Consider the following 284,403-nt stretch of genomic DNA (forward strand, 5'->3'; position numbering starts at 1 on the left):
CAAAGACTAGATTATTAGAGTTATTGATTATTTTGTCCTTTGGACCTAACCTATTCCACTGATCAACTAGTCTATTTCTTAGCCAATACTAAATGGTTTTGGTAACCGCTATAAAGGCCTCATTTCTAAAAAATATAGAGAATTAACTCAAATTCATAAGAATTCAAGCCATTCTCCCATTGATTAATGGTCAAAGGATATGAACAGAGAATTTTCAGATGAAGAAACTGAAACAATATGTAGTCACATGAAAAGGTGCTCCAAATCACTATTGATCAGAGAAATGCAAATTAAGGCAACTCTGAGATACCACTACACACCTGTCAGATTGGCTAAGATGACAGGAAACGATAATGAACAATGTTGGAGGGATGTGAGAAAAGTGGGACATTGATACATTGGATTCAACCATTCTGGAGAGCAATTTGGAACTATGCTTAAAAAGTCATCAAACTGTGCATACCCTTTGACCTAGAGATCTTGAAGGCCAGAAAGGGACTCACATGTGTAAAAATGTTTGCTGGAGCCTTTTTTGTAGTGGCAAGAAACTGGAAACTGAATGGATGCCCATCAATTGGAGAATGGCTGAATAAATTATGGTATATGAATATTATGTAATATTATGTTCTCTAAGAAATGACCAACAGGATGATTTCAGAGAGTCCTGGACAGACTTACATGAATTGATGCTGAGTGAAATGAGCAGAATTAGGAGAACATTATACACAGCAACAATACCACATGATGATCAATTCTGATACATGTGGCTCTCTTCAACAAGATGATTCAAATCATTTCCAATTGTTTATTGATGAAGAAAGCTACATACACCCAGAGAGAGGTCTGTGGGAACTGAGTATGGACCACAACATAGTATTTTCATGCTTTCTGTTGATATTTGCTTACATTTTCTTTTCCTTCTATAGTTTTTTTTTCTTTTTTCCTAGACCTGATTTTCTTGTGCAACAACATAACTTTATAAATATATATACATGTTAGATTTAACATATATTTTAACATATTTAACATATATTGGACTACCTGCCATCTAGGGAAGGGGGTGGGAGTAAGGAGGGAAAGTATTTGGAGGAGAAAGTTTTGTAAGGATCAGTGTTGAAAAATACCCATATGTTTTGTAAATAAAAAGCTTTAATTAAAAAAAAAAAAAAAAAAAAAAAGGAAATCCCATATACAAGAAAAAGAAAGTTTTTAACAGGAGGTGTCCAACAAGAAAATAAGAGAAGGATCAGGGAATGATGCCCACAGGCAGGGAGGATATGTACACTAGGAAATTTGAGGGATGTGGCACTTCTCTGGTTCTCAGCTCTCCTTCACTTATGCCTAAATCTGTGCATATGTCCTTGGGGTATCCTCTGCTTCCTGATCCTTCTCCCTCAACTCTGGCTTTTTAGGTGGGAGAAGGAGCAGGAGGGACAGCAACACCATTGGGTTTTGCCCTCCTCTTATGTCCTGATAATAAGAGGCATTAGTTAAAGCAAGGGAGGAGGGACAGGATACATTTGAATTGGGAATAGAAGCATACCCTGTGATTGAAGAACCTGACCCTAATGGGCCTCCAACGTCAAATTAGAAGATACACTCCTTTTAAGGAGTTATCAAAGATCTGAAAAAGGCTTGCACCCTGTAAAGGTCTATTATTGTATTAGGATATTAGTAGTGAATTTGGCTTATGAAAGCCTAAACCCTAATGATTAGGAATCCATAGCAAAAACAGCACAAGCAGATTAAAGCCTTATTCTTTACCCAGTGCTTGTGGCTAGAATATTGTTAAAGTCCATTAAACAAGTAATACAATTATCTGGGAAAGGACTTAACAAGATATATACCTTTTATACCAATGTACAATTTTTTTTCTTTTTTTAAATTAATTTTTATAATTATAACATTTTTTTTGACAGTACATATGCATGGTAATTTTTTTTTTTTTTTTTACAACATTATCCCTTGTACTCCCTTCTGTTCTGAATTTTTCCCCTCCTTCCCTCCACCCCCTCCCCTAGATGGCAGGCATTCCCATACATATTAAATATCTTATAGTATATCCTAGGTACAATATATATGTGCAGAACTGAATTTTGTTGTTGTTATTGTTGCAAAGGAAGAATTGTATTCGGAAGGTAAAAGTAATCTGGGAAGAAAAAATAATAATAATAATAATGCTCACAGTTTACACTCATTTCCCAGTGTTCCTTTTCTGGATGTAGCTGATTCTGTCCATTGATCAACTGGAATTGGATTAGCTCTTCTCTATGTTGAAGATATCCACTTCCATGAGAATACATCCTCATACAGTATCATTGTTGAAGTGTATAATGATCTCTTAGTTCTGCTCGTTTCACTCAGCATCAGTTGATGTAAGTCTCTCCAAGCCTCTCTGTATTCATCCTGTGGTCATTTCTTACAGAACAATAATATTCCATAACATTCATATACCATAATTTACCCAACCATTCTCCAATTGATGGGCATCCATTCATTTTCCAGTTTCTAGCCACTATGAAAAGGGCTGCCACAAGCATTTTGACACATACAGGTCCCTTTCCCTTCTTTAGTATTTCCTTGGGATATAAGCCCAGTAGTAGTATGGCTGGGTCAAAGGGTATGCACATTTTGATAACTTTTTGAGCATAATTCCAGATTGCTCTCCAGAATGGTTGGATTCTTTCACAACTCCACCAACAATGCATCAGTGTCCCAGTTTTCCCACATCCCCTCCAACATTCACCGTTATTTGTTCCTGTCATCTTAGCCAATCTGACAGGTATGTAATGATATCTCAGAGTTGTCTTAATTTGCATTTCTCTGATCAATAGTGATTTGGAACACTCTTTCATATGAGTGGAAATAGTTTTAATTTCATCATCTGAAAATTGTCTGTTCATATCCTTTGACCACCAATGTACAAATTAATGTTTGCTTTGAAACCATCATCCCAGAGAGGCAAATTTTATTGACCAAAAGTTCCAAATTTTACACACGGGTCCCTCTTAAGGATAGTTTGTCTATTACTTAATTGGTCATGGGTTTTTGAAGAAAACGTTTCTAAGATCCCTCTTAAAGATCCAACCATCTTTACAGATGCATCCAAACATAACATTTTTGCTGTATATACTTCTGACTTAGCTTTAAAAAGAGTAGTCAGAACTTCTTTTCAGTCTGCTCAGCAGAATGACTTGTATGCAATTATGCTATTTCTCCCAGAAGATGTAAATATAATATCTGATTTTTTAAAATTTTTTATTATATATATATATATTTTTTTATAATATTATCCCTTGTATTCATTTTTCCAAATTACCCCCCCTCCCTCTATTCCCTCCCCCCGATGACAGGCAATCCCATACATTTTACATGTGTTACAATATAGTCTAGGTACAATACATGTGTGTGAATATCATTTTCTTGTTGCACAATAAACATTAGAATCCGAAGGTACATGCAACCTGGGCAGACAGATATTAGTGCTAACAATTTACATTCACTTCCCAGTGTTTCTTCTCTGGGTGTAGCTACCTCTGTCCATCATTGATCAACTGGAAGTGAGTTGGATCTTCTTTATGTTGAAGATTTCCACTTCCATCAGAATACATCCTCATACAGTATTGTTGTTGAAGTGTACAGTGATCTTCTGGTTCTGCTCATTTCACTCAGCATCAGTTGATTTAAGTCTCTCCAGGCCTCTCTGTATTCCTCCTGCTGGTCATTTCTTATAGAGCAATAATATTCCATAACCTTCATATACCACAATTTACCCAACCATTCTCCAACTGATGGACATCCATTCATCTTCCAGTTTCTAGCTACAACAAAAAGAGCTGCCACAAACATTTTGGCACATATCTGATTTTTAACATAAAGGAGGATTTCTAACAAGTTTTAAGGAACTTCAGGAGAAAGTGAGAAACCACTGAGTTAAGTATTACCTTTTGAAAGTCCCCTCTCATGATGGTTTTCCAGGACCTATTTCTTATGGAAACTTGAAGGCAGATCAGATCGCCTTCTCACCATGTACATCAAGACTCCCCTATTTTAGGCTGCCCAAGAATCTCATTCTAAATATCATCCAGCTGCACAAGCTTTATGTCTTGGGATAATAAAAGAGGAAGCTAGGAGTATAGTAAAAGCCTGTATAACTTGCCTTCCTTTCCATGCTCCTACCTTCCCTCTAGGGAAGAATCCTCATGGTTTAAGGCCTAATGAAATTTGGCAGATGGATGTGACCCACTGTAAATCTTTCGGCCATCTGTTGTTTATCCAAGTTGTTTATCATGGCCATCTTCTCAGAATTTACTTTTGCAGTACTAGTGGCAAAAGAGATGGCCCAGGTAGTCACTGAATTCCTTACATAGGCCTTTGCAGTTATGTGTGTGCCACAAGCAATAAAAACAGATAATGGACCTGCATATACTTCTAACATTTTGCACACTTTTGTGCACAGTATCAGATTTCACACACCACTGGCATGCCCTTCAATCTTCACGGATAGGCAATAGTAGAGAGGAGGAACAATATCAAGATGCTGCTCCAAAAACAAGAGGGGGAACCATAGGTAACCCTAGAGAACTTCTAAACTTAATTCTTCATACTATTAATCTTTTTGTTTTTGGTAAATATTCATTGACTCCAGCAGACAGGTTTCATAACCTGCTGGAAGGGCAGTATCCAGCATGAGCAGTTCTACTATCTTTAGATAATTGCCAGGTGATGTGAAGAAATACAGAAAGAGGGTAATGGAAGGGAACTGACAGACTAACTGCTTGGGCCAGAGGGTTTGCTTGTGTGAAGAAGGAATGGTGCTGATGCACCATATCTGCCATTGGAGAGAGACAGAAAAAGAGAAAAAAAGAAAAAGAGAAGACCCTAGGAAAAAAGATGACCCAGGAAACATTGGGTGGTTCCATATCTAACTATGTCAGCCACTGAAAGAATATGGCTGTTAGCCCTATGCATAGGGCAATTAACTAATGACTATAAAAATAATTGCTAATGAGACTGATGCAGAATTTCAAAACCTGCAGGAATCATTGGATTCCCTGGCACGTGAAGTGATGGATAATAGGTTGGCTTTGGACTATCTTTTGGCTGCTGAAGGAAATATATGTGTGGTGTTATTTTCTATACTTTTCTTCTATACTTTTCTTCATCATGTCTTTTATAATATCTTGTTTATTCACCTTGCTTGTTATATTAATACTTGCCTGCTGAATCTTATTTTATGGATTTATCCACTGATGTATACCTGCTTCAGTTAAAATAAAAGAAAACGGGAGATGTAATGACTGCAGATAGTAGGGAATGCCAGGCAAGATATGACCATTTGTCTTTTTTTTTTATAACTTTTATTTACAAGATATATGCATGAGTAATTTTTCATCACTGACAATTGCAAAACCTTTTGTTCCAAATTTTCCCCTCCTCCCCACTTCTCCCCTAGATGTCAGGTAGGCCAATACATGTTAAATATGTTAAAGTATATGTTAAATACAATATAATATACACATCCATACAGTTATTTTGCTGCACAAGAATTGGACTTTGAAATAATGCACAATTAACCTGTGAAGGAAATAAAAAATGCAGGCGAACAAAAATAGAGGGATTGGGAATGCTATGTAGTGGTTCATACTCATTTCCCAGAGTTCTTTTGCTGGGTGTAGCTGGTTCTATTCTTTATTGAACAAATGGAGCTGATTTGGTTCATCTCACTGTTGAAGAGAGCCATGTCTATCAGAATTGATCATCATATAGTATTGTTGTTTAAGTATATAATGATCTCCTGGTCCTGTTCATTTCACTCAGCATCAATTCATATAAGTCTCTTCAGGGCTTTTTGAAATCATTCTGCTGAAGACCATTTAGTCTTAAAGGAACTTTGCTGACATTTCTGGTTTGGTTCCCCATCTCCCCTAGGGGTGTCTCAGCCTTCCTGAGAAGTATGGGGAGGGCTAACAACCTGTATTGTAATTAAATCAAAGTTGTACTAAAGTGGCAAAGAGACATCTGCACACAATAGCAAGTTATTTACGTGGTCTCACATGTGCACTGTGCTATAGTTATGTAAGTGTATTAGGGTATATAAGATTGAGAAAATTTTGAATAAACAGACTTCTGTTTGACCAACTTGTAAGTTCTGCCCCTTCATTTCCCACCTATGATCAGGATTCGGGTTAGTACCAAAATCCTGTGAGCAGGTCCAGACAGAATATTTCCATTTTGATGAAATCTTCTGTTGTGTCAGGACTAGCTCTCTGGAGGATCTCAGTACCAGCCCAAGATCTTGGCCTTGGTCCTTAGAAGTGAAGAGGCAGGACTCACGTGGATGGTCAAACATGGAGTCCATTTATTCCAAATTCTTTCAGCCTTATATATCCTTACATAACTACAGCATACTATGCATTCACTACCTATACACTGTGCATGTGCAACCACATAAACAACTTGCTATTGTATGTAGATGATTTGTCACTTGATGTCACAACACAGGTTGTCACTGCCTCCTGACTTCTCAGGAAGGCTGAGAGCCCTTAGGAGAAAAGGGGAATCAAACAAGACATTGTCATCAAGTTCCCTCTGGGCTAAAGGGTCTTATATCTCACCCAGAGTTCCTCCACTATCTATGGCCTTCTACAATCTTCAATGTTAGGTGTGGTTAGCAGAGGTATTGATAAAAATTAGTCCTCAAGGCAGGCAGGGAGAAGCCACAGGCAGAGATCAGTTTAGCTTACCATGGTTTCAAGCTCTGGGGAGGTCTTCCAGTCTGAAATCAAAGTGTGTCAAACTCGTGAGACCCACCCTCTGTAGAGGTTTCAAGCAGTGTCATTATAGGCCATCCCATGTCTGCTGCCTTCCTATGGATCAATTTGCCATAGCAAACTGCCTCATGGTGTCTTTCCCCTTCCTTTTCCCTCATGCATATGGTATCTCTCCTAACTCCACTATGCTTCTCAACCTCACTTCCCCTCCTTACAGCTAAGAAACTCTTTTAGAGTGCTAAACCACATCATTTTTACTTGAATTCTAACATCTGCCCTCCTATTCAATTTGTTTTCATTTATTCCATAACTTCTCTGGGTACATGTTCTTTATTTCACTTAATGTCACTAGATTTAGAATTCTGTACACAGAGACACAAGTCTCTCTCAGAAGTAGTGTCTTGGGGCAGCTGGGTGGTGCAGTGGATAGAGCACCAGTCCTAAAGTCAGGAGGATCTGAGTTCAAATCTGGCTTCAGACACTTAACACTTCCTAGTTGTGTGACCCTAGCCAAGTCACTTAACCCCAATTGTCTCAGCAAAAAATCTCACTTAAGAGGTCAGAGTAGTAATTCCTAGCTTAAAATAAACATGTGACAAATTCACAATGGCCATTTTCTTTGCCAAAAGGTAGGTTTATTTAGAAGAGATCATAGACAAAATGAAGAGGCAAAATAGGTGGCAGGAATGGCAAATATGAAATAGAACTAGGAGAGCAATAGGGTTATCATTATCAAGGTAAGTAGTTTGGAAGAATTTATTAAAGGAATATGCCATGAGGTAGGAGTATGTTACTGACTGGCAGATTTAATCCATAGAAGAGTTTAGCAGACTAACCCGTTAGCTATAAAAAGAAAAAAATGACATTAAAGGAAAGATAGTGAGAGAGAGATAAAGACAGACAGAGAACCTCATAGTGGGACTTAGCAAAGATCTTCATCATGGTTATATCTTTTATAAGGCAAACACAACCTTGGGGGTTTCTCAGGGGAAGTACCAGGAAGAATTTGGTAGCTCAGAGGGAGGGATCAGGAGTCAGATGGAATGCACCTGGCAGAAGAGGTCTCAGAATTGTCTAAAGATATGCTAATGTCTTAAAGGTTGTTTAAAGATTACCACTGGTTTGAAGGACAGACAATGGAGACTGATAAAGAGTTTCTTTCTTACAAATCACTATATAAACAGGATAGACTGGGACTTAGTTATGTCTGATAATAGCTTTTCCTGACAAAGGAAGAGAATAAATAAGCTTAAAGTCCATTATCACCATGAAGGTATAGTTTTCTCTAAGAAGTCCTTAATACCCTAAGATTAAACCCATGGAAAGTTCTATTGTTACAGAACATCCCCACTCCTATCCCGCCCCCAAGAATGTTCTTCAGTGAGCTTCCTTCTCATCATTGGGTTAGGATTTCCTTTTTTCAGTCTCTTCACCTCTTCTTACTCTGAGATTATAGGACTTAATTTTTCCTTCATTGCTTTTTATCTTTATCTTTAGTCCACACCATTGCAAACCATGGGATTTAGTGACCTATTTTTATTTCATATTTGTCTTTTTCTGTATAGTGATTCAGTGACAGAAATAACCCTGACAACATCCATACAGGAACAGGTATGTAAGTGATGTTGGCCAGTGATATCAATTGAAAAGCTTTCCCGACAAGCTGTGTGGAGTGGAGTGCAGTATTTTACTTGCTTTCAATGCAGTATGTTTCCTTTATAGGTGTCTATTAGGAAATCAGGGGTACACAGAGGTTCTCATTATGACCAGATACTTCCTCCTCAGCAGGAAACCACTTAAGAGTAATCACTGAGAAAGGTAACAAATCAACCACATACAAATGCCTTTTTTTCTTAAAAAAAAAAAAAAAAGCTTGAGTCAGCTTATGAGGGATCTGAAGCTTTGGAGTGCTCAATTATACTTAAAAAAACAATGAATTTGCCCCCATGGCACACTGTCTCACTACCTTGGTTTTCAGTCTTACAGTTTTACATAACTGAAAAGGAACCTGAGAAATATAAATATGTAGTCACAAAAAATTGGGGATAGGGAGGAGCATTCACTGAGATCTGAACCAGCATCAAACAGAGGAGACTCAGCTACTACAAGGGGACACACTCAGAATTCTAAGTAGAATTGGTGAATTTTTGCCAATTCTTGCCTAAAGGGTTTTTTTTTTTTTTTTTTAAAGCGCTAAAGGCCATTTTTGAAAACAAGATAGCACTTCATTGAACAAAGTTAACATCCAACTGAGCTTGGAGTTAGGAGGTGTCTTTAGCAGTTCATGGAAAAATCAGCTCAGGGAGTCAAATGGATCAACCCATTCAGCAGAATGTTATCTCTGGTAAGAAGTCAACCCAGTGCCTGTGCAATCTGCCCAGTTCAACTTGCAGTAGAGATGCCATCACTGTAAAAGACAAAGTCCAGCTGATGGGAAACCAGGCCAACTTATCCACCATTGACACAACTCACCACAATTAATTTCATCAATACTCCCTGGGGAAAGGGTACATGCAGGTGTTGCAAGTCATGAGTAATGAGTTGCCATGGCCATTAATCTTTCCTACATATAGATTATTATTGTACTATACAAGTTTCTGCCAACATGAACCCTGTCTTTACATCTGTGGAAGAGTCTTAACCAAGTTTTTTTTTTTTTTTTTTTTTTTAATGCTTTGTAACTAACTTAAGCCATTTGAATAAATATCCTTTTTAAATACTAATAGAATCTACTGGATGTTTGGGTGATAGAAAAAGTTATTCACAGGATTATTCCTGGAACCTGATGTAACTGTTGCCCCTTTGGAAACTCAACCAACCAGAGTTCAAACTGGGGCTATGAACTCAAAGGGGATACTATACAAACTTCAGCTAATTTCCTTTCTCTTCCCAATATGACCCTGCAGAATTATTTAAAAGACTTAGATAGATGTCTTTAACTTAAACATACAGTATGCAAATGAAAGAGTTTGATATGGGAAAAAAGCATTATAGTAGTATTAGCAGAACTGGGTTTGAGACTCAGCATTTATTTGGTCTATTAAAAGTTTCAGCCTCATTGGTAAAGTGGGGATAAAATTACCAAAGAATGTTACAGATGGAAAAAACTTTAAAGATCATCACATTCAATCCTTATTTCAGTTGGTCAAGCAATATGCATTTACTGAGTGCCTACCAGTGCTCCTAGTTAAATACTAGAAAAACAAAGAAAAGCAAAAATAGTCCCCAACTTTAAGGAGCTAACATTTTAATGAGAAAAAAACATGAACACAACTAAGTACTGTTGTAGTAGTGAGTAGGTGAAAGTTAACATAATAGAGAATATATATTTTGAAGGAATCCAGAAAAGTTAGGAGGCAGAAATAAGGAGGTAGGGGGGAAGGTGAGGAGAAGGAAAATTGCAAAGATGCATAGATGCAAATGTCATCCATTCTTAAAAAGAAAAAAATCTTCACTAGATACCACCACTTCCTTGAACTATTTTCTTCTCCCTTTTCCAAACAAATTCATAGAAAAGCTACCTATTCTTGTGGCTCCTGCTCCTCACCTTTTCTGATTTCTGACTTCACTGACATTATTTCTCCAAAACTTCCAATTATTTCTTAATTCCCAAAGTGACAGTTTTTCTCCCTTCCATCTCATTAGGCTTGGCTTTGACAGGGAATGAATGGGATGGAGTGAATGAGGTTCTTGGCTGTTTCAACATCTTTGGTCAATTACTTCTTTATAATATCATTCCTGTGGAATCAACAGGATTCTTCTGATAAGGCAAATTCACCAAACATGTTTTTGGTGGAATCAATGAGCAAGGTCATATGGGGGATCTTGTATACCTCTTAAGGTTGATGCCATTTAATGCCTCACATATTTCTGGGCCACAGCATCAGTATCATGATAGCACCCTTTAGTGCAATTATGATAGTCTTTACTGTCGAACTCTGCAATTGGGGAAAGTTCAAGTAAATGTGAACAACTCCAGCATATTTTTCTGAGAAAATTTTTATAGGCTAATTTAGGTCAAAGAATACCTAGTTTATTTTAGAAAAAAAAAATATATATTAATATAGTATGTAACAGTATCAATGCCAAGTAAATTCATGCAGACAACTGGAACCAATATGACTTTAATGTGACATAATAAGATGGTAGAGGGAAATTTTTAAAAGAATGACTAAGTTTAATTATTTTTAGAATACTAATTCTTATAATATGTATTTCTGCTATCCCATCAGGAATTATCTTTGACTTAAAGGCATTTTTTCTTCTTTACATTATCCCAAGTGAATAACCACGAATAATTGAAAAACCCAAGATACATGTATAGTTACTTTATAGGTATTTTTTCTGGCATAGTATAAAATATGTGTCATAAATAGTTAAATACTTTTCCTCCTAGATGTGCACAAAGATTAATGTCTCATGAGTTATTATCAATAATATAAAAAGGAATACTACTTTTCTTGTCAAGACACTTTCATGATACCATCATACATAGATAAACATGATTTTTTCTTATATTGCAATCATTATCATTATATTGCTATATGTACCCCACATTATTAGTTTGATGTATGAAGCTCCCTTTTAAGGCAATCTGTATGAAATTATATTACAAAATCGTTTTTGTTGTAAAAAATTTCAATTAAACAGGAAAAAACCCAACAAACTGATATGTGACCCATAACTCCTAAGAAAGCACTAAACCTAGAGGAAAAAACCCTTTCTTTATACAACTGTAAAAAAACCATTCTTTACTAAAAGTTAGATAGATACATTACACCATTCTAGCAGATTAATAAATATGAATTAAATATTCTATTTTACAAAAAAACATATAGAATGGTTGATGTAAAAGTAAAAAGACTAGGTGACAATTCTTACAAAATCATATTTGTTATGAAAGAATAAGTCCACGTTCAGATGAAACACTTGTCACTGCTAACACCACTCTAGAGAAAATTATGTGAGTTATTTTAAAATAATATGGCACCCTGGTTGCAAATATTATTATTTTTAAAAAATTGAGCTTCCAGGAACTAAGGGAAAGACTATTTGTCTCATAGCTTTATTAAGCAAACTTTATATAACCACCACATAGTGGCAAGAGAACTATAATAACTCTTTCCAGCTATAGAAAAGTACTGAATTCTACCCTAACATACAAATCATTGAGATGTTACCTACAAGAAAAAAAGAAAGAAATATTTCAATTTGTATTTCATTTTCTTGAAGGCATTTTTCATAGAGACCATTTTCATTTTCTTGGCATTTCTGTGGGTGTTACTCAGTAACTATTTTCATGGCCAGCCAAAATGTAGAGATTGCTGTGTGCTGTAAGATTTTCTGTTGGCCTACTTTCCAAAACGACAACCCTGCAATTAAACCAAACCAAAACAAAAGAACTGTTTAGAACACTGCACACATTGCACACTGTACCAGAATTTCATTTCATAGTTCACATTCTCATAAGATTACACAAAGAACATAGAAGTGGAATTATGTTTGGCTTTAAATTCAATTCCTGAAAAATTTTAAAATTCTTCATAAAGGAATTTGACAATATCTCACCTTAAAGAACCAGAAATCTTTGTTATATGGAATGGCTCTGGGAGGGACAAAGGAGGTAGGTATGAAGGGACAATTTTAGCCACTGCAAAACCAAAATATGTTAATAACATTTTTCTTTAAAAAAAAAAATCAGAAATAAGAGTTTGTTCATTCTTCAATAGAAAACTATTATTTTATATTTGTTTTTGAAATTTTAGTTCTAGGTTCTCTCCCTTATCCCAACCCACAGTTAAGAAACCACATGTAAAGCTATGCAAAACATTTACATAAAAGTCATGATGTGGAAGAAAACATAGATTTCTCATCCTAATGAAAAGAAAAACAAAATTTTAAAAAGAGTAAGAAAAACACAAGTCTATATTCAGACACAACTCAGTTCCTTCTCTGGATAGGATTTTTCATCATAAATCCTTCGGAGTAGTCATGAATCATTGTGCTGCTAAGAATAGCAAAGTCATTTACATCTGGTTATCCCAGAACACTACTATTGTAGACAGTATATTTCACTTTACTTGAGTTCATAGAGGATTTTCCAGGTGTTTTTCCCCCACTGAGAGCATCCTGCTCATCACTTCCCTAGAACAACAATATTCCATCACAAACACATACCACACTTTATTGAGTCATTCCCCAATTGATGGGCATCCCCTCAATTTCCTTTTTTTTTTGCCCTGAGAAAAGAGCTGCTATAATTTTTGTACCTAAAAGTCATTTTCCTTTTTTTTTTTTTTTTTTTTTTTTTTAAATCTTTTTTGGAATTCATGCCTAGTACTGATATTGTTAGGTCAAAGAATATGCATGAATTTATAGCTCTTTGGGCACACATTCTTTAACAGAAACAAATACCTAGCTAGGAAAATCAGTGAAAGAAGCTCAATTCATGCCAACTTAGACTAGTTCTGAAGGTAGTGGGAAAACAGTAGCGCCCTCACCTTTCTCTCTAGGGTATATGTAAGCAAGATCAACTATGGACCATAACAGAATAGTTTTTTTGAGGAAGAGGTTTAAGAAATATGGAAGATTAAATCTGACCATCACTGAAATTATAATATGAAACAAAACACAATTCACATTTACATAGATAGTACATTCTGAGTTGGAAAGGGCTTTAAAAGTCATGTAGTTTATAAAACTAAATCTTAAAGAAAAGTCCAACAGCATATTTAGCACATGTATAACTATTAAGCATAACTAGTAAGGACTCGAGCAAAACTTCCATTCTGTTAACAAAAGTCCTTTAATTCCAACTTCTTCCTTTCTTCCTTTTACCCTTTAATACTCATGGAAACTTTACCTCTGCCTAACCACTCTCTCCAGGAGAGGCTGGTTTTCCTCTTCTGTCACAGCTTAAGAGGGGACCAAGATGACTAAGCAAACTGCTGGCTCCTTCAAGGATCCTTTTGGACTATATATCCTTCTGGTGCCACTACTTTCCTCTGTTCTCATTAAATTCCCTCCATTCTTTGAGCAAGCTAGTCCTAATCCTCTTCATTATTCATTACTAGTTTCTGAGTCAGTATTTTCCTTACTCAAACGCCTGGCTTTCTTCAGTACTTGGCTCAGTATTTCTTTCCATTTTTATACCCTAGTCTCATACTGGAAAAATTTCAATATTCCTATTGATATGTCCGCTGCATGTCTCAGATTTGAGGCATCAACCTGCTTAATTTCCATGATCTTTATTGTTTCAGGGAAGTCACATCTTTGATCTCATCATCACAGTAACTATCTTACTTCAATGCTCTCAAATTGTAAAATTCCATTCTCTGCTCATAATCTGCTGCCCTCCCAATTTCTCCCTTTGTCATTCTCCCTATATTTGTTAATAATTATCATTACCTTATGTTGTCCTATTCTAATCACCTATGCTCTGGCCTCACACAGTACTTTCTACAGGTTTTGTTTTCCCTTATATTGACTTTTGCTGTTCTTTCAGGCATCCCAGTTTACATTTTCCTCTGTGTTGTTTTACAAATAAGCTTGTATGCTAAAATGGGGTTGTTACTGATTATCAGGTTTCTTTGGTTGGCAAGGAGATTACATTTGCAAGGGTTTTTTAGGCTTTTTTAGTCTTCTCATTATGGCCTTCCAAAGAACTACATTTGAGGAGTAGGAAGTGACCTCAGAGACCATTTAGTTCTATTCATACACAAAAAGAATTCCCACAGTAACATATCTGACAAATCTGATATCTGCTTCAAATCTAAGAAGGGAGAATAATCATCTCTCAAGGGAAGCAATAGGTATTTTTGAGAGCTATGCTCCTCTTTGCAGTTTCTATCCATCGCTCTGATTTTTGACTTCCATAGCCAAATAGAACAAGTCTAATCATTCCTCTAGTAAATAGCCCTTGAAATATTTGAAGACAGTTAAAGGCCTCACAAGGATTATGTGACATGGTCTCAGGGACCTGGTTGCCTTCCACTGGACATGCTCCAGGTAAGCAGAACTGAATATAACATTCCAGATAGAGCTGATAAGAGCAGAGTAAATCAAATTATTGTTTGTCTAATCCTGGAAGCTATATCCCACTCAATATAGCTCAAGATTATAATAGCTTTTTTTGACTAGGACATTATATTACTTACTCATATGGGGTTTGCAGTCCATTAACCTCATCCTCAACATCTTTTCAGAACAAGTGCTGCCTACCCATGTTATACTTTAACCTTTCGTTGGTGAAGCTGAATTTTTAATATCCCAATGCAAAACTTTACATGTATCTTTACTGAATTTCATTTTATTAAACTTAGCCCAATGTAGCATGTAAAAAACTTTTTTGGATTTGAACCATCTAACTATAACAAATGTCCAATCCAAATCTCTCCATCTTCTCCATAAAAATAGTAAAGATAACTTTGCAAATTTCTCTAAGAAATATTGATAACAGTTAATGTTTTTATTCTTATCCAATTCTTACTTTTAGGAATCAACCTCTTATTTAAAAAAGATGACTTGGCATTGTTGTAATTGCATGAAATAATTTCTTTTCTTCTAGCTTAATGCTAATTTTTAGCTTTACAGTCAAGTTTGCTGACCTACTGCACAAAGGAAGCTAATTCTTACATGATTCACATATGAAATATTTTCCATATTGTAAGGATGCAGTCCCCGCAAAACAAGAGAAGGGAATCGTAAGAGCCCTTTAAATGGGCGGCGCCACAGTGCATCGGGAGATTGAGGCTCGGAAGTAATTTCTATGGATATTAGGACTGCCTTGTAGGTGGGATCTTGGCCATGTTGAGATAGCTTCCTAATGGGTGACTCTCCCGCTAATTGGCTGTGTGTGTGACCTCACAGGCCCTTTATAAGCCCACTGCAGGCAGCAGTCGCTCTCTTTAACCTGGTGCTCTTCACCCTGGCTCCCTAGCCTGGGTGGCCAAGCCAAGATGGGTAGCAAAAAGAGGTAAGGATTTTGGTAGTGAACACGTGGGCCTTCTGACCACGTGTTCACTAGGGAACCAACAAGTCAGGGCATCCGTCAGGGCATTATGTGAGTAGGTCTAATAAAGGCTTTTAAGTTTACATGTGGCTGTTCTTGAGCGCACTACTGGTTATTAAGCTATAGATTCAAGAGATTGTGGCCAGAGACCTTTGAAGGCCTCAGAGGAGGCGAGTCGGGTAGAGTTGACACTGCAAAGGACAGTGGTCAAAGGTACTCTGTTGGGCCTAGGACAGACTAGTAATTGTAACTGCCAGGAGGGCACGTTACACCATATGATATAGTAAATTTCATTTTTTGTGATGTAGTCTGGTACCTTTAATATTTTGGAAGAAAATATTCATAAAATACAGGAATGAGCTTCTGAGTAATTAACAAGGTTTGAATATCTTATTTCTTTATCCCACACTATATTTTGTTATCCTTCCCTGTATCACCTTCACAATGAAATTGGATATCAAAATTTATGCTGAATAGATATGCAGATCTTGTAATGGTCTTTATTTAATTTCTTTGTCATTTTTTGCAATGGTTACTGGTTAAAAAGGTCACATTTATTTTTATCATAGTCCTGCTTATACTCATCATCAGTATTTTAAGAACAACTACCTTATGTAAAGATTTTTCTTATTGTTTAGGGAAACAGTGAGTCCATATATTCTCTACCATTTATAATCTGTGTGATTGTGTGCAAGTTATTTTAACTTTATGGGGCTCAGTTCCCTCATATGTTAAAATAGAAATGATGACAAGATAATCTTTTAATGTCCTGATTGCCTTTACATCTTTCTCATGAACTCCTTTATTTGCCTAAAAGAGAAAAACCTGTGAGCCATCCATTTAGCTGTACCTTTTACATCTTCTCATTTCATGTTAATATTTATGTGGTTTATTTTTTTCTAGGATCTATTAATTTACTGGTTTTTCAGAAAATATTTCATAGTTAAGGTACTAATAATTAAACTTTTATATATAAACTGTCTAAAAATGGTATGCCCCTTTTTTTCATGACTGTCACTTCAAGAATACAAAGGAGTGCATAAGATTGAAGTATTATTTTTGATTTTTTTTGTATCTTTGCCCCCAAATTTATCATCTAGTGGTAAACCTGCTTATTTTGATCTCTATATTTAATCTGTTATTAGGACTATCAACATAAAAATTTAAATTGAAAATCACTCACTGAGCAATGCTAAGATAGATAATGGGTATAAATTTGCTCTAATAAAATACAGCATATGACTTTTATAGGAGAAGCGGTGTAAAAGCATTTCAGGACTATCTATAACTAGAAGAACTATACTGGTTTTGTATCATGTATCAAAAAATGAAATTTTATATTGGGGGCAGCTAGGTGGCACAGTGGATAGAAAATCGTCCCTGAGGTCAGGATGACCTGAGTTCAAATTTGGCCTCAGACACTTAACACTTTCCTAGCTGTGTGACCCTGGGCAAGTCACTTAATCCCAATTGCCTCAGAAAAAAAAAAAGAAAAAGAGAGAGTATATAGATGACATCCCAAGATAGTAAATGATCAAGAGGTAGTTCTGTAGTATGTTAAATAAATTTCTTATAACATTTATGGAAATACCTAGGTTAAAATTCACATGAGATAGCATAAAGGAAGAAGGGATAGCAACTGGCTGTCAATTGCATCAGAATATGAAATTTCAATTAAAGGAAAAACCTGTATTTTTTTTTTTTTTTGAATTACATGAAGAGTCAGATGAAATTAAATCAAAGGCCTGTACAAAGGTTGTTTTTTTTTAATTGATTGTATTTGGTCAATAAATACTATTATATCCTACATGGAATAGGTTACTTTTATGGTAGGCAAGCAAGAAACATGTAGTCCAGTCTGAGAGAAGGGAAAGACAACTTTGAGGAATGGTACATTTTTGCATGTTATCTTTAATTTTCTCCACAAAGAGAACTAAGTGTCCTTAAAGAAGACTGAGAAAAGAAAGAATATGGTATTCCTTTTCATGGATGTGTAAATGCTGAGAAAACAATCTGAAATATTTTAGAGCAATTAAAGGGTCTGGTATTCTTCAAAGATATGTGCCTTAGTTTTAACTTTGAACCAACATGATTAACATTCTTTAGAAATAGCTATACTAGTTACACCAGTAAGAGATCTCTAAACTGACTGATTAAATCAAGAAAATTAGAAATTTCCTGAAAAAGCTGAGTATATCATGGATTCTGCTTTTAGCATTTGCAATCCTTTAATTAAAACAAACAAACAAACAACTAGTTATTACCTGTCAGAGCCTAGCAAACGGAAAACTCTAGTTTCATCTGAGATCTCCTGGGTAACCTAAAAAACATTAATAGTGACAGATTAGATAGCATGTCAAATAACAAATATAAAATTTCTTCTCATGTAGCATAAAATACAGTAAATACATTTTCACAACAATAAGCATTTATTTAAGGCAACTATCCTTTCAAATCCATCAGCATTTACTAAAAGCCCAGCTACGGGCTGTGAGAAATAGAAGACATACATAAGACATGGTCTCTGCTCTCAAGAAGTTTATAGTCTTATTGGAGAGAGAAGAGAAACAAAACAATTAGCAATGAATACAGGAACATATATCAAGTTTTGTAGAGCATATTATAAGCAGTTCAGAAAAGTAGAAACCATTAATTCTACATATGTATTGTACTTTCTTACACTTTTTTGAGAATATGTCCCATTAACAACCCTCTTATAGTTTCATTCATTTCTGCGCTGTCTATAACCATACTCAAATACCCTCTATTCTAAACAAAAAAAAAATTAAATCACCCTGCTTTCACTGTTAAAACTTCAAAAGATTTGTCTATATCATCTCCAATTCTTGATTATTTCACTTTGTGGTTTTAAAATGTGGTTTTTTTTCTTAATTTCCTTTTTTTTTTTTGAGAGGAGAGACAATTGGGGTTAAGTAATTTACCCAAGGTTACACTGTATGTCAAATTCGAATTCAGGTCCTCTACTCCATCACTCTCCTATCAAGCTGTCCTGTTTTAGGTTTGTTTTTTCCTCTTTGGCAAGGCTGTTGGGGCAAAGAATATTATTCCCCAATCAACTTTTATCCCTTTTTAACCCTACTTAGTTGCACTGATTTTTGGGGAGGTGTGCAAGTCTTTCAAATTCATGTAATTTAAATTATCTATTTCATTTTGTGTTAAAAATTCCCACTACTCTAAGCTGCCTTTCAAATTTATTTTCTAAAGACTATTTAAGTACTGTCTTGGTGACAACATCTTTGGTCATAGCACCTTAGCAAATATATCAAAATATAAAATAGCTTCTGTCTTCTGAAAAGACTGTAGCAAAATGGCAGTAAAGATGGAAGAATACAGTAAGAATCATTTATATCATCTATAAACTTTTGTGTGGCTATTTGTACTCTAAAATGTGAATCCCTTGTTCAATAATCTAGACAAACTGGACATACTACTATAGGAACTAAATCATAACACTTGTGTTTGCTATAAAGGAAACTAGAATAAAGAAGGAAGTTTCATGTGAATGGAACTATAGTTCACAGATCCTTTATGCAGAGGAAAAGTAATTGGTGAATTGGCAAAACATAAATCACATAATTTCATGAAATATCTAGCAATTTTATATTACAATGCTCAATTATATGGCTTGATGTACTAACATAAAAATCCAATAATGAACAGATAGGGAAATTCTATGAAGAACTCATTAAGAGCCTCTAAAATCTTGAACTAAAATATTAAAAAAAAACCCTCAAACAAAAACTGAACTCATAATTCAGCATTTCTATACAAACAAATACACACACAAATTGTCCAGGAAACTGTGACTATTTCATACTGTTTGCTTTTCTTTTTCTTAAGCAAAATAAATTCTAAATATTACTTTTTTGTTTTGTTTTGTTTTTAGTTCTTTTCAAGTCAGTCAACAAGCTTTTATTAAATAATTACTACATCCTAAGCATCATCCTCAGTGTTGAGAATACAAAGAGAGGTACAAGCAGTTCCTGCTTTCATGGAGTTCACATTCTTATTGGGGAGTTATATACAAACAACTATATATACATAAGATATAATGGGGTAAATTGGTGATCATTTCAGAAGAAAGGCTCTAATATTAAGGAAAACCAGGAAAGACTTCCAGCAGAAGCTGAAACTTTTAAAAAGCCAGGGAAGCTAGAAAGCAAAGATAAAGAAGAAAAGCATTCTAGAGATGGGGGATCAATCAGTAAAAATGCACGATTGTAAACAGAAATGTCTTATAAGAACAGTAAGGAGGCCAGTGTCATGGAATACTGAGTGTGATTTATTTCTATATTTAATCATTTGTCTTTTGTCTGTTTTAGGTAAGAGGTTCATCCACTATCCATTCATCCCACACCTTCTCCTCATGTTTGTGCGTTCTCTAACATACCCCAATTGTGAGAAACATGAAATTCCATATCCTGCTTTGTCCTTTTTACTCTACTATATTCCTTTTCCCATTTTAACTTCCTCAGAAAAGAATTAATCTACTACAATTCTTTTGATTTCTTTATTTAATCCTTTTTGAATTACTTTTTGAAGACATTAAAGGATACTTGTTTCTTCTCATTCTTGAATGTTACTGCTACATCATTATTCTGTTCTAATTACTTAAAATCCATTTATCTGTCTTTTGACAGTTTTATCTTTCTAGTTCAAGGTTCTTAGTTAGCTCTGTTCTTTTCTTTTGTGTGTGTGTGTATAATTTTTTTCCAGTAAAACAATTTTTAACATTTGTTTGTAAAACTTTTGAGTTCCAGATTCTTTACCTTCCTCCCTCTTCATCCCACCCCCTCATTTAGAGGATACATCTTAAGTTGTGCAAAACATTTCCATACAAGTCATGCTGTGAAAAGAAAAGATTTCTACTCCCTCACTCTCCCCAAAAAAACAAAAGAAAAATAAATTAAAAAAAAAAGTATGCTTCAATTTGTATTCAGACAGTCAGTTCCTTCTCTGAGTATGGCTAGTATTTTTCATCTTAAGTCCTTCAGAGTAGTTTTGGATCATTGTACTGCTGAGAATAGCAAAGACATTCATAGATGACTATCCTATAACATTGCTATTTACTTTGTGTATAGTACATTCCATTTTGTATTAACTCATGGAGGACCTTTTAGATTTTTCTGATAGTGTCCTGCTCATCGTTTCTTATAGAATAATGGTTTTCCATCATAATCACATACCACAATTTATTGAGCCCAATTGATGGGAATTCTTCCAATTTTCAACTCTTTGCCCCGAGAAAAGTCAGCTCTGATCTTTTCATCCAGAATGCTTTAAGTCCTCTATTCCATTAAAGATCTGGTTTTTGGGGATGGGAAAGTGTGGGGAATATAGGATTACACTCAAATGGTGCAGACCATGTTATTTAGTAGTAAACCTCTCTTTCTTTTATAATACTGTATTTCAAGATTTCTTCTGACTTATAGTAGAGCTGCCAGATCTTGCTTAGTCCTGACCACAGTTGGTTAGTGCTCAAATTCCTTTGAGAGAAACTTGCAATATTTTTCTATGACACATAAATTTTGGATTTTGGCTAGGTATTCCTGAGACTTTTCCTTTTGGAAATTTTGGAAATTATTTCAGGAGGTGAAAGATGGATATTTTTCTATCTTCATAATATTCTTTTGTTTTAGTAGATTTCAACAATTTTATTCATGATTTCTTGAAATAAAAGTACACAGGTTTTTGAAAAAAACATGGTGTTTTTGAGTCGTTATCTTTTTGTTTCACTATTTCTTACTTCTTCTTGGAGTAACTAAAGTCTGTTTCATCTACTAATAATTTTCAGAAAGTCTTATTCCTTGGGTAAGGTTTACCATGTTCTCTTCCAAGTGATTTATTCTTCTTCACATTATTTTCTAGTGCTTTATTTATTATTTCCTGCTTCTTTTCTTTTAGGCATTAGTAGTACAGACATTGTAGAAAGGCCACCAGTTTCTTCTTGAAATTGTTTCAGAGTTAGTCTGCTTTTGAGAGATCTCTAGGTTTGTAATAATTTTTTATAGTGGTTGGCATTTTCTTTGATTCATTTATCTCTGTTATTAAAAATTCCTGAATTGGGCTTTGTGCAAATGCCATTCTCCATCCCTTCTAGACTTCTATTGAGGCTTTACTTGGTCTGGGATGGGGTCATCTCTGTTTCTCTGTTGACTTCTATTTTTTGGGTTCGGGTCCTCCTGCATATTTGAAGTTTAAACCACGGGGCTTTCAGGATCTTTTCTGGCATGTTGGAGCCTCTGGAGCTAGGGCATCCTGATCTGAATGCTGTGACCCTATTCTGACTGCTGCTGCTAGTTCTCCAGAACCTTCATGATCCTCACTTGATGGAGGCTGCCTTGTGATGCTGCTGGTATTCCCTTTTCTATTGGCTTTGGGCTTCTGACCGATAATTGGAGTAGAAGGAATAATTTATCAATGGATTTCTTAATTTATTGATCTCTTATGAATTTTAAGTTTTGTTAGAGTATGAGGAAGGTCTGAAGCATGTGGAAACTTTTTTTTAAAGTATCTATTAAATTCTATGTGTTACTTTCAAAATTATCTTTCTTGTCTAGGCTCCTTTTTGTTTTCTGTAGTCAGTCAACAAACTATTAAATGTTTACTATATCATATGCACTGTGCTCAGTACTAGGGATACAAAGAAAGGCAAAATTGCTTGATTATACTTATATGTTATAAGAAAGGGTTTTTTTCCCCCCACAAATTTGGAAATAGAGAGTGGGAAGAATTAGGAAAGGATAAGGGTTAACAGTGATGCCTTCCATCCCCCCAAAAGAGGAAAAGGAAGCAGAGTGCCAGAGCAGCTTTTTAAATAATACATAGAGCAGAAGAAGAAACTTCTGGAGAGGCAGTCAAGAACAGCTTGACATATGGGATTTATGATGTATTTTTTAAAAAGTGAACAAGTAGAATGTAGTGAAGAGCTGCATTTTCATAAGCAACCTTCTTCCATTAGATCTCATCAATGTGCTTCTCTTGATGATTATCAGTTGATATTAATTGCCAGTCAGACAATTAACTTTTAACTGGTACAAAATATCACCTGAATTCAGGGGCACAAATCCATAGAGAGTCTGGGGGAAAGTGGGCTCAAGTTTGGAAGGCATGAAGTATCAAAAAGGGTAACTTCTGGTTCTTGGAATGGTAGTCTTTTGGCTCCCTTGATAATGCCCTTCATGAAATTCCCCTGAAGTAGAGTGTTGCTTTTTCTTAAATCTCCTGAAGCTGCCTTCTCTCACTGTGTCTACTGCTGTTCCAGGGACACTACTAGCATGGTGATGACAAGATAGATTTTCTGACCCTTCAAAATTCACTTTTTATGATAACTGTATAAATATGTATACATATATTGGATTTAACATATATTGAACTACTTGTCATATAGGGGATGGTGTGGGGGGGAGGGAAGGGGAATTGGAACACAAAATTTTGCAAAGGTTAATGTCCAAGCATATGTTTTGAAAAAAAAAAGTTTTAATTAAAAAAAATCCACATAAAAACTAAAATTCATCTGCTAGTTAAGGAGGGGAACTGAAGGGCTGGAGTTTATATAGTCTTATACTTCACACCAAATAAATCCTTTTCAGAGGCTTGGCCGAAACCACCCTGTCTTCTGGGTTGGTCAGAAACCTGAAATCTGGAATCCAAACTAGCTTGATATTCTATACAGGTTCCAGAGGAAATGACTGGGTCATTGTAAACAATTCCAACAAACTTCCTATGTAGTGTCATTTCACTTTTTCCAATTCATTCTTTCCAAAGTGAGTATGGATTTTTCAAACTTAAGTTTAATAGCATCAATAGATTTGTTCATTGAATAAAGGTATTTTCATCTGATAAAGACATCACCTTATTTTACTTTATATACATAACTTTATACTTTACATTTTATATTTATATATCATTTTACTTATATTACTTTATAATTGGAGGTAGGATGATTTTGTGATTCAGGTAACTCCCCCACCTCTAAATTTAAATGTATCAGCACAAAGTAGAAACTGAATGTACTAGATAAACTCAGATAGACCTAAGCACAAATGTCCCTAAGGTCTTTTGAATCATAAAAAATTTAAAACACTGAAAAATCAATGAAAACAACTGATAGAAACTTACTTCATCGGACTTGAAGCTTTTACCCTGCATTCCATGTTTCCAGAAAGCTAACACACTGTCTTGAAGGCATACTAAGAAAAAAAAAAATTAAACTAAAACCAATATCCAATGGTTTACTATAAATTTTGTTTGAAACTTTTAATAGGAAGAATGGGGAACTTGCTTTAGTGTCTGATCTCAGAGACTATCTCTCAGAGTTTATATTATTATATATATCAGAGTTTACATCATTAATTCCCAACATTTTTGTAGCTAAGCCAATCAATTTTGTGTTTCAGAAATTTGCTGGAAATTGTTTACATGAATTTTCAAAATTATATACCCTAAATATTAATTTACACTAGAGGAAAGTTGTGATGATTTTAAAGATCAACATTATTCACATGTTTTATAATCCACAATTAATTCTTTAAATGGATAAAACACAGACAAAACATATCTAATACTTAGTTTTCAATAATAGATAACAAATTAATTAATTTGGAATTTAGTAATTAGGGTGTCCAGACAAAAAAAATTATTATAAAAGGAGAAAGCAAGGTGCTATTATATAAAGTTCTTATAAAAACCCTGTTATTTATAGAAATTAGATACCTTATAATTTAGTTGGGATGGGGAAGTTGATTTTTTTTTTTTTTAAGAATGATCTAGCAGCATGATTTTGCCCAACATTTAAAATAAATTACAAATGATGGATTCATAAACTGCTTTAAAAAAACAAACAAACAATGCTTTTATGAGTAGGCAGTTGTGAATGAAAAGTAGAGCAGATTTAATGAGTAAAGAGCCAGTATCAAGGTCAGGAAAACTTGAGTTAAAAGATTTATTTCTAATTCATACTTGCTAATGTGACCCCAAGCAAATCATTTAACCTTTTAGTACCCGGGGCAATTCTCTACTACAGTAAATAACAAAACAAGTGTGAAACTGAACTTTTTTCTGTGGGAGTTCCCTTTAATGAAACCATAGGTTTAGTTTAAATAATAATAATGGTAATAATAGTAATATATGAACTGTTAGTCAGATTTGATTGCTGTTTAGTCATTTTAATTGTCAGACCCCATTTGTGGTATTCTTGGCAGATATTAGGATGATTTGTCATTTCCTTCTCCAGTTCATTTTACAGAAGAGGAAAAGGAGGCAATTAAAGTGACTTGTCCAGGGTCAAACAGCCAATAAGTGTCAGGTCATATTTAAATTCAAGTCTTATATATTCTAGGCCCAGCCCTCTACTCATTGCACCACCTAGCAGCTTATATTATAAACTATGAGGCATCCCTAACATTAATATAAAATTTCATAACAAGCTGTGATAATTTGTTAAAGAAATAGACATATTTGAAAAGACACAAGTATGTTGGCCAGTCTTCATAATAACAAACAAGAAGTAATGGTCTAGATATTTGTATCTTTTCAGAGAAATTAACAAGCATGGACCACAGAATAAAGAAATTATAAAAAATTAATTACTTATATAGTTTTTATCTTAGCATCAAAACATTTGGTAGTTTGGGATTTTCTAGTTCAGTAAGTTTAACTCCTTTCCTTCAAATAGTTGTTTTCTCTATTCAAAAGCTGTATTGATGGATTAATACATTTTATGTCAAGGTTAAATTCCCAGACTTGAATGAAAAGATAAATAAGTATACAGGTTTGGAACTAAAATAGAACTGAAGAAGTCATCTATTCCAAAACTTCAATTACAGATAAGGAAACTGAATCCCAAAAATGCTCAGATAGTAATATAATAGAACCAAGACTTGAACCCAGATCCTGTGTTAAAAATCATTGCTCTTTCCACAGGATCATAGTATTCTTCACCTTCAAGTGACACACTTTATTTTCAAATACAATTTCCACCTCATGACAAAGCTTAAGCTTTTGTGATTGTCATATTGATGAGGGAACCCCAAAACTCAAAAATCCTTAAAGGAGAAAACCTCCTTGGACTCTGTCTCAGGGAGGGGACTCCACCTTCAGCACAAACAATTTCATCTTTGTTATCTAGCTCAGTCCCGAAACCCATGGAATTCAATTCAGATTCTAACCCTGGCTGAAACCCAGTCCGGAGCCAACCTGGGACTCCACCTACAAGCCCCCTTCAGCTTGTAGCCAAAGCCCCCTACTATAAAAGAGCCAAGCTGGAGCCCTTTCTTTGCAGAGGTCCCAAACATGGCAATCTTATACCAGGCATGTCAAAGGATTTCTGCAGTGCCTTTTATCTCTATCTTCAACTTTACTAACTAGACTTTACTTCCAAACCCCATAATAAACCTCTTTTATCAATCTAGGTTTTCGGGTCTGTAAATTCCTTTACAGGGGACTCTTGCACTGCTACTAGACCTCATTTAACTCTGTATCTTTGCGTGAATCCAAAGGGGTTGCAGGGAGCTCTATTTGACTCCCTGTATCCCAAATCTGCCACTAGACCTCAATTAAACCTAATTTCATTTAGGTACCCCCAATTCCAAACCTCATCATCATGGTTCCCTGATCAGGAACCCCGAAAACTAGAACCCCGAAAACTGGACACAATCTGGCGAAATCCAGAACTCTGGACAAGGTAAAAAGACTTTTTTTTCTTTCCCTATTCTGCAGTGGACATCCAAGCCACTCAGTCAAGCTTGGATCATTGTCAGAGCTTTATGCAATTCTTTACGAATTGCTGCAGATTGACAAAAGGCCTCCTTTTGTCTCACTCTCTGCCTCTAGAGATACAAGAGGGGCTGCAAGAATTTGGAAAACTAAAAGCTTTTACCTGTCCACAATGTAGACACACCTCTGCCTCTAAAATCTTTCCTTAAACCTCTTTTATCAATCTAGGTTTTTTGGGGACTCTTACACCACTACTAGACCTCATTTAACTCTGTATCCTTGCACCGAATCCAAAGGGGTTGCAGGGGAGCTCTATTTGACTCCTTGTGCCCCAAACCTGCCACTAGACCTCAATCAAACCTATTTCATTTAGGTAACCCAATTCTAAACCTCATCAATAGCAATATAGTGTGATAAACCAAAATTATCATATCCCAAAGGGAAACTACCAAATGTTTTGGACTTCCAATTTATGGTAATGTTTATTTTCCAAATTATTAAAAAGAAATTCTGGTTCACAAAATCTTTTTCACAAATATTCCAGCCAGTGGGCTTTCTTTTAAACACATGCCATTTAATGGGCTTCACTTCACCTATCTATCTATGATTGATGAGATGAATAATATTTCTTGTGGAAAATAATGGTAAACATGAAAGAACATTTTTGCTAATATATAGACACACTAGAATCATATAAGGATAAACTAAATATATTTGTCAGTCTTAAAATTTTTGTTCTGTCTTCAAGGCAAGTAAAAATATTACAGGTATAAGATGAGATTAAAATCACTGACCATCACAACATACTGAGCAGCGTTTTACAGATAAGAAAGTCTTAATATATCTAATATCCTGTCACAACACATAAATAGCTCCATGGTATGTACCAAACTGGATTTGATATAACTCACTTGATGGAATAAAGGAGACAATGAAAAGAAACAAATGATTGTAATTTCAAATTTTAAAATACTTATAAATTTTTTTTAACAAATTAGCTATGACCTAGTAAGCTAAATATAGTTTGAACAAAACCTATTTTCCTACCAAAAATATTGAAGAAAAACTTATTGACTTACCTACAGATTCAATGCAAAAATCAAAACTTAGCTCAGAGGCCAGTTTCTTGCTTGACTTCAATTTTCCTTGAAGATTTACAATTTTCACAAATCCTCAAAGAAAAAAATTCAGAAAAATCAAGCATGAAATAAATATTATAAAAATAAACGTAAACTGATATACATGCAGGTAGAGAGAAAAGTTTTGAGAAAAATAATTATAACTGAGTCAAAAGTACCTTTTTCCCTCTTAATGTATAGTCAGTAAAGAATCAGTTTGTTTTGTTTTTTTAATTATGATTTAATATATATTTCTGCAAAAAAGAGTTTTTATTAAAATGCCCCCTTTGGAAAGATGGTTCTTTAACTATAAGTTCTTTATTTATAAAGCACATAAAAATATTACAGTATCTGTAGTGAAATAATTAATATATCGCTTAAATTATTTCAGAAAGAAAAATATTTTTTTTTCCCCCTCCCTATTAAATTGTTATTTAACTCTTAACTGATACAAAAGTAGTCTCTCAACTTAATAGTTCATTTGTACAAAGTATTAAAAAATACATTTTATTACATTTTGGTTTTCTTGGAGAAAATAAAATTGACCATGAAATTTAATACAAATTAAGATGAAGAATACATATTAATTTCTTAATTTTCTCTAAGGTTTAAATTTATCAGCTCCATTTTCACTTTGACCATAGCATCTCTCACTCTTTTTTTAAAACCAAACTCTCATTCATAACCATACTTTTTGGCTAAATATCCAAGCTTTTGCCTTATGGAATCCTGGTTGTAGTATATATTCCCTGATTGTATTGTCTCAAGCTTGTTTCCTGGGCCTGGGATCTCCCAAATACCATTTTTTTTCTCTTAAGAAACAAACAAAAAAATTCAATAGCTAAGAAATTTATGATTGTATTTTATTGATTCTAATTAATAAGAGATTACCAGTATTACACAGTGCTTTTGAAAAATTATCTCATTTGATCTTACAACAATCTTGAAATGTAGGTCTTTTTATTAGCACTATTTTAAAGTTGAGGAAATTGAGACAAACAAGTTAATTGCCTTGTCCAATCACTGTTTGGATCATAGATTCAATTTAGAAGGAACTTCACAAGATCATCTAGTCCAGCCCTTTCATTTTATCGATGAGGAAACTGTGGCTCAGAGAAATTAAGTATCTTGCCCAAAATCAGCTAAGATTTGAATTAAGGTCCTATTCATTTTGAGGAATTCCAAATTCATCCCTTTTTACCTTTTAACCACTACATGAAGCCTTCCCTAAGTTACCCATGTTTTTAAGGACTCTATTATCACATGGCACATTGTTTTGCAACTTGTGAATGTATTTCAGTTATTATTTTGCATTATAATTGATCTATGTTTGTTTTTCATTTTCCTACTGTATAGGAAGCTCTAGGAAGGAATGTTAACTACATTTAATATCTGTACTCTGGTATAGTGTTAAATATAAAACAGGTATTTTACAATTATTTTTATAAACACATCTTACCACCTAGAATAGAATGAAATTATAACTACAATTATTCTAAGCACATTTAAATTTCCTTGATAATTCATAGAATAATTCATGATTTTATAAGATTTTACAAATATCAATTATCACCATACAACAGCATGGGGGAAAATGGTAATTTGATTATTCTGGTTATTTGCACTGACATTAGGATGCTATTATTTGAGGTGAGAAATTTTCCCCTAGCACAGTGCTTAGCATATAGTAGCTATTTTAATATTTATTTTTATATCAATTGAAATATGGGAGTTTGCTGCATCCTTCAGAGGTGACTCTATAAAACTCAGTCTTTCTTATTTCTTTGTCATTGGCATTAAGATAAGCAAGAAAGGATCTTGGGTAAGTAATTTAGGCAACAGGGTACTAAAAGCTTCTCATCTGTAGGACTATGAGCTAAGTGATCCCAAATGTTGCTTCTAATTCTTTAATTCCATTAAGTAATATTCTATGGACTACTTCCACAGAATTACAAAGTAACACACTGAAGTTTGCCAAAAAATATTAACAATATATTCTCTCAAATGTTTTTACTCCTATACAGATGACTAAAATTTCCAATTCATTTAAACTTACTATATAGCTAGTGAAGCAAACTCAAATATGGAATACTTTCTAGGAATCAGGGCTAGTAAATCACACTATTTCTTATAAATTTTAAGTTACACAGAACAAACTAAATATTTTAGGCACAAAAGAAAAAAAATTTTAACAGCTGAGTAGGCATCTCATGGAGAACAAAGAATATTCTGAATTAACTACCAATCAATCAATCAATTTTTACTGGAACAAAAAATTACTGTCAACATGAACTGAAATAGGATAACCATGAAACTTTTTGAAATATATAAATTCAAATTTTGCAATTATAGAAATCGTTACAAAACAAACAAGAACCGTACTTACTGTCTAAACACACTAAAACGGTATCTCTTTCCAACTGTGTCACATGAATGGAATCTAACTGCTGGTTGCCTTGATGAAAGAAAAAAAAAAGGCTGTAATTATATACAATCTTTTTTTTTTTTTCCCCCTGAGGCTGTTAAGTGACTTGCCCAGGGTCACACAGCTAGGAAGTGTTAAGTGTCTGAGACCAGATTTGAACTCGGGTCCTCCTGAATTCAAGGCTGGTACTCTATACACTGCGCCACCTAGCTGCTCCTTATGTGCAATCTTAAGAAAATGCAAAGAACAGACAACTAGAACTTGGAAAAAATACTGCTCTGACTTTGGTTATCTGACTTTCAAGGTAACTGTGGACACAAATCTGACACAGTAGTTATTATCATCATCTTTTTAAAGTCAAAGATTATTTTTGAGTAAGAAAAGCAGATATAAGAGCTATAACATATCCATGAGGATTAAAGTTAGGTCAGTAGAGATATATAGTAAAGAAGAAAAGATGATAAAAGTAGGCTTGTATTCCAGACTTTAAAACATATTACAAAAGCAGTTATTGAAATCATTTGGTTATAGGTAAGAAAGGAAATAGAATATCAGAAGAAATTGTAACTACAGTCATCCATGCAAATATATACCTCCCCAAAATGCTTAATATATTTACAGAAACTAAACACTAGGGAAAGCATTTATTAGCTAATGAATATACTTAGAAAAATTGATCAACTATGGGCTAGAAACATATAGAATTCATACATTCCACTGTTATCTCGCTAAGTTCAATTAGATGACAACTAAGTTTAAAAAATTGCACAAAAATGGAAATGGATTTATATTAATTGTAGGAAGAGATAAGTCATCTATTAAAAACAAAAGGAATCAAAGAGAAGATAGATGTATTTGAGTATATTAAATAAACGGTACAAATTGGTAAAGATGAAAAAGATGGGAACAGTTAATGTTGGAGTGACTGTAAAAAGATAGGCACATTAATGCACTGTTAGTGGTGGAGTTCTAAATTAGTTCAACCATTCTGAAAAGCAATTTGTAATTGTGCTAATAAAATGTAAAATTTCCATAAATGTGGCTTAGAAATTATGTTAGGCATATAACCTAGGAAAATCTTTAATAAAAATGTCTCCTCCTCCCCCCAAAAAAACATTTACTATAGAATTTTTTTTGTACTAGATAAGAACTGGAAATAAAGTAAATGTCCACTGATTTAGAATGGCAAAACAATAAAAAAAATATAATGGAATATTACTGTTTTAAAAAACAAACTGCAATACAAAAAAACATGAAAAGACTTATATGAATTCATGCAAAATGAATTAAGCAGAGCAAGGAAAACAAACACAATAACTACAACAAAGTAAACAGAAAGAACATCCACCAGAGAGCAAAACCAATTATAAAAACTCAATTTGGTCCCAAAGCAGACATATGAGAACATACCCTTTCTCCTTTGCAGAAGTGGGAAGGGGGGAAGACAGGGGACATGAATATTGGATTTAAGTTTAAAAAAATTTTTTTTTAAATTATTTTTTATACAGAATTGTGATTTTTTTTTTTTTTTTTTGTGAAGAGGGGGAAAAGGAAAAAAGAAGTTTAGGTGATATAAAATGATATAAAGTGATTAATAGTAATCACTTGAAAAAATACCTAATTTATTAATTGGAGATATAAATCAAAACAGCTTGGAAGTACCATTTCACAGATACCACAATGGCAAAAATAATGCAGAGTTAATGAAATAATGGTGGTGAGGTAACAGAATATTAAGGGAAATATTCTGGAAAGCAATCTGGCAATATCAAGTTAAAATAATCACACTTTTTGATCCAATAACTTAATTGCTGAAAACATACTACATGTATGTGTTCTAAAGTTTTAATAGTAGCATTTTTTCTTAATTGCCAGAAAATGAAAAAAACAAAAAGTGAAAGCAACAGAATGGTTAAATAATGGTGCAATAATGTAATTGAATACTAACTACATTTAAGATCAACAAATAGGATCAGCAAGTATAGAAAAAGGGCATGGGGGTGACAGAAGCAGCTGTTTCTGGAGCTCTCAGATCACATACAATGTAAGGGGGCTGAGGACCTGGTCAGCTTATAGGAGGCCTTTTGCTGGCACTGGTGCAGAACTCTGTTGTATTACCCATACTTGGATCTGGGTGGCACTCTTGAGTGGCAGTCCCAGGCTGAAGAAGAGCATTAGCACACTAGAGTTTGTGATTTATAAGGGAGTAGAGGACTCTTGTCATAGTTTCAGGGTGAAAAGAGTGTGATCACTTACAACTAGAACACAGGTCAGTAAAATAGTAAACACATTTCTCCTTACATCATAATATCTTGAAAGAATTGAAAACTTAAGACTTCTAGAACTAGCTCTGAAAAAACCTGAAGCCAGGAAAGAGTCCAACTTTAAAGCTAAAAGTCAAGAAGCAGGCTAGATAAAACACAAAATATCCTGATCATACAAAATTACTATAGCAATAGAGAATATCAAAAAGCAACCTCAGAAGAAGATAACAAAATCAAAACTGCAATACTCAGTCTCAAAGAAAAATGTGAATTGGATTCAGGTTTCAGGCTCAGAAAAGAGCTGAAGATGGGTTGTAAAAAATCAAAAAAGAGAGGTAGGGAAAAAAATTGAGAAAAGAAATGTGATGCAAGAAAATCATGAAAAAGAAGACTAATCACCTATCTATAGTCACATGAAAAATTCACTACTAAAAAAAAATACTGATTAAAAATTAAAACAACTCTGAGCTACCACCCTATACCTACTAAAGAACTATGAGTAGAATTGTAAGCTGAATAGAGCACCAGCCCTGAAGTCAGGAGGACATGAGTTTAAATCTGGCCTCAGACACTTAATACTTCCTAGCTGTGTGACCATGGGCAAGTCATTTAATCCCAATTGCCTCAGCAAAACAAAACAAACAAACAAAAAAAAGAATTGTGAAGTGACTGAACCATTCTGTAGAGCAGTTTGGAACTATGCACCAAAGACAACAAAACCATGCATATACTCTGACTCAAGCAATACCACTAGTAGGTCTGTATCCCAAAAAGATAAAAAAACAAAGAAGAAAAGGAATATATATTAAAAAATATTTATAACAGCTCTTATAGTAGTGGTAAAGTGGAGAGAATGTTCATCAATTGGGGAATGGAGACTTACATGAACCTATACAAAATGAAGTGAGCAGAATAGGCGAATATTATACCTAATAATAATATTGTATGATAATCAACTTTGAACAACTTAGGTATTCTCAGCAATACAATTCCTAAGAACTTATGATGTAAAATGGCTATCCAATTTCTAGAAGAAAGAACCGATAAAATTGAACGCAGCTGGAAGCATACTTTTGTTTATTTTCTTCCTTTTCATTTAGGCTTTTTCATTTAGGTTTTTGTTCACAATATAGCTAATAAGGAAATACATTTTGCAAAATTACAAATGTATAACTTATATCAAACTGCTTTCTTTCTCAAAGAAGGAGAGATTTGGAACTTAAAGGGGTTTTTGGTTTGTTTTTTAATAGCTTTATTTTCAAAATATATGCAAAGATAGTGTTCAACATTTACTCTTGCAAAACTTTTGTGTTCCAAATTTTTTCTCCCTCCCTCACCTTTATCTCCTCCTCTAGGCAGCAATTATTCTACACACATTTCCACAATTATTGTGAAAAATCAGATCAAAAAAAAAAAAAAAAAAAAAAAGAGAAAGAAAGAAAACAAAACAAAAAAAAGCAAACAACCACAAAAAGGGTAAAAATATTTGTGATCCACATTCAGACCCCATAGTCCTTTGTCTGGATGCAGATGGCTCTCTCCATCACAAATCTACTGGAATTGGCCTAACTCACCTCATTGCTGAAAAGAGCCAAGACCATTAGAACTCTGAATTCTATGTGCACAATGTTCTCTGGGTTCTACTGACTTCACTTAACATCAATGGAACTCAAAGTTTTAAGAACAAATGTAAAAAATTATTTTTACACATATTGGAGGGGGGAATAAAATATTAAATAATTTAAAATAATTACAGATAAACTTTTACAAAATAATTCAAAGAAAATAAAACAGAACCAGAACAAAATAATACTTATTATAACCATAGGAAGAGGGATTTGACCTCTGAATGGAAACTCCTCTTATTCATATAGTAGATCATCTTATCTACAACTTGTAGCCTTCAAGTTGTCTGTAATGATTTAATCCTACAAGAAGATGTTATGGGCCAGAACTTGAAACAAGGTACTAAATGGAATTGAGGAGACAATGGTTAAATCTAGTTTAACATTGATTTAATCCTACAACAAATAAAGGTTTCCTGATATAATGATTGGTTTGTACTCAGTGTGGGGCATATAAGGAGAAGCTCTCAGGGCCAGAAGGACAAGCACACTAGAAGCTCTCGGAGGCTGAGACAGATTCATTCCATCGTCCACCTTTGTGGACTTTAACTCCTGGCTACTCATGTAGTGAATACTGAACTAAAACAAAGGCTGCCTCCAGAGACCCCAAGAAAACCCCAGCAAGAGAATATTACTTTTTAAAGAGAATATTACAGTGAAGCAAATTTAATGAATTTTAGTAATGGTATTTATCAATCAAATAATAAAGAAGCATTTATATATGACAGGCATTGAACTAAGCAATGATACAAATACAAGGAAAGAAACCCCTATTTTAAAAGAATCTGAATTCTAAGCAAAGAGTATATTCATATAAGTATATACACAACCCATAAGAATAAATATAAGGTAGGTTAAATATAAGGTAAAAGAAGGGGCATTAGCAGTTGAGGGTGGAGGGGGGAAAAAAAAAAAAAAAAAAAACTTCATCCAAAAAGTTAAATCAAGCCATAAGCATTTATTAAGGTCTTTTATGTGCTAGGTATTATGTTAAGTTCTAGAGATATAAACAAAGGTTAATAAAGTCTGAGAGACAACAATATGTGCAAATATGACATATAAAGGATAAATTGAAGGAAAAAACTCAAAGGGAAGGTGCTAATAAAATTTAAGTAGTGATATTAATTCACTATTTTAGAGTTGAGAATGACTGTAGCCTTGAGGGAAGAAAGGGATTCTGAGGCAGAGTGAGTAGGCAAGAAAGAGAACAAATGAAAATGTATACAGCTAAGGTGGCGTGCCAAGTATAAGGAATAGAAACAAAGTTTGTCTGGATTCCAGAGAAACTGATGTCCATTTAGAATAGAAAGGTAGTATGGAAAAGTAAGAGGAATTGATATTTGGTCCTGAAGGCACTAGGGAGCCACTGGAACTGACCTAATCAAATTTTCACTTAAGAAAAATCACTTTTGACAGTTATATATAAAAGGCAGACTAGAATGGGGAGAAACTTGAGGCTTCCACTTAGGAAGTCATTCTAACAGTCTAGGAAAGCAGTGATTAGTATTTGAATTAAAGTTTTGTGAGAAGAGAAGAGATTATAGAAATAGAAGGAGCAAGGTTTGAGAAGCAATTTGAAATATAGGATGAGGGAAGAGGAAGCGCTGAGAATGACACTGAGGATATAAATTGAGGAAATGAAAAAGATGGTACCTTTAACAAAGAGAGGAAGAATGGATTTAGGAGAGGGAGGAGAAAAGATAGTAAGTTATCTTTTTGACATAGAAAGTTTAAGATCTTATGTCCAAAACTAGTGTGTGGGATGGGTGCTAGATTCCCTTTTCCAAATTAATCAGATATCTTCAGGTACAAAGAGAAAGCATTTAACCTCTGAAGGGAGAGACCCAGACTCCCACCTTGTGTTAGGAATACAATGTGAGAACTCAGGTTGTCTGGACAGTTCTCTGGCTCAGAATTCACACCTTTGGTTCGGGCCTTTAAAGGGAGTTTACACCTTTGGAATTTTGAGGGAGCAAGTTCATTGGTTGAAGTGTTTCCCACAAGTCCCGTTGAGTTCTCACTACAATCTCTGCGAGGATAAAAGAGGGCAGCATTGGGTCTGGAGAGTAGTTGAGCCTGGGACAGAGTTGGGACGGCAGGCTGGAAGGAGAGAGTCTAGTCTGGGATTGAGTTTAGACGGCACAGAGGAAAAGATTTTACAGAAAAGAGATCTCCTCCCAGAGAAGGATTATAACTTAGTGCTGCTGGAACCTGGCCAGCTTCCAGCTTGTACAAGATTTAAAAAGCATAAGACTCCAGCCTTTTCATTGGATAAACTAAAACAAGGTGACCAATAGTCATAAATGTTGTCTGCTTCCTGTGGGTCATGTCACTTCCTGTAACTTCACTAACTTCCTTCATCCTAGGGTTCAAGGCTAGAAATAGGCATCATGTGACTTCCTGAAACCTGAAGCCCAAGGTCTCATCTTCCCACTCTGGGTATATGGATCATGTGGCAGTCTCAATACTAAGAAATCCTTCATCCCATCAGTTTCATTCACTGGTAATATAGGACTGAAGTTCTAATGCCAATTTAAATTATGAAAATACCAAGAAAGAAAGTATGTAGAAAAGGGAGTTCGAGAAAGAGCCAGAGAATACCCATAGCTAGTGACCCATATGATGAACCATATGAATGCTTGCACAGGAGAAAGGAAGAAGAAAAAGTATATTGTCATGAAATTCCAGAGAAGGGCCAGGAAAAGAAGATGGTCAATGGTCAATAGTGTTAAACGCAGCACAGATTTCAAGATTAAAAACTTCGAAAAGACCATCAGGATTGGAAATCAAGAGATTTTTACAATAAGTCACAATCATGAAGAGATGAAGTCTGGTGAGTGAACACAGCTGGCTTTAAAGTCAAGAAGATATGTACTTGTCTTAACTCTGAAACATTCTGACATTGCAAGTTCCCCACTATCATCCTCTGGGATACCTCAAGTTGCAAAAAAGGTACCTAACTAGAGGGTCAAAGAGGGAGTTTCCTTTGTATAGATGAAATTACAAGGTCTAGTTATAATTCTAATAATAAACTATTAAAAAAGATGAAATTAGAGATTAAAGGTAGGCTAGCTTATATCCAATAAAAAAGTTTCAGAGAAGGTGCTGCTCTTATATGGTCCCCCATACAACTCTTGTTCCTTCATTACAGGCTTAATTTCTATCTTGGATCTGTTATATTATTTCATATTCATGTTAAAGAAGAAACTTTTCAAGTAATTTAAAATTTTAAGTAATTTTCAACTAAATATCATTTCTGATATTTCTGGTAACAGCACAGTGAAAAAGATGAGCGTAAACAAAGAAAACAAAGATCTGATTATCTACTAGATTTGCCCTCCTCCCTCTCCCAACCTTTCAAGAGTATCCCAAAGGACCTTAGCTTAATCTACTATATATCTGTTGTCTTCTTGAAATGGTTTAAAAGACAAAGATGCCAAAGCCTAAGGGTATCTTCTTTATGACAGAATATAGTCATTAGATTAAACAGTTAAAGTATAAAGGGAAATGTCTAATTACTCAGAAAGAACAGCACAAAAAAGAGTGATCTTTGTCCAGAACAGTTAATCAGAATGGAAAACTACCTCGGGGTCAGGGTAGGGTGGGGTGGAAAAAAATTTAACTTCTTGAAAAAAACTTAAGTAATATTTTATAATGTTTGAAGAAGCTGGCAAAATTTCCTTAGTAAATTATTTTATATTGTAATATAATATAAAGGAAATGATGTTATTTTTTCAATATTTGCTTAAATGATAAACTTATACACAGTAACTATTGCTTTTTTTTTTTGAGGTTGAATTTTTATTTTTTATTTTTTTATTCATTTTTCCAAATTATCCCCTCCCTCCCTCCACTCCCTCCCCCCGATGACAGGCAATCCCATACATTTTACATGTGAGTAACTATTGCTTTTTAAGAATATATGCAACTTTTAAATTTTCTTTTTTTCATACTTAGGGATGAGCAGAGTAGGTTTTTGCAGAAAGCATTACTTTTAATAGAACTTATACCATGATGTAAATATTTTATATTACAATACAAGAGACCAAATTCCTGATTAAAGTATCAAATTATATTTACATGATTTTTTTCTTTATTGTGGCGGCAGGCAAGGAAAAAAACCTAAAACCAGTTATGTTTATTTGTTAAATCTGCTTCTGTTACATATACAAAATAAACAAATAACAACTTACATTCTAAAAGGAGAAAAGCACTCTACTCACCTGCACCAATTTCTGTAAACCATGAAGATGCTGAATTCAAATTGATTGTCTCAAATTGAACAACCTGACCTGATTCAATCCCCTTGCTAAGAGCTACGCACACCATGGGATATTCTTGCTCTGGTATCACTAACATTTCAAATACATTCAAAGGGCTTGGCAAAGGAAAATCAAAGTGCTGCAGAAAAATAAATGAAAGAGCTTTAGTGAAGATATTTTCCTTTTTATTATTCAGACAGCTATTGAATATGTATTCACTTCCTTATATGTGCAATTCCAGAAAGCATTACTTTTTTTTTTTTTTTTAAATATGTGAAAAGCAATGGGATATTTAGTTTTAAACACACACAGAGCAGAACCGTTAAATGTTATTCCTCTTCCCCTTAGCACCTTTCATTTTTGGTTCCTACATTGTTCCCTGAGCTATTCCTATTATTGGACTAAGGGAATGATGTTATTTTTTTCAATATTTGCTTAAATGATAAATGTATACACGGTAACTATTGCTTTTCAAGAACATATGCAACTTTTAAATTTTCTTTTTTTTCCATACTTAGGGATGAGCAGAGTAGGTTTTTGCAGAAAGCATTAATTTTAACAGAATTTATACCATGATGTAAGTTTCTAAAAATGTGTTATATGATTTGATTCCATCTTTAATAATGTGAATTTTCTCTAAAGTAGATTAGGTTAACATAAAATTAAATTTGCTTATATTAAATAAAGAATGTTAATGAGGAAGTTTAGGAAAAGACACAGCACTTTTAATGCTGATAAAATTTTGATACCAATAGCAACTCTTTATTAAATTATCAGAAAGAGAAAAGAAATTATAAATATAAAGAAAATACCTTTATCAACATGAATTTCTGCATTGGCTCATACCACTGAAGCAAAACAATTCCAGACTGCAAAGCTCCACAGAGGTACTTGTGTCCTGTGTAAGGGTTTCTCACTTGAAAGAAATATAAGACTATGAACATCACCTAATTATAATAAGAAATGACAAATCTAAAAATACTAATTTCCAAGTTTTTCTCATATTATTCTCCTCCATACATTTCTAGTCAAAATGAATTACTGTTTTTTTCTTCAAATGCGCTGTACTCTCACTTCTGTGTTTTTGTTCATGCAGTTCCTTCTCTCTGCCAAGAATTACATCAAATATCAGGTCCTCCAAGAAATCTTGGTTAATTAAGAGCTTACCAATCATTCTGGAAAGAATCTAAAACTGTTTTCACAAAAACTGCACATAGTCTTTGACCCAGTGATAGATCAATACATATACAACAAAAGAGATCAGAGAAAGAGAGAGGTAAAAGATTCATATACAAAAGTGTTTAAACTGGCACTTTTTGTGCAGCAAAGAAATGGAACAAATTAGGATATATAAATGTAATGGAAGATTACTGTAACTATACTAAATGTTGAAAATGATGGATTGAGAGAAAACTATGAAGATTTGTCTGAATAGGCGCAAAGTTAAAGTAAAGAGGATTCAGATTAACAATTTGTATAATGATTACAGCATTATAGAGGAAAATAACTGTGATAGACCTAAGAACTGACTTCAAATGATTGGTTTCCCACCCTGTGGCAAAGAGGTAATAGATTAGATGTACTAAACGAGAAGTTATTTTAAGATATAGCTAATGTATAGATTTTGTTTTATTTTTGTTGTGAAAGAGTTTTTTGACAAGGGAAGAAGGAAAAAAGAAAAATTATTCTTTGAGATCCCATTACATGCCAACCACTGTGCTAAACATTTGACAAATATCTCAAGTTAATCTTCACAACAGTTCTGTGAAGTAGATGCCATTATTACCCTCATTTTCCAGATGAAGAAACTGAAGAAACTGAGGTAAAAAGAGGTTAAGAATACAAAGCTAGTAAGTGTCAGGCCAAATTTGAACTCAGCTCCAACACAAGAAGAAAGGAAATTTGAGGGGAGGAAGAAGGCAGGGATAGTTATGCTAAGAAAATGATGAAATCTGGCTTTATAACAATTCAATTAAAAAGTATTTAGTAAATGTATTTTAAGGCACAAGTTTATTATTTGATATGATTAGGTTTGCTGAGGTTTAGAAAAAAAGTTAATTCTATTCATAGAATATCCTTATTCATAAGATAGAGAAGAGGAATCAGAATGCAAACAACAGACATGGATTATATTTTTTTTAATTAAAGCTTTTTATTTTCAAAACATATGATGGGTAATTTTTCAAATTTTGACCCTTGCAAAACCTTGTTTAGCAAAAATTTCCCCACCTTCTCCCCACCCCTCCCCTAGATGGCAAGTAATTCAATATATGCTAAACATGTTAAAAATGATTATTATATTATCTTTTAAACTTAAACTCTTGTGTATTTAATATATTTAGGTAATCTGAAAAGTAAAATTATCTTTAAAAAGATCTTTCCAAACTATAGAAAAATATTGCTGGAAACAAATATTAAAGATTGATTTTTTTTTTTTTGGGAGTCTGGGGTTAAGTTACTTGCCCAGGGTCACACAGCTAGGAAGTGTTAAGTGTCTGAGACCAGATTTGAACTCAGGTCCTCCTGAATTCAAGGCTGGTGCTCTATCCACTGTGCCACCTAACTGCCCCTTAAAGACTGATTTTAAAAAAGTTTCTATTAAGCTAATCAATGAGCTGTTACTTCCTTGGTATGGGATTTCTAACTAATATTACAAACTAAATATAACTCAGCCTTTAAAGAGCTGTTTGAGGCTACTAAACAAAATAAGGACAATCAAGTTTACTCTTAGTGTAATATTATACACCTATGTCCCTTTTTTCAAAATTCAAATACTTTAAATACTTTTAAAAGGATCACTTTGCTTTTTATTAAACCTGACCATCATAACTCTCTTGGGCAGTCAGTATAGGTTAAAAGGAGAAAATGCCTTTCAGATTATACTTCCTCTTTTTTTACTTTAATCCTCAACAATAAAAAAGGTTCAGTAGTGTTGTGTTACAAAAATCATTATTATCTGTGCATTAATAACCTTAAGCTATAAAGTATTAGGGGGCATGGGTGCTTTTATATATCATGTAGCTCAATAAACAGAAAACAAGCACAGAACAGAAACATAAGCAATCAAGCATTTGTTAAATTCCTAATATGTCCAAAGCATTATGATGAAAGTGTAGATGCAAAAACAAAGTGAAACAATCCCTCAAGTGGCTTATATAACATTTTAACATAAACTGATGTAGTCCCATAAAGAGTGCAAGCCTTTTTCAGGTCTTTGAGGATAGTACAGTGGCCCTTAGGTAGGATAAAATTCAGGCCTTATTCGATATACTACAGGAGCAACTTGACCAAAGACACTTACAACCTTTTCTAAGTCCTTGGAATTCCCCTGAATTTGTTGTAAAAAAGAAATCTAGAAAATGTTGACTGATTTAAGAACGGTAAATGAACAGATGGAAACTATGGGAACTCTTCAGCCTGGACTTCCATCTCCTACTCAATTGCCTACAGAATGGCCTCTTTGGGTTATAGACATTAAGGACTGTTTCTATTCTATCTCTCTAGATAAGGAGTTTATGAAAAGATTTGCCTTTTCAGTGTTTACTTAGATGAGCCTTATAAAAGATATGAATGGACAGTTTTGCCAAAGGGAATGAAAAATAGCTCTGCTATGTGTAAAATGTATGTTGCTGCTGTTCTAACTCCAGTAAGAAAAGCATTTCCAAAAGTAATGTTATTACATTACATGGATGATTACTGGGATGTGCACCTGGGGAACAAATGTTAGAAGCATGTCTACAAAAGACCATAGAAACACTAAGGAACTACAAATTACTCGCAGCTCCAAAAAAATTCAAAGACATGCTCCTTTTTAATATTTAGGATATGAAGTATCCTAAGGTGTTTACAGTACAAAAACTTTCCTTAAGAACAGAGAAGTTAAACACCTTAAATGACTTTCAGAAATTGATAGGATATATCCAATGGATGTGTTAGGCTTGACTACCTATCAATTATAACCATTATATGACATTTTAAGGGGAGACAGTACTTTAAACTTAACCACACCAGTTTACAAAAAAGCTCAAGAGGCTTTGAGAGAAGTTGAACTGGCTTTATCCAATGTGGTTGCAAGAGTTACTCAAAAACCCTTGGAAATATCAGTTTTTGCTACACAAGAGGCATCCACAGCAGTCCTTCATCAAGGAGACGGTGTGATAGAGTGGGTGAACCTCCAAGCACAACCAGAACTCCTTACTAAGTGCTTGTGGCTAGAATTTGATTAAAGGCCATTAAGCGAGCAATACAATTATCTGGGATAAGACCTGACAAGATATACATGTTTTATACTAATGCACAAATTAATGTATGCTGTGAAACCATCCCAGAGTGGCAAATGTTATTGGCCACAGCTCCAAATTTTACACATGGGTTTCCGTTAAAGATAACCAGACTATTAGATAATTGGTGATGGATTCTTGAAGAAAAAGTTTCTCAATTCCTCTTAAAGGACCAACTGTCTTTACAGATGCATCAAAACATAATATTTGTGCTGTATACTCTCATGACTTAACTATAGAGTAGTCAGAACTCTTTTTCAGTTCACTCAGAAGAATGAATTGTATGCAATCATTCTAGCTTTTACTTATTATCCAGGAGATATAAATATAATATCTGATTCAGCCTATTCAGTAGGTGTAGTACAAAGAATTGCCACAGCCCAAATAAAAATTTGTAGCCTCTAATATATATCAGCTCTTTAAGGAACTTCAAGAGCAAGTGAGAAAGCACACAGGTAAGATTTATATCTTGCATATCCACTCTCATAGTGGACTTCCAGGTCCTATTTTTGATGGAAATTCAAAGGCAGATAGCTTCTAACTATGTTGGCCGATACTCCTTTATTTCAAGAAGCTCAAAAATCTCATTTTAAATATCATCAGGCTGCTCAAGCTTTATGTTTACAATTTGGAATATCAAGAGAGGAAGCTAGGAGCATAGTAAAAGCCTGTACAGCTTGCCTTCCTTTCCATGCCCCTACACTCTCTCCAGGGAAGAACCCTTGTGGTTTGAGACCCAATGAAATTTGGCAAATGGATGTGACCCATTATAAATCTTTTGGTTGTCTACCTTTTATCCATGTTGTGGTAGACACCTTTTCAGCTGCAAAAGAGACAGCCCAAGTGGTCACTGAATTCCTTTTACAAGCATTTGCAATTATGGGTATGCCACAGCAGTAAAATAGATAATGGACTTGCATATACTTCTAAACATTTTGCACACTTTTGTGCACAGTATAAGATTTTACACACCACTGGCATACCCTTTAATCCTCAAGGACAGACAATGGTAGAGAGGAGAAACAGACATCAAGATGCTCCTCCAAAAACAAAATAAGGGGGAGCCACATGTAACCCTAGAGAACTTCTAAATGTAGCTCTTTTATACTATTAAATTCTTTATTTTTGACAAAGATGCACTGGCTCTGGCAGACAGGTTTTATAATGCACTGGAAAGGCAGTGTCCAGTGCGAGCAGCTCCACTATCTTTAGATAATTTCTAGATGATGTGGAGAGACTCAGAGAGTGGTGAATAGAAGGGAGAGAGGGTTTGCTTGTATCTCTACAGATGGAGAAGAAATCAGATGGGTGCCAACAAGCCGTGTTCTCCTTGTCCATTGGAGAGAGACGGGACAGACCCTTGAAACGAAGAAGACCCAAGAAACATCGGGTAGTTTCATTGCTGACTGTGCCTGCCACTGAAAGAGCATGGCAGTTATGGCGTTTGACTCATGGACATCAAAAATTGTTGGTCTTCAAAACTCTCAGGAATCACTGGAATCCCTTAGACATGAAAAGATTGTTGTAGGACTTCAAAATCCTTAAGAAACATTGGACTCTCTGAAATATGATAAGACTGTTGTAGGACTTGAAAACCCTCAGGAATCATTGGATTTTCTGAGAAATGATAAAACTATTGTAGGACTTGAAAACCCTCCAGAATCACTGGATTTTTCTGAGAAATGATAAGACTGTTGCAGGACTTCAGAATCTGCAGGAATCATTGGATTCCCTAGTACATAAAAAGACTGTTGCAGGACTTCAAAAACTTGTGGGGATCATTGGATTCTGTGACACGTGAAGCAATGGACAATAGATTGGTTTTGGACTATCCCTTGGCGGCTGAAAAAGGCATATGTGTGACTGTTGTTTTAGGACTTCTGGAAATCTTTTACAACACCATGTTGATTTAGATTGTTATATCACTATTTGTATGTACAATTTATGTTTGCTACACTACATTGAGCCTGCACTGGCTGTGGGGAGAGTCATCACTAATAGTCAGAGCAGGCATGATCATCTCCTTTTTAGTGCTTTCACCTGCCTTCCTGAGAAGTCAGAGAGGGCGTGATCACCTCCTTTTTGGGGTTCTCACCTCCCTGAGAAGTCAGGGATGGCGTTACCACCTGTGTTCTAAAACAAAAGAAAGCGGGAGATGTAAAGGGCTGAAACTCTGAGTTGATGCACTGGGGTCAGACAACCGAGCACTTAAGGCTAATTACCAATTGGACAGTACTCTATTAGTATATGCTTGGAAAATGGCCTTTCCCACTATTCTGTGCTGGTTAGATCTTTTGGTGAAAAAAAAAACTGTGGAAAGGATTAGGGGGTGGAGTAAGACAAGCCAGAGTCACTTTGGTGGTAGAGGAGGAGAAGGGAGGTCGTGGAAATCCTGCGTCTATCCAATTCACTTCTACCCCTAAAGTCCAAGAATAAAGACCAAGGACTTTTGCTTATCCTGACTCCAGCTGATTCTAAGGTATCCAGGGTGCTAACTCAGTCTTCACAAGAACTTTCTTTAAAATGTACAGAAAAGGAGGAAATTAGAAGGAAACAAACAAGTAGTACAGTTTTCAAAGTAACAGAGAGAATTTATTATGTAATCTCAAAAAAACTATTCAGTGGTGAAGTAGTTTCATAGAGAATCCTCTTTTAGGTTCTGCTATGTATAAAGAAACATTCCTTTTTGGTGTTTAAATTGAGACTAATTTTTTTTTTTTTAAGATTATGGATAATTTGAGGGGGAAAGTTTTCAGGTAAACGTAAGAAAGAAAGTCAGAGTATAGCAGGTTTAGAAGGAGGTACAAGATTAGGAAATGAGGAGATAATAATTAAACAACTTTTTCAAGGAGTTTGGCTGAAAAAGGGATGAGATAAATGATGATTATCAGTATCAAAGATAAGAGATCGAATGAATTTGTTAAAAAGATGAGTGATACTTGAATGTAGATAGTAGAGAAAGAACCAATAGATAAGAAAAGAAGGAAGATTGAAGAATGGTAGAAGAGAATGATAGTAGAAACTATATTCTGGAAAAGATGGGATGAGGTTTCAATGATTAATGTAGAGGGACTGGCCTTGGCAAGAAGGACCACTTCATCACAGAGTAGAGTAAAAAAAGAACTAGCAGTAGATAATATAAAGGGATTAAGTGAGAAGGAGAGAAGAGAAAACTTACAGATGAATAGCTTTGATTTTCTTGCTAAAATATGGGGCAAAATATGAAGTCCCCAGATAAAAGAGATATTATGGAAAACTTTGAGAAGGGAAAGTTCAGGAAAAAAAACTATTATGGTTTGTGAAGAAGAGAATCCAATATGGAGTAAAATTGAGTAAAACAATTTGCTTTGCTTCTATAAAGGCCTGGTTCAGATTTGCTACCATAAATATGTAGTGGATCAAGTTAGCGTGGTTCTAGTTCAAGAGCATATGGGCAGGAAATGGAGAAGATAGTGGTAATATTCCAAGGTTGAGGTCAGTATGAAGTATGAGTATATAAAAATGAATGGCAAGATTAAGGGAGAGAATTAGCACTTATTAAGCACCCATTATGTGCCTGGTACGGTGCTAGGTGATTTATAAATATAAGTAGGGATAATATAGAATCAAACTAGTTCATTAGAGGGTTGAGATGTAGAGGGAAAAACAATGTAGACAGAATGATGGCTTAGGAAAGTACTAAGGAATAGAGAGACAAAAAGTCCAAAGAAAATGAAAAGCAAGTTTTGGAGGAATAAAGTACAGAAAGAAATGGGAGTTATATACTATGTTCAACTAAAGGAACTTCATTATGTGTGAATGATAGCAAGATCAAAGTGGAGGTCATAACTTTAGTGAATCAAGGAAATCAAGGGCATTTTAGTCAACAACTTATATGCTAAAGTGGGGTGGAGGGAGTCTTTGAGCCAGGCAATCAAATTCATTTAAGAAGGGAATAAGAATATCTTGGAGACCAGTAAATAACAGAAGTTAAGATCTGGGCAGAGTGTTAAGATTTAAAGTTAGGGTATCTCAAGGGAGAATGAATGAGGACAGTAGTACAAGGGAGTCTGGAACTGGCAATGGGGAGAAAGGAACAATCAGACTTTCCTTTAAGAACAACTGATTCAGATGGTATGACAGAAAGTATAATATCAAGCTAAACCAAACCAAACCAAACCAAACCAAACCAAACCAAACCAAACCAAACCAAACCAAACCAAACCAAACCAAACCAAGATAAATATAGTCCTTAGAGAAAGACAATGAAATGCCTTTAGAATTATACACATAAAATAGCAATATATGATCCTCAAACTTTTTAATACTATGATCTCCCAGAGATGTCAACAAAAAAGAAAACACAAAACCCTAATAACTATATAATATTATTTGGAACACTCTTAAAATAATATTTAAATGCAAGTCTTTATCCTCCAATTAAAAAAACATATTATTTTTACTTACCTATGCAACATTTGTGACAACCTTTTGTATCAGGAATCTTTGTTGTTAAGGCAAACTTCCTGAAATTATAAAAACATCTTAAAATACTCTGCTGTACTCTTTGGTAAGATATACTCTACTTCTCAAAATACAAATTAGATTTTCTTTTAATTGTTATTGGAGAAAATACTTTTTCTATCGATTTGGATTTTAAAATGTTATTATTTCTATCTTTTATCTTTATATTAGAAACTTCTGGAACTACCTTCTACCCTCACAGGTAGATTCAGCTTGAATCGTCCTTTCTAAGAAATAGACCCAATCTGACAATGTATCCAATATTAAGGATTAATATTAAGGATTAGTAAGTAATCTTTTGTCTCTCTGTAAAATAATATTCCAATCCATTCATCCACCTTAGAGTTTGCTTTTTTTCCAACCATTCCCCCAAAGCTTATGATAATGATTGTTATTCGATGGTTTCAGCCTCTTCAAGACCTCAATTAGGGTTTTCTTGGTAAAGATACAGGAGTGGTCTGCCATTTCCTTCTCCAGCTCATTTTTCAGATGATGAACTTAGGCAAACAGGATTACATGACTTGCCCAGGGTCATATAGCAAATGTCCAAGGTCAGATCTGAACTCAGGAAAATGTGTCTTTCTGATTTTGGGCCCAGGACTCTATCTAGAGCTCTACTTAGCTGCCCCTAATACTTGTGTTTTGCTATTACAGAGAGTAATAAAATGACTTTTTATACAATAGTCTTTGTTTTTATCTTTGATTATTCTAAAATATATAACCAGTAAGTATAATTGCTTGATCAAAATCACTTAAGTACTTTATTCTAAGTTGATAACCAAAATGGCTGAATCAATTCACAGATCCAACAGAATATGAATGTGTGTGCCTTTCTATAACCCCTCCAACATTGACTGTTCCATCATGTTTTGGCCAATCTTTGTCAATTTTCCACATGTGAAATAAAATTATATTTGCTTTCATTTAAATTTCATTATTAGTGATTTGGAGTATGTTTTCAAATGAACTTTTAAATATGCAATTGTTTTGAAAATGCCATATCTATGACCACTAAATGAATTAATTAATCACTTTAAGTTAACTAGTGCAGATATTGTAGAGGACAGCAGAGAATGGGGAACTCTGGGAAAGGTATATTTTCAGCAAAGATACTTACAGCAGGGTGTTTACTCAGTGTGATTGATGAGATAATGGTTCTCTAGTTCACATATACTTAGTGTGATATAATGATGTAATCACTCTAGTTTGATATAATGATATAATCACTCTAGTTGGCATATACTTAGTGTGATGTAATGATGTAGACTGAGGTATTTAAGGGCTGAGAGGACTGGAGAAGAGAGCTCAAGTTTGATCTCAGATTCAAACTCAGACAGGGACACAGAGTGGATACAGATGATGACTCGGACACAGAAAACGGAGACAGAAACAGAGATCCTCCTGGTGGCTCTTCTGCCATTCTCCACCTATAACCAAGGCTCCACCAGAAATCCTCCAGAGAGCTAATCCAGACATTACATTTTGGTGCTCGATATGGGACACTAAACATAGGGCCCTAGACGTGAGGCTCTGGACTCAGCAGTTCAACCGACTTGATCATAAGTGCAGTGGATAAGTCCCTGTGACCCAAAAATAGGGTGAGTACAAAAATAGACATGTGGGAAACTATGGTAAGGGTTAAACTAATCACTTTCATTTTTCATGGGGTAAATATTAAGAGAAGAGCCTCCCCTACTCCGAAGGGAGTATGTAGCATACATAGTTAGGTTAATAAAGAAGCAAGGTTTCTTGGTAACTTGGAAGCAGATCACTACACTCTTAAATATATTAGAGTGCATGTCTCCTTGGCTCTCTAAGGAAGAAAAATTAGATCCACATATATGGAAAATAGTGGGAGAGCAACTAAGTGAAAATTATGAAGCTATGGATCCTGATTCAATTCCTGAGGAAACATTCCTTATGTACAATATAACATATTTGGCTTTAAAGAAACCCACAAGTTCTAAAAAAAGAAAAAAAACTTTTAATGTAGACAGCCAGACAAGGAAGTGTGAGGAGAAAGAGTAGAAGGGGGATGGTATTAACAGAGCAGCTGAAATGCACAGAGAGTTGGACAAGAAAGGAGTTAAGTACCTTAAAGACAGTGCTGATGAGTGTAGAGTGTGAGGCTTCTCACTCTCACAGCTCAGTTTCACTTCTGCCTAAACCCAACCAGGCGCCCTTAAGGCATTCCCCATCTCCTGACCTTCCTCCCTCAATTTCACCTTAAGGAAGAGGAGGGAGGGGCAGTGACACCATCAGCACCACCCATGAAGCTGTTTTTTTCACCCCCTATGACACAATCACAAAAGGCATTAACACTAAAGAGAAAGGAAAGGATACATCTGATTTGAAAATAGAAACATACCCTGTGATTGAAGAGTTGACTTTTGGGTCAAGCAGGAGAAGATATATTCCTTTTAATCTGGAAATTATCAAAGATCTGAAAAAGGCTTACACTCTTTATAGGTCTACATTGTCTTAAGTTAAGATGGTATTAGAGAATTTGGCCCCTGGTGACTGGAAATCTATAGCAAAGACATGTTTAGAACTTGGGACAAAACTTCTTGTGGCTTTCTGAGTACAGTGAACTCTATAGAACACAAGCCCAATGAAAAAGGCAACCTAGGAGTTAATATACCAGTCACTTTTGATCAACTAGCAGGTATAGGTTCTTATGAAGACACTTTAGTGCAGATTAATTACCCTATGGCAGCATATGAGCAAATTGTTTCTGCTGCTATCAAAAGCTATCAAAGACTGAGGTATTTAAGGGCTGAGAGGACTGGAGAAGAGAGCTCAAGTCAAGAAGACTTAGACTCAGACTCAGACACAAACACAGAGGAGACAGAAAAGAGGACTCAGACACAGAGGAGACACAGAAGACAGAGACAGAAACAGAGATCCTCCTGGTGGCTCTCCTGCCTTCATCACTCCTCCACCTATATATAGGTTTGACCAGAGATCCTCCAGTCACAGTAAACATTTCCTTTCTTAAGAATGTTTATTATTATTATGTATATATAAATCTTTATTGTGTGGTGGCAGGTTAATTGTCAGATATATTATGCATTTTGCAATTATTTTAAATGGAATTCCTCTTATCATTTTTTCCTGGTTTACAAACAAGTTCACTTGAAAACATGACTATTTCTCAAAATAACAAAATCAATATTTTTGTACCTTGGCAAAATTCGGTCTGGGAACCGGTGAGTTTGAATATGGGCAGCTAATCCTGGTTTTTTGGCTTGTTCAAACAAGGCTATTAGATTATGGGAATAGAGTTGAAATGTTTTTCCTACAAAAGAGAAACATATTATTTTTGTTATACATATTCATAACAGATTAATGCAATTTTCAAATAAATGTGTAAATACTTACCTTCTAGAAATGAAGAATCCAAAAATGTTCAAAAAGCCAAAGCCAAAAAAAACCAGAAATTTTTAAAAAGTTAAAACAATTCTGAATAAATTTCAAAAGTAGCCAAAATTCTGTTTTACAATAAGAAATAAAGTACTTCTTGGTAGTACATACTAAAATGGATTTTGCTTTTTAATTATGACTTTAAAGAAAATTAATTATTCACAGTAGCACATACAACAGATATAATTATTTATAAGAACTGGGGATATGGGGAGATAGGGCAAGATGTATAATACAGACTAATAAAAGCACTTTGTAATACAATTACAATAAGGCAAAATATTCTTCTCACCATGACATGGTATTCTCCTAGAACTATAAGATGCTACCTATCAAGAATGACAACAATAACTTCCTATACTATAATTAACTTCAAAATATCAAGGAGAACTCAGAAATAATGGAACTCAAATCATAATCACAGATAGCATTGTTGTCCAGAATTGCCTAGATATAATAAAATTCTGTAAAATTAAGTGTAACTTCTAAAAGAGGTGCTATCATATAAAATTATTTAATCTCCAAGAAAACTGGAATGATAGACTTTTAAAATCTAGAGAATGAGTAGAAATCATGTGAGAATAGGAGGAAATGCATTATCATTCTTTCTGTCCTGTTTGCAATTAGAGTTAAATCTCCAAATCATATAGAATGAATAGCTCTCAAAATATAGAGGCCAAAAAAGGAAAGTTAAATCATGTGGGAAGAGACTGACATACACATCTTCTTCATTATCCTGCCAGGTAGTGGAGTTGCACTCTACATGTTCATACGTAAATCACTTGCAAGTTGACTTCTATCCCTAAATAAATATAAAAACTTTTAAAATGTGATTGTTTTCTTAGGACTATTAAAAAGTGGCATTTGTTGACATGTGAGGTAGTAAAGGTTGAGTAAGGTTAGATAGCTACTTCTCAGGCATGCTTATAAAAGGGATTTTACTAAATGACTTCTTATGTAATTACAACTCTCAAGATTTTATGAAATCTAATGGTTTCTTCTTAGTCTTTACCTTTCTTGATCTGTCTCTGCAACATTTAACATTCTCCTTAGTTGGCTCTTCCAAAAACAGATTCTCATTGTCTCTCTGACTACTCCATTATTGGTTCCTATTCTTTACAACTCCTTAAATATTTTCCAAAATTTTGTCTTCTGTGCTCTTTTTGCTATTTCTCCCTTCTCAGAAATTTCATCTGCTCCAACCTCTACATTAACAGCTCCCAAATCTATATATAAACCCCTGATCTCTAGTCGAGCTCCATATTTACATTCGTAACTGCTTCTTGTGCATTTCAACTAATATATCCTTGCACCTCAACCACAAAATGTCTAAAATAAATCTTCATTTTCCTTTCAAATGGACTCTATCAAAAGCACCATCATTCAGTAAGTCACCCATGTTCAAAATCTCAAAATTATCTCTTTTTCTTGTGTGTTCATCAATCTCATGTGTGTGCATGTGCATGCACACATGCAAGTATGTGTTCTATTTATTACTTAGGAGCCCATGAGCTAGCAAGTTTCTTAAGTTATCTAGTTAAATCCTCTTATTTTATAGATGAGGAAACAGCAATATCTCTAGAATCCATTCCTTCCTTTCTAATTCTACTATTACCTTAAAATGTGTTCTAATACCTTACAACCCTCTAATGGTCTCTCCACCTTTAGTTTCTCTCTGTCTAAGCCATCATATCATTAATAGATTAATTTTCAACTAATCTGTGTATAGATTTGACCCAGTCACATCAAAATTTATATCTTTAGACTGCTTTTCAAGACCCAGAAATCAGGCATTTTGCAAACCTTTTTGGACTCATTTTTATTCTCTTTTCCACATGAAATATACTACAAACAGACTAGCCAACTTCTTGTTCCTTGTATATATCAGTACTTTCCTACTTCTGTCTCACTCATCCTTTAGGATTCGGCTCAAATCTTATCTCATTCAAGGAGCCCTCCCTGATCCCCTAATAGCATATTATCTTTCTTTTTTCTATATTCTTTTTACATAAATGTACATGTAGGTATATTTGTGTATGTGCAGTCTCCCTGCCCCAATCCCCACTAGATTGTAAACTTCTTAAGAGCAGAAATCATATCTTCACTATGTTTTTTATCTTTTTATGATGTCCTACAGTTTCTCATTTACTAGGCAATTAAATGGCTGTTAAATTAATGAATAAATACTCATTAAGCACCTACTATGTTCAAGAAACAGTACTAGGTAACCAGGATACAAAGACAAAAAAAAACAAATGAAACAGCAACATTTTTATTAAATAAAAATTATAGTTATTGGGGGCAGCTAGGTGGCGCAGTGGATAGAACACCAGCCCTGAATTCAGGAGGACCCGGAGTTCAAATCTGGTCTCAGACACTTAGACTTCCTAGCTGTGTGCCCCTGGGCACGTCACTTAACCCCAGCCTCAGGGGAAAAAAAAAAAAAAAAAAAAAAAAAAAAAAAAAAAATATATATATATATATATATATATATATATATATATATATATATATATATATATACACACACACAGAGAGAGAGAGAGAGAGAGAGAGAGAGAGAGAGAGAGAGAGAGAGAGAGAGAGAGATACTAGAAGTAGAGAATTAAGATGTGATGCAAGGTAGGTCTCTTTAATTAGAGGAGAAAGGGACATTGAGGAAAAAAAAAACAGCTAGAAAAAATGATGAATATCCTTGGGTATAAGTCCTGACTCCAAAGAAATTCTACAAATCTAACCTTGTCTGATCTACTAATATTTGTAAGAAGTTTTAGCTCCCTTTGTCTAACTTAATTAAAAACTGTAAAGACTATAAGAGTTTTTAGTCATCCAGTTTTATACATCCAGTGGACTGGACAACATACTGAGTAGTTAGCATAAATAATTTCATCTTCCAGACAAAGATAGAACATTCAGTACTTGGCAGTACCATGAAAATGCTATGATCCAATATTCTTGCAAGGAAATGAATAGTATGGATTGAGAAGGGCAGTTTTATGTGTTAATTTTATGTATCAATTCAGATGGAAAAAATTCAGCATTGAAAAATTTACACAGTAACTTCAGTTGAAGATTATTTCTTCTCTGTATGGAAAGAATTTTATAGATAAATGAAGAATACAAGATATTTGCAGGAAGAAAGGCTACATCTCAGAAAAACATCTGAATTCAAGTATGTTCCTGTACTTGAGAAATTATTTATACAAAATTCAAATACTAATTCAAATTTGTTCTGTAATACAGGTCCCTGAAAAATCCCTACCAAATAATACTTATTGATTCAATTTAAGTTATTGAATATAAAACTGAAAAATTTGCTATAATTCAGATTTTTCACTAATGTAAAGTGATGTTCCCACTGGTTAAACAGAAATTAATGAGATTGAATTATTTTGATAGTTATATTCAGTAGTAAAAATAGATGAAAAAGTACACATATTACTGGAAGGCTAGAGGCAATATAAACCCAAGGGGCCTTTAAATAATAATCATATTAGATTTGTTCACTATAGGAAACCTAGAGATGATAGTGAGGAAAACAGAAAAGCTAATGCTGATTTCTGGATGATATATAAGAAATTCACTAAAATTATTCAAAACAAAAAAGGATGAAAGTGCTAAAATAATTTTCAGCCTGAATAGTGAATGTGCATGCTACAAAGCTATTTTACTAAAATAATCAAAACAGCATTTAATTTTCAGTAGTTTAGATAAAATTAGTTGAATATGTACCATGCTTCCTTTTTGACATCAGCATACATACCTGATAATGACATTAATGTATTATTAATAACATACAGCCAGGTACATTTCCGTGGAAATAACTATAGAAAAAAATCATTATTTTAATATAATATATGAAAATACACAGGCACTTAATTCTTCCACTTTCATTATACAGATCTTAAAATATGGCTAAGATTAATCAAGGCTAAACCAAAGGGCAGCATAGCAAATAAGCTCATGATAGATGTGAACAGACTCTAAGATGTAAGAAATAAAAATATATGAAGAATAATTGTAGTAAAGAATATCAATAAAGAAATGTATGAAAAAAGAAGATGGGTTGCTAATATGATTAGAGAGAAGTAAATGAGAGACAGTTCATCTCCCTGTCATCCTGGCCATGTAAAGAAGTTTCTCAGTATTTTGGGTGGACTATCTTGTGATCAACTGGAAGGGTTCAAAATGAGAAAGATGATCATTTCATCGAATTCATATCTAGATCACATTAAGAAAATGACAAATGTTCAGTTCTAGAACCATATTTGAGTAAGTACATGGGTAATCTGAAACTGATAAAAAAAATTACAGGGTCAGATCAAAAAAGAAATCTCCAGGGAAATGCAGTCAAGAGGTGAGAGAATTGGCAATCCTATCATAAAAAGATTATTGTAGGAACTGGGGATGTCTAGCATGAAGAGAAAAAAGCTTTCTTTCAAGTACGTGAAAGAATCTAGCTTACTTGGCTTTTGCCTCTGAATTCATTACTAGAAGCAAAAGAAGAAAGTTTAAGACAGGCAGAATTAAGTGTGATAAGAAGAGGAAAGATAAATCAAAGGCAGTAAATTTTCAATCACTAGAAATTTTCAAGTTGGAATTTTCAAATTTTTACTTGTTGGGAGTATCTTGGAGAAGATTCTTTTTAAAAGGTTAAGACTAGATGATAACAAATGCCCATTCTAACAGATTCTATTAGATTACGGACTTTAGAGCACTATATAATTGTCATTATTACTAATACTTGACAATAACAACACATTAGTATTAAGTGAGAGAGCTAGTTTTGGTGTCAGGAGATCCAGGATTCAAGACCTGCCCTCAGCTACATACTGGCTATGAGATCTTAGACAAGATATTTAACTTCTCAGGGAACCAGGCAACACTTAAAATCACTAATTTGAATTGTTAGAGAAAATTTCTTAACTGGTACCTTTTTACACCAATGAAATCTGGATTCAAACATAAAAAGTCTATATTTTATTATGAATAATAAAATGAGATGATATTTCTAAAGAAATATATTAAGCATAGGGCTTGAATAAAATACAATCTAGTTTTTTCTACTTAACAAAATGGAATTCTAACTTGAAAGTTCTTACTTGCCTGTTCCATTGTTGCCTCATGTAGTTCATTTAGATTCAATGTGTAAATACCATCTTCAGTTCCAAAAATAATGTACTGATCTAAATGGAAGAGATGAAAATTTTACAAATGAATTACATCTAATTGGACTAGTGAAATTTCTCCTTATAGAAAATGGAGCACTATTTTAATTAGTTATTTTGGCCCAATTATAGATTATATAGCAAAAGATCACCTTAAAAAAATGTCAGTTTAAAAATTTTTATCACTCTACTTTTCTTGAATCTATTATACCAAGTGTTCTATTTTTCTAAATGTTTCTACAACAAATTGCTTTACCTAAAAAGAGAAGCATTTATAAAAAGAAACTTTTATTTGTTCTGCCAGTAAGTTACAGAAGTGATTAGATTGAGATTGAGAAAGTTCTTAAAATATGAGAAAGTGCCTCTTAGACAAAATCTAATCTTGTGAATGAGACTTTTATGTTTCCTCTCTTTCATTAATTAACCTGGAAAACAGTCAAAAAAATTCATATTTGTGATATTTTTCTTTTTTTTTTTTTTATCACATTCATTTTCAAATATGTACCTCCCTTTTTCCTACTCAGGGAACTCTGGGCAACAAAGGATTTTTTTAAAAAGTTCAGTAAAACTAACTAAAATCAACTGAGTCTAACAGTTTAGTCACATTCATAGTTCCATCCTTCTATAAAGAAATGATAAAAATTTTACATTTGCTCATTATTTTTCTTAGGGTTCTACTTGGTCATTAGGTAATACATATATATGTCATATGTATAAACATTGAACAGTTTCATTTTTCATTGGCAATGTCAGCATTGTGTGGTTCCCTGGTTCTGCCTACTTCACTCCACAGTAGTTTGCCTAAGTCTTCTCATGCTTCTCTCAATTCTTCATAATTCTTTGCTTCTTATGGAACAGTAACTGTTCATTACACTCATGTACAAAACTTCTTCAGACATTCTAAATGCAATGGACATCCACTCTGTCAACTTAGTTGCTTCCAATATTTCACTAAGTGCTGCTATGAATAATATCTAAATACATATATATGATCTTTCTCTAACATGTCATATTTTTAAGATGATCAGGAAAACTGAGTAAACTTAAACCACTGGATTCTTACCTGCATTAACCTTAATTCTATTGTACTTGTCATTGTGTTATGAATATCCTTAAATTTTACCTTTTGTATCAGGATGTATCCAGGATGTTGCACAATTTATCTTCAAAGGGCAACCATCAAAAACCTTTGAAAAACATGCTCCCATCTTTAAAAACATAAATTAGAATGATTATTTACTTCATCTCACTTTTTTCAAAAGAAAATTAATTACTATAATTTGGGATCTTCCCCCATATTCCCTCATGTACTACCTTTGAGCATTAAGATGGCACTTAACTATGACTATGACGTATTTTTCTTATGACGTATTGCTTACTCAAACTTTTATGGATTCCTAAGTTAGCTTCAATGTTCATTCAATATAAGCTATTTAATTGTATGTTATATTTATGCAGTGACTATATTTACCATGGAATCTCCTCTAAGATTGATATGAGAGCACAGGATTAACATATTTGTTTGATTTCAAATCTTTAGAAAAAACTAAAAGTATTCCTTGACAGACAATTTGTAGAAGTTCTGTTCACACAAATAGGTGGACTGTATCTTTGTGGATTAAAGAGTAAGACCTGTGGCCAAAACTGCTATTGACAATGTTAAAAACATCAATGTATCTCATTCCTACTAGTGGCACAATATTAACTGTGTTTGTGATCAAATATGTAAGAATTTCCTCCTTACCACGCACTGGTGGCAAAGCACAATGCTTTTTAGGTTGCTAGTCTAAATGATGAATTTATGCCAAAATAAAGTGAACTACGATTAGTATTACTTTAATTAAAGTCCTTTAATTTTAATTGAATATCTTTAAAGAGGAATCTGTAAACTTAATTTCCATAATGTGTCTGACAAAACTTCTGGAAAATAATACTTGACATTGGAATTACCTAGAGTTATTTTTTGGAAGATATGATTTGACTTATGGATTATAATGATTAACAGCATTTATATAGTATTTTCAGGCTTGCAAAGCTCTTTATGAATATCATTTCATTTGATCAACAACTCAAGATAGGAGCTATCATCTCCATTTTACAAATGAGAAAACTGAGGTAAATAGAACTTAAAGTTGAGTTGCCCAAAATCACCCAGTAAATATCTGAGGTATGACTTGAACTCGTTTTTCTAATTCCAACTACTGAACTCCATTCACTATGACACTTACCTACTAAACCCATATAACACAGCATTACAAATAATAGTATGTAATCCTACTTTATATTTATAAATAATTTTCTTCCAATCAGATTACTCAATAATACATAAAAATTTCATATTAACATATTTCTTACCAAAACTTTTGGGGTTGGTGGAAGGCCATTGATGGCTGGTTTCTGTGGGGAAAAAATGTTTTCAATAATTGAATATTGTGTAAGGCATAGAAAAATATTATATATTTATATATTAGTTATTCATCAGAAATGCCTAATTAATAACATTAAATATTCCATTTATATTGTAACTATCTTACTTATTCCAAATCATCAACAGTATGGAATACCTACAGGGAAGTCTTGCTTGTCCTTTTTTCGTGGTAATTGTGGTTCTTGTCTTAATCCTCCTCCATTTTCACTAATCAGTTTCAAAACACCATCACCATTTCCTAAAAAAAGAATCACTAGTATAAAGGAAAATGACTATATAAACTTTGTATACACATTATCACATTTTTAGCAGGCTTAATGTTTTCTGTTTTGAACAGAAAATGGTTCCAAAGAAACTAATCGTAAATGAAGAAAAAGGTATTTTTTTCAACTTTTCAAATTTAGCTGTGAAAAATTCAGGTTATCAGATCCTGTAGGTCATACCAAGAGAGGAAGTCTCGATCCCAGGAATACAACTTGTAATACTTTGTCTTCTGTGAGCTTGTGGAGCTCTGTTCTCTGAACTGGGACAGCATTTTATGGTTGATGATTTTTCTTCATCTGGAAAATTGTTCTCAGAATAATAATTTATCTTTGGCTAAAACAAGAGAAAATAAAATTTGACTTAAATATACTTAGATCAAAAAGGTTTTGTTCTATGTCCTTTTCTTCCTCTATTTTCTCACTTGGTGATTTCATTACAACTCCTGGGGCTTTAAATATCATCTCTAAAGAGAAGACTCCCAGATCTACACATGGCCATCCTAAAGTTCTCTTTTAAGTTTCAATCATACATCAATAAATGTCTCTTGGACGTTTCAAACTAGATATCTTAGAAATATTTTAAATTTACTATGAACAAAATTTAACTCATTATCTTTCCCCCTAAACCCTTTTCTCTTTTAAAATCCTCTATTTCTGTCAAAGACTTTTCTGTCAGGCCTTACATAAACTTGGTATTATCCTTAATTGCTAATTCTCCCTGCCCATTTATGGATAATCAATGGAGAAATCTTGTCATTTTTCTATTTATGGAATCTTTCACATATTATCCCTTCTCTCCACTCAGATAATGACCACCATGTTTCAAGTTCTCATAACTTCTTGTTTAGATTATTATAGTATCCTCATTTTCCTGCCCTCTTATGATTCCTGTTCATCTTAGACAATGCTGCCTAAGTAATTTTCTTTACAAAGAGTTTTTTCCTTTCAAATATTATTTTTTCTAATTACATGTAACAACAATTTTTTATTCTTTTAAAACACATTTTGAGTCCCAAATGTTCTGCCTCCCTTTTACTCTTCTTTGAAACAGCAAGCAATTTGATATGTTATACATGTGTTATCATGCAAACATTTCTATATCACTAATGTTGTAAAAGCAAATACACAAAAAAATCCATAAAAAATAAAGGGAAAAAGAATATGTTTTCATTTGTATTCAGATTCCATCAGTTCTTTCTCTGGAGGTAGACAGCATTTTTTTTTTTTTTTTAAACCATGAATCCTTTGGAATTTACATATATATTTGACAATTTGACTCCCACCTACTTAACCTACTTCAGTGGCTTCTAGTTGTAAAATATAAAATTCTGTTTAGCCTTTACACAACCCTAAACAACATGGCCTCAATTTTTCTTTCTTGCTTTTATTAAGCATTACTCCCTCTTTCAAAGTTTCACTTCCTATTTCTGTGCCTTTGTCCTGCCCAGATCATAAGCTATTCTTACCTTTGCCCAAAAGAGCTAAGTACTATCTTCTGCATAAGCCTTTCCTAATCCTCCCAATTGCTAGTACTCTCATTTTAAAACTATGTTTTATTTTACTACTATATACTTTCTATTTATGCTGCATATATTTTATGTCTTCACATTAGAATGTAATATTTGAAGGAGATTAATTATATTTGTATCTCTAATGCCTAGAAGTGCCTGGCACACAGTAGATGCTTAATAAATGCTTGTTTATTATTTAATAAAAGTAAAAACATCAATCATTTGTCATGGAAGCACTTTACAGGTAAAAGTCATAAGTTTTTCTTTCTAACAGCAGGGTTCGCTAAACAATCAATTAATCAACAAATATTTCCTGAATCCCTACTATGTATCAGGCATTGTACTAGGTACTAAAGGTACAAAGTCAAAAGCAAAAATGGTCCCTGACTTCAAGGGGCTTACAACCTAACCAGGAAAGACAACATGAGAAGGGATACATTACAGGGAAGAAAACATCCAATACAAAGATGTGGTGCTGAAAAATGGAGTGTTGTGTATGAAGAATAGCAAAAAGATAAGTTTGATTAGATTTTAGCAGCTCTCAAAGAGGAATATGATTGGAAACGTCGTTTGAGGCCAAGTTGTGAAGTTTTATATTTCATCCTAGAGAGAGTGGAAACATAGATGCCGAATCATTAGGGGAATGACATGGCTAGAATTGCATGTTAGAGAAATCAATGTGACTGTTGTATAAAAAGATGAAATGGAGATAGGAGAAACTTTTGGGAAGGAAGACCAATTAAAAGGAGAGTAAAATAAATAAGAACTGAGGACCTAAATTAGTGGTTTCTGTGTAAGTGTAGAGAAGTAGTTCTATGTGAGAGATATAGAGAAAGGACGAGAGATATGCAAGATAAGTAAAAGTGAATAGAGAAGGATAATAATTAGAATGTGAACTTGGGTGCCTCCACGGTGCCCTTCACAATAAAAGGAAATTTCAGAAGTTGGGAGGGTTTGGGGAGATCAATATACAAAATAATGAAGTCTATGCCTGTAAGAAATCCAGTTCTAAATGGGCATTTAATAAGATGTGACTTGAGTCTATCAGAAAAACTAAGACTAGATGTTTATTTCTGCAAGTTATCTTAACAAAAATGATAATGGACACTGATGAAGTTATCAAAAGTGAGGGAATGGTTTTAATTTCCTTATCTGCAAAATGAGGGAATTGAATTAAAAGATTTCTGAGATGTCTTCTCATTCTCAATCTGTGAACCAAAGAGTTTATAATAAGATATGTGAAGGAATGATTCATAAGACTTGGTAACATTAGATAAGAGAAGTGAAATAAAGAGAAGAGCCAAAGTTATAAAAATTGTTGAATTAAGAGCCAACCTAAATGGTGGTAATTTTGAGAGAAATTGTGAAGTTTGGAGAGAGAAATTTGGGAAGGAAGAAATTAAGGCCAATTTTGGAAATTGTACATTTGGGGAAACACACAGAAAACCAGATGAATGTCTAGAGACAGGTCTAGATTTTACACTACAAATCATAATAAGTTCAAAACAAAGATCTTGACATCTTAATCTCTTTCTCAATACAAATTAAAGCTAGATTTTCCTTAAAAGGTCCTGGAAAGACTAAGTCTCCCTATCTCACCAAGGCTAGAAGTATCACATAGTCGTTCATAGTCTAAGCTCAACTGATGAGAAAGCATGAAGGACTTGACATGCTCCATTTCTGAGGGTCAACTTAGTGATCCACTTCTCCTGGAAGGATGCTCAACATATTAGTGACTGATAATTAGGTCACCCAATAGGGTTTAGCTCCACTATAGCTCAGAACTCCCAACATGAAGCAATCCACCAGAAGAGGCACTATCTACCCTTTCTTAGTAACAAGGACAATAGTCCTCCAACACCATATCTGATACATATTCTGCATTATATTATATTATAACTTAATATGCAGAAAATGACTTATAAACTATACTGAGATTTTTCTCATTTACATGGAATTCATAAAAATATTATTAGATAGCTTGCTTTTTTTTTTAAATTAGAAAGTTTCCAACTGAAGTTCAGTTTTTTATATTTTGACAAATTCAATTATTCACAAAATAATGGAAATTTTGCAACTTACTTTAGGAGGTAGAGGTGGTGGTACTCCATGCTTGAAAGTTGACCTAACACAGGAATAGGATCTTTTAGAAAACAAATTAAAAGGAACATAAAATATTTTCTATTTAAATCCAGAAACTGTTAGATCTAAGAACAAATTCTGAGTATAAAGAAATCTAATTCTCTTTGAAAGGTATATAGGACAAAAAGCACAGCTTATATACACATACAAAAAATATATACATATATATATATATATATATATATATATATATACACAAAAAAAAAATCTTTTGGGAAAATATTGGAATGTCATCATAGTTTAAAAATATATTCTAATTTTAATATTAAAACATGTCTACAAAGAAGTGAGACATTCTAAAGACTGAAAAGAAAATTGTCTCCTTATTGTAGTAGTCTAAATATGTCATTTATAATATAGTTTATGATTTACAAAGCAATTTTCTTAACAATTTGAAGTGTAGAATATTATTCCTATGTTACAAGTGAGGAAACTGAAAAACAAACAGTTAAATGATCTACCAGTGGTCATACAACTAAATATCAAGTTGAGAACCCTTGTCTGATGCTTTGTTTTACCTTTAAAAAAAATAAATCAGTTAACTATTTCACTTCTAATAATAATAACAATGACGTTGATTGTGTGAGTGTGTCTGAGCGCATGCAAAAACTTTGAAAGTCTTTCCTACTTTTCCAATCTTCTTACACCTTATACCTTAATCCCTTCTCCATATGATCTAGAGACAATGGCCTTGCTATTTCTTGAGCAAGACAATCCAACTCCTGACACTGCATTTTCACTGGCTGTTCACTACCCCTAGAATTCTCTCTCTCCTTATCTCACATTCTACCAAAAATGCATTTCCTGGTCACATTGAATGCTAGTTTATCTTACAGTTGTTTGCATGTTGTCTTTCACATTAGAATGTGAGCTGCATGAGAGTAAGAAATGTTCTGGCCTTTCTCTTTATTCCCAGAACTTTACTCTGTGCCTAGGTTTATTGACTTACTGTATTAATAATGCTACCATAATTAGTTGAAATGTCAATGACATTAACTTACTGTTAGTAAATTCAAAATGCTAACCTACCTATGATACTATGCAAAAGCTATTTTTCAAAACCAGAAAGAAATATTAAAATATCCAGGTATGTAACTATGAAAGGGGAACTAGGTGGCATATAATGGAAAGAGCACTAAGTAAGGAGTCAGAAAGACTTATCTTCCTAAACTCAAATTCAATCTCAGACACTTACTAGCTACATGACTCTGGGCTTAACCTAATTTGCCTCAGTTTCCTCATCTGTAAAACTATCTAGAGAAGGAAATAGCTAATCACTCCAGTATCTTTAGCAAGAAAATCTTAAATGGAGTCATGAAGAGTTGGACACAACTGAAAGATGGCTGAACAATTGGAACATTAACATAAAACTATTAAAAAATATAAACTTATACTAGCATTCAATCTGCAATGTTATTACAATACAATTGTATATTAACTGATTTCTCATTTGAAAGTACACAGATAAATAACACAAGAAGGTTTGTAAAAGTTCCTTTTTTCATGCATTCACTTATGAAAGAAAAAAATTATCTATAATTATTAAGTCATTACCTGCTGGTATTTGCACTATCTACAAAAGGATTCCACTGTAATGAAAAGTCTATGTCACCTGACACAACCTAAAAATATAAGAAAATAAAATTTAATGTTATATACTGAAAAAAAGATGAATTACTGTTTGATTCAGGAAAAACAATATTTCCATTCATTCATTTAATCTATCCATCAATATGCATTTATCAAATACCAATTATGTGATAGGTACTTCATCAGTTACAGGAAATAGAAAATTTTAAAATGAAATAATCTCTAATTCACAGAATTGATATCCTGATGAAGAAACAATAACCAAAAAACCCTACGCTCAAAATAACTATAAAGAGAATAAATATAAGGTAGTTGAATACAATATAGTTAGCAAAAAGAATGAACTGAAGAGAGATTTTAATGGAAAATGGTATTTGAGCTGTTATCTTGGGAAAAAAAAAAGAGATTTTTAAGTGGTAGAGGTAAAGAAGAAATAAATTCAAAGTATAAGGGAGAAAAAGGCCAGTGAAAATGTATAGAGATGGGACTTGTGTAGAGAGAGGTAGTTTAGCTAAAATGCAGAGTAGTAGGAGGAAAGAAGTTTATGAAAAACAGGGGTGGAAAAAGCGGGGGAGGAGGTAAAGTTGCAAGTGCAGAAACAATGAGATCAAGAAAAAAAGAATAGCAATCTAATAAGACAAAAATTATGAAATTGATATAATCTAACTAAATAAAAACCAATAATGTGAAAAATACATCAACTTTTTTTTTATATAAACACAAAGCGATAAACTATAACCAGAAAGGATTTCCATTTTAAAAATAGATGGGAACAAGAAATGACAAGGATAGAAAAATAGAGATTCTCTTAAGTCGAGAACCATAAATAAGATGTTTCACAAAAACACATATATACCTACATCTATTTATAGTTATGTCTATATCTCTATCTCGAAGACAGAGTAGTTAAACCTTTTTATTTTAAATTGAAAAAATTTCAACTTTAAAAAAATAAAGGCAAAAGTGAAAAAGTTGTCAGCTAATTAAAAAATACATTAGAAACCTAGAAGGCATAAAAATAACATAATTTATTATAATCTTACAGGCACTAGGAAAGGAAAAATAAGTCCTAAGAAGATGGGAAATCAACTATCCCAAAGAGATATCAGTTATATAAATCTAACAAGTAAATATTTTCAATTATTAAAAAGGACAAATCACTTTTTAAAAATATGCTATCAAAATTCATACCTGAAGGAAACTCGTACATATCCAAATTAAGATTTTGAGTCTTATAATTTTTTCATGTGTGAAATCAAATGATTGACTTGAAATGAAGATAGCTATTTTGTTTAAAAATGAAAACAAAAAAAATTACTTACCATTTCATCACGTGCTTCTGTTTCTTTTCTTAAAGGAGGTTCAAATTGTAGCTTGTCAACTGCAAAATACATGTTAATTATATTTTCAGATGTTAAACACTCATGGGAAAAATAAAATTGATAAAACCTAATGTCTGGTAAATAGGTATATGTACACACACATACTTTACACATATTTTACTAAAAATTCAGATCAATACAATGCTTTTTTTAAGCTAATTTTTTCTGTTATTCTACATTGGACATGAATATGAATATTTCGATAAACAAAGAATAGAAAAAACAAAGTGAATTTAATTATCTCCGACTTTAAAAAAATAATTTAAATTAAATTTTAGCACATTAATGCCTAAGCTATCTTATTTGTCAATGTTGACCTGTAAATCTCCTCTTTTCTTCTGTGAATTTTCTTTAAATCTTTTTTCACTTGTTTTTTTTAAGTGAAATCAGAGATAGCTAAGTACTGGGGATACAAAAGAAAGGTAATTTGAAATGGTCCTTGACTTTATGGAGTTTAATTGCGGAGAAGGGATAATATGCAAATAGCCTAAGACAACAATATGTGTATACATATATGTATATTATACACACATACTTCATAAGCATATTATGTATGTGTACAAATACATATGTAAATAACATCTGAAACTAAACAATGCTATGTACACTCATTAAATGGATTTTAATAATCTATGCTCATCAATTAAACGACCATTTACCTTATGTCATAAGTGTTAATAAACTAAATCTCTATAAGTATGCTTATTTACTTTTACTTGATAGTAAAAAAAAATATTATTTGTTTAAAAGGGGAATGACAATTCAATTTTGAATCTTTTTCAAGGCATATGAATGTAATGAATTGAGATACATCAAAATCAGTAAGTCTCATTTTAAAATAAGTAATCAGTAAGTCTATTTTTAAAAAATCAAAAGATTATTTTTGAAAATAGAGAATATAGAAAATAATAGAAAATAGAGAAACCACAAAACTGAGCCTTTCAGAAACTTTTCTATAATCTTTTTCTAAAAATCATGTAAAGACATTTATTAATCCACAATCTATAATTTGTGACTTTTGACAATACATTAATAATTTGCAACTAATTTTTTTTTAAAATAACACCTAATTTCCCAGAATGATTCTTTGTTTTAACAAAATAATAAAAACCGGTCAAATGAAGATTGCAAAAACAAACCAAGTTTTCGTATTATTTTTTCAGAAAATAATTTTTAAATCTATAAATTATATATTCAGCCCTGAACATTTTTGAAGAAATACAAGAAGTTTTAACCCCACACCATAAATGACAAATTAAAATATATCATAAATACATACAATTTATCTCTGATGCTGTTCGTTCAGCTCTGACATTCCTATTTGCAGACCGAATAGTGTGACGGACAACTGCATGGGGCTGTAAATGCAACATCACAAAATAATTGAATTTCAACAAATAATTTGTAATATAATTTCTCCAAAACTTATTTAAAACTATGAAAATCAAGCATAAAATAAATATAAATCCAAATTAAAAACTATAATGGATTTTAGGCTACAGGATAATTTTGATAATTGTGCATTTAGTCAAAGGCTCCTCAAAATACAGACAATTTATAATTCTATCTTTAACATTTCATATCATTTGCTTTTGAAAAAGTCTTGCTCATTATTAATCCAAATTCTACAAGTATGATTTAAGAAAATATGTAAATTCTTTTTTGGGGGACTAGGTAGAGGGAGGGATTAAATATGTAGATTTACTGGGGATTTTATTAAGTTAACTGGAGGAATTAATCAACAGGACAAAACGGTGCATCCCCATATCTATTCTCTCAGCCAGGCCAGGCATTAACATATATAAATCTTGACTATTTCTAGTCAGTAAGCAAACATGTTGAAATTTTGTTTTAAACACTGGTGATTTTTTTTTTTTCTATTAAGATTCAATGATCACTTAAAATAAATCAATAACTATTAAACAATTTCAAAAGAAAGACATACAGTATAAAATGTATTACTTTATAAATTATCAAGAGATAACTATATAATTTTCAAAAATTAAATTCTATAATATGTGAAGATGGGAAATGAATGGAAAATTAAAGAAAAAGAGTAATAAAGGCAGAGAAAGACTGAGAAGTATTAAAAAAAGAGAGAGAAATGAGATAGTGACATATAGACTGTGAGTTTTTGGAATACTGTTACTGAAAATTTTAAGCCATGTTGTGTTTTCACAACCACAAACATGTATGCGGGCACACACACACACACACACACACACAATGTCCCCCTGAAGGAGGACCAGGTATGCTTTATACTGATCTAGACTTTAAAAACTGAACTGGTTTTACAATAATAATTTCTGGAGATGTTAAGCACATCGGTAAACTTGATTGAATAAAACTGCTTAAGAAAATAATGGAATTACAATAGAAACAAATTATCTTAAAGACTCTAAAATATAATACAAAATCTTTTGTATTTCAAAAATTTTGCAAATTGGAGAGATAAAAAAGTATCATTCATGATTTTCCATCAGGAATTTTTTTTTAGATATGTTCTAAGTGTATTTACCATGGGCAAACACTTTTTCTTGCTGGTCAAATGCAATACTTATAAGCTTAAAAAATTTTTTTTAATTGATAATTTCTTAAATATATACAGCAAAGGAAATATGTTATCAAATTCTTGACTAAACATGACTAAGAGCAGAAATCTGCGCTTTGGTTAGAATAACATAGCATTTATGAATTATATCATTTATGAGAGAAAGGCTACCTAGTGCAGTGATGAGCATAGAGACTACATGTTTCATGTCTTATTCCTAATTCTAATTTCTTAATGGCTTTACTGGGGATCCAGACTATAAAAAATTAATCTAGGGATAAAGAGAATAATAAAGGAAACACATTAAAAAAACACGATCATTAGGAAATACAGTTAGGGAAGTTACAGATTTTATAGCCTAATCAGTTTTGTGGGCCAGATTTTTTAAACTATATGAAATATATTATTAGTTATATCTATATATGTATTTATTCTCCAATATGAGAGTAAAAATACTTCCTCACCTCAAAATCATCATCATCTCCTTCAATATAATGTGCATGGTTGTCGGGATTATTTACTTTGTCCAACAATTCAACTGCTAGTGCCCTTGAGAGACCGGGTTGTCCTACAAAACTATGCTTGATAAAAAAACAAAAATATTGAAATTAAAATTTTATATATCAACTACAAAATTCATTATTTTGTTTTTTTCATTTAGGAAATCATATAAAAAAGCAAATAAATGAGCAGTTAAGTTGCAAATCAACTTTAAATGGCACTGAATTCCATGTCATTTGTATACAATTTACTTATAGCAAGCAATGAAGAATAACTGAGGGTCACTTTCTTTTACTAAATTGATTGTCCCAAATATGAAATGAAAATAAAAAATTTTCTTCAATTAGTACTATACGAGTAATATAGGCAATAGAACAATGACTACAAGATCTAAATGGTTCAATGCAGCCCATTTATTATTCACTATTAAAAAAATAATAAATCAACCCAAAGTACAAATCAGTAAAGAGAATCTTCATTCATTTACAAAAGCTAAAATATTTGAACCATGAAAAAAATTTTTTAAATGTTTTTCTTTCATAATTCTGGCACTGATTTTCAAAACAGGCATGATTGTTTACATTTATGGATTTGTACTAAAATAATAAAATTACAAACCACAACTCCCCAAATATTCTTATATGAAAAAAATTTTGATTACTCTAAGAGTAACCATTATATATATAAAAACAGCCCTGAATATTTCGATCCAAATAAGAACAAGTAAATTCTAATAACAGCTCAAAATCCTGTTTGAAATTACAAGTAAAAATTATTTAATTAAACACTTACAGTTAGAAGTCTTTCGGCTGTTGGCCTCTTTTTTGGATTTTTGGTTAATGCTATTTTGACAAAATTATGGAATGTTGATGACCTTTAAATTTTAAGAAAGATATAGACATGTTTCATTAGTACTGGTTTTATATTACTGACATTATTCCTTAAATGTAATTTATAAAGTCTGAAAAGTATCAATATATATTTGGGACCATTTAGCACCATATAAAGCTGTAAAATTTAAACAAAAGTTGAACTTATTCAGTTGAAAATATTTAAGCCATTATCATCAAATAAGAATTAGATGATAATTGCATAGCAATGCAATTACTAAGAATGAAACACTTTGATAAGTGTGTATGTGGGGGGAAGTTGGATAACTAAGAATACAAATTCAGAAAACAGAATTTCCTCTTCATATTTCCTAGTGTTTAGGTATATCCAACTTTCTTAGGGAAAAGAAGCAAAGAGACCAAGCTGAGACCAAAAGTGGTGTTAGTAATGGAAGGAGCTTTCTTATCACTTTCAGGTTTCTTGGGCTAGGAGAGTGGTAGCAGAATGCTCTAATGGAACTAGTACTGCCTTTGACATGAACTAAGGTTCATTCTGGTGCTGCTCCTTATTACCTGTGTGATCTTGGGAAAATCACAACTTTTCTGAATATATTTCCTCTTCTCTAAAAAGAAAAGATTAGATTATATGATCTCTAAGGTTACTGCCAGCTCTAAATTCTCTCTCTTTTTGTTTGTTTTTTGCTGAGACAATGGGGTTAAGTGACTTGCCCAGGATCACACAGCTAAGAAGTGTTAAGTGTCTGAGATGATATTTGAACTCAGGTCCTCCTGACTTCAAAGCTGGTACTCTATTCACTGTGACACCTGGCTACCCCTAACTCTAAATTCTATAACTCGAAAGGGTCTATATGATAAAGGTAGCATTTTTGCTACTATATAATACCTGTTAGGAGTTAGGAGAATTAAGGAGCAATTGGTCACTTAAGAGACAGGCAGTGACTTTCTCCTATAAACCACCATAATTCATAAGAAAATGGTACCAAGGTATTTGGCTTTTGAGTGTCAATTAACTTAAGTACCTTGAAACGGAGGCACTAAAGGATGATAAAGATACCTAGTAGTGGCTACAGTAGGTTCTTACTTGGAGAGGGAATGGGGAACTCAACTGTTCCCCTGTACTGTACAAATTATTCATAGATAAAACCACTTTTTAAAGTGAAAACAAAATTCCAATCAAAGTCAACAAAAATGACACTAATATAACAAAATGAGTTACAATTGACTGTGAATGCAAGATAGTGATTATTTAAGTGTTTAATGGAATGGACACAAATGAGGTCAAAATTTAATTGGCAGATGTTTGCTTAATATCTATGCTCTGCTCCTTTTTGTCAGTGTAGGCTGCTAATGCTTCAATTTGAAAATGAAGGTATATAAATTTGAAGTTAAATTATCATTACGTGAAATTTAAAAACCACTATAATATTGGTTTCATTTCTTAGTGGCACTACCACTATCATTATTCAGGTTATGCATTTAAAAGTTCTCCCTATTTTAAAACCAACTTACATATCAAATTTATTCAGATCAATTACTAAATACCACAATGGAATACCTTTCAGTAATGGAAGAGCAGTATTCTATTGAAGAGAATTGTAATTAGGCTGTTTCTCCCAAACTATCTTGTGTTTAATTGCTCTGCACTAAATTGTATTTTTATACTCTCTACTCAATAAATTCTAGTGATTCCCTATTACCTCCAGGATCAAATATAAGTTCTTTGTCAAATAAGGTCTTTCATAACATCTTCCTCTCTATATACACAGGTTTCCAATATTCTTATATTCCCATGTGCTAGATGATACAGTGATACTGATCTCTTTGCTGTTTCTTTAACAAAATACTCATTTCTCAGCTTTGGGCCTTTTCCACTAGTTGTATCCCCTGCTTTTAATGTTCTTCCTTCTCATTTCTACCTCCTACTTTCCTTCAAGTCCCAGCTAAAGTTATTTCTTTTAGAGAAAGCCTTTCCTAATCTCTGTTAATGTAGTGTCTTCCCTCTGTTCATTATTTTGAATTTATACATAGGTGATTGAATATAATTTTTCATATTAGACTGAATTTCTTAAGAACAGGGTCTTTTCTTTGTATCTCCAGTGTTCAGTACAGTGTGGTATGCTGTAGGCAGTCAAATGCTTGTTAATTAATTTACAATATGGAAAATTCAGGATTCTTTGGTTTTGTAAACCAAGCCCCTACCTCTCTCCCCCAATAAATCACAAATTATATTATTATTATTATATTATCACAAATTATTCTATAAGATAATGAGATAGGCTTTTCCCATTATTTAACAAATTTATGTCACCAGTAAATTCTTTAAAAATATCAATTAAAGTATGTGGAATGTAAAAGTCAGATAGATCTAAATTCAAATCCTGTCTCAGAATGTTACTAGTTTTGTAACTCTGGACAAGTCACTGAACTTCTATCTGTCTCAGTTTGCTCATCCATAAATTAGGATATTAATAGCACAGGACTGTTTTGAGGATAAAATGAGACAAATATGACAACAATGAGACAAATTTAACAACAAATGAGACAAAATGAATCACCAGACATTCATAATCAAAGTTCTCTAATATGTTAAACCAATTTAAATTGGACAGACTTGGGGTACATGTAGATAATCATTAAAAACTTTTAAAAACTTAATTATTAATCTTTTTTATTTTTATAATATTTTTAAAGTATATTTTTGTAATGGTTATTTAAACTGTTCTGAAAGGGACCTAGAAAGGGGGGTCCTTTTTACCCCTAATGTATGGCAACTGCTCATGCAGCAGCTAGAATAGAAATTAAGTGAGGTGAATTTAAATTTCAGTGATGGCTATGTCTTCTATGTTGTTTCTTCTTCTTGATTGGAGATAATCAAATGGAGGCAGTCTTCTGAGTCAGAAAGATTGAGATATTTTAGATTCTCAATTGGTGCTGCCTGAATTCCAGAATGGGCCTCTTCTTTATCTAACTGAAGACCCGTCCTGGCTTGCTGTCTTTTAGCAAAGAACTTGGAGGTAACTAGAGAGTATAGTGATAAGATAAAATGTTTAGTAATTAGTAATCCCACGAATTGCATTATGTTTTGGTGTTTTAAGTATCAACTTCCCATGAGACTACTATTAATATGCCTTTGAGAGTCTTGCCATATAGCAAGCATTTCTTTTATATAATAGAAATAAATAGCTTGCCTATTTCTGATCTACATTGTAAATTAAGTTCCCTTCTACTTGTCATTTTGAAAAAACTCTAAATATGAACTAAATGTAAGTTTAAGCAAATACATTTCCCCAGAGCTATGGAGTGAGTATCCAAAGAAATGAGTGACAAAGACAGAAAGAGACAGCCTGATCATCATTTTAGGACGGCAAAGCTCCACAAGGACTGTCACCTGGTACATGGAGGCAAAGAAGAGAAGGGCTCTATAGTAGAGAAGAAGAAATCACTAAGTTCCTCAGAGCCCTTGGGCCAGTCAGAGTTGTGAATGTTTAATTACTTAAAAATAATAAACATAAAGCAAGTTCATTTTTATTACAAAAATTAGCTCTTGAATGCATACATTTAGTGAATATTTGTTTTATTGTAAATTAATGAATGTAAAGTCCTTAAATTCACATTTTGATCCAGAAAGATAAAGTGATTAAACATTCAGGGCTATAAAATAATTCAATTAACACCATTACCACCACCCCTGCCTTCCCACCTGCCATCTCCCTCCAAAAAGAATGTTTCCCAATTAAAAAAAAAAAGCCTTACAAATAAAACAGAAGTCCAGTCTTGTTTATCAGTTGACCATGCTAGAGAAACAGTTGTTACTTTACTCTAAAAGGCAAAACATTTCCTATACATGGATGAATAGATGCCCATTTGCCTTGGGTAGATAGTGACTTATTTTTTAACATCACATTCAGATAGCCATCAGAATCTAAAAATCTTATGACATTTTGGATTTGGGTAAATAAAGAGTTCCTCTATCTACTCTAACTTAGCATTACAGTTTATACTAATTTTATATTAAAAAACAAGTCTACTCAAAACAGTTTTGGATTTATATATCAGGAAGGAATATTATTTTACTTTTTAAAAACTAACAACAAAAAAAAAAAGATTTAAGAAACTGTAATTATATTTAAATGTAATGGGTGAAAGCTTTAAATGATTATATTTATCTACAACCATTCTTGAATTTCAATTTTTAAGCGGTTTCCCTTTTTTAAAAAATGAAATCATGCTATATTTACCAAAATGCATTATGTTGAGAAATAGAACTGGTATTATGGCACTTTTAACTTCCACATAAAGACCCAACTTAACAGATGTTCCAATGCAACAAGCAGAGAACACTATACATCTGTGTCACAAACTTGCCTGGAATATACAGAATTGTATTTGTTCTGAAATCTGATGTACTAGTATTGCCTACACTGTCAGATAGAGTGGATATGAAATGTTACACTCTCCTTGTTGACTTTGATTTTAACTTTGTTTTCACTGTAAAAAATAAATGCATTTAGTGTACGTTAAATAATAAACAATAATGTGTCCACTGCTTCATAATTCCATTCCCTGTCCTCCCCCACCTCCAAGTTCCCTTCCTTTTCTATGCTTTAATTTCTCATTTATAAAACCAAGACATTAGGAAGCATATCTAAGATTCTTTTTATCCCCCAAAAAGTCTATGAATCTGTGCATTCTGACTTACCATTTTGTCTTTTCTTTTAGCTTTGGAGGTTGAAAATTGCTTTTTGACATTAAAAATAAAGCCCTGAAATGAAAAATATAATTAAATAGGTTCATCAATGCATCCTCTTTTTTATTAAAATATTCAGTGTATAATACTAATACCATAGTGAATTTACTGAAGATAGATTAACTTATGAGCTATACAAATAATATATATATATATATATATATCAACCTTATACAAATGAGATTAAAAAAAAAAAAGAATGGAAGAGTTTCTAGAAATTACAAAGCTCCTTTAATGATTCAGGCTATTCCTAGGAACAAAGGGTCATTTAAAACATATTCCCAGTTTCACTATAAATCTATAGGACATGGAAGACAAGACTCATCAAAGAATAGGACAATAGGTATTAAACAAAGGGTGACAGAAGTGAGCTGGCTGCTGGAACCAATAATCAACAAAGACGACAAGAAAAGAACTAGAATAAAACCTGCCACCACAAAAATATATAACAAGAAAAGAAGATAGGTTAGTTCTAAGGAAAGGGCCAAAAGTGTCATGGGGATGGGTTAGACCTTCTAGGCTTAGGAGACCTCTCAATAGAAGAGGGAACATAGATCCATCTGGATACTAAACTTATCAATGAAAATATAAATCGTCGTGTTTGGACCAGTTAGGTTACTTTATTGTCTAGAGTAACTCCTGCTTATTGCTAGGAGGGTATTTAGCTGGAGCTTCTACTGCTTTAAAGCTCAGTCACTGGCGCTGCAAGTTTTTAGAGCTTTCAAAGTGGTATGACGTAGAGAGGCCTTCCCAGTCCTGCTGGCCTAAGTTCTACAAGTTTCTAATGCAGGTTTGGGTATACTGGCTTGTGGATGGTTGAGTATGAGTAGACTATTGCTGCACTTGCTCACTGTTAGCACACTGTGGGTTCACAGCAACCAGACTGTTGGCTCCCCTTTAATTTTGGTCTCCTGTCTTAGGTGTCTGTGATGAGCTAAAGGTTAGAATGGAGTCACTACTCTAAAAACACCAGTTTTTAGACTTCAAAGCAGGATCGATAAGTCATTAAATTGGGTCCTACACATGGTCACACCCACTTTTCTACACCTTGGGTCTATGGGCCAGAACTGAGTGATAGATATCTGCCAGATACCACCTGTTCTTGTTCATGGTGTTAATTCAGATCCTCTGGGATCTTGTTTTGTTGCTGTCCTAGTGTTCACATAGTTCTCTTCCTGTCCCTGAGTGCTAGAACATTCTCCCCTCTGCTATCTCTATCACCACACTGTGCTCCTGAATAGCAGTGTCCTAAAACCTATATTTCAAATTGCTCTGCAGTGGGGAAAAAAATGACTCATCATGACTTTTTTCCTAGTTTGTTGTGGAGAAAGTGTGTTGGAAGAGCAAGGCAAAATTAGACAAACAGTGATACTATACAATCAGCAAATTAGGAGAACAAGGAATAGTCTACCTCTCACATCTGTAAAGAACTAAAGAACATTATAAATGCAAAATGGATAATTTTGATTACATTAAGTTAATTTTTTTTTTTCCCAAACAAAACCAATGCAGTTAAGATTAGAAGGGAAACAAAGCTGGGAAAATGTTTCAGCCATAGTTTCAGATAAAGATCTCATTTCTATATAGAGAACTGCCTCAAATTTATAAGAATACAAGCCATTCCCCAATTGATAAATGATCAAAGGATTTGTAATTTTTAGACAAAAAAAGTAAAGCCATTTCTAGTCATATGGAAAAATACTCTAAATTACTATTGATCTCAGAGAACTGCAAATTAAGATAACTCCTAGGTACCACTACATATCTCTTAGATTGGCTAAGATTATGATAAATGTTAGAGGGGATATGGGAAAACTGGGACATTAATGCATTTTGGAAGAGTTGGAACTGATCCAACCCTTCTGGAGAGCAATTTGGAACTATGCCCAATTTGATTAGAACCTCTGAATGAATTGCTTTTTTCTTACTATTAGTAATCCTACAGCATTTTTTCATATGGTTGTTTCCAATTTGTCTTTTTAAAAAAATTAACTTTGTATCTTTTTAGCATGCACTTATTAATCAATGATTTCCATTCTTATATTTGTATCAATTCCTTATATATCTTGAAATTTAAGCTTTTAGCTGAAAAATCTGCCAAAACCTTTTTCCTAACTGAGTTTTCCTCCAAATCTTAATGTAACCCATTTTGTTTGTACATAAGCCTTTCAATTTTATTGAATTAAAACTGTTTACTTCCTATGATATTCTCTCATTCTTTGGTTAGAAATTCTACTCATGACAATGAGTTATGTTTTATGATTACTTTAAAAGGAATTTCTTTCCTATTTTTTCATGCTAGATTTTGTATAATGCATAGCAAAAGGCTTTTCATTTTTTTGTGGGCTTATTTTATATCCTGATGCTTTACTGAAGTTACTAAGTATTTTAATTCATTTTTTAGGTTAACTTTAAGAGTTTTCTAAAGTAAGCCAGCATGTCATCTGCATTTTTGTTTCCTCCTTGCCTTTGCTTATTATTCCTTTAATATTTAATATTAAAGGAAACAAATAATAGTTATGACATGGACACATTTTGATTTACAATAAAGACAATTATAATTTTTCCATTAGAAACAATGATATATCTTGGTCGTAAACAGTTCGTCAAATTAAGGAAGAATACATTTATTCCTAATTTTCTAAAATATATTTTTTAAATACACAGGGTATTGTGTTTTATCAAGTATTCTTTTTTTGCAACTAATGATGTAATTATGTGACTTGTACTTTTAAAATTATTAATAATTATTATATTTATGTGTTATAGGAAGCTAGATGGTAAAATGGATAGAACATAAGATTAGGAGTCAGAAAGAACTGAGTTAAAATTCTCCCTCAGACACCCCTGAGCTGAAAGTCAGTCTTTCTATGACTCAGTTTTCTCTTCTGTAAACAGGGATAAAAATAGCATCTACATTATAGAGTTATTATGAAGGTCAAATTCGAAAATATATGTGGATGATTTTACAAACCTTCAAATACTGTATAAATGCAATAAACAAGTAAATCATAATTATATTGGACTAACCTTGATTCAGCACATAAATTCAATCTGTTCATGGTGCATAATATTCTTCACATGTTGTTATCCTCACTTTGCTAATATTTTGTTTGCTACATTATATTAATGCTTATTATATTATTATATTAATACATTATTTTCTTTATCATTCCCTAATTGAGTTAACTATCTAATAACAGGCTAAAATATTCTGAGAATATAAGATGCTATTGCATAACTTTATTATTATTATTATTATTATTATTATTATTTAAAGCATTATGTCAGATGGATGGCCACAGAATACCACTGACACGCTGCAGATTTTAAGAAAAAAAAAGGAAGGTCTCAGCACCCAGTAGTAGATACTTTGTAGAGTAATCTTTATGGAAGATATTGATGAGAGCAATATAAGATGATGGACAAAGTAGGCTTTGATATCTGTCTTTCAGGAAATAAAACCACAGATCCAATTAATATTTAAAGAATTTGATGCGATCTCTTCTTTTCCTTTTTTCAAAGTAATTTATGTAATATTAGAATTGCTTTTTTGAAAATTTGATAGAATTCTCTTTTAAATCTTAATCTGGTTTTGAATTTCTCTCTTTCCAAATTGCTTTATGACATTCTATTTTTTTTTTCTGGTTTATTTCAGCTTTCTATTTCTTATATTGTTAAAATGGGTACTTTATTTACATCTGTGTAAATCTTTTTCATTCAATTATCAGTTTTACTCCAATGTAACTAGGGCAGCTAGAGAACACACTGTATGGAGCACTGGAGTGGGAAAGCAAAAAGACTGAAGTTCATCAGACAACTTGCAAATTACCTCAGACTCAGTATCTTTATCTATTAAATAAAAATAAGAGCATCTTCTTTGCAGGGAAATATTATAGTACTTTTTAAATGATAGCTTTCATCATCATTATTTTCCAATAATTTAATTTTATCATTTGTTATGAATTCTGTTTCTGTAATTTTTCTTTATTTTTTTATTTATTAGTTTTTTTTCTTTATTAGATTAGCAAAGTTTAATTTTATTTAAACTTATTTTGAAAAATTAACTCCTAGATTTTTTAACCAGTTCATCCTTTTCCTTCTTTTTTTAAATTTTCAGAATGTTTTTGGTTTTGATTGAGGTTTTTCAATTTATTGCATCCATTTCAATTTTTTTCTAATAGCATTTCCAATTTACTAACACGTTATTTCTCTCTCTGGCTGACAAAAGCATTTAATAAATTTCCCCTAAAGATCAGTTTTGGCTGCATACTGAAAATTTTTCACATGCTCTCTGTGTTGATTTTTAGTCAGATTATTATAATACATACAGCAATACTACTGGTAAGTCTTCATCAGAGAAGACGCTGTGCTCTATAAGCAAAGCAGAATTGAATTAGTCCAAAAGAAATAAACAAAATTAGATGTACATAATAGAGATGCACAAAATTAAAGAAGCTACTCCAAATGTTCATATGGACTATTTGTGACCAACCTATAGCAGAGCATTCTGAATTTGTATTGCTGTGATCAGTCACAGTTGGACGGACATATTGTAACCTGACTTTAACAAAATGATGTCATTTTGGTCCTCTTCATGAACGGAGGACAACAATCAACCAATGATATATTTTATTATATGTGACATAACAATATAATTTATAATGTAACATATATAACACTGCCTATCATATAACACATATTGTATTAGTTTCTTTTTTAATTTAAAAATTTTGTTATTTTGAATTTGACAAACATCAAGAAACATGAGCATATACATATACAAAAGAGATTGAAAATTGATGAACTGTTATAACAAAAAGTGATGCTATAAATATTTTTATATATCTGAATCATGCCTTTTTTATTTGATTTCTCTGAAGTATGGCTGCTATTACTAAATCAAAGTGAAGAAGGGATCCCGAAACTCTTTAAAACTCCTTGAAGGACAAATTCTCCTTGAATCCTGCCATGGTGGGGACCCCACCAGAGTACAAATAGTTTCATTCTGTTGTCTGGCTGGGGCTGGTTGAGTTTAGAGCTGAAGATACAAACCCTATTCAATGGAAGATTTTCTATTCATTTCAGGTGGGGCTAGCCAGTTCAAGCTGAAATCCAGTTTGTAGATAAAAAGAGCCAACTTGGAACTCCACCCACTAGCCCAGCCCCCATGGAACAGGCTTGGCTTGTAGCTAAAGACCTCTCTTGTAAAAAAGAGTCAACTTGGGGCTCAATCCTTGCAGAAGCCTCTGCCCACTGGAATAATACCCTCTCCTTATCCTCACCTATTTCCCTAACGAGACTTTATGCCTCTCTGTCGGGATTTCTAACCTACCTTCCCAATCCCTCTTTTTTCAGTCTAGCTTTTTTGGGTTTCTAAACTCCTTTACAGAGAATCTCTGTGCCATCAGAAGGGGTTCCCCAAAACTCCCTACCCTTGCACCGAATCAGAAGGGTTAGTATAAGGGAGCCAAACCTCTCCATTTGGTTCCCTGAATCCCGAACCTGCCACTAGACCTCATCATTTAACTCCCTGAACACCAGGAACCCTAATCTCATTTTAATTCCCTAAATCTAGACATCATTTGGTTCCCTGACAGAAGGGAACCCCAAAACCTAAATCTCATCAAGAGAACATTTTTAAAAAAAATTTTTTATCAAATAAGAATACCTGAGCAAAGAAAAAAATGCATCTACTTGTGACATAAAATACATATATTCCTATCAGTTTAGTGCCTTTTGTTTTAATTGCTTTCAGCAATTAAATTTAGTGTGCTTATTTTCCCACAATTCCTCCAACAGTCATTTTCCCATTTAAAAACAATCTTTGTCAATCTAATAAGTTGAAACTTCAGTTATTTAATTTGCATTTCTTTTATTACTAATATGAAGCATTTTTCCCCCAAGTTTGTTGATAGTTTGGATTTTTAACTTTATTTATTTATTTATTTATTTTTCTGAGGCTGGGGTTAAGTGACTTGCCCAGAGTCACACAGCTAGGAAGTGTTAAGTGTCTGAGACCAGATTTGAACTTCAGTCCTCCTGAATTTAAGGCTGGTGCTCTATCCACTGCACCACCTAGCTGCCCCGGATTCTTAACTTTAAGAACTGCCAGTTCATACCCTTTTACTATTTATCTTTTAGAGAATGGCTTGGGTTTTTACATAAATTAATCAGCTATTCCTTTAGTCAGAGTGCTGGTTAGCTACAGATCCATTTGCAGTAATTCACTCTCACTTCTTTATCTTCCTCAACTCTCCATACTTCTGGTTTAAGATACTTCCAATCATCCAGGTTCACTGAATGACATCTTTGACTACTTAGTCTTACTCAATCAGCTACCAAATACTGCTTTTTCTATCTCCCCAAAATCTCTCTTATCTGCCTTCTCTCCACAGTCATCACTTCTTTCCTAGTTTACTGTCATAAAATCCCAAATAATCTCACTTCACAAAATCTCTCCCCTCTCTAATTTACCTTCCCCATACCTACCAAAGTGATTTTTTTTCTATAGTTCTGGTAATGTCACTCTCCAACTCCAATGCCTCTAGGTTGAAATGTAAACACTTTAGCAATTTAAAATCCTAAACAATCAGACACAATCTACCTTTGTAGCCTCCCCTTCCCACATGCTACAATTCAGTCCAAGTAGATTTATGTTGTTCCTTATATAAAATATTCCATCTCTACTGTCAATGTCTTTGCAATAACTGTCCACCAGAGTTGGATTGTATTTCCTCCTCATCTGTCTCTTAGAATTCCTAGTTTAGTTTTCTTTTTTTTAATCATTCAAAATTTTCCAAATCACTATTGATCAGAGAAATGCAAATTAAGACAACTCTGAGATGCCACTACACACCTGTCAGATTGGCTAAGATGACAGGAACAAATAATGATGAATGTTGGAAGGGCTGTGGGAAAACTGGGACACTGAGGCATTATTGGTGGAGTTGTGAAAGAATCCAACCATTCTGGGGAGCAATCTGGAATTATGCCCAAAAAGTTATCAAAATGTGCATACCCTTTGACCCAGCAGTGCTACTACTGGGCTTATATCCCAAGGAAATACTAAAGAAGGGAAAGGGACCTGTATGTGCCAAAATGTTTGTGGCAGCCCTTTTTGGCTAGAAACTGGAAAATGAATGGATGCCCATCAATTGGAGAATGGTTGGGTAAATTATGGTATATGAATGTTATGGAATATTATTGTTCTGTAAGAAATGACCAATAGGATGAATACAGAGAGGCTTGGAGAGACTTACATCAACTGATGCTGAGTGAAACGAGCAGAACTAGGGGATCATTATACACTTCAACAATGATACTGTATGAGGATGTATTTTGATGGAAGTGGATATCTTCAACATAGAGAAGAGCTAACCCAATTCCAATTGATTAATGATGGACAGAATCAGCTACATTCAGAAAAGGAACACTGGGAAATGAGTGTAAACTGTGAGCATTTTTTTTTGTTTGGTTGGGTTTTTTTGTTTTTTTTCCCCAGATTATTTTTACCTTCCAAATACAATTCTTCCTTTGCAACAACAACAACAACAAAATTCGGTTCTGCACATATATATTGTACCTAGGATATACTATAAGATATTTAATATGTATGGGAATGCCTGCCATCTAGGGGAGGGGGTGAAGGGAAGGAGGGGAAAAATTCAGAACCGAAGGGAATACAAGAGATAATGTTGTTAAAAAAAAAAAAAAATTACCTATGCATATGTACTGTCAAAAAAAAGTTATAATTATAAAATTAATTTTAAAATAGTAAAAAAGAGATAAAAAATCATTCAAAATTTATTTCTTTTTATTTAAAATGCATTTAAATTTTAAAAGTTGTCTTAAATTATTTAAAATAAAATAAAAACTTAGTATGATAATGTTTGGTAGATTTTTTTCTTTTTTTTTTATAAAGCTTATTTTCACAACACATATATCTTTTTTTATAATTATTTTTTAAAAAATTTTATAATTATAAAATTTTTTGACAGTATATATGCATTATAAAAAAAATTACAACATTATCCCTTGTATTCATTTTTCCAAATTTTCCCCTCCCTCCCTCTACTCCCTCCCCTAGATGACAGGCAAACCCATACATTTTACAACACATGTGTAGTTTTCAACATTTAACCTTGTGTTCTAAAATTTTTTTCTCCCTCCCTTCCTCCTACCCTCTCCCCTAAATGGCAAGTAATCTAATACATGTTAAATATGTACAATTCTTCTACACATATTTCCATAATTATCATGCTGAACAAGAATAAATCAGATCAAAAAGGAAGAAAAACTAAGAAAGAAAACAAAATGCAAACAACAACAAAAAGTGAAAATACTATGTGATGATCCACATTCAATCCCATAGTCCTCTCTCTGGGTGCAAATGACTCCATCACAAGACCATTGGAACTGGCCTGAATCACCTCACTGTTTAAAAGAGCCATGTTCATCAGAACTGATCATCACATAATCTTGTTGATGCTGTGTACAATGTTCTCTTGGTTCTACTCATTTCACTCAGCATCAGTTCATGTAAAATCTCTCCAGGCCTATCTGAAATCATCTTGCTGATTGTTTCTTTTAGAATAATAATATTCCATTACATTCATCTACCATAATTTATATAGCCATTTGCCAACTAATGGATATCCACTCAGTTTCCAGTTTCTTGCCATTACAAAAAGGGCTGCAACAAACATTTTTGCACATCTATGTTTTTTTGTTTCCTTTATGATCTCTTTAGGCTACAGGCTCAGTACGGTTTGATAGTCCTTCAGGCATAGTTCCATATTGCTCTCCAGAATGATTGGATCAGTTCACAGCTCGACCAACAATATATTAGTGTCCCAGTTTTTCCACACCCCCTCCAACATTCATCATCTTTTTCTGTCATCTTAGCCAATCTGAAGGATGTATAGTAGAATTCCTAATTTTCTTCAAGACCTAGCTCAAACATAAAAAAAATCAGGGCTTCTTAATTTTCTTTACATCTTCTTTCAACAGACTGATGAAACCTACAAATGGCTCTTCAGAATAAAATTTTAAAATGTTTAAAATAAAATACATAAGATTGTGAAGGAAACCAATTATATTAAACAATAGTTATAAAAATATTTTTTAAAACCAAATTCACATTGGTGGTGTGGATAAAGCACCAGTCCTAAAGTCAGAAGGACTCCTGAGTTCAAGTGTCTTGCCTGAGACACTAACATTTTCTAGCTCTGTGACTCTGGGCAAGTCACTTAAATCCCAATTACCTCAGCAAAAAAAAAAAAAAAAAATCAAGTTCATAGACCCATAGGTTTCTAGGTTATGAAACTTTTCATAAAGCCTTTCTTGATATTCTTTTTAAAATTACATTTATTTTGTAGATAATCATCAATTATATACATTCATATTTTGTTGACTAACAGAATAAGTCATTTAATTTCTTTAAATGAATGCAGGGACTAACATTTTTGTCTTTTTATCCTCAGTACTTAACAGAGCTCCTAGCATATAGTAGGTGCTTAATATGATTAATTATAGTAAAAAAGAATAAAGAAATTTATAGAGAATATCTTTCTTCCTCTCTCCCCCTCAAAATCCCTATTTTCTTCCTCCCAAATACAAAACTTATTTTGGCCCAATAGCTTCAATCTTTTCCCTAATCTCTCTTTTTTTTCAGATTAATAGAATGATATTTGATTTTTAACCTTCATATTTTCCCTCATAATTCCTTAGGAAAGATTAATAAGAAAATTATCAATAAGGAAGGCAAAGGGAAAATGTTAAAGATCTGGAAAATCAACATGCCAAGATAATCAGTTCTGGAATATATGAAAACCATTTTCGTGACTAATTCTTTTCTATTTTCAACGAAGTGAAGAAATGAAGGAAAAATGGGTTCAATTTCCAGAAGAAAATTAAAAATTTAATGAAACTTTCTTGAAATGTTCCCATTATTAGCATTTCCAAAGAATCAAAAAATGTAATTAACCCAAAGAACATGTTAAACTTTTAATACCTCATTGGATGAAGATCAAACATAGGTGGCTGAAGTTCTCCAAGTTCAATTGCTGTTATTCCTACTGCCCAAATATCACAAAGTTGATTGTATCCACCATTCTTTTCCACAGCTGCAACTTCTGGAGCCATCCTGCAATATGTTTGTATTATATACAGAAGTTCATTTACAATTCAATATAATGTCATCAATGAAAAGAAAATTTCTATTTTTAAAACCAGATAACTGAAATCTGTTTTTTCTAGTTATATACAATACAATTCTTAAGAAGTTATAAAAGAAAATTACTTCTACTATAAAAGAAAATTGTACTTCTACAGTACAAAGCAGCTCTAAAATATAAAGATTCTCCCCTGTCTCCCCATATAGTCTTTTTTTTTTTCCTTTTTGCTGAGGCAATTGAGGTTAAATGACTTTCCCAGGATCACACATAGCTAGAAAGTGTTAAGTGTGTGAGACCAGACACTTGAACTCAGATTCTTCTGACTTCAGGGCTGGTGTTCTATCCACTGCGCCACCTTGCTGCCCCACATATAGTCTTTTAAAACAATGTTTCCCAAATTGGGAGAAGAGGACCTGAAGCTAGAATTTGTACAGAGGCCTAAAATACTCTTGACAGTTATAGCAATAAACTATTCCTTCTCTTTTCTGGATATTTCCCCCTAAATTACTTAAAGATACTAAAATATCTACAAAGCTTTAAAAGTTCTTGATTATAGTATCACTGTTCTGTAAGGTGAATGTGAAGTCTGACAGCACTGGGGACTCTTTACTCTCTTATGGTATAACTTCTACATCTCTTACTCTACATGTCTCTCCAGTATATGAATATTATTGGGAGCTGACAGTTTTTAAACATACCAACAAATAAGCACTATCGATTTCCAGGAAATGCTAAACTTCACTGATTATTCTGACCCTATGTCTCATATACTGATAGTTCCCACATTTCTACATAGCTATTTTGGTACAAATATTAACAATCTTATCAACACCAAATATTTACTGAAAAACTAGCACTTCAAAGCTTTGTGGTAGATAGATATAAGACCTATATCTTCCCTCCTGAAGCTTAGCTTATAGCATAGTTGCTGAAAGTTTCAAGACACAAAATATATACAGATAAATATCAACAAAAGAGTATAATGCCAAATAAAATAAGAAAAAAATAAAATAAGTCTAGGGGATATTATTAGAGTAAGAGCTCACTATGACCTGAGGTGATTAATGAAAATCCAATGATAAGGTATTAAAATTTTAATGGATATATGAAAAAAAAAAAAAAAGCATTCCAAACAGTGAGGGAACAGTGATGGCATGTATACAAAACTGAGAAAACAAACCCAAATATTAGGAGACAAAAAATATATGTTTTTTGATTGAAGGATAATTCACACATAGAAAAATAACATGAGACAAGTTTAGGGAAGCACTATGGCTATACTGTGCATAGGCATAAATGCCAGAATAAGAAATTGAGAATTATTTTGTTTGCAAATGGAGGAAGGTTTAGAAGCCTTTGAAAAGTGGAATGATGTGTCAAAAAGAATATTCTTGGCAATATAGAGGGGCTATTAGGATACCATTTTTTTAGTCCAAACATGAGATGAGAGCTTTCAGTGGTGTTTATAAAAAGAGAAATCAGGAATCATTACTAATTCTCAGTAATAACTGAGAAACAATTTCCAATTGCATATATTAAATCATAGTTATGATGAAACTAGAGAGGATTTAAGTATTTTGAGAGCATCATTTTTCCCCTTCTAGATCAGAGGTTCTTAGCCTTTTTAATATAACATGGATTTCTTTCTTAGTCTGGCAAAGACTATGAACTAATATTTAAATATAGTTTAAAATTATGGATTAAGAATTAGACCAATAAACTTTTATTTAGCAATAATTACATACAACAATCTTAAGGCAGATCCTAATTTTTAATAAATGGTGAAATGCTAAATCCAATTAAGGTAATGTCTTACCAATAAGGGGTACCAATGAAAGATTTCCTCTTTGCAATAGTAGCTGTTATTTTTGCAGCCACACCAAAGTCAGCTTAAAAAAATAAATAAATCATTACATTCTGAAATGATTTCAGGTTTTTGTGCATCTTAATAGAAAAAATTTTTTTATCTACAATACATATATAAAATCATTTAATAGAATCATGCAAATAAGTCAGAGATAGAAAATAAAACTAAAGTAGCTCTCTAAAACATCATGTATAAGTTTAACATTCTATTCATAAAACTTGAAAAACAAGAATATTCCCTGACCTTTTTTTCTTTTGATTTTGGACTTATCAGAATTTAATTTTTTTTTTTTTTTAAATTTTGCAGGACACTGAGTCTCTATCCCTCTCTCCACCAGGCTGGAAGAACAATGACCACTTATGGGGTCCAATCTCACTGTTGACTCATACCAAAGTTTTAACCTGATAAAACTTTACTAGTTTATAATTTGCATTGGTTTTCCTCTCTTCAGGAAGCTTGCTGGTCTTCTGTTTCTAAGGGCTCTCCAGAGATTAGAATGAGTGCAAACACCCAGTCAGTTTTAACCTGACTGAAGCTTAAAATTCATCAACTCAAGCAATCCATTAGACTCAGATTCCCTAGTAGGAGAGATTGGTATATTCCAGCATTTTCAGATACTCACATTGTACTAATAATTTCTAAAATTTAGTAATAAAATAGAGTCTTGAAATGACTTACCTAATTTAATATCACCATGGTCTGTCAATAAAATATTTGCACCCTAAAACAAAATACAAACATTACTGAATTAGGATTATGCATTTCTATGTCTTTCTACAGCAAAGCATAACAATTTAGATATTATTTTAATTTACCTTGATATCTCGATGCATTTTCCCTTTAGTATGTAAATAAGCAAGACCCTAAAAATGACAAAAACAAAATAAATGTGTGTGTGTGTGTGTGCGCGCGCGCGTGCATGCACATATGCATAAACATAACTGGGGGAAAAACCCAACAATCCAAAAATGTTCCATCAAATCATCAGCTTAATAAGAAAGTGAGATATCAGGAGTCTGAGTAAAAAGGAGGGGGGGAGAGGAGGAATGAAGGAGGAGAATGAGAGAAAGTTTCTTAACAATTAATACTGAGGGTTATGGTTAAGACCTATAATTTTTTTTTTAAATCACCTGATCTAAAAACATTTGTGACTGTGACTTACAAGAGAACGAAATTAATAGAGTATTACATATTATATAAATATTTCCTTTTATTGATCATTACTTATTACTTCTCAAAGATTTACAGTATGTCTCCTGGATGAAATTCACAAATTTTACTACATTATCATTCTTCAAATTCAGAAAGGCCTAATTGATCTTGTTGGTTTTTTCAGTAATTCTCTGTCCCCACTTCCCACCACACATACTCAATAAATAAGAAAATTTCGCAGTCCTCTTAGAGTTAGAAGGGTGGTTAAATATATTAACATAATTAATAGATAATAATAAAATTAAAATGTCTATAAAGTGAATGGACTGGAATTTTCCCTTTCATGTCAGTTCTATGATTTCTATCTTTCACATTACCTCATATGATTAGTGGAAAAGTTAATCTTTCAGAGTATAAAGGTCTCCCATACCTGAGATAGTAAATATAAAGGCAAGCAAAAGGTATCAATTATCTGTTGCTTGAGGGAAAGGGGGCAATCTTACGAGATTATATATATATATATATAAGAAATACACTCTATGATTATTAAGATGCAATAGATTACCCATTCTTTGGCAGTAGTAAATAAGCTTTTCCCTAAAGGAACTTAAGGACTTAAATAAATATTAAATATATTAAATATAAATAAAATAAAAATTAAATAAATAATGGGTGGGGAGGATGTGGATGAGAGAAGAAAGAACTTAAAGGAATTTCAGGACTATTCAAATTAAGTTTTAACTCATGTTTTTTGTTGTTTTTTGTTTTTATTATTTTCTCCTGTAGTACTCAACTTCAGTTCACTCAGTTAAGAGTTAGTCTCCAAGAAAAAAAGGTAAAAAAACAAAACAAAACACCTACGCATTTTAAATCCAATTTGTGGAACTTCATGTAAAATTTAAAACACTGCAGAACCGGAAATTTTGTTTAGTTCAAGTTCTGGGTCAAATTCAACTGACCCAATGGGCTAATTAGTCTAGAAAGAGAGATTAAGTGACTATCTAATTTTAAATCCAATCCCTTTGACTCCTAATTGAATGCTATTTCTATATGAGACTGCCTCCTTAAAAAGCAAAGTTTATTCCTTTATATACTCTACAAAAAACTTTTGAGAACCATATGGAAAAATAAAAATTAAAGCTGTCTAAAGACAAAAGCGTTGAATAGCAACTGAGAATATTTATATTCTGTATCCTAAATTAAGGTACAGTGAACATTCTTCATCCTCAATATTTAGGGTAGGAGAACAAAATTTAACTTTTGGCAATTGGATCAGAACATATTAATGTCCCAGTTCCTAGAACAGTTAAAGGAGGAGGGCAAGTGCTTTGGGGCTAAAAGAGCAGCAAGGAGTCAAGATGTGGCTTTGCAAGTGGGAAAGCAATTGGATTTTGCCTTCTACTACCACTATGCCAAGACTATTTCTAGAATGAACTTCAGGTCTTGTACAACTCAGATCACATGGATATGTTATCTTTTTAGAAATGAAAATGAGCAACATTTGGGGAAAGCGAGGTCAGCATGAAACTGTCTAACCCATATAATTACACAGCAAAAAAATACAATTAACATTAAATTAGGATGAAAGGATAGCAAAAGAAAAAGTAATGCTAACAGACAAAGGGCAAAGTGAGAAAGAAATAAATCAAATTTTCCTAACATTTCCTATATAGAGAGTGTGGCTCTTTCAGGTCAGAGACCTTTTTGTTTTTGTGTCCTCAGTGCATAATATATAGGCACATAATACTTAATAAATGTTTTATTGAACAAATAAATGAATTTTTTTTGATGGAAGAATCTGGCTTGCTGTGCTAAATTAAGGCAGAAGCTCTAAATTAGAATTAGAGAATTTTATAATTAGAAGAATCATACCGTATAGTTCCCAATCTTTCTAAGTTTGAGAAGTATTTGATTGAGAACATAATGACAAAAAGCTACCAGGAATTCAGTTATACCCTTAAATGACTTTTTATCAATTACAAAAACAGTAATATATATATATATATATATATATATATATTGAGAGATGTTATTTTTCAGTCTGAAGCAAGTATGCTTATTTATTGAGTCAAAGGAATATTTGGAGCCCCCTTAGAAAAAGTGTACAATGCCCTGCATCTAAGTCTGGAAAGGGATCTGGAGCCTATAGGTCAGGAATCACATTAACTTAGATCTTCATTTTACAGATATTTGACAAAGAATCAGTGACATTTTTATGGTCATGCACCTCGTTAATGGAGATATCGGGAATAAAAAAATCTAGATCTCTTGCCACCCAATTCAAAGCTTTTTCTTCTACTTAAAGCCATAACCAACTTTGGGAATAGCAGCAAAGCAATTTGCTCACTGTTCTCAATTCTATGTGTCTGATGTTTTGCTGTTATAAAGAGAATGACCAGGACTAGACCTATGATTTTATTGATATAGGGAACTCCCAGGCAAGGAAACTCCTACTACTTTTACAACTCAGCATGAAAATTTTTAGGATTAAGAGAATGGTGGTATCCAAATCTTTTATTGATTTTGTTGAGCATTTCCCAATCACCAGTTTGGCTGAACTTGAGTGCTGTGGGTTCTCCCCAAGGCTAGGAGCTAGTCATACCCAATGCTCATCTATAACACAGTTAAGGATTTGCCATGGATCACACAGACAGTATGTGTCAGAGATAGAACTTGACCTGAGGCTTTGAAGATAGCTTTCTTTCTACAATGGCACATTAAATGAACACATGAATATGTATGTATTGCTGTACTATAGGTTTCTCCATGCAAGAAATAAATTTTAACCTATCTGCAATGACTTCTTGCTCAGACGACAGCCAAAATATCTTCAAATGGCATAAATTGAATGTTTTTTATTTCTAAAGAAGCTACTTGAAAATGAGTAAGAGATTAGACTAGTTGGCCTCTCAAGTTCCATCTAACTCTTAGATCTATGATCCTATCTACTGACAACACAGAAACAACAATGGCCTCAATTATAAATTAATATACTAATCAATAACTGTAATTGATTTGTTAAAAAGACCTTTTAAATTTAAAGACATAAAATTATTATATGCTAGTCTCAACAGGCTTTCTGGTAGGCTGGTATATATGAAAACTGCTGCTAATAATAAAGTTCCTGAGGTGTTTTTTTTTTTTTTTTCTTTTTTTCCTGGCTTATCAGTTTTTCTAGGGCCAAACAAAATATTTGACTGACTTTGAAAATAATATGTACATTAATTCACGAAAATCTTAAAAGCCACCAAGTTCATCATATTTTTCTCTCAGATATCAAATAAGTCCAGCTTTCCTCAATGCTTTGGAAGAGGGACACAAATATCTATTGGTAACTTACACCAACAGAAACAAAGCACTTTCCTCAAAGAAGTTGAAGTATTGGGTAGTGGAAATAACATACAAGCAGAGCTGCAGCAAAGATTGGACATATTTCCAGGAAGCCACCTCAATCCCTATACAGTAGAACTTTATTCCTCCCCATCCCATTACCTCTGTTTAGGAACTGAGTTGATGTGAACTTGTCTATTCAATAGCTTAACAAAAGAAATAACCAGGCTTTCAGAAGAAGATAATAATCGTGAGGAAAACAATTTAGCTCATCCATTCCCTTGTCTTTGGGGAGAATAATTATATGGTTTCATATGTCAAATTATCTTTTGAGCTATATATATATATATATACAAGTACCTGTAATGTTTCTCTGCAAACATAAGCTATCTGTAATTCTGACAATGGTCCAGTAACTAGAAAAATAAAGAGATCACATTTTTACACATCTAGCATAACATATAAAACAATTAAGAGCGTTGCAATTTTCTAACAAAAACTATTCTAAATGAAATAGGATATTCAAAGTAATTTAAAATTATGTATAGATGTGCAAGTAAAGCAAGCAAAAGATCATAAACAATATCCACAATTACTACAATGATGTAAAAATGACACAAAAATGAAACTGAACTTGGAAAGGGAGTAATACTGCATATATATCAGACAGTTAATGTATTTGGATGGTTTTATTAAACTAATTTTTTTATCACTTTCTTTTTTAATCTTTTTAAAAGAGACTGCTTTGGAAGGATGTATTTGTAAATAAAGGGGATATAAAAACAAAATCATCAATAAAATAGCATTTAACATAAAAAACAGTATACATAAATATACTGGTTTTTATGTTAAATGCTATTTTATTGATGCTTTACATTTAATGTAAAATATATGACACCAGTTTACTTCCTTCGTGCCAATGATTTCTTACAATTTTAAACAGAAGCATTCATTAAGCATACACTGCCTGCAATGATACCATAGTAAGTAGATTTCTTACAATTTTAAATTGAAGCATTCATTGAGCATATACTGCCTGCAATGGCACCATAAGTGAAAACAAAGATTTAAAAAGGAAGCAATAAACATAATCCCTGTCCTAAGAAATTCACATTCTAATAGAGTAGACAAGACAAAAATAAATATTTGCACATATTAAATAAACATTATATAATACACATATACATATGAGGTTTACGGGTCTAGAATAACTTAAAAGTTTTCATGGTGGTTGTACTTTCCTTAAGGTCACTTTGTATTCTAAGTTCACTGGAATTCTCTAGTTTCTCATAGATTAACCTATCTTCGGGGTTGCTATGGGGTAAAAGGATAAAAAAAAAGTATAAAGCAAGGTGGGCAAGGTCATGAAATATTACAATTTCTACATGTTGCAAATGAATAAGGCTAAACTTAATGAGTGAAATAAGAAGAGTAAAGAGGGGAAAATACATAAACCCCTTTGTATTAGACTTAAGTGTTATTTCTAATCTAAAAAAAATCAGAACCTGCCAAAATATTGGTTGTTAGTATGCAGGGGAAAAAATAGCATTACTAAGAAAATGCTGGTGAAATTCTGAGGGCAGAAAACTTTCCATCTCCCCCCCCCCCAAAAAAAAACAAAAAAACAAAAGGATTAGTGGTAAGAGTTTTCAATTAGTTTGAATATTAGACAAGCAAAATACCCCACAAATTCAAACTTCTAGGAAAACTCAGATTCCAGCTCAATTTCAGTGTGTATGAATAAATAAGGGAAAAGAAGAAAGGGAAGACTAAGGAATATGGATAAGGTCATCAAGGCAGAGAGGAAAGAAGTATGAATTTAATTATTGAACAATCTGTCAAACTCATGGCAGGAATGGTTAAGCTGAGGAATTCTCTGAGAAAAAAACAAGATGAAGAGGAGAGCAGGTGAGAAGGAATAAGAGACGAGCAAATAGTTTGGCAAAAGATTTTTCTTCCAATAGAAATGAAAATATTCATATTAATCTCTCTGGTAGGAAAGAACTAAATACAAATTTGCACAATTGATAATGGAATGATTTAAAAAAAAAACAAACATCCAAATAAACATTAAATGAATTAAATATAAACATTAAATGAATATAATGGAATATTGTTGTGCATTATGAAATTATGAATGAGGAATTCAGGAAAACATCATATTTACAATAACTTATGCAAAACAGAAGCAAAAGAACAGAATTATTACAACAAAGTAAATAAGAAAAACACTAAAAAGAATGAAAAACTTAGGTTCAAGAGAAGAATGAATTATGCCTCTGTTAGGTTCTTACTAAGTGCTAATGAGATAATGAGATATTAGGTTCTTACTAAGTGCTAAGTCGGTACTTAACAATTCTCTAGTTCTGTTATTAAATCTCTCCCCAGAAAGTTTTTTCTTGCTTCTGGGATGAGTAGAAATCAGCCCAATGTTTCCCTTTCTCCCATGTAAATTTTACAGGGCATAGTCATAGATACAAGAAAATTTTCTCCTTTAACCCCAGAAATCATCAGGATCTCCTTAGATAAATACCCGCTTAGGGTAAATACCCGCTCAGGCAAACAAGTCACTGAATGCGAAGGTCCGTTTTAGCTCCTCTGAAGGGCTCAGAATAAGTCCTTAAATGCGAAGGTCCGGACTAGCTCCTCTGAAGGGCTCAAAATAAGTCCTTAAATGCGAAGGTCCGGACTAGCTCCTCTGAAGAGCTCAGAATAAGTCCTTGTCAGGATAAGCAAAAGTCCTTGCCCCACGTTGGGCACCAATATGTAAAGTTCTGTTGTCTCCAGAAACTGCCAATTGCTCTCTGGGAGGAGATCTGCTGTCTCAACTCAATCTCTCGGCCAGATTCCTAGAGAGCTGCCAATTCTGACCTAGAGTAGAGACTCCTCTCCCTTGCTCAATGTCGCTTCTTTTATCCTCCCAGAGAATGGGCTTGGAATAACTCAGGGGCTTCTGGGAAAAAATACTTCAACCAATGAACTTGCTCCTCTTAAACATGCAAGCTCCTCCCCAGAAGTTCAAAGGGGTAAAACTTCCCTTAAAGGCCGGAACTAGAGAATTGTTAAGTACCAACTTAGCACTTAGTAAGGACCTAATATCTCATTATCTCATTAGTACTTAGTAAGAACCTAACATGCCTCCTTTTGTTGAAGGTCTATGAACTGATCAGACATATTCTTTTTTTTTTAAATTAATTTTATTATTATAACTTTTTTTTGACAGTACATATGCATGGGTAATTTTTTACAATATTATCCCTTGCACTCACTTCTATTCTGAATCTTCCCCTCCTTCCCTCCACCCCCTCCCCTAGATGGTAGGCAGTCCCATACATGTTAAATGTGTTATAGTATATTCTAGATACAATATATGTGTGCAGAACCAAATTTCTTGTTGCACAGGAAGAATTGGATGATCAGATACATTTTTGATAAAACAACCATATGTATCAATGAGAGCGTGGCAACAGTAGTGATGAGGGAAAGAATACTATCATCTTCTTAGTTACATTGCTGGTGTCAAAAGTAAAAAAGAAACCCATCTCTCTTACCTCAGCAAAAATAATGAAAAAGAACACTACAAAGATCAATGAAAATGAAAACTTGAAAAGAAATGAAAGTTAGTTTCTCCACTCAATCTGGAGGCAGATTCTAGAGAGACTGCAATGAACCATTACAATATGAGAACAGAAGCCAAGGTATGCAGCTTATGATCAATCATCCCACCCAGACCAAGAGATGCCACAGCATCTAAGTTTAGAAGGGATAGGACTATAGAAAACCTATCCAACCCATTCATGCATGCCTGAGTGGATTGAATCAGCACAAAATCCAAAGCAAGAAGAGAGGCTGGAAATATTAATAAATAGGAGGACATATGGAATACAAAGAAGAAATATTTTGGGGTTAAGAGCTACCCATAAAATAAATTCAAAAAAAGTATAACCCTGTAACAAATATTGGCCTCAAGGGGGAAAAATAGTTTGAGCACAAGGACTATAAGAATAGCTGGAAGAAATGAGCAAAAAAGTAAATTAAAAATAAATGAGAGTTCAGGAGGAAAAAACTTAAGAATAAGCTTTTAAAAATAACATGGAAAACTTTACTATATATTATTCTCCATGAAAACTACAATGAACCAAAACATGACAAAATGTTATCCACTATCAAAAACAACTAACCCAGGAAATAAGATGAGGAAATATAATTTAAGTATCATTAGTCCCAGTAAAAATCAAGACCAAAAATCACACAAAACTTAATCATTTTTCAAGAAATTTTGAAAATTGAGAACCAAAAAAATTCTGCTTAATAATAGCTAGCATTTATGTAGATTTTTAAAATTTAAAATTTCACATTTTAAAAAAGCTTTTAAATGAGAAATGTAAAAAGCAAAAGATGCATGGGATATTATTATTTCCATTTTACAGGAAGGAAATAGGAGTTTCAAAAGATTAAATAACTTGCTCAGAGTCATATAACTATTAGAGGACTGAGACAGGATTTGAACTTGTATCTTCCTGACTCCAATACCAACTATTTTACCCACTGTACCCCTTAGCTGTCTTATCTATTATAACGTAAGGGCTAAGGATATGTGATTTCATTAGTAAAATGAATTTCCAGGGAAGACAAATTCAATGCAGCGCGAATTTAATCAGTCACATAAAGGCAGCAAATATTAATGCAACACTCTCAAATACAGATAAAACTTATTAAAATGTAACTGGAGAAATAATTAACAAAATAAATAAAAATATAGTCAAAGAAAAGTCAAAGTCAAAGAAAGTCAAAGAAAAAATAGCACAAGCAAACAGAAAGAGTTCAAGTACCAGAGAATCACAGTTAGGATCATAGAAGGAGAACAGGTTTAATAGCTTAGAATTTAAAAAACCAGACTGGTTTTTTAAAGGAAAAGGCTTTATTATCCTATAAAATAGCATGGGATCAAGAAGCATCAAAAAACTAAATGATCTGAGAAGTAACTCCAGAATGGGTATTTTATATGGAAAGGTAGGGCAGGCGAAGAGGGATGGAGGGGAATATGTTAACTCTATGCTCACTGGTTAGACCTCTCCAGGGAAATGTATACTTTACTTATTGAACAAATTTTGAGAAAAACAAGGAATAGAAACAAGACCCAAGGTTCCTAGCATCCTGTCTCCTACAACCCAAGCTCGTTGCACTTGGGTGTGTGATTAACCAAGCCTTGTTTATCACAACCAAAGCCCCTCAATTATTTTTCTTATCCTGTCCCAAGACAGGCTTTGCTGAAGCCCATTCCAGGATGACATAAAATCAGAGAGTCACTATGAGATAAAATCTTGAAATGCTATGTTTCAAATGGCAAAAGATACAGATTTATAACTAATGATAACTTACCTAAGTAAAATCCTACAGGACTACTAATAATGGACTAATAGAACAGAAAACTTTCCAAGTATTCCTGATGAAAAGACAAGAAAGGAGTAAATTTGAAATGCAAACATAGGAGTTAAACGAAACTCAAAAAGCTAAACCTGAGTAACTGGAAGGGATCATATGATGATGACATAATTACGTTCTAATATTCTTCATTTTTCAAGGGTCACAGAGAAAAATAAAGCAAATACAGAACCTGGTAGAGGTGAAGAATTTAACACAGACTCCATAAGAATAGATATCTCATGACCTCCCTCCTATCAGAAAAAGGAGGGTTCACACTCACACACACACACACACACACACACACACACACACACACACACACACACGGGGGGCGGGGGGGAGAAGGGAGAAGAGAGAGAGAGAGAGAGAGAGTGAGTGTGTTTGGTGGAGAGATACATTAAATTGAAAGGAATACAGGATCAGCCAGAGAAACAGAACAATGAATAATATGAGCAGAAGAGGTTATAATGAAAAGAAATATACAGTAATTATAAACGTTACTATGAATGGGTAGATTCATTTGTAAATAGAGAATATTAGAATGTATTATCAAGGAGAATAAGTTGTTAACAAAAAGCAAAGATTCACATGGTTAAAATGAGATTCTAGACCTAAAATATGCTTTAGGTAAATTCAAAAAAAGCATGAGTAACAATCATTAGACAAGGCAATGATCAAAACAGAGATAGTTAAAAGTAATTACTAGGAAAACTACATTATTTTTAAAGGAACCACCGAAAATAAAATAATACCAATATTTAGTGAATAATCATCAAATGACATAGCATCTAAATACCTGAAAGTAAAATTAGCCACATTAATGGGAGAAACCACAAGAGTTGCAGACTTGATTGTATCTCTTTTATAGCTAAACAAGTCTAAAAATAGATAAAGGATAGAATTTTAGAAAAGTTAAGATTATCTTAACTGAAACTATCTTAACTGAAAATGACACAAAGATTTCTCAGTTAAGCAAGAATACCCTTTACAAAAACTGACCATGTGATAAGGCATAAAAACCTCATAAACAAATGCAGAAAAATAAAAAAATTAAACATCCTTTACTGACTACACAAATATACAAATGGTTAATAAAAGGTCTTTTAAAAAGGAGTTAAACCTAAATGGAGGCTATATAACTTGAACCTAAAGAATTGACAGATCAAGGAACAAAATATAAAAGCCATAATTTCAGTAAAAGAAAATAAGAAAAATGAGACAACATGCCAAGACATTTGTAATACAGACTGATAATTAAAAATTGCTTTGCGCTTGACTGCACAGTTGAAGCTAATCAGGACACCCAGACCATAAATATTCCAGGAAGTCTCCACAGCTTTGTTCTTATCTAGTTAGAAATTACTTGTACATAACTATTTTCAAACAATGGTTTTCTATTAGGCATTCCAATGCCTGTTTTGGAATAAAACAATCTATTTCTCCTTTACTTGGAGAAAGAAAGCAGCTTTTCCGGTTCCCCGGAATGTATACAGTAAAATACTTATGTTCCAAATAGATTTTTTCTGTGACTCCTAACTATTCTTAAATCTGCATTACAGATCTATTAAAATTTCTATTTCTAAAGCAGTCTATTATAGCAGAAAATTAAAAACATTAAAAAACATTTAAAAAGGAGTGGGAGGAAAGTATTGTTCCTTAATGATTGTTCCTTAATATGATAGAAAGCAAACCAAAAGTTAGCATTTTCTTGAAAGGGAAAAACCAGAGATTTTTCCAGTACAATTAGGGTGAAGCAAGGAAAACTACTGGATATTCTTATTGAAATAGTTCTAGAGATGCCATTTACATGAATATAATGTCTGGGCTAGCTTTCTGGAGGCCAGACAGGCCTTGGTCTCAGCAGGATAATCACCAAGAGGATGGTCAGGAATAGAGTCTAAAGTCTTTATTGTCTCCTTCTCAATCTGTCTCCTTCACAATCTGTTCACTCTGACTCACTGTGCCCCCAGTTCAGTCAGCCCTTATTTTACTTATTTATTTGGACTGTGACAACTCTGTAATACACCTATTGAATAGGCTGAATCAGATATTATAGTTACATCTCCTGGATAATAAGTAAGAGCTAGCATAATTGCATACAATTCATTTTTCTGAGAGAACTGAAAAGGAGTTCTGACTACTTACTCTATAGTTAAGTTATGAGAGTATATAGCAAAAATGTTATGTTTGATTGCTGTTTTCATATGTTTTGATAGCTGGTCCTTTAAGAAGAATCTTAGAAAATTCTTCAAAAATCCATTGTCAATTATGTAATAGATGGGTTATCTTTAATGGAGACCTGTGTGTAAAATTTGTAGCTGTGGCCAATAAAATCTAACACTTTGGGATGGTTTCACAGCATACATTAATTTATGCATTGGTATAAAATATCTTGTCAGGTCTTATCCCAGATAATTATATTATTCACTTAATGGCCTTTAATAAAATTCTAGCCAAAAGCACAGGGTAAGGAGTAAGGCTTTGGTCTGGTTGTGCTGGGAGGTTCACCCACTCTATCACACTCTGTCCTGGATGAAGGGCTGATATGGGTGCCTCTTTGATAACAAAAACTGATATTTCCAAGGGTTTTCACTGACTCTCTCATCTACATTGGATAAAGCCAGTTCAACTTCTCTCAAAGCCTCTTGAGCTTTTTTTGTAAGCTGGAGTGGTGAGTTTAAAGCAGTGTCTCCCCTTAAAATGTCATATAATGGCTGTATTGATAGGTAGTAAAGCCTAAAACTGAATGCATCCATTGGATATCTCTTATCAATTTTTGAAAGTCATTTAAGGTGTTCAACTTCTCTGTTCTTAAAGAAAGTATTTATACTGTAAGCACCATAGGATATACTTCATATCCTATATATTGAAAAAGAGCATACCTTTGAATTTTTTTCTGGAGCTATATGCAATTTGTAGTTCCTTAGTGTTTCTATGGTCTTTTGTAGACATGCTTCTAACATTTGCTCCTCAGGTACACAATCCCCTCCCCAAGATATCATCCATGTAGTGTAATAACATAACTTTTAGAAATGCTTTTCTTACAGGAGTAAGAAAGAGCAGCAGCAACATACATTTGATATGTAGTAGGGTTATTTTTCATTCTCTGTGGCAAAACTGTCCATTCATATTTTTTATAAGGCTCAGCTAAATTAACGCTGGGTACTGAAAAGGCAGATCTTTTCATATCGTCCTTATCCATGCTTATCCACATATCCATAGAATAGAAATAATCCTGAATGTCTATAACACAAAGAGGCCATTCTCTAGGCAACTGAGTAGGAGTTGGAAGACCAGACTGAAGAGTTCCCATACTTTTCATCTGTTTATTTATTTTTCTTAAATCAGTCAAAAACCTCCATTTTCCAGATTTTTTTTTTCTTTTGCAATAAATACAGGAGAATTCTAAGGACTTAGTAGAGAAGGTTGTAAGTATCTTTGGTCAAGTTGCTCCTGTACGATATCTAATAAGGCCTGATTTTTTTCACTTGTTAAGGGCCACTGTTCCACCCACACTGGTGTATCAGTTTTCCATTGAATGGGAACAGCAGCCCTGCCTAAAAAGCCAAAGTAATCAATTGTAATCCTAACTGTTATAAGGCGTCTCTTCCCCATAAATTGATGGGAATTTTCTCAACTACAAAAGGAGTAAAAACTCCTGTTTCACCTTCAAATATCCATCTCAAAGGAGTAGCACTAACTTCAGCTGCTACTGATCCTCTTATGCCAGACATATAGGTTCCTGCCTTAATCTTTGGCCAATGACTGGGCCAGCTGGCATCTCCAATGACTGTATGATCTGCACCTGTGTCTAACAACCTTTTTGGTGGTATGCCATTTACATAGATAGTGAGCATAGGATAATCAGCTGTAACAGCTGCAGTCCAGAATATTCCTGAATTCTGTGGTTGGGAGTCAAAATCTGGATAAATATCACCAAATTGCCTATTAGGAGTATATATATATCAGTAACCCTGATGCTACTACTTCTCCTGGGTTGATAGATCATACATTGTCTACCTCTATTAGTAACTGATATATTAGCTATACATTCCCCAGTTTTCCAAATCAGTGTATGGATAGACACTGTTTTGTAAGCACTCTCAGGAGGTGAAATGGTCAAGTCTACTGTGCTTGGAGGCAAAAGATCCATAGGCCAGAAAAGGACAGATTTCACCTTTCCATGGGATATCTCAGTAGTCTCAGCTGTATACAACTCTATTCTCCCCATCTATAATCCCTTTCTCCCATCAGGTTAGAACTCGACTGGAGTACTGAACTTCTAAAGACTCTCAGGGTGTAACATCAGCTGCCATTATGCCCCAAGTGTTTTTTTACCTAGGGTCCTGGAGCTGATCCCTGCTTCCCATTTCTCTGAGTGAATCTACATTCTGATGCCGAATGGAAGTCTTTGTTGCATTTTGGACATAGTGCTTTGGATCTTGTTCTCCCACCCTGTTTTTTATGCTAACATTAAGTTTACAGATGCCCTACTTTACCACTCTGAAAGCATTGACGAGATTCTCTGGAAGTCCCTTGCCAAAAGGGACTCTGTCTTCCCATGTTCAGATCTTGAGAAGTCTGCATCATAGCCTGGGTATAAAAGGTATTTGTGCCCATTGTGGCACAGCATCTTATAATCTCCTCTAAAAGAGCCTCCTTGTGTAGCCCTAGTATAATTCTTCTACAAACCTCATTAGCATTTTCTCTAGCAAGTTGTATTATCATAATTTCTGTTCCTACACTTTCACCAATAGCTTGTATGACAACTGTCTGCAGACATCCCACGAAATCAGCAATGGGTTCATTTGGACCTTGTACTATTTTCGTGAAGGCTTCTATCTTGTCTTCCTGGGAGGTACCCCATGTTTTGATAGCAGCAGAAATAATTTGCACATATGCTGCTGTAGAGTAATTAATCTGTGTTAAAGTGTCTGCATAAGGACCTAAACCTGCTAGTTGTTCAAAGGTGACTATTATATTAACTCCAGGTTCCTATTTCATTGGGCTTATATTCTACAGAGTTCATTATACTCAGAAAGCCACAAGTTTTGTCCAGGTTCTAAACATGTCTTGAGTATAGATTTCCAATCACTAGGGGTTAAAATTTCATAAGCCAAATTCTCTAATCCATCTTAACATAAGACAATGTAGATCCATAAAGAGTGCAAGCTTTTTTCAGATCTTCCATATTAAAAGGAGTGTTTCTTCTTTCTTGACCTGAAGAGTCAAACTCTTCAATCACAGGGTACGCTTCTATTCTCAAATCAGATGTATCCTGTCCTTCCTCTTTAGTTTTAACTAATGCCTTTTGTAATCATGTCATAGGCGGTGGATACAGCTGCTGTATGGGTAGTGCTAATGGTGTCACTGCCCCTCCCACTCCTCTTCCTCCCTCCATCCACGAAGGTGGAACTGAGGGAGGGAGGTCAGGAGATGGGGAATACCCTAAGTGTGCCTGCTCAGGTATAACTGAATTGTGAAATACTCTTTAAGCTTATCAGCATGATACTTAAGATCCAACTCTCCATGCCTTTCAGCTGCTTTGTCAGTACCATCCCCCTCCTCCTCTTTCTCCTCACACTTCCTTGTCTGGCTGTTCTTCTTAAGCTTTTTCTTTTTTTTTTTAGAAATTGTGGGATTCTTTAAAGCCAATTGTATTATATTGTACATAATGAATGTTTCTTCAGGAATTGAATCAGAACTCATAGCTTCATAATATTCAATTAGTTGCTCTCCCACCAGTTCTCACAGATCTGGCTCTAATTTTTCTTCTTTAGATAGCCAAGGAGATGTGTACTCTAATATATTTAAAAGCCCAGTGATCTGCCTCTGAGTTACCAACAAACCTTGCTTCTTTATTAACCTAACTATGCTACACACTCCCTTCAGAGAGGAGAAGACTCTTGTTAGTATTTGCCCCATTTCAGATAAAAAACTAAAGTGACTAATTTAACCCTTACCAAAGTTTCCCACTTGTCTATTTTTGTAATTACCCTATTTTGGGGTCACAGGGACTTCGGACTTCTCCACTGAGCCTACAATCATGTCAGTCGAATTGCTTTGTGCTTTGCTTTGCAAGGCCCTGCATTTCTAGGACCCCATGTTTGGCTGCCAGAATGTAATGTCCAGGATAGATTTCTGGAGGTCTCTGGATGGGCTTTGGTCTCAGCAAGACAGTCATCATGAGGATGGTCAGGAATAGGGTCTAACGTCTATTGTCTCCTTCACAGTCTATCTTCTTCACAATCTGTTCACTGTGACTCACGTGTGCCCAGTTCTCTCAACCCTTAAATACCCTATTACAATTACATCATTACAGCATACTGAGTATATGCCAACTAGAGTGGTTATATCATTATATTAAACTAGAGTGCTTATATTATTATATCATACCAGATATACGTGAATTAGAGAACCATTATCTCATCAATTCCACTGAATTAGCACCTTGTAATTATCCTGGTTTCAAGGAACTAAATAACTAAATCACACAGCTACTAAGTGTTAGGTAATTGGAGGCTGGATTTAAACTCAGCCCAATTTCAGGGTCAGTATTCTATCCACTGTGTCATCTAGTTGTAAAACTCTTTTTGTTTTTAAGATTGCATAATAAAGGTTTAATATTTAAATAAAAATAAAATAATTATGACTTCAGCAATACAGCAGAATATAAACTAAACTCACAAAACCAGCAAGAGATAAATAGAAAAAATTGACATTAAAGATCATTCTAGAATGTACAAGACATGTTAGATACCTACTATTATCAATGTACTACAAAAAAAATTTTTTTTAAAGAAATAATTGGAGATTAATTGCTCATGGTATGGCCATACCAATGCAATAAACATGATAATGTTGTTTTTGTAGTTCAGTTGTGTCCGAGTCTTCATGATTCCATTCTCAAATAGAGAACTAATGCAAATATATGAGAAGTTACTTAATAGCTAATTGGTAAAAGAATATGAACAGCCAGTTCTCAAAGTTAAAAAATTCAACTATCAACTACTTATGAAAAAATGCTCCAGATCATGAATAATAAAATACAAATTAAAATAACTCTAAAGTTTCACCTCGTTCTCATTACATTGGTAAAAATGGCAAAATGAATAATGAAAACCAATAAAGGAGGTATAAGAGGATAGATACACTAATGAAATACTGGTAGAGACGTGAAATGTTCCTGCCCTTCTGAAAACCATTTTGGAATTGTACCTGGGGGCAGCTAGGTGGCGCAGTGGATAGAGCACCAGCCTTGAATTCAGGAGGACCGGGGTTCAAATCTGGTCTCAGACACTTAACACTTCCTAGCTGTGTGACCCTGGGCAAGTCACTTAACCCCAGCCAAAAAAAAAAAAAAAAAAAAAGGAATTGTACCTAAAAAAGTCACTAAACTGTATGTACTTTAAAAATTCATCAGTTCTAGTACCGTACCTGTTCCCCAAAAAAGATTAAAGATGGAGGGGAAAGGATTCAAATGTACAAAAACATCTATAATAACATTTTTATTGTAAGAAAAAAATGGAAATAAAGTAGGGCCCATCATTGATGAACAAATGCTACATGATTGAAATGGAGTATTAATATACCACACGAAATGAGGAAAGGGATGGATTCAGACAGAAAAATCTTAAATGTAATGATGCAGAATATACTGAATGAAAACAGGAGAAAAAATTATATAAAACTTAAGAATTATGATCAACGTAATTACAACTCCAGACAACTGATGACGAATCATGCTTTCTGCTTATTGGCATTAAGATGATGGACTAGAGGGGAAATATGAGACTTACATTTTCAGACTTATGAAATGTGTGGATTTATTTTGTGTGATTATACTCTTACTCTACCAAGAAAAGAGCAGATATAAGCTCCTTCTTTTTTCTTAAGTACATACTTGAATGCCTCTCTACATTATTCCCCATCCTCTTTTCCTATGTTTTAGTCTCAGATGAAGTAGATTTCTCCACTTTATCTCCTTCAGTCTTTACACTTAATTCATTCACTCTTTGCTCTTTATCTCATTCCCTTGCTTTCTCCAAAAAGTCTGCTTATCCAGTGGATTCTTCTATCCCCTGTCTATAAATATGCCCATCCTTAGAAAATCTTCACTCAGCTCTATAAATCCCAAGTCATCATTCTCTTTTCTCCCTTTGAAAAACAAAGTACTAGGAAAAAAATATATCTATAATCAACATCTCTATTTCCCCTCCTATCAACCTGTCATACCATGGGAATCCAGTTTCCAATCCTACCATTCCATTAGAACCACTGTGTCCTAAGCCTTCCATAAGCTCATTAATTATCAGAGCCAACAGCCTACTCTAAGTCCTCATTCTTCTCTGAACTATGATATCATATTGTTAAGTGTATCCCAGATACTTCCAATGAATATACTGTAGACATTTAAAATTCATTATGTAACTAAATGGAAATCTTTGTTTTCCTCAAAAATCATCCCTCCTCTTAGCCTCCCTACTTCTTTAAAGCCACTACTATTCTACTGTTGACTGTCTCCTTTCTTCAAACCCTCTATTTACTAAGTCTTAACACTTCTAATGTAATTCTACATATCTTGTAGCCATCCTTTGGTCTCACTGCTTTTAGTCTCTTTCCTTTTCAATGTATCCTTTCACACAGCTGCCAAATCCCTATTCCTAAATTACAGATCAGACTGTGGCACTTCCTACTCAAAAAAGTTTTCAATGGCTCCCTACTGCTTTTAGGATAAAATAAAAAACCCTCAGTCAGATAGGCAGCTAGGTAGCACAGGCAGCTAGGTGTCACAGTGGATAGAGCACTAGCCCTGAAGTCAGGAGGACCTGAGTTCAAATCTGGCCTCAATACTTACACTTCTTAGCTGTGTGACTCCAGGCAAGTCACTTAACCCCAATTACCTTGGCCAAAAAATAAAAAAAAAACAAAAAAAAAAACCTTAGTCCATCCCTAGTCTGGCTCTCACCTATCTATCTAGTCTTAGTTCATATACTTCCCTTTATAAACGTTAGTCAGTCACTCTTCCCTTCCACAGTTCTTTTCATTCTATCTTGAGACTACATCTTCCTCAGATCACAGAATCTCAAGTTCCCTTTAAAGCACAATTTGGATTTCACATCCAACAAAAGGCTTTTCCTGATCTCTTTAAATATAAGCACAATTGAAATTATGTTAAATATACTACATATATGTGAATGCCAAGCAAAATGTAGGGACCTTCAGGGCAAGAACTATTTTGTGTTTTTCCCCCCAAGTACCTGACACGGAGTCTTGCAAGTAGCAGGTACATATGAAAAGTAATGAAAATAAAAGGTGAAATGAATAGAAAAAGGGAGAAAAACAACCCAGGAAGCATGAGTTATGTGTGTTAAGAGCTTTGCAGCCAAAGGGAAAATAGATGTAGGACCAAAATGTGAGGGAACATCAAGGGTAGATTTTCTTGAAGATAGGTTTAGGCATAAGACAGGGAGATAATGAAGAGGAGAGAAAGGACTGGTGGAGTGGAACTTCTTGAAATAAATGGGAAGTGGGGCATAAGAAAAGGCTTAGCCTTAGCATGTAGAAGGGTCACCTCATCTTCTAAGAATGGAATAGAGAAAGAGAGACTCTATGGGTGAAGAGACAAAATGATAATGAAGAAAGATAAAGAAATTCCTAATAGAAAGTCCCATTTTCCTCAGTAAAGTACAATTCAAAATCATCAGTGGAAAAATATGGAGTTGGAGACTTCAAAAGAGAAGAGAAAGTTTATGATGCCCACTATAGAAAACATAGCATTCACTCTGAGAAAAAAAAAAAAGACTGACAAGCAAAAGTTACAGCTCATATGACCTTAAACAACAGGAATTTTTAAAGAACCAATAAAGCACAATTGTGTAACTTTCTTTAGAGGTATCTCACTGTTCAGTAATGAAGTAGAAAAAACAGATGATAGGACTGAGAACTGGCAATATATGAAAGGAAAAAGGACAAGGGAAGCAAGAGTGGCAATGAGCAATTCAATACTTTAGCTAAAGAGTAATGAATCTAAGTGAGCAAAGTGAAATCAAAACAAGATGAAAGATAAGAAAAATATGGAAAGTTGGAGGTTTCAGTGGATTTCAACAGATTGGAGACAGGAGAAAGAAGAAAATAAGATAAAGATTAAAGAGATGAATTTTAGAATCCATATCCATGGTAAATGAATAGTTTGGATTAATTATGAGATCTCAGGTCATTCCTTGGTGAATCATGGCAAGAATCATGTGAAGAGCTTAGAGAACTAGAATTCCAGAATGTCTAAACAGTAAACATGTCCTCATCACAAGGATAAATGAAAGTGTTGTGGTAAGGAATAAAAATGTGAGCCAGTTACTGAAATACTTGATAAAGGATAAAAAAGTATCTACCTGGAGGGCTAAGTGATGACAGCAACAAGGTTCCAGACAAGGTAAACTTCAAAGATGGGAGGTAACTGAATATCAATTAGGATGAGATATCAGAGAGGAGAGTTTGGAAATGGCAGTGAGAAGTAAGGGTGATGCTCTCTCTCTGAATCAGTGGACCAGAGGTCTAAAGAAGTGACAACCAATACTACACAAGGTATTAGATGAGGTATTTCCTGAAAAATACAGATAACTATAATATGGGGGAAATGTGAGAAGAGATGTAGAATAAATGGCATAAATGAAGAGAAGGCACAACAGTTCTGTACCTAAAAGTTGCCTTGAGAAAAGAAAAAAAAGCTTCCAAGAATTTCTTATATTTTACATGTGTTAAAAACAGTTACCAAGAACAAGGGGTAAAAAATTTATGATATTTTAAGTGAAAAACAACACTGGCTTCTTAAATTTCTTTTACATGATCGTCAATTTTAATGGATCTTATCAACAACACGGTTTCATGACATTTAAACACTGGATAAATGTCTCAGTGATATACCAACAAATGTTTAACAATTATCTTGCTGGGAAAAAATGTGATATGACATCCTTTTTAGTTGAATCTACATTATTAATATTTTCTCAATCATTTTCTTAAATCTAGGCAATCAACAAAAATCACTTATATTAATATTTTCTTATATTTAATTTAAAATATTATTTTTTTAACTTGTCATTTCTCATGGACTTCTAAACTGTTCTGCTTTCTAAATGAAGCACCAACAAGCTTTCTTTCTAAACTGATGCTATTTAACTAAATTTTCACAATAATGGATAGTGTGCTTATTAGAATTCTTCTAGTACACTTAGTCCCCTCTCCTACATACCTATCACAATATAACTTCATAAAATGGTTAATCAACCCTTTATCAGAATAAATGGATTAAGGAAGCTTTACTATATTAAAAGTTTTTCTGTTTAAATGAATTTTTTAAAAAATTGTTTTATTTTGGTGGTAACTATCAAAAAGCTATTCCTTCTCCAAATTCTAAATATAGGTACATTTTAAAGAAATATAAATTCATATTGTTCAAAATGGTAGCTCAGATGCCAAGCATGTCAAATAGTGAATTTAAAATTTTTTCCCCAAATTTCTCATTTGTTAACTTGTTAAATTTACTTTATACACAGATTTATTTAAAAAACAGTTCTTTTAAGGGAAGATGGATAAAAGTTATGCTTAGAAAAGTTTTTTCTTTCGTGTAAGTTTAAAAGTGTAAAAAAAAGTATACATTACCATGGTAAATGTCTTGAAGTGATCCACCACCGCAATATTCCATACAGATCCATAATTTTTCCCGACTATAATGAAAAAGAAAAAAGAGAAAACATTGGAAGTTAGATTCTAATTCTCAACAATTAAAACATCACTGAAAGGAATTTGGGGATTTTTGAGTCAGAAAAACTCAGTCTTTCTGCAGTATGACCCTGGCAAATGACTTAACCTCTCAAAGACTTAAGCGAATTTCTAGGTTTTAATGAAAGAAATGCAATGCTGGTTTGCTTTGGTAAAGAAAGTTCCCATACCTAGAATTCTTCAAAAAAATTAAATCACAGGTCAAAAACAAAAGGAACAAAAATTTTTAATAAAATATATTTCTAAAATTGCTTCTCTTGGGGCAGGTAGGGTGGTGCAGTGGATAGAACGCCAGCTCTGAAGTCAGGAGGACCTGAGTTCAAATCTGGCCTTAGACACTTAACACTTCCTAGCTGTGTGACTCTGGACAAGTCACTTAACCTCAAATGCTTCAGCAAAAAAATTAAATTAAATTAAAATAAAATTATTTCTCTTTCTCTTCCTTCATGAATTTAAAGCTAAAAGGATATGTATCAGGGCAATAGCCTAATAATCACACTTTCTCCATAGAATTCTGTCCTTCATTCAGTCAGAGCTGTCTGACTCTGTCCTAGCCTAGAATGATTTAAAAAGGTATAATGTCTAAAGTATATAATATAGTCTTAAATGCAGTTGTAATCAAACTACTAATACTCTGGAATACAACAAAGGCATAGATTATCATTATATATATACATATATATTATTTATTAATACATCATCCAATTTAATTTAACAAACATATGTTGAGGATTTAATGATTTCCAAGAATTAAACAAGGCTAGGCAGTTATAGACCAAAATGCAAAACTTTCTGCCCTCAAGAAGCTGACCTTGAAAGAGAAAGGAAGGCAATGTGTACACAGATAAGCAAAGACAAAATATATTCAAAATAAATTAAAAATTGGGGGGAGAAAGAAAACATTAAGTAGTGGGAAAAACCAGTAAAGATTTTTTGTTGGAGGTAGCACTTGAACTAAGTTATGAAGGGAGATAGATTATCAAAAGACAAAAATGAGAAGACAGATCATTCCAGGCACACAAAGCAGAGTATTTTAAAGAATCATCTAAAGAAAGATAAAACAACCAGCTTGGCTGGAACATAAAGTGTGTTAGGAGTAACAATATGAAATCAGTTTGGAAAGATTGGTTAGAGCCACACTGTAAGGGGTTTTAGGTCACCAGAAGGATTTGTATTTTATCCTACAGCCACAGAAGCTCCCATAGAAGAAGAATAACATGAATTTGAAAAAAAAAAAAAAAAAAAGATGCAAATTAGTGGTAACCTCTATAATTTTATTTTTAAAAAACTGCAGCTCTTTTAACAGAAATAGGTAACTTCTTTTTTGGAGTGAGAATTTTTTTGGTTACCCTTTATATAATTTTAAACTATTCTGATCAAATTTTTGAAGATAAAATGCTTTTATTATTACTTTAAATTATACAGTAGTTTGGAAAGTAATTAGCACTCATATGTTTAAAAAACACACCATTATATCAACTAAGAAAAGACAACATTTTTAAACACAAAACCTTAAAGTAGAAAAATAATGCAAATTCATATAATAAATACCTTCAAAGTATATACTACTTCAATCAGAAATTAATTATTCTACCCCATGGGGCTAAATTAATTAAGATATCAATGGCTATTTATTAAGGTACTCTCCATCATTTTCAGGGAATAAAGTGTTCCACACAACCAACTTTTCTAAATAAAATGTATAAATTACTTTAATCATTTTAAATGGAAATCTTTCTAAAATACTAAAATATAGCAGAGTAAATGAATTTGAATTTGGTTATCAATACATTAGAATATTAAACAAATACAATTGTGAATTATAATGACTATTCATATTATAAATATTACCAAAGACATTAATAAATTAGGATCAGCAAATCAAGAGAATTTGAGAGTTGAAAGGGACCTTAGTGGCTATTCAGATTAGCCCATACATGAAAAGAAATTACCACTATGATATACTTGAAAAGTAGCTATTTAATCTCTAGACCACAAATGCAAGGAACAATCCTAAATTTACTGTCTTTTCTTTTCTTGAGTAAAACATGACATTTTAAAGAGACAGATATGTACAAACTACAATTAAGATACATCATGTATTTTATGATTAAACCACTAAATTGCTTGCTGGGAATATTATTGTTCTACCAGAAAGGATCAGCATGATGCTTTCAGAAAGATTTATATGACCAAATGTTAAGTGAAGGGAGTAAAACCAAAAGAATATTATATACAGCAACAACAAGATTATGTGATGATCAATTGCAATGGACTTTTTAAAAACAACAAATTTTTCAACTCTTACCTTTGCAAACACTTTTGTTCCAATTTTTCCCGTCCTTCCCTGTACCATCTACCCTAGATGGCAGTCAGTCCCATATATGTTAAACATGTTAAAGTATATGTTAAATACACTATGTGTGTACACATTTATAAAATCGGATTTAGAAAGGTAAAAATAACCTGGGAAGAAAAACAAAAATGCAAGCAAACAACAACAGAAAGAGTGCAAATGCTATGTTGTGGTCCACACTCATTTACCAGTGTGCTTTTGCTGAGTGTAATTGGTTCTGTTTAGCACTAATCAACTGGAACTAATTTGAATCCTCTCCTTGCCAAAGACAGCCACTTCCATCAGAGTTGATCCTTATATAGTCTTGTTGTTGAAGTTATAAAGATCTCCTGGTTCTGCTAATTTCATTTAGTATCAGTAAATATAAGTCTCTCCAAGCCTCTCTGTATTCATACTGCTGGTCATTTCTAACGTAACAATAATATTCCATAACATTTATATACCATAATTTACTCAGCCATTCTCGAATTGTTCAAGTTTCTAGCCATTATGAAAAGAGCTGCCACAAACATTTTGGCACATACAGGTCCCTTTCCCCTCCTCAGTATTTCTTTAGGATATAAGCCCAATAGCAGCAATGCTGGATCAAAGGGTATGTACAGTTTGATAACTTTTTGGGCTTAGTTCCAAATTGCTCTCCAGAATGGTTGGATTCTTTCACAACTCCACCAACAATGTATTAGTGTCCCCGTTTTCCCACATCCTCTTCAACATGCATCATTATTTGTTCCTGTCATCTTAGCCAATCTGACAGGTGTGTAGTGGTATCTCAGAGTTGTCTTAATTTGCATTTCTCTGATCAGTAGTGATTTGGAACACTCTTTCATATGAGTGGATATAATTTCAATTTCATCATCTGAGAATTGTCTGTTCATATCCTTTGACCATTTATCAATTGGAGAATGGTTTGATTTCTTATAAATTAGGGTCAGTTCTCTATATATTTTGGAAATGAGACCTTTATCAGAACCTTTAACTTTAAAAATATTTTCCCAATTTGTTACTTCCCTTCTAATCTTAATCTTGTTTGCATTAGTATTGTTTGTACAGAAACTTTTTAGTTTGATGTAATCAAAATCTTCTATTTTGTGATCAATAATGATCTCTAGTTCTCCTCTGGTCATAAATTCCATCCTCTTCCACAGGTCTGAGAGATAGACTATTCTCTGTTCCTCTAATCTATTTATGATCTCATTCTTTATGCCTAAATCATGGACCCATTTTGATCTTCTCTTGGTATAGGGTGTTAAGTGTGGATCCATATCTAATTTCTGCCGTACTAATTTCCAGTTTTCCCAACAGTTTTTTCCAAATAATGAATTTTTATCCCTAATGTTGGTATCTTTGGGTTTGTTTCAACACACAGCCCTCCCTCTTTAGGATCCCTCTCCCCTGTTAGAGCACGTCCCCTTTTCTTAAACCTTTTCCTTGCAATGTCTGAATTCCCTTCTATTTATTCTATACCTTCCCTTTTTGCTTTTCCTCTCCTACTTTTCAATGAGGTGGGCAAAGTTTCTATGTAAATTGAATATGTCTAATATTTTCTCTTTGAAACAATTCTGATGAGAGTAAGATTCACACTATGTCCATTCCCCTCCCTTTCTTTCCCTCAGATATAATTGGTTTCCTTTGCCTCTTCATGAGATGTGGTACCTCCACTTTTCCCTTTTTCTGGTACAATTTCCTTTACACCTCTAGATTCTTTTTAAAATTATAACAGTAAAACCAAATTATACATGTACTCTTTATATTTACTCATAGCAGAAATATAGTTCCCAAGATTTCTTTTTGCCTTTTTATGCTTCTCTTGAGTCCTATATTTGGAGGTCAAACTTTTTGTTTAGCTCTGGTTTTTTCATCAGAAATAAATGGAATTCACCTATTTCATTTAATGTCCATTTTCTTCCCTGGAAGAAAATACTCATTTTGGCTGGGTAAGTTATTCTTGGCTGCATACGAAATTCCTTAGCCTTTCTGAATATCAGATTCCAGGCCTTTGATCCTTTAATGTGGAAGCTGCTAGATCTTGAGTAATCCTTATTATGGTTCCTCTGTATTTGAATTGGGTTTTTTTGGCTTCTTGTAGTTTTTCCTAGGTGTGATAGTTCTGGAATTAAGCCACAATATTTCTTGGAGTTTTGCTTTTGGGATCTCTTTCAGTAGGGTTTGATGAATTCTTTCATTGTCTATTTTACCTTCTGTTTCTATAACATCTGGGCAGTTTTCTTTCATGATTTCCTGAAAAATAGTGTCTAGGCTCTTTTTTTTCCATCATGATTTGCCGGGAGTCCAATTGTCTCTGCTAGATTTATTTTCCAGGTCTTTTGTTTTCCCAAGTAGGTACTTAAATTTTTTTGGTTTTGCTTGACTGATTTTTGGTGTCTCCATTTCCATTTGTTCACTTGTGATTTTTAATGAATTATTTTTTTCATTTACTTTTAAAAATTTCTTTTTGTAATTATCCAATTGAGTTTTTAAATGAGTTGTTTTGTTCTATGGAATTTTTTTCCATTATGCCAATTTTATTTTTTAAGGAGCTATTTTCTTTTTCCAATTCACTGATTCTGTTTTTCAGAGAGTTGATATCTTTATCCACTCTATCTTTTAATGACTAACTTGATTTATCCAGACCCTCTTGCAAAGCTTCCCTTTCCTTTTCCCATTTTTCTTCTAGCTCTCTTTTAAGAACTTTAAAAATTTCTTCTATGAGAGTCTTGTGTGATGGGGACCAGGTTATATCACCATTTGGTGCAAAGGTCTGGTCTAGCTCCTCTTGTCAGGATAAGCAAAAGTCCTTGCCCCACGTTGGGCGCCAATTTGTAGCGAGCTGTCGTCTCCAGAAGCTGCTGGATCGCTCTCTGGGAAGAGATCTGCTGTGTCAACTCAAATCTCTTGGACAGATTCTTCTTCCTGTAGTGAACCGTTGTCTCCAGGCACTTGCTGTTAACTCTTGTCCAGAGAAGTGACTTCCCTTCCTGCAGAGAGCCCCGTCAAGCCTGATGCAATGCAGAGTCTTCTTCTGTCTCTGGGAGTCCTCTCTTTTATTCTCCCAGAGAATGGGTGTGTGATAATGCAAGGGCTTCTGGGAAGAACCACCTCAGCCAATGAGCCTGCTCCTTCCATCAAGTCAACCTGAGTTCTCACCTTGTAATCATCCAACCTGAATTCTCACCTTGTCACTATCCAGACAACCCGAGTTCTCACCTAGTAATCCCAACATCTCCCCCTTTCTTTTGATTTAGAACATAGGACAGTCATGTTCTTGAAACATAAATCCATCAATATGGGAAGTATAACACATAATTACATAAATTACATAAGCACATAGTAACATAGTAACATAATACATGCTAGAAGTATATGACAAATAACATAATCAAATAATCATAAATTGAAAATTTATAAATGTCAATAAGTCCATTGTCCATTAGTCTCATCTTGTGTGAGGAAGTCCAATGATTCCTGCTGGTTTTTAAAGTTCTTTAACAGTCTTCTTATTATCCATGCTCTTTCAGTGTCAGATGTTTCTTAGATCTTCTCCTTTATTTTGAGGTCTTTCTCTTTTTCTGTCTCTCTCTGATGGACAAGGCGAATATGACTCGTTGGCACCCATCTGATTCCTTCTCCTGCTGAAGAAATACAAGCAAACCCTCTCCCCCAGGCAGTTAACCTATCTGGTCCCTTCCATTCACCACTTTCTGGATCTCTCCACATCACCTGGCGATTATCTAAGGACAGTGGAGATGCTCGCACTGGACACTGCCCTTCTGGTGGGTTATAAAACCTGTCTGCCGGAGCCAGTGCATCTTTGTCAAAAATTAGAAAATTAATGGTATAGAGAACTAAATTTAGAAGTTCCCTAGGGCTACCTGTGGCTCCCCCTTTCTTTTGTTTTTGGAAGAGTGTCTTAATATCTCTGTTTCTTCTCTCTACTATTGCCTGCCCTTGAGGATTAAAGGGTATGCCCGTGGTATGTAAAATCTTATACTGTGCACAAAAGTGTGTAAAATGTTTGGACGTATATGCAGGTCCATTGTCTGTTTTTATTGCTTGTGGCACACCCATAATTGCAAAAGCTTGTATAAGGAATTCAGTGACCACTCGGGCTGTCTCTTTTGCTGCTGGCATTGCAAATGTGAATCCTGAAAAGGTGTCTACCACAACATGAATAAAAGATAGACGACCAAAAGATTTATAATGGGTCACATCCATTTGCCAGATTTCATTGGGTCTCAAACCACGAGGATTTTTCCCTGGAGGGAGTGTAGGAGCATGGAAAGGAAGACAAGCTGTACAGCTTTTTACTATGCTCCTAGCTTCCTCTCTTGTGATTCCAAATTGTAAACGTAAAGCTCGAGCAGCCTGATGATATTTAGAATGAGATTCTTGTGCTTCCTGAAATAAAGGACTACTGGCTAACATGGTTAGAAGGCTATCTGCCTTTGAATTTCCATCAAAAATGGGACCTGGAAGTCCACTATGTGAGTGGACATGCAAGATATAAATCTTGCCTGGATGTTTTCTCACTTGCTCTTGAAGTTCCTTAAAGAGCTGATAAATATTAGAGGCTGCAAATTTTATTTGGGCTGTGGCAATTCTTTGTACTACACCTACTGAATAGGCTGAATCAGTAATTATATTTACGTCTCCTGGGTAATAATTAAGAGCTAGCATGATAGCAAATAATTCATTCTGTTGAGTGGATTGAAAAGGAGTCCTGATTACTCTCTTTATGGTTAAATCATGAGAGTATATAGCACAAATATTTTCTTTGGAGGCGTCTGTAAAGATTGTTGGTCCTTTAAGAGGAACCTTAGAAACCTTTTCTTCAAAAATCCATCGCCAATTATGTAGTAGCCGGGTAATCTTTAATGGAGATCCATGTGCAAAATTTGGAGCGGTGGCCAATAAAATTTGCCATTTTGGGATGGTCTCACAGCATACATTAATTTGTGCGTTAGTATAGAATGTGTATATTTTTTCAGGACTTATTCCAGATAATTGTGTTGCTCTCTTAATAGCCTTTAATAAAATCCTAGCCACAAGCACTGGGTAAGGTGTAAGGCTTTGTTCTGGTTGTGCTGGGAGGTTCACCCACTCAATCACTCTGTCTCCTTGATGAAGGATTGCTGTGGGTGCCTCTTTTGTAGCAAAAACTGATATTTCCAAGGGTTTTTGAGTGACTCGTTCAACCACATTGGATAAAGCCAGTTCAACTTCTCTCAAAGCCTCTTGTGCTTCTTTTGTAAGCTGGCGTGGTGAATTTAAAGCACTGTCTCCCCTTAAAATGTCATATACAGGTTGTAGTTGATTGGTAGTTAAGCCTAACACTGGACGCATCCATTGGATATCTCCTATTAATTTTTGAAAGTCATTTAAGGTGTTCAACTTCTCTGTTCTTAAAGAAAGATTTTGTACTGTGAGTGTCTTAGGATATACTTCATATCCTAAATATTTAAAAGGAGCATGTCTTTGAATTTTTTCTGTAGCTATATGCAGTTTGTAGTACTTTAATGTTTCCATGGTCTTTTGTAGACATGCTTCTAACATTTGTTCCTCAGGTGCACATCCCAAAATATCATCCATATAATGTAACAATATTACTTTTGGAAAGGCTTTTCTTACTGGAGCAAGAGCAGCTGCAACATACATTTGGCACATAGTAGGGCTGTTTTTCATTCCCTGTGGCAAAACTGTCCATTCATATCTTTTATAAGGCTCGGCCAAATTAACACTAGGCACTGAAAAAGCAAATCTTTTCATATCCTCCTTATCTAGAGGAATAGAATAGAAACAATCCTTAATGTCTATAACCCATAGAGGCCATTCTCTTGGCAACTGAGTAGGAGATGGAAGTCCAGGCTGAAGAGTTCCCATAGTTTCCATCTGTTCATTTACTCTTCTTAGATCAGTTATCATCCTCCATTTTCCAGATTTCTTTTTCACCACAAATACTGGGGAATTCCAAGGACTTAGAGAAGGCCGCAAGTGTCCTTGGTCAAGTTGTTCTTGCACTATGTCTAATAAGGCCTGAATTTTATCACTTATTAAGGGCCACTGTTCTACCCACACTGGTGAATCAGTCTTCCACTGAATAGGAACTGGTGAAAGTGCAGGTAGGCCTTCAACAGCAGCCCTGCCTAAAAAGCCAAAGTGCTTATTTGTAATCCTATCTGCTGTAAAATGTCTCTTCCCCACAGATTGATGGGGATTTTTTCAACCACAAAAGGAGTAAAAGCTCCTGTTTCTCCTTCAAATACCCATCTCAAAGGCCTAGCACTAACTTCTGCTGCTATTGATCCTCCCACCCCAGACATATAGGTGTCTGCTTTAATCTTTGGCCAGTGACCGGGCCAACTGGCACCTCTAATAACTGTACGATCTGCACCCGTGTCTACCAATCCTTCAAATGGTATTCCGTTTATATAAATAGTAAGCATAGGTCGGTCAGCTGTCACAGCTGCTGTCCAATATATTCCTGGATTTTGTTCATTGGAGTCAGAATCTGGGCGACTATCACCAGGTTGCTTATTAGGGATACATAACAATAAGCCCCGATGCTACTACTTCTCCTGGTTGATAAATCACACGTTGTCTACCTGTGTTAGTGACTGGGATATTAGCTATACATTCTCCAGTTTCCCACATCAATATATGGATGGACACTGTTTTGTAGGCACTCTCAGAAGGTGAAATGGTCAAGCCTACTGTGCCTGGAGGCAAAGGATCCATAGGCTCAACAGGAACAGATTTCACTTCTCCAGGGAGTATCTCAGTAGTCTCTACTGCACACAACTCTATTTTTCCTAATTTCAATCCCTTTCTTCCATCTGATTGCCTTTTGGCTGATTGATCATGTCTTAAAATTCTCTGGATGTAACCTCGGCTGCCATCATGCCCCACTTGGGGGGCTGAAGCTGGGCCCCACCTGTCATTTCCCTGGGTCAATCTACATTCGGAGGCCCAGTGGAGGCCCTTGTGACATTTTGGACATGGAGTTTTAGGTCTTCTCTCACCCTGTCTTCTCACTGTATCTCCATATCTACACTGAGCTCTTAGATGCCCAATTTTCCCACATTGAAAACATCGCCGAGTTTCTCTAGAAGGCCCTTGCCAGGAGGGACCCTGTCTTTCCACATTCATCATTGTCCGGGTGTAAAAAGCATTTGTTCCCACTGTAGCACAGCGTCTTATGATCTCCTCTAAAGGAGCATCTTTGTCTAATCCCCATATAATTCTTTTGCAAATCTCATTGGCATTTTCCTTAGCCAGATGTCTGGTCATTCTTTCTGTAGCTGTATTTTCTCCAATAGTTCTTTTGACAGCAGTTTGCAAACGTCCCACAAAATCTGCAAAAGGTTCATTGGGACCTTGCTGTATTTTAGTGAAAGCCTCTCCACGATCTTTCTGTCCAGGAAGGACACCCCAAGCTTTTATTGCAGCCTTAGCAATTTGTTCATATATTGTCATGGTATAATTAATCTGTTCCGAATTCTCTCCATACTTACCTTCACCAGCTAAGTGCTCAAAAGTGAATTGTGTGTTAACTCCTATTTCCAAATTGCATCTGACTTGAATTTTACATAATTCATGAAATTCCGCAAGCCATAATAAATTTTCTCCAGGTTCCAGACATGTCCTTGCTATGGATTTCCAATCATTCGGGGTTAGGACTTCATAAGACAAACCATCTAATAACATTTTGACATAAGCTGATGTAGCCCCATAAAGGGTACAACCTTTTTTCAAATCCTTAATTTTATTCAAATCTAAAGGTGCATATCTTCTCCTTTTTTTACCTACAGAGTCAATCTCTTCAATCACAGGATATGCATGTATAAAATCACTTATATCCTGTCCTTCTCTCCTAACCAATGCTTTTTCTAATCTTGTCATAGGCTTAGGCTGCTTCACAGGCAATTCTGTTTGTGTTTCTGCCTCTTCCCCTCTTTCTTCCTCCATCTCTGAAGGTGGGGGTTGATGTGGGCCTGTCAATAATCTGTTCTCTAGGCAGGGTTGAAGCTTCTTCAAGAGAATCATACCCTAATACCTCATTTAAATCCTCTTGCTCTAGGGAAAGATCTTGATCTTTCCTTTTTTCCTCACACTTCCTCCTCTGTTCATTTTTAGAACTTTTCCTTCTCCTACAACTTGCTTGATAGTTTAAGGCTAATTGAACTATGTTGTAGATATAAAATACTTCTGCAGAAATTGAACGAGGCCCATTTTTTGCTTGAAATTCTTTCATTTCATATCCCACTAGCTTCCATTTATCTACATCTATCTTTTCTTCCTCTAAGAACCAAGGGGATGTGCATCTTAATGCAGCCAAGAGTTTAGCAATCTGTACCCAGGTTACAAGTAAACTCTGCTCCTCAATTATCTTGATTATACTCGCTATAGTACCACTCCTGAATGGGGGTGGAGCTGAGGTTGCTTCTGGGGCTGGGGTTGAGTCGGCTGAGATCCAGGGATTGAATATAGCTAACATCTGCCCCATTTCAGCTATGAGAGATTCCTGGTTTAGCCCTTAACAAGTTAAGTTCCTTATTTATCTATTAGCACGCTCACTTAATCTTTAACAAAGTTTCCTTGTTACTCACGGTTCTGGGTCAGAGAGACTGAGATCTAGATGGGAAGCTTTTCCACTGGAATCAGGACTGTGTCTGTCCCTGTTCGGGCGCCAAATTGCAAAGGTCTGGTCTAGCTCCTCTTGTCAGGATAAGCAAAAGTCCTTGCCCCACGTTGGGCGCCAATTTGTAGCGAGCTGTCGTCTCCAGAAGCTGCTGGATCGCTCTCTGGGAAGAGATCTGCTGTGTCAACTCAAATCTCTTGGACAGATTCTTCTTCCTGTAGTGAACCGTTGTCTCCAGGCACTTGCTGTTAACTCTTGTCCAGAGAAGTGACTTCCCTTCCTGCAGAGAGCCCCGTCAAGCCTGATGCAATGCAGAGTCTTCTTCTGTCTCTGGGAGTCCTCTCTTTTATTCTCCCAGAGAATGGGTGTGGGATAATGCAAGGGCTTCTGGGAAGAACCACCTCAGCCAATGAGCCTGCTCCTTCCATCAAGTCAATCTGAGTTCTCACCTTGTAATTGTCCAACCTGAATTCTCACCTTGTCACTATCCAGACAACCCGAGTTCTCACCTAGTAATCCCAACAATTTGGGGCTTCATCTGGAGACAATCTGCTTTTAGTCTCCTCAGGGTTTGAAGTCTGCTCTCTTTCAGTATAGAAGCTATCCATAGTTGGAGCCCGCTTTGCCTTTTTACTCATTTTAACAACAACCAACAAAACAAAACAAAACAAAACAAAACAAAACAAAACAAAACAAAACAAAACAAAACAAAACAAAACAAAAAAACCTGCAGTCTGCTTTTGGGGTAGTGTGGAGTGTGGTGTTACCAACCTTCCTCAACAGTCAACAAGAAGTAACAGTGAAATAGCAACAGGACAGCAATGGCTGTGCTAGGATCAGCATCTGCCCTGGGATTAGCGTCTATGCTATGGTCAACATCTGCACTGTTGCACGCTGAGACCATGTTAAGTCCTTCCTGGTGGTGCTGGGTAGTGTGGCCAGGTCCAGAGAGACTCTACTGTTGTGGAGGTTATAGTCTTTACCCCCTGTGTTTATAGCTTTACTGCTGATCTACTGGCTTGCTGCCAGAGCAGAGTAGCGGTAATATTCTCCCTGCAAATTTTCAAACAGAAGATCACACCCTGTCCTGCTCCGATCTGCTTAGCCTGAGCTGTTTTCCATGCTCTCAATGCCTACCTGATTCTGCACCTGGCATTGCCATCCCTGCCCAGGAGCAAAAACAAACCTTTTCTGGTGAATTTCAAGATTATCTTCTGTTGGTAATGTGTTGTACTCCCAATATTCGTGGGTTTTGACAGTCAAGTGCTAATTCTGAGGCTGAGTTTCATAAAAATAGTTTCAGGGAAAATGAGAGCTTAGATAGACACGTGTGTCCTCTCCGCCATCTTCGACCTGGGTTTTTTTTTTTTTTTCCAACAATGAGGTAAGACAGGCCAGTTCCAGTAGATTTGTGATAGAGAAAGCCATCTGGATACAGAAAGAGGACTACAGGGAATGAATGGGTAATCAGAAGGTAGTAATGATGAGGTGTGAGAATGTAGAAATTCCTGAAAAACCCTAAGACAAGCTGGCCCTGGGAGTCACAAACAATGCTGACCCCTATCACTCTTCAATTGTACCTCTAACTCATAATGTCCTCTTGTTAGTTTTTAGGTACATATCTATATTTATTCTCAGTGGCCCTCTACTATTCTGGATTTTTAGTTACCCTCAGGATTTTTAAGTCTTTTGCTTTTAAGATTGTTTTTGTCTCTTTTCTTTCTATTAGGTGTCACTTCTTGTCACTTTGCCTGCAAGTCTAGAAGTTATTATTTCTAATTTCATACCTCTTATCTGATGCATGCTCAGTAACCAGATCATAGATGATGTGGAAGATATTCCTGTGATAGAAGGCACTCTGTAGTCTCTTCCCAACTTAAAAGTTTTCCAATAATCACTTCTGATGGTTCTTTCAGGATAAGATTAAAGTAAAATAAAAAACTTTTATCTTATTAATTGATTCTCAATTTTGTCCAGGGCATATATAGTTGTTGGATAAAGTGATCTCTGAACAAATAAGATGTTACTGTATATGAAAAGGGGAACCCTACATGAGTTGTAGAAATTTGAGAATTCCAGAAAACAGTATGAAAATTGAAAAATAAAAATAATATGGCATTCAAATGAAAAAATGGTAACAAAAGTGGTTTAAAATGCAAAGAGAAGACAGTCTGATTTTTTTACCTGAGATAGCTCCCAAAGTAAGCAACAATATTGCAGTGTTTACATTCTTTAACCATATATATTTCTTGCTGAATCAGAGAAAAATCATCTCCTGAAAAACAAAAACAGTCACATCAGCATCAAATGACCTCTGTATCCAGAACATTTAAAAAGATATTTCACTCTTATGGGGTAGAAAATACTATGGGATTGGTTATAGGGTTAAAAAACAGTATTTCATTTGCAAATGTTAATCTTCCCCAGTTTATTACTGATACTTGACACTGATGTAAACTGTGTCCCCTTTAATCTTTGGGGGAATAAGGGTTGAAAAAGGAATTTGTGGGGAAAGAGTGGTTCAGGGTCTCAAATCCTCCAGACCTTTAGGAGAGGCACACCCTTATGTCAATAAGGAACACCCAGATAAGTAAACTCATTTAAATGGAAATCTCAGCCAGAGGCATATCCAAGGCATCTATTGAGCTGGAGATTATAATCTGTCATTTATTTGGAAACTGGCTTTGATTTGGAGCCCCAATATATCTAATACTGTATGCCCAGACATCTCTGCATTAGTCCTAACAAGATTTTGCCCACTGATGAAGATATTTTCTTCTCAGTGTAAACCCATCTTAGCAAAACTATCCTGCCAGGATTCTTTGTCTCCTAAGAAAGCTGTGTTCTTAATGCAAATAACTTTCCTTTTGCCACAAACTTTGGGTTTGAGAATTTTTTCCAAAGAATCTGTGATACCAACCAGAGGGGATCTCTTCTGCAACACCAACCAGAGGCGAATCTCTTTATCAATTCTCGTACCTCATCAATATCATATTCAATTATAATTTTACATAGAAACAGGATATTTAATTTAGAGGGTAACCTAATGCAGAATGTTGCATGCAGACTGGAAAAATTAAAAGGCCCTTTCCTTTTAAAGATATTCCCCACAAAATTTTTATAACTTTCTTCTAAAAACAAAGAAAGCAATGGAATTATTTCCCTCCTGGTTCATTTTGAATGCCAAATGGAGCCTCTAATTTCTTTGCCTGGCTATGAATACTTTTAACAAAGCTCATTTTATTTTGAGATGTTTTAAAATTAAAATAACCATCAACTCAAGTAACAAAATAAAAGCAAAAAATAAGTAATAAAATAATATGCAAACTTCTAAATATAAAGCACTAATCATTTCAATAAAGTAGCACCAAATGAATTAATAACAAAAGGCATACTTATTGTACCTTATGTCAAATCTGTTTAAAGTTCCAATTACTTTAATGCACACACACATACATGTACATTATGTAGTTCTAAGTCAGTGACTATTATCCTGAGTTTTACACCATAATAATCCATGAACTTAATACAATTAAATTTATTTAGCCATATATTATTTAGTTCCAAACACTCATAGATTAATGATTATTTCTATTTTATTCTTATTTTTCTATTATAAGGTAAGTAGGTAAAAGTTTTTTTTTTGTTTTGTTTTGTTTTGTTTTGTTTTTGGAGAGGGGCCCTTTTTATCTTTTTCATGTTATTTTTTGGGAGAAGGGAAGGTCTAGATTTGTGATTTCATGGGCATACAGAATTCCCAACATAGAAACTCCTTACACCAAGATAAATCAGCAATTCACAATGCAACTCATAGTTTTCAAGCATTTCCTCAAATACTAACAGGTTAAATTGACAAAAGATAGAATAATGTTATGCAATTAAAGATCTTGAGAATAAGAAGACAGACCACAAAGTAAGACACCAAAACCAAAAGAAAATACATAGCCTTTACATCAGGTAAAAAGCTTCGTGCATCTATTGCAGCCATTTTGCCCACCGGCTCTCCGGTGTTTCCATTCTAATCAATAAAGACTATGTTTCCATACAGCTTTAAGTAGCAAATTCCTTTGCTGCCGAACCCACCCTTGGTTACTTTGGGGAAGGAAGGAGAGAGAGAAAAGGAACTGACCCATCTCTGTTTAAACCACAGTTTACTCCTCATCATTTGGTGGCCCGATCTTTCGAGGTAATTTTACTGAGGTAAGCTGGAAATTCTCCCTTTTATAAGCGTGGGCAGATTAAAACCAAAATCCCGGGAAGAATAGTGGTTTTAAACTGCGGGGAGCTGAAAGAGCTCTGGGAATCGTTTGATCTGGGACGCTAGATGCAAATGGATTGTTTTTTGGGCAGATATTTCCTAAAAGGGGAATATTTGTGGGACCTGACAGAGCCGTCTGATCAGGTTGCGCTATAAAAGTGGAAATTTTTGGGCTTGTGTAGTGGTAAAAATGGGTCAACTCTTCTCTTCCATCCCTAAAGATTCACCTCTGGGATATCTCTTGAGAAACAGGAAAAAATTAGGCCTCAAGGATTTCAAATTAAAAAGTCTTATTCACTTCTGCGACAAGGTGTAGCCCCTTTATCAAGAACTGGACAGTGAGGCCTGGCCTGTTAATGGATGTATTATTTTCTCTACTATTAGGGAATTAGATCTATATTGCAGAAGACACGGTAAATGGTCAGAAGTTGCATACGTGCAAGCTTTCTGGGCCCCCTACAGGGATCCCAAATCGCGGTTAACTTGCAGGATGTTTCTGCCTAAGTTTACTGAGGTGGAACTGGGGAGAGATTCTGATCTCCAGCAGAACTTAATCCCAGAGCTGGACTCTGGGAATACTCTGATGCTTTGCCCTTCTCGGCTGAGAAGCGGAGACCCTTCCTTCTCACCCAGCTCCCTCCCGTCTCCTAATCAGGTTTCACAGCCCCAGAGCTTCCACCCTCCTACTCCTCCCATGCAGCCTGACTCTACTATAGCTGTGGCCCAGGACTCCGATTTAGCTATCTCTAAGCCTCGCCTCCCGAGAGAAATGGCCAGCTCTTTGGAGGAAACGCTTAGAGTGCAAAGGTCCCTCCCTTCTTGGGATTTTTCCCACATAATGGAACTTATTGGGGGGTTTACAGCCGTTCCTTTTCAGAGCGATCTGTCTTGGGGAGATAATACACAATACAGGAGATAAGAATGATTCGGGAGCTAACGCCAAGGTTTGTGGCTAACATGACTGGGAGGTACCAGATGGGAGTCCTTGCTATTATTCCCTTTGCAGATTCCGGGGGGAACTCTGAAGAGGGGAGTGGGTACATAGAAGAGGGGAGTGGGAACAGAGAGGAGGGGAGTGGTGAGACAGAGATGAAGGATCATCTTTTAACCTGTCCCACTGAAGAAATGGAAAAAGGGGAATACAAAGCAGGTAGATTATGAGAAGCTTATGCAAGCAGCTGATAAGAATCCTATTAGAGGAGCCAAGATGGCGGAGAAGAAACACACGACTCAGTGAACGTCCTCACTCCCTCACAACCAATTAGATAAATTAAGTCTCAAAATTAGCTCAAGACTGATAGATACCACAAGGACTGGAAGCACGACTTACCAGCTGAAGAGAATCTGGAGTTTCAACAGGAAAGGTCAGTTCTCAGGGGAGGAATAAGAGAGACCAGCACAGACAGTGGGGTAGGGGCACACTGCGCCCATTGCGCTGGGAAGGGCTCTGGGATCAGAGAAGCCACTGAGGTAAAGGAATCTGGCACAGGCTGTTAGCTCTTCTCTGCTAATTATTTAGCAGTTCAGAAGAGAAAGCCAAAATATTTTAAAACTCAAATTAGATTTTCCCCGATCCTGGGGGTGACTCAGCAGAGAATCGGCACCAGGGGGTGCGGCCTCAGCTACCTCCTGAGAATAGTTAAGAGACTGACAAGTGGGTGGATACGGCCCAAGGCAACACACACTGCCTAGCTTAGCTGGAGGGAGTGGAACTCAGCTCCAGGAAGTCCCAGAGAAGCGGAACCTTTGAACTAGGGACCGCGGTTTCTGGCAGACACTTCCAGTTTGAGCGCAGGGGCTTCTCACGTCACCTGCTGCAGACATCCACTCCCCACCCGGACACATACGCTGGGCTTCCTGCTGTCTTTACTATTCTACGCCCTCGAAGCACAGTAGTGCTAATCACCTCTGAGGCACCTCCAGGGAGGGGGTGGGGAACTCTCTCCCAGAGCTCTATCTTAGCTCAGGCGCAGGAGCCGCTGCATCCATCCGGTCTGGGAGGAAGCTGGTAAAGAAGTAAATAATTTCCTACCCCAGGGACACACCCCAAAACATTTTTTTAAATATGAGCAAAAAAGCTAGAAAAACCATAGATTCCTTCTACACAGAGAAAGAGCGGGTATCCAACCCCGAGGAAGTTGACAGCAGAGAGTCAGCAGACAACAACCTAAAGGGGAACGATTCCTGCCCCCCATCACATAACTCTCTCCTAGAAGAAACTCTTAAAAAATTGAGGGAGATAGAAGAAAAATGGGGAAAGGAAAGGGAAGCTATGATAGAAAATAACAACGTCCTGAAATTGGAGTTGGAAAAAATAAAGAATTCACAGGAGATGCAGGGAAACAAAATTTATGAATTAGAAAAGGTTAAAAAAACACAGGAAAGTAGGATTTCTGAATTGGAAAAGATAAAAAAGTCTCAAGAAAATAGAATTTCTGAATTGGAAAAAGAAAATAATTCTCAAAAAAAAAAAAATTAGGGAAATGGAAAAAAATTCAATAGAGCAAAATAATTCATTTAAAAATGAAATTGGGAATTTACAAAAAGAACTAAAAACTGTGAAAGAAGAAAATAACTCCTTAAAAGTCAGGATGGAACAAATAGAAATGAATGATTCACAGAGAACCCAAGAATCAGTCAAACAAAACAAAAAAAATGAGAAGCTGGAGAACAATGTCAAATACTTACTGGGAAAATCTATAGACCTGGAAAATAGATCTAGGAGAGATAATCTGCGGATTATTGGACTTCCAGAAAACTATGACCAAAAAAAGAGCCTAGATTCTATTTTACAGGAAATTATCAAGGAGAACTGTCCAGAGATAATAGAAACAGAAGGGAAAGTAGATGTGGAAAGAATTCATCGAACTCCTTCTGAAATAGACCCTAAAAAAAGAACACCACGGAATATAGTGGCTAAGCTGCAGAATTACCACACAAAGGAGAAAATCCTGCAAGCAGCTAGAAAAAAACAATTTAAATACCAAGGTGCCACAATAAGGGTCACACAAGATCTGGCTGCCTCCACATTAAAAGATAGAAGGGCCTGGAACCTGATATTCCGTAAGGCAAAAGATCAAGGACTGCAACCAAGAATGAACTACCCAGCTAAGTTTAGCATCTTTTTCCATGGAAGAAGATGGTCATTCAATGAAATAGAGGAATTCCATATGTTTCTAAGAAAAAAACCAGACTTAAACAAAAAATTTGATCTACATCCACAAGACTGAAGAGAAACAGAAAAAGGTACACAGAACCCTTGAGAACTGTAACTCTGTTGTGGGTATATAAAAAAATACTCAAGGATAATTTGATTTTACTGATATAAAAGAAAAAAAGGGGGGTGTAGTAAAGGGAAGGAGGTCGGTTCAGAAAAAGGGGAAGGAGTGATAAAAAGAGGGAAACTACATCCCAGGAAGAGACATAGAAAATACACCATATCTGAGGGAACTTAGTGAGGGGGAGAATCATTGTGTGAATCTTACTCTCATCAGGAGAGGCTCAAAGAGTAAATAATTAACATATTTGTTTTTCAGAGAATTTTCTCTCACCTCATTAAAAGGGGGGAGAGGAAAAGGGAAAAGGAAAAGGAGAATAAGTGAAGGGACTTGGAGGGAGGGGGGAGGGATCCTAAAAAAAAAAAAAAAAGAGGGAGGGTTGCGCGTCACAAATTAAATATCGGGGAGGGGGATCAGGGGGGTCAAAGGAAAAAAGCATAATCTGGGGATAATACGATGGCAGGAAATACAGAATTAGTAATTTTAACTGTAAATGTAAATGGGATGAACGATCCCATCAAACGGAGACGGATAGCAGATTGGATCAAAAAGCAGAACCCTACGATATGTTGCCTACAGGAAACACACTTAAAGCAGGGAGATACATACAGAATAAAGGTAAAAGGTTGGAACAGAGCCTATTATGCTTCAGGTAAAGCCAAAAAAGCAGGGGTAGCTATCCTTATCTCAGATCAAGCAAAAGCAGAAGTAGATCTCCTTAAAAAAGATAAGGAAGGAAACTATATCCTGCTGAAAGGTAGCATAAATAATGAAGCCATATCAATACTAAACATATATGCACCAAGTGGTATAGCATCTAACTTTCTAAAGGAAAAGTTAAGAGAACTGCAAGAAGAAATAGACAGTAAAACTATAATAGTGGGAGATCTCAACCTTGCACTCTCAGATTTAGACAAATCAAACCACAAAACAAACAAGAAAGAAATTAAAAAAGTAAATAGAACATTAGCAAAACTAGGTATGATAGACCTTTGGAGAAAACTGAATGGCAATAGAAAGGAATATACTTTCTTCTCAGCAGTTCATGGATCCTATACAAAAATTGACCATATATTAGGACATAAAGATCTCAAAATTAAATGTAGGAAGGCAGAAATAATAAATGCCTTCTTCTCAGATCACAATGCAATAAAAGCTACATTCAGTAAAAAGTTAGGGGTAAATAGACCAAAAAGTAATTGGAAACTGAATAATCTCATCTTAAAGAATGACTGGGTGAAAGAGCAAATTAAAGAAACAATTAACAATTTCACCCAAGATAATGATAATGATGAGACATCATATCAAAATCTTTGGGATGCAGCTAAAGCAGTAATAAGGGGAAATTTTATATCTTTAGAGGCTTATTTGAAGAAAATTGAGAAAGAGAAGATTAACGAATTGGGCTTACAACTTAAAAGGCTAGAAAAAGACCAAATTATAAACCCCCAACCAAAAATTAAACTTGAAATACAAAAATTAAAAGGAGAAATCAATAAAATTGAAAGTAAAAAAACTATTGAATTAATAAATAAAACCAAGAGTTGGTTTTATGAAAAAGCCAATAAAATAGATAAACCTTTGGTAAATTTGATCAAAAAAAAGAAAGAGGAAAATCAAATTGATAGTCTTACAAATGAAAAGGGGGATCTTTCCACCAATGAAGAGGAAATTAGAGAAATAATAAGGAGTTACTTTGCCCAACTTTATGCCAATAAATTTGATAACTTAAGTGAAATGGATGACTTCCTCCAAAAATATAGGCTCCCTAGATTAACAGAGGAGGAGATAAATTGCTTAAATAGTCCCATTTCAGAAAAAGAAATAGAACAAGCTATTAATCAACTCCCCAGGAAAAAATCCCCAGGGCCAGATGGATTCACATGTGAATTCTACCAAACATTTAAAGAACAATTAACCCCAATGTTATATAAATTATTTGAAAAAATAGGGGATGAAGGAGTCCTACCAAACTCCTTTTATGACACAGACATGGTACTGATACCTAAACCAGGTAGATCGAAAACTGAGAAAGAAAATTATAGACCAATCTCCTTAATGAATATTGATGCTAAAATCTTAAATAAGATATTAGCAAAAAGACTTCAGAAAATCATCTCCAAGATAATACACTATGATCAAGTAGGATTTATACCAGGAATGCAGGGCTGGTTTAATATTAGGAAAACTATTAATATAATTGACCATATTAATAATCAAATTAATAAGAACCATATGATCATCTCAATAGATGCAGAAAAAGCATTTGACAAAATCCAACATCCATTCCTACTAAAAACTCTTGAGAGTATAGGAATAAATGGATTATTCCTTAGAATAATCAGGAGCATATATTTAAGACCTTCAGTAAGCATAATATGCAATAGAAATAAACTGCAACCTTTCCCAGTAAGATCAGGAGTGAAACAAGGTTGCCCACTATCACCATTACTATTCAATATAGTACTAGAAACGCTAGCCTCGGCAATAAGAGCCGAGAAAGAGATTCAAGGAATTAGAGTAGGAAATGAGGAAATTAAACTATCACTTTTTGCAGATGACATGATGGTATACTTAGAGAACCCCAAAGACTCTGCTAAAAAGCTACTAGAAATAATTCAAAATTTCAGCAAAGTGGCAGGATACAAAATAAATCCACATAAATCCTCGGCATTTTTATATATCACTAACAAAATGCAACAGCAAGAGATACAAAGAGAAATTCCATTCCAAACAAATGTTGAGAGTATAAAATATTTGGGAATCCATCTACCAAAGAAAAGTCAGGAATTATATGAGAAAAATTACAAAACACTTGCCACAAAAATAAAATCAGATTTAAATAATTGGAAAGACATTCAGTGCTCTTGGATAGGCCGAGCGAATATAATAAAGATGACAATACTCCCCAAACTAATCTATTTATTTAGTGCAATACCAATCAGACTCCCAAGAAACTATTTCAATGACCTAGAAAAAATAACAACAAAATTCATATGGAAGAATAAAAGGTCAAGAATTGCAAGGGAACTAATGAAAAAAAACTCAGAGGAAGGTGGTCTAAGTGTACCTGATCTAAAGCTATATTATATAGCAGCAGTCACCAAAACCATTTGGAATTGGCTAAGAAATAGACCGGTAGATCAGTGGAACAGATTAGATACAGAGGACAAAAAAGGGTACATCTATAGCAATCTAATCTTTGACAAACCCAAAGATTCCAACATTAGGGATAAAAATTCATTATTCGGAAAAAACTGTTGGGAAAACTGGAAATTAGTATGGCAGAAATTAGATATGGATCCACACTTAACACCATATACCAAGATAAGATCAAAATGGATCCATGATTTAGGCATAAAGAGGGAGATAATAAATAGATTAGAGGAACAGAGAATAATCTACCTCTCAGACTTGTGGAGGAGGAAGGAATTTATGACCAGAGGAGAACTAGAGATCATTATTGATCACAAAATAGAAGATTTTGATTACATCAAACTAAAAAGTTTCTGTACAAATAATACTAATGCAAACAAGATTAGAAGGGAAGTAACAAATTGGGAAAATATTTTTAAAAACAAAGGTTCTGACAAAGGTCTCATATCCAAAATATATAGAGAACTGACCATAATTTATAAGAAACCGAACCATTCTCCAATTGATAAATGGTCAAGGGATATGAACAGACAATTCTCAGAGGGAGAAATTGAAACTATATCCACTCACATGAAAGAGTGTTCCAAATCACTACTGATCAGAGAAATGCAAATTAAGACCACTCTGAGATACCATTACACACCTGTCAGATTGGCTAAGATGACAGGAACAAATAATGACAAATGTTGGAGGGGATGTGGGGAAATTGGGACACTAATACATTGCTGGTGGAATTGCGAAAGAATCCAGCCATTCTGGAGAGCAATCTGGAATTATGCCCAAAAAGTTATCAAACTGTGCATACCCTTTGACCCAGCAGCGCTACTACTGGGATTATATCCCAAAGAAATACTAAAGAGCGGAAAGAGTCATATATGTGCCAAAATGTTTGTGGCAGCTCTTTTTGTTGTAGCTAGAAACTGGAAGATGAATGGATGTCCATCAGTTGGAGAATGGTTGGGTAAATTGTGGTATATGAAGGTTATGGAATATTATTGTTCTGTAAGAAATGACCAGCAGGAGGAATACAGAGAGGCCTGAAGAGACTTAAATCAACTGATGCTGAGTGAAATGAGCAGAACCAGAAGATCACTGTACACTTCAACAACAATACTGTATGAGGATGTATTCTGATGGAAGTGGAAATCTTCAACATAAAGAAGATCCAACTCACTTCCAGTTGATCAATGATGGACAGAGGTAGCTACATCCAGAGAAGAAACACTGGGAAGTGAATGTAAATTGTTAGCACTAATATCTGTCTGCCCAGGTTGCATGTACCTTCGGATTCTAATGTTTATTGTGCAACAAGAAAATGATATTCACACACATGTATTGTACCTAGACTATATTGTAACACATGTAAAATGTATGGGATTGCCTGTCATCGGGGGGAGGGAATAGAGGGAGGGGGGGTAATTTGGAAAAATGAATACAAAAAAAAAAAAAAAAAAAAAAGAATCCTATTAGAGAATTTACTAACCTGCACCCCACTTTTCTAGAGGGGATTGCTGCCATTTCAATGCATTTTTTCAATTAGTCTTCCCCAGATATAAGACTAAATTGGCAGAAATTGGCTCTAGAATCCCAAAATTCCACGACTCAATTATCAGAAGTTGCCTTTGGGGCATATAGGGATTGGGAGGAGGACTAAAAGCTAAAAGAGTAAAGAGCAGACAGCAGGCACAGATTCTGTCTACTGCTATTTTCCAAGGGCCCCAAAGTTTGTGCTTCAGATTCTGTCAGCCACTGGGCGAGGAATTGCCCGCAGGCTCTAGCCCTTACCCTGAGTACGAACGGGAAGGACACTGGAAGAGCGACTGCACAGAGAAGGGAAGGACCATGGACTCCAGCCTCGCCCCCCAGGCCTCTCCAGATTTGAGGTGGCGTGCCCCTGGAACAGGCCCACCTTCTTCTATCAGTAAAGCCAAGCTGCCCGGGGTAAATTTGGACTTAGCAGGTACGCCAATCTCGATTTTTTCATACGGGAAGCCTCTGTGGTTCTACTCCTCCATTCAGATCCTACTCACCCATCCCCCCCAAGGTACTGGAATTGAAGGGAAAAATTGTTTGGAAACCCCGCCCTGCCTTGGTGGCTTGAGGACCTCATGTTTCCAACTATCCTTTCCTATCTAGCCTATTGATGGGTAGGAATTTGATAAAGGAAAACTAGAAGCTCAATTCTCTCTGATTAAAATCTCCAAATAATATCACACCCTCTCACATTCTCTGTGAAATCTGGGAGGAAATAAGAGTTTTAAGAACAAGGATTAAGAAATTTGGGAATTGGTTACTTGTGATTTAAAATTTTAACCTATTGTACTAATGTAAGTGAATGGAAATTGGCTATTTTAAAGTGACTAGAAAGTTTTTTCCCTTAAAGCAGTCTTTAGAGCCTGCTTAAGTAAAGGCTATCAACCCTTATCTGATCTAAACTCAAGCAGTAGAAAAAAAACCATTTGATTATGGGAAATATAATTTGGCTATTGTCTTTGCATACTAGATTGTTTATTCTGAGTATAAGATCTTGGAATTTGTTTGAATATTGATGCATTTACTGCTAAATGAGAGATTTGCTAATTGCAGTTAGACAAACCCTCAGAAAGGAAAAAATTTGTTTGGTTTGATTCGGGTTTATATGTTATACAGTGTGAATTTTACAGGTTTTGAAGGAAAAAGGATTAAGCAATTAAAGATTTGCAAGGTATTAGAAGGTATGTTACAAGAAGAAAAGTTTTTAATGGAAGGATGAAAGGAAAAAAGTGTTTTTGAATAGGGGAAGAGTGAGCACATGGAATACTTTTCTCCCCTCCCCCCCAGGTGTTTCCTGCCGGTTTTTTTTTTTTTCTATCAAGTTGCTGCTGTAGCAACAAAAGAGTGATTTCAAGTGAATGGATCAAGTTTAGGTTAATTGATTGAATATTTGTATCTTGATACAAAATGGGTTTTATTGTTTGTGAAATATAATCATAAATGTGAAAAGTTTAATTGCTATTTTAAGAGCTTCTTGAATACTTATATGTGGTATTTGGACATTTTGTATAAGTTTAAAACATATATAAGTTTAAAGATTATATTGGGTCATTATGAGATTATTTAAAGAACCTCAAAAATAATAGTTTTTTCTTCTTTGTCCTTTTGAAAGTGTTTCTCTTAAGGACAATATGCAATTTGGGATATTTCCCATGTATTGGGTATTTTAAAAGCAAAATGCTCATTTATGAAATATCTATTTGAATATGATAATTGTTTAAGTTGTGAAATTATTGAGACAAATTCCTTATTGTTATCAATATAAGGTTATGATAAATATTTAGAATTTATCAGAAATCTGATGAATGGAATTTATTATTGGAGATAAAAATTTTCTTGAACTTAAAGTTAATTAGTTAATGCTTTTTTGGGGAGTTGTAAAGCTCCACCCTTTTATATGTAATCATTGTATCCTAAATGCTTGGGCAAATAAGCATTTAGTCTGGTCATCTGTCTGCTACTGTTAGAAAACACTAATGTTTTGTTTTAAAGTTTTTAGTCATTTTTTCACATAGGAAGCTGCTGACCAATTTGTTTTGGCCTCTTCACATTTTTGCAGCACTCCTGTGGACCAAGTCTTTGTATCATAGACTGTTCTAACGTTTATTTGTTTGATTTATGTTTTGTTTTAGATCTTGGGTCAAATTACAGATATTGACTTGCTTCTGGGACCTAGATCAGCTTTGATCATCTTTGATTGTCAGCACAGCAGACCCATCCCATGGAACGAGAGCCTCCAACCATTTCTCAGCCTGCAGCAGTTTTAGAAGACACCATGGTTCTAAGGAACTTTGGGCTGATGTGGAGGACTTTAGGAATGGTTGATGAATGACTTTTAAACCTTGTCTGGGTCATTTATTACTGTGTTAAAATTTGGGTTGGGAGTAGTTAAAACTGTGTTATTGCTGTTATCCTAAGACAGTGGGAGATTAGCTTTGACTTTCTCAGCATTTTCTCCTACTTCTCTTTAATGGATGGGCCATTAGCATTTTACCAACAGCCCACAGAAGGGATCTGAGATATTTCCCCATTTCCAGGTGTTACCATCTCTACTCTGGATGACACCCCACTTTTAATCTGTTCCTGAGATCTGTTTTCTCTAGGCTTCAAGTTGTGTATTCTCATCTGGACTTCAGACTGGAGAAAATTGACGGGACAACTGACTGGGACACCCCTAGATGCCCTGTTGCCATCCCCCACACCTCACACCTCACCTCCTGGCATGAACCCCAAATCTCTACCACCCTTGTCATCTCGAAGCAGTTAAAGAGGAGTTCATTGCCCCTATTCCCACATGCATGTGGAGGTGACTTGCTTGAGGGGGGAATAAGAGGGGACCCTGCTACTCTGAAGATCCTTGGAGAAAATCTTCCTCAAATAAGAGACCCTGCCCCAAAATTTTTTTCTTAAAAGAATTTAAGAGTTAATTGCTTGAGGGGGGTTATGTTGAGGGCGGTAGCCCCTTGGTATTCCTTGTTTGATCTCCAACTTCCTTTGGGACTTGGACCTTTGATACAAGATGTGGTCAAACTATTTTGGGCTATCTGAGCTGGCCAGGGTTTTACAGCCCCCCATTCTAATCTGCTCAACAGACCAAATGTCACAGCAGGGGAAGAGACTTCTGTCTCTACTCAAAAGATAACAAGAGAATCCTTATCTTATTTACATCACTCTCAGGCTGAATGATTGTGCTCTGGTATAAAAGAGAGAACTCAAAAATCTACTCTTTGCAAAAATGGCCTTGTACCATGCAGCCATTTTGCCCACCAGCTCTCCGGGATTTCCATTCTAATCAATAAAGACTATGTTTCCATACAGCATTAAGTAGCAAATTCCTTTGCTGCCGAACCCACCCTTGGTTACTTTGGGGAAGGAAGGAGAGAGAGAAAATGAACTGACCCATCTCTGTTTAGACCACAGTTTACTCCTCATCATTTACTCCTCATCACTATGAAAAAATATTTGAAGAAAAAGGAAAATTATTCAAATTAAGATTTGATGGACAAAGGGCCCTTGTAGATGTTCAAGAAAATATGAAATTGAATGGGACCAGGTGAAGATTTATCAGAGGCTCTAAGATTTTAGGCTTAAGATTCAGAAAGTCATGTGATCCCTATTCTCAGAGGGCTGTAGGGCAGAAAAGGTCAGACCCTATGTCTAAGCTTCAGGAATTTATGTAATCCACAAGAAGTAGAGAGCATTGCTGACCACTGGTTACTTCTTTTCAGTTCATTTAATGAACTCAAGTCCTTTGCAATATAATTCAATCCTTGTTTCCGGCCCTGGGCCATGCACCATGCTAAGCTGATTAGTTGGTGTGCTTGGACCTCTCTTTGCAAGGACCAAATAAATGCTTACTGTTTGTGTTTGAAGATGCCTTTGAGTTGTTCAGTTTGGGTAAGTAGGTCTACTAGCCCCTTGTCCCACCCAAAACCATAGAAAGATTTTCATGAGTGGTTTAAAAAAGAAACAAAAATTTTCAAAGAATTTATGGCATGCACAGCAGAAAGGGGCAGAAGAGGAAAAACCTGAATCAATATTGTGAAGTCTCATAAAAGGAATAAGAAGTTAACTAGTGATGCAAATACACAGAAGAGAGAAAACACAGAGAAGCAAAAAGCAATGATATTAAAACAAAATATGATTGCAACACAAGCAAAATGTATTAATAAAAAGACAAGATGTTTAAATACAAATTAAGGATTATAATCTCCCAGAAAAACATGACAAGTCAAAAAATCTAAAGAGCATAATGTAAGAGATAATCCAAGCAAACTGTTCAAAAATAGAACAAAGTTCTACTCAAAAGAATCCATAGATCACCTACAAGAAAATAAAAAAAAAAAAAAAAAAACAACCATCATTATGCTTCAAACTATAAAATACTTAGAGGGTAAATTTAACAATTTCATTGGCAAACAAAAATTCTGCAAACTAAAAAGAAGTAGCTTGGAAATTTGATTGTCGTTCACTTATTAGAAACCACAAAAGGGAATGGAGAAATACATTCCAAAGAATAAAGAATCTCAGGATATAGCCACCCTGAAAGTCTGGGCTAAACGGTAAAGCGAGAAATGGAGGTTCAATAATAAAAGAGGCATTTGAAATATTCCTAAGAAAAAAACCAGACTGTAACTTTTAGATCTACAAAAACTAATACTGATTTACCTGTAGATAATGTATTGTGAGTTTTAGTTTGCAATATTTCAGTCCTGTTTCTTCATTATTGAAAAAAAAAACAACTAGTAAAATAGAATAGTAAAATAGAAGTAGAAATGACAGGATGGATGGGAAGTAAGAAGAAGGAAATAGCAATGTACTCTAATCAAGTGAACAGCTAGCACTGAAGGGAAAATAACTCTCATTATTCCCAGGAAAAAGTAGACCTATAAAAAATGAGCCAAAAGATAAAAGAAGAAATTAAAAGGGGGAACCTAAAAGAGAAAACCTTGTTGCAGGGGTGCAACTGATGAATGTTCTTCAGTGAGAAGAGAAATAAGTTTATAAAGAGAAATAGGGACCTTATTTAACAGAGATTTGTGCTTAGGGAGGTTGGTTATTCATCTGAACTCAGAAAGCTTCTACAATTAACTGACACTTAAAAAGATCCAGAGTAGAGATTTCAAAGTAAATGGGGAGGAAATGGCCAAGCAGAGTTTAAAAAAAAGTCAATAAAAACTACACAATCAGGAATATACACACACAGAGTAATATCTTTTCTAGTACTTACTGGTATTAGTATTTCTAAGAGTGCGGCAAAACTAAAAAGGGAGAGAAGGGGGAGGCAGACGATAAAATTAAGATCTGCAAGGCAATACTAGAAACTATAAGAAGATACCTCAAAAGTTTAAATTTCATGAGGAATGTAGAGAATAAAATATTAAATAAGCATACAGACTGAATCAGAGAATAAAAATCTAAAATAGATAAAAAGGCTGGATAAATAATGAAAATAACAAGGGAAAGAAAACTTTTTTTTTTTTTAAACAGGAAGTTCACAGAGAATGAAACTAATGAATAAAAATAAATTGGAGGAGAGGACAGTACAAGACAGGAAGTTATTGGATACAACTTTACTACTTAACTGGGAGGAAAAGAGGGGAAGAATTAGATATCTAGATAAAAGCAAGAAAAATAAAAAAGGAGCAAATAAAACTTCATAACTATGGAAAGGGTTAACTAACTAGAAAGATGTAACATATTGAGCTAATATAACTAACAATACATAGTGTTAGAGGCAATGAAGCACTGCTCTCTCAGACATACCACAGAGCCTGTACACCATGTCAGTTGGTAGGGCCGGCCCAGGAAGTAAAAAGGGGCTTAGCCTCTGAGGCAGGAGGTACTGTCTGGCAGGAGTTAAGGAATAGCTATAGGTTTCTTGAGATGGCAAAGAGCGTGTCCTCTAGCTAGATCTCCTTTTGGGAAGCAGCACTAACTCCAGAAGCCTCCCTTCTGAGGGCTTTGCCTATGCAGTTCTGAGTGGGCTGGGTATGGCAATCCCAGAAGAGAGGCAGCATAAACAGACAGCCTTGAACAGAACTCGCTCTCTTACTCTCTTGCTCTTAATTCCTGCTACCCCCCACTGAGAGGATGACTGAATAAAGACAGAATGGTTGCACTCCTGGTCAGTCTGTCTCTGTATGATCCGGGTTGGACCCTGAAGGCAGATGAGCTGGCCTAGTCTTGGCCACAGATGGGTGGGCAGATAGAGTAGCCTTAAGGGACACTACAACATAGCATTATTTTTATAAAGGAAGAGGGGGGAGGAATCCCTAATTTGGAGAAAGGAAAAATCCCCAAAACATGAAAGATAAATGAAAGGAAATTTAAACCCAACTCATAATTTTATGTATAAATGAATTAAGCAGTCTAATAAAAGGAAAAAGATGGGATGAATAAGAAATCTCTAGTCTGTTGCTTACCATAAACATATTTTAAAAACAAAGACACACTACACAGAATATAATAATAAAAACAAGAAACTGGGAAAAGATTTACTATTTAAGCATGCAATTAGAAAAAGCAAAAATAAACATTCAAAACATAAAAAGGGATTAAAAGAAAACTATATCATGCTAAACCACAGACAACATGCCAATTTTGAATATGACAATATTCTGTAAATGCATTTAGCAAATAAACACATAAGGGGATTGTTAACTAAACTACAATGATATAGTAACACAAACAGTTGAAAACTAGAGCTAAAAAATTTATTGTATCTACTAAATGGGATTCCAATAGAATATACTTTCAGTGCCAAATGGAATTTTGACAAAAACTGACCTTATTTTGAGGCAAAAAACTGCAAAAAACATGAAAAGGTAGAACCACTTAATGCATTCTTTATAGATTATAGTGCAATAAAAAATAATAATGCATTCAGGAAGCACAAACAAAAAACACCAAATCCTAAATAATAATAAAGTCAAAGAATAAATCAAAGAAATAATGGTTACATAGAAGAAAAGGATCATACTAAAAACAGGATGCTCAATTTCTGGAACAGCTCTAAAGCAGATGTTAGGAAGAAAAAAAAAATCACATGGAAAACTACAGTCACCTAAATAGGATTTTCATTCACTCAAAAGTTTGACATAAGAACTCCTATGAAAAAAACAAGTTAATATATTTTACATTCTTTTATATTCAATTTGAATGTTAGCCCATGGAACTGGTCCATAATCATATATGTCTTGCACAGGGGATGCAGAAAGACAATCAATTGGAACTAAAACTGACTAGGAGGAAGAAAGCAATCTGGATAGGCGATGCTTTAAAGATCAAATTGTCTATATGAAACAAAGATTTATCCTTTTAATATCAATCTTCTTGTGATGCCATATAGCAAACTATTTGGCACATATAGCACATAAAATAGCACAACCATAACATTCTACGAATAAAAAATTTGAGAGTATATATATAAATACCATAGCATTTAAAAAAAAATAGACTCCAATGAACTATTTCCTCTTCCCACTTAAACTACTCCCAAGGTTCTTTCTAGATCAGTCTCAATCTGGCCACAAAAAATAAATCTTAGAAGTACTCCAACTAGATGAAGAATTGAAGCTTATTTCTCAATTATTTAGTAGTAACCCACCAGCACTGAAGCTCTGGAGCATAGACAATGTTAAGGAAGTGCCAAAGTATAAAGGAACATGCATAGAAAGACTTATATGCAATTTTCCCAAAAAAAATATTTATAGATGGCTTTTGTATTTACATCTCAGTCATTTCCCCATATCTCATTCTTGAACCCTCTCTTTTGACAGAAAACAAATTTTTACCAAAAACTCCAATAGAGAATCCATGTTCAAATATATGTTATGTTCTAATGGGGCTCCCCACTTTGTTGTTAAGATGGAGGAAGTGTATTTCATTTTTTTCCTTTGAGACCTCTAGTGGCTTTTCCATTACCAATAGTTCAACTCCCTTACAGAGATCTTTATGTTTTCTGGCAGTCATTCTATATTTTATTCCAACTAATTCTTTTTATACATTTTCTAATAATTCAGCTGATTTTCCCTACATTTCTCTGAATTTCTTATTGACATCATTTCTTAGAACATAATATTGTTCAATTACTTTAATTCTCCATGATTTTTTCAGGTGTTCCCCAACTGATAGACTGTTTCCTATTCTTTGCTGGTACAAAAAGCATTCCTATGAATATTCTAGCAGATATTGAACCTTTCTTTCATCTTTTGAGACAAGACTCCAAGACTAGCCTTCTATATTCTATACCATTCTGCTTCTCTTTAAAATCAAATAAGGGGCAGCTAGGTGGTACTGAAGTCAGGAAGACCTGAGTTCAAATCTAACCTCAGACACTTAATACTTCCTAGCTGGACAATTCACTTAACCCCAACTTCCTTAACCAAAAAAAAAAAAAAATCAAATAAGAAAAGGATGAGATTTGGGGTAGAAGAAAAGGTCAAAGAGAAAAACACACACACAAATATAAGTGAGAGTCTATGTCTTACCCCAACTGGGACAGTTCCAGATATTTCTAACAAATAACTGACAATAGTAAGTAATTGACAAAACATTAAGAAATTTTCCTACAACTCTATAACAATACAATCATAAATAATAAGAAGATAATAACTACTTTATCAGGTAATTTTATCTCTAGTTGGATGATGAAAGAAATACAATTTCTTCAGAGGATTAGTCATTTCCTTGAGCAAACAGCAAGTCTGGGAGTGTGGTCAGTTTTGAAATGAGAATGCCTGGAGGAGACAAACCTCTTAGAGTCTGAATCAGAGAGCAGGAGCAGGAGCAGGAAGAAATAGGGAGAAGAAATCAAGAGGAATACTAGACTCCTTCCCCCAATTTTTTTTTCCATTAGCTGAAGCATAATTAATTCTACTCCAGGCCTTAATTTTTAATCTCCCTGTCTGTCATTTTAAAAATATGTTTCTAGTAAAAATAATCAGATTCTGATTTATAATCTATTCTGTTTTCCATTTCTTGTTTATGGAGAATTCATCTCATTTTTATTCAAAGTTACAATTACTAACTGTACATTTGATTCCATCCACTTTTCATTAATTTAACATTCTCTCTTTCTCTTTATCCTATTTCTCCTCAAATGTTTAATTACTTTTAACCACTGCCTCCCTAATTTATATACCTTCTAAGAAATCTTTCCTTATCATCTATCTCCTTTATATTCCTATTCTGTAATTTGCCCAGCTTTCTAAAAAATGTTTCTTTTACTCTTTTCCCCTCCTAACCCTATTTCTTTGTAAGTTGAATTTTTATATCCTTGTAAGATGTATATGCCATTCCTTCTTTAACCAAAATCTGATGAGAATGAGGTTCTAGCATTACCAGCTTTCAACCCCTTCCTGCCTCTGATGGGATGGGAATCCCTTTATGATTCCTTTCTGATTTCTAACCCCACCATGGCTGAAGAAGCTAGGATCTTTTCATTCACAAATCCTGGTCAAAAAGCACCCTTTTTGAATTCCAATGATATCAGGGCTTTCCCAGTCCCCACAATCTGTTCAGGTTTCCCCAACCCCCACAAACAGCTTCTTCCTTATCTAAGGACCCATTGAATTCTATTCAAATTCTAACCCTTACTGAAGCTCAGGCTGGAGGCCAGCCTGGGACTCCACCCATGAACCCCTTTGGATTGTCCAAAGCCCCCCTATTATAAAAAGAGCCAGACTGGAGTCCACTTTTTGCAGAGGTCCCAAACATGGCATCCTTACACTGGTCATGTCAAGAATTTCTGCCCACTGGAGCCTGTTTTCCTACCTTTTAATCTTACTTCCAAACCCTACAATAAACCTTTTTTATCAACCTAGGTTTTGGGGCCTGTAAATCCCTTTACAGGGGACTCTGCGCCATCACTAGGCTATCCTTGCGCTGAACCAAAAGGAGTTCTCCCTTCCCTAACTCTCATCACCTCCAACATTCTTCCACTCTAACGTCATTTGTATGACATAACTGCTCCATTTTACCTCTCTACTCAATTTTACTTTTTAGGATCATTCTATCATAATTAACCCAACCCAATCTATATCTATTTTTATTTATTTAATTCTTTTTCTTAAAGCTTTTTTATTTACAAAATATATGCATGGGTAATATATCCAACACTGACTGTTGCAAAACCTTTTCTTCCAAATCCCCCCCCACCTTGTTCCCAACCCTCTCTCCTAGCTGGCAGGTAGTCTAATACTAGTTAAATATGCTGAAATGCATGTTAATTCACACACAACACACACACACACACACACACACACACAGTTATCTTTTGCACAAGAAAAATCAGATTGTTGGGGACAAAAAGACCTACCCAAATTGACTACTCAGAGATCACTCACAGAAAGCAAAATTATTTATTAGAATCTCAAGCAGCGGACCCCATCCTGGTCTGTGAGCCAAATTCACAGCAGGAGAGAGCCACTCCCTTGAAAATGTTCAAAGCTTTTATACATTTCTGACAAAGAACCTCCAAAATCCTACCCTCTATATGTTGTGATTAGTCATATAAGTCTGTATTTACCTATTTGGTCAGTGGAATGCAGTGGAAAAGGTGATATACAACTTTTGGCCACTTAATGCCTTCTTTGGACAATGGAATGCAGCCTAAACCTTATTTAAAATCACATGACTGGGTCCTATAGGTCTGATTCATTTTCGTTAACTGTCTCTGATCAATATGTGCTTAATCTGTAAGTTCTTCACCTTTCCACACAATCTCCCCTGTTATTCATAAATATATATGTATATATGTGTATATATATGTATATATATATGTATGTATATGTGTATATATATATACACACACACACACATATATATATATATATATATATATATATATATATATATATATATATATATATATATATATATATATATATATATATATATATCTCCTCATGAAGAACTTACATTGTGGTCAAATTCGATTAGCATCTCTACACATTGCTTGTTAATCTCATCTGGATCATCCCTGCTAGTGCCTCCCGTCCCTCTTTATGTAAAATCATCATTTTAATGGCATCCTCTGTCTGTAAGATTCTTGACAGTGATCTTTGACCTATTCTTGTTACCAATGTAATTATTCAGGGTAAACATATTGGCAACAGAATAATACCCCTGACTGCAATGTCTGTACCATAAGAGCTGTTTCCACCAGCCACCATCAAACCAAGACCATCAGCTATTTGTGAAGGGAGATTTCCAAACTTATACAGACCCATGAACTATCCTGCAAATGCCCTTAGTAATTTCTTTTACTGCTTGTCCCTTGTCCTCAATTTGCATACAACAGGTGGACAGGTTTTGTTTCTCACAGACCCCTCGTTCCTCTGCTAACAGATAATTTAATACTAATCTATGTTATAAAACAGCTTCCCTTGCCTGGGTGGCCTGATCGACTAATAGATCAAGGGCCTGAGCAGTTTGGTTAGTTATTACCTCAAGGACTGACTGTAGCCTAATCAACTGATGTAACACATGTATTGGTGTTCGGTACCCCCAACTACCATCCTGGGCCCAGGTTGCCAGTCTGTATTCTTTTATAATTCTCTTACGAGGCCAGACATCTCCCCACCCACTGGCATCATTTGTCTGGGTCAAAGAAGTATCAATATGGGTTAGGGAGCAATCTGCACTTATACTTTCCCTTTCCAAATCTTCGTATAACTGTATCCCCAATTGTCTGCCAACGCTTGATGAGAGAAAGAAAAATTTAGGTCTAATTATACCTATATAACAAACCCCAGTCCCATTTTTGGGTAAATGGGCATAAGCCATCTGGCTATAGATCCAATAATGCCCCTTCAAGGCAGGATTATCTTCATACCAAAATATGAAGGGTCCACTTGAAGGTGGAAAATACCTGACATCCCAGGGTCCTAAGGGTCCTCCTCACGTATTAGAATTACATCCCCAAAGATAACTTTCAGCTACCCATTAGCAAGTGCAACCATTTTCCCCAATTAGATTCTAATGGCTCCAGAAATTATTAAACATTTTCCTAACAGTGCCTTCTCTATTCTCCCACTTCCATTCCATTGAAGTGTAAGTTGAATCTGGTGCTATGCTATTGAAGGCTATACATGTCCATATCTGGCTCCCTTTGGATCAGGGATTAAACAAGCAGATGGCATTTTCCTTGTACACCCCTCACTACTATCAAAACATTGGATACAGTGAACTACTGATCTGCCATAACAAGTTATACTGGTTTGATTCCATCTATTCACATACAGAATTCTGCAGTCTATGATAGCTCCCTTCTCTGACCTGCAAGTTAATATTTCACTTTCTCCCATCTATGGCCCTGTACCAGTCTGATTTAGGCAATATCACCCTCAAACTGTACTGGTCAGGGTCCAGTGATGCTTTTTCTTCTGCTGAGCAGAAACCTGTTCCATTGTGTATTACTTATCTGTTGCTCAAGATCCAGGCCAGAGACAGGGGAACAGGAATCCAAGGCTACTGTGTAAGTTGATCAGGTCCCCCACATATCCAACAGTTAATTTAAAGCTATTGTTTGGATCAGGGTTTGAAAGGTATTTTCATACCCCATTGCTGTGGAGATACCAGTACAAAGGGTGCACCCACATAAAATCATACATGCATATACAAGGCACAGTCTCCAATCCTTTGGGTTTGGTTCATATCCCATTCTCCCTACTAGTATATAAAACGCCTAATTCCTAACAATACAATTCAACAAAATGTAATATCTAGTACAAACAAGAAAAGTCTTAAGAGAGTTCCCCAAATGAGACAAGTCAAAAAGATTTTACATGCACAATTCATCAGTCTTTGCTAAATTTCCTATAATTTCAGCTGCACTTTCAATGTTCCTGGATCAGTCTCTACTGCCCACTTCTTTGGGGCATCCATGGGATCTTTGACTCAAGTGGGATGTGTCCAACTGTTCTCTTTGGTGTATATTGCTATATCTGTAGTCAACAGGATCTGGAACAGTCCTTTCCAGTTCAAGGTCAGCTTGTCCTCCTTCCATGTCCAAACCAGGACACAGTCTCCTGGGTTCTAGCATAAGCTAGAACTTATTTACTGTTGAATCCTAAGGGAGGAGTCTGAGCAATAAGCCCTTTTAGTTGTAAAGTTTTCAAATGTTGCAGTAAAGACATGACAAATCCTTGGTCTCAAACACTGTATTCAAGGAGGAATTATGAATCCCTTTTAGATATGGGTGACCATACAATAATTTGTAAGGTGATAATCCCACATCCCTTTGGGGTTTTGTTCTAATTCTTAATAAGGCAAGAGGAAGGCATTTGGTCCAGGGCAACTGTGTCTCTAACTCCAATTTAGTCAGTTGCTATTTAACTTATCCATCCTTTCTGCTTTACCTGATGAGGGCAGATGCCATGAGGTATATAAGTCCCATGACATTTCTAGAGCTTGGGCCACAGATAGGAAGATCTTAGCTGTGAAATGGGTGCCCTGGTCCAAATCTATCTGTTCCACCATCCCATACTCCAGAATGATATGCTCAAGGAGTACTTTTACGACTGCTAAGGCAGTTGTCCAGGCAAGGGGAAAGGCCTCCACCCATAAGATCAGATGGTCCACTACGACCAGCAGATATTTGAGACACCGTACTGATGGCAGCTTCCTAAAGTCCACCTGTATGCTTTGGAAAGGCCTGATATCAGGGGGCCTTCCTTCTTTTTAGACTTGCCATTGGGCTACCCTATTAGTCCTCTGACAAACAGCACACCTGCTGACAAGTTGCCTGCTATTTATTGTGTATAAGCCAGCCATAAACTTAGTCAGCACTGCATCACACAGGTCTTGAACACCTCAATGACTGCCCTGATGTAAATATTGGAGTACATGTCTCATACCTGCTGTGGTCAGTACCTCTCTGCCCTCAGTGAGCAGCCAGTGCCCTCTTTATCCTCCTGAGCACCAAAGCTTTGGATTTCCTGCTTTTCTTCTGGGGTAAGGGAAGGTGTAGGCATTTGAGGCAGAAATGCCAGAATTAGCACCATCATCTCCTCTGTACTTACAGATTCCTCTTCTCCAGCCCATTTCGCCTCCTCATCTGCAAAACAGTTTCCCCTTATCTCAAATGAATCTCCTCTTTGGTGCCCCGGTAGATGAATCACTGCAATATTCTTAGGCAACATGAGATTAGTCAAAATTTTAGTGACCAATGCCCTGGGTGCCAATCCCTTATCTTTACTGTTTCCATTCTTTCCCTCAAGTAATTTACAATTTCTAGTTTCTTTTTCCCTTCACTTATACAATGACCTAAATATTTTACCTCACATTTCACAAACTGCCATTTGTCTTAAGAAATTCTCGGTTCCTGTGTTCCTAAATAATTTAACAAACTGATAGTGACTTGAACAAGGTCATTCTTTTTCCTCCCTGCTACAAAAAGATCATCTACATACTGTAAGATTTTTAACAGTAAGAAATTTATCCCAGAATGTTCACACAATTCTTACATACCCAAGTAGATATTTCATAAGTTGAACATTATATCAATCATTTTGCTTTTAAAATACCCAATACACAGAAAAATCCCAAACTACATATTGCCATAACAAAAACATTTTCAAAAGGACTAAGGCAAAAACTGTTATTCTTGGAGTCCTTTAAATAATTGGCATCAATACAGTTAATTAAAACTTCCTATTTCCACATAAAAGAATCTAAAAAGTTTTTTAAAACATCATTTAAACTTTTTTAAATAACCCTTTCAAACTATAGTCACATTTCTGATCATATTCTTTAAACAAGAAAACCATTCTGTTTAAAAGAAGCAAATATTCAGTCAATTAACATCTCGTAAGAGCAGCCTGTCCCTTTAAATGATTAGTTTGCTTCTCTTCAGCAGTTTGGCTGCAGCACGAACAAGGACCCCTTTCCACTGCTGCCCTTCCCCCCACCACTCAATTTCCTACACAGGAATTCTTCTCAAGATTCAGGCAATCAGCTAATTTCCTTTCTTTTTCCAACTGATTCCTTCTTGATATCATTCAAGCTTCCAATATGCTCCTACAAATCAATCCTTCATAAATCTCCTACATTCTCCTCTCCAGTTCCCTTCAGAACTTTTAAGATTCACAATACAGTGAATAGCTAGATAATGCCACAAAGCAGAACTTACAATGTTAACAAATTATCCAATATGTTTCAGAAGGTAACATACTGAATCAAACTAAATACAGCTGTTTTTAAAAGTTCCCCCCCCCCCCACATCTCTTCTCACAGCAATTATCTCTAGAGCTTTTTATTGTCCAAGCCAAGCTAAGCTTGAATTTTATTGCTCTTTACTCTACCAGGCTCAGAAAACTCTTCAGCCCAGTTTTTCCTTACTTACAAATCAGTACATCAGATTATAAAGTTTAAAATCACAAACAAATTTTATACTAAGTAACATTAAAATAAACAATTCCCAAATTTCTTAATCATTGTTCTTACAATTTAACAGAGCTTTTAAATCAGCAAAACAGACTAGGAGCTTTTCCGGGACCTCCCCACCCCCTGAGAAAAGTTTGTTTCACCTTGAACATTTTTCCCTCCCAGAATCCAAATGAAGCTTCTCTAAACTTCCAAGCCCATTTAGTGCATGTCTCTGCCTTCACAGAGAATACCTAGATATTCCATGATTTAAGACCAAGATATTCTGAGCCACTCTGAAAGAATTACTATTCTGAATGAATTCCAACTTCCCGCAATTTAGCCTGATATTTTTCTAAGCCTGCAACACAGAGGCTGAACTCTTTATCTCTTACGAATTTGCTAACTTTTAACACAGAACATCAACAATGCAAAGCAACAAACATACATAGACAGACACACGTAGATCTCTTATTTTCACCTTTTACGTTTCTTTTTATACCATTCTAACAAATTCTTGGACTGTGTTTTTCCCATACTTAGTTCCCCAAACTAAGATCAGCAGTTTCTCAGAAGCCTCCCTTGGCAGTTCCTAAACACTGAGGTCTGTCACAGTCCAAGCACTCAACAAAATTTAGCAAGGGCTACTTCCTTGGGTTCCCTAAAACCCCACCAATAAGATCCCCAAACTATTCCAAGAGCTTACTGAGCCAAAACGTGTGGATTCTAAAACTGTGCGGACCAGTCAGGACTCTACTCCTTCAATCTTCAATCTTCAATTCTGCTTTCCACTGAGTATCTCTGCCTCGGGTTGTTGTCTAAGAGGGAGGGAGGCTGCACACCCAGAGCCAGAGACCATGGAGAAAACTGCTCCATGGGCACCTGTCCCTGTCCAGGGTGCACAGCCATCTCCTCCAAAGACCCCATCCCAGAGAGCCCCCAACTGTTTGGGACAAAAAGACCTATGCAAATAGACTACTCAGAGATCACTCATAGAAAGCAGAATTATTTATCAGAATCTCGAGCAGCGGACCCCATCCTGGTCTGTGAGCCAAATTCACAGCAGGAGAGTGCCACTCCCTTGAAAATGTTCACAGCTTTTATACATTTCAAACCAAAAAACCTCCAAAATCCCACCCTCTATATGTTGTGATTGGTCATATAAGTCTGTACTTCCCTATTTGATCAGTGGAATGCAGTGGAAAAGGTGGTATACAACTTTTGGCCACTTAATACCTTCTTTGGACAATGGAATGCAGCCTAGGCCTTATCTAAAAATCACTTGACTGGGGCCTATAGTTCTGATTCACTTTAGTTAACTGTCTCTGATCAATATGTGCTTAATCTGTAAGTTCTTCACCTTTCCACACAAGATCAAGAAGGAAGAAAAAGAAAAACTGAAAAAGAAAACAAAATGGAAGCAAATAACAGAGAATAAGAATGCTATGTTGTCTTCCACACTCTATTCCCAAGATTCTCTCTCTGGGTGTATATGGCTCTCTTCATCACTAAACACGTAGAACTGGTTTGAATCACCTCATTGTTAAAGAGAGCCCCATACATCAGAACATCATCATATGGTCATCTTGTTGCTGTGTATAGTGATCTCCTGGTTCTGCTCATTTCCCTTAGCATCAGTCCATATAAGTCTCTCCAAGCCCCTCTAAAATCGTCCTGTTGGTCATTTCTTACAGACAATAATATTCCATAGCATTCATATATCATAAATTATTCAGCTATTCTCCAATTGATGGGCATCCATCCAGTTTCTTTCCACTACAAAGAAGGCTGCCACAAACATTTTAGCACATATGGTTCCCTTTCCCCTCTTAAAGATCGCTTTGGGATATAATCCCAGTAGAAACACTGCTGGATGAAAGGGAATGCACAGTTTGATAACTTTTTGAGCATAGTTCCAAATTGCTTTCCAGAATGGATGAATCCGTTCAGAGGTCCAACACTATATCAGTCTCCCAGTTTTTCCATAACCCCTCCAAAATTCATGATTATCTTTTCCTGTCATCTTAGCCAATCTGACAGATGTATAGTGGTATCTCAGAGTTCTCTTTCTTTGCATTTCTCTAATCAACAGTGATTTGGAGCACCTTTTCACATGACTACAAATAGTTTCAATTTCTTCATCTGAAAATTGTCTATTCATATCCTTTGACCATTTATTAATTGGAGAATGGGTTGATTTCTTATAAATGAGTCAATTATATATTTTAGAAATGAGGCCTTTATCAGATCCTTTGGATATAAAAATGTTTTCCCAGTTTATTGCTTCCCTTTTAATCTTGTCTATATTAGTTTTGTTTGTACAAAAACTTAATATAATCAAAATTAACTACTTTTGTGATCAATAATGATCTCTAGTTCTTTTTTGGTCACAAATTTCTTCCTCCTCCACAATTCTGAGAGGTAAACTATGTTCTTCTAATTTGTTTATAATATCATTATTTATTTCTAGATCATGAACCTATTTTGATCTGATGTTGATATAAGGTGTCGGTATATGCCTACTTTCTGCCATACTAGTTTCCAATTTTCCCAGCAGTTTTTGTCAGAGTGAATTCTTATCCCAAAAGGGATAAAAGGTGGGGCCTTTGGGTATGTCAAATACGAGATTGCTATAGTCATTGACTATTTGGTTCTATGAACCTAACCTATCCCATTGATCATCTTCTCTATTTCTTAGCCAGTACCAAATGGTTTTGATGACAGCTTCTTTATAATATAATTTTAGATCTGCTATACTAGGCCACCTTCATTTACGTTTCTCTTTTATTAATTCCTATGACCTTTTGTTCTTCCAGATGAATTTAGTTGTTGTTTTTCCTAGGTCAGTAAAATAGTTTCTTGGGAGTCAGATTGGCATAGTGTAGCGAGCTATCGTCTCCAGAAGCTGCTGGATCGCTCTCTGGGAAGAGATCTGCTGTGTCTACTCAAATCTTTTGGACAGATTCTTCTTCCTGTAGTGAACCGTTGTCTCCAGGCAGTTGCTGTTAACTTTTGTCCAGAGAAGTGACTTCCCTTCCTGCAGAGAGCTGCGTCAAGCCAGATGTAGTGCAGAGTCTTCTCCTTGAATCTCCTCCAGCTCTTATCCTTCTCCAGGCAGACTGACTTTCCAGGCCCACTGTTGTCTCTTTTTTCCTCCCAGAAAATGGGCGTGGGATAATGCAAGGGCTTCTGGGAAGAACCACTTCAGCCAATGAGCTTGCTCCTTCTATCAAGTCAACCTGAGTTCTCACCTTGTAATTGTCCAGACAACCTGAATTCTCACCTTGTCATTGTCCAGACAACCTGAGTTCTCACCTAGTAATCCTAACATCTCCCCCTTTCTTTTGATTTAGAACATAGGACAGTCATGATCATAAATCCATCAATATGGGAAGTATTACACATAATTACATAGATTACATAAGCACATAGTAACATAGTAACATAACACATGCTAGAAGTATATAACAAATAACATAATCAAATAATCATAAATTGAAAATTTATAAATGTCCATAAGTCCATTGTCCGTTAGTCTCATCTTGTGTGAGGAAGTCCAATGATTCCTGCTGGTTTTTAAAGTTCTTTAACAGTCTTTTTATTAGCCATGCTCTTTCAGTGTCAGATGTTTCTTAGATCTTCTCCTTTATTTTGAGGTCTTTCTCTTTTTCTGTCTCTCTCTGATGGACAAGGCGAATATGACTCATTGGCACCCATCTGATTCCTTCTCCTGCTGAAGAAATACAAGCAAACCCTCTCTCCCAGGCAGTTAACCTATCTAATTACCTTCTATTTACCACTTTCTAAATCTCTTCTCATCATCTGGCAATTACATTGGAATTGTTTGCACTGGGCACAGCCCTGTTGGTTTAAAAGGCCTGTATTCTCCCCAAGTGTAATCCATTTTTGCAATCTGATTGCCTTTTGGCTGACTTATCAGATAATCCTTTTCTGCCATGTGATTGCATTTCTGCTGGTTGATCAAATCAGAGTCCTGGCCTTCTAAAGGTTCTTTGGATGTAACATCAGCTGCCATCATGCCCCAAGTCTTTTTTGCCTGGGGCCCTGGACCTGAGCCCCTCATCCTATTTCCCTGAATTAGTTTACACTCTGATGCCCAATGGAGTCCTCTGTTGCATTTTGGACATGGGGTTTTAGGTCTTCTTTCACCCTGTCTTCTCACTGTATCTCCATATCTACACTGAGCTCTTAGATGTCCAATTTTTCCACATTGAAAACATCGCCGAGTTTCTCTAGAAGGCCCTTGCCAGGAGGGACCCTGCCTTTCCACATTCATCATTGTCCGGGTGTAAAAAGCATTTGTTCCCACTGTAGCACAGCGTCTTATGATCTCCTCTAAAGGAGCATCTTTGTCTAATCCCCATATAATTCTTTTGCAAATCTCATTGGCATTTTCCTTAGCCAGATGTCTGGTCATTCTTTCTGTAGCTGCATTTTCTCCAATAGTTCTTTTGACAGCAGTTTGCAAACGTCCCACAAAATCTGCAAAAGGTTCATTGGGACCTTGCTGTATTTTAGTGAAAGCCTCTCCGCGATCTTTCTGTCCAGGGAGGACACCCCAAGCTTTTATTGCAGCCTTAGCAATTTGCTCATATATTGTCATGGTATAATTAATCTGTTCCGAATTCTCTCCATACTTACCTTCACCAGCTAAGTGCTCAAAAGTGAATTGTGTGTTAACTCCTATTTCCAAATTGCATCTGACTTGAATTTTACATAATTCATGAAATTCCGCAAGCCATAATAAATTTTCTCCAGGTTCCAGGCATGTCCTTGCTATGGATTTCCAATCATTTGGGGTTAGGACTTCATAAGACAAACCATCTAGTAACATTTTGACATAAGCTGATGTAGCCCCATAAAGGGTACAACCTTTTTTCAAATCTTTAATTTTATTCAAATCTAAAGGTGTATATTTTCTCCTTTTATGGCCTACAGAGTTAATCTCTTCAATCACAGGATATGCATGTATAAAATCACTTATATCCTGTCCTTCTCTCTTAGCTTTAACCAATGCTTTTTCTAATCTTGTCATAGGCTTAGACTGCTTTACAGACAATTCTGTTTGTGTTTCTGCCTCTTCCTCTCCTCTTTCTTACTCCACCCCTGAAGGGTTAATTGAGGGAGGAGATGGGAGGTGCTCCTGTGGCTGTTGCTCAGAATTGTACTTAACTTCATTGTTATCCGATTTATCCTTTTCACCTAGTTTAGTTGACACTTCCCCATTTTGCTCCTTCATCTCTTCCTTTAGAATAACATTGTTTAAAGCCAATTGGATTACATTGTATATATGAATTGTATCTTTGGAAATTGAGTTTGGCCTGGAATTGTAGTGTTCACCTAATTGCTTTCCTACTAATTCCCATTCATCTGGATCCAATTCTTCTTCCAGAGAAAAAGAAGGACATATGACCTTCACAGTTCTTAAAAGTTCAGTAATCTCCTCTAAAATTATAATCAATCCTTGGCTTTTCATAACCTTGATGATGCTCTCTAAACATTTTCCTTGAACAGAAGGTGTTTGCCCCATTTCACTATAAGAGATTGCTGGTTTAGCCCTTAACAAGTTCCTTATTTATCTATTAGCACGCTCACTTAATCTTTAACAAAGTTTCCTCGTTACTCACGGTTCTGGGTCAGAGAGACTGAGATCTGGATGGGAGGCTTTTCCACTGGAATCAGGACCGTTTCTGTTCCTATTTGGGTGCCAAATTGCGAAGGTCTGGTCTAGCTCCTCTTGTCAGGATAAGCAAAAGTCCTTGCCCCACATTGGGCGCCAATTGTAGCGAGCTATCGTCTCCAGAAGCTGCTGGATCGCTCTCTGGGAAGAGATCTGCTGTGTCTACTCAAATCTTTTGGACAGATTCTTCTTCCTGTAGTGAACCGTTGTCTCCAGGCAGTTGCTGTTAACTTTTGTCCAGAGAAGTGACTTCCCTTCCTGCAGAGAGCTGACTTCCCTTCCTGCAGAGAGCTGCGTCAAGCCAGATGTAGTGCAGAGTCTTCTCCTTGAATCTCCTCCAGCTCTTATCCTTCTCCAGGCAGACTGACTTTCCAGGCCCACTGTTGTCTCTTTTATCCTCCCAGGGAATGGGTGTGGGATAATGCAAGGGCTTCTGGGAAGAACCACTTCAGCCAATGAGCTTGCTCCTTCTATCAAGTCAACCTGAGTTCTCACCTTGTAATTGTCCAGACAACCTGAATTCTCACCTTGTCACTGTCCAGACAACCTGAGTTCTCACCTAGTAATCCTAACAGTATAGCACTAAATAAACAGATTAGTTTGGGGAGTATTGTCATCCTTATTATATTTACTTCGCCTATCCAAGAGGACTTGATATTTTTCCAACTGTTTAGATCTGACTTTATTTGTGTGGAAAGTGTTTTGTAGTTTTGCTTATATAGTTCTTGACTTTCCCTTGGCAGATAGATTCCCAAATATTTTATACTATGGACAGTTACTTTAAATGGAATTTCTCTTTGTATCTCTTGCTATTGGATTTTGTTAGTGAGTGTTAGTGTGTAAGAATGCTGATGATTTATGTGGATTTATTTTGTATCCTGCAACTTTGCTAAAATTATGGATTATTTCTAATAGCTTTTTAGTAGACTCCCTGGAGTTCTCTAAATATACCATCATATCATCTGCAAAGAATGATAATTTGATTTCCTCATTACTTACTCTAATTCCTTTAATCTCTTTTTCATCTCTTATTGCTGAAGCTAGCATTTCTAACACAATTTTGAATGGTGATAGTGGGCAATCTTGTTTCACTCCAGATTTTATTGGGAATGGTTCCAGTTTATCACCATGCCAGATTATTCTTAATGATGGTTTTGAATAGATGCTACTGACTATTTTAAGGAAAAGTCTATTTATTCCTATACTCTCTAGTGTTTTTAATAGGAAGGGGTGTTAGATTTTATCAAATGCTTTTTCTGCATCTATTGAGATAATCATATGGTTTCTATTAATTTGGTGATTGATATAGTCAATTATGCTAATAGTTTTCCTAGTATTCAACCAGCCCTGCATTCCTGGTATAAATCCTACTTGGTCATGGTGTATTATCCTGGGGATGATTTTCTGTAATTTTTTTGCTAATATTTTATTTAAGATTTTTGTATCAATATACACACACATATACATATACATTATCATTTTGGCTGCATCCCACAAGTTTTGCTATATTGTCTCAATATTGTCATTCTCTTGGACGAAATTATTGTGTTTGTGATTTGCTGTTTCACTCATTCATTCTTTAGGTTAAAGATTATTTAGTATCCAATTTCTTTTTGGTCTATTTTCCCCTAGTCTTTTATTGAAGATAATTTTTATTACATCATGATCTGAATAAAATGCATTTACTATTTCTGTCTTTTTACATTTGATTTGAGAGGTCCTAATACATACTCAATTTTTGTATAGGTTCCATGAACTACTGAGAAGAAAGTCTATTTTCTGACTCCATTCTATTTTCTCCAAAGATCTATCATATTTAGCTTTTCTAGTATTCTATTTGCTTCTTTAACTTCTTTCTTATTTTGTGGTTTGATTTATCTAGTTCTGAGAGAGGAAGGTTGAGATTTCTCACTATTATAGTTCTTTTGTCTATTTCTTCTTGCAACTCTCTTAACTTCTCCTTTAGAAATATAGATGCTAGAATGTTGGAGGGGATGTGGGAAAACAGGTACACTGATACATGTTGGTGGAACTGTGAATATATCCAGCCATTCTGGAGAGCAATTTGGAACTATGCTCAAAAAATTATCAAACTGTGCATACCCTTTGACCCAGCAGTGTTGCTACTGGGTTTGTATCCCAAAGAGATCTTAAAGAAGGGAAAAAGACCTGTAGGTGCAAGAATGTTTGTGGCAACCCTCTTTGTGGTGGCCAGAAACTGGAAACCATGTGGATGTCCATCAATTGGATATTGGTTGAATAAACTGTTGTACATGAATATTATGGAATATTATTGTTCTGTAGAAATGACCAACAGGATGATTTCAGAAAGGCTTGGAGAGGCTTACATGAATTGATGCTGAGTGAAATGAGCAGGACTAGGAGATCATTATATACTTCAACAACAATACTGTGTGATGATCAATTCTGATGGATGTGGCCTTCTCCAACAATGAGATGAACCAAATAAGTTCCAATAAAGCAGTAATGAACTAAACCAGCGAAAGAACTCTGGGAGATGACTATGAACCAAAACATAGTATTTCCAATCCCTCTAATTTTGTCCGCCTGCATTTTGGATTTCCTTCACAGGCTAAATGTACACTATTTCAAAGTCTGATTCTTTTTGTTCAGCAAAACAACTGTTTGGTCGTGTATACATATATTGTATTTAATTTATACTCTAACATATTTAACATGTATTGGTCGACCTGCCATCTCGGGGTGGGGGGAGAGGAAGGAGGGGAAAAATAAGTTTTGGCAATTGTCAGTGTTGTAAAATTACCTGTGCAAATATTTGGTAAATAAAAACTATTATTATTTAAAAAAAAGAAAAAGAAAGAAATTTAGATGCTACACCACTTGGTACATATATGTTTAACATTGATATTGCTTCATTATCTATGGTACACTTTCGGAAGATATAGTCTCCTTTATCTCTTTTAATTAGATCAATTTTTGCTTTTGCTTGATCTGAGATGAGAATGGCTACCCCTGCTTTTTTTTTTTTTTTAAACCTCACCAAAAGCATAATAGATTCTGCTCCAGTCTTTTACGTTTACTCTGTATGTATCACTCTCCTTTAAATGAGTTTCTTGTAAACAACATATTGTAGGATTCTGGCTTTTAGTCCAGTCTGCTATCTGCTTATGTTTTATGGGAGAGTTCACTCCATTCACATTTACGGTAAAAACTACCAATTCTGTATTTCCTGTCATCTTATTAACCCCAAATTATACTTTTCTCTTTCCTTTTCCCCTTTCCCTCCTCCCCAGTATTTTACTTATGAGCACTACTTGCCTCAAGAATCTTCCCCTTTTAGAAAAACCCTCCCTTTTTCTTATAACCTTTCACCTATTATTTAACCTACTCCTTCCCTTTTCCTTTTCCCCTCCCACTTTTCTATAAGGTGGGAGAAGTTTCTCCGTAAAACCAAATATATATAATATTCTTCCTTTGAGTCAAATCTGATGAGAGTAAGATACATATGATATTCATCACCCTCCCTTTTTTCCTTCAATTATATTAGATTTTCTTTCCCTCTTCCTGAGTTGTAATCATTCTCATTTTATCTTCACTTTCCCCTGTTATAATCCCCTTTCCACATCTGGTTTCTTTTCTTATAACAGTAAAATCAAATTATACATGTACTCTCTATGTATACCCACGACAGAAATACAATTCTCAAGAGTTTTTTTTTCTTTTTATCTTTTTATGCTTCTCTAGAGTTCTATATTTTGAGATTAACTTTTTTGTTTATCTCTTGTCTTTTCATCAAAAATAAATGGAATTAATCTGTTTCATTGAATGTTCATCTTTTTCCCGAAAGAAAATGCTCAGTTTAGCAGGGTAATTTCTTCTTAGCTGCATTCCAAGTTCCTCTACCTTTCAAAATATCAGATTCTAGGTCCTTCAGTTCTTTAAAGTGAAAGCTGCTAGGTCTTCTGTAATCTTTCTTGTGGCTCCTCATTATTTGAATTGTTTCTTTTTATCTGCTTGTGATATTTCTTCCTTGGTCTGATAGTTCTGAAATTTAGCTATGATATTCCTTGGGGTTTTAATTTTGGCATCTCTTTCAGGAGTTGTTTGAATTATTTCAATGGTCATTTTACCTTCTGATTCTATGATATCTGGGAAGTTCTCTTTGAGGATTTCCTGAAAAATAGAGTCTAGGCTCTTTTTTTCATCATATATTTCAGGGAGTTCAATAATCCTTAGGTTGTCACTCCTAGATCTATTTTCCAGGTCAGTTGTTTTCCTAATTAGGTATTTCACATTTTTTCTATTTTTTCTTTTTCTTTTTTTGGTTTTGCTTGACTGATTCTTGGTGTCTCCTCAAGTCATTCATTTCCATTTGTTCAGTTCTGAATTTTAGTGAATTATTTTCTTCATTTACTTTTTTTTTGTATTTGTCCAGTTTAATTTTTAAATGAGTTGTTTTTTGTTCTATGGAACTTTTTTCCATTTCAGAAATTCTATTTTTTAAGGAGTAATGTTCTTTTTCTGTTTCACAAATTGTTTTTCTGGGAGTTCCATTCTTTTTCCATTTTATCAAATCTATCTTTTAATGAGGTACATGATGTTTCCAAACCCTCTTGCAAAGTTTTCCTTTCCTTTCCCCATTTTTCTTAAATAGCTCTCTTTTAAGATCCTTTTTAATTCTTTCTAGGAGAACCTTCTGTGATGGGGACCAGGTTAAATCACCTTTTGGGGCTTTATCTGGTGACAATCTGGCTTTAATCTCCTCAGGGCTTCATATCTCTTCTTTTTCAACACTGAAGCTGTCTATTGTCAAAGTTGTCTTTACTTTTTTACTCATTTAAAAAAAAAGTTAAGATCTGCTTTTTAGGTCAGGGGAGATTTTCCAAGCTTCCTCTATAATCAGCAACTTCCTCTATAAGCAGTTATGGCTATGCTGAGTCAGTGCTGACTCACTCTTGGTGCCGGGTGGGTGTGGCCAGGTACTGTGAGATTCTGGCATTTATGGGGTTCACTATTGACCTTTTGTGTTTGTGTTGGATATTTTCTAACTTCTCTGTCAACCTACTGGAAGACTAGACAACACTGCTGTAGATTCCTGTGGATTCCTCCCCGTAGATTCTCTGCCACGTGGAGTCTGCACCGACCCACAGAGTCTGTATACTCAGGGACTCTGCACTGTCATCTTATCAGGGAGATGATGCCAAGACATGCAAGTGAATTGGATTTAAGTGAGAGAGGGCTGTGCAAGGTCAGAAAACACAATGGCCTCTCATTCTCCTTGTATGATCAGTATCCTCTCACATGAAGAGATCCATTCTACAGGTCTGAGTTAGACCTCCAGCAGCCATGGGCAGATTGCTATTGCATTACAACATATGGTATCCAATGTGGGGCACTAAACATGGGGCCTTAGACTTGAGGCTCTAGGCTTGAGACCCTATACATCTTAGCAGTGCAACTGACGCAATCGTAAGGTCAGTGGACAAGTCCCTGTAACCCAGAAATAGGGTGAGTACAAAAATAAACAAGTGGTAAAATTTGGTAAGGGCTAAACTAGTCATTTTTATTTTTCAGCTGAAATGGGGCAAATACTAATAAAAGAGCCTGTCTCATCCTGAGGGGAGTATGTAGCATGCATAGTTAGGTTAATAGAGAAGCAAGATTTATTGGTAACTCAGAAACAGATCACTGCATTCTTAAACAGTGCACATCTCCTTGGCTCACTAAGGAGGAAAAATTAGAGTCACATATGTAGAAAATAGTGGGAGAGCAACTAATTGAATATTATAAAGCTATGGATCCTGATTCAATTTCTGAGGAAACATTCCTTATGTACAATGTAATACAATTGGCTTTAAAGAATCTCACAAGATCTAAAACAAGGAAAAATTTGAATGTGAACATCCAGACAACGAAGTGTGAAGAGAATGGACAAGAGGGGGATAGTACTGACAACTCAGATAGAAGGCATGGAGAGCTGGGCAGAAAAAGAGTTAAGTACCTTAAGAACAGTGCTGATGAGCTTGAAGAGTATGGTGCTTCTCACTTTCACAGCTAAGTTTCACTTCTCCCAATACCTGAGCAGGTACACTTAGGGCATTCCCCATCTCCTGATCCTTCTCCCTCAATTTCACCATAGTGGGCAGAGTGGGAAGGGCAGTGACATCATCAGCATCACCCATGAAGCAGTTTTGCCCACCCCTATGACATGATTATAAAAGGCATTAGTTAAAGCTAAAGAGGAAGCACAGTATACATCTGGTTTGAGAATAAAAGCATACTCTTTGATTGAAGAGCTTGAATCTTCAGGGCAAGTAAGGAGAAGATACATTCTTTTTAATCTGGAAATTATCAAAGATCTAAAAAAGGTTTGCACTGTTTATGAGTCTATATCATCTTAAGTTAAGATGCTATTAGAGAATTTGGCTTATGAAATTTTAACCCCTAATGATTGGAAATAAATAAGAAAGACATGTTTAGAACCTTGACAAAGCCTTTCTCAGTAGAGTGAACTCTGTAGAATATAAGCCCAATGAAATAGGCAACCTGAAGTTAATATACCAATCACCTTTGAACAACTAGCAGGTATTTTATGCAGACACTTTAGCACATATTAATTACCCCTTGACACCATATGAGCAAACTGCTTGTGCTACTATCAAAGCATGGGCACCCTCCAAGAAGATAAGATAGATAAGATAGAGGGGAAGCATTCACAAAAATAGCAAGGTCCAAATGAACCCTTTGCTGATTTCGTGGATGTTTGCAAACAGCTGTCATATGAACTACTGGTGAAAATATAGGAACAGAAATTAAGATAAGACAACTTGCTAGAGAAAATGTTCATAAGGATTGTAGAAGAATTATACTAGGACTAAAAATGGATGCTCCTTTAGATGAGATCATAAGACACTGTGCCATAGTGGGCACAAATACCTTTTATGCCCAGATTATAATGCAGGCTTTTCAAGATCTGAAGATGGGAAGACAGGGTCCCTTTTGGGAAGGGATTTCCAAAGAGACTCATCAATGCTTTCAATGTGGTAAAGCAGAGCATCTGAAAGCTCAAAGTTGCCAAAAAGATAATATAAAAAAACAGGGTGGGAGACCAAGACCCAAAACACTGTCCAAATACAACAAGGGCTTGCATTGGGCATCAGAATGTAGAGTGACTCAGGGAAATGGGAAGCGGGGCTTGACTCCAGGGCCCCGGGCAAAAAAAAACACTTGGGGCCTGATGGCAGCCACTGTTACACTCAGAGAGTCTTTAAAAAGTTCAGTATTCCAACATGATAAGTCAACCAAGAAGCAACCTGATGGAGGAAAGGGATTGCAATAAGGGAGAATAAAGCTGTATGCCACTAGGACTACTGAGATATCTCCTGGAGAGGTGAAATCTGTCCCTGTCCAGCCTATAGATCACATGCCTTCACACACAGAGAGCTTTACCATTTCACCTCCTAAGAGTGCTTTCAAAACTGTATCCATCCATACACTGATTTGGGAAACTGGGGAATATGTAGTTAATGTCCTAATTACTAATACAGATAGATAACGTGTGATCTATCAACCCAGGAGAAGTAGTAGCATCAGGTCTCCTGCTACATAATCCTGATATGCAGTTTGGTGATATTTATCCAGATTTTGATTCCCAACAACAGAATTCAGGAATATTCTAGACTGTAGCTATTACAGCTGACTGTCCTATGTTCACTATCTATGTAAATGGTATGCCACTTAAAGGGTTGGTAGACACGGGTGCAGATCTTACAGTCATCAGAGATGTCAGTTGGCCCAGTCATTGGCCAAAGATTACGGCAAGCATCTATATGTCTGGCATAGGAAGATCAATAGCAGTTGAAGTTAGTGCTACTTCTTTGAGATGGATATTTGAAGGTGAAACAGGAGTTTTTACTCCTTTTGTAGTTGAAAAAATCACCATCAATTTATGGGGAAGAAATGTCTTACAACAGTTAGGATTACAATTGACTACTTTGGGGTTTAGGCAGGGCTGATGTTGAAGGCCTGCCTGCACCCTCCCCTGTTCCCATTCAATGAGAATGACACATTGATACACCAGTGTGGGTGGAACAGTGGCCCTTAACAAGTGAAAAAATTCAGGCCTTATTAGATATAGTACAGGAGCAACTAGTTCAAGGAACTTCTCTAAATCCTTGGAATTCCCCTGTATTTGCTAAGAAATCTGGAAAATGGAGGATTTGAGAAAAGTAAATGAATAGATGGAAACTATGGGAACTCTTCAGCCTGAACTTCCATCTCAATTCCCTAGAGAATGGCCTCTTGGTGTTATAGACATTAAGGATTGTTTCTATTCTATCCCTCTGGATAAGGAGGATATGAAAATGTTTGCATTTTTAGTGCCCAGCGTTAATTTAGCTAAGTCTTATAAAAGACAGGAATGGACAATTTTACAAAAGGAATGAAAAATAGCCCTACTATATGTCACATGTGTGTTGTTGCTACTGCTCTTACTCCTGTAAAAAAAGCATTTCCAAAACTTATGTTATTGCATTACATGAATATTATAATATCTTGGGGTGTGCACCCTGAGGAGCAAATGTTAGAAGTATGTCTACAAAAGATCATAGAAACACTAAGGAACTACCAATTGTGTACAGCCCCAGAAAAAATTCATAGGCAAACTCCTTTTCCATATTTAGGATATGAGATAAAGCCTAAGGTACTTTAGAGTACAAAAGAACAGAGAAGTTATACACCTTAAATAACTTTCAGAACTACCTATCAATTATAACCATTATATGATATTTTAAGGGGAGACACTGCTTTAAACTCACCACACATGCTTATAAAAGAAGCTTAAGAGGCTCTGAGAGAAGCTGAACTGGCTTTATCCAATGTGGTTGAAAGAGTCACTCAAAAACTCTTGGAAATATTGGGTTTTGCTACCAAAGAGGCACCCACAGCAATCCTTCATCAAGGAGACAGTGTGATTGAGTGGGTGAATCTCTCAGCACAACCAGACCAAAGCCTTACACTCCTTACCAAGTGCTTGTGGCTAGAATTTTATTAAAGGCCATTAAGTGAATAATATAATTATCTGGGATAAGGCCTGACAAGATATATACCAATGCATAAATTAATGTATGCTGTGAAACCACCCCAGAGTGGCAAAATTTATTGACTACAGATCCAAATATCACACACAAGTCTCCATTAAAGATAAGCCATCTATTATATAATTGGCAATGGATTTTTGAAGAAAAGGTTTCTAAGGTTCCAACTATCTTTACAAATGTGTCAAAACATAACATTTATGCTGTATACTCTCATGACTTAAACTATAAAGAGAGTAGTCAGAACTTCCTTTCAGTCCACTCAGCAGAATGAATTGTATGCAATTATGCTAGCTCTAATTTACTATCTAGGAGATGTAAATATAATATCTGATTCGGCTTATTCAGGAGGTGTGATACAAAGAATTGCCACAGCCCAAATAAAATTTGTAACTTCCTATATATAACAGCTCTTTAGGGAACTTCAAGAGCAAGTGAGAAAGCATCAAGGCAAGATTTATATCTTACATGTACATTCTTATAGTGCACTTCCAGGACCTATTTTTTAAAATGGAAATTCAAAGACAGATAGCCTTCTAACCATGTTAGCCAATGTTCCTTTATTTCAAGCAGTCCAAGAATCTCATTTTAAATATTATTAAGCTGCCTGAGCTTTACATTTGCAATTTAGGATAACAAAACAGGAAGGTAGGAGAATAGTAAAAGCCTGTACAGTTTGCCTTCCTTTCCACACTGCTACACTCCCTCCAGGGAAGAGCCCTCATGGTTTAAGACCCAATGAATTTGACAAATGGATATGACCCATTATAATTCTTTTGGTCATCTGTCTTTTATCCTTGTTGTAGTAGACACCTTTTCAGGATTTACTTTTGCAAAACCAGCAGCAAAAGAGATAGCCTGAGTGGTCACCAAATTCTTTATACAAGCTTTTGTAATTATGGGTGTGCCACAAGCAATAAAAACAGATAATGGACCTGCATATGCTTCTAAACATTTTGCACACTTTTGTGCACAGTATCAGATTTTAAACACCACTGGCATACCTTTTAATCTTCAAGGACAAGCAATAGTAGAGAGGAGAAACAGAGACATTAAGACACTCCTCCAAAAACAAAACAAAACAAAAAAAAAGGGTAGCTACAGGTAACCTTAGAGAACTTTTAAATTTAGTTCTTTATACTATTAATTTTTTTTTATTTTTGATGGAGATGCATTGGCTCCGGCAAACAAGTTTCACAACCCGCCTGAAGGGCAGCGTCCAGTGCGAGCAGCACCACTATCTTTAGATTATCGCCAGGTGATGTGGAGAGATCCAGAAAGTGGTGAATGGAAGGGACCAGATAGGTTAACTGCTTGGGGGAGACAGTTTGCTTGTATCTCTACAGATGGAGACCAATGAGCCGTATCTGCCTTGTCCATAGGAGAAAGACAGAAAAAGGAAAGACCCTTGAAATTAGGGAGAAGATCTAGAAAACATCTGGTGATTCCATCTCTTACTATGTGTGCCATTGAAAGAGCATGACAGTTAACTCTATGTATAAGGCAATTGACTAATGAACATCAAAAATTGTTAATGAGACTGTTCCAGACTTCAAAATCTGCAGGAATCATTGGATTCCTGACACATGATGAGACTGATGCAGGATTTCAAAACCTGCAAGTCATTAGATTCCCTGACATATGAAGTGATGGACAATAGATTGGTTTTGGACTACCTCTTGATTGCTGAAGGAGGTGTATGTGTGGATTGTTGTTTATATGCCCTCCTTCTAGGACTCATGAAAATCTTTTATAATACCATGTTGATTCATATTTTTTGTTGTATCACTACTTGCATATATAATTCCTCATGTTGACGATGTCTAGTTTCACTCCCCACCTCTTTTTGGTGTTCTCCCCCTTCCTAAGAAGTCCAAGGGTGTAATCACCTGTGTTCTACTTGAAGTAAGGGATACTTACAGTAAGAGGCATTTACATAACAAGAGTAGGGTGTTTATAGTTAGCACTTGGTCAGTGAGATGTGATGATATAATAATTCTCTAGTTGGCACATGCTTAATGTGCTGTAATAATGTAATTATACTGAGGTATTTAAGGGCTGAGAAGACTGGAAATAAGGACACTCCATCTTTGACCATCCTGGTGGCTCTCCTTTGTACTTCACTCCTCCTCTAAGACCAATGCTGGTCTCAAGATCCTCCAGAGGGCTAGTCTGGTCAGTATATGTTGGCACTCCAATTTGGGGGATCTAGAAAGCACACTACATTTTGGCGTCCAAACAGGGACCTCCAGAAGGACATTACATGTGAAGGTCCTTTAAAAGGATACTACATCTTATCCAAGGTCACCCAGGGAGGTAAATTGGAGAGTTGGGATTTAAACATATGTACTCTGATTCCAATTTCAGTGATCTACTTGTTTTTGTTGTTTGTCCTTTCTGAAAGAGAACTACAATGTCAGGAAGATGATGACAAGACATGCAAGTGAATTGGATTTAAGTGAGGGAGGGCTTTGCAAGGTCAGAGAACGCAACTGCCTCTCAGTCAAGAGGTCAGAGAACCTAACTGCCTCTCAGTCTCACATGAAGACATCCATTTTATAGGTCTGAGTTAGACCTCCAACAGCCACTGGCAGGTGCCTCCTGAATCCCAACAGACTCTGTGCTGAGGTGCTTATGCTTAGCTATCACCCTTCCATTTCCAATTGAAACAGACATTTTCTGGTAATCTTTGAAATTATCTTCTGCTGGTAATTTGTTGCACTCCCAATGTTTGTGGATTCTGCCAATCCAGAGCTAATTCAGAGGCTGGGTATGCTAATCAGTCTGAGGATTGTAGGAGAAGGTCAGAAAGAAACATGTGTCCTCTCTGCCATCTTGGCTCCACACCCAGAAGTCACTTCTTATATTTTCTTCCAAACTCTCTAAGTAAAAATATATTCTTTCCCCCCCAAGATTTTAGCTTTATGAAATCTTTTACAATTGACTTTTAATATTTATCTTCTTATATTTTTCCTGAGTCTAGCAAATCAAATTATCCATTGAGTTCTGTCTTTTCTTTATAAACACCCCAAAGTCCTTTAGGTTTTGTTTTTGTTTTTTTTTTCCATTCCGGATAACACAGCTTTTTTTGAGTAAGTTATTTTTAGTTATAAGCCCAGATTCTTTGTTCTTCAGAATATGTTGTTCTTTGTCCTTTAGTCTTTTAATGCAGAAGATGCTAAATATTGTGCTATCCTGACTGTAACTCCACAGTATTTCAACTGCTTTTTTCTAGTTGCTTGCAGTATTTTCTCCTTGACTTGGGAGCTTTGAAAACCCAGCTATATGAATTTTCATCTTGGGATCTCTTTCAGGTGGTGATCAGTGGGGTTTTTTTTGTTTGTTTGGTTGGTTGGTTTTTTTCTATTTTACCCTCTCATTCTAAAACTTTGGGGGTAATTTTCCTTAACAATCTCCTGAAATATACTAATACCTAGACTCTGTTCAATAATTCTTATATTGCCTCTCTTGATCTTTTCTTCAGGTCAGTTGTTTTTCTATTGAGAAATTTAATATTTTTTTATTCTTTTGATTTTGTTTTATTATTTCTTGATGTCTTATGAAGTCATTAGCATTTTAAGCTGTTTATATTCTTTAATAAGATATTGTATCTCCTTTTCCATTTGGCCAATTCTGCCCAGAACTGTCTTGAAAGTAAAGTATAGAATTTATTCATGCTCTTTTTTAAAGAGTAAGTAACATGAAATGAAGACTCATGGTTTTATAACCTGAGGTCTCAGCAGATAGATTTCAGGGGAGTATACCAATATGGAAGGGAAATAAATATATTTTCATTTCTGTATCACTGATTTCTTTTATAATCTAATTAAAAACATTATTCAAAGAAAAGGTCCAGAGGTTTCAACACATTGCCAATTAATATCCATGACACACACAAAAAGGTTATGAACTCCTGTTATAGGCAGATAATACTGAATAGATGAATGTATACAATTACATTATGAATTTATACAAAATCCAATCCTACCAAGACAACATACAAAAATAACAACATTAAATTAATGCATTATATACAAGACAAAGGCAAAAGTACTTCTGGTGAGAATGTACAAATGGTGAAGAATTAACTGTTGTAACAGGTTTAAAACTGGGTTGAAAATTAAATATTCTTTTGTGGGAGTTTTATAGTTATAATGAATAGGTTTCAAATTTTAAAAAATAAATGCATAAAGTTATTTTGGTAAAATTATAGTCAATTATTGTAGAACAATTAGATTATAGGAAAAAAAACCTAACCCTTGCTAGTCTCTGCACTACAACCAATTAGTGTGAACTTCTGGATTTCTTTATCTGAAAAATGAAAAGGTTACAATGGATGATTTCTTAAAACTTTAAGAGAATTTCCTTATTGGGCTTGGTTTGGAACATAAATGTCAAGAGTATATAACAAGTACATAACTATATTTTAGAGAAAGTTTAGAAGATAGGAAATAGTTAATTTAAAAAAAATTTAATAATGGCTTTTTATTTTCAAAATACGTACAAAGATACTTTTCAACATTCATCTTTGTAAAACCTTGTGTTCCAATTTTTTTCCCCTTTCTTCCCTATCCCTCTCACCTAGATAGCATGTAATCCAATACAGATTAAACATATGCAATTCTTCTCCACCTTCTACACATGTTCTACACATATTTCCACATTCATCATGCTGCAAAGAAAAATCAGATCAAAAAGGAAAAAAAAATAAGAAAAAAAAAGAGGAAACAACAATAACAAAAGTGAAAATTCTATGTTGTGATCCACATTTAGTTTCCACAGTCTTCTCTCTGGATATGGCTGGCTCTCTCTATCACAAGATCATTGGAACTTGTCCCAATCACCTCATTGTTAAAAAGAGCCACATCCATCAGAATTGATCATCACTTAATCTTGTTGTTACTATGTACAAGGATCTCCTAATTCTGCTCACTTCACTTAGCATCAGTTCATGTAAGTCTCTCCAGGCTGCTCTGAAATCATCTTGCTGATTGTTTCTTATAGAACAATAATATTCCATAACATTCACATACCATAACTTATTCAATCATTTCCCAACTGATGGGCATCTACTTAGTTTCCAGTTCCCCATCACTTCAAACCAAGACAAATATTTTTGTACATGTAAGTCCTTTTTCCCTTTTTTATTATCTCTCTGGGATACAGACCCAGCAGATACACTGCTACATCAAAGGTTATACAGTTTTGATAGTTCTTTGGGCATAGTTCCAAATTGCTGTCCAGAATGGTTGGACCAGTTCCCAATTCCACTAACAATGTAACAATGTAGTTTCCCCATATCCTCTCCAACATTTTTCATTATCTTTTTCTGTCATTTTAGCCAATCTCAGAGGTTGGAGTGGCACTTCAACAGTCATTTTCATTTGCATTTTTTCTCATTAAGTGATTTAGATAATTTTTTCATATGACTAGAAATGGCTTTAATTTCTTTGAAAACTGTTTATTTCCTTTGTCAATCTATTCATTAGAAAATGGCTGGTATTCTCATAAATGCGTTAATTTTTTATACAGAAAATGATCAATTTTGAAAAGTCCTTAAGATATGGAAATGATAATTTAAAGTAAATAAGATAAATAATAATTGCAAAATACCATGTTATGAACTGAATCTTTAAAATAGATGATACTAATTATTACAATAGGAAAACTATTCTTCTTCTTCTTTTTTTTTTTCCTGAGGCTGGGGTTAAGTGACTTGCCCAGGGTCACACAGCTAGGAAGTGTTAAGTGTCTAAGACCAAATTTGAACTCGGGTCCTCCTGAATTCAAGGTTGGTGCTCTATCCACTGCGCCACCTAGCTGCCCCCAACTATTATTATTCAATAGTTTCCATCTTACAGATTTTGATACTAATAATTATATAATTAAATTTGATACTGAAATGTTTCCTATTGAAATAACAGTTAGTGACACATATGTTTTTCTCAGATGAGTTGACTTTTAGTCAATCCAGGAAATGTCTAATTAAGATTTTTCCAAAATCAGAAAAATAAGCTGCACAGAATTATTTCTATGCATTTACTATAAAGAATAGTACTAGATTAGCTTACATAAATTCGATAGCAGAAAAGTAGCTCTTTTTAGGGAATTAAATTTAGTTCCAGGAAAGATTTTCAAGATAGTAAGCAGCATGAAATTTGCTACAGGAGGGCTCCCTTTGGAATAGAGGCCTTGTCAAGGGTACATAGGCTTTTATCCCTAGCTAATTATGACAAAGGATTTGTAATAACTAGGAATTCAGTTGTAGAATATTATTGTTCCATAAAAAATTATTAGCAGGATAATTTCAAGAGGCCTGAAGAGACTTACATGAATTGATGCTAAGAGAAATGAGTAGAATGAAGAGAACATTTTATACAGCAACAAGATTATACAATGATCAATTCTGGTGGACATGGCTCTTTTTACAGCAGCAATTGGGGCTAATGACTTGCCCAAGGTCACACATCTAGGAAGTGTTAAGTGTCTAAGATCACATTTGAACTCAGGTCCTCCTGAGTCAGAGCTGGTGATCTATCTATTGCATCACCTAGCTGCCCTAGAAATAGCTCTTTTCAACAGTTCCAATGGTCTTGTGATGAAGAGTCATATGCATCTATAGAGAGCACAGTGGGGACTGAATGTGGATCACAGCATAGTATTTATTTTCATTTATTTTTTTGTTATTTGCTTTCATTTTATATTCTTTCAATTTTTTCCTTTTTGATCTGATTTTTTCTTGTGCAGCATGATAATTGTGGAAATATGTATAGAAGAATTGTACATGTTTAACATATGCTAGATTACTTGCCAACTTGGGAAGGAGTGAAGCGAAGAAAGGGAGAAAAAAATTTGGAAAACAAGGTTTTACAAGGATGCATACTTTAAATTATCTATGCATATGTTTTGAAAATAAAAAGCTTTTTAAAAAATAACTAAAAATTCCCTCCATTACTATGAGAATCACCAAAGTTCTAACATAATATCTTATAAATAGTAACTCAATAAACATTTGCATATTGATTCTATATTAGAAAGAATAAAGGAGGTCAAACACCATAAGATTTAAAGTACATGTGTGTTAAATTAAATGTTTATTAAAGGGATTCTTTTCCCAAAGAATCTTTAGTCATATTTATAAATGTAACTAACAATCATGAGAGTTCCTAACAAATCTGAAAATTGGCAAGTCTGAATTTTAATGATAATTTCTGTTTCATTTGCAGGTTATGATCCAAGAGGTAAGATGACACTAATTTAGCTAAAGGTCTGCGACTGACTATTGGTAGAGCAATGATGAGATAGAGAAAGATGAAGGAGTAAAGGAAATAACTGGTAGGAAATGAAGAGCATGCTACTTGAAACCATTGGGAGGACAAAGAATTATAATTATTTTATATGTAAAATAAGTAGTATTTATGAATTAAAGACATATAGCTAAAGTTTATTAAAGAACTAAAAAAAATTTTGGCAACATATATTGTATCTCTGTAAACTACGGGTTCAATACTATTTTCCACCAAGGGAAAAAAAAATTTCACTTACAAAGGAATTGTACTTTGAAAGACAGTAACAATTCACCAGTCTGATGGTGACAGCTAACAAAAAACCAATTTTTTTCTTATGTAGCAAACAACTTGGTTTCAAATCTCCAGAAAGAGATTTTTTTAAGTTTTCACTGAGAATCTCTAAATTCCCCAGAAAAGATTAATTAAAAAAAAATATATATATATATCACACACACAGTAGAAGGAATTTTGTTCTAATCCTGATCATTAAGAATGTGTGATAACTGAAATTTCTACTATGAAAATAAATTTATCTTACAGCATATTACTGTGTAAGTTGGACTACAAAGTTAAATATTTTTTAAACTATTCCCAAACATTTAGCACAACTGATGTGCTAAAACTACAGAAGATTATCTGTTCAGTAGGAAGCAGCATGCTACAGTGGAAAAAAAGCATTCAACTTGAAGTGAAAAGACCTGGGTTTTATAAGACTTGATTAATTCCTCACTATATAATCATAGGCAACTACAATTTTCTCAAGACAAGCACTCAACTTCTTCTATCAATGAAGAGATGAGAAAAGAAAAGAAGAGGTTCCAGATGAGGTCAAATACTATTGAGCTATCAATTAGTATTAAGAAATAACCGTTGGATTAAAAAGAAAAAGAACAAGGTATGAAGGGTGGGAAACCAAATATATAAACATTTAAGACATTAAGTGGGAAGTGAAAAAGTAGAGAAAGTAGCCAAATTTTCTTAAGAATATGACACAAAAGGGGAAAGATAATAGGATCAAATAAAACCATCCCAACCCCACAACAAAAGAGCTACGGGCGTACTTGATGAAAGGAAAGGAGCAAGTAGACTAAAAATTACAGAAAAAGGAGATGTTTGGAGAGGGGGGAGAAAGAAAAGAAGTTAGAACACAGAAGGTGAGACTAAAGGAACTGGCAGTAGCAACTGATTTTTTGAGGCTTCAGAAGCAGAAGATTTTTTTATAAAGTTGAGAGAACTGATGGATAGAATTGGAGGAAAAAAAAAAAGTGCTCAGATCATCTGACCTCAGGTTTGTTTTGGGTTTTTTTTGGATAAATTATAGTAAATCCCTGCTTCTAGCAAAGAGGAAAGTGTGACATATGACTTGAGAGAAAAGAAAGAAGGTTTGGTTGGAACTGTCTCTAAATCAAGCTATTTAGAAAAAAAATTTTTAATCATTTTTCAAGCTTTTGGTTTTTAATACATATTTAATAAGTTCATTAAAAATTAAAATTAGTTGCCGGTGGACTGAAAAATTCAAACAAGAGAAATGAGGGCTTTTTGCATTTTTAAAATTTGTATTTTTTTCTTTAACTTTTAACTGCAAATAATTTATTATATGTAGATAGCTTTTTTCCATTTCTATGTGGTTTTTAGCATTTATGCCACAGTTGTTTAATAAAACTGAATTAGATTTTGCTTTTTATTTTGGAACAAAATTCAGGGACTATTTTATTTTTTAATATATATCATGACAATATGTTAATCAATTTTCAAGTATTTAGATAAGACACATCAAATAATTCTAGAACAACCTCCACTTCAGACATAAGCTTTTTTTATTATTAAACCTTTTTATTTTCAAAACATATGCATAAATAATTTTCACCATTCTCCCTTGCAAAACCTTTGGCTTCAAATTTTTTCCCTCCCTTACCTCCACCTCCTCTTCTAGATGACAAGTAATCCAATATATATTAAATAGGTACAATTCTTCTATACATATTTTTACAATTATCATGCTGCACAAGAGAAAACAGATAAAAAAGAAAAAAAATTGAGAAAGAAAACAAAATGCAAGCAAATAATAAAAAGAGTAAAAATACTATGCTGTGATTCACACTCGGTCTCCACAAACCTTGAAAAATCCTTACAAAAGTAAGGGGCATTGGAAATCACTGGGAGTGGCAGCAAACAGTAAAATGAATTAGGATATTTCTGGCCAAAGGACTCTAAAGTCTCTAGCATTCTGTCCTGACACATCACAGAAGTTAAGATCCAGTTTCAAAAATCCAGGGGAACTTAACAACCTGAGGAATCAGACAAGGTTAATTAACCTACATGATCCACGAAAAGCAAATAACTCTGCCCAAAAGCACTGCCAGGGATGGAGCCTAGCTTTGGTACAAAAGTCACAATTAATGAACTAATGAGAAAGATTCAATAATCAATAAACACCCTGTTAAACACTAAGTATATAAAAAAGAAAAAGACACTCCTTATATTCAGGAAGTTAATCCAATGAAGGAAAATAATATACAAAATAAAACTGAAAATTCAACTTTACCCTCCATAAAATGTTTGTGGCAATCCTTTTTGTAGTGGCAAGAAACTGGAAACTGAGTGGATGCCCGGTTAAATAAGTTATAATATATGAATGTTATGGAATATGAATGTTATGGAATATTACTGTTCTATAAGAAAAAATCAGCAGGATGATTTCAGAGAAGCCTGGAGAGACTTACCTGAACTTACCTAAGTGAAATGAGCAAAACGAGGAAATCATTGTACACAATGCAAGATCATACGATGATCAATTCTGATGTACGTGACCCTTTCTAACAATGAGATGGTTGAGCCCCATTTCTAATGATCTTGTGATGAAGAGAGCCATCCACACCCATACAGAGGACTATGGAAACTGAGTGTGGATCACAGCATAGGATTTTCACTCTTTTTGTTGTTTGCTTGCATTTTGTTTTCTTACTCATTTTCTTTCCTTTTTGATCTGATTTTTCTGGTGCAGCAAGATAATTGTATAAATCTGTTTACATATATTGGATTTAACATATACTTTGACATGTATAACATATATTTGCCATCTAGGAGAGGGAGTGGGGGGAAGAAGGGGAAAATTTGGAACATAAGGTTTTGCAAGGTCTATGTTGAAAAATCATCCATCCATATGTTTTGAAAATAAAAGCTTTAATTAAAAAAACAAAACAAAACAAAACAAAACTTCACCTTGCATCCATTTGCCCATACAATCAGAGGGTGCTGAGGAAGTGTTCAGTATCAAAGTAGAATCGTTCTATATGACTAGCTTATCCTGAGGAAAGTATGGTATTTGTTCATGGAATTGAAACCAAGTAGAACAGTTATTGGGAAAAGATGAGCTGATGGGAGAGATGAATAAACACAAGGTACTGACAAGTTATACAGAATTCTAACAGATCCAAATATACTCAAATATCTAACCAAGAAGAAGGGAATAGTTTTGTTAACAACTGCAAACAGAGACTCTAGGGGAAAAAAGAACTTTTTATGAAAATTACCTAACTATCTAGAAGTAATAAAGTGATTTTTTTTAATGAAATAAAATCTCTAAAGGAAAGAACTGAAAGGAGAATAAATTTAATCCATAAAATGGTAAAAAAAATTAAGAAGGGAAGAAGATTATACTAAGGGCTAACTATAGCTACCAGAATACAGACTGAATAAGAAGTTTGAATTGAATAAACCTCAAAAGAGACAAGTTTCTGAGTGATAGCAGGAGAAGCTGTTAGTGGCAAGAGAGAGAAAGTAGTATTCAATAAGTCAGGGAATATGAATAAAAGTATAGTCAATATTGGAAAGGCCAGCCAAGAATATATCATCATCATATGAGGTAAATTTTTCTTTGTATGTTAAAACATTTTTTAAAGGGCCATGATATAATAAAAGTTTATTTTGAAATGTAATTAAACATTAAACATTCATGTTACCTCTCTGGAATACCTATTGCTATTTCAATATTTTAAACTCTATCAGTAAGAAGTTTTAATTCAAGAATATTTTCAAACAGATGCAATTAATTTATAATGTACCTTATACTACACTTAAAAGTACTAAGCTAGACAGGCTTTCTCACTCAATCCAAATAAAAATTGAACAGTACAGGCAATGATATTACAACATGTAATATGAAGCAATGCAAAGGCAGAGAATGAATCACATTTCTACGATTCAATGAATTCAATGACAATCAAGGGGGCAATTTAGGAGTCGAGGAACTAAGTTCTTGAAGAGATATTAAAAATATTAAAATAACTTATATCTCCCTGGAAATAAAAGATATTATTTGTGATTCCAGAATATATTCCGCGGACTCCACCATTTGCTATTTCAATCATATGCCTTATATAAATAATGTTCTAATAATGTTTGAAAACCAAAATGTTTTTAATGCTCCAAAAATAGAATAAGGGATAAATTTTATATCTAGATGTTTTGTTAAAATTCATAAGTCTACAAAAAGTCAAATGTTATTATTTGTTTTTCAAGTTTTTCAACATAATTGAATTATGTTGGTATTTATTTTTAACCTAAGATTAATCAAGTGTAAAATTTTTGTTGGATGATATATCTCTCCCTTTTGCACAAAAAGATAACAAAATGATATAAATAAACCATTTAGTTGAAAATGCAATTTTCAGTTGCATTGTGTAATCTATCAATTTTGAAACTCAAATCAATATTTATTTTTATTTACAAACCCTCAGCATGAAGCAAATTTTGAATACTACATATATTTTTTTATTTATGATTAAAGCTCATAATCATATACAAACCATATTTACCATAAACCAAGTAGTGCAAGGAATTTCACTCAATCTTTTTGACAAATGATGCATAAATATTCTAGTGACACATCTAAACATACATTGACTTGATTTGGGAAGGAAAAAAACATACAAGAAGATATAATAAATGCTTTTTATTAAAAATTATAACATTTGTTCATTTACTCCAGTAGAAAAATATAAATGAACAATTTTAAAGGACAGGAAACTTACCAGGTTCCAATTTGATGATTTTTACTGCAGCCAACTCTCCTGTATGTAAATTTCTGGCCTAAAATGAAAAAAATACATATTTTTGATATTACAAAAACAATCTTGCTCTTTTTATAAGAAGACTAGATAACAAAAGTCAATTGAATATTTCATTGTTTTTTGTTTAAGAATATTAAGAATTGATTGCTATAAAAAGATAAAGGTACTAACTATAGTATAAAACAATACAAAGCACTTCAGTTCCTAAAATTGAGGCAGAGCGAAGATGGCAGAGATAACACACATTTCTCTGACCTTCTTTACAACCCTCACAATAATTACGAAATCCAGCCTCTGAAATACCTCTAGATGGGCAGAACCCACAAATATTGGGAGTGCAACAAATTATCAGCAGAAGATCATTTCAAAAATTGCCCAAAAAAAGGTCTGTTTCAATTGGAAACAAGAGGAAAATAGCCAGGACAACCAGTACAAACACCAGCACTGACAGCTCAGAGTCCTGGGGAAGAGAATGTACTGGAGGAAAGAAACCAGAAAAGATCTGTTTCAATCAGAAATGGGAGAGAGGCAGCAAAACACAAAAAGCTGACCACAAATGCCAGTGCAGAAAGAGCAGAGCCCTGGGGTAGTCTCAGTGTGGCAGTGCGACTTCCAAGAGTCTGCATGAGGAAGTGGACCAGAGAAGGTCTGTTTCAATAGTAAGCGAGAGAGACAGTGAGGCTCAAGCAATAACCACAAATGCCAGCACAGACAGCTCAGAGTTCAAGAGCAGTGCTATCTAAGGGTGACTGAGGAGACGCCAACCATAAAAACCAGGGCAGACAACACAGAGCTCCGGGGCATTGCTGACAACTTCACATGGCAGAGCTGGCACTAGTAGTGAATCAGCATTGGTTGCTTGGAAAACCTCTCGCACCCTAAAGGCAAACCTTAAGTTAACTTAAAAGAAAATGAGTAAAAAAGTAAAGAGGACTGTAACAATTGACAGCTGTTATGGTGAAAGAGAAGAACAGATTTGAAACCCAGAGGAGACTAAAAGCAGATTATCTTCAGATAAAACTCTATAAAGTAAAATAATCTGGTCCTCATCACATAAGGCTCTCCCAAAAGAATTTAAAAAGGATCTTAAAAGAGACCTTTTAAGATCCTTTTTAAATTCTTTTGGGGAAAGGAAACAAAAGCCTTGCAAAAGAAGTTGGAAAAGACAACACAAAATAGACGTAGTGAAATGGAAAAAGCATCTAACTCATTAAAAGATTTGATAAACTGGAAAAAGAAAGAAACTCCCAGAAAAACAGAATTTGTAAAAAGAAAAAGAAAATAACATCTTAAAAAACAAAATTTGTGAAATGGAAAAAGAAAATAACTCCTTAGAAAGCAGAATTTGTCACTACTGATCAGAGAAATGCAAATTAAGACAACTCTGAGATACCACTACATACCTGTCAGACTGGCTAAAATGACAGGAACAAATAATGACGAATGTTGGAGGGGATGTGGGAAGACTGGGACACTGATACATTGTTGGTAGAGTTGTGAAAGAATCCAGCCATTCTGGAGAGCAATTTGGAGCTATGCCCAAAAAATTATCGGGCTGTGCATACCCTTTGACCCAGCATTGATGCTATTGGGATTATATCCCAAGGAAATACTAAAGAGCGGAAAGGGACCTGTATGTGCCAGAATGTTTGTGGCAGCTCTTTTTGTTGTAGCTAGAAAATGGAAGATGAATGGATGTCCATCAATTGGAAAATGGTTGGGTAAATTATGGTATATGAAGGTTATGGAATATTATTGCTCTGTAAGAAATGACCAGCAGGAGGAATACAGAGAGGCTTGGAGAGACTTGCATCAACTGATGCTGAGTGAAATGAGCAGAACCAGAAGATCGCTGTACACTTCAATGCTGTATGAAGATGTATTCTGATGGAAGTGGGTATCTTCAACATAAAGAAGATCCAACTCACTTCCAGTTGATCAATGATGGACAGAAATAACTACACCCAGAGAAGGAACACTGGGAAGTGAATGTAAATTGTTTGCACTACTGTTTATCTACCAGGTTACTTATACCTTCGGAATCTAATACTTAATGTGCAACAAGAAAATGGTATTTACACACATATATTGTATCTAGGTTATATTGTAACACATGTAAAATGTATGGGATTACCTATCATCGGGGGGAGGGAGTAGAGGGAGGAGGGGGATAATTTGGAAAAATGAATACAAGGGATAATATTATAAATAAATTTTTTAAAAATGCCAGGAAAAAAAAAAAGAAAGCAGAATTTGTGAAATGGAAAAAATTCCATAGAACAAAAGAAGTCGTTCAAAATTTTAATCAGACAAATACAAAAAGAAGTAAAAAAAGTAAATGAAGAAAAAAACACACAAAAATTTAGAACTGGACAAACGGAAATGAATGACTCAATAAGGCAACAAGAATCAGTCCAGCAAAACCAAAAAAGAAAAAATGTAAATTACCTAATGGGGAAAACAAACAACCTGGAAAAGAGATCTAGGAGAGACAATCTAAGGATTATTTGACTCCCTAAAAATTATGATGAAAAAAAGAGCCTAGACACTATTTTCCAGAAAATCATCAAAGAGAACTGCCCAGATGTCATAGCATCAGAACGTAAAATAGATATTGAAAGAATTCATTGATCACCAACAGAAAGAGATCCCAAAATTAAAACTCCAAGAAATATTGTGGCTAAATTTCAAAACTATCAGACCAAGGAAAAAATAGTACAAGAAGCCAGAAAAAAAAAAAAAAAACAATTCAAATATGGAGGAGCCACAATAAGTATTACTCAGGATCTAGCAGCTTCCACATTAAAGGACTGAAGAGCCTGGAATCTGATATTCCAAAAGGCAAAGGAAATTGGTATGCAGTCAAGAATAACTTATCTGACCAAACTGAGCATTTTCTTCCAGGGAAGAAGATGGACATTCAATGAAACGGGTGAATTCCATTTATTTCTGATGAAAAAAATCAGAACTAAACAAAAACTTTGACCTCCAAAAATAGGGCTCAAGAGAAGCATAGAAAAGGTAAAAATAACTCTTGAGAACTGTATTTCTATTATGAGTATACATAAAGAGTACATGCATAATTTGCTTTACTGTTATAACATAAAAAAGGATCTAGAGGTGGAAAGTGAATTGTACCAGAAAAAGGGAAAAGTGGAGGTACTACATCTCATGAAGAAGCAAAGGAAACCTATTATATCTGAGAGAAAGAAGGGAGGGGGATGATCAGTGTGAATCTTACTCTTATCAGAATTGGCTCAAAGAGAAAATATTAGACATATTCAGTTTATATAGAAACTTCTCCTGCCTCATTGAAAAGTGGGAGGGGAAAAATGAAAAGGGAAGGAATTAATAAATAAATAGAAGGGAATGCAGAAATTGAACAGGAAAGGTTTAAGAAAAGGGGAGAGATTCCAAGAGGGAGGGAGGGATTGTAAAGAGGGAGGGCTGAGTGAGGCAAGTGGTACTCATAAGTTTAATACTGGGGAAAGGGGTGAGAGGAAAAGGAAAGAGAAAAACATAATCTGGGGTTAACAAGATGGCAGAAAATACAGAATTAACCATAAATGTGAATGAGGTAAATTCCCCAATAAAGCAGAGGCGGATTGCAAACTGGATTAAAAGCCAGAATCCTACAATATGTTGTATACAGGAAACACACTTGAAGCAGGGTGATACATACAGAGTAAAGGTAAAAGGTTGGAGCAGAATCTACTATGCTTCAGGTGAAGTCAAAGAAGCAGGGGTAGCCATTCTGATCTCAGATCAAGCAAAAGCAAAAATCGATCTAATTAAAAGAGATAAGGAAGGGCACTATATCTTGCTACTAAAGGGCAGCAAAGATAATGAAACAATATCAATACTAAACATATATGCACCAAGTGCTACAACATCTAAATTCCTAAAGGAAAAGTTAAGAGAGCTGCAAGAAGAAAGAAACAGCAAAACTATAACAGTGGGAGATCTCAACCTTGCAGTCTCAGAACTAGATAAATCAAACCACAAAATAAATAAGAAAAGTTAAAGAGGTAAATAGAACACTAGAAACTAAGTTAAGAGACAGAAATGAGTACACTTTCTTCTCAGCAGTTCCTGGAACCTATAAAAAATTGACCATATATTAGGCTCAAATACAAATGCAGAAAGTTAAAAAATAGTAAATGCATCCTTTTCAGATCACGATGTAATAAAAATTACATTCAATAAAAGGCCTGGGGAAAATAGACCAAAAAGTAATTAGAAACTAAATAATCTCATCCTAAAGAATGATTGGGTGAAACAGCCAATCATAGACACAATAATTTCACCCAAGAGAATGACAATAATGAGACATCATACCAAAATGTGTGGGATGCAGCCAAAGCAGTAATAAGGGGAAATTTTATATCTTAGAGACTACTTGCATAAAATAGAGAAAGAGAAAATCAATGAATTAGGCTTGCAACTAAAAAAGCTAGAAAAAGAGCAAATTTAAAACTGCCAATCAACATTAAACTTCTAAAGTCTAAAATTCTAAAAATAAAAGGAGAGATTAATAAAATTGAAAGTTAAAAAAAATTTGAATAAATAAATAAATAAATAAAGCTAAGATTTGATTCTATGAAAAAACCCAACAAAATAGATAAACCTTTGGTAAATTTGATTAGAAAAAGAAATGAGGAAAATCTAATGAAGAAGAAATTACAGCAATAATTAGGAGTTACTTTATCCAACTTGTAGAGGAGGAAGGAATTTGTGACCAAAGAAGAACTAGAGATCATTATTGATCACAAAATAGATAATTCTGATCATATTAATTTAAAAAGTTTTTGTATAAACAAACAAAAAAAAATCACCCAAGATTAGAAGGGAAGCAGTAAACTGGTAAACATTTTTACATTCAAAAGTTCTAATAAAGGCTTCATTTCTAAAATACATAGGAAATCGACTCAAATTTATAATAGTTCATGCCATTCTCCAATTGATAAACGGTCAAAGGATATGAATAGACAATTTTCAGATGATGAAATTGAAACTATTTCTACTCATATGAAAGGGTGTTCCAAATCACTACTGATCAGAGAAATGCAAATTAAGACAACTATGAGATACCACTACACACCTGTCAGATTGACTAAAATGATAGGAAAAGATAATGACAAATGTTGGAGAGGAGGCATTTGTGTTCTTTCCAGATTTTAGGGGAGTCCTTGTGGCGGGAAAGGTAAGAATCACCTAGCCAGACTGATTTTCAAAGGAAAGGGCTTCATTACCATAAAAGCAGAATGGGATCTGATGATGGTTGGTATATCATCAGGTGACTGGTTGGTTGGAGTGGGTAATATGGAATGGATACTAATAGGAAAAGGCAAGGGCTATCTCCTCCAAGAGCGGGGAGGCTTGTTTACTCTTTAGCCATTGGTTAAACCCTCAAGGGGGATGTTTTCTCCCTAACTATTGGCCAAATCTTGTCAAAAACAAGAAATGGAAACATGTAGAAGGAACCAATGGTTTTGGGGGTTTAGAAAGGAGGAAGGGAAAAAAGTTGGAATTCAAAGTTTTAAAAATGAATGTTAAAAATTACTTTGACATGTAACTGGGGGGAAAAATAATGATTTTTTTTTAATAAAAGGGATAAATTCACCATCAATAAAGAGGAAATTAAGACAATTGTTAAGAGCCAACATACAATAATTATATACCAATAAATTTGATAATTTAAATTAAACTGATGAAAATCTACAAAAATATAAATTATCCAGAAGAAATTAAACTAGTCATCAATAAATTTAAGAAAATATTCTGGGGGCAGCTAGGTGACACAGTGGATAGAGGACCAGCCCTGAAGTCAGGAGGATCAGAGTTCAAATCTAGCCTCAGACAGTTAACACTTTCTAGCTGTGTGACCCTGGGCAAGTCACTTAACCCCAATTGCCTCAGAAAAAAAAATTTAAAAAAGAAAATATCCCCAGGACCAGATGGATTCACAAGTGAAGTTAACCAAACATTTAAGGAACAAATAATCCCAATATTACATAACTATTTGGAAAAACAGGTGAAGAAGGAATCCTATCATATTGTTTAAAGACCCATTTCTCTAATAAATTATTGATGTAAAAATTCTAAATGAAAAATCAGCAGAGAGATTACAGAAATTTATCACCAGGATCATACGCTATGACCAAGTGGGATTTATATCAGGAATGCAAGGTTGGTTTAATATTAGGAAAACTAGCAGCATAATGGACCATATAGCAGTATATGGTATAACTATATTATCATCTCAATAGATGCAGAAAATATCTTTGACAAAATATAATACCTATTTCTATTTAAAACATGAGAGAACATAGGAATAGATGGAGCTTACTTTAAAAATAAGTAATATTTATCTAAAATGATCAGCACGCATTATCTGTAATGGGTACAAGCTAAAAATCTTCCCAATACAATAGGTATAAAGCAAGGATGCCCATTATATCATCTCTATTATTTAACATTGTGCTAGAAATGTTACTATAGCAATAAGAGAAGAGAAAGAGATTAAAGGTATTAGAATAGACAATAGGGAAAACAAAACTATCACTCTTTGCAACCAATATGATTGTTTTACTTAGAAAGTCCTAGGGAATCAACTAAAAGCTATTTGAAGTTATTAATTTAGCCAAGTTGCAGGATACAAAATAAATCATTCATTTTTATATATTGCCAACAAAGCCCAGCAGCAAGAGATAGAAAGAAACATTTCACTCAAAGTAACAGTAGACAATAGAATATATTTAGGAGTCAGTCTATCTGCCAAGACAAACTTGGAACTATAGGAACACAATTATAAAACCCTTTTCATACAAATAAAGTAAGATCTAAACAATTATAAAAGTATTAATTGGTCATGGGTAGGCTGAACCAATATAATAAAACTGACAATTCCAACTAAATTAATTTATTTAGTCAGTGCCATAGCAAACAATCAAAAATTTTATTATAGATCTAGAAAAAGATACTAACAAAATTCACAGGTATGAACAAAAACTCACGGATAACAAGGGAATCAACGAAAAATAAAAAATATGAAAAATGGTCTAGGCATACCAAAATTCAAGCCGTATTACATAAACTGGTAATTATCAAAACAACCTACTAGTGGTTAACAGAATAGTGAATCAGTGGAATGTGTTAGGTATAAATTGCATTGGAGTAAATAACCATAATAATCTACTATATGATTAAACCCAAAAATGCAAACTTTTAAGGGAAAACTTATAAGAAGGAAAGAAAAGATGGACACTCCTGAATATAATTTCTTCTACTATTATATATCCTTTCTTGAACTGGAAATTTATTGTTACATATTTTGAATCCTCCTTGATCTTCTGCCGGCCACATGACAATATTCTGTTCTGTTTTGGTTTTTCCCCCTATTTTTAAAAAAGAAACTAGGTACAGACCATCTTCCATTATTTACCAAAATAATTTACACATAAGGGTGATGTCATAAGCAAATTAAGAGATTAAGAAATCTGTCAAATTTATGGATAAGGGAAGATTTTTAAATCAAAGAAGACAGAGAGTGCATTACAAAATGTAAAACAGATAATTTTTTATTTTATAAAATTAAAGTTTTTATGCAAGCAAAACCAATACAAACAAAATTATAAGGAAAGCAGAAAACAAGAAGGGCCAGGTTATGACAGAGGGAAGGATTCGCAATAAGAATCTCAAAGTTCTTATTTCTCAATTTCTCAACTGAGTCAAATTTATAAAAATGCAAGTCATTCCCCAAAGGACATGAACAGGCAATTTTCAGATAGAGAAATCAATGTTATCTATAGCCATATGAAAAAAATACTCTAAATCACTACTAATGAGAGAAATGTGAATTAAAACAATGCTGAGATACTATCTCACACCTATTAAAGTGATTAATATGACAACAAAAGGAAAATGTTGGATGTTAGGAGGGAGAATATGTGGGAAATAGAGACACTAATACACTGTTGGTGGAGTTGTAGATTGATTTAACCAAATTTTTGTTCTGAATTGTTTTGTTTTAATTTTCTGTTTATTTTTATATAATAGGGGAAAAAAACAAAACAGAACAAAATATTATCATGTGCCCAGCAGAAGATCAAGGAGGATTCAAAATATGTAACAATAAATTTCCAGTTCAAGAAAGGATATATAATAGTAGAAGAAATCATGTTCAGGAGTGTCCATCTTTTCTTTCCTTCTTGTAGACTGCTCTTTCATTCTCTGCTGCATACTTTTTTTTTTTTAACACTTTATTCTTTTTTCCCCACAAAGGATCACTTTGAGGTGGTGATCCGTGGATTTTTTCCTATTTCTACTTTCCCCTCATATTCTATAACTCCAGGACAATTTTCTTGGATTATTTCTTGTATTATTGTATCAAGGTGTTTATGTTTTTGGTTTTGTTTTGGTTTTTTTTTGTTTGTTTGTTTGCTTTTTTTTTTTGGTTACAGCTTTCAGATATTCCAATTATTCTTATATTTTTTCTCTTCTTAATCTTTTCTCCAGATCTCTCTTATATATCACATTTTGTTCTATTTTTTTTCATTCTTTATATTCTGTTTTGTCTTATTTCTTTGTCTCTTATAGTTTCACTGGTTTCCCCTTGGGCTTTGCCCAATTCTAATTTTTAAAGAATTCTTTTCTTCTTTAAGACACTGTATATATCCTTTTCCAGTTGGATAACTTTTTATTCCCATAATTCTGTTTCTCTTGGATGTTTGAGTTTTTAGTTTTTGCTCAATTTCTCTCATTTGATTTTTAAATTCTTTTTTGAGTTCTTTTATAAATTTTCTCTGTGAATTTTCTCTCACCTCATTAAAAGGGGGGAGAGGAAAAGGGAAAAGGAAAAGGAGAATAAGTGAAGGGACTTGGAGGGAGGGGGGAGGGATCCTAAAAAAAAAAAAAGAGGGAGGGTTGCGCGTCACAAGGGGGGTCTGTAAATTAAATATCGGGGAGGGGGATCAGGGGGTCAAGGGAAAAAAGCATAATCTGGGGATAATACGATGGCAGGAAATACAGAATTAGTAATTTTAACTGTAAATGTAAATGGGATGAACGATCCCATCAAACGGAGACGGATAGCAGATTGGATCAAAAAGCAGAACCCTACGATATGTTGCCTACAGGAAACACACTTAAAGCAGGGAGATACATACAGAATAAAGGTAAAAGGTTGGAACAGAGCCTATTATGCTTCAGGTAAAGCCAAAAAAGCAGGGGTAGCTATCCTTATCTCAGATCAAGCAAAAGCAGAAGTAGATCTCCTTAAAAAAGATAAGGAAGGAAACTATATCCTGCTGAAAGGTAGCATAAATAATGAAGCCATATCAATACTAAACATATATGCACCAAGTGGTATAGCATCTAACTTTCTAAAGGAAAAGTTAAGAGAACTGCAAGAAGAAATAGACAGTAAAACTATAATAGTGGGAGATCTCAACCTTGCACTCTCAGATTTAGACAAATCAAACCACAAAACAAACAAGAAAGAAATTAAAAAAGTAAATAGAACATTAGAAAAACTAGGTATGATAGACCTTTGGAGAAAACTGAATGGCAATAGAAAGGAATATACTTTCTTCTCAGCAGTTCATGGATCCTATACAAAAATAGACCATATACTAGGACACAAAGATCTCAAAATTAAATGTAGGAAGGCAGAAATAATAAATGCCTTCTTCTCAGATCACAATGCAATAAAAGCTGCATTCAGTAAAAAGTTAGGGGTAAATAGAACAAAAAGTAATTGGAAACTGAATAATCTCATCTTAAAGAATGACTGGGTGAAAGAGCAAATTAAAGAAACAATTAACAATTTCACCCAAGATAATGATAATGATGAGACATCATATCAAAATCTTTGGGATGCAGCTAAAGCAGTAATAAGGGGAAATTTTATATCTTTAGAGGCTTATTTGAAGAAAATTGAGAAAGAGAAGATTAACGAATTGGGCTTACAACTTAAAAGGCTAGAAAAAGACCAAATTATAAACCCCCAACCAAAAATTAAACTTGAAATACAAAAATTAAAAGGAGAAATCAATAAAATTGAAAGTAAAAAAACTATTGAATTAATAAATAAAACCAAGAGTTGGTTTTATGAAAAAGCCAATAAAATAGATAAACCTTTGGTAAATTTGATCAAAAAAAAGAAAGAGGAAAATCAAATTGATAGTCTTACAAATGAAAAGGGGGATCTTTCCACCAATGAAGAGGAAATTAGAGAAATAATAAGGAGTTACTTTGCCCAACTTTATGCCAATAAATTTGATAACTTAAGTGAAATGGATGACTTCCTCCAAAAATATAGGCTCCCTAGATTAACAGAGGAGGAGATAAATTGCTTAAATAGTCCCATTTCAGAAAAAGAAATAGAACAAGCTATTAATCAACTCCCCAGGAAAAAATCCCCAGGGCCAGATGGATTCACATGTGAATTCTACCAAACATTTAAAGAACAATTAACCCCAATGTTATATAAATTATTTGAAAAAATAGGGGATGAAGGAGTCCTACCAAACTCCTTTTATGACACAGACATGGTACTGATACCTAAACCAGGTAGATCGAAAACTGAGAAAGAAAATTATAGACCAATCTCCTTAATGAATATTGATGCTAAAATCTTAAATAAGATATTAGCAAAAAGACTTCAGAAAATCATCTCCAAGATAATACACTATGATCAAGTAGGATTTATACCAGGAATGCAGGGCTGGTTTAATATTAGGAAAACTATTAATATAATTGACCATATTAATAATCAAATTAATAAGAACCATATGATCATCTCAATAGATGCAGAAAAAGCATTTGACAAAATCCAACATCCATTCCTACTAAAAACTCTTGAGAGTATAGGAATAAATGGATTATTCCTTAGAATAATCAGGAGCATATATTTAAGACCTTCAGTAAGCATAATATGCAATAGAAATAAACTGCAACCTTTCCCAGTAAGATCAGGAGTGAAACAAGGTTGCCCACTATCACCATTACTATTCAATATAGTACTAGAAACGCTAGCCTCGGCAATAAGAGCCGAGAAAGAGATTCAAGGAATTAGAGTAGGAAATGAGGAAATTAAACTATCACTTTTTGCAGATGACATGATGGTATACTTAGAGAACCCCAAAGACTCTGCTAAAAAGCTACTAGAAATAATTCAAAATTTCAGCAAAGTGGCAGGATACAAAATAAATCCACATAAATCCTCGGCATTTTTATATATCACTAACAAAATGCAACAGCAAGAGATACAAAGAGAAATTCCATTCCAAACAAATGTTGAGAGTATAAAATATTTGGGAATCCATCTACCAAAGAAAAGTCAGGAATTATATGAGAAAAATTACAAAACACTTGCCACAAAAATAAAATCAGATTTAAATAATTGGAAAGACATTCAATGCTCTTGGATAGGCCGAGCGAATATAATAAAGATGACAATACTCCCCAAACTAATCTATTTATTTAGTGCTATACCAATCAGACTCCCAAGAAACTATTTCAATGACCTAGAAAAAATAACAACAAAATTCATATGGAAGAATAAAAGGTCAAGAATTGCAAGGGAACTAATGAAAAAAAACTCAGAGGAAGGTGGTCTAAGTGTACCTGATCTAAAGCTATATTATATAGCAGCAGTCACCAAAACCATTTGGAATTGGCTAAGAAATAGACCGGTAGATCAGTGGAACAGATTAGATACAAAGGACAAAAAAGGGTACATCTATAGCAATCTAATCTTTGACAAACCCAAAGATTCCAACATTAGGGATAAAAATTCATTATTCGGAAAAAACTGTTGGGAAAACTGGAAATTAGTATGGCAGAAATTAGATATGGATCCACACTTAACACCATATACCAAGATAAGATCAAAATGGGTCTATAATTTAGGCATAAAGAGGGAGATAATAAATAGATTAGAGGAACAGAGGATAATCTACCTCTCAGACTTGTGGAGGAGGAAGGAATTTATGACCAGAGGAGAACTAGAGATCATTATTGATCACAAAATAGAAGATTTTGATTACATCAAACTAAAAAGTTTCTGTACAAATAATACTAATGCAAACAAGATTAGAAGGGAAGTAACAAATTGGAAAAATATTTTTAAAACAAAGGTTCTGACAAAGGTCTCATTTCCAAAATATATAGAGAACTGACCCTAATTTATAAGAAACCGAACCATTCTCCAATTGATAAATGATCAAAGGATATGAACAGACAATTCTCAGATGAAGAAATTGAAACTATATCCACTCACATGAAAGAGTGTTCCAAATCACTACTGATCAGAGAAATGCAAATTAAGACCACTCTGAGATACCACTACACACCTGTCAGATTGGCTAAGATGACAGGAACAAATAATGATAAATGTTGGAGGGGATGTGGGGAAACTGGGACACTAATACATTGCTGGTGGAGTTGCGAAAGAATCCAGCCATTCTGGAGAGCAATCTGGAATTATGCCCAAAAAGTTATCAAACTGTGCATACCCTTTGACCCAGCAGCGCTACTACTGGGATTATATCCCAAAGAAATACTAAAGAGCGGAAAGAGACATATATGTGCCAAAATGTTTGTGGCAGCTCTTTTTGTTGTAGCTAGAAACTGGAAGATGAATGGATGTCCATCAGTTGGAGAATGGTTGGGTAAATTGTGGTATATGAAGGTTATGGATTATTATTGCTCTGTAAGAAATGACCAGCAGGAGGAATACAGAGAGGCCTGGAGAGACTTAAATCAACTGATGCTGAGTGAAATGAGCAGAACCAGAAGATCACTGTACACTTCAACAACAATACTGTATGAGGATGTATTCTGATGCAAGTGGAAATCTTCAACATAAAGAAGATCCAACTCACTTCCAGTTGATCAATGATGGACAGAGGTAGCTACACCCAGAGAAGAAACACTGGGAAGTGAATGTAAATTGTTAGCACTAATATCTGTCTGCCCAGGTTGCATGTACCTTCGGATTCTAATGTTTATTGTGCAACAAGAAAATGATATTCACACACATGTATTGTACCTAGACTATACTGTAACACATGTAAAATGTATGGGATTGCCTGTCATCGGGGGGAGGGAATACAGGGAGGGGGGGATAATTTGGAAAAATGAATACAAGGGATAATATTATAAAAAAATATATATATAATAAAATAATTTAAAAAATAAAATAAAATAAATAAATTTTCTCTGTGCAAGGAGCCATTTAACATTACTTTTTGGAGTAGAAGAAGCTTTCTTTAATTTTAGTATCATCCTCAATCTTCCCTATTCTCAAATTAAATTTCTATGATTGAGTTTTTTTTGTTTGTTTGTTTTTTTCCAATTCATTTTTTAAAAATGAGAAGTATTAGTGTAAGTACCTTTAATCTTGGGGGTGAGGGGATAGTGCCTCTAGCTTCACTTCAGCTCTCCCCTGACCTGGAACCACAAACCAAAAGTTCCACCTTCCTGTAAGTGCAGACAGCCAGTAGTGTCTTTGCCCCACTGCCTCATTATTCACACAGTTATATGCTAGTTCCTTCTTTTCCAGATCTGCATCTCTATAGCACAGCTGGACCTGGAGTTCCTAATCAGCTTAGGTTCTCTTAACTTTCTTCAGACCCCAACTCCAAATGCAATCCTGGTGAAAGTTTCTGTGATTCCTGCCTGAAGAGGCTCCAGCCAAATCAAGTTAGCCCCAGAGTTCCCCACATCATATATGTCTCTGTGGACTTAACCTAGAGATATTTACATTTCACACTGGTTAATCCGCAGTCTGGGATCTTTCTTCAGATCTTGGGATTATGCCAGGAAGACCCTATTCAGCCACAAATCTTACTGATTTTTCACCAGTCTATGTTTGCTCTGAGACACAAATCTGTTCTGTTTGTGTGAGAAATCTGGAGAGCTTAAAATTTATTGATCTATTTCATCTTCTTCTCAGAACCCTCTCCCTCAAGTACTCTTAAGAACAATTTGGAACTATACCCAAAAGGATATAAAACTGTATGCACCCTTTAATCCAGTAATAATACTGCTAAATCTTTATCCCAGATACATCCAAAAAAGAGGGGCGGAAAGGGGGAGCCCAACTGTACAACAATAACTACAGTACCTCTTTTTTGTGATGGCAAAGAATTAACTTCCCACTGTCTCTTTTTCCAAGCTGTTGACTCTTGCAAATCTCTCATTTCTTTTCTTGTTTTTTCTTCTACCTTTCTTTTTGTCTTTTAAAATCTTTTATGAGCACTTCCAAGAAGCCTCTTTGGGCTTGAGACCACTTCATATCATTCTTGAGATTTCCCATGTAGGCATTTTGTTTTTGTCTAGAGTTGGTGTTTTGGTCTTCCCTATCACCAAAATATCTTTCTATGGGCAAGGTTCTTTCTTTCCTTTTGGTAGTTCCTCCTTTTTTTAGTTTTATGGTCGAGCTCTGCTTCTGGGTAAAGGGGGCACTGTCCCAAGCTTCCTGTGCAGTTCTGAGCCTTGAATTTGAGCACAAGGTGAGCCCCTTGTGTTTATAGTGGGGAGCTTTATCTGCTCTTTCCAGGACACAACCTGGTTTCCCAGAATTTACCAGACTGCTCCACTGGTCTACTCCTCTACTGAGCCAGGACAGAGAGTCTCAGTGGTGGATCTATTCTCACTGGCTTTCTGTCTCACTGGCTTTCTGTCTAAATGGCTAAAGACACTCAGTGTGTTCTCACCCCAGTGAGACTGACCTTTTTCAAAGCTTTTCCAGTCTATTTTGAGCTGGAGTGGTTTCATTCTATCATACTCTGTTCAGAGGCTTGGTTTCATGTGGTTTTTTTTGAGGGAAACTAAGAAACCTGGATCAGTTTCCTGGCTTCACTCCGCTATCTTGGTTCTACCTCTCTCCCCACTATCTCTCAACCCCCATATCCAATTTGCTGGCAAGACCTGTTAATTTTTACCTTTGCAATATCTCTCAAATAGGCCCCCCTCTCTCCTCTGATATGGCCACCTTTCTAGTGCAGGTCTTTAAGTCTTTCCCCAGTATAATCCATCCTCCATTTGGTCACTAAAGTTTTTTTCCTAAGACACAGGTCCAATCATGCCACCTCCCTATTCAAACTCCAGTGGTTCTCTATCACCTTTCACCATTAAATGCAAAATATTCTATTTGGCATTCAAAGCCATTTACAATTCAACTCTTCTTATCTTTCCAACCTTCTTCCAGTCTTCCTCTCTGATATGGACTCTTCTAAAGCACTCCAGGCTCTCTGCTCTGAGTATTCTTTTTGGCTCCACACCATGTCAATTTTGCTTAGTGATTTCCTTGGCTTCCTTTGAATCCCTAGTTAAATCCTATCATTTGCTAAAAACTTTCCCCAACCCCTTTTAATTCTACATGGCGTTTCCTCTTTTAAGTATTTCTTACTTCTGTATATGGCTTACATGTGTATGTATGTGTGTGTATATATATATATATATATATATATATATATATATATATGATATATGTATACATATTGTCTCCTGCTTTAGACTATAAGTAATCTCCTTGGGGTAAAGAATTGTCTTTTTTTGGGGGGGGGCCTGAGGGAATTGGAGTTAAGGGACTTGCCCAGGGTCATACAGCTAGGAAGCATCTGAGGCCAGATTTGAACTCAGGTGAGGGATTGCCTTTTGCTTCTTTCTGTAGCCCTAAAGCTTAGCACAGTAACTAAAATAAAGTAGGTACTTGATATTTATTACTTGAAAACAATTAAAAACTACCCTGAATGGAAATAAAAATATAATCTAAATAAAGAAACAGTAATTATTCACAGGTTGCTGAGCCAACATAATAAAGGCATCATACCACACTAACAAAGGATTACTTTATGGAATTAGAGGGGGAAAAAAATTGAAGGAATAAAATTTTGAGAGAAATAATGGAGGGGGGGAAAGAAAATAACAGAATTAGATCTCAAATTATAGTACAAAACGATAAGCATCAAAACAATTTAATACTACTTAAAAAAAAGAGATCACTCATTGGATTAAATTAAGTTCAGAGCATAGAGAAGAAAATGAACGAATATGCTGCTACTTTTATTAATTGTTTCAACTAGCTTTTTAATTTAATCTCTAGGATTTTCCCAGAATATTGTCTGAAAAAAACCAAAAAACAAAAGTTTTATTATCTCATGGCCCATTCTGATTCTTTCCATTTCTTTTTCTTCTCTTATTACTATTGCTAGGATTTCTAATATAATGCATAACAATGATGACAGTGGACACCCTTCTTTTACTCCTGATATTATTGAGAACACTTCTAAGCTTATTTTCATTCTAAAATATTTATTCCAGCTCTCTTTGTTGAGAATACTGAAAATTGAGAAGATGCCCATCAAGCAGGCAGATTTTAGAAAAAATATAGACTTCTATGAAATAATTGTGTGGGAAAAGGTAAAGAACTAACAGCACATATTGATCAGAGACTGTTAACTAAAGTAGATCAAGCCTATTAGGCCTCAGTTTCAGCTTTTCCAGAGTCACGTGATTTTACATAAGGCCTGAACAACATTCCGTTATCCAACGTGGCCGAAGAAGCTGTATATCACCTTGTCTACTACATTCCATTGACCAACTAGGGGTACAGTAGACTTATGTGACCAATCACAACATATAGAGGGCGGGATTTTGGAGATTCTTTGTTTGAAATGTATAAAAGCTGTAAGCATTTTCAAGGCTTTGGCCCTATCCTGCTATGAAATTTGGCTCGCAGACCAGGATGGGGTCTGCTTCTCGAGATTCTAATAAATAATTCTACTTTCAGAGATGAGTGATCTCTGAGTAGTCAATTTGGTCTTTTTGTCCCAAACATAATGAAGAGTGAAATAGAACCAAAAGAACACTACACAATAAGAGTAATAATGTTCAAAGAATAATTGTGAAGTTATTCTGAGTACTGGACTCAAATTAACTATAAAGAACCTAGGAAAGAATAAGCTATCTACCTCCAGAGAAAGAACTAACAAATACAAGTATGCATAATATGGTTTTACATACATATATCCATACATATATAATTGTACCAAATGGTGGGTTTTCTCTACTTTAGGACAGGAAGGGAAGAAAGTAAGTTCAAAGCTTAAAATGTAACAAACAATTATATATAGTTAAAGAAAGAAAATGAACCTAATTAGCTAGTATTTAATTCACCCAAAGACCACAGCTTCCTCAGTTAGGCTTCATTATTTGATAAAAATACTAGAAAACAATTTAGGAATCAAATGTTATGTCAAGATATGTTTCAAATGGCCAAACTATAAATTCAATGTGGGGAAGATTAAGAAAAAATTATAAATATATACGTATAAATAAGGAGTAGGATTCTGGAAAGATGGTTGAGTAGACTGGTAACTTTAAAGCTCTCCAGATTTCTCCAACAAATAGAACAAATTTGCATCTCAAGGCAAATATACACTGGTGAAAAATCAAGAAAATTTGGGACACAGCAGGGCCCTCCAGGTAAAACCTAACCAGATCTGAAGGCCGAGATTAGCCCTTGTGAAGTGCAAATACCTCTGGGCTAGCTCCCCCAGAAACACCAAGTGAGGACTGCTGGGGCTAGCTGGGTGTGGCTGGAGCTTCAATAGGAACCACAGATACTTTCCCCTCCTCAGACTATTTGTAGAGATAGGGTTTGAGTCTGAGATGATGAAGGGAACTTGGTTGATTAAGAACACTAGGGCCACCTGTACTGCTGAGACAGGACCCTGGGCAAGAAGGAAATAGCACCTAGTTAGTGGAGAGGCACTGCTGGCTGTGGGCACTTGTAGAAAGGTGAAGCTCTTGGTTTAGGGGTCCCCTAATCAGATAGGAGAGTTGAAGGGAAGCTTGAGGCACTATCCCCTTCACCTCATGATTAGAGGTGCTTACAGTAATACCTCTTACTAAAAAAAGAAAAAGAAAAAGAAAAAAAAAAAAGAACTGGCAAAGAAGAAAAGAATCCCACCATACAATATATTATGGGAACAGGGAAGAATAGTATTCATCTTCAGAAAACACTTTTAATAAAAAAGCTTCTGCCCCCCAAAAGTAAGGTAAAATGGCTCCTTGCTCAAAGAGAATTTACAGAAGAGCTCAAAAAAGAACTTAAAAATTAAATGAGAGTCACTGAAGAAAAACTTTATTTTTTATGTTTAATAATTTTATTAAAGTTTTTTAATTTTCAAAACATATGCATGAATAATTTTTCAGTATTAACCTTTGCAAAAACTTGTTCCAATTTTCGCCCCCTTCCCCCCACCCCCTCCCCTAAATGGCAAGTAATCCAATATATATTAAACATGGTAAAAAAAAAAATGTTAAATTCACATATATAAATACATATTTATACAATTATCTTGCTGCACAAGAAAAGTCAAATCAAAAACAAAAAAATTAGAAAGAAAATAAAATGCAAGCAAACAACAACAAAAAGAGTGAAACTGCAATATTGTGATCCACATTCAGTTCCCACAGTCCTTTCTCTGCCTGTAGATGGCTCTCTTCATCACAAAATCATTGGTATTGGCATCAATCATCTCATTGTTGCACCAGAATTTATCATCATATAATCTTGTTACCATGTACAGTGATCTCCTGGTTCTGCTCATTTCACTTAGCATCAGTTCATATAAGTCTCTCCAGACCTCTCTGAAATCATTCTCTGATCGTTTCTTATACAACAATAATTTTCCCTAACATTCATATACCATAAATTATTTAGCCATTCTCCAACTGATAGGGCATCCACTCAGTTTTCAGTTTCTTGCCATTATAAAAAGGGCTGCCACAAACATTTTTGCACATTAAAAAAATACAAGAAAAAAAAACAGATTATCGAAAAAGTACCAACTGGAAAAGGAAATACAGAGTCTCAAGGATGAAAATAATTCTTTGAAAATTAGAATTGGGCAAGGGGAAGCCAGTGAAGCTGAGAGAACAAGAAGTAAGAAAACAAATTATAAAGAATGAAACAATAGAACAGAATGTGAAACAGATCTGAAGAACAGATCAAAAAGAGAAAACATAAGAATAATTGGACTGCCTGAAAGTTGTGACCAAAAAGAGAACCTTGAGACAATAAGTACAAGAAAAGCGTCCTGAAGTGATAGAACATGAGGGGAAAGTAAAAAACAGAACAAATCTACCGATCACCAGCTCAATGATATCATTTTGTGGAAAACACACTGGAATATTACTGCCAAATTTCAAAACCCCGAAATCACAAAGAGAAAATTTTGCAAGAAACAAGAAAAAAAATTTAAATATGCTGGAACTACAATTAGAATTGTACAGGATTTAGTAGCAGCTACAATAAAAGATTACAGATCCTGGAATCATATCTACTGACAATCAAAAGAACTAGGGCCTGTGGCCTAAAATATCATATCCAGCAAAATTATCCACAATATTAAATGAAAAAATGGAATTCAACAAACTTGCAGATTTTTGGTACTCTCATCAATCAAATTTAACATGAGAGACCCAATATCAAAGATCAATTTCAAGGAACTCAACATGGATAAATGGCTTATGGTTTGTTTGGTTTTTTTACATGGGAAATGTATACTATACATTTAAGATTCACATCAACAATAGCAGAATTTAAAAGAAAGATTGGCAAAGTTAAGGTAAAAAATAGTAAGATGTCATACATATGAGGTGCAAAGGAATTATAGAGAAGCATTAGAGGGGGGGAGGAGGGCTCATAGTTCTGAAGATCTACTCACATTGGGAATAGATTTAATAAACAACAGTACATATATACTATGAAGGGTATATTGGAAGGTCACCTTCCAAAATCTATAAAGAAATAAGAGGGGAGGGGATAGGCTGATGATGAAGCAAAGGGGAGTGGGAAGAAGCCAATGGAGGGATCCCTGAGTGTGGGGAGGTTAAGTAATAGCAAAGCTAGTTCAAGTTAAGGGAGCAGAATTAAAGCAAAGTCAGCGGGCATAGGAAGGGGTGTATGTATGTATGTGTATCTGTGTACACATAAATACATTTTTTCTTAACTATAGTTTGCTTGAGAGGGAATGAAAGGAGGAAAAAGAATAAAGTAAATAAGGTGTGCAGCAGAGAACAGAAGAACAGTTTACAAGGAAGAAAAAAATGGACATTCACAAATATAGTTTCTATTAATACATACACTTTCTTGATCTGATAATTTATTGTTATATATTTTGAACCTTCCTTGATAGTCTGTGGACACACGACAATGTTTTCTTTTGTTTTGTTTTGAATTCCTTTTCTATTTTCTGGTTTTTTTATTATTTTTTAAATAAAATAAAATGAATAAATACGTATGAAATTTTAAAACACATCTGGAATACACACACACACACACACACATATATATATATATATATATATATATAAAACTGATTTATAGTATCAAGTCATTTAAACAAAAAAGAATCTGGCATAAAAAAATAACAAATTAGTACCTTTTGAATCTATGGTTAGAGGAGAGTTCTTGACCAATCAAGGTATAAAAAGGATGAGAGAAAAGAAAATGAACGCTTTCTGTTCTATAAAATTAAAAGCTTTTGCAGAAACCAAATCAATGCAGGCTAAAATTAGAAGAGAAACTAGGTCAAATTCCCTGCAGCAAGTTTCTTTGATAAATGCCTCTCAAATATATAAGAAACTGATTCAAATTCCAAGGGCATATTCCAAGAGGATTCTCTATTTGTTCTTTTTCATAATGGTGGAAATAATAAGGATTATTTTTCCATAATCTACAAAATTCACTTCATTCTGACTATTTTGAAAATTAACAGAGTTATCAGGAAATTCCCAAGTATAACTTGGATATGGCTTAAATCACTGGTCGGGAAGACCTAAGAATAGTATAACGAAGTGGTCCTAAAAGACATTTTACCGTAATTATCAAGGTGCAATCTGAAGGACAGAAAGCATATTGCCATTAGTGTCTTGTTGGTATATGTCACAGGCAGTTAATTTAGTAATCAATACCCCAGAGTCTGATTGGTGAAATGTGTCAAAGTAAGCAGCTTTTTATAGGCAAAGATAGCACCAGATACATTATCAGAAAGGCAGGGAACAACAAATGCTTATCTTGCACTGGAGGGCGAAGGAGAGAACACAAAGACACACAGAAAGACAAAGACAGAGATAGAAAGGTATAAGCCACCTAACAATTAACAAAAAATTTACTAAGCTAAAGTAAGGGAAGGGCACGGATTCAATTAAGTATAGCTTCCAAGGGCAAATTTATGGTGGGAGGTCAGAAGGAATAGGGGATTTCTAATCTAGTCATGTTAGGATTACAAGGTGATAACTCAAATTGTCTAAACAATTCTCTAGCTCAGAGTTCACATCTTTAGGAGTTTACACCTTTAAAAGGAGTTCTGAAAAGGAGTTTACACCTTTAAAAGGAGTTCTGAAAAGGAGTTTACATAACTTTTAAAAAGAGCAAGTTCATTGGCTGTGGGAGTTCCCATAGGTGCCTGGGAGTTCTCATGGGCCCATTCTCTGTGAGGGTAAAAGAGGGCAGCATTGGGTCTGGAGAGAAGTCTAGACTGGGAAGTCTAGACTGGGAGATTGAGTTTAGATGGCAGTCTGGAAGGAGAGTCTAGACTGGGAGAAGAACAAGACTTCCCGGGAGAACTTCAGGGAAGATCGAGGAGATTCAGAGCCAAGATTCAGAAAGAAGAGGATTCAAGATTCTACCTTCGCTCTGGCTGGAGGCTCCAGAAGTTTCCCAAGAAACCTGCTCACAGAGAAAAAGATTTTACAGAAAAGAGATCTCCTCCCAGAAAAGGATTATAACTTAGAGAAGACAGGACCTTTACATTTTGGCGCCCAAAGTGGGGCAAAGACTTTTGCTTATACTGACTAGGGCTGATTCTGAGCCCTTCAGAGGGAGCTAGCTTGGGCTTGACATAGTCATATCCCAGATGTTTTGTACTGAGGTGATGAGAAAGCTACTTTAATGGCCTGTTTTAGTCCCTGAGCCAATCAAGCCAAAGATATTTTCAATACTTCATAAAGAAAAACTATTTGAAGAAAAATTATACTTATTGGAGAAGGTATAATGCTTAGAATTCTGCTAATATTAGTCTTAACTTTCCCGTTCAAAAGCCATTATCCTCAGAAGAGAAAACAAAATCAAAATGGGAATTGACAATCCAAACTTTCTCATATTCCCATCTATGTTGAATAGTGGCACTATGTTTAAGGAAGGAAAAGCAGTTGGTAACTTAAAGGAAGGGCAATCATTACAAGAGGGTCTTCTAAACCATGCAACAAGAAGAAGAGCTGAAGTACTTGTGAGATGTTTGGTCTGGGGAAGAGAAAACTTGAGAACAGGACAGAGTGAAATATCTGAAGAACTGTCATGTGGTCAAGGTTTAGACTTGTTCTGCTTTGCCTCAAAAGGAACAATAGAAGTAATTGAAAATAAAACCTTGGAGAAAAAGCTTCACTTGGCATGGATATTGTAGAAAATAATCCTGAACATCTGGGGCAGAGCTAAAATGGCAGAAACAGCACAAATTTCTCTCTGACTTTCTCCTATAGCCTTCAGAATATAGCAAATCCAGCTTCTGAATTAGCTCTGGATCGGCAGAACCCACAAATATTGGGAGTGCAACAAATTACCAACAGAAGATAATTTATAAGATCACCAGAAAATATCGATTTCAATCTGAAATGAGATGGAGGCAGCCAACACAAATAGCTGAGCACAAACACTAGCACAGATGGCGCACAGTTACAGGTAGTACGGATTCCACCAGTTGGGGAAGACTCCACGTGGTGGAGAATATACAGGGAGGAATCTACAGCAGTAGTGTTGGCTACTCTGCTCTGGCAGCAAGCCAATATAGATCAGCAAAGAAGTTAGAAAACAGCCAACATAAACACAAAAGATCAATAGTGAATCCAGAAATGCCAGGATCTCACAGGACCTGGCCCACCCAGCACTGGGAATGAGTCAGCACTAAGCCAGGTGAAGCCTCGGCCATTTAGAGAAAGCTTGGAAAAACTCCCTTGTCCTAAAAGCAGATCTTAACATTTTTTTAAAAATGAGTAAAAAAAGTAAGGAGAATTCTGATGACAGACAGCTTCTATGCTGAAAGAGAAGAAGAGATATGAAGCCGTGAGGAGATTAAAGCCACAATGTCTCCAGATAAAGCCTCAAAAGGTAATATAACCTGGTCCTGATCACACAAGGTTCTCCTAGAAAAAATTAAAAAGGATCTTAAAAGAAAGCTAAAAGAAAAATGGGGAAAGGAAAGGAAAACTTTGCAAGAGGGTTTAGAAAAGGCATATAACTCATTAAAAGATAGATTTGATAAAATGGAAAAAAAAAAAAAAAAAAAAAAAAAAAAAAAAAAAACCTCCCAGAAAAACAGAGTTTGTGAAACAGAAAAAGAAAATAACTCCTTAAAAAACAGAATTTGTGAAATGGAAAAAATTCCATAGAACAAAACAAGTCATTGAAAAATTCAATTGGGCAAGTACAAAAAGAAGTAAAAAAAGTAAATTAAAATAATTCATTAAAATTCAGAACTGAACAAGTGGAAATGAATGACTCAAAAAGACATAAGAATCAGTCAAGCAAACCCCCCCCCAAAAAAAAAGAAAAATAGGGAAAAAAATGCTAAATATCTACTTGGAAAAACAACAGACCTGGAAAATAGATCTAGCAGAGACAATCTAAGGATTATTGGACTCACTGAAATACATAATGAAAAAAAGAGCCTAGACACTATTTTTCAGGAAATCATCAAAGAGAACTGCCTGGATACCATAGAATCAGAAGGTAAAATGACCACTGAACGAATTCACTGAACACCACCTAAAAGAGATCCCAAAATTAAAACCCCAAGGAATATTGTGGCTAAATTTCAGAATTACCAGACCAAGAGAATTAAAAAAAAAAAAAAAAAAAAAAAAAAAAACAATTCAAATAACGAAGAGCCACAAGAAGGATTACTCAGAACCGAGCAGCTTCTACCAAAGGGCTTGGAATCTGATATTTGAAAGGCGAAGGAACTTGGAATGCAGCCAAGAACAAATTACCCTGCTAACCTGAGCATTTGTTTTCAGGGAAGAAGATGGACACTCAATGAATTTCATTTATTTTTGATGAAAAGACTTAAACAAAACAAAAAATCTGAGCTCCAAATATAGAACTCAAGAGAAGCATAAAAAAAAGGTAAAAAGAAACTTTTGAGAACTATTTCTGTTATAAGTACACATAGAGAATACATATACATGATTTTACTGTTATAATATAAAAAAGAAACTGGAGGTGGAAAGGGGATTGTGACAGGAAAAAAAAAAAGGAAAAAAGGAGGTAAAATGAGGGAAATTACATCTCAGGAAGAGGCAAAGAAAATCTATTATAATTGGGGGGGGAAAAGGGAGGATAATGAATATTGTGTGACTCTTAGTCTCATCACATTTGGTTCAAAGAAAGAATATTAGTTTAGTAGGTTTCACTGAAAAACTTCTCTCATCCTATAGAAAAAGTGGGAGGGTAAAGGGGGAAAAGGGAAGGGGTAGGCTAAATAGAAAGGAAAACAAAAATAGTAGGGGGAAAATATAAGAAATGGATCTCTAAATGGGGAGGATTGCTTGAAGCAAGTAGTGCTCATAAGTAAAATACTGGGGAGCAGGGAAAGGGAAAAGGAAAGAGAAAAGTATGATTTAGAGTTAATAAGATGGCAGGAAATACACAATTAGTAGTTTTAATGGTAAATGTGAATGGAGTGAATTCTCCCACAAAACGTAAGCAGATAGTAGACTGGATTAAAAGCCAGAATCCTACAATATGTTGTTTACAAGAAACACATTTAAAGGAGAGCGATACATACAGAGTAAAGGTAAAAGGCTGGAGCAGAATCTATTATGCTTCAGATGAAGTCAAAAAAGTAGGGGTAGCCATCCTGATCTCAGATCAAACAAAAGCAAAAACTGATCTAATTAAAAGCGATAAAGAAGGAAATTATATCTTCCTAAAGGGTACCATAATAATGAAGTAATATCAATATTAAACATATATGTACCATGTGTTATAGTATTTTGTAAAGGGAAAGAACTCTGGAGAAAAATACTTAAGGCTCAATATGATTGATTTAAATCTACAACAAGGTGTTAACTCAGTGGAATTAAGATAAAGATTCTCTAGTTTACATGTACTTAGTACTTAGTATAGTTCTACAAGTTGACACCTATTTTACAACATTGACACCTATGATGATGTACTTATAATAGAGTATTTAAATTGAGGACAAAGTCAGTCAGTTGATCTTTGATCAACCTCGTGGTGATTCTCCTGCCTTCTGCGTTCCTCCACTGAAACCAAGATTCATTCTGGAGGCCTCCAGAAAGCTAGCCGGGCTCTAGGTGAAAGGGACAGATTGTGAAAGAGATTATAAAGACTTTGGACTTTATCCCTGACTATTCTTGTGATGATTACTCTGCTGAAACCAAGGCTGGTCCTGAGACTTCCAGAAAGCTAACCAAAACATTACAGCATCTAAATTCCTAAAGGAGAAGTTAAGAGAGTTGCAAGAAAAAATAGGTAGTAAACCTTTAATAGTGGGAAACCTCAACCTTCCTCTCTCAGAACTAGATAAATCAAAATACAAAATAAATAAGAAAGAAGTCAAAAAGGTAAATAGAATACTAGAAAAGCTATGATATTATAGATCATTGGAGAAAAGAGAATGGAGACAGAAAGGAATACACTTTCTTCTCAGCAGTTCATGGAAACTATACAAAAAATGATCTTATATTAGGACAAAAGACCTCAAATTAAAATGCAGAAAGGCAGAAATAATAAATGCTTTTTTTTCAGATCATAATGCAATAAAAATTACATTCAATAAAAGGCCAGGAGAAAATAGACCAAAAAGTAATTGGAAATGAAATAATCTCTTCCTAAAGAATAAATGGGTGAAACAGCAAGTCATAAACACAATCAATAATTTCATCCAAGAGAATGACAATAGTGAGACAGCTTACCAAAATTTGTGGAATGCAGCCAAAGAGGTAATAAGGGGCAATTTTATATTTCTAGATGCTTACTTGCATAAAATAGAAAAAGCAAAGATCAATGAATTGGGCTTGCAACTAAAAAAGCTAGAAAAAGAACAAATTGAAAGCCCCCAATCAAATACCAAACTTGAAATTCTAAAAATTAAAGGAGAGATAAATAAAATTGAAACTAAAAAAAAACCTATTGAATTAATAAATAAACAAAGAGTTGGTTTTATGGAAAAACCAACAAAATAGATAAACCTTTAGTTAATTTGATTAAAAAAATTGTTACTCTCAAAAATGAAAAGGGAGAACTCCTCCATCAATGAAGAGGAATTAGAGCAATAATTAGGAGTTACTTTACCCAATTTTATGCCAATAAATTTGACAACTTAAGAGAAATGGAGGAATATCTACAAAAATATAGATTGCCCAGATTAATAGAAGAGGAAATAAATTACTTAAATAGTCCCATTTTAGAAAAAGAAATAGAATAAACTATTAATCAACTCCCTAAGAAAAAATCCTCAGGACCAGATCGATTTACATGTGAATTTTACCAAATTCTACCAAACATTTAAAGAACAATTAACTCCAATACTATATAAACTATTTGAAAAAATAGGGAATAGAGGATTCCTACCAAATTCCTTTTATGACAGAGACATGGTACTGAAATCTTAAATAAAATATTAGCAAAGAGATTACAGAACATCATCCCCAGGATAATACACCATGACCAAGTAGGATTTATACCAGGAATGCAGGGCTGGTTCAATATTAGGAAAACTATTAGCATAATTCACTATATCAATAACCAAATTAACAAAACCCATATCTCAATAGATGCAGAAAAAGCATTTGATAAAATGATAAAATGATAAAAATTTGATAAAACACTCATTCCTCTTAAAAACACTAGAGAGTATAGGAATAAATGGACTTTTCCTTAAAATAGTCAGTAGCATCTATTTAAAATGATCAGCAAGCATCATATGTAATGGGGATAGAACCATTCCCAATAAGATCAGGGGTGAAACAAGGTTGCCCATTATGACCATTACTATTCAATATTGTATTAGAAATGCTAGCTTTGACAATACGAGAAGAAAAAGAGATTAAAGGAATTAGAATTGGGAATGCGGAAACCAAATTATCACTCTTTACAGATGAAATGATGGTATACTTAAGAGTACCCCAGAGAATCAACTAAAAAGCTATTAGAAATAATCCACAACTTTAGCAAAGTTGCAGGATACAAAATAAATCCACATAAATCATCAGCATTCTTATACATCACTACCAAAATCCAACAGCAAGAGATAAAAAGAGAAATTCCATTTAAAATAACTGTCAGTAGTATAAAATATTTGAGAATTTATCTTCCAAGGGAAAGTCAGAAACTATGTAAGTAAAATTACAAAACACTTTCCACACAAATAAAAGTCAGATCTAAGCAATTGGAAAAATATCAAGTGCTTGTGGATAGATCAAGCAAATATAATAAAGATGATAATACTCCCTAAACGAATCTATTATTTAGTGCTATACCAATCAAACTTCCAAGAAACTATTTTACTGAACTAGAAAAAATAACAATAAAATTCATCTGGAAGAATAAAAGATCAAGAATTTCAAAGGAATTAATGAAAAGAAAAGCAAATGAAGGTAGCCTACCTGTACCAGATCTAAAACTATATTATAAAGCAGCGGTCATCAAAACCATTTATTACTGACTAAGAAACAGACTAGTTGATCAGTGGAATAGATTAGATTCACAGAACAAAACAGCCAATGACTATGACAATGTAGTATTTGACAAACACAAAGGCCCCACCTTTTGGGATAAGAATTCACTATTTCACAAAAACTGCTAGGAAAATTGGAAACTAGTATAACAGAAAGTAGGCATATACCCACACCTTAACATCATATCAGGTCGAAATGGGTTCATGATCTAGACATAAAGAATGATACTATAAACAAACTGGAAGAACATAGGATAGCTTACCTCTCAGATTTATGGAAGAGGAAGGAATTTGTGACCAAAGAACTAGAGATCATTATTGATCATAAAATAGATAATTTTGAATATATTAAGTTAAAAAGTTTTACAAACAAAACTAATGCAGACAAGTTTAAAAGAGAAGCAATAAACTGAGAAAACATGTTTACATCCAAAAAGATCTGATAAAGGACTCATTTTTAAAATACATAGAAAATTGACTCAAATTTATAATAGTTCAAGCCGTTCCCCAACTGATAAATTGGTCAAATGATATCAACAATTTGTAGATGAAGAAATTGAAACTATTTCTATTCATATGAAAAGGTGCTCCAAATCATTATTAATTTCTGAGAAACCACTATACACCTCTCACATTGGCTAAGATGACAAGAAAAGATAATGGCAAATGTTGGAGGGGATGTGGGAAAACTGGGACACTGACACATTGTTGGTGGACCTGTGAACAGATCCAACTATTCTGGAGAGCAGTTTGGAACTATGCTCAAAAAGTTATCAAACTGTGTATATCCTTTGATCCAGCAGTGTTTCTATTGGGATTATATCCCAAAGAGATCTTAAAGGAGGGAAAGGGACCCACAAACAAAAATGTTTGTGGCAAGCCCTTTTTTGTAGCGGTAAGAAACTGGAAACTGAGTGGATGCCCATCAATTGGAGAATGGCTGAATAATTTATGGTATATGAATGTTGTGGAATACTATTGTTCTGTAAGAAACGACCAGCAGGATGATTTCAGAGAGCCTTGGAGAGACTTACATGAACTGATGCAAAGTCAAATGAGCAGAAGCAGGAGGTTCTCATGCAGGGCAACAAGAAGACTATCTGATGATCAATTCTGAAGGAACGTGGCTCTCTTCAACAATGTGAGGATTCAAACCAGTTCCACTTGTTTAGTGACAAAGAGAGCCATCTACACCCAGAGAGAGAACCATGGGAACAGAGTGGGAATACAACATAGCATTCTCACCCTCTCTGTTGTTATTTGCTTTCATTTTTTTTTCTTTCTCAATTTTTCTTTTCTTTCCTTCTTGACCTGATTTTTCTTGTGCAGCAAGATAACTGTATGTGTGTATGTGTTTGTATACACATATAGGATTTAACATGTATTTCAACATATCTAACATGTATTGGACTACCTGCTAGTTAGGGGAGGGGATGAAAGGAAGTAGGAGAAAATTTGGAACAGAAAGTTTTGCAAGGGTCAATGTTGGAAAAATTACCCATGTATACTCTTTGTAAATAAATAAATAAATGAAAAAGAGGGGGGGAAAGTAATCTTGGTCAAGTAAAGGCAGAACTATTTAAATAGCCTCTCAAATCCCTTAGTGGTATATGATTCTGTGACTACTCAAAAATGTTCACTAATCATTTCTATTAACTTCAGGGATTCAGTGAAATGGATGAATACTTACAAAAATATAGACTGCTCAGATTAACAAACGAGGAAATAAATTACCTGTCTCATTTTAGAAAAAGAAATTGAACAAGCCATTAATGAACTACCTAAGAAAAAATCTTCAGGGGCGGATGGATTTACAAGGGAATTCTATCAATCATTTAAAGAACAACTAATTCCAATACTATATAATTATTTGGAAAAACAGGGGAAGAGGGAGTCCTAGTGAATTTCTTTTATGATACGATACGGTACTGATACCTAAACCACAAAGGGCCAAAATAGAGAAAACAAATTTTAAACCAATTCTCCAAATGACTATTGATGCAAAAATCTTAAATAAAATCCAAAGACATTACACTAACTTATCACCAAGATAATATGCTGTGACCAAGCAGTATTTATACCAAGAATGCAGAACTGATTCAGTATCAGGAAAACTATTAGCATAATTGACCATATCAATAACCAAACAGAAATCATATGATTCTACCGAGATGCAGAAAAAAGCATTTGACAAAGTATAATACACAGTACTATTAAAAACACCAGAGAGCATAGGCATAAATAATTTTCCTTAAAATGATAAGCAATCTAAACTTTAAGAGAATCAGAAAGACCTCAGGCCTTACTTATCTTCTGTGCAAACATTCCAAGGCATTTCAAAGCTGTGCTGACTGGCCTTGAAGTGCTGATTGAGAAAAGTTCAACAAAACAGACCAGTTCAGGATTGATCCTAATTTAAAAATTAGAGCCCTCAAATTAGAGGCTCCAGGATGAGTGTGTTAGAAAATAAACTGCTTACTTACCTTAATTGGCAATTATAATATCTGCTCTAATTTTCTCAATATAAAGTTGTAAAAATAACATCATATAGATCATACTTTTTTTTTTCCCCCTGAGGCTGGGGTTAAGTGATTTGCCCAGGGTCACACAGCTAGGAAGTGTTAAGTGTCTGAGACCAGATTTGAACTTGGGTCCCACTGTATTTAAGGCTGGTGCTCTATTCACTGCGCCACCTAGTTGCCTCTAGATCATACTTTTTTAAAAAAAAAGTATCATTGCAATTAATAACAGTAACAGACCTTTATATAACACTACACTTTCAAAGGCACTATTCTAAAAATCCTGTGAGAGAATATAAGAATGATATATTGGTAGTATCAACTATCAATATAGGAGTTTGGTTGGTATCACAACTAGTGTCAAAGTGAGAATTCAAACTCAGGTATCCTGACTTGTCTATCCCAGTAAATATTATTATTTGTGAAAACAGCAGGACATAATGGATAGAATACAGGGCTTATAGTCTGGAAGAGTTGGATTCAGGAACTTGGTGATCCTAGTGATGGGATATAGGGTGGAGGGATGGTGAACCTCAAACATATATTTGGGTTTCAGATCTCCCTATATGGGCCACCGAAATTATCAGGTTTTATATCAATAAAATAATTTTGAGGAGAGTGGATGTGTATCCCAAAAGTATACTGGAGTTACAGGCTGATGTCCCAAGATATCTCAAAAGAATTGTTAGGCTTAGACCTTCAAATCAAAGGGCAAAGATTGCATTATGCTGCTAAGAGTGCTAAATCTATATGGGGTTTTTAGCAAAGAAAAGGAGTCTTGGCAATTAACAAAAAAAAAAAAAAAAAAAAAAAAAGTGAGAGCTAAACTTCCAAACAAAATAAATAGAGGGAAGATGCCAGTTAGGGTGCAGACCCCATGAAGTTGTGGCAAGTGGAGGTATTATATCACTGACTTGCAGGCTTACCCTAAAAGGAGTTAGGGTCCCAAAAGATATTAGGGGTAAGGGCTGCATGTATGTAACAAGAATACTTTTATAGGGGAAATATAACCTAGGGATGGAAGGAATTGACACCATAACTTTGCTTTCTGAATGGATATATTACTGTAGAATTATGATGATTTTGTCAATGCAAGCAAGATATTCAACAAGGAACAAAAGCCTATTTAAGAACAAAAAGCCCACTTAAGGCCCAAAAGAGCCTATAGTAGCTAATTAACTATCATCACAACAAAATATCATTATAGTTTGTATTTTACCTTACTATGATCCAATTATAAGGAAATTAGCTTCTCAAAGGATGAATAGTAATTCTGTTTGGCTCCAAAAAACAGAACTTAGAAGTGTAAAAACATTCTGTAAATTTTCAACTCCTATGTCAATGTCTGCTTTTTATTATTAATCTTTGCCCACAGCATGCAAATGAAAGAATAAGGTTTCTGCCCCAAACTACAAGTGACATTTTTTTACTTTGAAATTGTCAAATGGAAGGATTTTTTTTATTACATTTCAGTTACAGAGCTTAAAAGAAAGCATTTTTTAAAATACCATTGATAAAATTTTGGAGTTGGAATGGACTTCAAAAGCCATCTAGCCCAACTTGTACATGAACAAACTCTTCTAAAATGTCCAAATAAATGGTCATTCTACATTCCATTCAATTCCCCCAAAAAACTGTACTTAATAATCAAAAGTCTTCCTAAATGGTCAATTCTCTTCTCACACATAATATATCCTCTAAATTAGCTTCTTTGAAACTTTCACTCAGTTCTAAGTTCTGTCTTCTGGAGCCAAGCAGAACAATTACTTCTCCTTTGAGAAGTTAATTTCCTTGTAACTGGATCATATTAAGGTAAAGTAAAGACTAAAATGATATTTTTCTATGGTAATAGTTAACTTTTAATACCCATTTGTAGAATTAAAAAAAAAATTTTTTTGATGGAGAGGAAAGGACCTCAGGCTATATAAACAATAGATTTCAAGTTCTGATCTTATGTTTTTTAAACTGTGAAAAAAAAATTACCAAATATTTATCTAAATATAAACCCAATCCAATAAACATTTATTAAGCACCTACTACGTGCCAGATACTGCATTAAGCTTCATGGACCCAAATATGAAAAAAGAAAAGCAGTGTCTGTCTTCATAGTGCTTTACAATCTAGTGGAGATAGCATAACTTAAAAGGAGGTTTGGGGTGGAGGAGGGAATCCAAGAATCTGAAACCAGTCATGGAACCAGGGTGGAGCCTGTGGTAGCTAATTAACTATCATCACAGCAAAATATCATTATAATTTGTATTTTACCTTAATATGAATCCAAAAGTCAGGTTTCTGCCCTCTATAAAGGAAAGCACTAGAACATTCATACTCTATTCCTTTCCCAAACACAACACGCTAAATGAGAATTTGCTAGAAATGTTGTTACAAGTATTTTGAATAGATCACTGAAGAAGGACAATTAAGTACCAGAATTGAATAGTAGGAGAGTAAGAATTATAAATTCTTTAATGACCTCAAACTTCCCTAGACAGAAAGTTCTGTTTTTGTTTTTTTCCCCCAGTGATGTATACCTGACAAGACAGAGTGTCCAAAAAAGTGATAATGAATGTAAACCAAAGAGCAATAAAAAGATACATAATGTGTGTGTTTGCTACAACAAATTTCAAAGATAAGGCATTAAATTTATGTGCAAAATAGAAGATGGATTGATCACATGATAAAAATAAGGGACAGCACATACACTCTCTGATCTCTTTGATGACAACAAGGCAAGGAAATTCCCAACTGAATAGATTCTCTGTCTAAGAATTGTTAAGACCCTAAACAAGAAGAGCTCCACAAAGATAATGTGGGATGGATTGGTTACAATCTGAATGTTATTCTCTGGCAAAATTTCCACTATTATTGGAGAATAAGAGTATTTATAATTTGTTTTCTCTTAGAAATAATAAAATTACAAAAGAAAATTCAGTAAATAGGAAATACTGTACAATTAACACTATAAAAATCCTTTTTTTTCTACTTCAGGGCAATTATTAAAATGTTTGCTTTGAAAGATACAGAGTGTCAACATTTTAAATCTGAATTGACATAGTTTTGATATATTTCTGAAAATAGAAGTTGAAGCAGAAAGACCCAAAAAATATTTAGGAGGAACTTTTAGTTGTTTTTAACTGGACCTGTGACTTTCATCAGTGTGAGGGGGTCCCAATATATACTAGAACTTGCTCTGCAATTCAGGATTTTAAAAAGATGATTGGTACAAATGAGAGGTTAAGAAGAGAGGCAGAAAACTGGGAACATGCCAGAGTGAAAACTTTAAATTCAAGTCTTCCAGCCCTGTCTCATTCCAATAATTTCTGCTGCCTTTTATTTTTTCCCCCAGTCTACAATAATTTCATTGTACCAGAAACACTAAACTGCATAAAGGTCTATGTGATTATATTGGAGGATGATCTTTTTTTCAATATTGAAATTTGAATTCAACCAGCAACAGAGAAAAGCTTATAACTACAGAACAAAATACTCATCTTTCAGAGCTGAGTACTCCATAACAGACTTATCATGAGACAGGCTCTGGTGGCAGAAAGGGAGATGATTAAAAACATTTAAAATATTAAAGTGCAATCATTTTACTGAATTCTCCTTCTCCATCTTTTCCTAAGGGAGGACAGAACATGATGATTTCTTAAATTACATTTTACTTAATTCTCCAAATATATGAATCTTGATAGGAAGGATTTGAAGGTTAATTTAAGCAGATAGATGAAGATAAATTAGGGAGGTTTTGGATCTTTGGGCCAAAGAGAGGAAGGACAGGAAAAAAAATGGGGAAGGAAGGAAAAGTTAAAATTTTTTTTAAAAGTCTTAGATATCCAATAGGTGAGAGCCACCTCTCTTTTTTGTTATTTCTTCAAACAAAGATGCACAGCATAGTATCAATGATAGTCAAAAACAAATTCTGAGATCTGAGGTACCTCCATTAAGTCATCAAAGACAAAAGGTAAGAATTAGAACTGAACAATCTTTTTTGGAAGCTTTTAGCACCACAGAAATTTGTTACATAGGCTGAGTAATATTTATTACCTAGACTAAAACTTTTGAACCACATTGTAATGCCAGGAAATCTAAAACTGGGGGAAGAAAAGGGAGAGGAATTCTGTTTTGAGGGTGGGATTTTTGGTAGTTACTATAAACATAAAATGTTTTGGAAAACTTGTACAAGATGGGTTGAGGAAAACAGAAAATAATGGACTGAGCCCACAAAGCTCCAAAAACTAGTTTCAATTGCCTTCAGCCTACCCATAGATTTTTTTCTGAGATACTTTCAATGGCTAAGCATTAATCTGCTGTCTCTTATTCAGAGCCTGCTTTACATAATTTATTTCAAGGCTTTAATAAGAACTTCATAAATAAAGGTATCAATAAATCAGATTGGTATGAAATAAACCTGAGGGGAGACACAGTGGTACAATGGAAAGAGCAATAGGTTTGAAATCAAAAGACCTAGACTCTGATCTTTAGTCTACTACTTAATACCTGCATGGTTTAAAGTCTCTAGGTCTCAGTTTCTTCAATGATTAAAAAATATATATGAGGGGTAGAAACAACGAATTTTTTAGGTTCCTTTTAAGTATTACTCTCTGATAAAATAGAATTTTTAATTCAATCACACAATGCAGAATTACTAAACACATCTCCTATTTTGAGTAACAATGAGATTAAAACTAGCTTTAGGCAAGAAAATAATATAAAAGTAAAAACCTTGGGGAAATCTAATTTTATTCACTATTTTAATTATATCTCTTTGTTCCACCAAAATGAAGAACTGATGGGGCAATGGTTCAAACACTGTAATTTTCCAGTCAGATTTCTAAGACAGAAAGCTGTACCAGGCTCTTTTATAATGAAAGGCACTGAGATCTTTTAGAAAGAAAAAAAAATATATTTTCTAAACAGAGACTCTACAGATTCAACTCATTAAAGAGCTCTTTATGAAATTAAACGGTACAACTATAGAGTATGATTCAGACAGTAACTTCATTTCTAGTGCTGTGGTTTGTAACTGTGTTATTCTTGATTATGCTTCATTTTCACTCCCTCAAAAATGAACAAAATTTCCTCAAACCTTTCTTTTAAAAAACTTTTACAGAACAAGAAGACCCTAAATGTGGGTAGCATTAGGGAAAAGAATAACAAAAGAATCATATCATCAATACTAAAAGGCAATATACATATATCTCTATTCCTGATCTTTTTATGTATTTAAAAAATAAAAACTCATTTGTGTCCTTGAATTTTTTAAGATTTTCAAGCATTCAGAACACTAGTTTGGGTTTTTATTTCATATGTGTGACTTTACTAAGCAGTAGGAATATGAAGAAAAAAATAGTCCTTGATATCAAAGAATTCACTTAACAGTCACTAATGGGGAAAACAATATATAATTATGTACATTATGTACATATTATGCATATACATATGCATAATATGTACAAATAAGATTCACTGGGGATAAACTGAAGATAATTATAGAAAGGCACTAATATTAAGGACTATGGAAAGCTGGGACGAAGGAAGCCAGAAGGTGGACATGAGGAGGGAGAAATTTCTAGCTATGAGGGGACAGTCAGGAAAAATTCAAAAAGAAGGTAGTGTTACTGGCAAGGAACAGTGAAGAGGCCAGTGTCACTGGGATCGAATAGTTCTCAGAGAGAAGATGTAAAAAGACAGGAAAGGAAGGAAGATGCCATGTAAAAAAGCTTTTTTAAAAAGCCAGAGAATTTTATATTTGATACTGGCCATAACAGCAAGCTACTAGAGATTACTGAATAGTAATAGAATATGACAACTGAGTGAAGGACTATCATGGGGAGAGACTTGAGGCAGGATAGGGCTACTGGAATCCAAGCCTGAGATGATAAGGACTTGCCCCAAGGTGGTAGCAGTACTAGAGAAGGAATATAAATGGATGCATAAAAAACATGCTCCAAATAACTATGAAGAAGAAAAATGCAAAGCAAAACAACTCTGAGACTTCATTTTACACCTTGCAAATTAAGATGAAAACAAAAAAACCAAACAAACAAAAAAAAAAAAAATTAAACCATCATTGTCAAAGAAAGTTGTGCACATCCACATACTATTTGCAAAGCAGTAAATTGGTCCAACTTTTTGGTATATTAATTTGGAAGTATGCAAGAAATGTAACTAAACAGTAAATACCCTTTTTGCTCTAATGAGCCTCTTCTCTGTACTCTCTACAAAAATCAAGAATAGAAAAAATGATCCAAAAGAAACCAAAACAGCATGTTTGTAGAACTAGAAATTAGATAGGTGTGCATTAATTGGAGAATAAATTAAAAACTATAGGATTCAAATTATTTGAATGTAACAAAATTATACTATATAGTAAAAATAGTGAAAATAAGGAATTCAGAAAAACATGGGAAGTTCTGCATGAAATGATACAAATAAAAAAGAGCCAAAAATAAAATATATCAAATGTCTATCACAGCATAGTAAATGAAAAGTAAAACTCTTGAGTTTGACACAGAAAACCAATAAAAGTTCTTCATGGGAAGGAGGAGAGGAATTCACGAAGTTTTTGTTTTCCTTTCCCAAAATACTTTGCATGTAAAGACAAAATACATCAATAGATCATATTTAAAAAAAAAAAAAAGAATACTACAAAACAATGTCAATATTATTTGTGTTTGTAGAGGGCTAGTATTGAGTGGGTCTATGAATGGGAGGAGTCCAGTCCAGGTATTGTTGGGACATGCTCTTTGTGAGGTCTCTGTTCCTGGCATTGGTTCACTATTTCCTCAACAATGAATGAAAACTATACTCTAAATAAATTTAGAATAATCTTGATAGAGAATACATGTGACAGGAATAAAGCAGTACAACTATGCTATTTACAATTCTGTTTTGACAATACCTTGTTATTAATAGTTACTGCTACTTATGACCCTGTTATGATAGATATCTTGTTATTGCTAGTTAGGGTGGAATTAAATTGTCAAAGTATGGTCAATGAATTAACCTTGGAAGGTGTCACCTGGAGATTGCTAGTGTTAACATAACAATATCTTAAAGAGTACCCTAGCTGGCAAATTAATAAACAGAGATTGCAAAACACATCTTCCCACCTGGCCTTGAATATTCATTTCAGATTCATAGTCTTGGTTTTCACTAGAGCTGTTAACCAATAGATGGTGCCTAGAACAGGAGAGTGCCCTTTTGATGAGCTCAACAATTAAGGCAAGCAGGAGGTGAAAATAATTTATCACTAGGCTGACACAAGGAATAAGATATGAGATATCACATATAAAATATAAGATAAAATATGTTATAATTATCAGATTTTTAAAATGAGGTATAAAATATAAGATATCAGATATAAAAGTATAAGATTAAAAAATGTATAAGATGTAAGGTATAAAAATATAAAATATAAGGTAAAATTTATAAGATTGATCTGATGGTACACATTGAATAGGAATAGGGCAAAATCAATCAGGTAACAGGGATGGAAAATATTATCTGAAAATATTCTCCCAAACTGCTTTTACAACTTTAGATTGGTACTCAGTGACTAAAACCATTTTAGATAGAGGAAAGTATTTGATATGGAAGTCAATGTTTTTTGAGGAATGCCTAGAAAAAAAATACTAGGAAAAATTGAAAGGAACATCTTATAAAAAAAATCAGGAAAGAGGGAGTGGAGCTAAGATGGTAGAGAACACACAACCTTGCCCTCAGACTACTTTTATAAAAGGCCTTGGAATTGGTGCTTGCCTGTCAAAACCCATGAATATTGGGAGTACAACACATTACTAACAGAAGACATTCTCAAAATTTGTCAGAAAAGGTCTACTTTTGCTCGCGGGCAGGGATGGTTAGGCCAGGCACAGCATCAGGAAAGTTGGCAGTTGTAGCGTGCTGTCGTCTCCAGAAGCTGCTGGATCGCTCTCTGGGAAGAGATCTGCTGTGTCTACTCAAATCTCTCAGACAGATTCTTCTTCCTGTAGTGAACCGTTGTCTCCAGGCAGTTGCTGTTAACTCTTGTCCTTAGAAGTGACTTCCCTTCCTGCAGAGAGCCCCGTCAGGCCTGATGTAATGCAGAGAGTTTTCTTCTTTCTCTGAGAGTCCTCTCTTTTATTCTCCCAGAGAATGGGCGTGGGATAATGCAAGGGCTTCTGGGAAGAACCACCCCAGCCAATGAGCTTGCCCCCTCTATCAAGTCAACCTGAGTTTTCACCTTGTAATTGTCCAGAAAACCTGAATTCTCACCTTGTCACTGTCCAGACAACCTCAGTTCTCACTTAGTAATCCTAACAGGCAGTGAGAGGACGGAAGGCAAACTGGAGGGGAGTGGGGTGTGGTCTCAGCCAGAGGAAAATTTGCGGAGAGAGCTTTATCACACTGTGAGCTACCTTGCTCTGACAGCAAGCTAGTAGATAGCAGAGAAGTTATAAACACAAAGGATAAAAACTGTGATCCCAAAATGCAAGTCTCTCAGGACCTGGCCACACCTACCCAATACCTGGAGTGACTCAGCACGATCTCAGAGCACAACCTCTGATCAGTGTAGCTATTGCTATCCCACTGCTGCTTCATTGCTACTTCCTGTTGTCTGTAGAGGAAGCTTGGTAACCCCACATTGCCCCAAAAGCAGACTGCAGCTTTTGTTGTTTTTTGTTTTTTTTGTTAAAATGAGTAAAAAGTTAAAGTGGGCTCTAACTATAGATAGCTTCTATACTGATAGAGAGCAGACTTCAAACTCTGAGGAGACTAAAAACAAATTGCCTCTAGGTGAAACCCCAAAGGGGAATATGATCTGGTCCCTACCACACAAGGCTCTCATACAAGAAATTAAAAAGGGGAAAGGAAAGGGAAGCTTGGTGAGAGGGCCTGGATAAGTCATCCCACTCATTGAAAGAGAGAGTGGATAAAGAAATCAACTCCCTGAAAAACAAATTTAGTGAATTGGAAAAAGAAAGTAGTTCTCTAAAAAATAAAATTGGTGAAATGGAAAAAATTCCATAGAACAAAACAACTCATTTAAAAACTCAATTGGACAATTACAAAAAGAAATTTTGAAAGTAAATGAAGCAAATAATTCACTAAAAATCAGAACTGAACAAATGGAAATGAATGACTCCATGAGACATCAAGAATCAGTCAAGCAAAACCAGAAAAAAAAAAAAATGTAAAATATCTACTTGGGAAAGCAACTGATCTGGGAAATAGATCTAAGAGAGACAATGATGAAAAAAAAGGAGCTTGACACTACTTTTCAGGAATTCATCAAAGAGAACTGCACAGATGTAATAGAATCAAGGTAAAATAGGCATTGAAAGAATTCATCTGAAAAAGACCCTAAAATAAAAACTCCAAGGAATATTGTGGCTACATTTCAGAACTATCAGACTAAGGAAAAAATATTACAAGCAGCCACAAAAAAAAAAAAAAAAAATCAACTACCAAGGAGCCATAATAAGGATCACTCAGGATCTAGATGCTTCTGCATTAAAGGATCGAAAGACCTGGAATCTGATATTCCAAAGGCAAAAGAATTTGGAATGCAGCTAAGCTGAGCATTTTCTTCTAGAGAAGAAGATGGACATTTAATGAAACAGATGAATTCCATTTGTTTCTAATGAAAAAACCAGAGCTAAACAAAAAATTTGACCTCCAACTATAGGGCTCTAGGGAAGCAGAAAAAGGTAAAAAGAACTCTTAAGAACTGTATTTCTGTTATAGACATACATAAAGAGTGAATATATAATTTGACTTTACTGATATAAAAATACTGATATTAAAAAAAGGGAAGTAGAAATGGAAAGGGGATAGTATCAGAAAAAGGGAAAAGGGGAGATAAAAAGAGGGAAACTGGGGCAGCTAGGTGGCGCAGTGGATAGAGCATCAGCCCTGAATTCAGGAGGACCCGAGTTCAAATCTGATCTCAGACACTTAACACTTCCTAGCTGTGTGACTCTGGGCAATTCACTTAACCCCAGCCTCAGGGGAATAAAAAAAAAAAAGAGGGAAACTACATCCCATGAAAAGGCAAAGGAAACCTATAATATCTGAGAGAATTTAGAGAGGGGGAGAAACAGTGTGTGAATCTTACTGTCATGAGATCCCAACCTTGCACTCACAGAATAAGATAAATCAAACCACAAAACAAATACGAAAGTAGTTAAAGAGGTAAATAGAATATCAGAAAAGGTAGGTATGATAAATCTTTGGAGAAAACTGAATGGAGAAAGAAAGGAGTACACTTTCTTCTTGGCAGTTCATGGAACCTATACAAAAACTGACCATATATTAGGACATAAAGACCTGAAAATTAAATGCAGAAAGTCAAAAACAGTAAATGCGTTCTTTTCAGATCACAATGCAATAGAAACTACATTTAGCAAAAATTAATTGGAAACTAAATAATCTCATCCTAAAGAATGACTGGGTGAAATAGCAAATCATAGACACAATTAATAATTTCACCCAAGAAAATGACAACAATGAGACGTCATACCAAAATTTCTGGGAGGCAGCCAAAGTGGTAATAAGGGGAAATTTTATATCTTTAGAGGCTTACTTGAATAAAATGGAGAAAAATAAGATCAATGAATTGGGCTTGTAACTTAAAAAACTATAAAAAGACCAAATTAAAAACCTCCAATTAAACACTAAACTTGAAATTCTAAAATTAAAAGGAGAATTTAATAAAATTGAAAGTAAAAAAAGTATAGAATTAAATAAAAACAAGAGTTGGTTTTATGAAAAAAAAAACAATAAAATAGATAAACCTTTGGTAAATCTAATTAGAAAAAGGAAAGAGGAAAATCAAATTGTTAATCTTAAAAATGAAAAGGGGGAACTTTCCACCAATTAAGAGAAAATTAGAGAAATAATAAGGAGTTACTTTGCCCAACTTTATGCCAATAAATTTGATGACTTAAGTGAAATGGATGACTACCTCCAAAAATATAGGCTTCCTAGATTAACAGAGGGGGAAGTAAATTGCTTAAATAGTCCCATTTCAGAAAAAGAAATAGAACAAGCTATTAATCAACTCCCCAAGAAAAAATCCCCAGGACCAGATGGATTTACATGTGAATTCTACCAAACATTTAAAGAACAACTAACTGCAATGCTATATAAACTATTCGAACAAATAGGGATTGAAGGAGTTCCTACCAAATTCCTTTTATGACACAGACATGGTACTGATACCTAAACCAGGTAGGTTGAAAACTGAGAAAGAAAACTATAGACCAATCTCCCTAATGAATATTGATGCTAAAATCTTAAATAAAATATTAGCAAAAAAACTACAGAAAATCATCCCCAGGATAATACACCATGACCAAGTAGGAGTTATACCAAGAATGTAGGATTGGTTCAATATTTGGAAAAATATTAGCATAATTGACTATATCGATAACCAAATTAACAAAAACCATATGATCATTTCAATAGATGAAGAAAAAGTATTTGATAAAATCCAACATCTACTCCTATTAAAAACACTTGAGAGTATAGGAATAAATAGACTTTTCCTTAAAATAATCAGTGGCATCTATTTAAAACCATCAATAAGCATCATATGTAATGGGGATAAGCAGGAGCCATTGCCAATAAGATCAGGAGTGAAACAAGGTTGCCCACTATTTCATTGGCTAAGTACTATTCTATCTAAAGGAGTCTAACTCTCCTCCTCTAGTCACAAAATTACATCAGCTCCCCACCGCTACTCCCCTTAAATAGTTCTCCACTTTTAAATTTTATTCTAAATTTCCATACTGATTACATTATCCTTTTTTTTATATAAACTATAGTTTGACTTGCCTGGGACCTCCTGCCTCTCTCTCATCATACCCTGCAGCTTTACTTAAGTGAGTTTATCAGCCCTGGGAATGGCAGTTCATTGATAGTTACTGCCATGGATAGAGAAATAGAATTAACATTTAAAAAGGAGAAGAGACTATAAAAAGCCAACAGAGTGTTTGGATTTTGCAAAATTCAGATTTGCCATATGTATCACAGGGAAGCTCTACAAATGCACTAGAAGAAACAATGATGAAGATCACAGACCAGCAACTGTGGGCTTTTTTGGCAAGTAGGGGAATTGCACAGGTTTCAAATGTCCTACAGAGGCACTAAATAGAGACAAGTCAGAATAGAAGGCAACTCAGTCTCCTGCTGCCCATTCCTGAATCAGTTTAGAAGAGGCAGTACCTCACAAGCAAAGCCCCTTGGGGCTGGCAGGAATTCTTCTGCTAGAACAAGCAACAATATCTAGTTGTGATCTGTCAGATTCATAATAAGAGATAAGAGACAACTATAGAGTTAAGAGTGTGCAATGTGAAGACAGAGAGGAAATTAATCCCAAAGCCTAAATTAAGCCATTAAAACACTAAGCCAAAATGTAGGAATTCTTATAGAAAGTAAAGCAGTTTCTACCACATCCAGAATCAGAGTCTGTTCATACCATATTTAGAGTATGGGAGGAAGCAGAACCTGACCAAATCACAAGATCCCAATCCAGAAATCTAGACTAGAGATGAATAAACAGAAGAAAATTCTGAATACAATAAAGAAATACTTACAGATTCAAAAAAGCCAAATGATAAACTGAGAAGAGATTAATACCACAAGTCCAAGTAAAGCTTCAAAACCTAACAGAAAAGAATGATCTAGTTACAAAAATGACAATCACTTGGAGAAAATAAAACAAAACAAAAAATGGAGCCACAAAATGCAATTTTCAAGGAATAACCAGTGACGAAAAGGAGGAAAAGGACAACTATAGCTTGAGACAGATAGCAATAAACCTTAACTCTTTCAAACTGAGAACTGATCAAACAGAAAGCAATAACTACAAGAAACATTTTTTTTTTAAATCAAGACTGAATTTTTTAAAAGGGGGGAAGAACAAAAAAGTGGAATCTATACACCAGCAAAAATAACTGACTTAGAAAAGAGGCCAAGTAAAGAGAATCTAAGAATCATCATATTATCTGACAATTAGGAACTATACAGAATATCCTAGAGATGAAAAAAATGACCCTTTAATGAAACTGATGATTTCTAGTCATTCCTGATGAAAAGGTCAGAATAGAGTAGAAACTATGAAATGCAACTGCAAGAATCAAGAGAAACATAGGTAAATTTGAACAAGACCTAAATGATATATATAGAAAGGACTATATGATAATTTATTCTTTAAGCAGAAAAAAAGATGTATCATCTCAAAACCCTAATGACTTCAAGGCTGTTTTGTTTTGTTTTGATGATCTTGAGAATGAAAATAATTGGAGGGGAAAAGAAATATATTATCACATGCAGTAGAGATATATGAAGAATGTGCAAATACTGAAGATGAGCTAAGGGGAATCAACATGACATGAATCTAACTTTCATTTGAACTGGAGAAAAAATGAAAACATACATACATACTAAGAGTTTGAAATAGTACTCAACAGGAAAGTGGAAGAATAGAAAGAATGTAGAAGAGGTGAGAGAGTACTCATAGGCAAAACAAAAGTCAATTTTGGAGGGTGAAATACTAAGGAATCCCTCCTTAAACAAGGAAAGAAAATAAAAACCTGCCATGGAAAAAGGGGCAGTGAGAAGAAAAGAGGAGCAATAGAATTGAAATAGTTCACATCAATTAAAAAGTTCACATCAATTAAAAGAATTAAATTAATTAAAATTTTAAAAAGGCACTAAAGCAAAATCTGCTATATTCCCAATAAACTCAAAAGAGCTAGCATTAATGATCTAAGTACCTCTACATTTTTTCATCTGCCCCACTACTGAATTCATGTTTCTAAGACTTTATTTTTCCTGCAAATGAATTCTCTTCATGAATTATCTCTACCAATTAAAATATGAGATCCTAGAGGGAGAAAAAATTTTAACACAATGTTTTGCAAAGGTGAATGTTGAAAATGATCTTCTCAGGTTTGGAGAGACTTGCATGAACTGATGCTGAGTGAAATGAGCAGAACGAGAAGATCACTATACACTTCAACAACAATACTATATGAGGACATATTCTGATGGAAGTGGATATCTTCAACATAAAGAAGATCCAACTTACTTCCAACTGATCAATGATGGACAGAAACAACTACACCCAGAGAAGGAACACTGGGAATTGAATGTAAAATATTAGCACTACTGTCTATCTACCCAGGTTACCTATACCTTTGGAATCCAATACTTAACATGCAACAAGAAAATTGGATTTACACACATATATTGTATCTAGGTTATACTGTAACACATGTAAAATGTACGGGATTGCCTGTCATCTAGGGGAGGGAGTAGAGGGAGAGAGGAAAATTTGGAAAAATGAATACAAGGGATAATGTTATAAAAAAAAAATTACTCATGCATATATACTGTCAAAAAAATTTTATAATTATAAAATTAATTTTTAAAATGATCTTCTCATGTACTTGGAAAAATAAAAAGCTATTATTTTAAAAAAAACAGAAAACATTACAAAATATAAATTTTTCAACAATGACCCTTGCAAAACCTTCTGTTCCAAATTTTCCTCTTGTTTCTCCCACCTCCTTCCCTACATGGCAGGTAGTCCAATACATGTTAAACATGTTAAAATATATGTTAAATCCAATATATGTATACATATCCATACAGTTATCTTGCTACACAAGAAAAATCAGATCTAAGGAGGCAGCTAGATGGCACAGTGGATAGAGCACCAGCCCTGAATTCAGGAGGACTTGAGTTCAAATCTGGTCTCAGACACTTAACACTTCCTAGCTGTGTGACCCTGGGCAAGTCACTTAACCCCAACCTCAGGGGAAAAAAAAAAAAAGAAAAATCGGATCTAGAAAGAAAACAAAACAAAACAACACAAACAAAAAAAAAAAAACAAAAAAAAAAAACAACCTGAGAAGGAAAACAAAAATGCAAGCAAACAATAACAGAAAGAGTGAAAATGCTATGTTGAGGTCCACATTTATTTCCCATACTCCTTTCTCTGGGTTTAGAGGGCTCTCTTTATCACTGAACAAGTGGAACTGGTTTGAATCATCTCATTGTTGAAGAGAGCCATGTCCATCAGAATTGATCATCGTATGATCTTGTTGTTGCCATGTATAATGATCCCCTGGTTCTACACATTTCACTTAGCATCAGTTGAAGTAAATCTCTCCAGGCCTCTCTGAAATCATCCTGTTGGTCATTTCTTATAGGACAATAATATTTCATAACATTCATATACCAAATTTATTCAGCCATTCTCCAATTGATAGGCATCCATTCAGTTTTCACTTTCTAGCCACTACAAAAAGGGCTGCCACAAACATTTTTGTACATGTGGGTCCCCTTTCCCTCCTTTAAGAAGATCTCTTTGGGATATAAGCCCAGTAGTAATGCTGCTGGGGCAAAGGGTATGCACAGTTTGATAACTTTTTGAGCATAGTTCCAAATTGCTCTATAGAATGGTTGTATTCGTTTACAGTTCCAATAACAATGTATCAATGTCCCAATTTTCCCATATCCTCTCCAACATTCATTATCTTTTTCCTGTCATCTTAGCCAATCTGAGAGATGTATAGTGTATTCAGTGTTGTCTTAATTTGCATTTCTCTGATCAACAGTGATTTGGAGCACCTTTTCATATGACTAGAAATAGTTTCAATTTCTTCATCTGAAAATTGTCTGTTCATATCCGTTGAACACTTATCAATTGGAGAATGGCTTGAACTATTATAAAGTTGAGTCAATTTTCTATGTATTTTAGAAATGAAGACTTTATCAGAACCTTTGAATGTAAAAATGTTTACCAGTTTACTACTTCCCTTCTAATCTTGTTTGCATTCGTTTTGTTTGTACAAAAACTTTTTAAATTAATATAATCAGAATTATCTATTTGGTATTCAATAATGATCTCTAGCTCTTTGAAATTCCTTCCTCCTCCACAGTTCTGAGAGGTAAACTATCCTATATTATTTTAATGTATTTATAATCTCATTTTTTATGTCTAGATCATGAATCCATTTTGACCTCATCTTGGTGTATAGTTTTAAGTGTAGGTCAGTGTCTAGTTTCTGCCATACTAATTTCCAATTTTTCCAGTAGTTTTTATCAAATAGTGAATTCTTATCCCAAACGCTGGGGTCTTTGGGCAACTACATTGCTATAGTTATTGACTATTTTGTCTTGTGAACCTAACCTATTCTACTGATCAACTAGTCTATTTCTTACCCAATGCCAAACAGTTTTGATGACTGCTGCTTTTTAATATAGTTTTAGATCTGGTACAGCTGGGCTACCTTGATTTGATTTTTTTTTTCCATTAGTTCCCTTGAAATTCTTGACCTTTTCTCCTTCCAGATGAACAGACAAGCAAAAAAAAAGTTAAGGACCTGAACAGAACTTTAGAAAACTTAAAAATGATAGAGCTCTAGGGATCGTTAAATAGTTTTTTGGTTTTTTTTTAAAAAAGGCTTTCCATATTTCTCAGTTGTACATGGCACGTTTACAAAAACTTACAAAAACATCATGTGTTAAAGCATAAAAACTCACAAAATCGGAAAGGATAAATTTTAAATTCATTATTTACTGAATACAATGAAATAAAAAATTATATTCAAGAAAGGGCCTTTGAAGAAAGTACTAAAAATAATTGGAGACTAAATAATTCAATCTTCTCATCACCACCTCCTTCAATCTGCCTTCCCTTTTTACAACTCCTCCCCCCTTTCTTATCCCTTTTCCCTTCTACTTCCCTGTAAGGTGAGACAAGTTTCCATATCAAACTAAATATGTCTGATTACTCTCTCTTTGAGCCAAATCTGATATTAGGGTTCAAATGATGCTCATCCCCACTCCCTTCTTTTCCCCAATTATAACAAATCTTTTTTGCCTCTTCATTTGATATAATTTACTCCATTTTACTTTCCCTTTCCTATTCCTCCAGTCCATTCAATTTCCACCCCTAGTTTCTTTTTTTTATCATCACAATGAAGTCAAATTATACCTACACCCTCTAAGTATACCCCCAAAAAAGATACAGTTCTCAAGAGTTAAACATATCATTTTTCCCATACAGAAATGTAAACAGTTTAGCTTTTATAAAAAAAAAAAAAAAAAAAAAAAAAACATACCTTTTTATGCTTCTTTTGAGTTTTGTATTTGAACATCAAATTTTCTTTTCAGTAAAAATAATTTCAATTATTTTTCTTTGAAAGATAATGCTTAGTTTTGCTGCACAGTTGATTCTTAACTGTAGTTCAAGCTCCTTTGCCCTCCAGAATATCATATTGCAGGCCCTTCAATCCTTTAAAACGGAAACTGCTAGGTCCTGGATAATCCTGATTGTGGCTGCTTGATATTTGAATTCTTTCTTTCTGGATGCTTGCAGTATTTTCTCCTTGATCTGATAATTCTGGAATTTAGCTACAATATTCCTTGGAGTTTTCATTTTGGAATTTCTTTCAGGAGATGATTGGTGGATTCTTTCAGTGGCTACTTTACCATCTACGTCTAGGGCATCAGTTTTCCTTGATAATTTCTTGAAAAATGTTGTCTAAGCTCTTTTTTCATCGATGTTTTTCAGGTAATCCAATAATTCTTAAGACTGTTTTTCCTGGATCTGTTTTTCAAGTCAATTGTTTGTCCAATGAGGCATTTTACATTTTCTCCTTTTTTTTTCATTTTTTTGTTTTTGTTTGACTGATTCTTGATGTCTCATCGAGTCATTCACTTCCATTTGTTCAATTCTAATTTTTAGTGATTTTTTTTCTTCAGTTAGCTTTTTTACTTTCTTTTGAAATTGAACTTTTAAATGAGTTGTTTTGTACTGAATTTTTTTTCCATTTAACTAATTCTTTTTTAGGGAATTGCTCTCTGTTTCCACTTTACCAATTTTGTTTTTTAGAAAGTTGTTTTCTTTTTCATTTCACCAATTCTGTTTTTCAAGAAGTTTTTTTTTTTTCATTCACTAAATCTATTTTTTAAGGAGTGGTTTTGTTTCCTTTTCCAAAGCTCTCATTTCCTTCCCCCATTTTTCTTCTAACTCTCTTAAGATTCTTTTTGAATTCTTCCAAGAGAGCCTTTTCACTTGCAGACTAACTCATATCATCTTTTGAGATTTCATCTGGAGATGTTTTGCCTTTAGCGTCCTCAGGGTTTGAGGTCTGTTATTCCCTGACTCCATAATAGGTATCTATGGTCAGATACCTATTCTGCTTTTTTGCTTATTTTTAAAAGTTGAGGTCTGTTCTTGGGGCAAAGGGGAGATTGCCCCAAATTTCCTCTACAGGAGACAGCAGCTTCATGCTGCCCTCGGGCTGGTGTTGCCAGCTTCCTTCTTGTGCTGGATGGGCATGATCACAACCTTCTTGTTATGCTGGGGTTCAGGGACTCTGTAGTTGAGTTGGAGGTCTCACAGCTAGTCTGCTGATCCACTAGTTTTTGAACCAGGACAGAGTAGCCAATGCTGCTGTATTTTGGCTCTCCAATAGCAATAGATTCCACCAGCTTGCAGAAGTCTCTCTATCCTGGGTCTTCCCACATTGTACTGCACTGCTATGCTTGTGCTGGCCTGCAAACTACCCACAAACACACATATACACTACCCGACTGAGACAGAGTTTTCCTGTACTTCTTCCAAAATATCTTCTACTGGAAATTTAATAACACTCCAAATATTTGTATGTTTTGTCACTCTAAAACCTAGTATGATACTGAGAGAAGCCAAGAAGAACTCAAAGACCTGTCTACTCTCTGCCATCTTGGTTCTATCCCTACTAAATAATTCAATATTAAAGAACTACTGGGTCAAAGAGCAAATCAGAGAAGTAACAAAAACATCATCAAAGGGAATGATAACAATGATACTACGGGGAAACTTTTGGCATTCTGCTAGGAAAAAATATTAGGGGAAAACTTCTAAGAGATGAAAACTGAAGAAAATAATTTAAAAAAAGAAACAACAGAATTTGGCAAGCAAGATTAAAAATAAAAACAAACCTAAAAAGCAACAAATTTTAAAATCCCAAATAAATTCTGAAAATCAAAGGCACTAATAAAATTGAAAGCAAGGGAAAAAAATTCATGAATAACAATGGGCAACATTTTTAAACTAATAGTTAACCTGACAAAAAAAGGAAAGAAAACTAAATTGCCTGTTTCAAAAATGAAAAAGAAGAATTCACAATTGAAAATGAAATAAAACCAAAATTAGGAAAATTTTAAACAGGATATTCTATATTAATTTTTTAAATCAAAATTCCATGAATACCCAAAAAAATCTTTTGATGAAATATAATGCCTATTTTGGTCAAAAATTTGGAAAAAAGCACAGCTATGCATCTTTGCATAGGATAAATAATAACCATTTCAAGTCAACAGTTAGCATGATGAAGATAAATGAAAGGCTTTTTAAACTGAAATCAGAAACAAAAGCTCCCCTAATATAACCATTTTTTGACATAGCACTGGAAACTACTATAGCAATACAACGAAAAAGACAAAGAATAAGCATAGGCAAAAGGGAAACAAATCACTGATTATTTTTTAGAGGATGTGTGGTCTCTCTAGGGATTCCAAAGAATCAACTAAAAATTAAGTGAAATAAATAACTTCAGCAAGATCACCAATATATAATAAATCCATATAAACCTTAGTCTTTTTGTATACTAGCCAAAATAAAACAAAAACCAACAAGTAGAGATAGAGAAATTCCATTCAAAATAACTTCAAAATCTATTTAGGAATACACTTAACAAGAACACACAGAGAAACTAAGTGAATTCAATTAAAAAAAAAAAAACTTCTTGCAGAAATACATGCCTAAATAATTTTTAAAATATTATGTGTAGAGGCAATTAGATATGCAGTGGATACAGCAGCAGCCCTGAAGTCAGGAGGACCTGACTTCAAATGTGACCTCAAATTTAAGTTAACACTTCCTAGCTGTGTGACCCTGGGCAAAGTAATTTAATCTCAATTGCCTCAGGGGGAAAAAATCATGTGTTCATGAATAAGTCATACCAACACTAGATGCCAATCAAATTATGAAAGGATTACTTTAGAGAACAAGAAAATAATATATAACAAAATTCATCTGGAAGGAAAGGGGAAGAATTTCAATGATTATGATAAAAAAATAGGGTAAAGAAGAAATCCTGATAATATAAGATTTCAAACTATACTATATCAAAACCTTGCTACTCACTGAAAAATAGAGAGATAGCTTTGCTACACAAAAAAGGAAGCAAACAAATATAGCATCATATGACATAATATAATGTGGCATAAACCCCAAGACCCAAACTACTGGGGTAAGTTCTTCTCCCCCTCCTAAATTTTACTTTCAATTCCAAATTCTGACTCCATTTCTTCCTTTTCTCATTGAAAAGGCAAGAATTACAATACCCATTATACACAGGCACAAAACTGTTCCATATTAGTCATATTATAGTTGGGGGGGAGGAAGGAAGGCATGAAAAACAAAGTGAAAAAACACTTGGCTTCAATCTGTCTGTCCTCAAGGGTTTGTCAGTTCTCTGGAAAGGAATGGTATTTTCATCATGAACAAGGACTCATTTTTTGACAAAAATTGATGGGAAAACTGAAATATGAGCCAACAGACCAACACCAAAAACCAAAATGAAACCAAAATGAAGATAAAAAATTGTAGCACAAACAAATTAGAGGAGAATAAGAAAAGATCTCTTTTACTGGGATGAATATGTATAATTTTATAATCAAAGGAAAGAAAGACTCATAAGTCAATAAGCACTAATTAAGCAAGTACTGTGCTAAGTACTGGGAAGATATTTTGAGAAGAGAAAGAAGATATAGTAACAATAATAAAATGATAATGATAATAATGGCAAATACATATAGTACTTACAATGTACTAAGTTATCTCATTTGATCCTCACAATAATAATCCTGGGAGATAGGTACTATTATTATTTCCATTTTACCAATAGGAAAACCAAAACAAACAGAGTTGAGTGTCTTGCCCAAGGTCAGACAGCTACTAAATGCCTGAGGTCACTTTTGACCAGTTCTTCCTAACTCCAGTAAATAAAACTTAAAAGCTTTATTCAATTATGTTAGGATTCTTACAAAGTGCTAAGTCACTAGAATCCTCAGAGTGCAGCATATAAGCAAGAAGCTCTTAGACCCAAAGAGGACTTTGGAAGATTCAGAGTCAGGATTCAGTCAAGGAGATTCACAAATCGGGCAGAATGAAAGAAGACAGAGAAGTGGTGACAAGCTGTCCTGTGGGGAACACTGAAACCAAGATTCGGAAGGCCTCCAGAAAACCAGCTGAGCCCCAAATGAAGGAGATAAGATTTGGAAAGAGACAGTAAAGGATTTGGACTCCCTGGCTGCATTTGGGATTACTAAACTGAACTGAAACTAAGGCTGCCTCCAGAAGTTCTCCAAGAGATCTGCTCCCAACGAATGTAAATTACAATTTAGAGAAAAGAACATTACACAATTAAAATATACATTGGTCATGACCACAAATGTAATTTTAGGAGGACTAGGTAACATGTTTCCTCATTTAGAATTGCATCAAAGTCTTTGTTGTGGCTGCATAAACTGTTCTGCTGGTTCAATCTGTTCTTCACTTTGCATCATTTTATATGTAAGCCTTTTGAGAAAAAAAAAATGCTTCTTAACAAAAGAAAAAAAAAGTTAAACAAGAAAAGGAAAAAAACACTTTTGCCAAACAAAATCAATCCAGTTGGAGTTAGATGGGAAGTAAATAGAAAAAAATCTGCAGAGTGTATATGGAGTTCAAATATCTAAGAATAACAGTCATTCTCCAATATATATTGCTGTTGTTTGTCCTTCGTTCTTGAAGAGGACCATGACATCAGGGAAGTTATGTCATGACATGCAAGTGAATTAGATTTGAGGGAGGGAGGGCTATGCAAGGTCACCTGCCTCACTTTCCCCTCCAAAGCCATCTGGGTCCAGTGGCAAGATATAGATCAAGACAACTGGAGATGGCCCTGATCTCCAATATATAAATGATCCTATGATATAAAGACAATTTTCTAAAGAAGAAAGGCAAGCCACCCAACATCTATATAAAAAAAAAAAATGCTCCAAATACTAGTAAGTGAAATGAAAATTAAAACTGAGGTTTCAAATCACACCTATCAAAAGATGATAAAAAACAAAAATAAAAACTATTGGAGGGGCAGTAGGAAGACAGGCCAACAACTGTATTATAAGAACTATAAAATGATAACTTTCAGAAAGCAATTTTGCATTATACTTAAAAAGTCACTAAATTCTATATACCCCTTTTAACCTACCTATATTTCTACTAGGCATATAAAAAGAAAAGACTTTACAAAAATATTTAGTTATCTTTTCTTACAACAAATAACTAAAAGCTAAATAAGTTCTCATCAATAGAGAAATGGCAGAACCAATTATGGTATAGTAATTTAATGGGATACTGAATGACAAAGAAATATCAAATATTAAAAAAAAGAAAGCTTTAGAGAAACTTGGCAAAGTTCATATGAATTAATATAAAGAAAACAGAACCAGGACAATTTATACAATAACTATCATAATGTTTAAAAAAACCAAAAACTTTAAAGATACAACTTTTGTCAGTTCAGTGGCCAATCAAAACTCCTGGAGATATATGATGAAGCATTCTTCCCCTAACTCAGAAAGGTGGTCGACTAGAGACAAAAAATGAAATACATATTTTCAGGCATGGCTAATATATTTTACTTGACTATGCCACATTATGAGTCAATGAAACAAAATAAATGCACAGCAGAGATCAAAGAAGATTCAAAGGGTAATAGAACAAGAAACAGCTTTGGACCAAACATGTCAAAATGAGCATACACCTAAAAAAAAAAAAAGTCATAATGAAATCATATACAATTTCTGTTTTCTGTTCTTTGTACACAAAAGTACTTATGTGCATAAAAAAGAAAACAGATTATATATGTGAATGTTTTTCTTTTATTTGGAAATAGAGAAGACAGGGCTTTTATTTGGAAAGAGAAAAAGGCTGTTGTACAGCACAATGAGTTGGTAGTAACAGTTATGTCACTTCCAAAAGAAGGAACAAGTATCAGTTAATTTTTTTTTATAATACAAAGAAATAAACAGAAGGAAATTTGAGAGACAAAGACAAGCTGTTTGTATGTATGAATGTATATGTGTGTGTGTGTGTGTGTATATATATATATATATATATACATATATATATATATATATATATATATATATATATATATATATATATATATATATATATATGCCATAAATAATACAGATTTAGTTTTACACATAAGATCTCCTTTTTTGTTCTTTGTATATGGATACTTTCATTTGCCATGTTTTTTACTTTAAAAAAAATTTTTTTCAGACAAAATGTTGGCCTTAGAAGCATTCAAACAAGAGGCTCAAAGAAGCCTTATCCGGTATATTATAACAGGTATTCCTTCCAGGAATTAGTTGGACTACATTTCTATAAAGTTCCTGTGATACAAAACTTTATAATTCTGTGATATAAAAATCAATCACATTCTCCAAAATCACTGAATAAAAATTTAGTAGCCCAAAAAAACTTTGTAGAGACTGAATTAAATTTATAAAACTTCTGCTTCCCTAACATCAAAGCAAAAGACTTTTTCATAGTCTTTTAGGTGATTTACAAGACAGTGAATAACAATAACAACAATAAGTAATAATAATCAACAACAATAGTAATATTCTATACTTATTAAAAACAAACTTTTTCAAAGGACTTTACAAATCAATAAAGCAGACAAGAAAAATGTTAACATTCAATTGCAACTCTTTTCATACAAATTAATTTAATATTTCAAATGTAGTTTGTCAAGAATAGCAGCACTAGACTTGGAATCCCAAAAGCCTGGGTTTGAGTTCTGGCTTTTCAACTTAATGAGTGACCTTCAGAATTTCCTTGTATCTCTCATTTTCTGTTGCTAATCCTTTCCCATTCTTCCAAAATACTTTCAAGATAATTTTTCTATCTACATCTGAAATTAACTTTTGTTCTTGTCAAAAAAAATTTCCAGGGAAAATAAAAATTAGCAAGTCATAAGATTAAAATAACTTACCTATGAAAGCTAGAACCAATAAACAGAATTTAAATATATGAGACATAAGAGACTATTGTAATTCAAATGCTTGCACCTACTTTCCAGTTTCCCCTCAATTATCCTTCACACTAGATCAACACTTGAAATTTATAGGAAAAAATTGTTCTAACATAATAAAAGCAGAAAATATTGCTGTTAAAACTATATTTAATTGGACAGTGACTGATCTTTAAAGATAGGAATTAGCAAAACACAACTGAGAAGTTAAATCTAACCTAAATAAAAATTTCAAGGGGTTGCATTCAAAAGCTAGTCCATAAAATTGAAAAATGGTAATGAGAGCCACACTTCCATTCTCCCAAGTTTTTAATTTAATTGAAGTACAGACAATTCAAATAGCCCAATAAACCAAGTAAATAAATAGAGGCACTTAAAACATTTTCTAATTATTTTCCAAATCCCTCCCCACAGCTCCTTTTCATATAAGTGCCTCATTAGACCCACATTATTAGTAGTACAGTTCTATAGTACTTTAACGTTAGAGTCTGCTTAACATAAATTATTTCATTCAATCCTTGTAAATTTCACTCAATCCTTGTCGTATTAGCAATATTACCTCCATTTTACAAAGAAGAAAATTAAATTTTAGATAGATCAATTCAGTTTCCCAAAGTCATTCATTAAGCAGCAATATCAGAATTCAAAACCAGGCCTTTGGAACTCCAAGTGCAAGGCTCAATTAAGATCATATGGAACTAACCTGGCTCAAAAAAATCAATGAAAATGCCTGGTTAAAGATAAAACATTTACTAAGAGATTATGCCAGGCACTGTGCTAACAATATCTGATTTAATCACAACCATCAAAGTCTATCATCGGTCTACCAAAATAAGAGCTATTTTAGAAAACGAATATTTTAGAACACATACATGTTTAATAGAAGTCAATTTCAGGAGCTTAAAAAAAAATCTAATAGTTGATGTTGTTGATGCCTAAAACATTGCTGGTTCCTGTTTTCTTTCTATTCTTAAAACACTTTTGTTACTGAAAATTTCATTGCTACTCCTCTCAAACTCCTCCTGTCCTCTTAAATCTAGGAGCCTTCTACCTGGCTTAGATAATTGGAGCAGAGTGCTTACTACCTGTGACATTGAATTGAATTGATAATTGAAGTGACAGAGAATGAATATTCACACACTCAATGCTTTCTAAGAAAAGGTCAGAGTAATTGGCAACCAAACATCCATCACAAGTAGTTTAACCAGACTCTCTATGAAAATAGATCACTATAATATGTCCTAAAAACATTCTATAATTGCCCTGGGAGATCATTTGTCATAGTTAGGTGTTCTACAAGCCAATTCCAAGCCATCCAAGGAAGGCCCATATACTAAAGTCCTACCCAAGAAATTAACGAGAACATTAGGGCCAGGCTACGGAATAATTTTAAAAGTACTATTCTGCAGCAAATGTTGCATTTACCTTACTGTGTAATCTAGCTGGGGCAAATACTGACTGCTAACTGATTCTTGGAGTGCTAGAACAAAGGCTTGCAAATGAGATGTGTCAAATTTCTACTGAAAATTACTAAGTAAATTTTACAATGGTTACAAACAGAATTTGCCAATTTTAAAGCAATCTTTTTTATCCCTTTGTTCCTTTCTTTTTCTCTTCCCTTTTCATTTTCTGCTCCTGGTCGTAATATTACATTTTTTAATATTAGTCATAAAGTACAGAAATATTGGAAAACCTGTAATTACCTCAGTGTGGCCTCAGTGTGCAACTCCTGCTATGGAAACTTCCTGAATCTAAATTCATCAATCTTCTCTACTATATAAATCCCTTGTATTCAAACAACCCAACTCACAAAAATCACCAAATCTTTATATAAGTTCCCAATACATGGATTTTATAATCTTAACCATAAAAGGAATTATTTCAAGGCTATCTTCAGAAGATTGACTTTTTTGCATGAAGTATAAGGTAATAGCTAAAACTGAATAAGTGATAAGAAAGATTTCCTTTACAAATTCTGATTAATTGCAAAAGTCAATGAACTTATTAAAACAATATAATCTACTTTTAGAGGAATCAGGATCTCTGACATCTAATGTAGAAGAAATAAAAATTCTCTCAGTTGTAATAGAACACTACATTCTAATACTTGATTTCTGTTTGCTGAGGCAAATATCTGTGTAATAATGTAAAATTGCATACTATTCAATTATGCAAATGCTGGAGGGATAGGGCACAAAATTCAACTCAATGTATTTGTCTTTTTTGGATGGGGGAAAAAAGAAAAGGAGGAAATGGTGCAATGCTCTTCGAATCTATATAGGAAGACTAATTTATTTAAAAACCACATGCTTAATCAACTTCTTGGCCATTTTCATTCTAAAAATATATTAGGGAAGGAAAAAGTGAATATTTATGTGCCTATTATCACCTGCTTTATTAATCCATGGAATTCTAGCCTCCTTTACTAATATATATATATGATATTATGTACATATATATATATATAAAATAAAAAATTTTTAAAATCATCTTTGAGTTACATAGTAATCTTTAGTTCCAACTTAGATACTTCATTTCTTGTAATCTACAATGGCTAAAGGAAGAAAGGGATTTGTAAAGAACTGAAAGGTGGTATTTACATTTTGGTTTTCCTTCTTCCTCGGCAACTTCCAGAAGTTAAAAATGTGGGGATGAAAAAAAAAGAGAGTCAGGTAAGGGACAAGAGTGATATGGTAACTGTTTCTTCAGGACTAGGAAAGCCTGAGACAGGGGAGAAAGAGTTTTCAAAGTACTAAAGAAGAAAACGAAGTAAAAAAAGATTATGATAAAACTATTTTTCTTTATTTTCTTCTCAAAAATGTGGACTAAGAGAAGAGGGAGATAGATATAAAAATACTCAAAATTAAAAACATGTAAACATTAAAAATATGTAGATGGACTATAAATAACACTGAAATTCTAAAAGTTAAATACAGTTCTAAAAAATGGATAGTTCATATTCAAATCACTAAGACTAATTGTATTTCAAAAAAAATCAGGAAGATAATATGGATGAATGTAGCCATTTTTTCCAACTGAAGGACATATACAAGACTAAAAATTAGCTTTATCCAGAATATTAGTCCCCTAAAGACATTGATAAAAGTATGAATTGTTAATATTAAGTAGAAGACAAGAAAAAGCAAAACAAAAAACTGCTTATACAAAACAGCAACTGATTCCAAACTAGCTAGTTTGGACACTGAGCTAGTCAGGTCACCCTTAAAAAAAAGAATTATAATGTGAGTTCCTAGAGGGAAGGAATTGAGTTTCTGCCTTTCCCAGTATCCCCAGCAACATCAATTAGCTATTAATGACCAGACTTCTACTGGGATTCAATTACACCTTACAACAAAGATTATATTCTTTAATATACTGTCATTATTCACTTTAATTTTACACATGCATGTCACCTCATCCACTTCATTAACTTCAGACATCCAGTATTAAAACTTGGCATATATAAATTTAAAAGTTTTTCTACAAAAAAATCAATTCCTTGAATTACAAGGAAATGTAAACAACATGAAACCTACTTGAGTATGTGTAAAGTGGCCCACAATGAAAGGCACTTTAAGATACAGCTGTTCTCTCTGTCTCTGTCTCTCTGTCTGTGTCTGTGTCTGTCTCTGTCTGTCTGTCTGTCTCTCTCTCTGTGTGTCTCTCTCTCCCTCCCTCTCCCCTCCCCCCTCTCTCTTTTCCTTCCTCCCCCCCTCAGTCTTCTTCCACAGCATGCCACAATGAAGTCACACACCCCGTAAAGTGACAAGGCTTAGTAAGATCCCAAGTCACTCAGAGGCCCAGGTGTTTGTGAGCGTCACTCACCTTATAGACATCCCCATAGGTGCCACTGCCAACTCGCTGGACCAGCTCGAAGTCGTGCTGGGGATTCCGCCTCAGAATGTCTCCGGTGGGTCGGGCCGGGACCTCCATCTTCCCTCGGGGCCGGTTGCCTTCCTGGAACTGCCCAGGCTGCATCAAGTTCGGGGTCCGATTACCTAAGAGGGGCAGAGGCAGCGGCAGCTACGTTTCCAAACATGGAGCTCAGCGATTCTTGTCTGCCTCTCCCCGCGTGGGTAGTTGCCTGCTCCGGAGGAAAATGAGATAAAGACGGAGTCAACGCCGCCGCCGATCCGGAGGCCCCTGGAAACAGCAATGCGCTCTCCCGGCCGCCCCCCTCAGCCCCCGGCAAGCACCCCAGCCTCTCAGTTCCCCACCCCCCCCTCCCAGCCAGAGATCCCGGCTCTTCAGGCCCGCTCCACCCCGCCCCCCCTCTCAGCTAGTGCTCCCAGCACCTGGCTCCAGACTTACTCTAAGTCCCCCGGACAGCTTGCGTTTACCCTGTTACCAGTCCTCCTCCCGGCCAATATTCCCCCAAGTCCTCCAAGATGTTTGCACCTCTCCTGGGCAGAGTTCCGGGATTCAGTCTCCAGGCTGGCCTCAGATCCCCCGCACTCCTCCCTCTGTGCGCTCCTCTCTCTGGCTCCCGGGATATCCCGGCCTAAGCTTCCCTCTCTGCTCCCTGGAGCCTATACTCTTCCTGTCTGGTGCTCCTGGCTCGGACTCCTCGGTCCCCTCACGCCGCCGCCCGCTCCAGCCTCGCCCCGGGCAGACTAGCGGCTGAAGTCGGAGAGAATCGAAGATGGGGCACATAAGGAAAGTGGTGTCGGGGGATGGGGCAGCAGCGGCCTCGGGGCCCGCGCTCCGCCGGCTGCCCGGGAGAGGCCCGGCCCAGTTGACTATGCTCCCTACCTCAGCGGCCCCAGATCCTCCCTGCCCCCGCCTGGGGTTCGGGCCCAGTTCCAGTCGGTACCTGAAGCCGGGCCTCGCTCTTTGGCGCCGACGCTGGCCTGTCTCTTCCTTCTCCCCGGCCGCGTCAGGCCAAGGCTCGGAAACGGCGAGGCCTAGCTAGGAGAGAGGATTCGGGGTCGCGCTTCCGCTTCTAGCGGCCTCCCCCGAACTCACCGTGCTCCCCACTCGAGGGCCCGATCTCGGAGTAGCCCACTCCTCATCCGTCTCCGGAACCGTGTGTGTGTGTGTGTGTGTGTGTGTGTGTGTGTGTGTGTGTGTGTGTGTGTGTGTGTGTGTGTGTGTGTGTGTGTGTGTGTGTATGTATGGGGGGGGGATAATCTTGAGTGTGTATTTCTTTTCAGCCGGCCCGACCTGCACTCTAGCCTCTTGAACTCGAGCGCCACACAGAGGTCTAAGCAAGCCCAAGACAGCCTCCTGCACGTCTCAGGAGCCTGGGGGACTAGCCCTGGATCCTGCCTCCCTCCTTACGGGCATTCCATTGTCTACCCACACTACTGTCCGGGAAAGGAGAAAGAGAGACATCAAGTGGGAAAGGGATCCAAATTCTGGGGAAAGAGAAATGAAAGGAATATGCATGCCCATGATAGCATGACTCAGGGGGTGGAGGACAGGGAAGTAAATGCCAGGTGAATTGAACAGAGGCACACCCTACCCCACCTTGTTTTGCAAAGCGTCCCCTGTGCTGTGCTTCCAGAGGTAGCTCAGAGCACCTGCACAACCTGTCTCTTGACTGATTTCTCTAAAGGGAAGACTTATAGGAGGGGCCTGATTATCCATCCCAACTGCCTTGTTCAACATATTGACAATCTTTCTGCCATGCCAAGAATACAGCTTTTTGTAATGTAATGTAATCCGATCCAATTCTGACAGCCACATATTCAGTATGTGACTTTGGACATCTCATCATATTTGCCCGTTTTCTCCAGGTCTTTGTCAAAAAAATAAAAATAAAAATCCAATACAAATCAAACCCTGAGACTATGACAGTTTCTCCAATTATATATTAAGAAGTTTATGAACACCTATAATATCAAAACTCTTAAGAGCATTAGCAAAAGTTTTAAATGTTAAATAGTTTTTAAAAGTAATTACAGTCATGTCATCTGAATCCTGTTTCAGCTCTAATCAAATTCTGAAGGTGAATGATATATGAGAAAAGTTATTTTTGTTGCACATCATAGACTTTGATCAAAAAGAAAAATGCAAATTGAAGATTAAGCTGTCCCACCCTCATACTCATGGTTGATACAGATAGAAAAAAATATAACAGTTGTTGGAAGAGTTGTGGGAGAATATGCACACTAATATACTACTGATAGAAGTGTGACTTGATTCAAACATTCTGGAAAGCAATTAGGAGCAATATCTTAAGTTGTGCCTTCTCTTGCACTGTTACGCTACTATAAGGCATATACTCCAAAGACATAGAAAAAATATGGTGAGTACTAGTATCAATAAAAATTAAAAGTACCAAAAATATTTATAGTAGCACTTTTTATTGTGGGAACAGGATATTTTCATTATTTGAAGAATAGCTGAACAAGTTGTGGTATAAGAATAATTACTGCAATGTACAAAATAACAAAAGGAATGAATTCAGAGAAATCTGACAGAATTTACATGAAAAAAAGATACTGCTTTCTCCTGATTCTGCTCCTTCCAAACTCCTCTTTTGTCTCCTTAGCTGGATCTTCAGATATTTCACACCCACTAACTTTGGCAATCCCCCAAAACTCTGTCTGGGATGCTTCTTTTCTCTGTACTATTTTACTTAGTGATCTCATAAATCCCCATGGTTTCAATTATCTATATGCAGATATAGACTTCTTCTTAGACTTCTTTGTTTACCTTTCCCATAACCTCCACTCTCACATTTCCAACTGCTTAATAAACATCTTAAACTCACTTCCACCCAAACCTTTACATTCTAAATTTTCCTATTGTTGTTGAGCTACCACCTTCCTCTCAATCACCCAGGTTTGCAACCTAAGTATCCTCCTTGACTCTTTATTCTCTTTAACCCCCTACATCTAATCAGTTATCAAATCCTACCATTTCTACCTTCATAATAACTCGTATATATGTACCCCTTCTTTCTTCTGACACTGTCACTATCTAGTTGCAGGACTTCATCACCCCATAGCTATATTATTGCACTAGTCTGCTGGTCAGTCTCCCTGCCTCAAGATTCTTCCCACTCCATCTTTCCCAGTCCATCCTCCACTTGGTTGTCAAATTGATTTTCTTAAAAGTACAAATCTGACCATGTCACCTACTTATTCGCTCAACCCCAAAGACTCCCTAGTTCCTTTGAGATTCAATCTAAAATTCTTTCACTTTTAATGCCCTTTACAACCTGGCCCCACCCCATCTCCTGACTTGTGTTTTCACTTGTCTAGAACTCTTTCCCTTATCTCTACCTCCTAACTTCCTCAAAGCCACACATTCTGCAAGCTTTTCCCTATCTTATTTAATTTTAGTGCCTTTACTTTATTGATTATCTCCATTTATCAAGTCTATTTCTTTTTTTTTCGTGAGCTGTTTATAATTTCCCCCATTAGACTATAAGTTCCTTGCTTTTTTGCTTTTCTTTATACTCTCAGGGCTTAATATACTGTCTGGCCTATACTACTCAAGTTATAAATGCTAAAAGCCTCCCTAATTGAACTAATGCAAAATAGTGAACCAAGATATTCTGGCTCAGGCTCACTCTATAGAAATCCAGTGATTCAGCGGTAAAGGCTAAAAATGCAATGAGATGCTTATGAATACTAAAATGTAATAAAACAAACTTTTCTAACAAAAGATAACAAAGAACACAATTTCAAAGTTAAAGGAAATAGACTACTACTTCTGTCTCGAAAGTCACCAGTACAGAAATCCAGGAAGGTGACCTAAAAAGCAGAGTACCAGAATAACCTCTTATGCAATCTCCCTTCAGGTTAGGTCTCATACTTAAATAGAAAAAAAAAAAAAAAAAAAAAAAGTTAAATGGTCCCCATCTCCTATCCAGTATAGTAAATCAATTTCATGATGGCATGCTTGACCAGGTTCTGGGCAACAGATATTTGCTCTTGAGCTTTCCCAATTAATAGTGGAGTGAAATAAGGTTGTGTGCTTGCTCCTGTGCTTTTTAGCATGTTTTCATCCATGTTATCAAATGCCTTCAATAAAGACAAACATGGCATCAATCAGCTATTGAACTGATGGTAAATTCTTTGACTTGAAAAGAACTAAAGTGGAAGAGTTTTGGTGAATGACTTTTTGTGTGCCGATGATTGTGCATTCAATACAGCCTCCCAAGCTGAGATGCAAAAAAAAAAAATATATATATATATATATATATATATATATATATGAATTGATTCTCTGCTGCTTATCCTAATTTTGGTAAAATAGGGGGAGGAACTCTAAGGTGCGGGAGGGATACTAAAAAGGGAGGGCTGTGAAAAGCGAGTAGTGATCACAAGTTTAATACTGGGGAGGGGGGTAAGGGGGAAGGAAAGGAAAAAAGCATAAGCAGGAGTTAACAGGATGGCAAGCAATATAGAATTAGTCATTTTAACCATAAATGTGAATGGGGTAAACTCCCCCATAAAGAGGAAGCAGTTAGCAGATTGGATTAAAAGCCAGAATCCTACAATATGTTGTTTACAGGAAATACACCTGAAACAGGGTGATACATACAGAATAAAGGTAAAAGGTTGGAGCAGAATCTACTATGCTTCAGGTGAAGCCAAAAAAGCAGGGGTAGCCATCCTCATCTCAGATCAAGCAAAAGCAAAAATTGATCTAATTAAAAGAGATAAGGAAGGGCATTATATCTTGCTAAACAGTGGCATAGATAATGAAGCAGTATCAATATTAAACATATATGCACCAAGTGGTGCAGCATCTAGATTCTTAAAAGAGAAATTAAAGAGAGCTGCAAGAAGAAATAGACAGCAAAACTATAATAGTGGAGAGCTCAACCTTGCACTCTCAGAATTAGATAAATCAAACCACAAAATAAATAAGAAAGAAGTCAAAGAGGTAAATAGAATACTAGAAAAGTTTGATATGATCTTTGGAGAAAGCTAAATGGAGACAGAAAGGAGTACACTTTCTTCTCAGCAGTTCATGGAACCTATACAAAAATTGACCATATATTAGGACATAAAAACCTCAAAATCAAATGCATCCTTTTCAGACCACGATGCAATGATAATTACATTCAATAAAAAGCCAGGGGAAAATAGACCAAAAAATAATTGGAAACTAAATAATCTCATACTAAAGAATGATTGGGTGAAACAGCAAATCATAGACATAATTTCACCGAAGAAAATTACAATAATGAGACATCATACCAAAATGTGTGGGATACAGCCAAAGCAGTAATAAGGGGAAATTTTATATCTCTAGAGGCCTACTTGCATCAAATAGAGAAAGAGAAGGTCAATGAATTGGGCTTACAACTAAAAATGCTAGAAAAAGAACAAATTAAAAACTCCCAGACAAACACGAAACTTGAAATTCTGAAAATAAAAGGTAAGATTAATAAAATTGAAAGTAAAAAAACTATTTAATTAATAAAACTTAAGAGTTGTTTCTATGAAAAAAAACAACAAAATAGACAAACCCTTAGTAAATCTGATTAAAAAAGGGGGAAGAGGAAAAGCAAATTGTTAGTCTTAAAAATGAAAAGAGAGAACTTGCCACTAATGAAGAGGAAATTAGAACAATAATTAGGAGTTACTTTGCCCAACTTTATGCCAATAAATTTGATGACTTAAATGAAATGGAAGAATACCTTTAAAAATATAGCTTGCCCAGATTAACAGAGGAAGACGTAAATAGTCTAAATAGTCCCATTTCAGAAAAAGAAATAGAACAAGCTATTAACCAACTCCCTAAGAAAAAATCCCCAGGAACAGATGGATTTACATGTGAATTCTCCCAAACATTTAAAGAACAACTAACTCCAATGCTATATAAACTATTTGAACAAATAGGGATTGAAGGAGTCTTACCAAATTCCTTTTATGACACAGACATGGTACTGATACCTAAACCAGGTAGGCTGAAAACAGAGAAAGAAAATTATAGCTCAATCTCCCTAATGAATATTGATGCTAAAATCTTAAATAAAATATTAGCAAAAAGACTACAGAAAATCATCCCCAGAATAATACACTATGACCAAGTGGAATTTATACCAGGAATGCAGGCCTGGTTCAATATTAGGAAAACTATTAGCATAATTGTCTATATCAATAACCAAATTAACAAAAGCCATATGATCATCTCAATAGATGCAGAAAAAGCATTTGATAAAATCCAACATCCATTCCTACTAAAAACACTTGAGAGTATAGGAATAAATGGACTATTCTTCAAAATAATCAGGTGCATATATTTAAAACCATCAGTAAACATCATATGTAATGGTGATGAACTGGAACCTTTTTCAGTAAGACAGGAGTGAAACAAGGTTGCCCACTATCGCTATTACTATTCAATATTGTACTAGAAACGCTAGCCTCGGCAATAAGAACCTAGAAAGAGATTAAAGGAAGTAGAGTAGGTAATGAGGAAATCAAATTATCACTCTTTGCAGGTGATATGATGGTATACTTAGAGAACCCCAAAGATTTTGCTAAAAATCTATTAGAAATAATTCATAACTTTAGCAAAGTTTGCAGGATACAAAATAAATCCGCATAAATCCTCAGCATTTTTATACATTACCAACACAATCCAATAGCAAGAGATACAAAGAGAAATTCCATTCAAAATAACTGTTAATAGTATAAAATATTTGGAAATATATCTACCAAAGGAAAGTCAAGTTATTATATGAGCAAAACTACAAAACACTTGCCACAAAAATAAAGTCAGATTTAAAGAACTGGAAAAATATTAAGTGCTCTTGGATATGGGGAGCAAATATAATCAAGATGACAATACTCCCTAAACTAAAATATTTATTTAGTGCTATATCAATCAGACGCCCAAGAAACTATTTTAATGACCTAGAAAAAATAACAACAAAATTCATATGGAAGAACAAAAGGTAGAAAATTTCAAGGGAATTAATGAAAAAAAAAAAAAAACCTAATGAAAGTGGCCTAGCTGTACCTGATCTAAATGTATATTATAAAACCATGTGGTATTGGCTAAGAAATAGACTAGTTGATCAGTGGAATAGGTTAGGGTCACAGGACAAGATAGTGAATAAAAATAGCAATCTAGTGTTTGACAAACTCAAAGATCCCAATTTTTGGGATAAGAATTCATTATTTGACAAAAACTTCTGGGAAAACTGGAAATTAGTATGGCAGAAACTAGGCATGGATCCACACTTAACACCATATACTAAGATAAGATCAAAATGGGTCCATGATTTAGGCATAAAGAACGAGATCATAAATAAATTATAGGAGCATAGGACTCAGACTTGTGGAGGAAGGAATTTGTGACCAAAGGAGAATTAGAGATCATATTGATCACAAAATAGAAAATTTTGATTACAACAAATTAAAAAGCTTTTCTACAGACAAAACTAATGCAAACAAGATTAAAAGGGAAGTTACAAATTGGGAAAACATTTTTACAGTTAAAAATTCTGATAAAGGCCTCATTGACTCTAATTTATAAGAAATCAAGCCATTCTCCAATTGATAAATGATCAAAGGATATGAACAGACAATTTTCAGATGATGAAATTGAAACTATTTCCACTCATATGAAAGAGTATTGCAAATCACTATTGATCAGAGAAATGCAAATTAAGACAACTCTGAGATACCACTACATACCTGTCAGATTGGCTAAGAAGACAGGAACAAATAATGATGAATGTTGGAGGGCATGTGGGAAACCTGGGACACTAATACATTGTTGGTGGAGTTGTGAAAGAATCCAACCATTCTGGAGAGCAATCTGGAATTATGCCCAAAAAGTTATCAAACTGTGCATACCCTTTGATCCAGCAGTGCTACTACTGGGCTTATATCCCAAGGAAATACTAAAGAAGGGAAAGGGCCCTGTATGTGCCAAAATTTTTGTGGCAGACCTCTTTGTAGTGGCCAGAAACTGGAAAATGAATGGATGCCTATCAATTAGAGAATGGTTGGGTAAATTATGGTATATGAATGTTATGGAATATTATTGTTCTGTAAGAAATGACCAACAGGATGAATACAGAGAGGTTTGGAGAGACTTACATCAATTGATGCTGAGTGAAATAAGTAGAACTAGGAGATCATTATATACTTCAACAACAATACTATATGAAGATGTATTCTGATTGAAGTGAATATCTTCAACATAAAAAAGATTCCAACTCACTTCCAGTTGATCAATGATGGACAGAAACAGCTACACCCAGAGAAGGAACACTGGGAATTCAATGTAAACTGTTTGCACTACTGTCTTTCTACCCAGGTTACTTATACCTTCGGAATCCAATTCTTACCGTGCAACAAGAAAATTGGATTTACACACATATATTGTATCTAGGTTATACTGTAACACATTTAATATGTATGGGATTTCCTATCACCTATGGAAGGCAGTAGAGGAGGAGGGGGAAATTTGGAAAAATGAATACAAGGGTAATGTTGTAAAAAAAAAAAAAAAAAAATTAAATATACTCATGCTGTCAAAACAAATTATAATTATAAATTAATTTTAAAATTCTAATAATAAAAAATAGGGCAAACTGGCTATCTTTTGCCTCATTTTGTTTTACCTTGTCTTAAACACTGAATGGGTGTTGCCTCATACAACCTGAGACCTGAGAAAGATCTTAGCTTAAAAATGCCACTGTTTTCCACTGCATCTGGGATTATCTCCAGTCATCCTGCTCTATATCTTGCCAATGGATCCAGATAATCCTAGAAGAGAAATTGAGGTTGTTTGCTTTGTACTACTCTGTCTCACTTAAATAAATTCACTTGCAAATTAAGACATCACCCTCTTGATATCATTGGTCCTCTTCAAGAACAAAGGACAAACAATTTAAAATTTTAAGGAAAGTTCCAACTATTCTTATGTTTTCTAGTGTTTTTATTAGGAAATTTGTGTTACATTTTATCAAATTTTTTTCCTGCAACTGTGAAGATAATCATAATTTTGTTTTGTTTTGTTATTGATATGGTCAATTACAATAATAGTTTTCTTAAAATTGAACAAGACCTGCATTCTTGGTATAAATCACACCCAGTTATAGCATACTATTTTTGTAATTTATTGTTACAACCTCCTTAATAGTATTTTATTTAAAATTTTTCATCGAGATTCATTAGGAAAGAAAGAAAGAAAGAAAGAAAGAAAGAAAGAAAGAAAGAAAGAAAGAAAGAAAGAAAGAAAGAAAGAAAGAAAGAAAGAAAGAAAGAAAGAAAGAAAGAAAGAAAGAAAGAAAGAAAGAAAGAAAGAAAGAAAGAAAGAAAGAAAGAAAGAAAGAGAGAGAGAGAGAGAGAGAGGGAGGGAGGGAGGGAGGGAGGGAGGGAGGGAGGAAGAAAGGAAGGAAGGGAGGGAGGAAGAAAGGAAGGAAGGAAGGAAGGAAGGAAGGAAGGAAGGAAGGAAGGAAGGAAGGAAGGAAGGAAGGAAGGAAGGAAGGAAGGAAGGAAGGAAGGAAGAAAAGAAAAGAAAAGAAAAGAAAAAACAACTCCTAGTTTTGTTAATTCAATGGTTTTCTTACTTTCAATTTTATTAACTGCTCCTTTTATTTTCAAGATTTCCAATTTGGTGTTTAATTGTGGATTTTTTATTTGTTCTTTTTCTGGGATTTTTTAAATTACATGGTCAAATCTTTGATCTGCTTTTTCTCTATTTTATTTTTATAAGCATTTAGAAATACACATTTTCCTCCAAAATACTGCTTTGGCTGCTTAAATTTTACTGTTATCTCATTATTATCATTCTCTTTAATTATCCTAATAAAAAGATCAGAGCTGAGTAGGAATTAAGAAATGCAAACACAAGCTTCAACAGAAACCTAGAAAGTATTTGAGCTCTTAGAAGGGGCTATAGAATATGATAGTGCAATCATTCTAATGAGGAAAAAAAATCAAGTTTCCCATAAGAATCTTAAAGTACTCAAAGGGTATTCAGGGAGTTAAAAAAAAAAAAAAAAAGCAAATTAGTAGAGCATGGAAAAAATTACATCAGATCTCCCAACAGGAGAAGAATTTATAAGTAAACAAGAGGTAGTGAGGTTCACAAGAGGTAATCATTTTGATTATTTAAAGTGATAGCATTTTTGTACAAACATGCAGCTAAAATTAGAAGAGAAGCAGGAAATTGAGGCGTTTGAAATCTGTGAAGCAATTTTTTCTAAGAAAGTTTTTCTCATTAATAAAATAGACAAAGGATATGAATAGACAATTTTCAGAAGAAGAAATTAGAGGCATTTTAGTCATATGAAAAAATGCTCTAAGTCACTATTGATTCAGGAAATGCAAATTAAGATAACTCTGAAGCACCACTACATATCTTTCAAATTGGCTAAGGTAACAGGAAAAACATAATGATAAATGTTTAAGGGAATGTGGGAAAACTGGGATACTAATACATTGTTGGTGGAGCTGTGAACTGATCCGACCATTCTGGGGAGTAATATGGAATCATGCTCAAAGGCCTATCAAACTGCGCATACCCTTCAACCTAGCAGTGTTTCTACTGGGCTTGTATTCCAGAAATATCAGGAAAAAAAGGGAAAAGGACTGCAAAAATGTGTTTGTAGTTGCAAGGAACTGGAACTGAGTGGATGCCCATTAGATGAGCAATGGCTGAATCAGTTATGGTATATGAATGCAATGGAATATTATTGTTCTATAAGAAACAATCAGCAGGATAATTTCAGATAGGTCTGGAGAGACTTACATGAACTAATGCCGAGTAAAGTAAATAAAACCAAGAGAATATTGTACACGGCAACAAGAAGACTATGTGATGATCAACCATGATGAACCTGGCTCTTTTCAACAATTCCAATAGACTTGTGATAGAGAGAATCATCTGCATCCAGAGAGAGGATTTGGGGGAATGAATGTGGATCACAACATTATATTTTCACCTTTTTTGTTGTTTACTTGCTTTGTTTTCCTTTCTCATTTTTTCCCCTTTTGATCAGATTTTTCTTGTGCAGCATGATATGTTTAGAAGAATTGTATATGTTTAACCTATATTGGATTACTTGCTGTCTAGGAGAGGAGTATGGGGGAAGGCAGGGAAAAAATTTGGAACACAAATTTTTGCAAGGGTGAATGTTGAAAACTATTTTTGCATGCATTGTGAAAATAAAAAGCTATTAAAAAAATAAAATAAAATAAGCAGGGAAGTAAGTCACATTTATAAGAATAAAAGCCATTTCCCAACTGATAAATGGTTTCAGAAAAATCTGGGAAGACTTAGAGAAATTGATGCAAAGTGAAATGAGCAGAATCATGAGAATAATTTACATAGTAACAGCATTTTTAAAAATATCAATTGTGTCTGGTCTCAGACACTTAACACTTCCTAGCTGTGTAACCCTGGGCAAGTCACTTAACCCCAGCCTCAAAAAAAAAAAAAAATCAATTGTGAAAGACTTGGTACAATTATCACAATTAAAATTAAGTTCTTGTAGAACAATAATATTCCATTATATTCATATACCATAAATGATTCAGCCATTCCCCAATTGATGGGGATCCCCTTAGTTCCCGTTCCTTGCCATTACTAAACGAACTGCTGCAAACATTTTTGCACATATAGGTCCTTGTCATTTTTTTATGATCTCTTTAGGATACAGATCCAGTAACAGTATTGCTAGATCAAAGAGTATGCACAGTTTGATAGTCTTAAAGGACTCAAAAAATAATTTTTCACCTTTGGATGTAAAGCTAATGGATTCAGAGTATAGATTGAAGCATACTTTTTTTACTCCTTCTTTCTCTCTCTTGTTTTTTTCCAGAGCATAATTAATGCAGACATTTGCTTTGCATGACTTCATATTTGCAAAGGTTTTATATTTCTTCCTTTCTCAATGTGGCAAGGATGGGGACAGAAGGAATGGAGGCAGAGGAAAGGAGAGAATTTGGAACTCAAAATAAAATTTTTTTTTTTTTTAAAAGGTAACCTGAGGGTAATTTGTTTCTGTTCAAGTTTTTAAGAAGGGAGACAAAAGAGAATGAAAGGAAATGAAGGAAGGAGAAAGAAATTGGAATTTGTTGTTTCTCATAATTGATGAAGTGTGAAATTATACAATGTAAGAAGGGAGCATCAGATTGATGGAAGTGAACCCTGAAACTAGATTTGGGGTCTCAGACTACAAAAAGTCTGGGAAAAAGCATACTTTCCCAGCCAAGCCTTTTCCAATTCAGTTGGAGATCTGGGCCTGATATTCCTATTGAGTGGCTTGAAACTCCAAGATAAGGACTCTCCTTTCAACTGGAAATCTAGGCCTGGGAGCATGGACAACTTTGAGGGATTCTCATTCAATTTTCAGTGGAAGCCCAAGCCTCGAACTGCTGATAAAAAACAATTTTGAACTCCAAATATTGCAGAAGTCCAAAGTAGGATTATGCTTTGCCAAGGAACCTCTCTTCTTTGCAGCTGCCTACCAGGACTCTTGCCCACTGTGAAGATATCCTCTTCTCAGTAATAATCTTTATTTCCCTAACAATTCTCTTGCCACTAAGAAGTCTGTCTTCCTAGCAAAGCTGGCTTCTCAGTGTTAGTAAAAATCCCTTTTGCCATTCAGACTTTTTGGGTTTGTGAATTCTTTCATGTTGGACCTTCATCTCCAACCACAGGGGCTTCTCATATTTCAATTCTCTACCACTAGAACTGCATCAAGATAAATCTTACTGTTTTCAGAAATGGACAAAAGACTTCAAATAGATATATAAACCCATATAAAATTACATATGTATGCATTACATATACTTCAAACAGTAAATTCAGTATAGAAATACATCAAAGTCAACAGGGAAACAAATAGAGGAAAGAGAGTTAAGAAAAAGGATAATACCAGTGATTGCATATCAAAAGCAAAACCTAGAAATTGGGAAATGGATGAATAAAAGAGAGGACATGCATGCAATGGAATATTATTTCATTGTAGGAAATGAAAAATAAAAACAATTTTATCTGACTAATCTATTTATTCAATACCATTCTAATCAAATTGATAAGGTACCAGAATACAGAAGTGCTGAACTCCCAAAAATATATTGGGGTTTCAGGCTGGTGTCATGAGGTATTTGGAAAGAATTTATAGGCTTAGACAGTCTCCAAATTAAGAGGCAAAGATTTTATTATACTGCTGGCAGTGGGCTGATTTCCAAAAGGGAGTTTTAGCCATTAACTAGGGAGAAGATGCCATAAAGCAGACAAAATTCCTAGAGACCTTGTTGCCATAAGGCAGGCAGTTACTAATGGACTTTTTATTACAAGAATGAAGGAGGGAATAACTTGATGCCATAAAGGGGGTTAAGTTCTTAAGGATCTAGCAATGCCATAAGATTTGCAGAGCTCCTAATGAACCTGCAAAGAAGTGGCGGACAAGTAGGTTTTTTAATAGGAGAAAAATAACTGGAGATTTGACATATATAGTTTGGCCTTTTAATTGGATACAGTAACTGTGGGGTCATTGTAAGTTTTTTGAATGCAAGGAGATAATCCTGTCAGTGTTCCTGCCTAGTAGCCTCAGGGAGTAGCTTGGCTTTCCAATTGTTTACAATAATTCAGGCCCTTACCTATTAAGGCCCCTTCCTATGAGCTACCAAAAACCTAGTGTCTTTAAGCTAGGGTCTTATTTACTCCCTCAAAATTCATTTAAAAGAACAAAACATCAAGAATTTCTTTTCTTTTCTTTTCTTTTTTTTCTTTATGAGTTTTCAGTTTTCTTTTCTTTTCTTTTTTTTTTTTTTTAATAGTTTTTATTTACCAGATATTTTATTTACCAGATGCATGCATGGGTAATTTTACAACATTACAACATTGGCAATTGCCAAACCTTTTGTTCTAATTTTCCCCCTCTTCCTCCCCCTTCCCCCCATGGCAGATTGACCAATACATGTTAAACATGTTAGAGTATAAATTAAATACAATATATGTATACAAAAACATCAAGAATTTCAAAGAAACTAATGAAAATAAATGAAAGGAAGGAAATATAAAGGAAGTAGAAGACTTGATATCAAATATCAAAACTATCTGGCTAAAAAATAGTACATTATATCAGTGAAATAGAACTGACATACATTTACTTTTTTTTTTTTTTTTTTTTTTTTTTTTTTGGAGGCTGGGGTTAAGTGACTTGCCCAGGGTGACACAGCTAGGAAATGTTAAGTGTCTGAGACCAAATTTGAACTCGGGTCCTCCTGAATTCAAGGCTGGTGCTCTATTCACTGTGCCACCTGCCCCTACATACAATTACTAATAAAATATTATAGTAACCTTGTGCTTGACAAATTTAGTTTTAAAGATAAAATTTGGCCCAAACTAATCTATTTATTTAGTGCTATACCAATCAGACTCCCAAGAAACTATTTCAATGACCTAGAAAAAATAACAACAAAATTCATATGGAAGAATAAAAGGTCGAGAATTGCAAGGGAACTAATGAAAAAAAACTCAGAGGAAGGTGGTCTAAGTGTACCTGATCTAAAGCTATATTATATAGCAGCAGTCACCAAAACCATTTGGTATTGGCTAAGAAATAGACCAGTAGATCAGTGGAACAGATTAGATACAAAGGACAAAAAAGGGTACATATATAGCAACCTAATCTTTGACAAACCCAAAGATACCAACATTAGGGACAAAAATTCATTATTCGGAAAAAACTGTTGGGAAAACTGGAAATTAGTATGGCAGAAATTAGATATGGATCCACACTTAACACCATATACCAAGATAAGATCAAAATGGGTCCATGATTTAGGCATAAAGAGGGAGATAATAAATAGATTAGAGGAACAGAGGATAATCTACCTCTCAGACTTGTGGAGGAGGAAGGAATTTATGACCAGAGGAGAACTAGAGATCATTATTGATCACAAAATAGAAGATTTCGATTACATCAAATTAAAAAGTTTCTGTACAAATTAATACTAATGCAAACAAGATTAGAAGGGAAGTAACAAATTGGGACAAATATTTTTAAAAACAAAGGTTTTGACAAAGGTCTCATTTCCAAAATATATAGAGAACTGACCCTAATTTATAAGAAACCGAACCATTCTCCAATTGATAAATGGTCAAAGGATATGAACAGACAATTCTCAGAGGAAGAAATTGAAACTATATCCACTCACATGAAAGAGTGTTCCAAATCACTATTGATCAGAGAAATGCAAATTAAGACAACTCTGAGATACCACTACGCACCTGTCAGATTGGCTAAGATGACAGGAACAAATAATGATGAATGTTGGAGGGGATGTGGGGAAACTGGGACACTAATACATTGCTGGTGGAGTTGCGAAAGAATCCAGCCATTCTGGAGAGCAATCTGGAATTATGCCCAAAAAGTTATTAAACTGTGCATACCCTTGGACCCAGCAGCGCTACTACTGGGCTTATATCCCAAAGAAATACTAAAGAGCGGAAAGAGACATATATGTGCCAAAATGTTTGTGGCAGCCCTTTTTGTTGTAGCTAGAAACTGGAAGATGAATGGATGTCCATCAGTTGGAGAATGGTTGGGTAAATTATGGTATATGAAGGTTATGGAATATTATTGCTTTGTAAGAAATGACCAGCAGGAGGAATACAGAGAGGCCTGGAGAGACTTAAATCAACTGATGCTGAGTGAAATGAGCAGAACCAGAAGATCACTGTACACTTCAACAACAATACTGTATGAGGATGTATTCTGATGGAAGTGGAAATCTTCAACATAAAGAAAAACCAACTCACTTCCAGTTGATCAATGATGGACAGAGGTAGCTACACCCAGAGAAGGAACACTGGGAAGTGAATGTAAATTGTTAGCACTAATATCTGTCTGCCCAGGTTACATGTACCTTCGGAATCTAAAGTTTATTGTGCAACAAGAAAATGATATTCACACACATGTATTGTATCTAGACTATATTGTAACACATGTAAAATGTATGGGATTGCCTGTCATCGGAGGGAGGGAATAGAGGGAGGGGGGGATAATTTGGAAAAATGAATACAAGGGATAATATTATAAAATATATATATATATATATAAAATAAAAAATTATTAATTAAAAAAAAACAAAGTAAATGGATATCAAGAAAAAAAAAAAAGATAAAATTTGGTAAAAGTTATTAGGAAAGCTAGAAAACAATCTGACAGAAATTGAACATAGCTCAGTATCTTAAAACCATGTACCAAGCTAAGATGAAGGAGTTGAAGTGACCAATCCAAGGTCCAGCTCGGCCTGCTCCTGGCCAGCTCATTAATGTGTCCATGGCAGAGTAAGCAAGAGATCTATTTGGTGCAATTGGAACACCAAAAACATACAATTTGGTCCCAGCATTGGAGAAGGTGTCCAGCAAGGGCCAGGGTCACCAGTACATCTTCAAGCTGAAGAACCCCCATCAAAGCTCCTGAAGCAGTTTCTACCATCAATATTGCAGAATCAATATTTCACAAGGAAATGTATTATCAAATTGGAGATGTTCTACCTGTAGTTGATGAACAAGATAGAAAAAAGTAGTTATTCTCAGATCAGGGGTTTTAACTGGGACCAGTACTGTGAGAAGAACAAGGCACTAAAAGGGTTCATCCCCACAATGGCCAGTCCCAAAGATCAGTTTGATCCAGCCTCTTATAACATAGAACCAGAAGATGATCTTCCATCATAGAACTAGAAGAGGATTGTGTGGGACGCAAAAGACCCTTACCCAAAATGATTACCCAGAGTTCACTCAAAGTAGAAAGCAGAAAAGGTTGTTTATTAGAGTAACTCATGAGTGGAGGGGCAGTCCCACTTGGAGATAAAGAGACACAGCAGGAGGGCCCAAGATTTGTGGGTACACACCATTTTTATAGGGTTTGTTACAAGAGATTACACCACAAATTAGAAAGCATTTAGAAGCATGGGGCCTCCTAATTGGATATAGCTGCCAAAAAAAAAAAAAAAAAAAAAAAGTTGGGAATGGAATGTTTCAGTTTCCCTGAAATTACTTGCTTTTTAGGAAACTACAAATCAGCAGATAACTAAGCTGACAGTGTTTAAACTAATAGGCTAAATAATGTCAAACATTGATAAATGCCAACAGTTTCAGTTAAGTAAATATGTCTGTAATTGGCCTAGGTTTAAGTAAGAGAAATACAGAAATAATGAAAATAAAATAAAGAAAAAGTATTTACATTCCTGTAAGTTCTTCATCTCATTTTTTTATTCCATACAGGATGTTCCAAGGAAAATGGATTATTTAGAATTTGTTTGTCATGCATCTTCAGAATATTTCAAGTCTCCAATCTTGACATTCCCCACTGTCCTCACTAGACCAGAGAAAGGGTACATATAGACTTATGTTGGCCCTACTCCTGCAATAACAGTGTCCAACAACTTGTAGTCTAGAATGGCTTTTAAGACTGAATTTTCCCATATTCTCTGTGCATAACATTATAAAATGTCCCTTAGTAGTATAATTACTGAAATTGTTGGCTAGCTGAAGAAATAACTTTTTAAAAAACCTTTTATTATTACCAGATAGGCAAGTAGTATGTTCTTAGATATAATTGGTTTTTTCTTCACTCATTTATAATCAGTCTTTTTTTGATTATTATTATTCTGAAGATGTACCTATATAGAATAGGATAGGATAGATATCTCCTTTGCTGAGCTAGGATCTCCTGCAGTGGAGGAAGCTTTTGATGAAGGTAATCCTCCTTTTCTCAGAATATAGTCCAGCCATCACTTAATGATGCATGTCTTAGCTTCTTATTCCAAATGATGATCAGTTCTGATGGACGTGGCTTTTCTCAACAATGACCTTATGATGAAAGAGCCATCTACACCCAGAAAGAAAACTGAGTGTGGATCACAACAGCACTTTTACTTCTTTTGTTGCTGTTTGATTTTCTTTTCTTTTTCATTTTTTCCCTTTTTGATCTGATTTTTCTTATGCAGCAAGATAATTGTATAAATACATATGCCTATATTGGATTTAAATATATTTTTACCATGTTTAACATATATTGGATTACTTGCCATCTAGGGGAGAAAGTGGGAGGAATTGGAACATAAAATTTTGCAAGAGTGAATGATAAAAAATTATCCTTGCATATGTTTTAAAAATAAAAACTTCAATTAAAAAAAAAGAATATGAGTCATTCCCCAATTGTTAAATATGAACAAGCAGTTTTTCAATGAAGAAATCTTTAAGAATTAAAATAAACTGTAATAGTCATATGAAAAAAATGATCTAAATCATTATTGATTAGAGAAATGTAAATTTAAACACCTTCTGCCTGTCAAACTAGCTAAAATGAAAGGTATTCTTCAATTGGGGAATAGCTAAATAAGTTGCAGTAAATGATTGTGTTAGAATTCAACTGTATATGTATACATATATATATAAATCTATATATGTATGTGTATATAAGTATGTGTACATATCTATTATTCTTTTCCAGAGTAGGGTGGGTAGGAAAAAAAAAATAAAAGTGCACAGCAGAAAACAAAAGAAAACTTATAAGGAAACACAGAAAAAGGTAGGTAGCTTTGAAAACAACATGTAATATGTATTACATGTTTTTGTTGTTTTTTTAAAGTAAATAAATGTATGGTTTTATATTGAATCTTCTGCTGTATGCAAGGAAACCTTTTTTTTTTTTCTCATTTTGTATTTAAGTTTAAAATGAATAAAAAGTTACAAAAAAATTAAAAATATGATTGCAGAGAATCCTGGATAGAATGAATTGCTAAAGACTGAAATGAGTAATAATAATTTATACAAGTTATGTGGCTGATGTAACACCAAAAGGGGTTATTGGATTCCTGACACATGAAGTAATGGACAATAGTTTGGTTTTGGAGTATTTCTAGGACTTATGGACATGTATAATTTCTCATATTGATTCATATTATTTATTACATCACTACTAGCCTATGTAATATTGCTATGTGCTTATATAAATTATGTAACTATGTGTAATACCTCCCATTTGAAGGATTTATGTATACCTGTTTCAAGTGAAACCCTTCAGAAATCCACTAATTTGGTTTGATTCCCCATTTCCCATTTCCTTTGATGTTTTCATGTCCCTTCCTGAGATGTCAGGGAGGGTGTAATCACCTCCTTTTATGGTGTCTTCACTTCTTTTTTAGGAGTCAGAGAAGGTGTTCTCACCTCCTTTTGGGGTTCTCACCTCGTTGAGAATTCAGGGAGGGCATGACCCTTATGTAATTATGTTTAACAGCTCCCATACTGATGGATTTATGTATACCTGTTTCAAGGTCATGACCATCCTGTGTTCTAAATCAAAAGAAAGGGGGAGATGTTATGGGCCAGAACTTGAGACAAGGTAATCTTCTTGGTTTACACCTTTAAAGGAGTTCAAACCTTTGAAGGAGTTTACACTTTTAAAGGAGCTCAATCATTGGTTCTGTAAGGAGTTCCCACAAGCCAATGGAGTACCCACAAGCCCATTCTCTGAGAGGATATAAGGAGCCAACATTGAGTGGGGAAGTCAGTCCTAAAAGGCCAAAATATAATGTTCTGTTGTCTCTAAATTTCAATCGTTCTCTGGGGGCAGATCTCTTGGGGAGCTTCTGGAGCCACCCTTAGTTTTAGTTTCAGTTCAACAATTCCAAAATGCAGCTAGGAGTTAAAGTCCAGATCCTATATTGTGTCCTTCAAAGTCTTGAATCTTTTCCTGTCAGAATGTCTCCAGCCAGCTTCTAAACTCCCTCTAAATCCAAAGCCTCCAGCTAGCACGAAGGGAATAGGAATGAATCAGACTCTGAATCTCCTAGACTATGGAAATCAGACTCTGCCTCCGAGAGTGTGGGATTGTGGGTTTCCCAGAAGTCAATCGTAGTTGTTAATCTCCTGGAAGTTCATGAGCAGGCTTCTCCTTTAGACTTGTGAATCTGCTGAACTTTCAAATCCACTGAATCCTCTCTCTGAATCTCCTTGAGCTTCCCTGAAGTTCTCCTGGGAAGTCTTCTCCTTGACCCAATCCAGATGTTCTAAAACAAAAGAAAGCAGGAGATGTTATGGGCCAGAACTCTGAACTTGAAACAAGGATTTTTACAAGGTGTTAAGTCAGAGAAATTGATGATACAAGGGTTATCTAGTTTAGCATGGTGATAAATAGTTCTCTAAATTCAGTATGATTGATTTAATCTTACAACAAATAATGGTTTCCTAGTGATATAATAATTGGTTTATACAAAGTGTAGAGCATATAAGTTAGTAGCTCAGCCAGATTGAGAGAGGGCAGAGAAGACAAAGGACTGGAGGTGGGAGCATAAGCTCTCAGAGCCAAGGAGAGAGATTCATTCCATCTTCAGTCAGGCTCCTGGTGGCTCTCCTGGGGGACTGAGAGAGATTTATTCATACCATTTCACTCCCTGTGGTAGCAGGCCTGTCCTCCAGCATTTTCTCCACTGAAACCAAGTCCCCTCTGAAGGCTAAGAAAAAGCTAGCTAAGCACCAGGTGAAGGAAACAAAGACTTTTGGACTTCATCTGGCTTCTTGTGGTGATTACTCAACTGAAAAGGAAGGCTGTCCCAGAGACATGCAGAAAACCAAATGAGAACACTACATTTTGGTGTCCAAAAGTGGAACTAAGAATCTACATCTGTGACCCAGAAATTAGGGTGAGTACAAAAACAGACAAGAAGGAAACTTTGTTAAGGGCTAAAGTAGTATTTCAGCTGAAATGGAACAAATGTTTAGAAAGGAGCCTTCTTTTCCACTTCAAGGAAAATGTGTAGAGAACATGGTTAAACTCATTAAAAGCCAAGGTTTGATTGTAACTTGGGAGCAGATCATTGAACTTTTAGAAACATTATAATACACATCTCCTTGGTTCTCAGAGGAAAAAGAATTAGATCCAGAAGAGTGAAAATTAGTAGGAGAGCAACTATGTGAATACTACAATGATAATGGTACTGATTCAATTTCTAAAGAAATGTTTTATACATATAATTTAATATAATTGGCTTTAAGGAATTATATAAGTATTAGAATAAGAAAAAAGAAGAAAGAACAGGATGGGGAGGATACTGAGAAACTAGGTGAAAAGGATGAAGAATTACATAAGAAAGGAGTTAACTACAATTCTGATGAAATTAAGGAGTGTAGTACTTCACAGCAGAAGCCATTAGGGCATTCCCCATTCCCTGACTTACCCCTCTCAATTAACCTTCATGGGTGGAGGCAGAAAGAGGGACAGTGACAATCAGCACCACTTATGAAGCAGCCTACTACAAGATTAAAAAAGGCATTTTTTAAAGCTAAAAAAGGACAGAATATATCTGATTTGATAAATGCATACCCTGTGACTGGAGAATTTGGTTCTTTAGGTCAAGCCAAGACAAGATACACTCCTTTTGATCTAGAAATTATTAAATATTTGAAAAAGGGTTGCACTCTTTATGGGACTACATCTTCTTATGTTAAGATAGTATTAGAGAATTTGGCTTATGAAATTTTAACCCCTAGTGATTGGAAATTTATGGCAAGGACATGTTTAGAACCTGGACAAAACTTGTTGTGGCTTTTGGAGTACAGTGAACTACGCAAGATACAAGCACAACACAGTAAGCAAACTGGACTTAATATACAAATCACCTTTGACCAACTAGCAGGTAAAGGTCAGTATGCAGACACTTCAGCACAGATTAATTACTCTATAGCAGCATATGAGCAAATTGCTGCTGCTGAAATCAAAGCACAGGACTCCCTCACAGGAAAAGATGGAGGGGAAGCCTTCACAAAAATAGAGCAAGGTCCAAATGACCCCTTTGCTCATTTTGTGGAACATCTGCAGACAGTTTTCACAAGAACCATTGGAGAAAATGCAGTTAAAGGAATTATGATAAGATAACTTGGCTAAAGAAAAATGCTAATGAGGTTTGTAGAAGAATTATTCTGGATTACATAAGGATGTTCCTTTAAAGAAGATCATAAGACTCTGTGCCACAGTGGGCACAAATGCAGAATATGGGAAGACAGGATCCCTCTTGGCAAGGGACTTCCAGAGAGATTCATCGATGCTTTCAATGTGGTAAAGTAGCAGTGTAGCTCAGTGTAAGCAAAGAGATAGAGTAAGAGGACAGGGTGAGAGCATAAGATCTAAAACCCTATGTCCAAAAAGCAACCAAGGCTTCCACTGGGCCTCAGAATATAGACTGACCCAGGGAAATACACCCAGAGAGTCTTTAGAAGTTCAATACTCTGATATGATCAATCAGCCGAAAAGCAATCAGATGGCAGAAAGGGATTACAACTGGGGAGAATATAGACTTTTTTAACCCGACAGAAGGGCAGTGTCCAGTACAAGCAGCTCCAATGTAATTGCCAGGTGATGAGAAGAGATTTAGATAGTGGTGAATGGAAGGGACCAGATAAGTTAACTGCTTGGGGGAGAGGGTTTTCTTGTATTTCTACAGATGGAGAAAGAATCAGATGGGTGCCAACAAGTTGTATTCGTCTTGTCCATTGGAGAGAGACAGAAACAGAGAAAAACATGAAACAAAGGAGAAGACCTAAGAAACATGTGACAGTGAAATAGCATGGCTAATAATGAGACTGTTACAGAATTTCAAAACCAGCAGAATAATTGGATTTCCTGAGATAAAAAATTTGTTGATAAGACTGTTGTAGAACTTCAAAATTTGCAGGAATCATTGGATTCCCTGACACATGAAGTGATGGATAATAGATTGGTTTTGGACTATTTCTAGAACTTATAACATGTATAATTCCTCATGCTGATTCATGTTTGTTACATCACTAACCTGTGTTACCATATGCTTATGTAATAACTCCCATGTTGATGGATTTATGTATACCTGTTTCAAGTGAGACCCTTCAGAATCCCACTAATCTGATTTGATTCCCCATTTCCTTTGGTGTTTTCATCTCCCTTCCTGAGACATCAGGGAGGGCATGATCACCTCCTTTTTGGGGTTCTCAACTCCTTGAGAAGTCAGGGAGGGCATAACCATTTATATTCTAAAACAAAAGAAAGCAGGAAATGTTATGGACCAGAACTCTGAAACAAGGATTCTTACAAGTCAATGGAATTAATGAGACAATGGTTATCTAGTTTAGCATGGTGCTGAGTATTCTCTAAGTTCAGTATGATTGATTTAATCTTACAAAAAATAATGGTTTTCTAGTGATATAATGATTGGTTTATACTCAGTGTAGAGCATAAAAGCTGGGAGCTCAAGCTCTCAGGGGGAAGGAGAGAGATACTTATTTCCATCTTCATCAGCCTTATGGTGGTTGGCCTGGCTTCCTGCACTTCCACTGAAACCAAGACTCAGGAAAGCCTCTAAGAAAGCTAGCTGAAGCCCCAGGCAAGGAGACAAGACTTTGTAGGAGACAATAAAGGATTTGGACTTTAACACCTGGCTATTATTGTAGTGATTACTCTATTGAAAGGAAGGCTGCCCCAAGACCTCCAGAAAACTGAACTAAAAACACTACAATTTCCTAAAGTTTTTCTGAGGCTCAAATGAGATAATAATAAAGTGCTTACTACTGATGAGGTTAGGTGCAAGGCAGAGAGTTGTGGGAACCCCTTCTGGTCAGCACAGATCCTTCGCAGAAAAAAAAAAAAAAAAAAAAAAAAATTATGAACCTGAAAAGTTAAACTGGTAAAAAGAAATTTATTGGCACTGAGAAGTCAGACTTTCCTAGGAGGCTAAGTTTCTCAGTGGCAAGGTCCCAACAAAAAAGTAAAGATCTAGCAGAGGAGTCCTGGTAGAAAGACAAACAAGGGGTATAGAGAAATCCTGGCAGAAAGCTAAAAAGAAGTTAATGCTGAGAAAAGGGTGTCTTCTCAACAGGCAGGAGGTCCTCACAGGCAGTTAAGCCAAGGAGAGGTCCCTTGGCCTGGCATATTCCCTCTTTGGCCCTCTGCCAAGTCCTATTAGGGAAATGGAGACTGACACTGAGAAGAGAGAATGCCTTCTCAGTGGACAGGGTACTTGAAACAGAGCAAACTGATTTGGACCTCCTGCCAGGTCCTGACAGAGAAGTATGTGAGAGAGATAAAGAAGGATTAATACTGAAAAGAGAATATCTTCTCAGTGGGCAAGGGCCTGTCTCCTGACAGGCTGGGGGGTGGGGGGGATGTTTCTGAGGCATGGCATAGTCCTCTGCAAAGAAATGAGGCCCAAAGTTGCTCATTTAAAAGAGATTTGAGACTGAAGTTTCAATTGAATGAGGTTATTGCCTCCAAGCCTAGATTTCCAGTACAATATGGGGCCATTTACTGGGAGTGGTACTAAGCCAATCTTCAGCTCAATAGGAGTTGATAGAAATCTAGATCTAGCTAAATGAAATTACTTAAGTTTGAGCTAAAAGTAGGGAGTGGTCCTGGACTCAACTAGTCCCACCAAGATAACTTAATGAAGCCACTTTATCTTGATTCCCTGAGGCAGGGCTCTCCAGGAGAGTTTCTCAAACCTTCATCCCAAAGTCAGAGGACAGATTCAGGGTTCCCCCTGTGCCTGGTATATCCATCAATACTGTGCCTGGCATATAGTAAACATAGACAAATGTTAGCAATTATTATTTCTAATTGTGGTTGTTTTGCTACTAGAGTGTTGCTTCAATTATTTTGGCATCTATGATAATTTTTTTTTTTTAATTTACCCAGCTCAAGATATGTTCTACATAATGGAATGACTAAGTTAAAGGGTTAAACATTTTTGCAATTTTCTTCCATAATGAATGAGATGAGGTGAGATCTTTCAAGACAGTTGTGAAAATCGAGTAAGGCTTCATCTACTTCAGAGTTCGTGTAGGCCCGAAGGACTCTGAAGTTTGAGCAAAGGGCATTGCTCTCCTATGATATCTCCCTATTTCATCCAAATATGGGCAACTATGTACTTATTGGTCAAGTTCAATTTCATGGGTAGATCTCACGTTTAGAATGTAAGACTCTCAGCCAATGAGGATGAGGGTCAGTGGTGGGAGGGGGCGTTTTGTGTTAGGGATTAAAGGTGCTGTCCTGCCCACTGGAGGTGCTTCCTCTCTTCGATAGTCTACTAGAAGAGTGGGACGCCCTTCTCGCGAGAATGTACAATAAACTTTGCTTTTCTCTAGAGCTCTCTCCAGCTTTTTTTATTAAATGGTGTTCCCTCACCATTTCTGTACCACACAATAACTTTCTCAGAAAAATGAGACCAATGCCCTGTCCCACTAAAATATTAAGCAATCATGCTTAACTCCCCTCCAATACTGGCCATTTCCTATTTTAATGAATCTTTGTGTATTGAAGCTAAGGTGAACAGGCAATGCATATTATTATTTAACAATTTTAAGCATTTAAAAATAGCTGATACTCTGCAATTCACATTTTGAAAATTTGCAATTAAAAAGTTTTAACATGAGAATAGTTTGGACAGAAGCTGGACTGCTTCTCACAGATTAAAAAAGGTTCTAATACCAGACTACTGGAACTCTGAGGGTTACCAAAATAGCAGGTGATGCCTGCTATTATTGGGAAATGAAACAATAGAATTTGGGACTCCTGTCCCCTAGATTGCTCAAAAAAAAACTCTTTAGGAACTGAAACTGAGCCCCTCAGGCAGCTCCCTTTCTTTCACATTACATTTCTATCCTCTCTACCAGGTCGAGGAGGATTGATCTGTATCAAGAAAAGCACTAAATCAGGGCCTCACCCCTTCAAGTCCAGACCACTAGCGGTTAGTTTGGTGATGGAAGAAAAATATTAGATTGAACCAGAACCGGACTTAACATCGCAACCTGGATTTTCACCATCTCCTTCCCAGATGGAACAGATGTTCCAACTGGCCACTTTACCCAGAATTCCTCAAATTCCAGACTCTACCTCCCTTTCCTCCCCTCCTTCCCCAATTCACTCTCTCCCTTGCCACGTTGGTAGAGCAAAAAGTGAAATAATTGCTGAAGTACCTAGAGTCCAAACCTGTTCTGCTGAATGCCGGCCCCACCCGTAGTCACTGGATGTAACTGTTTGCTTCTTTGACCTCTTCCAGTTCTTAGGTAACCAATCCAAACCATCTTTTTGACGAGAGTCACCAATCCAACGAAGTTTTCAGGAAATTGAAGTTGCCAGAAAGAGGAAGTGGGCGTAGTGTTTTTTCTTTGAAAGTAGTGCGTTTCATTTTTTGAAGGCCAATTAATCTAGTTTTTCTCCAATAATTTCAGATTCTGACTTTTAACTATGAAGTTTTAAAAATAAATGCAAAGTATCAGCCATTAAAAAGTTGCTTGAAATTGCTAATAATAATAGATTCTCAGATACTTGACACATTCAGTTAATCAACAAGCATTCTAATCACGGAAATCTAACCCAGAAACAAAAGAATGCAAGTCAATAATAATAAACTCTTAATTTAAGTTTCCCTAGAGAACTGATACACAAGCAGATATACTTGGATAAGAGAATTCAAAGTCATCATCACCTTTAAAAGAAATATTTAAGAAGTGTGGGAAATAGGGGACAAACACTTATAACTGTTATCTATAGCTCTATTTGTTATTATAAAGTCTCATCACAATTATAGTTTACAGCTATATTCCCATGAGAGTATCTTCTCTCATTTAATTGAACATAATGTAATACTCCTTTTATGGATTCTTCCAAACTCTATCCCAAACTAATAAACTAAAGCTCTCCAAGTTCTATTTCCTATTCACCAATCCTGGTGTCTATTGTATCTCTTCATTCATTCAAGAATGGCCATTGGGAATTTGCACATTACTGGACCCCAACATTTGGTGCCTACTGCTCTTCTCAATCTCATCACTTGGTACTGTACCTCAAACACAACAAACTCCAAACATATCATCTATTGTAGGCAGCCTTTTCAAAGAATTCAGCTACAAAGGACAGAAGAAATATAGGACAATATTTAGGATCAAATGAGTTTTTTTCAAGATAGGAAAAATAAGGTCAAGTTCACCTTAAATTCATCAAATGATGAATTTTTCATTATTTTTACTTGTATTTTCAGCACTTAGCAGAGTCTGAAACACAGTAAGTATTTATTAAATACTAATTGTTTAAGTTCATAGTTCTAAAGATTTATTTTTTACCCTTTAAAATAACTCATTCAAGGACTTTGTCTATAATAATTCATAACAGGTGTGTTGTTATGGGCCAGAACTCTGAACTTGAAACAAAGGATTCTTACAAGGTGCTAAGTCAGCGGAATTGATAGAATGGTTATTTAATTTAGCATGGTTCAGTATGATAGATTTAATTGTACAATAAATAATGATTTCCTAGTGACATTATGATTAGTTTATAGTCAGCATGGAGCATTCATATAAGCAGGGACTGAGAGCCACAGAGGACAAGTGTAATGTGCTGTTGTCTCCAGAAACTGCCTATGCTCTCTGGTCTAGAGGAGAGACTTCTTCCTCCAGAGAGCCGACTCAACTCTGGTCCAGACAAGACTCTCTATCTCTCTACTGCCACTCTCTTTTATCCTCCCAGAGAATGGGCGTGGGATAACGCAAGGGCTTCTGGGAAAAATTACTTCAACCAATGACCTTGCTCCTCCTAAGCATGCAAGCTCCTCCCCAGGAGTTCACAAGTAAAACTCCCAGTAAAGGCGGGAACTAGAGAATTGTTAAGTACTGACTTAGCACTTAGTAAGAACCTAATATCTCATTATCTCATTAGCACTTAGTAAGAACCTAACAGACAAGCACACTAGAAACTCTCAGAGACAAGGAGATATAAATTCATTTCACCTTCAGTCAGGATCCTAGTGGCTGGCCTGGCCTTCTGCATAGAAAGCTACCCAGCCCCAGGAAGGAGATAATAAAGGATTTGGACTTTACACCTGGCTGTTCTTGTGATGATTACTGAACTAAAATGAAGGCTGCTCCCAGAGACCCCAAGAAAACTGAACCAGAGAACATTACACTTTGGCACCCAAACAGGGACTAAGAACCTTCATCTGTGACCCAAAAATTAGAGTGACTACAAGAAGGACACTTTGTAAAGGGCTAAACTAGTGCTTCAGCTAAAATGGGACAGATGTTTAGAAAGAAGCCTTCTTTTCCAATTCAAGGAAAATGTGTCAAAAGTTTGATTAAACTTATAAAAAACCAAGGTTTGATTGTAACTTGGGAGCAGATCACTGAACTTTTAGAAACAGTACAGTACATATTTCCTTGGTTCTCTAAGGAAAAAGAATTAGATCTAGATGAGTGGAAATCAGTAGGAAAGCAATTATGTGAATACTACAATGATAATGGACTTGACTCAATTTCTAAAGAAATACTTTATACATATTACTTAATACAATTGGCTTTGGGAAATTACATAAGTTATAGAATAAGGAAAAAGAAGAAAGTGCAGGAAGGGGAAGATACAGACAAAGTAGATGGAAAGCATGAAGAATTAGACAACAATGGAATTAAGCACAATTCTGATGAAATTAAGGAGTGTGGTGCTTCACAGCAGGAGCCATTAGGGCATTCCCTATCCCCTGACCTACCTCCCTCAATTAACCCTTCATAGGTAAAGGGAGAAGGAGGAGGGGGAGGGGCAGTGACACCATCAGCACCACCTATGAAGCAGCCTATGACACAATTACAAAAGGCACTAGTTAAAGCTAAAAAAGGACAGGATACATCTGATTTGATAAATGCATACTCTGTAATTGAAAAATTTGATTCTTGTGGATATCTTCAACATAAAGAAGATCCAACTCACTTCCAATTGATCAATGATGGATAAAAATAACTACACCCAGAGATGGAACACTGGGAAGTGAATGTAAATTGTTAGCACTACTGTCTATCTACCCAGGTTACTTATACCTTCGGAATCTAATACTTAATGTGCAACAAGAAAGTGGTATTTACACACATATATTGTATCTAGGTTTTATTGTAACACATGTAAAATGTATGGGATTGCCTGTCATCAGGGGGAGGGAATGGAGGGAAGGGGGGATAATTTGGAAAAATGAATACAAGGGATAATATTATAAAAAAAATTACTCATACATATATATTGTGAAAACAAATTCTAAATAAAAAAAAAAAAAAGAAAAAAGAAAAATTTGATTCTTCAGGTCAAGCCAAGAGAAGATATACTCCTTTTGATCTGGAAAAAATTAAGGATTTGAAAAAGGATTGCAGTCTTTATGGGGCTACATCATCTTAAGTAGAGAATTTGGCTTATCAAATTTTAAAGCCTAGTGATTGGAAGTCCATAGCAAGGACATGTTTAGAACCTGGACAAAACTTGTTGTGGCTTTTGGAGTACAGTGAACTATGCAAGATACAAGCCTAATGCAATAAGCAAACTGGAGTTAATATACAAATCACTTTTGACCAACTATAAGGTAAATAGATCAATATGCAGACACTTTAGCATAGATTAATTACCTTATAGCAGCATATGAGCAAATTGCTGTGGTTGCTGCAATCAAAGCACAGGGCTCCCTTGTAGGAAAAGATGGAGGTGAAGCCTTCACAAAAATAGAGCAAGGTCCCAACGAACCTTTTGCTGATTTTGTGGGATATCTGTAGGTAGCTGTCACAAGAACCAATGTAATCCATTGCAGCTACAAAAATTATGATAAGACAACAGGCTAAGGAAAATGCTAATGAGGTTTGTAGAAGAATTATATCGGGACCACACAAAGATGCTCCTTTAGAGGAGATCATAAGACGCTGTACCACAGTGGGCACAAATGCTTATTATACCCAGGCCATGATGATGAACATGGAAAGACAGGGTCTCACTTGGCAAGGGACTTCTAGGAGATTTGTCAATGCTTTCAGTGTGGAAAAATAGGGCATCTGAAAGCTCATTGTAGGTATAGAGATAGAGTGAGAAAACAGGGTGAGAGAATAAAACCCAAAACCCATTGTCCAAAATGCAACCGCGGTTTCCACTTTCTCAGAATGTAGACTGAACCAGGGAAATAAGAGGCAGAGCCCAGCTCCAAGACCTCAAACAAAAAACAGGTGGGGCATGATGGCAACTGAGTTTATACCCAGAAAGTCTTTAGAAGTTCAGGACTCTGACATGATCAATCAGCCAAAAAAGCAATCTGATGGCAGAAAGGTATTACAATTTGGGAGAATACAAGCTTTTTAACCTGACAGAAGGGCAGTGTCCAGTGTGAGCAGCTCCAATGTAATTGCCAGGTGATGAGGAAAGATCTAGAAAGTGCTAAATTGAAGGGACTAGATAGATTAACTGCTTGGGAGAAAGGATTTGCTTATATTTCTACAGATGGAGAAGAAATCAGATGGGTGCCAATGAGCACCTGGAGAGAGACAGAAAAAGAGAAAAAAATCTTGAAACAAAGGAGAAGACCTAAAAAACATCTGACACTGAAAGAGTATGGCTGATAATAAGACTGTTGCAGAACTTCAGAATCAGCAGGAATCATTGGATTCCCTAAGATGAAAAAGTGTTGATAAGACTGTTGCAGAACTTCAAAACCAGCAAGAATTATTGGGTTCCCTGAGACAGGATAAGACTGATGCTGGACTTCAAAATCTGCAGGAATCATTGGATTCTCTAACACATAATGAGACTATTGCAGGACTTCAAAACTTACAAGAATCATTGGATCCCCCCCACATGAAGTAATGGACAATAGATTCCTTTTGGAATATTTCTAGGACTTATGGACATGTATAATCCCTCATGTTGATTCCTGTTATTTGTCACATCACTACTAGCCTGTGTTACTATGTGCTTATGTAATTTATGTAATTATGTGTAACATCTCCCATGTTGATATTATGTATACTTGTTTCAAGTGAGACCCTTCAGAAACCCACTAATCTGGTTTGATTTCCCCTTTCCCTTTGGTGTTTTCATCTCCCTTCCTGAGATGTCAAGGAGGGTGTAATCATTTCTTTTTATGGTGTTTTCACTCCTTTTTTGAGAAATTAGGGAAGACATGATCACCTCCTTTTTAGGGGGTTCTTATCTCGTTGAGAAGTCAGGGAGGGCATGACCACCTATGTTCTAAAACAAAAGAAAGTGGGAGATGTTATGGGCCAGAACTCTGAACTTGAAACAAGGATGTTTACAAAGTACTCACTAAGTGCAATTGATGAGACAATGGTTATCTAGTTTAGCATGGTTCAGTATGATTGGTTTAATCTTATAACAAATAATGGTTTCCTACTGATATAATGATTGGTTTATATTCAGTGTGGAGGATATAAGCAGGTACTGAGAGCCACAGAGGACAAGCACACTAGAAGCTCTTGGAGCCAAGGAGATAGAAATTCATTTCACCTTCAGTCAGGCTCCTGGTGGCTGGCCTGGCTTTCTGCATTTCCCCACTGAGACCAAGGCCAGTCTAAAAGGCTCTCCTGAAAGCTGCCCAGCTGCAGGAAGGAGATAATAAAGGATTTGGATTTTAACACCTGGCTGTCCTTGTGGTGATTACTAAACTGGAAAAAAGGCTGCTCCCAAGACTCCCAGAGACCTCAAGAAAACAGAAACAGAGAACATTACAGCATGTGATCTTTTCTGTGGTCCTTGGTATTTGAATTCTTTTTGTTTTTTCCTGACTTCCTTGCCATTTTTTTTCTTTGATTTGGAATATCTGAATACTAACTGTGATATTGCAGGGTGGTTCCAATTTAGAATAACTTTCAAGAAGTGACTGGTGGATAAATTCTATTTTCATTTTATGTGGTTTTAATAATCAATTTTCATTTATGATTACTTGATGTAGTGATGTGAACTCTAAACAGCTTACTCTCAAGAATTGTTAAAATGAATCCATCTTATTCCTATTATTAATCATAATCAGACTGTTTTGTTGCATACAATGATGTTAAGTCAGAACTCTTAAATCAGCTCATCTGATGCTAAGAGAACCAAGAAAACTTTGTAAACAACAACAACAAGACTATGTGATGATTAATTCTGATGGACAAAGCTCTTTTTAACAGTGAGAGGATTCAGGCCAATTCTCTGTTGCTTTTGCTAATTGTGACCTAACAATTAATCAAGAAAAAAATCAAAATACTCCATTAGCCAACACCATCCCATCCATATGTGGAAACATCAATTATAACAACTGGTGAAGTTTTGAAAGATGTGGATAGGTTCACTTACCTTAGCAGTATACTTTTCCAGAGATGTCCACAATAATAATGAGATTAATATACATATTACCAGAGCTATCTCAGTGTTTGAGAAACTTCAAAAGAAAGTGTAGGAGAGGAAAGGTATTAGGCTGACTATCAAACTGAAGGTCTACAGAGCCATTGTGCTGACCTCATTGTTATATGCCTGTGAAACGTAGACAGTAACTCCATGCCAGGAAATTGAATCACTTCCCTTTGTATTATTGTCTTTGGAAGATTCTGAAGATCACTTGGCAGAATAAGAAACCAGACACTGAAGTCCTTTCTCAAACTATGCTGCCAAGCATTCCAACTCTGCTGGAAAGAGGGCAATTCTGTTGGGCTAGACACATTGTTCAAATGCCAAATGTATGCTTGCTATTTTATGGAGAACTCACATAAGGCAGGTGCTCAGAAGGTGGTCAGAAAAAGTGATATAAGGACACTCTCTAGGTCTCTCATAAGAACTTTAGAATTGATTATATGACATAGGCAATATTGGCACAGGACTGCCCAGCATGGTGTGCCCTCATCAGAGAAGGTACTGTATTCTATTATCAAAAGAGAATTGAATTAGTGATTTTATCTTTTGAAGTCTGTCCAAGCTCACTTTCATTGTTTCCCTGACGCTATCTATCCATCTCATTCTCCACCATTTCCTTCTTCTTTTCAGTGAGTCCAGTCTTTTCATTAAATGACCAAGGCATTTAAAAGTCAGCATTTGACTTTTCAGTGAACAGTTTGAATTAATTTTTTTAAGCATTGACTGATTTGCTGTCTCAAAGTCTTCTTCAGAACTATTGAAAAACTGATTCTGTAGTACTCAGATTTTCTTATAGAACAACTCTCATAGCCAGCCATACTTTACTACTAGAAAAAAATATAACTTTGATGTCAACTGGACTGGAACTAGCCTCTAATCTCTGGTAACTAGAGCCAAAACAGAGAAGGTTAGAAAGAGGAAAGAAAGGACATAAACAGAAATTTAATTACTTTCAAAGTGAGGTAAGTGACATTTGCAAATAGAAGCTCCCCCTCTTAAGAAAGAGGGTTTCATGCTGCTGATGCTGGGGCTATTTATATATTGAAAGGAGTTGACCCACAACATAGTGGTTCTTATATCTTGAGGTAGTTCTCAAGGTTAGCATTTCTTGGGACAATACAGGTTTTCTTGAGTTCCATGGAAATAGCCATTGTCTCAAATTTTAGGAGTTGTGGCTACCCTGTAGGGAACAGAATGAAAGTTCTGTGACAGGAAGAGAGTTCTTTGCTTGTGATGTGTCACAGACACAAAGCCAGTGACAAGAAACAGAGATTGTGAATATGTGATCAATGACCCTTGGAAATAAGGGAAACTAAATTCCTTAGTGACACTTTTCCAGAAGGTTAAATGATTCCAGGTGCAAAGGATTCTTGTTATACCAAACTCAGGAAACAGACTGCTTGTTCTAGGAAACAGAGTATCTGCAAAATATTATGATAGACTTTATTGGCAGAGTGATGTTTCTGCTTTTTAGTATGCTATCCAGATTTGCATATAGCTTTCCTTATAAGGAATTGCCATCTGAAGTGATCTTTGAGCCCAGGATATGATACTTTTCCATTTCTCCACCTTCTACTTTCCAGGAAGTGATTGGGACTAGTTGTCAAGATCTTAATTTTTTTTTCATGTCAAGCTTTAAGCCAGCTTTCACATTCTCCTCTTTCATTCCCATCAAGAGACATCTTAATTCTCATCAAGAGATTTAATTCTTTATTCTCTGCCATCAGAGTGGTATCTTCTGTCTACTTAAAATTGTTGATATGGAAATCTCATTTCTGGCTTTTTATTCATCCAATCTGACATTCCACATTACGTATTCTGCATGTAAGTTGAATAAATAAAGTGACTACATGCAGCTTTTCTCCTTTTTTTTTTTTTTCTGTCTTAAACCAATTGATTCCATATTTGGTCATTTAGGTCATACCTGAACAATCTGATAGTTTCCCTTACTTTCTTCAATTTAAGTTTGAATTTTGCAATAAAAAGCTTATGATCTGAATCACAGTCAACAAAGGTCTTGTTTTAAGTGATCTTATATCTTATAAAGTATATGATCAATCTGATCTTTATTTTGACTATTTGATGATGTCCATGTATAGAATTGTAATTTCTGGAATATTATTGTTCTGTAAGAAATGACCAGCAGGATGAATACAGAGAGGCTTGGAGAGACTTACATCAACTGAGACTGAGTGAAATGAGCAGAACTTGGAGATCATTATACACTTCAACAACAATACTATATGAGGATGTATTCTGATGGAAGTGGATATCTTCAACATAGAGAAGATATAATCCAGTTCCAATTGATCAATGATGGACAGAATCAGTTACACCCAAGAGAAAGAACACTGGGAAATGAGTGTAAACTATTTGCATTTTTTGTTTTTCTTCCCAGGTTATTTTTACCTTCTGATCCAATTCTTCCTTTGCAACAACAACAACAACAATAAAAATCATTTCTGCACACATATATTGTATCTAGGATATACTATAACATATTTAATATGTATGAGAATGCCTGCCATCTAGGGAAGGGAGTGGGAGGGGAAAATTTGGAACAGAAGGGAGTGCAAGGGATAATGTTGTAAAAAATTACCTATGCATATGTACTGTCAAAAATGTTATAATTATAAAATTCATAATAATAAAAAAGAAATCTGTCTATTCATCATTCCTTATTGTACTTTAGTATTCTATTACATCACATGCTTTCCAGAATGGTTGAATTAGTTCACAATTTTACCAACAGTTCATTAGTGTACTAATTTTCACACATCTCCAACATTTATCACTTCCTTTTTTGTCATAGTGGCTTCTATGATAGGTGTAAAGTGGTACATCAGAGTTATTTTAATTTGTATTTCTCTAGTTAAAAGTGATTTAGAGCACTTATTCATATGCCTATAGATAGTTTTGATTTCTTTATCTCTAAACTTCCTGTCCATGTCATTAAACCATTTATCAATTGGAAAATGACTTGTATACTTATAATTGACTTAGTTTTCTGTATATATGTGAGAAATGAGGCCTTTATCAGTGAAATATGCTGTAAATTTGCTGGATTTGTCTTGGCAAGTAGACTTCTATATAGTTTATATTGTCTATAGTAATCTTAAATGGAATTTCTTTTTCAATTTCTTGTTGCTGTGCTTTGTCATATAAAGAAATGCTGATGACTTGGGGGGCAATTTATCCTATATCCTGGAATTGTGCTAAAGTTGTTAATTATTTAAACTAATTTTTTAGTTGATGTTCTAGGATTCTCTAAGTATAACATCATATGTACAAATTGTGATAGCTTTGTTTTCTCATTGCCTATGAGTTCTGTGAAATTAGAATAATTTCTATTTCTATTTCTTTTTTATTGGTAAAGTTAACATTTCTAGTACTATATTGAATAATAGTGGTGATAATGGGCATCCATACTTCACTCCTGATCTTATTGGGAAGGTTTCTATCTTATATGCTTTACAGATAATGCTTGCTGATGGTTTTAGATAGTTAAAGGGCATAGTGTTTTAGCTGTGAGTCAATCAATTGTTAAGCTGAGTCAAGCAGGTCAATCCCTGGGTCATCAGACCCAGCTATTTTTATCAGCTGTTTTAGTCTTGACTCTTGCTGCCAAAATGATCTCTTATCATTTTTCAAAGTTCACTAAGTTGTTATCTGGTTCATTCCATTTCCAACTATTCATGCATATTATTCCCTAAGATCAGGAAAGAAGAAATATAACAGAAAAAGAAGAAATAGAGTTACCATGCACTTAAGGACATGAGGTATCTGGGTACAAGAGTGAGTAGTTAATATCTCTCCCATCCCTTAACCCAATAGCCCAGAGCAACTTCCTCTAAATTCAACACTCTTTCCACAGATATGAATGAATTTTATTTGGCAGCAATTTATCACTTTTATTTTAAGATACCCAGGTTTATGAAGAATCAAATACTGCTTTGTAAGGAGGGTAATGAATGTCAGCTTAGATATCTAAAGGTATTTGGAAGTCATGCATTTCCATTTCTTAGACTAATTGGTTAGGTTGTAAAAGCTCATGGACATAAAGCCTTGCAAACTATCATGTAATTCAATAACAAGCATTTATTGATCACCTTGTATATGCCAGGCAGCAGTAACACAAAGATTAAAAATAATATTCTTGCTCCTTAATGAATTTGCATTCTATTGAAAACCTTTCAGTGCTTGTTTCCTCTCAATTGCTTTTAAATCCTATGAAGTCTGATTTTTGATCTTATCATTAAATTAAAATGCTTTCTCAAAAAAAAAAAAAAAAAAGAAATAGGTATACGTAAATCCATCAGTATAGGAGATATTACACAAGCACATAGTAATATAACACAGGCTAGTAGTGATGTAACAAACAACATGAATCAACATGAGGAATCGTACATGTCCCTAAGTCCTAAAAGGAGGGTATATAAATAACAATCACTCATATACCTCCTTCAGCATCCAAGAGATAATCCAAAACCAAATATCCCTGTCAGGGAATCCAATGATTCCTGCAAGTTTGAAGTCCTACAACAGTCTATATATATCCCTGTCAGAGAATCCAATAATTTCTGCAGATTTTGAAGTCTTATAACAATCTCATTAACAATTTTTGATGTTCATGAGTCAATTGCCATAACTGCCATGTTCTTTCAATGGTGGGTACAGTCAGTGAGGGACATACCCTATGTTTCTTGGGTCTTTTCATTTGTTTTCAATCTTCTCCATCTCTCTCTGATGGACAAGGCAAATACGGCTCTTTGGCACCCATCTGATTCCTTTTCCATCTATAGGGATACAAGCAAACCCTCTCCCTCAAGCAGTTAACCTATTTGGTCCCTTCCATTCACCACTTTCTGGATCTCTCCATATCATCTGGCGATTATCTAAAGATAGTGAAGCTGCTCGAACTGGACACTGCCCTTCTGGTGGATTATAAAATCTGTCTGCCAGAGCCAATGCGTCTTTATCAAAAGTAAAAAAAAAATTAATAGTATAGAGAATTAAATTTAGAAATTCTCTAGGGTTACCTGTAGCTCCCCCTTTCTTTTGTTTTTGGAGGAATGTCTTGGTGTCTCTGTTTCTCCTCTCTACTATTCCTTAAGAATTAAAGGGTATGCCAGTGGTGTGTAAAAACTGATACTGTGCACAAAAGTGTACAAAATGTTTAGAAGTATATGCAGGTCCATTATCTGTTTTTATTGCTTGTGGCAAATGCTTGTATAAGTGATCACTTGGGCTGTCTCTTTTGCTGCTGGTATTGCAAAAGTGAATTCTGAAATGGTGTCTACTACAACATGGATAAAAGATAGACGACCAAAAGATTTATAATGGGTCACATCCATTTGCCAAATTTCATTAGGTCTCAAACCACGAGGGTTCTTCCCTGGAGGGAGCATAGGAGCGTGGAAAGGAAGGCAAGCTGTACAGGCTTTTATTATGCTCCTAGTTTCCTCTTTTGTTATCCCAAATAAAGCTCAAACAGCCTGATGATATTTAGAATGAGATTCTTGGGCTTCCTGAAATAAAGGAGTATTGGCTAACATGGTTAGAAGGCTATCTGCCTTTGGATTACCATCAAAAATAAGACCTGGAAGAAGTCACTATGAGAGTGGACATGCAAGAAATAAATTTTACCTGGATGCTTTCCCATGTACTCTTGAAGTTCCTTAAAGAGCTGATATATATTGGAAGCTACAAATTTTATTTGGGCTGTGGCAATTCTTTGTACCACACCTACTGAATAGGCTGAATCAGATATTATATTTATATCTCGTGGATAATAAGTAAGAGCTAGAATGACTGCATAAAATTCATTCTGCTGAGTGCACTGAAAAGGAGTTCTGACCACTCTCTTTTCTAGTTAAGTCATGAGAGTATACAGCACAGATGTTATATTTGGATGCATCTGTAAAGATAGTTGGTTTTTTAAGAGGAACTTTAGAAACCTTTTCTTCAAGAATCTATTGCTAATTATGTAATAGTCGGGTTATCTTTAATGGAGACCTGTGTGTAAAATTTGGAGCTGTGGCCAATAGAATATGCCATTCTGGGATGGTTTCACAGCATACATTAATTTGTGCATTATTATAAAAGGTGTGTATCTTGTCAGGTCTTATCCTAGATAATTGTACTGCTTGCATAATGGCCTTTAATTAAATTCTAGCCACAAGCATTAGGTAAAGAGTAAAGCTTTGGGTCTGGCTGTGCTGGGAGATTCACCCACTCTATCACACTGTCTCTTTGATGAAGAACTACTGTGGGTGCCTCTTTTGTAAGCAAAAACTGTTATTTGCAAGGGTTTTTGAGTGACTCTTTCAACCACATTGGATAAAGCCAGTTCAACTTCTCTCAAAGCCTCAAGCTTCTTTTGTAAGCTGGTATGGTGAGTTAAAAACACTGTCTCCTCTTAAAATGTCATATAATGGTTTCAATTGATAGGTAGTCAAGCTTAACACTGGACATATCCATTGGATATCTCCTATCAATTTCTGAAAGTCATTTAAGATGTTTAGCTTTGGGGCAGCTAGGTGGCACTAGTGGATAAAGACCAGCCTGGAATTCAGGAGGACCCGGGTTCAAATCTGGTCTCAGACACTTAACACTTCCTAGCTGTGTGATCCTGGGCAAGTCACTTAACCCCAGCCTCAGGGGGGGGAAAAAAAGATGTTTAGCTTCTTAAGGAAAGTTTTTGTACTGTAAGCACCTTAGGGTATACTTCCTATCCTAAATATTGAAAACGAGCATGTCTTTGATATTTTTCTGGAGCTATGTGCTATGTAGTTCCTTAGTGTTTCTATGGTCTTTTATAGACATGCTTCTAACATTTGTTTCTCGGGTGTACATCCCAATACATCATCCATGTAATGTAATAACATTACTTTTGGAAATGCTTTTCTTACTGGAGTAATAGCAGTAGCAATATATATTTGATACATAGTAAGGCTGTTTTTCATTCCCTGTGGTAAAACTGTCCATATCTTTTATAAGGCTCAGTTAATAATAAGTTAATAAGCTAAGTTAATACTGGGCATTGAAAAGGCAAATCTTTTCATATCCCCCTTATCTAGAGGGATAAAATAGAAACAATCCTTAATGTCTATAACCCAAAGAGGCCATTCTCTAGGCAATTGAGTAGGAGATGGAAGTCCAGGCTGAAGAGTTCCCATAGTTTCCATCTAGTTCATTTACTTTTCTTAAATCAGTCAACATCCTCCATTTTCCAGATTTCTTTCTTACAACAAATACAGGGGAATTCCAAGGACTTAGAGAAGGTTGTAAGTGTTTTTGGTCAAGTTGCTCCTGTACTATATCTAATAAGACCTGAATTTTATCTTTGGCTAAGGGCCACTGTTCTATCCACACTGGTGTATCAGTTTTCCACTGAATAGGAACAGGTGAGAGTGTTGGCAGGCTTTCAATAGCAGCCCTGCCTAAAAACCCAAAGTACATTCTTTATAGTCCTAATTGTTGTAGAATGTTTCTTCCTCACAGATTGATGGGGATTTTTTCAACTATAAAAGGAGTAAAAACTCCTGTTTCACCTTCAAAAGTCCATCTCAAAGGGGTAGCACTAACTTCAGCTGCTATTGATCCTCCTATGCCAGACATATAGGTTTCTGCCTTAATCTTTGGCCAATGACTGGGCCAATTGGTACCTCTAATGACTGTATGAGCTGCACCTGTGTCTATCAATCCTTCTAATGGTATGCCATTTATATAGATAGTGAGCATAAGAGGGTCAAATGTAACTGCTGCAGTCCAGAATATTCCTAGATTCTGTTGCTTCAACTCAGAATCTGGGCAACTATCACCAGATTGCTTATTAGGAGTCTGTATTAGTAAACCTGGTGCTACTACTTCTCCTGGTTGATAAGTCACACATTGTCTCCTATATTAGTGATTGGAATATTAACTACACATTCCCCAGTTTCCCACATCAGTGTATGGATAAACACTATTTTGTAAGTACTCTCAGGAGGTGAAATGGTCAAGCCTGGAGGCAAGGGATCCATAGGTTGGAGAGGAGCAGATTTCACCTCTCTAGGGGGTATCTCTGTATTCCCAGCTGCATACAACTCTATTCTCCCCAATTGTAATCCCTTTCTCCCATCAGATGGCTTCCTGGCTGATTGGTCATGTCTGGATACTGAACTTCTAGGCACTCTCTGACTATAGCATCAGCTGCCATCATGCCCCAAGTATTTTTTGTCTTGGGCCCTATGTCTGGGCCCCCCATTCCATTTCCCTGAATCAGTCTACATTCTGATGCCCAATGGAAGCTCTGTTGCATTTTGGACATGGGATATTGGGTCTTGTTCTCCCACCTGTTTTCTCACTCTGTCTCTATGCCAGCATGGAGCTTTCAGATGCCCTACTTTACCACATTGAAAGCATTAATGAATCTGTCTGGAAGTCCCTTGCCAAAAGGGACCCTGTCTTTCCATGTTTGGATTTTGGGAAGTCTGCATCATAGCCTTGCTATAAAAGGTATTTGTGCCTACTGTGGCACAGCATCTTATGATCTCTTCCTTATGTATAGTATAATTCTTCTACAAACCTCATTAGCATTTTCTTTAGCAAGTTGCCTTATCATAATTTCTGTTGATGCATTTTCACTAATAGTTCATATGATAGCTGTCTGCAGATGCCCCACATTAGTCGGTCACAGGTGATTGGAGGATTAACTCCAGTTTGCCTATTTCATTGGGCTTATATTCTATAGAGTTCACTATATTCAGAGAGCCCACAACAAATTTTGTCCAGGTGCTAAGCATGTACTTGCTATAGATTTCTAGTCACTAGGGCAGTGGTCCTCAAACTTTTTAAATAGGGGGCCAGTTCACTGTCCCTCAGATTGTTGGAGGACTGGATTATAGTAAAAACAAAAACTCACACTCTGTCTCCGACCCTCAGCCCATATGCCATAACCTGGCGGGCTGCATAAACGTCCTCAGCAGGCTGCATCTGGCCCATGAGCCGTAGTTTGAGAACCCCTGCAGTAGGGTTTAAGACTTCATAAGTCAAATTCTGTAATAACATCTTAACATAAGCTGATGTAGCCCTATACAGAGTGCAAGCCTTTTTCAGGTCTTTGAGGATTTCTATATCAAAAGGAGTGTATCTTCTCCTTTCTTGACCTTGAAGAGTTAAACTGTTGAATCACAAGATACATTCCTATTTTCAAATCAGCTATATCCTGCCCTTCTTCTGTATCTTTAAGTAGTGCCTTTTGCAATCTAATTATAGGAGGGGGCGATTACTGGGAGGGAAGTACTGGTGATATCACTGCCCCTCCCACTACTTCTCCTCCCTCCATCCTGGAAGGTGAAGTTGATGGGGGTATGTCAAGAACCAGTTCCGGTTTAGTCGGGGTTGAAGCTAGGCTGTGAGATAGAGAATCACCACAACCTTGAACCTCACTTAATTCCTCATGCCCTCTGGTGATATTGCCATTATTCTGTCCTTTGTCTTCCTCTTTTTCTTCACACTTCCTCATCTGGCTGTTCTGAAAACTTTCCTTTTTTTTTTTTTTATAACTTGCAGAATTCTTTAAGGCCAATTGTATTACATTGTATATATAGAATGTTTCTTTGGAAATTGAATCAGGGCCATTGTCATAATAATATTCACATAGTTGATCTTCTACTAGTTTCCATTTATCTGCCCCTATATCTTCCTCCTTGAAGAACCAAAGGGATGTACATTCTAAAGTATCCACAAATCCATCAATCTGCTCCCAAGTCATAATTAAACCCTGTCTCTTTATCAGTTTGAGTATACTTCCTATAAATGTCCTTTGGGGTGGGGGTGGGGGTGAGGGAGAATCTTTTCCTAATATCTGCCCCATTTCAGCTAGAAAATGAGAGTTACTAGTTTAGTTCTTAACAAAGTAAGTTTGTCTATAAAAATACTCACCCTATTTCCAATCCTTAGTCCACATTGGGCACCAAAATGTAAAGTCCAAACTAGCTCCCTGGAGGCCTCAGGATCAGACAAAGTCAGGATAAGTAAAAGTCCTTGGTCTTTAGGGAGAGAAGTAAAGGAAACAGACAAACTGCTGGGAGTTTTGCCAAGGATCTTTCCTCCACTCTAGAATTCAGAATCTCTACCTTTCTCTTCCTCATCCTGCCACCAAGTGAGGTCTGTCACCCACCCTCTACTAGTGGTCCTCAAACTTTTTAAATAGGGGGCCAGTTCGCTGTCCCTCAGATTGTTGGAAGTCCGGACTATAGTAAAAGCAAAAACTCACACTCTGTCTCCGCCCCTCAGCCCATTTGCCATAACCTGGCAGGCTGCATAAACTTCCTCAGGGCGCCGCATCTGGCCTGCTGGCCATAGTTTGAGAATCTCTGCTCTAATCCTGGCCTACAATTATCTTTATATCAAACACTGAGTAAGCACTAATGGTGAGAAGAGCCATTTTTCCAAACATATGCTAATAGAGTAATTGTGGAATAGGTGATTAGCCTTAAGTGCTCCACTATCTGATTCAAGCACACCTTTTAAAAGTTTCAGCCCTTTACATCTTATCATATTTTCTGTTACTACATTTTCACCAATAGTTCATATGACAGCTGTCTGCAGTTGTCCCAGGAAATCAGTAAAGGGTTTATTTGGACCTTGTGCTTTTGTCTTCCTGGGAGGGTGCCCCATGCTTTGATAGCAGCAATTAGCTCACATGCTGACATAGGGCAATTAATCTGTGCTAAAGTGTCTGCATAAAGACCTAAACCTGCTAGTTGATTAAAAGTGACTGGTATATTAACTCAAAGTTGCCTATTTCATTGTGCTTATACAGAGCTGTAGAATACAGAGTTCACTATATTCAGAAAGTCACAACAAGTTTTGTCCACATTCTAAACATGTCCTTGCTATAATTTCCAATCACTAGGGGCTAAAACTTCAAAAGCCAAATTCTCTAAGAACATCTTTTTTATTATTATTATTAATTTTATAATTATAACATTTTTGACAGTACATATGCATGGGTAATTTTTTACATTATCCCTTGCACTCACTTCTGTTCCAAATTTTCCCCTCCTTCTTTCCATCCCCTCCCCTAAATGGCAGGCAGTCCCATATATGTTAAATATGTTATAGTATATACTAGATACAATATATGTGTGCAGAACCGAATTTTTTTGTTGCACAGGAAGAATTGGATTCAGAAGGTAAAAATAATCTGGGAAGAAAAACAAAAGTGCAAAGAATTTACACTGTTTCTCAGTGTTCCTTTTCTGGGTGTAGCTGATTCTGTCCATCATTGATCAATTGGAATTGAATTAGATCTTCCCTTTGTTGAAGATATCCAATTCCACCAGAATACAACCTCATACAGTATTATTGTTGAAGTGTATAATGATCTTCTAGTTCTGCTCCTTTCACTCAGCATCTGTTAGGATTACCAGATGAGAACTCAGGTTGTCTGGACAGTGACAAAGTGAGAACTCAGGTTGTCTGGACAGTAACAAGGTGAGAATTCAGGTTGTCTGGACAATTACAAGGTGAGAACTCAGGTTGACTTGACAGTTCTCTGGCTCAGACCTTTGGCTCAGGCCTTTAAAGGGAGTTTACACCTTAGGAATTCTAAGAGGAGCAAGTTCATTGGTGGAAGTATTTCCCCACGCCCCATTGAGTTCTCCCCTACCTATTCTCTGGGAGGATAAAAGAAGGGAAGCATTGGGTCTGAGAGAATCGACTCTGGGGTAGACTTTTGACACCAGGCAGGCTGAAAGGAGACCAGTCTGATTTGAGGAAGGACAAGAGTTGGAGGAGATTCAGAGCTCCCAAGAAACCTGCGCACAGAGGAAAAGATTTTACAGATCCCCAGAGAAGGATTATAATTGAGCAGATGACCAGTCCCTCATAATTCAAGAACATTACAAGCATCAGTTCATGTAAGTCTCTCTAAGCCTCCCTGTATTCCTCCTGCTGGTCATTCCTTACAGAACAATAATATTCCATAACATTCATATACCACAATTTACCCACCATTCTCCAATTGATGGGCATCCATTCATTTTCCAGTTTCTAGCCACTATAAAAAGGGCTACCACAAACATTTTGGCACATACAGGTCCCTTTCCCTTCTTTCGTATTTCTTTGGGATATAAGACCAGTAGTAGCACTGCTGGGTCAAAGGGTATGCACAGTTTGATAATTTTTTGGGTATAATTCCAGATTGCTCTCCAGAATGGTTGGATTCTTTCACAACTCCACCAACAATGTATTAGTGTCCCAGTTTTCCCACATCCCCTCCAACATTCATCATTATTTGTTCCTGTCATCTTAGCCAATCTGACAGGTGTGTGATGGTATCTCAGAGTTGTCTTAATTTGCATTTCTCTGATCAATAGTGATTTGCAATACTCTTTCATATGAGTGGAAATAGTTTCAACTTCATCATCTGAAAATCTAATAACATCTTAACATAAGATGATGTAGACCCATAAAGAGGTCAAGCCTTTTTCAGATCTTTGATAATTTCCAAATTAAATGAAATGTATTTTCTTTTTTGTTGACTTGAAGAGTCAAACTCTTCAATCACAGAGTATGCTTCTATTCTCAAATCAGATGGTATCCTGCCCTTCATTTTTATCTTTAATGCCTTTTGTAAACATGCCATCGGGGTTTGACAAAATTGCTACATTGGTGGTACTGATTGAGAAGCACCACACTCCTTAATTTCATCAGCACCATACTTAACTTCTTTCTTGTCCAATTCTTCATGCTTTTCAGCTGCTTTGTCAGTACTAAAGCCAATTGTATTATGTTGTATATATAAAAAGTTTCCTTGGAATTGAATCAGAACTATTATCATTATAATATTCTATTAGTTCTCTTCCACTAATTTCCACTTATCTGGTGCTCATTTTTCTTCCTTAGAGGCTAGTATAATAAATGCTGAATGCATAGATCTTATATTTCATATTGATCTTTATAGCATTGGACTTTTCTTTCATCACCAGATGCATCCATAACTGAGCTTCCTTTTGCCTAATGGATTTATTAGTACTAGACAACTAGGTTGTCTTCTGTTTTTCTTCAGTAGCATGTTGGACAACTTACAAGCTGAGGGAGCTCATCTAATATAATCTCTTTTATCATTTTAACACTATCCATTGGGTTTTTCTTAACCAAGATACTGGAGTAGTTCCCCATTTCCTTCTCTAATAGATCATATTTGTCAGAACTCTCTCTACAGACCTACCTGTCTTGGGTAACCCTGCACAACACTGTTTCATTAAGCTACACAAATTCCTTTGCCAAAACAAAGCAGTGATACAGGAGGGGATTTAGAAGATTCCTTATGTTTTAATTCTACCAAAAGTATCTAAATTCTAAAGAGATACATATGTGTAGAAACATGAACTTTTCATAGTCATAGTATTTAGAGCTTGAAGTCCATCTAGTCCAACATCATCATTTTACAAATAAGGAAACTAAGCTTGAGAGAAACCAAGTGACTTATCCAGGGAAATATGACCAGGAAGTATGTGAGGCAAGATCTGAACCCAAGTCTTGGTAACATTGCCTTTAATTACACCATTATTCATTAAATTCATAATTATTCTGGAGTCTAAAGTCTACTAATATAAATGCTTTTTAAAGTAGTAAATGCTATTCATAAACAGTTGAAACTGATTCTATGATTTTGTTTTGGAAATCAGAAGGAATAAGACTCCAACACAACATTGTTATTCAGTTGTTTTTCAGTCATGTCTGATTCCTTCTGGAATTTTCTTAGCAAAGATACTAGAGTAGTTTGCCATTTCTTTCTTCAGAATTTTTACAGATAAAGAAACAGAGGCAAACAGAATTAAGTGATTTGACCAGGGTCACACAACTAATAAGTGTCTGAAGCCAGGCTTGAACTCAGGAAGAAGAGTCTTTTTAACTCCAGATTCAATGTTCTTTCCACGGTGTCACCTAACTGTCCACAACATAATATAGTATATACATTAAGGTGGAGTTCACAGAATCACAGATTAATGATTGTCTTTAGCCTTAGCTACAAAAATAAAGGTAATCTTCCCTTATCTAGCCAAGCAAGTCCTAAGTACAGCCTAGACTTGGGACAGACTTAGTAAATGGCAAATGAAGGCAAAACATCTATATGTCTGTTTCAAAACCATGTAGATGTTTTGTTTTTAATTATCAATTTCTTAGCTGTAATAATATGTGTTAAGTTCTTACTAAGTGCTAATGAGATAATGAGATATTAGGTTCTTACTAAGTGCTAAGTTGGTACTTAACAATTCTCTAGTTCCGGCCTTTAAGGGAAGTTTTACCCTTTTGAACTCCTGGGGAGAAGCTTAATGTTTAAGAGGAGCAAGTTCATTGGTTGAAGTATTTTTTCCCAGAAGCCCCTGAGTTATTCCACACCCATTCTCTGGGAAGATAAAAGAAGCAACATCTCCCAGAGGACTTATAAATGTCCATTTCCAGAGAAATTTAAGACAATATGTAAAGTTCTGTTGTTTCCAGAAACTGCCGATTGCTCTCTGGGAGGAGATCTGCTGTCTCAACTCAATCTCTCGGCCAGATTTTTCTTTCTGTAGAGAGCCGCCAACTCTGACCTAGAATAGAGACTCCTCCCTTACTCAATGTTGCTTCTTTTATCCTATTTGGAGCTGTGGCCAATAAAATTTGCCATTCTGGGATGGTCTCACAGCATACATTAATTTGTGCGTTAGTATAGAATGTGTATTTTTTCAGGACTTATCCCAGATAATTGTACTACTTTCTTAATAGCCTTTAATAAAATTCTAGGCACAAGCCCTGGGTAAGGAGTAAGGCTTTGTTCTGGGAGGTTCACCCACTCAATCACACTGTCTCCTTGATGAAGGACTGCTGTGGGAGCCTCTTTTGTAGCAAAAACTGATATTTCCAAGAGTTTTTCAGTGACTCTTTCAACCACATTGGATAAAGCCAGTTCAACTTCTCTCAAACCCTCTTGTGCTTCTTTTGTAAGCTGGCATGGTGAATTTAAAGCACCGTCTCCCCTTAAAATGTTACATAGAGGTTGCAGTTGGTTGGTAGTTAAGCCTAACACTGGACGCATCCATTGGGTATCTCCTATTAATTTTTGGAAATCATTTAAGGTGTTCAACTTCTGTATTCTTAAAGAAAGCTTTTGTACTGTGAGTGTCTTAGGATATACTTCATATCCTAAATATTGAAAAGGAGCATGTCTTTGAATTTTTTCTGTAGCTATATGCAGTTTGTAGTACTTTAGTGTTTCCATGGACTTTTATAGACATGCTTCTAACATTTTTTCCTCAGGTGCACATCCCAAAATATCATCCATATAATGTAACAATATTACTTTTGGAAAGGCTTTTCTTACTGGAGCAAGAGCAGCAGCAACCTACATTTGGCACATAGTAGGGCTGTTTTTCATTCCCTGTGGCAAAACTGTCCATTCATATATTTTATAAGGCTCAGCCAAATTAACACTAGGCACTGAAAAAGCAAATCTTTTCATATCCTCCTTATCTAGAGGGATAGAATAGAAACAATCCTTAATATCTATAACCCATAGAGGCCATTCTCTTGGCAACTGAGTAGGAGATGGAAGTCCAGGTTGAAGAGTTCCCATAGTTTCCATCTGTTCATTTACTCTTCTTAGATCAGTTAACATCCTCCATTTTCCAGATTTCTTTTTCACCACAAATACTGGGGAATTCCAAGGACTTAGAGAAGGCCGCAAGTGTCCTTGGTCAAGTTCACTATGTCTAATAAGGCCTGAATTTTATCACTTCTTAAGGGCCACTGTTCTACCCACACTGGTGAATCAGTCTTCCACTGAATAGGAACCGGTGAGAGTGCAGGTAGGCCTTCAACAGCAGCCTTGCCTAAAAAGCCAAAGTGCTTATTTGTAATCCTATCTGATGTAAAATGTCTCTTCCCCACAGATTGATGGGGGTTTTTTCAACCACAAAAGGAGTAAAAACTCCTGTTTCACCTTCAAATATCCATCTCAAAGGCCCAGCACTAACTTCTGCTGCTATTGATCCTCCTACTCCAGACAGGTAGGTGTCTGCCTTAATCTTTGGCCAGTGACTGGGTCAATTGGCATCTCTAATAACGGCACAATCTGCACTCGTGTCTACCAATCCTTCAAATGGTATTCCATTTATATAAATAGTAAGCATAGGTCGGTCAGCTGTCACAGCTGCTGTCCAATATATTCCTGGATTTTGTTCATTGGAGTCAGAATCTGGGCGACTATCACCAGGTTGCTTATTAGGGATACATAACAATAAGCCCCGATGCTACTACTTCTCCTGGTTGATAAATCACACGTTGTCTACCTGTGTTAGTGACTGGGATATTAGCTATACATTCTCCAGTTTCCCACATCAATATATGGATGGACACTGTTTTGTAGGCACTCTCAGAAGGTGAAATGGTCAAGCCTACTGTGCCTGGAGGAAAAGGATCCATAGGCTGAACAGGAACAGATTTCACTTCTCCAGGGAGTATCTCAGTAGGCTCTACTGCACACAACTCTATTTTTCCTAATTTCAATCCCTTTCTTCCATCTAATTGCCTTTTGGCTGATTGATCATATCTTAAAATTCTCTGGATGTAACCTTGGCTGCCATCATGCCCCACCTGGGAGGGGGCTGAAGCTAGGCCCCGCCTCTCATTTCCTTGGGTCAATCTACATTCGGAGGCCCAGTGGAGACCCTTGTGAGATTTTGGACATGGAGTTTTAGGTCTTCTTTCACCCTGTCTTCTCATTCTATCTCCATATTTACACTGAGCTCTTAGATGTCTAATTTTTCCACATTGGAAACATCGACGAATTTCTCTAGAAGTCCTTTGCCAAGAGGGACCCTGTCTTTACATTTACATCATAGTTGGGTGTAAAAAGCATTTGTTCCCACTGTAGCACAGCGTCTTATGATGTCCTCTAAAGGAGTATCTTTGTCTAATCCCCATATAGTTCTTTTGCAAATCTCATTGGCATTTTCCTTAGCCAGATATCTGGTCATTATTTCTGTAGCTGCATTTTCTCCAATAGTTCTTTTGACAGCAGTTTGCAAATGTTCCACAAAATCCGCAAAAGGTTCATTGGGACCTTGCTCTATTTTAGTGAAAGCCTCTCCCCAATCTTTCTGGCCAGGGAGGGAACCCCAAGCTTTTATTGCAGCCTTGGCAATTTGCTCATACACTGTCATGAGGTAATTAATTTGTTCTAAATTCTCTCCATACCGACCTTCACCAGCTAAGTGCTCAAAAGTGAATTGTGTGTTAACTCCTATTTCCAAATTGCATCTGACTTGGATTTTACATAATTCATGAAACTCTGCAAGTCATAATAAGTTCTGTCCAGGTTCTAGACATGTCCTTGCTATGGATTTCCAATCATTCGGGGTTAGGACTTCATAAGACAAACCATCTAGTAACATTTTAACAAAGCTGATATAGCCTTTTTTCAACTCTTTAATTTTATTCAAATCTAAAGGTGCATATCTTCTCCTTTTTTGACCTACAGAGTCAATATCTTCAATCACAGGATATGCATATAATCACTTATATCCTGTCCTTCTCTCTTAGCTTTAACCAATGCTTTTTCTAATCTTGTCATAGGCTGCTTAACAGGCGATTCTGTTTGTGTTTCTGCCTCTTCCCCTCCTCCTTCTTGCTCCACCCCCAAAGAGTTAATTGAGGGAGGAGATGGGAAATGCTCCTCTTGCTCAGAATTGTACTTAATTTCATTGTTATCTGATTCATCCTTTTCACCTAGTTTAGTTGACATCCCCATTTTGCTCCTTTTTCTCTTCTTTTAGAATAACAATTTTTAAAGCCATTTGGATTAAATTGTAGGTATGAAGTGTATCTTTGGAAATTAAGTTTGGTTTGGAATTGTAGTGTTCACCTAATTGCTTTCCTACTATTCCCATTCATCTAGATCCAATTCTTTTTCCAGAGAAAAACAAGGACATATGACCTGCACAGTTTTAAAAAGTTCAGTAATCTCCTCCATAATTATAATCAATCCTTGGCTTTTCATAACCTTGATAATGCTCTCTAAACATTTTCCTTGAACAGAAGGCATTTGCCCCATTTCACTGAAATTTTATTTTAGGGGCCAAGATGGCGGCGTGGAGGCAGACAGCTGCTTGAGCTCCTAGTTTTCTCTCAGAACTTACTTCATGACAAGCCTCTGACTTAATGCTTGACCCAGAAAGAAATCCACAAATTATCACCAAGAGAAGACATCCTTGAAAGTCGCCAGAAAAGGTCTGTGTTTGTTCGGGGGAGGGTCAATCAGACTGGGCGCAGACTGAGGGCAGACAGCCAGAGCAAGACAGGCAGCTCACACAGCTCAGACCGGAGGGGGAGGGGTGTGATCTCTGCAGTTTCTGTGAAAGGGCTTTTGCCCCAGTGTGGATGCTCCGTCTTGGCAGCAAGCCAGGAGCCACGGAGAGGGTGTAAACACCGGAGGTGAAGATTAAAACCCCAGAAAGCCAGCGTCTCTCAGAGCCCGGCCACCCCCAACCCCCACCTGGACTGACTCGGTGCGTTCTCAGAACCTCAGAGCGCAGACTCAATACAGTCATTGCTGTTCTGTTAGTGGCTCTCTGCTGCCCTACACCCAGTCTGTAGAGGAAGCCCATTAATAACATCCAGCCCTATCCCCCGCAAAACAGACCAATTGTTTCTCTTGTCAGTTTGTTTTCTTTGATTCCTACTCTGACAAAATGAACAAAAAATTCAAAAGGGCTCTAACCATTGACAGCTTCTGTGTGGAGAGGGAGCAGACTTCAAATGCTGAGGAGACTAGGAACAGAATGTCCCCAGATGTATCCCCTGGGAGGGATATAAGCTGCTCCTCAATACAAAAGAACCTCATAGAGGAAATCAAAAAGGCTCTCACAAGAGAGCTGGAAGAGAAATGGGAAAAGGAAAGGGAAGCTTGGCAAGAGAGCCTGGAGAAGTCATCCCATGCATTCAAAAACAGAGTGGATAAAGAAATCAAATCATTGAGAAACAAGATTAGTGATCTGGAAAAGGTAAACAACTCCAAGGAAAACAGGATTAGTGAGCTGGAAAAGGTAAACAATTCCAAGGAAAACAGGATTAGAGAGCTGGAAAAAGAAATCAGCTCTCTAAAAAATAAAATGGATAAAATGGAAAAAAATTCCATAGAAGATAAAAACTCAATTGGACAATTACAAAGAGATATAAAAAAAGTGAGTGAAGAAAATATATCATTGAAAATTAGACTGGAACAAGTAGAAATGAATGACTCAAGGAGAAACCAAGAGGGAGTCAAGCAAAACCAGAGAAATGAAACAATTGAAAAGACTGTCAAGTACCTTACCAGAAAGACAACAGACCTGGAAAACAGATCCAGGAGAGACAATTTGAGAATAATCGGACTCCCTGAAAAATGGGAGGAAAAAAAAGAGCTTGGACACCATTTTCGAGGAAATTATCAAAGAGAACTGCCCAGACGTTTTGGAAACAGAGGGTAAAATAGACATTGAGAAAATTCATCGATCACCTACTGAAAGGGACCCTAAAATCAAAACGCCAAGAAATATAGTGGCCAAGTTCAAGAACCATCAGACAAAGGAAAAGATATTGGAAGCTGCTAGAAAAAAACAATTCAGATATGGAGGATCCACAATAAGGATAACACAGGATCTAGCAGCATCCACATTAAAAGAACGCAGGGCCTGGAACATGATATTCCGAAAGGCTAAGGAACTTGGTATGCAGCCAAGAATAACTTACCCAGCAAGAATGAGCATCGTTTTCCAGGGAAGAAGATGGACATTTAATGAAATAAATGAATTCCATCTATTTTTGATGAAAAAACCAGACCTACATAAGAGGTTTGATCTTCAAATACAGAACTCAAGAGACTTCTAAAAAAGGTAAAAAGAAATCTTGAGAACTATACTTCTGTCAAAAAAATATGTAAAGAACATATGTACAATTTGTCTTAGAAACTAGAGGTGGAAAGGAGATTATATCATAAAAAAGTGTAAAGTGGTGGTACTACATCTCATGAAGAGGCAAAGGTAACCTATTATATCTGAGAGAAAGAAAGGAGGGAGATGAACATAGCGTGTATCAATAGACATATTCGATTTATGGTGAAACTTCTTCCACTTCATTGAAAAGTGAAAGGGAAGGAGTAAGCTAAGGGGAAGGGAATACAGTACTTTCGAGGAAAAGGGGTAAAATAAGGGGAGGATCTTTAAGGTAGGGGAGGGATCCTAAAAAGGGAGGGCTGTGAAAAGCAAGTGGTGTTTACTAGTTTAATACTGGATAGGAGGGTAAAAGGGAAGGAAAGGGGAAAAGCATAAGCAGGGGTTAATAGGATGGCAAGCAATATAGAATTAGTCCTTCTAACCATAAATGTGAATGGGGCAAACTGCCTCATAAAGAGGAAGCAGTTAGCAGACTGGATTAAAAGTCAGAATCCTACTATATGTTGTTTACAGGAAACACACCTGAAACAGGATGAGACATTCAAACTAAAAGTAAAAGGGTGGAGCAGAATCTATTATGCTTCAGGCAAAACCAAAAAAGCAGGAGTAGCCATCCTCATCTCAGATCAAGCAAAAACAAAAATTGATCTAATTAAAAGAGATAAGGAAGGGCATTATATCCTGCTAAAGGGAAGCATCAATAGTGAAGCAGTATCAATATTAAATATGTATGCACCAAGTGGTGCAGCATCTAAATTCTTAAAAGAGAAATTAAGAGAGCTGCAAGAGGAAATAGATAGCAAAACTATAATAGCGGGAGATCTCAACCTTGCACTCTCAGAATTAGATAAATCA

At 35.0% G+C, this 284,403-nt stretch overlaps 1 protein-coding gene and 1 long non-coding RNA gene across 9 annotated transcripts; both read right to left on the reverse strand.

Moving 5' to 3' along the window:
* Positions 1–10,003: 10,003 nt before the first annotated feature.
* Positions 10,004–232,684, reverse strand: MAP4K5 (mitogen-activated protein kinase kinase kinase kinase 5). 8 transcript variants are annotated; one of them, XM_074290738.1, is made up of 32 exons: positions 232,423–232,682; positions 231,283–231,541; positions 172,975–173,032; positions 120,465–120,555; positions 107,170–107,234; positions 90,442–90,497; positions 86,415–86,462; positions 86,278–86,320; positions 85,549–85,621; positions 83,570–83,701; positions 73,507–73,569; positions 68,749–68,830; positions 67,920–68,036; positions 66,184–66,262; positions 64,845–64,903; positions 63,487–63,554; positions 61,873–61,933; positions 58,460–58,613; positions 58,157–58,254; positions 57,944–57,985; positions 56,712–56,796; positions 55,527–55,606; positions 54,184–54,244; positions 50,181–50,295; positions 46,941–46,999; positions 39,027–39,130; positions 38,176–38,353; positions 30,025–30,093; positions 27,600–27,692; positions 23,926–23,996; positions 18,048–18,103; positions 10,004–12,145 (listed from the first exon to the last, which is right to left on the reverse strand). In XM_074290738.1, the coding sequence occupies exons 2-32, from the start codon at positions 231,433–231,435 to the stop codon at positions 12,058–12,060; spliced, it is 2,601 nt and encodes an 866-aa protein (XP_074146839.1). In that variant the 5' UTR covers positions 231,436–231,541; positions 232,423–232,682; the 3' UTR covers positions 10,004–12,057. The 8 variants fall into 8 exon arrangements, with proteins under 8 accessions (XP_074146839.1, XP_074146844.1, XP_074146840.1 ...); XM_074290743.1 differs by having other exon boundaries at positions 61,873–61,915; positions 232,423–232,681; XM_074290739.1 differs by lacking the exon at positions 232,423–232,682 and adding an exon at positions 232,271–232,416.
* Positions 232,685–250,166: 17,482 nt separating this feature from the next.
* On the reverse strand, positions 250,167–264,314 carry LOC141556526 (uncharacterized). The gene is made up of 2 exons (XR_012486550.1): positions 263,525–264,314; positions 250,167–251,423 (listed from the first exon to the last, which is right to left on the reverse strand). It is a non-coding gene; the product is annotated as an uncharacterized LOC141556526 (long non-coding RNA).
* Between the last annotated feature and the right edge of the window lie 20,089 nt (positions 264,315–284,403).

Source organism: Sminthopsis crassicaudata, chromosome 2 (assembly GCF_048593235.1).
Source record: "Sminthopsis crassicaudata isolate SCR6 chromosome 2, ASM4859323v1, whole genome shotgun sequence".
Lineage (NCBI taxonomy): Eukaryota > Metazoa > Chordata > Mammalia > Dasyuromorphia > Dasyuridae > Sminthopsis > Sminthopsis crassicaudata.

Bases quoted from the DNA above. Each gene is read 5' to 3' on its own strand.
- MAP4K5 (XM_074290738.1), bottom strand. From the start codon at position 231,435: ATGCAGCCTGGGCAGTTCCAGGAAGGCAACCGGCCCCGAGGGAAGATG. The intron at 58,255-58,459 runs GTATGACCTACA...TTCTTTTTTTAG, and splicing joins GATCGAGACTTCCTCTCTTG to GAAATGGTGATGGTGTTTTG. The intron at 54,245-55,526 runs GCAAGTAAGAAC...TTTTTTCTATAG, and splicing joins ATGAGGCAACAATGGAACAG to TTATTTCCACGGAAATGTAC.